The sequence below is a fragment of the Emydura macquarii genome, unplaced genomic scaffold (genome assembly GCF_026122565.2).
Source record: "Emydura macquarii macquarii isolate MOO-44397 ecotype Brisbane River unplaced genomic scaffold, CSIRO-AGI_Emac_v2 contig_968, whole genome shotgun sequence".
Classification (NCBI taxonomy): Eukaryota; Metazoa; Chordata; order Testudines; family Chelidae; genus Emydura; species Emydura macquarii.
Window position 1 is genome coordinate 2,035,996 of NW_027131105.1, and position 288,358 is coordinate 2,324,353.

General features: G+C 39.3%; 1 protein-coding gene and 1 long non-coding RNA gene across 12 annotated transcripts; both read right to left on the reverse strand.

The window, feature by feature from the left end:
* Positions 1-804: 804 nt before the first annotated feature.
* On the reverse strand, positions 805-219,105 carry IQSEC1 (IQ motif and Sec7 domain ArfGEF 1). 11 transcript variants are annotated; one of them, XM_067543784.1, is made up of 15 exons: positions 218,981-219,105; positions 215,385-215,498; positions 81,923-82,205; positions 77,782-79,046; positions 41,812-41,973; positions 35,993-36,115; positions 34,768-34,934; positions 29,604-29,743; positions 27,659-27,688; positions 24,877-25,002; positions 19,576-19,675; positions 15,406-15,579; positions 14,476-14,652; positions 6,920-6,969; positions 805-5,596 (listed from the first exon to the last, which is right to left on the reverse strand). In XM_067543784.1, exons 2-15 carry the CDS (start codon positions 215,459-215,461, stop codon positions 4,991-4,993), a joined length of 3,480 nt encoding a protein of 1,159 aa, XP_067399885.1. In that variant the 5' UTR covers positions 215,462-215,498; positions 218,981-219,105; the 3' UTR covers positions 805-4,990. The 11 variants fall into 11 exon arrangements, with proteins under 11 accessions (XP_067399885.1, XP_067399886.1, XP_067399893.1 ...); XM_067543785.1 differs by lacking the exons at positions 215,385-215,498; positions 218,981-219,105 and adding exons at positions 198,360-198,637; positions 199,636-199,691; XM_067543792.1 differs by lacking the exons at positions 215,385-215,498; positions 218,981-219,105 and adding exons at positions 82,520-82,616; positions 83,321-83,614.
* Positions 219,106-247,548: 28,443 nt separating this feature from the next.
* On the reverse strand, positions 247,549-265,025 carry LOC137150099 (uncharacterized). The gene is made up of 3 exons (XR_010918910.1): positions 264,890-265,025; positions 254,677-254,763; positions 247,549-247,901 (listed from the first exon to the last, which is right to left on the reverse strand). It is a non-coding gene; the product is annotated as an uncharacterized lncRNA (long non-coding RNA).
* Positions 265,026-288,358: the final 23,333 nt, after the last annotated feature.

Genomic DNA, 288,358 nt, shown 5'->3' on the forward strand with positions numbered 1-288,358 from the left:
GGTAACTATTGGAGTAACACACACAAAGACTGTGGTGGATTCTCTGTCACTGGAAATTTAAAAATTAAGACTAGATGTCTTTCTAAAAGTTATGCTCTAATTCAACCATAGCTATCTGGACTTGAAGCAGGAATTAATTCATTGACGTCCTGTATTATGGCCTGTATTATGCAGAAGGTCAAACTAGACCACCATAATGGGCCCTTCTGACTTTATAATCTATGTTTTTTTGAAGGTCACTGTTAAGACTCCCATTAACTGCAGTGGGTTTTGGATCTGGTCCTCAGTGAGGTCAAGTTCTAAAAGAGACAAACATCACCAACAATACACAATAAAACTAAACTTTCACTACAGATCTTGATATAGTCCCCACTCCCATTTGTCCATAGTACAAAGCCACCACCCAGTTTGTCATGAAAGGTAGCGTCTGTTTAAGACGAAGCATCAGGACTAGGGTCCTACATATCTGGGTTAAAATGACTTAACAGGGTCATGTGAAGAAGCTTGCTCAAGTGTCAACTCTTGCTTTGTCCAGGTCAAACCAGCTCCTTAACTTTCTTAAGCAGTACACTCACCCACGCTAACATCGATCAAACCAAAATCTTAAGAGATCGGACCAGAACTTTGATAATAGGGTTGCAATGTTTGAACTTAAACATTGAGGGTGAAACCCTGGCCCCTTTGAAGTCAGTTGCAAAACTCGCATTGACTTCAATGGGGTCAACATTTCACTTGAAATTATTTTCTTTTCTTCCAGTCTGCAGAATTGATGTTCTTCCACTGCACAAAAATGAGAAACAGAAAGAGTTTTAAATGATTTATTTGATTTCTCCACATGATCACAGTTATAGTTTTACATTGATAGGGCCTGTTACTACTTACAAACAGAATGCATATTAAACTGAAAGCACTCCTTTCTTCCCCGCAATTACAAAATGGGTCTTGAGCATCCCCAAGACAGAAGCTTCTTGTGAGCATGATGTTTCCTGAAGTCTTTAACAGTCTGCATTCAAGATCTAATTCTAACGGTTTAATACAACTCAAAGCTGGATTAAAGTTCCTAGCAGGAGATAGGTACTGTATGCAACCTCAAAGTGACTGCAGACTTATAGTAATACTAATTTACACACTATATACAATTTAGAGAATTATCTATTCCCCCTACTTGGTCCCATTTCCAACATCCTTTTCCCTCCCCCAGATTTAATCTTGTTATTGGTTTCACTTTTCTTTTAAATATATACACAATAACTCATTTTGCAGGCAACAAGTGCAATGATATTTTACAACGGAAACAGCAAAATGCATGCTTAACTGCAGAAAACACACAGCTTCATATGGAACAGCAAGTCAACATCTAGAGATTCATTGTTTAAATATCTGCTGACTGTCTTTCAGCTCATTTTATCAAGAAACAAGAGGCTTCTGCTGCATGCAGTACATGATGGGAAAATCATTCTACAATGTATGTTCGAAGACTTTTTTTTAGCAATACAAGACATGTGCATTATATTAGAATGAACTTTGTTTTTTTTACATCGTTGTACATTTCATTCTTAACTTAAAAAATTAAAAAACCCAAATACATATTTGACCGTTGTCCCAGAAAAGATTTCTAGTTTTTGTTTTTTGTGATCTGTATTCTTTAGGTTTCTCTTTCATTCTTTCAAACTGATATTATTACTTAGCCACATTATTTATGGGAACAGAGAAACTTGGTCCCCTGTAGTGATCTATGCTAAATTTTAATCAATAAGAAAATATGACTAAAACCTTTCAACATCTAATCCTGCCTGCAGGCTAGAAAAATTCATTTTCTCCAAGAGCACACAGTAACAGAATACTGTCCTCTTCCCATTCTAGGAGTGATCTTTGGTGTTCTACGAAACTGCTAATCTAGGATGTATTCTGACAAATTAGGCTGCTCTCCTAAAGAAGTAGTGAGGTTTTTAAGATTTATGCCAACACCAAGACGCTTGTTAAAGGTAATTACTCCCAAAAAGAAAGAAATAGTGAGCATACTGTCTCTCTTCTCAATTATTTTAAATTATGAGGAAGTTTCCAAATACTGTGCTCTTATAAGGACCCAATATTTTTTTTTAAGCAGCCACAAGATGGCCTCTGATTTTGCATGTAGAATTAATGTACCTACTACATAGGCACTCACCCTTTCCTTGTATGTGTATATATGCAAAATCATGCACAAATGGTTTCTTGCTTGTACAAAATTTGTGACAACTTTTGCATATGTAATCAATTGCACCTGGCAAAATTAAAACCTGGCCCACAGTGTAAATCTAAGGCTATTTTTTGTTACAGCATTCTTAAATGAACCAAAGGAATAATTTGAAACCAAACAAAACAAATTTGAAATACTTCAGTGCTAAAATACTTAAGGCATTGCAAGCTAACTAAGTAATATATCTGGAGCCAAATCTTCCTCTCAATGGCACCATGTAGATCTCCCAGTATATATTTTGTACTTGTTCAACACACAGCACTTTCATTGACATCCATAATTCTGCATACATAAGCACAGAATACACAGTATGCGATGGAGAGGAGCATTTTCACCTCAGTTATAATTAAAAGATGCAGTTTCAGAAAGACTTTTGTACCTGAATGGTATCTTTATCTTTTCTGGAACAACCTCTAAATTACAGTTAGACTCCACTATTGGTACAGAGGAATGAAGAAAAAGCCTACGTATTTAAATGGGTCATCACTTTACTTCAACTAACAACAACAGTAACACTGATGTATTTTGGAAATATACAACAGGTAGAGTGTAGCCTCACACTATTTATATTCGACTGCATGCAGACAATTCTACTTTCCCTTTTAAGAACAGTATTTTTTAAAACTGCAAGGAACAGAGGCCCAGAAGAGTCCTCTTAAGGTAAGCCACATAATTTAGGATAGCTTGAATGATACAAAAAATATATACTTGTGTTATTTTTCTTTCATGTAAGATTAATTTATAGGAGTAAAAGGGAAAAAAGATATTGCACACGTGGGAAACAAACATGGATAGATTTAAGCAAAAGGCTAAACTCTAGATTGCTGTATTTGCTCTCTATGGAGATTAACAAAGTGCTCAGTTTGCAGTTTTGCTGGTATTATGATATCAATGGTATGAAAAAGGGGGAGGGAGAAAAAACAAATTAAAGATACCAAAAGTAACCCTCTATGGAAAGTTCACCCTTTTCTCACACAATGCTACCAAATATTAGTATTGTTCAAATAAAACAGATAGATCTGTTTTTCCCTTATTTCTTTTTACCCATCTCACACTGGAACTTCTTTGTTTTCTTCTTTTGCATTTTAGCTGGTGCAGCCAGTTTTGCAGCTGTGGTTCCTTTGTTTCTACCATTTAGGTGTAAAGTCCTTGCAGTGGCTCAAAATGCTGAAACTACAAAGTATGATCCATGTATGACTTTGTATGGGATTCAGGGATACAAAATCTCATATGAATTTGCAAACAGCTTGATTACAACACATAAGCAACAACAGCACAGCCTGCTTTTATATGATGTCTTGCAACTAACTGGAGTATGACAGTGAGGATTTGAGCATAAACTCAGCCTGCTGAGTACTATGTACTTGTAAACTAACAAATGTAATCATTAAAATGGTGACCCCACTTTGCTGCTAGCATATGCCTATACAGAATTATGTTATCTTAAAAAAAAACAAAACAAAACAAAAACAAAAAACCACAAAAACCCAAACCAAAAAACACAACACACACCCCAAACCAAAACCTAATAACCCAACTATATTAGTTACTAAAATAAACCTTGAAGTTTTAGAGTAGTTCCATCTGGAAACACTCTGAGACTATTGTTTATTTTAACTGCAAAAAAAAAAAAAAAAAGAGCAAGCCATGGCAAACAGGAAAACAAAGTGGCTGAGAAGGATGGGTGTTTGTAATTTTCATGTTTGAGATGAATGTTTTTGCAGTGTATGCATGCATCTTTCATATAACTCTTTGTATGTGTTCATAAAATCATATGCATATAAAAGAAATGTGGATCATGTAAATTCACAGTTATCACAGCCTTTAAAGTGTCTAAGAATTTGTGTAATCAATGCTTTAAGATAACCAGTAGTAAATAGTCATCCCATGTTGCTACTGTATAGTTACTGCATCTTAACTAGTTTGCTTACCTGAAATAGCAGAGCAGTTATAATACTGATTACGTATGATATTATCATGTTAATAAAATAAGAATTTATACAAAGCAATATTTGACTACAACAGTTAAATGCTATGTTACTTGGCACATTTTAGTAATGATTGCTTCGAGATCTTAGTATGTCTACAGGTCTTTTAAATGAAAATACTGAAATGTCTGAAATTTGTTTCTAGCATTTAAAGTTTTTGGTCTACTCTTTCATACGCTATTCATCTATTGTTACTGTCCTTCTATCAAATAATTGTAATTCCTTGTAAAATCTATATTGCTAGTTTTGTGGACTGAAAAATTTGCTTTCCAAGCACAAATGTTAAACTATACAGTATATATATATTTATATATATTTATATTATATAAAGTTTACTTACGTACTTTCATCAACCATATCAGGTCTACTTATTTTTTTTGCCTATTGACAATAAAAGAGCAAGAATGCAACACTTGGTTCTGAATCACCTTTTTTTAATAGGTTAAGTTTTTATTATGCATGTAAAATTGTCATGGGATTTGGTGAAAAAAAGAAGCTTAACTTGTATTCAGCAAGCAGCATATTTTCAAGGCAATTGAAGATCAATGACTGGCCAGAAGGCAGGCCTCCACTGAGCAGGTAAGTAAAACCAATATTGATCACGCTAATTTGAATTGTTGTATTTAGTAACAGCAAGCCCTTCAGCTTGCAGAAGTCAAATAAATTGTTTGGCTGGGTTAAAATTCAAAGTTTTATTTGCTGCTTCCTTTAAGTGCCTTTATAACCGTGCTTAAAACTACAGTTATTAGAAGGACAAATAGTTCTAGACTATTGTGCTGATGCCACTGTGTTTGGGCTTAGTGCTGGTTGAAGTGGAAGGAGGAGCTGACTGTCCATGGTGATGCTGAGCATGTTGGGAATGAGAAGAGTGCCCAGGGTGAGGAGGGGGCAATGGAGGGTGGGGAGGGTGGGAATGTTGTGAATGAGGGTGCTGCATGTACGAAGAATGCGGGGAATGTGCCACATGCTGGGAATGGGGCACATGTGGGTGGTATTGGTGCGTGTGCTGGATGTGCTGTGGAGGATGATAGTGATGATGGTGATGATAGGGGGGTGGATTCTGCTGCATGTGACAGTACTGCGAATGGTGAGTGTGCACTTGTGCCTGCGTCTGCCCCTCAGCTGGCCCTGCATGATGCATGGCAGAAGGATGCTGAGAGTGTTGCTGATGCGGGATTACTGGTGGATGCTGAGGCTGCTGCGATGGGCCAGATGGTGGATGGCCTTGGGAAGGTGGCTTCCCCCTTTTACTACCAAATAAGGAACCTAAGAGTGAGGAAGAGTTAGGCATAGTCTGGTGAGGGCGAGATGGACACTCTCGGGTTGATGTAGCTCTTCGGCGCGTGTGAGGACTGCTAATGATGGACCCCTAAAAGAAATTAATAGAAATAAAAATTAAAAAAAAAATCTTAAAATATGTTTAAAAGAAAAAGTTCACACTGATCCATTAAGGCTTCCTTAAATGCTCACATGGGCTGACTATGTTAAGCGTTATAGGAGAATTACTCTTTGTGACAGCTTCTCTCTTCAAGTTACAGTTGAAGCATTCATGCCCTTCTTGGAATACTGATAAACATTAATAACCATTATATGTTTTCTCTTTCAATTCTTTTAGTGTAAAATTTTATATTTAAATTAAGAGAAATGTCAGTGAAAGATGACATTGTATCCAGGAATTTATTATAAATAAAAAATGCATTTTAAAATACCAGTCACATTTTTCTAAAAAACTAAAACTACATTAAATTAAACTGAAATGAACATACAGTAACAAATGTTACAGTTACCATTCCAATTTCATAATAGTTTGGGTTTTTTTATTTAAATTTAAAAATAGTTTGTTCCTATTGTAAACCGCAGTAGGGAAGGGTTGTGCTGCTTCATAAACCTAACTCTATATTATATATGTTAGATTGCAACAGTACTTCTACAACTCATTTCAATAAGATTTCTAGGTGGTGGTTTTCTTCTGACCTATAGCCCAACATTCCCTACTATTGAATCTTGAATGGTCTACTTAGTCTTTGGTGATTTTTGGGTTTTTTAAAAGACAATTAGGGGACAAAGCAGTACTTCAGCATAGAGTGCTAGATTTAAACTGCAATCTACCTAATGCAAACACAAAAAAAATCTGCAAGCTGAATTCAACAACATGAACGGTATATATAAATGGTTTGAAGATGAATGAAATCTCATGAAATCCACATTGAATTCATCTGTCTTATTCATTTTCTCCTCCCATGCCCTATCTGTGCAATTCCATGGTGTCATGACTGCATACATTTAGCAATTTAACTAGAAAATAAGCAATGGGAATGGCTGAGCATGAAAGTCAATAGTTTTAGCTAAATATCAAACAGCAGAGAACAGTGTACTGTGTAACAAAGAGCAAGTGGGTCTTTAGGCTGGGATCAGACTGAAATGGTGGCAAAAGGACACATGTTCATTTAACCATGCTTGCAGGAACAGAGGGAACAAGGTTAGCTGAAACCAAAAATGGTGCTTGGTCTAAAATAAGCCATAAGTGTTTTTTAAGCTGGAATAATACAAAGTGAGTAGCCTACGCATGCATTTTATCTGAGGCAAGCAGGTTATATGTTAGAAGAAAAAGAGCAAAAAAATATGTATATAAAAGAAAGGTTTGAAATGCACATCATCACATCCAGCTAGACATCAGTAACTTCCTACTTACTTCCATATTGCTGTCTAGCGATCCTGCACTGCTGCGACGCCCACGCTTGCCTGCCCAGGACATGCAATACCATAGATTAGAAACTGAGATAAGACCTGGGTGAGAAATATGTGCTTTCCCTGAATTACTACAAGGGCTTCTAAACGCAACTAGAGAGGCCTTAGGGGACTAATTTTATAGGGTACGTTAGACTAGTACAGTAGAAACTTAAAATTTAAGGCCATTAATTAAATTAAGTTTCTGTATCTAGATGTATCCTAAAAAGGAGATTTTTTGTTTTGGAGCAAAAAACATTAATAATGACAATTTTAAAAATAATCTTAAAATATGCATATATTTTAATCTCTACACTTAGCAGTGGGGTCATAATTTTCACTGCTGGCTAGCGTTTTAAATTGCTTAATTTCCTAGAAGCAAATTTTCAAAAATGTCCATAAATTTGTTTTCCTCAAACCAGTGTTGGATTGTGGGTGGGTTGTTTGTTTTTTTTAAATTTATGGGGACATGCTGGATTTCAGTGGGGAGGAGAAAGGGAAAGGAACATATCTCTCATCCTTTGAATGTTTTATTTTGAACCTCAGTGGATTTCATATAATCTTCTTTCATGATAATTAAAAAGAAAACTAAACTTAATTTTTAATCGATAAAACATAAATGTAGCATTGTATTATGGCTAGATTTTGTTTGTCTAGCTGTGCAGTGCTTTACATTTAGGTATTAAGGCTGACATAATGTAGTCTCAGTTTTGGTAGTTGGGCCCAATTTTCCTAAGGTGGATGCCAAAGTTAGTTGCCCAAATCTTTCGCATAGAACCCTTGGTTGGCTTCCAAATACTGGTTTTAGGAACCTCAGTGCCTAAATATGGGATGCCCAAATATCGGATTAAGCACCCAGATTTCATAACTGGGCTGCCCAGCTAATTCAGAGTTAATGTGCGTCTCTACATATACTAGTTACTGAATTTAGCTTGTTTGCTATCAAACTAACTAATGTAAGAATGTTCTGTTTGGGGGATGATCAAACAAAGCTATCATCATCCCCGTCTTTGTGAGGAGTGGCCATCTTCTCCAAGCATCTGCAAAGCCACATGCATTCCTTATTTCTCTCTCGATGCCCCATCACTTTTCTTAAAGGCCTAGTGTCACAGCAAACCTCCCTCTTATATAGGAAGGCCTGATACAGGTTCTCTTTGAAGCCTGCCATTCCTGCTCCAAAGTGTGTTGCTGGAGAGGGATACGAGATATTTTTTCCCCCTTGCTATGGCTGAGGGTCCTGCTTTTGCAACAGCTCATAGTTCTCAACATAAATCCTGTAAACTGAGATTATGTGTTTGCAAATGAGCAATTCTTTTGGAAGAACTCTTTGCCAAAATCTTTGTGGTATATTCCTTACTGCAGTTTTAGCTTGCTCGAAAACATGACTATCTTAGAATTCTTATTGCCTAGTCAGGGATGAATTTTGCTCGTGGTTTATTGGTAGTTATGGTGCTGATTGTGACAATCAAATCACTCCTGCTAGCCAATCCACAATCTTGAAGGAGGATACCCATCTCCCGATTCAATGGTGGCTATTATGTGGGGAGCAGGATAACTAGCATAGGTGAATAAAAGTGGCCAGGAATAAAGGAACATAGGAAAACCTCAGGTCTCCTGCTGAAGATAAAGCAGGAGTGAAAATGCTCAGATGCCACAATAATGAATGTAGTATACGTGGACAGATAGGTACATAGATAGATGCTCATCCAAGATGACTGTGGGCAAAGGCACACTAGCAGAAAAAAGTGATATCTTATTTGTGATACCTATAATAACCCTCATATAATCACTAAATAGTACTGTAAAGTAAAGAGTCCTCTGGTAAGTTCTTCCAAGAGCAAAGACTTAGTTTCTTAAAAACAAAATGAAACAAGTTCACTATAGGTTGTAGACAGATAATCAGAAATGGAAATGACCTATTAGAGTCTACAGAGTATTCCCCTTGCCAATATAGGATTGTTTTATTACAAACTATTCTTCAGTGCTACATCCATCCCAGCTTAACTTGTTTTAATTGAGCTGCAGTCTTCAAAAGGCATTGCAGGAAAATGGTACCTCCAGGATGGAAGGAGCTCATTCAGCTTATACATATAGCATAACCTTACATTAGAATGATTATTACTGCTGTGCTATAAAACCAGGTGGTGTTTATCAAATTTATCACTAATTGGGCTCAGAAAATTCTATTTTACTTTAAATATTTTTGAAGGTCATTATACAACATGGTTTCTCATTCCTCTCTTTGTAAAGTTAAATTCTGGTTCCATTGACCAATTCACTGCTGTTGTGGTTGATAATGGACTGTGATAGGTTGTATGCTGTTTCTGAGTAAGTATCACTAAGGTGCACTACTGCAACACACCTCCACCTGTACAAACAAGAACACTTTAAACTCTAGTGGAAACAGTTAGAAATTAGACTATCCTTACAGAAACTTGCAAATTCTCTGAGCTTTTGCAGGGTATCATGAATGAAAATCCATTGTGTCCTTGCAGAAACTGATCTTTCAGATATGTAGAATGTTACAGGAAATGTTAAATATTTCAGTTGCCACTACTGTGCTTTACTTCTTGGGTCTACATGCTCTATGCCAATACTGAGAGCAAGGAAACTTCTTGTGATTCAGTTTGGGGAAAAGATTCAAATTTTGTTCTTAGTAAAGCAAACTATTTTAACAGCCATCTAACAAATAATGAATCACTGCACTTGCTTCAGCAGGTTGTGAAAATGGTATTCATGGTAGTGGAAACTATTGCCATCTAGTTATTCAGAGGCCAGGCCTTACACTTGCAGAGGTAGTCCAAATTGCCCAATACTACCTCACTGATGTGCCTCAACTGTAATCTGGAAGGAGCACATCTAGGGGCTTTTTAATCCTGTCTTTTCAATGAGGTACGCAATTAGGGTCTTGACAACTTGTGATCATTAAAAAACTCCTGGCACTCCTCACATAAGGAGTGTTATCTTTGGCATACTGGTCAAATTCCAATGCAGGTAATTACATACTGCCTACCTAAATTTCCCTTGCTTTGGAGAAGTGAATAATTTCCCCTCTATAGCCCAGTGGAGTACTGTTGGTGGTGGCTGTATTTCAGGGGGGAATGAATGGGTGATCCCTGAATATATGTATTTTGCAGAATACTTTGGATATCTACATAAACACAAGGTACTGGATTTTTTTTCATAAGAATCCATTGGTTAAAAATGGGGTATGTGATGAGAATCAATAGAAGCAGGCAAGGGTACACACATCTAGAGACGAGTACCATGCCAGGCATCACTGACATCCAATGGGGTTGAAAGAAGATGACAATGATAGCCAAGAAAGAGGACAACTGTGGCCTTCTGGTCCTGCATCTCCCCTGCAGCAGCACTTTCTCTGTGGGAGCAGATTCAGCCCTTCTACTCCCCCGGAGGGCTCGTTTGCTAAGGCAGGAGAAGAGCTCTAATGTCTCCTACCCCAAATAGTGTTTTTGTTGCCTCCTTCCACTTCAAAGGGAGAAGAGTGAGTAGAGAGCATCATGCGGATGAGGGAGGAGCTTAGAGCCTGAACCATTCCCTTAAAGACTCCTTCAATTGGTGGGTAAGGGTTCTGCAGCTACATGAAACACACGGGGTAATGAAGATCCCCATAGTCTTGCCCCAGAGGGTAAAATGTGGGCAAGAGGAAAACTGGAAAATAATACAAAGGATTAATAAAAACCATCATATATTGGTTTCAAGGGCAGGAACAGTGGAAAAGAAAAAACAACCAATGAGGTTTGGGGCAATATACAATAAACAGAGGGACTATTTTTACACTGGGGCTATATTTTACTTTTGCTGTCCCTTAATGCCAGTCAGTACTTGTATATTATTATAGTATGAGTATTTGGGATATTTGCTGAGATTAACAGAAACAGTGTCGGCTTGTAGTTGTAGGAACAATAGCCTTGCATTTCTGTAGCACGTATCTCAAAGCATGTTACCAGTAGGAGTGCATCAAGCTTCCCCATACCTCTGAGAGGAAGGTAAATATTTGTAACCATTTTACAAAGGGATATGATGAGGCATAAAGAGGTTAAGGATCTGATTTCCAGAGGTGATGAGCGCTCCCAATTCTATAAAAAGTCACTGGGAGCTACAGGTGCTCAGCACTTCTGAAAATCAGGTTATAAGTGACTTGCTTGAAGTCACCCATGAAATCTGTGTCAGATATAGAATCAGAAACCCACATACCCTAACTCCCAGTCCTGTATTTTAACCACAAAGCCATCTTTCCCCAAGTACCAACTGTGATGGGGTAGTTTTCATCTTTCATATTTGTGTGTAGGCCCATTTCAATATCATAAATGGAAGAAAGCTTTGGAATTGTCCAATGTTCTCTGAGTTTGCACAATCCATAACTTTTCTAGTTGCATTTTGTATTTTGTTTCCTTCTAATATTTTATGTGGGAATTTGGAATTCTATATTTTAGGGTAAACATGTATGCTTTTTTCTTGACTATTTTTCAGTGGACTGCTAATCATTTGGCAGTTCAGTTATGAGCAACAAAAATGCTCACATTTTTCATATTTGAAAAAGGATGAAACATTAAATGCTTCTGACTCATTCACATTTTGTAACCCAGCTGGCTGCCGGTTTCCATATCCAATTTTTATTCCCTGGCAGCAGATATCAAATCAGAGAGAACAAGATAAGGATTATTAAATACTAACATTAAAACCAAAAAACCCTCATTCACTTAATTTTTGCAAATACAACTTATGGTTTCATGCAAATATAAATGGAAAAGCAGCCACCAGCAAAGAGTACCTGGTTAATATCAGATATTGTTTCCTTGTTGGGGAATTGAAGTATTGCTCTCCAAAAACCACTTTCTGCTTTTAGGAGGTGAAAGGATCCAAAAATCATTTCTCTCTTTAGATCTGAGAAACTAAATTTTTTTTTCCTTTTCAAGCATGGAAAACATTTTAAAAGTACTTTTCCCTACTTCTCCTCCTTTGTGATAGGTATAACAACTTCTGGTAAGGGGAAATTAGCTAATATTTTCCAAACTGCAGTTTCATCAGAAATCTGCATAGTCAAAACATTCTTTATAAAATAAGATTCCTCTTTCATAGAACCACATTTTCTGACACCTCTGCAATGTTGATTAGGAAATTATGCACCAAACTCTGTGCAAATGTAAATATTCAGTTTGTACGTGTAAAATTGGATTTTTACAAAAACAATTAGGGAAATTCTTTAAAAATCAAGGCCACAATCCCCATTTTCTAAACATACACACACGCACGCACAAGCACACGTACACACACAGGATACACCCACATTGTCTTTCTTTATAATCCTATATTTCATTCCATGACAGTACAAACATCAAGAATTAGGATGCACTAATTTCAGCCCACCTTTTTCAGTAGTTATTTGTATGTCTCGTGCTTTGGTACAGTCACTGGGCCACAGTGCCTCTACTAACTGGTACATTTTCCAGTGATTTTTCTAGAGTTCATCTGTTCCATACTAAAACAGAGTGACTCCCCCCCAAGTAAGCTAACCTTAGAAGAGATAACTTGTAATCTCACTACAGTGATTTTGATATATCACAGAAATAGTGGTATATAACCAGGGACTGAAAATGATGTTTTATTAACCTAAATCAAGTGACAGGTGTATAATTTTTCAAGTTAATTGCACTGCACAAGACCAAACAGAAGCTCTCCATAACTGTCAATGGGTAAATGTTAAAATTAAGTTTAGTTGGGTTTAATACATTCATTGATAAACCCTCCAGTCTGTAAATGATTTCTACTTTCTATCATGAAAAAATCACTACCGGTAATGAGCATGCCAACAGCAGGCATGTGGTTTCAAAATATGAAATGTTTTCATGGTCAAGAGGAATTCATCTTGTTTACTGCACATAACCCCCTAAAGGGATTTTAGTACATGACAATGTTTGAAAGACTGTGATGGAAAATTCCTATGGGATGAAAAGAGTTAATCAGGAACCACGCAAATTGGTTTGTATAGCTGTGAAACTCCCACATCCAGTAACATGGCTGTTCTCATTCTAAATTAATTTAAAATGACAAAAACAAAAGATGGTGAAGGTATCCTTATCGCTTAGATTTAATAATGAAGACTTGGGCTTGATCCAACACGCACTGAAGTCAATGGAAAGACTCTCATGGACTTGAAGCGGGCTTTGGATCAGGCCATATGTCTTTTACTGAGGTAGATGGATATAGATGGGTATAAACAGAGAGTGTAAACAAGTGATAAAATAGGGGCATGTGTGTATGTATATGTATACGTATACATACACATACACGCACAAGCACACATACACACAAGCACACCCACACTACATATTCAATTATCAAATGTTTTATTTACTGCAGCACAGCAAAAACCTCCACTTTGATATTACAAGGAAAGGCTAACCGGGGCTAACTATTCAAGATATACACAGTATTAAAAATTATGCCTACACTGTAAATGATACAGCACTTAAAGAACAAATCAAAATAAATAATACAGACAGATAAAACTCTATTTTAATCCAACTGCTGCTACTCTTATGGGTACTTTTAGTGTGGCGTGCATGGTGTTACAGGTACAACTTCTGTTAGCAATAACAGGAACGGTGTGCCTAACATTGTAAACAGGGGTGAACATTTACCCCTGGAAGTCTGGAGAACATGATGGTGCTAATTACTAATAATTAAATTGCTGGTAGTAAATAAACAAATAAAATGAAATAAAAACAGGGACATACCACTCTTTCCATTCCTTTTTTTTTTTTTTTTTTTTAAATGTATAAATACTTAGAAAACCCCCATTTAGATCAGTCAGTTCCAATTTTAGCCACAGCAGCAGCAGTGAGTCTTGGGGACATTACTTCAGTGCCCAGCAGGGCTTTTCCTAATACTCTGGCAATAGTATTTTGCAAACTACAGCTTCAACAAGAATTAGGACCTATGTTGTGCATAATACAATGGGATAGCATAAGTCACACAATATAACTGAATTATATCACGCTAGGTAGAATTTAGTAGGGCTTCACTCAATTTCATTCATCAATGTAGTACATGGGTACACTTAAGCACGAAATACACAGGAAGCAGTCATTGCACAGGGACCTCAGTGTTTTCTTTCTAAGTCTACATTAACAAGGAGGACAAAAATAAAAGAAAAAAGAAAGGAAATCTAAGTGGGTTATTCCTAGCACTAGTCAACCATTTTTCTATAATACACTTACAATTTTTTCTCTGTCTTCATTCTCCTTTAAAAGTATACATAGCAAGCTATAACAGTTTGATATTTTCAAATAGAGTTTGTTCAGTACAGCAAAGGTAAAATAAAAAAAAACCAAACCCAACAATAAAACCAACAAATGTTAAAAAAGCAAATAGTTAAACTTTCTGTATTACTTCTTTATATGGTCACCATTCACAAATGATCTTATTTTTCTATCTAGCCATCACGCTTCTTTGTATGCATTGGTCTATAGAGCAGGGAATAAATGTGGTGCTTACCAGCTTCCGAGAGGTCTCTAAGGGAGCTGCTGAGTGCACTCCTTTTCAGTCCCTCCCCAGTAGCATAGCTGTCATCCAAGCAGGCTCTGTTCAGCGTCCCATTGCCTGATTCTTTTTTCAGGCTGGAGCACTGGGACATGCTTGGACGTACCACCCCTTTCTGTTTTTCTAGTTCAGCTGAAACAAAGAGAATGATTGTACAGTTCATAGTTATTGACTATAATGAAGTGGAACTGATGACACGACAAACCAAACATCATTATTCATCCAGAGATGTCAGTTTGTTTTGGAGCTGAACTGTACATAGAAGATGACTTGATCTCTGTCCCAATGGCTTTATAACATAACATCTGCAGTGAAAGGATGTCACATACTGGAGAAATATAATATAAAATCCTATGTTTAGGCAGATATACATCTGCAACTTCCAGTATGTTAATTTGCACAATGGCTACTGAAAGCAACAGAAAACATGACGCTTTTCAAAAGAATAAAAATTTGATATTAAGAAAATACGTGAAACTTCCTCTAAATTCCATCTCCAAAAGACACTACTGTACCTCTTTTTATTAAGCCAATTAAAATAGACCTAACATTTACAGTACAAGTTATTTACCCTATTTGGTACAGACCCACCTCTATTTACTCATCAGTCAGTTTTTGCTTGTGCTTAAGATATGTTTCCATTGCAGTTACACTTGATCTTAGTATTACACTAGCTACCAGTCAAAGATCCTGGCAGGAGATTTAGGAATCACTGTTTATCACTAAAATAATATCAAAGCCACAGAAGAAGGAGAGCTACATTATTTTGAGCCTTAAATCCTGTCTATTATTTTAATATATATAGATAGATATCTATCTATCTATCTATATATCTTAAACAGGTGTACTAATGTTGATTAGTTGAAAATGCTCTATTATATGTACCTTTGTACTTACACTCTATTCTGTGCTTTTCCATTTCTTGAACTTCTGCAATAGACTCTCTCAAGTCATCCGTAAATTTCTTTCTATCCTGAGGATTCGGTGCATTGAAATTTATTAAGACTTTGATATCTGCTCCTGGAACAGCTGATGTGAGCCGTATGCCATTTGGATAATCTGGGGGAATGGGGAGGAAGAAAAGACGAGATCAAATTATTTGTATTTTCTTTAATTTTATTCTCTTTAATTTTTACTTATTTTTTCATGAATTCTCTTTGTTAACATTTCCAAACCTTGGACAGATGTCCGAGAAAAGGATTTTTTATTATCACATTAAGAAAGTCAGAAGGCCATTTTACCTGCTCAGGACCACAGATATATTTTCTAAAAGAAAATAAATCTCACTGAATATCCACATGGACAATTATAACACAAAAAAATGAAATCTGTTTGTAGTAGCAATGTCAGTGCAAAACAGGTTTGAGGTTTGGCTGATTTGCTCAAAGGGCCAACCTATTTAAGTTCTAAACTAACCTTGTCTAAAATAAAATAAATCCCAGTCAGTAATCTTGATTTAAAAAAAAAAAAAAAAAAAAAAAGCAGCTAGTCTAGTTTAAATGAAAATATTAAACATAACATTACCAAAGATCTAAACAATACTGTAGTAGGCAAACAAATGAAATCTATTGATATATATTGAACTATAAAGACAGAGATGCATACACACATTGTGTGTCACACTAATTTCATTCAGTAGATTGGAAACAATGATATATTTTATAAATTGATTAAGTTTAATCTTTTTACTTGTTATGGACCAAATTTTCAAAACTTTCTCGCAAATGATGCCTGTCATCTTTGCACATGCAATTGCTAGCATGCTAACAGCCTGGTTTTGCAGGTGCAAATCAGTCAGATGAACAACTATCCAGTCTGCACGTGCAAACAACTGTAAGTGCAAAATTTACAGATGTAGTTTGAGATAGTAGATCAAGGCCACCTTGAAAATATAACACTTAGGTATAGAATTATAGTGGACATAACAGAAAGAAAGCCTAAAAAGCTTAAGGGATGGAGTAAAAATGTGCTTTTTCTGTAGGGCATAAACAGTGACATCCTGACATTTATTTACAACCATGGGGATCAGTTTCAGGGCATCTAATTAAAGCCCACTGTAAATGATGGAGCAAACTGCCCTTGCTTATCATATTGTCAGCATATTAATTCTTGGACTAACTGCCTGTAGTCCAGCTGCAAGTCTAACATAGCAGGTCTTAACAGCTGGTCTTATGAACACCTGCCAATTGAGCAGAAAGATACACACAGAGACATATATGCATAATGAAGATTTTCTCCACTACAGAAAACTAGTTCAGGTTTTGCTTGAAGTGCTGACTCCTGGAAACGTGCAATTGAATAAAATTTCTTTCTTGAACCATCTGACCTTATTGATCAGGAAACGGTCCCCAAATTGAATACTGAAGTAAATACTCAAAGAAGGATCACAGCTCTTCTATGTATAAAAGTCCATAATCTGACATACATTACTCCAATACAGGGTGCTTCCAAGTGCACAACAAAATGGAATTCAAGCATTGTAGATTTCTTTTTAAGCAGAACAACAAATCCTCTCTCATGGTCATTCACTCAAGAAACACCATCCGGTGTGAGACAATATCTAACCCCAGCTGCCAAGATCACTGTGTTCCAAAAAAAATAAATAAATTACATAGTCTTAGAAAGTGCGAAGTCAAATCTACAGGTCTATACCTACAGGTTGCACAAAGACATATGCATCAGCCAAATTATAGTTTCAACAAAAAGGGAAATCAGACTATTCACCTTTCTTGGGTGGAAGATGTGCCAACTAACTAGTCAGTTATAAAGCAGAAAAAGTGCTTAAAACCTTCATAAGACCTTCATAACAGCCGGGCAAAGAAAAGTAAGGCAACTTGTTAACTATGCCACCTAGACAGAAATGTAAGTTAGTGAACTGCATATATCAGCTCTACTACACAGACCATCTAAACTCCAGAAACAACAAACTCCTAAGGCCAGAGTTGCTATTAATACAACTGAGATTCCTAAAGCAGCAAACACTGACATAAATGTGTGTTAGCTAGACTACACTGAAAATATGCTGCCAACCTTAACATTTTAAAAAAATGATTTGTGGCCTATTTATGCATTGGAGATAAATGCCATATTTCCTTTTCTGAAGCCAACAAATCCCATAATATATTTTACCCTTCTAAGATGTGCAATGCCAATAATTTTAGTCGACTCAGCAGTAGCCAAATTGAAAGCTTTCACTCCCTTTGCATTAGTGACACTGGCCTCAGAATGCTCATGAATTCCCTTCCCTGTGAACAAGTTGATTCTGACAGCTGCAACATGCAGATTTACTGGATAGTTTGGTATTGGTTACTTGCCTGCTCTACTGGCCCTGCAATACTTTGAGTAACACTCCTGTGGGTGAGAGCAGACAATGAGTTTCACAGATCACAGGGGAATAGACTTTCTCTTCCCCCATTGAGGTGTACAGTTTGCACATTCTGAGCTCTTTGTGCATAAACAGTAGCTTACACACAGGTTGGCTGCACACATTCGTTTTAAACGTCTTTGGAAAAATACTTTGATTTTGACAGTTTTTAAAAATTTGATCAAGCTTTATTTTCCAACAAGGAAACGGGTTCATACAATCCCACATCAGGGCTACGACTGTGACTGATTCTGTTAACTCATCTGCAAGATCTTTGAAGAATGGAGATGACATCCTCTTTTCTGGGTCTGCCCCTCTCCCTCTAAGAGGCCTTAGTCTCAAATCTGCAGGGTCCCATCCTGCCACCCCTCCATTCAGTGTGTCTGCACTTCTGCAAAGGTGATAGATAGTGAGATGGCTTGGGCTGCAGCAGCATCAGTTGGTGGGTGGCACTCACAGCTATGTCTCATTTCCACTGACTCCAAGATACCATGGGTCTCTATGTTTACCCAGAAGTGAGGATGTGGACAGGAGCCAAGAGGTTTATTGATTGCAAAAGACATGGGGAAGCATCAATAGAATTAGGCGTGTCTGATCTTTGCCTGTGTGGTTTGCAGTTGTATTAGATCCAAGGCTGCTTCTGGATGCCCAGGTGATAGCAAAGGCATCTGACACCTATTTTCATCTATGACCAGGCTATAAACGTTCCTGTCTGATGTGGACTGTATCTGAGTAATTCATGCCTTGGTAACTTCAAGGCTAAATTATAGTAATAAACCATAACTGTAACCCTTTAAAATCACCCAGATTCTTCAGCTCATGTAAAATACACCAACTTGTTTCTTTAGTTGGATAAGCCATTTGATAATGTGGCCTCATTTTCAGGGGTTATGGGAATGGCAGGCATGGAACACCTGGGAGAAATCAGAAACTATCGTACACAATAACCTTGAATTGCACTGGATTTGTCATGCAGTTCAAAGTTTTGGCTATTATCTATAAAGCCATACATGGGTCTGGGTACCAAATATCAGAGAGACCACCTATGTCCCATAGAGCCAGCTGTACTAGCTGCTAGATTGCTATTGGTTCCTGGACTCCAGGAGCAGTGGCAAGTTATTCATATGGAAGTCCTCTTTTGGCTGTCTCCTGGAGACCGAATTTGGTACATTTGACCAGCAAAGCATTTAAATTACCCCAGGAATATCTGGGGACACAAGATGCAGGTTTTTAACACATAATCTTCATCTAACTATATTTTTGTATTTGTCTTTTAAATTATGCGAATTCCCTAGGTTCTGAGATGAGTTATAAATCAGTAAAGATATTAATTAAACAAACAGTGACTTGAGAGACTGCTTTACACAAATCTCTCCCACAGTCATTTAGAACTATATGTAAACACAGTTCTGTTAATTGCAGCTGAAGGTCAGAAATGGATACACCAAATCCGTCCTCACTGCATTCAGAAACACCATTCTGAGTAAGATGTGACGCCTAGCCTTATGGCAGAAGTCTCTCAACAGTCCTGCTGCCTGCTACTTTCAAAGAGCATCTTTTATTTAATTCTAGGGTTAGTTCCAGTACACATGGACTTCACTCCTAGACCTAAGAAACTGATGAGCAGCTCTTCAACCTGATATCAGAAAACCATGCAGGGCAAACTAAAAATAGAGAAAAAAAAGACTTACATTGATTTTCAAAAAGAAGAACTTGCATTCCATAGAGGGAAAAGGACTGTCGAAAACTGTACGTCACTGAATTCTTCTTCTTTTGAAAGATCTTGGTGACCTGAAAATATTGATTAAAAAAACAGACCAAATAAGAATGTGTTCTTTAATCTGAATGTCAGTGGAAAACAATAACCTATAATAGTTAAACAATTCTATACACACTACTTTAAATTACTCTTGGTACTAGCATATCAGAATGTATTTATTTATTTATTTTTGCCAAAGGCAGCTTCGGGCCTGCAATACAATAACTATTTGCTACTTTCATTTTTTTTTTTTTTTTTGCACTGGAACTGGTATATTTGGATATGATTTTACAACCTTCACTTGTAGAAAGATAAACAAGGCTTGAAAAATTTACATGACCTCTACCACCCAGAAGACTTGGGGTGAAAATATCTGTGTGTTAACATGTCTCCTAAGGCCACTGTCCCTAAAACTTAAAAAAAATGAAACAGTTACATATTGATTATTGTATAATGTATTTAATTGAAACATACTTGCAATTAGCTTATGTATGTGTCATGCTGGCTGGATTGGGGGGGGGCATTTATTATATTATTTAACATCAGTATGTCAAAATCATAATAATTAATATGAGATATGCTGTGTCAGGTACCATTAGAAAGGCTATAATGTGCTAAGTAAGATGATGATGTTTATGTTCATGTGTTATGTGTATAATGGAAATTATGGACATGGTTGATATAGCAGTATTTCAAATAGTGCTGTTTCTGGGCGACACCCCCAGACAGGATGGCTGCAGAACAAGCGCCTGCTTAATGGCCCATTAAGGAAACTCACAGGTACAATGGGCCAGGGGGAGAAGCCAAGGATATACCCGATGAGTACCCGATGAGGACTTACTCATGTGACTCTAGACTTCATCTTGTTTCTGTAAAATTTCTACAAGCAGCATGGCAAAGTCCAAAGGACAGAAAAGGCAGCTGTCCCACATCCATTTTGTCTTTAGTTTTCACCTATCTCTGGATCAACTCATCTACAATTGAACTGAACTGAAGTTGTGAAACAAAGGACTGAGACCCATCCAGGTACTGGATGTATACCACGGGGATTATACACGCCTGCAAACTCCACAATTCTACTAGAAACCTGATGTATATGGACTTTCCAATCATTTGTATGTATCTGATTGCTTTAATCCTTTAACATTTCTCTTATAGTTGGTTTCTTTTATTTTATAATAAACCTTTAGTTTTAGTTACTAAAGGATTGGCTGGCAGCATGGTATTTTGGGTAAGATCCAAACTTATATTGATCTGGTATTGTGGCTGACCCTTTGGGGGCAGGAGAAACCTTTTTGGTAAAGAGCATAGAGTTTTAAATAATTAATCTCTTTACTGGACCTAGTGGCCGATTGGGAGCCAGAGACTGAAATGCAGTAAAGGGGGCTGTGTATATTTTTATTTTGGCTTCTTGATAACCAGTGTGGGAAATCAGAAGCATTGTTTGTGGCTGGTTGGGAAGTCTGACTTCAGTGTCATCCACCAGTGTTGGGAGAATCTGCTCTCCTTTTACAGCCTGCCCTGACCTTGGCATTTTCAGGTGGCTACGCTAGGCATGGACGGGTCACAGTATGTCATTCAACAGAAACTTGCTATGTCTCCCATGCTTGTCTTACACCTTTTCCTCTATCCTAGATCAGAGTTTATCTTTTAGTTATTTTCAGACTGTTTTCTCTGCTTTCTCTCTCCCTCTGACCTCTTACTTCCCTTTCTCCACCAAATAGCTGTCTGTCTCTCCTACTCCCCACCAAAATCTAAGTACTTGACTATTTCTCCTTTCTATTACCTTATCTCTCAGTCTCTTTCCTTCCTCTGCCACCCTTCACCCTCATTCCTATTTACTCCCTCTCACCTCCTCCTACATAGAGCCCTGCAAATCTGTGGATATCCACTTTATATTCGAGGACCACGTTTGCATACTGGATGTGAATACAAATTTTGTATCCACACCGGACTCTACATATACGTAGAGCTTGAGAGGTTTCCCAGGTATCTAGGATATGTCTACACAACTGCAGGAGCGAACCTCCCCGCTACTTCTGCCACCTCTTTTCTGAGACTTCAGAGTCTGAGCTCCAATTTGAGCCACAACTTCGAAGTGCTGTCTACACAACTATTTTTAGAGAGTCACCCCAAATCTGTCGATCTGGGCTGGGAGGCTTGCTTCCATGGGCCATGTAGATGTACCCAAAATAACCCAAGGACTAAACCACTCACTAGTCCAGAAGCAACTCTCAGATAAAAAACTGAGTCAACTGACAGGGGACAATAGGATAGGATTCCTATCAGTGTGTGGTCTGTGGACTTTGTTTGTAGGATTTGTTTGAGAAGAGGCTGAGGGAACTAGGCTTCTTTAGTCTGCAGAAGAAAAGAATGAGGGGGATTTGATAGCAGCCTTTAACTACCTGAAAAGGGGTTCCAGGGAGGATGGAGCTAGGCTATTCTCAGTGGTGGTAGATGACAGAACTAGGAGCAATGGTCTCAAGTTGCAGTGGGGGAGGTCTAGGTTGGATACTAGGAAAAACGTTTTCACTAGGAGGGTGGTGGAGTATTGGAATGGGTTACCTAGGGAGGTGATGGAATCTCCATCCTTAGAGGTTTTCAAGGTGTGGCTTGACAAAGCCCTGGCTGGGATGATTTAGATGGGGTTGGTCCTGCTTTGAGCAGGGGGTTGGACTACATGACTTCCTGAGGTCCCTTCCAACCCTAATCTTCTATGATTATCTTTTGTTGCCTCCTGTTCGGCTTATCTGCTAAATCTGAAGCATATATCCCTTCTGGCTGCTAGATGGCAGAAGGAGCTTTTCCTCTCTGTCCTCTGGGCTACAGTGAGATTGGAGCGTGGTGGAACAGGACACTGTACTGCAACTCAGGAGACTTGGGTTCTATTCCGAGATCTACTGCTGTGTGACTTTGGCCATGTCTCTTCACCTTCCTGTGCCTGTGATTCCACTCTTACCTTTGGTCTGTCTTGTCTGATTAGGTTGTGTTTGTACAGTGCATAATACACTGGAATCCTGATTTTGACTGAGCCCTCTAGGCATTAAACAAATACAAATAATATCTAATCACCTACTCCTCTTTAGCCTCTGTTTTTGGGACCTCCTCCACCAGTGACTAGATCCAATACCTGCCTTTGCGGCAGCTCACAGCTTGCTCAAGTTGCAGCAGAATAAAACTGACCTAGTTCACTGCTAGCTAAGGAGACTCTGGTCAGTTTTCTCTCTGATACAATTTGGCAAAGCTATTGGCATCAGACTAAGGAAGACAAAACAGAATGTTTGCAGATTGAGGATGACAATGTTGCATTGATTTACACTCATGATCACATTTGGATTTGAAGGTTATTTTCCCATTTTTAAAGGAAAGTCTGCTTTGTTCAAGCCCCGAGTAAGAGTACAAATTATATATAATGAGCAGACAGTGTACCTTTATGTTACCATTCACAACAAGATATTGCATACAATATCCAACCAACTAAATTCTCCAGGTAAAAACCAAAATAAATTCAGACTACAGAGTACTACAAGTGTTCCTGTTTTTGAAAGTAATTCAACCAAATACTTCCAAGCTGTCACTCTTTTTATTTGTATTTTTAAAAAACACTGGGTCAAACTAAATGTGTGCTGGGAAGGAAAATTAACTGTAAAAATGTATTTCAATATACTCAACTTATATTCAAGTGAACAGACACATCAGTAGATGTATTATGATTCAGAACAAAGATCAATAGCCAGGTATAATTACCCTTTTCTGTTTTATCTCAGTAGCTAGATGAACCTTTTTTTAGAACAGGTAAACTGGAACTATCACAAATATTTTCTGCAACAATAAACTATTGTACCAAACTATCTTCTGATAACTAACAGCAGTAATTAGAAAGAATCTTCAGGTTTCAAAGAAAATCATAGATTACATGTATTCAGGGGATTATCAGTGGTTCTGAGCAATTGGACATGAACTCTTCCTAGACTATTTGAGGCTCAAGGTCATATTCATGGATTACTAGAACACAATTTGGATTTTAAATAGGGTGTCTGATTTTATTCAGGACTCTTATTTTTTTAAATCATTTGAATTAATAAAAATCCAGGCTCCTGTCCCATCCTCTGGATGTCCAACCTACAAATAAATCAAACAGTGCACAATTCAAAACAAAGGAGTGCTCAGCCCTCCTTGACTCAAATAAATACTAACCAGCTAAAGCCAGATAATAAAAATAACCCAAACCCTGCCTGGTATCCTTTACCAAAGGCCTGGGGAAAATGACGGGCTTAGATGTTATGAGATATTAATGATATTCATGTAAGCAATACATAGACCTAACACCAGGCATTTTTTCTGTCGATTTGCTAGAACTGATTTAATTTATTATAAGAAACTCAATTAGTAGAGCTCAATTTCTAAAATTCAGCATATTTGCATTGACATACTCACTGCTCAGACATGAGCCTCCCCTTATAAACTAAATTCTTCTATTTTCTCCAAGGGGTGTGTATGTGCACGTATGGGATGAGAAGGAACCTATTTTCCAGATAACTAGAGAATACAAAATCCTTAGTTTACAGCTGTTCAAATCCAGATCCATAATGCTGTGTCTCTTAGCACATATGGCCTCTTCCTGAGAGGCTTTCAGTGCCCTGACTCCCATGGAAATCAATGGGAGTTCAAAGCACCAAGCTCCATTGAGATAGTGCTGACCTCCAGGAAGGAACAAGGGCCAGGTTTTTAAAGGTATTTAGGTGCCTAAAGATGCACTTAAGTGCATAAATCCCACTGAAATCAATAGAAGGTATGCACCTAGGCACTTCTGGAAGTCCTGTTAGGTGGTCATCTACACCTTAGGCACTTAACTACCTTTAAAAGTGTGGCCCCCAGCTCCTAGCACGATCTGCACAAAGTATTTTCATTTTAGAAAGCTGACCTTATAAAGCAAGAAAATCCTCCTCCTCATGTCATAGACAACCTGGTTGATAGTGCTAGTAAAGCTCTCTAGCAAAAAAAGCCTTCAGCCATGGTGCCAAAAATATGCTGATAAGAATATCAGGGCAAAGTTTAACCTGTCTCCCTCTAAAGCAAGATAAACACGTACATGGCAGCAGAAATCTAGCAATGAAAATACAGTTTTGTCCACACACTTTTTAGTATACTTAGGAAGTCTCTCTACTTATCAGAATCTCTGTACTAATATAGGCTTATCTTAAAAAAGTACATTGTATCTGAAAATACATACCACAAGGAGATCATTAAATAAAAATATTTCTCGCTGGTGCAGACCAAGCTTCTGAGGTTTATTTGGATCTGGAACTTCAAACAGCCTACAGTAACAAACAAGTCTCCGGTGGGGTAAAGAGAGAACCTACGGTATACAGAAAAAGTACAATGCTGAAATCAGGTAATAAAAAGTGCCTTTCTTGCCTTAAGTCTTTATGCCTATGCTAATATTTCTAATATCCTTAGCTTTTTATGACCAATAATAGACTGTTTTTCATCAAAGGATGAATAATATAAGTACACAGATATACCTGCTGAAGAGTTGCAAAAGATTCACAACATAAAAATCATTATGTCAGATATTCTGTAGGGACTTCTATCCTGTGCATTGAAGCCAATGGGAGTTTTGATACTGACTTCAATGGGAGCAGGAGAAATCCCTAGTTTGTATAGCTGTAAAACATTGAGTAAAATAAAGCAGAATGTGTGATCACAGAACAAAAGTGTTTCTGCTTGCCGGCACCCTTTTAAATATCTAATACTGAATAACAGGGGATGCAAAATTATTTCAGCGTTTGTGAGATGGTGAATACACCAGGGTTTGAGTTTTCTGTTTTGTTTTTAAATCGGTCATTGAGTTAGTAATTCAATTTGTGACACCAAGGTAAGATGGCATGTACATCAGGAAAAAGTAAATGCATTTTCAGTCTGACTTCTTTTCTAATACTGATAAGAAAACCAAGAACAACTTCCCATTTTCTTACTTGAAACATCCCTGCCTGCTACATCTACAGAAAATAGTTATTCTGAACCTACTGAGACTTCATGTCTTTCAAATGTAAATGAGATTATTCTGCCAATCATTTTAAAAAGGGATGTTTTAAATTTATTTTTTCATGTAAAGCATAGAATATTCCTTTGCACCTAGACTTGTTTTTCTTATTTTAAGTTAACTATTTTCTTACAACCTCTGATTTTGTACAGGAAGAGTATGGTTTATTAAGCCAAGGAAGCTGAAAAGCAGAGATTATTAGTAAGTACATACTATTCCTCTAAATCAGTGGTTCTCAAGATTTGTTCATAATATGGCCTATATTTTAATACAGAAACTGATACATGGACACCTTCAGGGCCTCTTTGTCATTTCACAGGATGAAATCTTGGCCTTATTGAAATCAATGAGAGCTTTGCCACTGACACCAATTGTGCCAGAATTTCACTCCCAGTACCTCTGTGACATTATATCAGTTACTTATTCTCTGGGTTTTTTTGCCAGGGAAGGACAGTTTTAAAACCTAGCTATTGTGCTACAGGAGTCCAGCTGGCAGAGAATGCTAGCGGCGTTGAATCAGTTTTCCCTCCAGGTCAGCCCTGCCAACTTTTGGTGCTGGACTAGCTGGCATGAGCTCCCACCAGAGAGAGGCTTGTAGGTGGGTTATACTGCTGCATACTGAGTTCCCCTTGGGGCTGGCAGCCTGGAACCTGCCACTGCAAGATGACAGACTCAAAGGAGCAAACTGAGCCCAATTAATTTACACTTAACTACAGAGAGACCTCCAAATGGAATTTAACTGAAAAGAAAATATTTCATTCCTAACAATCAACAGTCGTGTCCCCCAGAGCATTTTCATAGTCTGCAGGCATTGCTAAACATACACCTAGGAAGTACTAATAGAAGCTTTCATTAGACTATGAAACAAAAGATTTCCACCACTCTAACAAGGCTTCCATGTTGACTGCTTATGCAAGGACAGCAGAAGGCAAGCAGATTAAAAGCAATGCAAGTGAGAAGTCATGAGGAAGTACATTCTCTGGATCATCCTAAGCTAAAAAAATGCAAAGGAAAATGATCATAATAAAAAAAATTCATTGAGTCAAATTTGTAAAATGACATCTACTCTTTTGACAGAAGGTGCTACATTATAAACACAGTACAGAGCTAAAACAAGTAATGGGGAATTAGCATTTATATTTCACTGCCTTAAAATAAATTTTTAAATGGTTTTTACTACTGTTGGCAATGGTAGGCTGAGATTAAAATAAGGTGAACCATCAGTGCTAGAACTAAAAGTGCAGTGGGTGCAGCTGGCTTGAAGTAGTTTCCATTATATACAGGGTTTGCAGTTTGGTTCACTGGCTCTCAGTACCCCCACTATAAAAACTGTTCCAGAACTACTAAGTGGAACACTTCAAAAGGAGATTCAATTTTAGAAATATTATTGAATTTGTGTAGGACTTTAATTTGGATTTAATGTCTGCTCTATTCATCTACCTTTGAAAAGAGAGTTATAAATTAATTGGTAATAATCTTTTAGGAAACAAACAACAAATAATGAAACATACTAGGAATAGCTGATAAAGTAAGAGCTAGGTGGAAAGGCATGGCTTTTGGGGAAGAATCAGTGCAATTTTCATTTTTGTGTAGGGCACTTACATACTGTGGTGACAATTTGCATTAAAAATGCACAAATAAAAACACAGAGCATAAGAAAAACAAAATCTAAAAAGCTCTAGGCAATTAATTACAAACAAACAAACTATATGAATTTTTAATTCTTAGGAAATCTTTATACCTCAGAGCAAGAACCCATTTCAGCAGGAGGTGACAGAATATTTTTGCTAAGTCAACAATGCGAAAAGTTTGCTTAAAAGATAAATCAACTGAAAGAAGCCTACATTTTGAAAAAGTCAAAAATACAGAAGAAAAATAATAGTTTTTGTAAGGGATAATCCTGAATATTAAACCGCTTCTGATTAGTGTGGTTTGTAAAGCAAGAATCAATATGAAAAGGAATACCTACACAACCAAGTCCATGATGCAGAGATCCAATCTACAGTAGAAAGAAACATACAAGTTTGTTAAACTTAACAGAAGCACAGTACTCTATCATAGCAAGTAAGTACTTCATGGACTCACTATGACTAAACTCCTATAAAGTAAAAACATTTCTATGAATAAAGATTGATGGCTATTTCCTGCATTTTCCTTTACACGGTAAAATAATTCTCATCAAATGTTCCTGATCCTATGAAAAACCACTATGCCTCCAGAAAGGCTGTTAAGTGTCCCTAACTCCATTGACTGCATGGGATCAAGCCCTGTGTCTGGAATGTTACATGCCTGAACCAGACAGGAGCCAGAAATACACACAAATGCTGTCAAATGAAAAATTTATATGACAGTAAATATGACCCACCGCCCCCAAACACCTACTATAGAACAGTCAAGAAGTTCTTCATTTCTCCCTGAAGCATATGGAACTAGCTTTTGCTAGTGTAAGATGCTATTAGCTTTCTCATATTGGTAATGTTTTCCCCTAGTTCTTCCAGTGAGTCTTCAGTCCTCTCTCATGCCCTGATTCCCCTGCACCTGACAATGGGAAACAGGACCAAATCTATATTTTTCTGTGGTATGCTTTAAACCAACTGGGAACATCTCAAGTTAGATAAATAATACTTCACACTGATCTTCAAAGCTCTTTACAAATAATGGGGCAAATCTTGAGATCCCTCCTCAGTTTCTAATCTGTCCTTACTCATGTAAAATTTCCAATGGGGAGTAACAAGCCAAATCTCAAATGGGAGTCCAAGGACCCATTAAAAATGAGGAAGGACCTCAGGAATCAGCTGATTATGGTGTGGGAATGAGAAGGTCTGGGCTTTACTTCCAACTCTGTCACAGATATCCTGTATAACCTTGAGCAAGTCATTTTCAAAAAGGACCCAGCCTGAGATAGACCCATGGGTCTGACTGTCAGAAGTGTTGAGGACTTGGAGGCTCCCACCGACTACAGCTACAGGTTTGGGGGAATCCAAAAACCAAGGCACCCTAAATCTGTGGGCATTTTTGAAAATGTTGTCCTGAATCTTTCTGTACCTCAGTTGCCTCATTTATAAAAAGGGGATAAAAATACTTCCCTCCCACATAGGGATGTTGTGAGCAGAAATTAATTAATGACTGTAGAACACTTTAAGATCCCTGGATAGAAATCAATGGCTAAGTACACAATAGTCAGAATAATACTCAGCACCTTTGTGAACTTAGTAAATATCATCCCATGTCTACAAATGGAGAAACTGAGGAAGAAGAGTTAAGTGAGTTGCCAAAGCCTAATGAAGGAAGGAGGGAGTGTCGGAACCAGCATTAGAACTCAAGAGGACTTGGTTTCCAGATTCTCTCTTAGACCACAAGTTCACATCACTCTCCAATACAGATCTCCTCTCTTTTAAACACTGGCTCCTACAGCCTGTTTTAAGGAGGAGGAAATACTGACACCAGTAAAACCTTTAATTAAAAGGTATAAAGTTGAAATATGTTTTTCTAAGACATCACTTTGCAGCAACATGCTACAGTCCTTTTGAAATATAATAATTGAAGATGCTTAAAATGAAGACATTTCAGAGCCAAAATTCAGGACTGAAACTAATAGGGAGAATATGTGGGCAAAACAAGTAAAATTTTATCATCTTTATTTTAAAAAAATAATTTGAAATATTTGTAAGCTCACCATGCACAGATGTGCGCTACCATCCAGGCTACAGTGCAGAGAAATGTTCACTTGCTTAGTGAAAGTTAGGAAAACAAGGCCATCTTTGTAGTAAATTTATTACATAGCCATACTTCTGATCTTTCGTCACAGTCCAGCCCAATTTATATTTACAAGAAGCCTCGGGTAGCATCCCTTGCCCAGCAACTCTCAGTCATCTGGCATAATGACCTGAAGTTTCAGTGCAAAATTAACTTACTGGTTTCTTTCCTACAATGAGTTTTTCGACCTTTTGGACCTGGGATACATGATCCTCATTTGTCTTCAGTTCCCGTTTGCGGATTCGCTCATATATTCCAATTAGCATCTCTCGTGGGATATCTTCACCATCATCTACACCTGCAGAAACCAACAGCTCTCATTACCACTTTGGCTTACAATGACCTGACTAGCAAACCCTGACTCCTCTCCGGACTTACAGTTCAATAACGTGGGCTTCTTAGTAAGGACAAGATAAGGACACAGGTACTGTCTGTTTACCTTACTACCCATAAAGGCGGCGTTGCCTTGTTTATATGGATTACTGCTATGCCTATTAATCTAAGCAGTTCTGTTCCATGACCTAATATAGCCAAATTATCTTCCAGCCAACAAGTAGATGAGGGAGTCTAAGCCCTTTTCTGATTCACTGTCATTTGCCAATCAGCAGAAGAAAACACTGTTATAGATACTAAAAAAAAGTGTTACTTCTCACCCCCTTATTATCACCATACATTCATCAAAATTTGCCCATAACAAGAGTAATTCCCCATACAAACCTTCAGAGCTACTAAAACAGATAAAATAAAAAACACACTATCAAAGTTTAAGTTACTGTGACACTCTGTAGCTCAAAGTAGCACCCTGGAACCTCCATATTCACCACTGTGATATGATTACGATATGTTTTGTACACTACATGGCTTGTAAGTATCCTTTCAAAAGTCTTGATCTGTTAAACATTAATACCCTGTTGGATTGTACATGCTATCATTGTATGTGAAGTTATGAAGTATTGCTGAATGTGCTACTGAAATATGTTGTGCGGTTGGGAATGCCCACAGCCAGTCTTTCAGCTGCGACAAAGGAGAGCCCAAACTGCATCAATGGCCCATCAAGAAAGCAATCCACTATCCCAGAGGCTCTTTAGAGAAGGCACGTAAGCAATGTAGACTGCCTGACCAATGGGGACCGCCTGACCTCATCACAGCAAGGATCTTTCTCACAGCTGGAAGAAAGCATAAAGAGGGAGAATGACGTCATAAATTGGCCTCTCTCTACCCCCATCTCAACACCTGGAGGAACGTCAGGAGGAAGATGACTTTGAACTGGGGAAGGGTGGTCCCGGGCTGGAAAGGGAGTCCAGTCTGTGTATTGAAGAACTGTGTAACCTGCTTGTACCATCTGTCAGGGTGAGACACTGCTTGATTCAAATACTGCTTAGTTTGTAGAACTTTAACTGAGAATTTACTTTTATTTCTTAAGTTACCAACTTTGATCTCTATGCTTGCTAATTATAATCACCTAAAATCTATCTTTCTGTAATTAATAAGTCTGTTTTATATTTTACCTAAAACAGTGTTTTTGGTTGAAGTGCTCAGGGAGTCTCAGCTCAGGTTACAAGGGCTGTTGCATGTCCACTTTCCTAGGAAGATGTGGAGAACTAAGTAATGAGCTTACACTGGTCAGGCTTCTGAGCAGTGCAAGACAGTACAGTTCTGGGGTGCAAGGCTGGGGAGCTTGGTGGAATTGGTTGAAGCCTCTCTATAGATGGTTCATGAGTGCACCCTGGGATCCATCACAGTTACCAAATAATCCTTCTGAACTCTAAACTCTACCTTTGTCTCCAGAAGAGTATAGCATTGGACAGAACCAGCGCAGCCATTTCACAGCCCTGACCTGGAGGGACCAGCTCTACAGGCAAGATGGTAGTTCAGTCTGTGTGTTCGTTCAGTCTTTGGCCTCTTTGTGGAGACTACCAGCATGGGTGCCAATCAAACAATGTGAATGGTGGTGGCGGCTTTGATGACGTGGACACTTGTCTAGCAAGAAGTGAATGAGCATCCTGAGCACGCCATTCTGCAAGTTGACCTGCACAAATAGACCTTTGCACCAGCACAGTGTCCCAGAGAGCTTGACTCATTTCACAAAAGCCACCTAACAATTTTCACATTCTAGTGCCTTTCGGTCACTAATGACCTCAGCTGGATTTGACCTAGTTAACCAGAAGTTCTGAATCCTACATCCCAGTTCAAATAATTTTCTCTCCCATTTTAATGGAACTTTTCATTTAAGTCATAGCCATACATCTTATACAAACCAGTTTAATAATACACATTATTCTCTTTCACCGAACTCATTTGCTAGATTTTCTACCTTAATTAATAACTTACCCAGTCCGAGATGACGTTAGACACCTATCATACAAGTGTGCTTATTAAAAATAATTCTAGCTAATCATTGGTTTTAATATTAATTTTAAAAGAATGAAGTTCACTCTAGAAGAGTATTTTATACTATTTCACATCAGAGCCTTGTCATCATGCTGTTTTAATTTTTAGTACTGAATAATTATTGTAAGTATTCTAACGACTGCTATAGAATCCTGGAAGCTGCTCTTGAATTCCTAACTTTCACGGACAGAATCCAAATACATCTTTTGCACATCAAATCTGGTGAATGATTTAAAGCAGGGGTCTGCAAACTTTTTAACACAGGCTGAACCACGTCTTAATGGATATCTCCTCTCCCATTCGTGATCACCCTCTCTCCCATTTGCAAACATACAACATCCCTGTGGATACAGCTATTGATTACATAGAGAAGTAGTCTGATAGTATTTAATCATTTCTTAGCAGCTTAAAGCAAGGGGGAGCTGCACCATGTGAGCATTTGCAAATGCTCCACAGACCACAGCTGGAGACCCATTAATTAAAAGTTGGGGAAAATATAGCCTAGTAGACTGTTCTCTACGACAAAAAATATCTATAAACATAAATAGGGATTCAGTAAGAGGGAGCCTTTAGAACCCTCTAGGTCTGATATAACAATAAAAACATGACTGTCAAATGACTATAACATGTATGAGAATCAGGCCATTTCCTAACCTTATTCTTTTGTGGATTAAAATAAAATTACAATACTAATTTAACCTTGTTTAGCTTGCAGCCTACACTAAAATATCTGCCAGGGATGGTGCGTGATACTCATTTACTCAGAACAAAATGGACAAAGGACACCTTCATTTTCAAGATCTTAATTTCCAGGATGCCTCAGTATCCATCACTTAATCAGCATCAAGATACACCAACTGTATCTGTAGATATTAACAGAAGACTGACATCTGTCTGAATTATGTAGACATAAGTCTGGTCAGTGGCCACAAATGAACTCCACTTCCCTCTTCCTGCCTATGCAGCCCACTACTCTGTGCCATGAGCAAAAGGTGGATATATATATTTTTTTTAAACAACCAGTATCTTCACGCTTACTGCAGTGTTGCTCCTGTTTTTGTTCTGCTACTGAGCCCACCATCTGCCACAATCGAATGCTACCAATCAGAAGAAACACCATGGATTAGATGGTGCCTGACCCTTGCACAGGAGTTGAAGTGGGGAAGGGTAAGCATAAGCAGTCTTCCCTTTATTGTGCCCTTTGTGCACGGACCAGAGATGGTCACAATCCCCCTTAGTGCCCCCTGGGCATAAACATCCTGAAAGGGTGTGGGGTAGGGAGGAGGTCAAGCACCCCGACAGAACTGGCCATGATGGTGGGGTGGATGCTGAGCCCATGGGATACATTCCCCATATACATGCTGCAATGTGTCCACTCCTCCTGAGTCCAGCCTCAGGCCTGGGTAGGGGGTGCAACTCCCTTCACACCATCCCCCATCTGGGCCTGTGTCTATGAGGCACAGTCAGGTTCTCTGTCAGTGGCAGAGAGCTAGTTTAGGACAGCATTGAAAGGACTAGTCAATGAGGCAGAAACACAAACTGGAGCTAGGTTTGCAAACAAAGTTGGAGGGAATCAAAATGTATTTTAAAATAATGTTGCTCTTCTTTCCAACAGGCCACACTCTGGAGAACAGGGTAAGATTCTGCAGGTTGGAGGAGGAACCAGCATATAATATGGGAAGGCATGGGATATAGATTTGGTGAACCAGGAAAGCAGAAGAGCAGAAAGATGTGGGGATCTGACTGTGAGTTTTGAAGTGCCAAGAGCTGGAGGACAGATTAAGTCTCTTGATTGGCAATCACTCTTCAAGTCATCGAATGCGGATTCCATATCCACACAAGTACAGAACTGAAATGCAATTTAGTTAGTTGGATTTCAATTTCCTTCCCACTTGACTTTTACACGGCCCTTACAACTGACTTTTTCCATGGGGTTTAAAGCCTCTGTTTAATTGAGAAGGCCTTCAGCATGGCACACTGATTATTTTCCAGACCTTATACATATTTATGTGTTCACAGTGTAAGTTGTCTAAAGTAACATTTGATAGGGAGGGAGTCTTGCAAACAAAATTGTTAATTTGCATCTCTGAGAACATGGATAATTTTCCTGGATATGCAGCTTCCATATTAACACCCCTTTAATATGAGTAGGAGTGTCTTTGGTTCACAGAAGACTAACTTGTCTGATTGGCAACAGACTGAAAAGTTTATCTTGAAAAGAAACTAGCTAGTGAAAGAAACTTCCTTTTAAAAATTAAATTCAAGATTTTGGAGAATGCTGCAAAAGGTCCTACTTCTGCAATTCTGTCAGCATCAAGGACCAGTGTCCTTGGTGATGGACTCATCAATGAGGCAGAAACACAAACTACAGACTTCACAGAAGGTATGAGTATAGAAGTCATTAGTGGGCTTACAATGTAGTTACGAGCCTTGTCTACACACTGTATTCCCCCTTTCACAACCACTGACTACATCATCCAGTAACACTACTGATTTTTTGTACTGCCTTTCACTTGTTGGACAACTTTACTATATTTGATCTATATGAAGTTTTATTCATCCTCATTCATGTACGTAATTCATTGTCATTCATGTATGTAAAATTACAGACTTTATGAGCTGCTATCTGACCTACACAAAGGGTGTCAGCCTGCCAAGTGTCAATTATATCCAGGAAATCGGCACATTACAGAAATGTGAATACAATGTAAAGGATATTTATAACATATCTCAAGGGAGTTGGGAACTAGAGACTGAACAGAAGTGCTTTATAATGAGGATGGAATATGGATGATTCTGCTTTCACATTATCTTAGGGATAACATTGCTGAAGTCAATACATTCACACCAGTATAAAAGCAATGTAAGTAAATCAGAACTAGGCTCCATATATTTTCTAACCTTGCTGACTATCACTAAAAGTTTTCTCACCCCTTAGATTCTTAACAAAATCTTCAAGCTTCATCTTGCGTTCTGGTTTCACATTTGGGCTATACATGTCTGTGTTTAACAATATGATTGCAAAAGCTAGGATGAAGATGGTATCAGGATTTCGGAACTGTCTCACAACGCCTGGATTGCAGATACAGTATCGCTGGCTGTAAAAAAAAAAAAAAGGGGGGGGGAAGTTGGCCAGTCTTAAGAAATGCTCTGTGACTAAAACCAAAATCAATGAATTGTTACATTCAAGAGGCAGAGTTTGGTATCATTTATGTTTCATACACATTTAGTTTTCTATAGTATTTCTCTGGCTTAAGTTTTCCATTTTACAACCAATAAACTCATTAGCTGGGCTAGATCCTCAGTTGGGGTAGCTTCATTAACTTCAATACTCCACTGACTTTAATAGAGCTACACTGCTTACAACAGCTAAGGATCTGGCCAGGATTTTTACAATTTATATTTTAGACGTTTTACATTTTTTCCTTCCACAATAATTTATTAAAGCCAACATGAATATTCTTTAATGTTCTTTGCCCCACTGTGCTAAACTGCTTAACAGAAAGTTAGAAAAGTACACAGAGATACTGTAAAATGTAAATAAAGTTCAATGCCTCCATGTACAGAAAATAAAGCTCCTAAATGACGACAATAAATTTCTGGGAACAGATTTTTTTTTTTTTTTTTTTTTTTAAATCTTACCAGTCAAATTGATTTTGGAAGGAATTTTTCACTTTAGAAGCACAAGTATATTATATAAATGCATATTAAAATAATAAATATACTAATAATATGCATTAACAACAACAGCAAATAAATGAGAGTTCTGTGGCACCTTAAAGACTAACAAATTTATTTGGGTATAAGCTTTCGTGGCAGAAACCTTCGTCAGAAGTGGGTTTCTGCTCATGAAAGCTTATGCCCAAATAAATTTGTTAGTCTTTAAAGGTGTCACAGAACTCTCGCTGTTTTGCTAAAAACAGACTAACATGGCTACCCCTCTGGAATAGCAAATAAAACTTCCTAATTCTATATTTAACATATAAAGTAGAGTAAACATTTACAGTCATGTAAATGCATAAAAACCCCATTGTTCTCAAAGGCAGCTTAATAAACCAGGGAATAGCCTAACTCTACCCAATCTTTCTGTCTCACATTTAACAGCTGGATGGCATCGGGTGCTCTTACAGCTGAGTAACATATTTCAGTTCCATACCTAAAGGCTTCAATGAGTCGTTCTACTTTCTGAGCTTCTCCTTGAACACGGATATGAGCTTGAAATTTCCTGAGTGCTTCATCCAGTTCCATTGCTGAGAAGTCCATCTCATCCACAACACAGCTAGAATAAAAACACATTCTCATTTGCTCTTTTCCCCCTCCACAATACATTATTAAAAATAAGTTATATAGAGAAAAACCAAGCCAGTCTTCAGCATTCCCCCATTTATAGCAAAATACAAAAGCCACAAATATGTCTCAGAAAGTCCAGCCCTGTTGCAATAATTGTCCATGAAAGCATTAAGAGGAGAATTGTAAGGAATATATCAATTAGGAAAAAGGAGAAGGTGTAAGCAAACCATGTTTTTCTTTATTGCAGAGCTGCTGACATGATGAACACTGATCAATGTAAAAAACTGCACATTGCCATGAATCATTATCTGTTTTGTGCTCTCAAATCAGTGAATTATCACCATGCAGTCCTAATAATAATAATAATAAAAGATTTTTTGCTGATTAAAATATTGACTCATAAATAGCTGCAGCAAATAGGATATCCTGTGCCAAGTGGCTGTGGCTTCAAGAATTTTCTTAAGAGCAGTGCAAATGTTCTGGCTTTGCATGATATTTTTATGGGACATCTCAATTTTTTGCAATAAATCTCATCTCCCGATCATTCACCCCATCCTTCAGTTAGCACATGCTGAGTAAGACAAATACCTTCTTGCTTGGGATAGACCATACTGAGAACTATTAAAACAGGATGATCACTGATCAAACTGTCATTCTAACACCTTGTTTAAAAGCTACTTTCAAATCAAAGAGTCGTGGGTTCCTTTTCTTCTAACTTGGCTTTTAGGTTTTAATAACCAAACACGAATCACTGCAAGTTATAGCACAGTAAAGCAGTTGCTTCAATAAGAAAATATGATCCAGGTTAAAAGGCTTTTTTATTAAACATATTGGTGTACAGTGATAAACTAGCATACCCATTTCTCTTGCAGAACGAAGCACTGTGCTACCATAAATTAATTCCAAAGTGTTTTAATGACTCCAGCCCACATGCTTTCCTTCTGTGCAAAACTGCAAGGAGCAAAATAAAAGACCTGGGAACTCTTCCTAGTCCATCCCTGTAAGGACAAGATTGATTCCACAAACACAAAAGAATCACTATTGTAAATTCTAGAGGTTTGGAACATCACTGTCTCTTCAACACTGAAGAACTCTCTCTCTCTCTCTCAAGGAGTGGAACAGCAAGTATGTGGACCAGCTGGGGAAGAGTCAAAGTGAGAAGTGAAGATATTAGGTGTATCTGGATCTCCAAATATCCTTGGCCAGCAATATAATGGGAAGCTCTCTATTTTGTCCCTTCCAACATTCTCTCATCAGCTACAGGGACAGTAGCTATGCCGCCAGTGGCTAGAGTCCATATCTGCAAGCATTAACTTCAATCAGCATTAGCTTTCTGTGATCTTTACTCTACATCTTAAGTTTCTGTGGGATGTGTGTGGGGCAGGATGACACGCCATTGAGTATGGCTTCTTCGTGGTGCCTATTCTCTGCCTGGTGTTTCTTTGCAATATCTTATGCCAAGTGGAGAAAGGAGGGTACAAAGGAACATCCCACTCAGTTGCTGTTCCCATCAGTATAACACCATAACTGTCTGATGTTTAGCTCTCTACTGCACTGCTAGAGAAAGCACAATGGTCTTTGAGCTTTACAAAGAATTCTGTAAGGGAATTAACTGAAAGGAGAGGGTTGCGATACACAACATCATGTTTTCCACATCACTTGGATGCTGTTTTTTATGGAGGTTGCATCAAGTGTGATAAAGTCAGGCCAGAGGGCTACAGAAGGGTACTTGTGGGCCAGTATGTCAGCCCTAGAATGCTAAAGGCCCTTTTCCCTGCAGGTTACTGCAGGTTGATTAGAAACACCTGAGCCCAATCAAAGGCTACTCCAGGCCTATTAAAACCCTGCCTCTGCTAGACAGAGACAAGCTGCCAGAAGGCTGCGGCTGTAGGAGGAGACACTTCCCCAGAATTGGAGATAGCGCCCCTCCCCAGGAGGGGAGCGGCAAAAGAAAAAACCCAGGCACCAGCTTGGGGGGGAAAGGCTGATACCGCTCTGACCCCAGGGTGACACCACCATGTCTACAACTCCAACGGAGGAACCAGGGAAAGGTACTCTCTGGGGTCTGGGTGATATACACTTACCAACTCACCCTCCCCTCCCCCCTTGGGGCAGAGGGGCATTCCATGGCCCTAAACCAAGGTCCACCCCGAACATACTAGCAAAGAGATGCTGAGAGGAGAAACAAAGGACTCATGCAGGGTGCGTCAGATTTACCCCAGGTCTGTCTCACCACAGGAGACAACCGTCACCTGGCAAGGCTGAGGTGCTTTGCCACACAAGTTATTCACCTATACTGCTAGACATTTGGTTTTTTAATACAAACCTACAAATATTTCCCATTTGTTAAAAGAAAGTGGATAGGTAGATAGAAAGCCAGATCCACAGCTGTGTTGGTATGGCATGGCAACAGGCACATGCTGGAGAGGCAGGAGAGAAAGGTGGCTTTATGGCCACCACAAGTTTTTCTAGCAGCCAGGAATCATTGCAGTACAGCAGAGCTCTAGCCATGCCCCTGGACAAACCCTATACCCTGACAAAGGGTCTAGCATAAAGCCATTAGGCCACCCAGGGATACCCTTACAGTAGGGGAATCCCCAGACAGCCCATCATGGAGAACCACAAAGCATCTGGAGTGGCAATGATCTGGCCCAGAGTCTGAAATTTAGATGGTTTTCCTGGATGTTTTCAAAATTGCACTGTGAAGAAGTTTTTAAACAATTAAACATTCCCATGCGACATCTGCATATCTATGCTCCTGCCTGAGAACCAGAAAGTGTACCTGATGACAAATTAAATATAGTTCCAACCACACAAAATAAAAGCATCAATCATGAAAAATAATTACATGTTTAAAATTATTTCCATTTTTACTACCTGAAGCTATTATTAGTAACACGGGGAATGGAATCTGGTTTTAAGTATGATTTTTAAGACACAAAAATAGTCACCATATTGCTGTAGCGCAACAAAGAATTTGTGAATATCCCTATTATCAGGTCAGCTTGGTTAAAACTGTTGTGCTTTTTTGTAGCCAAGGCTCACAGTGCTATATAAGAGTCAATTAGGCTACCCTGGGTTTCCTCAGAACAATTTTATTTTTTTTTAACATGGCTGGGGCAGGTTATTTTTAGAACTGATTAACTGCAGCAAAAATACTGTCCAGAGGTCATAGGCAGGTTGATGTCCCTTTTTTCTCTTTGTTTGTTTTTGAGCAATTTACTCATCCAAGAAGTCTCATTACAGATCCGCCATCTGGCTATCAACAAAATTCTTACCCAATTTTCTGCTAGGTTGCCTGAGGCACAATGAGGTTAAATGATTTGCCCAAGATCACACAGTGAATCAATGACTCATTTTATGTTAGAATCCAGCTTCTTCCTTGCTCACCATAGTTTGCCTTGATCATTAGATAATACACCTGCCTTGGAAAATCTTCACCCCAGTCTAACCATGGGACAGATCCAGGGAATGATTGCAAATGGTTAGAATGGGCCAGCCAACCTTACTGCTGAATAGCCTGATTGGCTGAACTACTGAAGTGAATTCTGCCCCCTTCTTTGGTGCTTGATGCAGTAGGGCAAGTCACTAAACTTCACTGCATACCTTTGTGTAGAATCCAGAGTTCTTAGTCAATTACCTTCTCCTGCTGTTTATACAGTAAAGATGCAGCTCCTGAACCAGACAGTTTACAAACAAAAGACCCCTGGAAGCAAAGATCTATGATGTGTGTAATAAATGCAAATAAACTCTACTAATACACTGTTCAGCTTGCACAGTTGATACACAAAGGTTCTAACAGCAATAGCTTTGCACATCTTGTACACAATTCACAACACACAGAAACAGATCAAGCTACTAGTCTGAAAAAAATACCACATATTTAAAACAAGGCCTAGTGAAAAGTTGGTGTGGGAACCTTATTTTCATTTCCTTCATTTGGGTGCCTTAAATTGTGCCAGGGTGCATTTACTTTCTACTTTTTAATAAAAAACAAACTGCCTGTGATAGATGCTCACAATTAAATGATCCCATTTTCGCTTTGGAGTGCATGATTCGTAGAGGGAGGAATGGTAGGAAGGAGTTAGCAAGCGATTAACATTAGGCACAACTGGCCCATGCCTACAGTCCCAGGTTCTGGGGTTAGCTGATGACATGAATGACACCTTCATAGGCAGCTGGAAGAATTCATGCAGAGAAATCTGCCCATAGCACGTGGTATTCTACAACACAAGTGGATGTGTGGATCCTCATGGATCCACTTCAGTGTTTAGGCAAACAATATCACAAAGCAGCAGCACAGCCAACCCCATGCTTACCAAAATCATGAGTCAGATCTCAAAAAAATATGCAAATGGATTAGAAATCATAGGAGATTTAAAAAATACTACATTTGGGGTTCTTTTACTTTGCTTTCTGGTTTTTGTGATTTCAGGGGTCACATTTCAAGCTCCTGCAGGTTCTCATGTAATCACATGGCTCCTGGAGCTTGGTTTTAAGAGAAACACCAGCTATCATGACACTTTTGATAAAATCATATAAGGTTAGTGAGTTAGCAATGCTGAGTGGAGCTCCTGTAGCGTGATCCACCTTCAGTAAAGTCAAGAGCAGATTTTCCATGGGGGTTGAATTAGGCCTCTGCTGCCGAGGCTCAGAAAGTGATTTTCCAATAGTTTTCCAACTTAAAAATCCCTCACATGCCCTAATGCCAAGAAAGGCATTCAGTCCTTAATAAGGGCTACTTCTATACAAACCTCAGCAATTTTTGCTGTTGTCTTGGTCAAAACTGCATAGCTAGAATTTTTGTTTTGTCTTTTTACACTGGGAAAAGGGTATTTCCCCCCATGTACCCAACACAGTTACATAGCCTATTACACATCTAACTGGCTGTTTGTGCAGTAAGTGGTAATTCTTCATGTAGATCACATGTTCACCAGTCAATAAATCTGGGCCAAGATGTAATCAGCTTTATTAGTGAGTGTGTCTTCCATACAGGTCTTGAAAAGAAAGTCACTACTAAATGAAATATCAAATCACTTAAAATAAACAAAAGCAACCTCCATCCTTAACGGACAGTATTTGAATAACCGTAACCAAGCTGTTGATGAATGTAGCTTGCTGCTTCACTTTTGCTTTCCTTTTGAAACAGGTTTTTATCTAACCCTTAGCAAGAGACTGGTTCTCATACACCCTGATTAGACAAGTGTCAGTATAAGAAGTCCCTGTGTATCTATTAGATAAGCTACTTGTTATGAAATAGTAATGATTTTCATGTTCCTTTACTGAAGAAGTCTTACATAGCACATAATTTTTTTTTAATTTCACACAGTAAATTATTTCAGAGCTTGAAGAAGGAAAAAGGTCTCAGAATTAAGAGACATAGTCCTTTCCCAGTGAAATTACAATATAAATTTAGAATAAACGTGAATTACTATTGTGTATATAAATCCTTATAGGCATTCTACTTGATCAGTTTTGTTGAGAAATGTTAGCATTGCTGGAAAATAAGGAAGAGTATTTATTTTTGCATGTTCTTTGTTAATCCTCACAATCGGACAAGTTTTTCTTTGAAAACATTTTTATTCCATGCACAAAATATTCAGTGAGCATCTGCCCATTTAAGTGTCCCACAGGGCACATGTGAAAACTTAAGGGCTCCATCCCATCCCTTCATGAAATACTCACTCCAATACATCTCGGTTGAACTGCTTCTGTCGATTGCCCAAAAACTCTCCAATCATCTGTCTGCTGAGTCCTTTCCTTTGCAGAAGAAAATGGGCGACACCAACTGGAGTGTCTGGCACGAAACCTCTCTCAATTAGATACTGGACTCCTTTTTCAGGTTTTCTAGGGAGAAATATAAACGCAAAGCCACTTATTTCATTTCCTTCATTCCCATATGCATTTGAGTTTTTCCCAAAACCTCATATGTTCACAAGTCACATTAGACTGGCTGAGTTAGAAAGTGGATTGCTGTAGTTTTAAAATAAATGTAGTCATGTTGTAAAACCCATAGAGTTGTTTCATTTTTAATGGTGTACTGGCTTTGAAATAGATCTTCATAGTGAAGAGGCATTAAAAAAAAAATTTCTCAAACTGCATTTTTGCAATACTCATCCATACTAGGTTGACCCTTCTCTCTGATCTTTCCAGAAGCTAGACTTTCCAATCAAAGCATTTAAGAAGCTTCAGACACACCATGGAAGTTGACACATCATAAGCAAAAGTCTAGAATGACCATCAGCACCAGATGCTAAACTGAAGACAAATACCTTGTGCTATCGACGAGAGAGCTGTCTCTTCTGAAAACACTTTTAAAAAAAATCTTAACGTATCTAAATCCGAGATTTTTATTTCAGATGAACTATTGGAAAAAGTAAGAGGCATCTAAGATGGTTCAAATTAGAAGATGAAGGACAGTAAGAGGAGAGCAACAGTAAATGCAATTAATACAAAGCTGGGAGAAGATGTAAATCAAAGAAGGGGCAATCCCCTACTTTAATTTACAACTCCTTCCAACTTCTCTACATATACATTACACTAGCTTTGACTCTATTAGACTCTGAATCCTTCACAATAATTTAATTATATGTCATTAACACTCCTTTACACAACACCTCCGAATTTAGCTCTGCACATTTTCAGATCCCACAAAAATGGAAAGTATGAAGCTATTTTTCTGACAAACATATTCAATAGAAAGTATTTCCTGCTATAAATCTGTTGCTTAGGCAGTCATATATTATTGCTTGCATTTTAAATGACAAAGTCCTGCTCACAGCATAAACAATATGTTATGCTTTCCAGCGCTGTTACCCAGCAGATGTCCACAATTTGTAATGTAATACTTTCACAGCTCCAGTAGTTTCATCGCCTTCTCTATTTTCTAAGGAATTATGACACAATGGACACCTGTAAAAATGAATGGTTTGCAGCTTTCCGGATGAGCTAAAGGATATTGCTTTTCTTAATGCAAGTGAAATCAATTTAAAAGAACAAGGTGACCCTGCTATTTTTAGCCAACGATGATCATACAACCATAACCCTTTCCTCAAGTTATTTTTAACTGAAAATAACATTACCAAATAACCCAGCATTCAGTCCCAATGCTCTGCTACATTACACTATTACACATTTGATGTCCAACTACGTGTTAGACAAATTAGAGAAATATATATATTTCATCAAAATGGAGTATTCTCAAAAACTTCCATCTCACAATCTCTTAAATCAGGTTTGCTGGCTCTTTTCATTTGAAACTAAAGAAGTAGCTTATGCAGTTTCCCACGGAGGACAAACTTGTAAAACAATCCCTCCCCTACTCCAAAACACACTATTTCATCAGAAGAAAAATATTTAAGAGCTATATTCTTGAATCACACTTCAGAATTCCGGATCTCCCTGAACTTCTAATTTCATAACATCAAAGAAAAAAAAATCTATGACAGGAAATTTTCCCTACTAGCGAACTGGGTTTCCACGCTGCATTTCCATTCCAGCAGTTGCTAAGCCAGGAAAACAAAGAACCGATCAAAAAAGTAAGACTTCTCCCAATCACTAGACAAATGAGGTTACTTACCAGTAACTGATGTTCTTCGAGATGTGTTGCTCATGTCCATTCCACTATAGGTGAGTGCATGCCTCCATGCACGGTTCCTGGAACTTTTTTCCCCTTAGCAGATCCCGTAGGACTAGCTCCGGCACCCCTGGAGCTCCATGCACACACCGCGGTATATGGGGCACTGCTGGCCCTACACCCCGAGTCCCTTCTTTCTGCCAACTCCGGCAGCGGAGACGGGGGGTGGGTTGTGGAATGGACATGAGCAACACATCTCGAACAACATCAGTTACTGGTAAGTAACCTTGTTTGCTTTTTCGAGTGCTTGCTCATGTCCATTCCACTATAGGTGACTAACAAGCAATATGTTGGCGGTGGGTCAGAGTTACTGGTGATCTGCCCTCAGCACGGCACTGCCGAATCCCGCGTTCTCTCTCGCCTGCTGAATGATGGCGTAGTGGGATGTGAAGGTGTGCACCGACGACCAGGTAGCAGCTTTGCACATGTCCTGCAGTGGCACTCTCTCCAGGAAGGCCGTAGACAAGGCTTGAGCTCTGGTTGAGTGCACTGTGATGATTCCCGCAAGCAGCACCCTTGCCTGCTCGTAGCAGAACTTAATGCGAGATGTAATCCATGAGGAGATGCGCTGGATGGAGACAGGTGAGCCTTTCATCCAGTCAGCAACTGCGATGAAGAGCTGCGTCGATTTCCGGAACGACTTTGTACGCTCGGAGAAGGTGGCCAGGGCTCATCTCATGTCCAGCGAATGCCATCTCCTCTCCTCCTCCGAGCCGTGCAGTTTGGGAAAAAACATGGGGAGAAAAATATTTTGAATACAATGAAATTGGGAAACCACTTTGGGCAGGAAGGCTGGATGCGGCCTCAACTGCACCTTATCCTTATAGAATATTGTATAAGGGGGCTCCGAGGTCAAGGCCCTAATCTCAGAGACCCTCCTAGCTGAGGTAATGGCCACCAGGAAGGCTACCTTCCATGAAAGCATGAGCAGAGGGCATGAAGCCATGGGTTCAAAGAGGGGCCCTGTGAGTCTCGAGAGGACCAGGTTGAGATCCCAAGGAGGCACCAGGTCACGGACCTGCGGATAAAGTCTCTCCACCCCCTCGAGAACTTGACTGACATGGGATGGGAAAACAGATCTCCCCTCTAGCAGCTGATGGAAGGCCGAAATGGCCGCGAGGTGAACCTTCAGTGAGGCCAGCACCAGACCCTGGAGCTTTAGCTGGAGCAGATACTCCAGGATCACCTGTACAGGTGAGAGGCTAGGCGGAATGCCCTGGGACTCCGCCCAAGAGGTAAACTGTTTCCACTTAGCCCGATACACGACCTGTGTAGAAGGTTTCCTGCTGCCAAGCAGGACTTGTTTGACCGGCACTGAGCAGACTCTCTCTCCCTCCGTCAGACACAGAGCCTCCAGGCCGTGAGGTGCAGGGTGTCCAGAACCGGGTGCAACAGGCGACCATGATCCTCGGAGAGAAGGTCGTGTCGCCTCGGGAGGTCCAGGGATGGGGCGATCGAGAGGTCCAGCAGCATGCTGAACCAGTGCTGTCTCAGCCAGGCTGGAGCGATGAGTATAACGTCTGCCCTGTCTTTCTTTATTTTCAGCAGGACCTTGGGCAGGAGCGGAATGGGGGGGAACGCATACATGAGGATCCCCATCCAGTCGATGAGGAATGCGTCGGAAATCAACCCAGTCTCGCAACCCCAGAGCAAGCAGAACCTTGGGCACTTCGTGTTCCAGAAAGACGCAAATAGGTCCAGTTGGGAAACACCCCACTTCTGGAAGATCATAGCCACCATCTTTGGGTGCAATGACCAGTCGTGGCAGGGTAGAAATGACCTGCTGAGGTGATCCGCCTCATCGTTCCTCACTCCCGGGAGGGCCAAGGAATGCACTCCCCCCTGCCTGTTTATGTAGAACATGGCTGCGGTGTTGTCAGTCAGCGCCTGTACCACTCTCTTTGTCAGGAAATGGAGGAACACCTTGCATGCCACCGTGAAATGAAGGAAATGCCTGTGGCTGGGGAGGATAGACATGTGAAAGTATGCGTCCTTGAGGTCAAGGGCAGCATACCAGTATCCTAGATCCAGGGAAGGGATTATGGAGGCTAGGGAAGACATGCAAAACTTGAGTCGTTTGACATATTTGTTGAGAGGACGTAGGTCTAATATGGGTCTCAGACCCCCCCCTTCGCCTTAGGGATGAGTAAGTACCTCGAATAGAACCCCTCCCCCCTTCTGCCTTGAGGGACCATTTCCACCGCTCCTACATTGAGGAGGGTGTGCACCTCCTGCAAGAGGAGTTGCTCGTGAGAGGTGTCCCTGAAGAGGGATGGAGAGGGAAGATTGTTGGGGGGGGGGGGTAAGATGTAAGCTGTAGGGCATAGTCCCCTGAGACTATCCCAAGGACCCAACAGTCTGAAGTGATCTTTGCCCACTCGGGATAGAAGGGCATTAACCTGTTCAGGAAAGGGCAGGGCGGATCCAGTAGAGCAATCGGGGCGCCACCCTCGGGCGCACTATCAAAATTGTCTCCTTTGGTTGCCCAACCTCCTGGGGAGCGCCTGCGGGGGAGCTGAGGATGAGCGGGGGGCTGATTTCTCCTTCTAAGCCCCCTATTCCTATAGGGTTGAAAAGACCTGGGTGGAGGCACTGGCTGCTGCTGTGCCTGGGGTCGTGACTGACGCCTGGAAGCCTGGGGCGTGTACAGGCCCAGGGAGTGAAGCATGGCCCTGGAGTCCTTCAGACCGTGCAGCTTCGCATGTGTCTGGTCGGAGAATAAGGCTGACCCATCAAAAGGGAGGTCCTGAATCGACTGCTGCACATCCTGGAACAGGCCCACGTCACTGGACCGGCGGTGCCATGCACATCCTCGGTCTCGGGCGTCCTTCCTTGCCGGGGACTGCCCTCTCGATGCTTCCGACCTGGAGGATGACAAGGACTGCCTCCGTCGCCGCGAATAGTGCTGACGAACAGAGGTGCGCTCCAAAGAGCTAGAGGTACCAGAGCATCGTCTTGGTACTGATGACTTCCGGTGCCGCTTGCCGTGTGGCCCTACAGACCTTTTCGGTGACTGAGGTTGGCGCCGCTCCAAGCTCCTCGGTGCTGAGCAGGACTCTGGGAACCGGGTTCTGCGTCATGGACTGCACAGTGCCAGATCCTCTGATGGCGACCGGGTTCTGTGCCACCTCGGTGCAGGCGAACTCCTCGGTGCCGGGTCCTCCGACGGCGACCGGGTTCTGCGCCGTGTGGGCACAGGCGAATTCCTTGGTACCGGGGAACTTGGACAGGAGCTGTCCAAGCACCGCCTGGCAGACCTCGACTGGTGCCACCTCCTGGCCTGCGCTGCCTCTGATGCAGGGGATCGACGTCGGTGCTGAGAGGGAGACTCCGAGTCCTGAGTCGAAGCAGCCCGACTCGATGATGCCGATCTGGAGGAGTGTCTCTGCTCTACCCTCAGTGGCTGTCCGGCGAGAGATCCTCCTCCCCGTACCGGGGATCTCCATCGCCCTTCAGGGGGACCCAATGCGGGTTTTCGCTGTGACACCAGCCCCTTCTCCCTTGGCAGAGAGGGGGCGGAGGTGGCGTAGGCAAGGCCAACAAGGCTCTTGCCACCTGAAAAGCCTCCAGTGTCGATGGCTTCGGCAGGGGCACTCTCCCACTCCCAGGAGTCGGGGGAGGCTCCCTGATCAGAGATGCAGACACCGGAGAAGGCTCAATAGGCTGGGTCCGGTGCATCTCCATACTCAACCTTGCCCATACCGACGGCGCAGGGGAGTGTGCGGGCTCCACCCACTGCTTCTTCCTCTTCGGCACCGGTGATGTTGCACGGTGCCAAGTTGAGGCCAGTGCCGGCAGTGCGCTATGCACCGAGGTCACGCTCAGTGCCGAGGTTGAGTGGGCCGGCTCGGACGCTGGGCAGAGCACTGCCTCCATCAGCAGGGCTTTTAACCGGATCTCTCGGTCCTTCTGAGTCCTCAGTTTAAAAGACCTGCAGATCTTGCACATTTCTTTTCTGTGTGCCTCCCCCAAGCACTTAAGGCAGTGGTTGTGGGGGTCGCTGAGTGGGAAGGCCTTCCCGCAGGAGGCACACGGCTTGAATCCCGGTGACCGGGGCATAGCCTGGTTGCTCTAAGTCCCAACAGGGACTTGCCTTATCTCTAACTACTCTTTTTAACAACACTTAACAACTACTTAACTAACTAAACTACTTAGAATAACAAACAAGTTCAAAGAAGGGGAATAGTACTTGCTGAGAGCAAGGCTAGTTCCAGCAACCATCACGGGCGGAAAGAAGGAACTGAGGGGGCGTAGGGCCGGCAGTGCCTCATATACCGCGACATGTGCACGGGGTCCCAGGGGGGCGCCAGAGCCGGCCCTACAGGATCTGCATGGAGGTGTGCACACACCTATAGTGGAATGGACATGAGCAAACACTCAAAGAAGAACTGTATCTTCTGCAGACTCAGAAAATATTAGATAACTTTACCTGCTCTCCTTCCCCCCCACCCAAAGAAAAACCCAATACCAAAAAATAAAGTTAATACGATCATGAAAAGGATAGCATAGGAGGCTACCCACATTACTGAAACTACTGGAACCCCAATTTACATGTAGGAAAATTTTTCTTTCTGCTTATACAATATTCATAACACAAACTCATGATTTTAAGTAAAATTAACCATGATTAAAAAAAATGACTATGAGAAAGAAAAGAAGAGACAGTTATAAAGATTAGAGGCCTACTGCATAAAGGCATCAAGTCTAGGGGGCTGCCTTAGAGATTTGGGGATAGATCCTATGGAAGTACACCACTTTGCACCAGCTAAGGTCTGGCTCTTCAGAGAAGCAGCTTTTCTTTTGGTCCAGGAACATTAAATCACTTTAACAGACACTGGATAAAAGCTTCCAAAACCAACCTACAAATCCATTTAGCTATTCAAGGCCAGAGGCCTTTTGCCCTTTTTTAATGCCATAGTGAAATATCAGCAGTCAAATCTTTTTAAAAAGAAAATTCCATTTGGTATTATAAAAAGTATGAAATGAATATACTGCTTGTGAAGAGCTTTGACTGGGAGCCCATAACGAGAACCGCCATTTACCCACCTGATAATACAGAGCTGGTGGCAGTAAAGTAAGCTTTATCAAAATGATACACCAATTTGTTTCAACTCAAACTGGAGAAGCCCCCTCTAAGATAGACCTTATTAGTTATTTCCCACTAATTCCTTGCCTTATCTGCTGAAATGGCCAATTAGTGCAAAATATGCTGGCATTTTGTTCTATAGATACCTGGCCACTAAAAGCTGAACTGTGATAACTGCTCATTTCACACAGACAAGGGGTCAATACATCAAAGAGTAAAAACAAGTGATCCATGTACACTTTTAAAATTGGTCATAGCAAGATGGTGCCATGATGTTTTTTCTATCTAAATTTGGGGCAAAGAGATGCATGTGAAATTTCTAGGTTGACAGTGGACATTGATTTTTAAGGTGGATTCTAGGAACAGTTGAAACATCTACTTTATCATAATCAGCAATAAACAGATGTCTGCAAACGGAACGAATAGTTAATTTACTCTTCTAACAGAGGCAAACATGACTAATAAAGCAACGTTATGAGGGGAAAAACAGGAAAAGTTAGTAGCTATAGGCTCAATTGTAAGATGGATAGCAGCCTAATTACAATCAAACTAATAATCTAAGAAAGAAAGATTCTCCTAACTTTGGTATCCTAACTTTTGGTATCTTTTAACTTTGATATGTAACTTTAACACATTTTCTGACCAGCAGCCACAATCTTAATAAAAGTGATAAGAATATAAAAAACAGCCATATTGGGTCAGATCAATGGTCCACCTAGCCCAGTATCCTGTCTGCTGACAGCAGCCAATGCCAAGTGCTTCAGAGGGAATGAACAGAACAGGTAATCATCAAGAAATCCATCCCATTGCCCATTCCCAGTTTCTGGCAAACAGGGGTTAGGGACACTTCAGAGAATGGTTTTGCATCCCTGCCCATCCTGGCTAATAGCCATTGATGGACCTATCCTCCATGAACTTATCTAGTTATTTTCTGAACTCTTTTATAATCTTGGCCTTCACGACATCCTCTGGCAAAGAGTTCTGCAGGTTGGCTATGCGTTGTGTGAAGAAATACTTCCTTTTGTTCGTTTTAAACCTCCTGCCTATTAATTTCATTTGGTGATCCCTTGTTCTTATGTTATGAGAAGGAGTAAATAACACTTCCTTATTTACTTTTTCCACACGTCATGATTTTATAGACCACTATCATATCCCTCTGATACACTGCACCACATAGTAGCACACTAAACCCCATATTCATCACTTCTGTATGCTGTAATAATTTATATTAAGCATGTCATGTAAGATATATAATGGAAGGCCATAATCTGCTAAAACCCATTGGTCTGTTGAAATATGTTATCACAAGTATATAACAAGTTATGAGATTTTGCTGTTATTTGAAAAATTCAGTCTTGATAGTAACAGCAGAAGAGGCATCCCCATCCAGGAGGCACTCAGCAGCCATCAGCCACCAAAGCAGCTATAAACAAAGGATTTACAATACGACAGTTGTACAAGATTATACACTAGAGATTGCTCACCTTTATGATTCACTCACACGGGAGGTATTAAGTAACCTTGTGGCTCAGCAGAGCCCACCTGGACATGCCTGGACTAATGTCTGCTGGCCACATGGTCAAAAGATATAAAAGAAGGAATAGAGGCTACATGCTTTGTCCTCTCCTCTCCCTTCCACGCTGAAAGCAACAGGAACACTGGAATGCTAGGAGACTGGACCCAGGCTTGGATAAGCCTGTATACGGAGAACTGGAACATCCAAATGGAGGTGAAAAAACTACCTAATCTAGATACTGCCTAATGTTGGAGGTTTAAGATTTAGTCTGCATATTTATCTTTATTTTCTTTGGTACCTATCTCTGCTTTCTTATGCCTACCCCTTATACTCAGTTAAAATCCACCTTTCTATAGTTAATAAACCTGTTTTATATTCTTAACTAAAACAGTGTGATTCTGTGAAGTGCTGGAAAAATCTCAACTCAGCTCTCAAAAATTAGTGTACATCTTCTCCACACTGAGGGAGGGGCAAACCAGGAGACAAACTTACTGGTCAGACTTCTGACAAGGATAGGACAGGGCAACTTTGGGTGCAGGGCAGAGAGCTGGGGTGACCAGGTTGATGCACTTTCCTGTACCCTGAGATTCATAAGTGGATCTGGGAGCATTCATGGAATCTAGCTGGGTGTAGGGCTCTACCTGCTGTTGGGCTGAGGGATAACAGCACCTCTAGGGATTTGTTGCTTGTCACTAGCAAAGTAGTTGGGAGACAGTCCAGGGAGTTAAGGGGGCACAGTGGTACCCCAGTCCCAGTTTATACCCTGGGGGGGACCCATCACACATCCCTTAGTCATCTCTTTTCCAAGCTGAAAAGTCCCAGTCTTATTTATCTCTCCTCATATGGAAGCTGTTCCATATCTCTAATAATTTTTGTTGCCCTTTTCTGTATCTTTTCCAATTCCAATACATCTTTTTTGAGATGGGGCAACAGATCTGCTCACAGTATTCAAGATGTGGGAGGTACCATGGATTTATAAACAGGAAATATGAGATTTTCTGTCTTATTATCTATCCCTTTCCTAATGATTCCTAACAATGTTAGCTTTTTTGACTGGCTGCTGCACATTGAGTCTATGTTTTCAGAGAACTATCCACAATGACTCCAAGATCTCTTTCTTGAGTGCTAACAACTAATTTATACCCATCACTTTATATGTATGGTTGGGATTATATTTTCCAATATGCATTACTCTGCATTTATCCACATTGAATTTCAACTGCCATTTTATTGCCCAGTCATCCAGTTTTGTGAGATCCCTTTGTAACTTTTCGCAGTCTGCTTTGGATTTAATTATCTTGCGTAATTTTTTATCATCTGCAAATTTTGCCACTTTACTGTTTACCCCTTTACCAGCTCATTTATGAATATGTTGCACAGCACTGGTCTTAGTACAGAACCCTGGGGGACGACTTCACTATTTACCTCTCTCCAATCTGAAAACTGACCACTTATTCCTATACTTTGTTTCTTATCTTTTAACCAATTACTGATCCAGGAAAGGATCTTCCCTCTTATCCCATGACAGTTTACTTTTCTTAAGAGCCTTTGGTGAGGGAGCTTCTCAAAGGCTTTCTGAAAATCTAAATACAATATATCCACTGGATCACCCTTGTCTACATGTTGACCCCCTCAAAGAATTCTAATAGATTAGTGAGTCATGATTTCCCTTTACAAAAACAGTGTTGATTCTTCCCCAATAAATTGTGTTCATCTACGTGTCTGATCATTCTGTTCTTTACTATAGTTTCAACCAATTTGCCTGGTACTGAAGTTAGGCTTACTGGCCTGTAATTGCCAAGATCGCCTCCGGAGTCTTTTTTTAAAAATTGGTGTCACATTGGCTATCCTCTGGTCATCTGGTACAGAACTGATTTAAATGATAGGTTACATACCAGTGTTAGTAGTGCTGCAATTTCACATTTGAGTTCCTTCAGAACTCTTGCGTGAATACCATTTCGTCCTTATATTTACCTTCTGATGATAGATATTTAATATAATGAGTATTTCATGCGGAGCATATACACACACCCGTGCATTCCAAGTACAGAAATGGGCTTTGGATGTGACTGCTTCCTTGACTCCATTGAGGAAAAGGGTTTCCAGATTTGATTCTGACAAATAGGGAGGAACTGGCTGAGAATGTGAAAGTGGAATGCAGCTTGGGTGAAAGTGATCATGAAATGATAGAGTTTATAGACTCTAAGGAATGGTAGAGGATATCAAGCTGGAAGGGTTTGCAGGGTTTGGAAGGATAGGATTAGAACTCAAAATGATCTTAAAAACTGGAGAAATGGTCTGAAACAAATAGGGTAAAATTCAATAAGAAGAAATGCAAAGCACCAAACTTAGGAAGAGAAATGGCTGCCTAACAAGGAGTATTGCAGAAAAGAATCTGGTGGTTATAGTGGATCACAAACTAAATGTGATGCAAAAAAGCTTAACATCACTTTGCGATGTATTAGCAGGAAGGATGTAAGCAAGACATGAGAAGTAATTTTTCCACTCTACTCAGCACTGATAAGGGCTCAGTTGGAGTATTATATACAGTTCTGGGTAGCACACTTTTGAGAAAGATGTGGACAAAATGGAGCAAGTCCAGAGGAGAGCAACAAAAATGATTAAAGGTCTAGAAAACATGACCTATGGGAAAATATTGAAAAACTGGGATTGTTTAGTCTGGAGAAGAGAAGACTGAGGGGGGACATGATAAGTCTTCAAGTACATAAAAGGTTTTTATAAAGAGAAGAGTGATAAATTGTTCTCCTTAACCTCTGAGGACAGGACAAGAAGTAGTGGGTTTAAATTGCAGCAAGGGAGATTTAGGTTAGACAGTAGAAAAAACTGTAAGTGTAGTTAAATACGGGAACAAAGTACCTGGGGAGGTTGTGGAAGTTTGGAGGTTTTTAAGAACGGGTTAAACAAACACCTGTCAGATATGGACTAGATCAGTGTTTCTCAATTGGTGTTCCGCGAGAACACTGTTAGGGTTAGCTGTTCTCTGCACCACCGAAAAAGGGAAGATGTCCCGGATTTTTCGGCGGAGGGTATCAAGTATGAGTGTAATTTGCCCGCAGAGCCTAAAGGGTTCTGCGGGGAAATGTAATTGAGAAACGCTGGACTAGATGATACTGAGTCCTGCCTCAGTGCAGGAGACTGGATTAGATGGCTAACAAGGTCCCTTCCAGTTCTAGCTACATTTCTATGATTTCTAGTACACTGTCCTTTGAATCTTCTCTTCCCATTTATAAGATTTAAGTAAAAACTACCCCAAGATCCATCAGTTGACACTATGGAAATCAATCAAGGAGTTAGAGACAACTTAAAACTCACTGAAGTATACATTTAATGGAGAGAGTTTAGAATCATAGAATCATAGAATATTAGAGTTGGAAGGGACCTCAGGAGGTCATCTAGTCCAACCCCCTGCTCAAAGCAGGACTAACCTCTGCTATATCATCCCAACCAGGGCTTTGTCAAGCCGCAGCTTAAAAACCTCTGAGGATGGAGATTCCACCACCTCCCTAGGTAACCCATTCCAGTGCTTCACCACCCTCCTAGTAAAAAACTTTTTCCTAATGTCCAACCTAGACCTCCCTCCCTGCAACTTGAGACCGTTGCTCCTTGTTCTGTCATCTGCCACCACCGAGAACAGCCTAGCCCCATCCTCCCTAGAACCCCCTTTCAGGTAGTTAAAGGCCGCTATCAAATCCCCCCTCACTCTTCTCTTTAGGTGTTATACGTTCCTTCCCCATCAAGTAAAAATAACTAAAAACAAACAGGAACCCAAATCCTGCCCTCTAAAGGAATGTTCCAAGAAAGGGATCTCAAAGAATCAAAACCTAAAACCTTCTTTGCAGTTCCTAGGCCATGAGTGTATCCAAATGTCCCTTATGATCTACAATTAAAAAATACAGATCCCTAAACCTTGGTTTATGACAAACCACAGACTTTTTGAATCATTTGAAAAAAGTGGTGTCAAGAGATTAGTGAAGTGTTTTTCTTTCAACTTCAGGGGGCAGGAAGGAGAAGAGAAACCTCCAGTTTTAAAAGATCCTTTAAAGCTTTATGTTAGTCTATAAGTCCTCTTCAAGAAGGCAAGTTTTGAAAAAATAACCTTGATTGAAAAAAAAATCAATAACTTGTTACATAAAGTTATGAGAGCAAAACTATAGCTTTCTTAGAGCAATAATATTAGATGTGTAGTTTTTCTAAAAATTCTGATTCCATCCATATTAGTATTTGATTAAAAAAATGTCTGCAGAAAGTTCCATGCATTTCATAACATCCTTGTTTATCTCAGTAGTTTTTTAAATGTAATTATGTCTCTTGTACCAAGATATTTGGGGGTAAATTCTACTCTTGGTGACACCAGTGGTAACTCAGAAGAACTCCACTGAGTTTAAGTAATCAGTGCTGAACTCCAGGATTCCACAATTTAAGGGCACATTGAGAACTGCTCCTATCTCCTGGGAGAAGAATTCAAACTCTTTCTTTTATGCCACTTTTATCAGTCTTCAAATGGTCTGATAAGTAATAATTTAATAGGAATAAAGGCCTTCTTAAAGCAAGCAATACTGGCAGAATTGCTTTTAGGCTGGAACACAAGGCTGCATTTGGTCCTTTGGTAACTTGTCCAAAGTAACAGTGGACAGTTTGGTCTAATGGGCAGAACACAGGTCTAGTAGCCTGGAGCTCCTGAATTCTAATTCTTACTTCTCTGTCATTGACTTGCTGCATGGCTTTGGGCAAGTCATTTACCTCGCTGTTTCTCAGGCCTGGGTTAAACTACAGATTTTTGTTGATCAAAGTCAGCTTTTTGCACCAAAACAGTGCTGGTGTACACACTGCAATCTCTCCAACCCCCTGCCCACCGACCCAACTCACCTGATTCTGAGACAAAATAAAATCACCTAAACGAGAGGTGTAGAGCTTTTTGCACCAAACTTTTAGCAACAACGCGTCATTGTAGACACCGTGCTTGGTTCTGATACGGTAAATGGCCTCCAGGAAGAGTCCCACAATGCCCATCCTGACTGCTCTAGCCATCAGTTTGAATTCCACTGCCCTGCAGCCACCCACCCCTTCCCCATTAAAGTTCCAGGAATTTTTGAAATTCCATTTCCTGCTTGGTTGGCCTGGAGAGTTCATATCTCAACTTCCCAGCTGACCATGGTGGCTCCACGCACCAAACACTCTCCCGCTTGGAGCACACCGGAGCTTCTGGATCTGATTGGCATTGGGGAGGGGAGGCTGTATAATCCCAGCTCCACTCCAGCTGAAGAAACTTCAATACATACGGTCACATTTCTTGTTTAATGGTGGGGAAAGACTATGAACGGGACATGCTGCAGTGCCATGCGAAAATCAAGGAGCTGTGGCAGGGTACCAAAGCTAGGGAGTCAAACTGTCATTCTGGTGCAGAGCCAAAGACCTGCCTCTTCTATAAGGAGCTGGAAACAATCCTCAGCGACAACCCCACCTCCACCGCAAAGAAACCCATGGATACCTCTGCGGGCCCGGAGGCAGCAGACATCAGACTCAATCATGACGAAGAAGTCATGGATGAGGAGGTCGAGTTGGAAGATGATGTGTAGCAGGGGAGTGTGTTGTTTGGTGACATGGGGAGCCAAGACCTCTCCTCAACCCTGGAGGGTTCAAGCCAGTCTCAGCCCTCCAGTTCTGGCGTGCAGGATGCAAGAGAGGGGAGCTCAGGTAAGTGATTTTTTTTTTTGAGCTGATGCTGCTCAGTTACATGAGGTACAGCTATCCTTTGCTTGGTTGCATTATACAGGTGGATGAAGTGATAGAAATGCACAACAGTAGCTGTGTTTGCATATGCTTACCATTCCCCTGCTCAGCTAGGCAGTGCGGTAAGAACAGTGTGTTAATTTCCCCCCAAGATTTCACAGTAATCCTCCAAAGAAATCTCTAGAAACTTTCCTGGAGGTACTTGCCAATCCTCTGGCAGAGATTCCTCAGCAGAGCTGCTTTGTTTTTTCTCCCGTTGTAGGAAACTTTCCCGTGCCTACCGGCAATCACTTGTGCAGGAACCAAAGCAACACACAGGCGAGCAGCATAGGGACCTGGTTTGAAGCTGCTCACATGGAGAGGATGCACCTTAGCATCCCTGCTTACTCTCAGGAGTGACATAACCGCTTTTATGACCCCCGCCTGTGGAAAATGGTGGTACAATTTTAAATTTTGTCCCTATCTACCTGCATCAATACCCCCAAACAATCATATGTGCTTGCCAGGGGACAGTGAGAAAGAGATGTATTTTACAGCAATGAATCAATGCCGTATTGCACTCAATCATGTTTCTGTTCATTGTTTATTGTGCTTCTACAGATGTGCCCTTGAGAGGAAAACCCCTCCACATCTGCCGAGCACCTGCATCTGATAAGTAAATGACCATGAAGAAGCAAAGAGAACATGCTCCAAGAACTCCTCCAGTCTTCTGAGGCAGAAAAAGAAGAAATAAGGGCATGAAGACACACACTGTCCAAAAAAATCAAAAAATTGATAGGCAGGAGAGGAGGTAAAACCAGGAACAAGTGATAGCAGATCATGAGCACATGATAAAAGCCTTGGAGGAGCAAATGGACCTGCTAAAGTCACTAATAACACTGCAGACTGAACTCATGTGTGGCTGCCCCTCCTTGCAGCCAATACAGAACTGCTTTCCATGTCCTCCCCAAAATCCATCCACACATTCCTACCAAACTCCCGGCTCACTTACACTCCACCCCTTCAGACAGCAACACTAACTAACTGGACTAACTAACAAACACACTGGACTAGCACCAAACTCTCATAGCTCACACTGCCCCTCACTTCTTTCTCCCCTCCAGTCCAGCTTTTTGTATGTATGAATAATCATTATTTAATAAAGACATACTCTGAAGAATAAGCAATCTTTATTTGTCTCTTGCACAAGGTGGTTGCAGCTCATATTGATACACAATTCAATCTAGATGACAGTCACAGCATGGCACAGTGGTGTTTACAAAGACACCTTATTGGTACTCATTGTCAAAATGGCTCTTCCAGGCCTCCCTGATTCTAATGGCCCCGTTATGCCCATCTAATAGCCCTGACATCTGGTTGTTCATAGTCAGCCGCAAGGCGATATACCTCTGCACCCCACCTACGGGGAAACTTCACCCTTAGCTTCACAAATAACATGGAGCACACAGCAGGCAGCAATAACCATGGGAAATATTTTCCTCATTTAGTCTAACCTGCTATAAAGGCATCACCAGCGAGCTTTTAATATGCCAAACACACATTCAACAGTCATTCAGCACTTGCTCAACCTATTATTGAAGTGCTCCTTGCTGCTCTCCAGGTTGCCCACATAAGGCTTCATGAGCCATGGCAGTAAGGGGTAGGCTGGGTCTCCCAGGATCACAATGGCCATTTCAACATCACCCATTGGTACCTTTTGGTCTCTAAAGAAAGTCCCTGTTTGCAGCTTTCTGTACGGGCCAGTGTTCCTGAAGATGTGCGCATCATGCATCTTCCCTGACCAACTCACACTGATGTCAGTGAAATGCCCACGGTGATCCACAAGTGCCTGCAGTACCATAGAGAAGTATCCCTTTCTACTGATGTGTACCATTGCAAGATGGACTGGGGCCAAAATTGGGATATACGTGCCACCTATTGCCCCGCCACAGTTAGGGAATCCCATCTCTGCAAAGCCATCCACTATTTCATGCACATTTCCAAGACTCTCAGCCCTTCATAGCAGAATGCAATTAATGGCCCTACGCACTTGCAATAACACATCTCCAACAGTGTACTCCTGACTCCAAACTGATTAGCGACCGACAGCTAGCAGTCTGGAGTTGCCAGCTTCCACACAGCAATTGCCACGTGCTTCTTCACTGAGAGGGCAGCTCTCACTCTAGTGTTCTTGCCTCACAGGACCTTGCTCCGCAGAGTTCCATAAAAGTGGCTTTGTGCATTCAAAAGTTCTGCAGCCACTCCTCGTCATTCCAGACTTGCATAATGATGCAATCCCACTAGTCAGTGCTTGTTTACTGCACCCAAAAGCAGTGGGGCAGTGTGTGCAGATGCTCCATGAACACAAAACAATAACCTGGTGTTTGTTTGCATGGCACATAGCAGGTCAGGTCCCTCGGATTCCTGTTCTGGTTGGGAGCTCATGATACACTGCCCCAATGTGTGCAGAACACTGACAACAACAGTGGAGAGCAATGCAGGATCCATCCTTTCATAAAGAGATAGTGGGAGCACAGAAAACCAGGGCAGTTGAAAAATGCCATGAACCACAGTCAGAAACCCATGGAATGATGGGATGGAAATCACTGAATCATGGGACATTGAGCCCACAGCCATGATGCACTGTGATCTTCTCCATCTTCCCACAACTCCTAGTGGCACAAGGTGGGAAGTTGCACAGTGGTATAGCTGCCCATAGTGCACTGCTCTCACTGTTGATGCTAGAGTACCAACTGTGGATGTGCTTTGGTGACACAATGAGTGCTGTGTGGTCAGAAAGAAGCACTGTCATCATAGCACTTTTTGATCATCGTTACTTGAGTCGACAACACTTTCTCTAGTGTAGACAAGGCCTCAGTTTTCTTATTTGTAAAAGATATACTACTACTTAACTTCTTGGATTGCAAGGTGTTTTGAGAATTGGTGTTTATACAGTGCCTTGAACATGTAAAGTGCTATAATAATACTAATCATCCATTGTATTAAATTTCTGAGAAAAAGAATGTTTCTTATCCAGAATATACATCTTCAGCTTCTGACACTTTCTGTAATCTAGACAGTGGGAATAGTTCCAGCCCCTTTTTATTGTTGTCTGGAAATATTTCTTTTTCATAATTGTTTCCTTGGGAGGATCTGAAACCTCTAACTCATATAATAATATTTTAATCAGGTATTAGTTTAATTTGAATTAAGATTTCTCAGGAAAGCTTTCTTTGAGGGTGATTAAGGTTCATGTTCCTCCATCATATTTTGAGCTAGAGGGAAGAATCAGTTATTCAGATTTTTTCTTCTTTTTACAGGGCTTAACTATATAAAATGTTATGTTATTTGACAGAAAGAGTTAACTGGGCCTTCTATGACTTGAAGAGAGAATTCTTAAGTTCTAGAAGTGATTCCCTGACCTTCTTGTGAAAGTCAACAATGAGTTAAGTAAAAGGCACACATGAAGATGCCCTGTCCCTCTTCTAATACAAAATAGACGATTTCCCCTTTCTATCCCACCAGCATCATCTTAGTCTAATCTATTTCAATAGAATTTAAAGTCATCACCCGCCTCTTCTCCCCAAATGTTGCTATTTATAAAATTTCAAGTTTTGGTAAGTAGGAGAAAAGGGCCTGTTTGAGACATAGTACGGGCCCTACAGATGGTCTATATAGAACATCAGTGAAAAGTAGTGAGCCTCCTGCCCTTTCTGAATGAGTGTTAGCAACAACAAAAAAACTGCGGACAAGGAAGAAAGGATCCCATTGTTGACAGCAATAGCTGTTTTTGATACATGGAGGTACTACTCTTTTTATCCTAACCAAGTCCATTATTTTCTCCTTAAATATAGAGAAACTCAGAACAGAGGCCACCCTGAACTCTGCCAAAGCAGAACTGAAACAGGACTGATTTGTACTTCTAATTGAGACGGCCCTAGGTGGATATGAAAATTCTGGTGCTGGTTTGATAATTTAACCTACCAATAACTGTAGAGATGAAAAGCCTGTGAATCCATAATAGTGGAGCTGCATGAATGGAACAATATTATGCAGTTTGTATTGCATTACATTCAGTAATCTAAGAGATATCCTCTAATATTAAGTCTAATTATGTCACACATTTATCGAGCACCTGTCATCCTAAAGCATTCATAGATTACATAGGCATCACTAAAATGCAACCAGCCTCGAAGTGGAACAAGGCACTACTACTACACAGTAAAGATTTTTGGGAAGGAGAAGAGATAAATAATTTATCCAGATGAAAAAGAACTTTAGGTAAATAAATGGTAATTAATCAAGTAGCAAAGGGCTATGTTTAGTATCTTTTCCCCTCTCATATTGAACTCTAGCCAAAATCAGCAGAAACATTTCCTAAGAGTGGTATAAATTTAACAGCTCGATAGTCAGAATTTAAATGTGAATATCTAGTAAAGTAATTACACACCTATGATAATCTCCGGGGGTACCCAAGGCTGCGAGACACCATGCTAACACCTGCCCTTGAAGTGAGGGAGCCTTGTCTTTGGCTGCCGTGGAACAGCTCCCAAACTCCAATGGCCTGGGAAACACAAGGACTTCCCCCTAGGCCTTGTAGGCCCTGCTGTCACTCTACAGACTAGTGATTGGCACACCCTAACTCTGGACCCCTCTAAGTGACTCTCTGGAGCGTCCACCCCCTGGTCCATGGGACTTGCGCAATAGTCACAGATTCGCTGCTTCCAAAGAAACAGTACACCCCAGTTTACCAGTTCCACTTGAGTTCTTTGCTCTGCTTAATACATAGCACTAAGATATTCTTATAATGAAACCAAGTATAAGTAAATTTAACAAAGCACAGAAATGCAAGTAGTGGAGAATAGAAGTATTGGAGAAAATGGTTACATATAAAATAAAATTGTAACTCTTTCTAGAGCCCAGAGTTAGTTAATAAGATAACTTTTAGACTAGTCTCTTCTAAAAATGAACTCCTTTTCTTTGAAACAAATGTACTTTGCTCCCACGAAGATTCTACATTTTATGTTCTGCTTATTCTGGTGCGTTTCTGAGAAAAGTTACCACCTGACCAAACAATGCACATATAAAAGAAAAAAGGTGTTCAACTGTTTCTTCACAGGAGTGACCAGAACACACCTATGTAAATGTTCTGCTGCATCTTTATGCATCAGACATTACATTTCTACTCTTTTTATTGTCTCATTCAAGAATTCTTGAGAAGTGGCATAGCCCTGAATGTGCGCAATGCCGGAAGCATCCAGGTCTGTCTGATAAAAACATTTATATTTTTGTCACTGCTGAAGGACCAATGATAATTTTAAGGTACATGGAGCTACGCTGATTTACGCCAGATGAGAATTGAGCCCAGATCTCACAAACCAACAGGGATAGTAACCATTACTGCACATCAATGGCTAGCTACAAATCCCATCTTGCCAAAAATGAATAGCAGTTCTTTATAGCCCTAGGATTCCATGAAATACTGGATCCTAAAAAAATAAAATCACAGTTTCAAATGACATCACAAATATCAGCAAAATAATGTAGTATGGTGACATCATGCTATTAGGTCCAATGATCTATGAATTGCCAGGGTAGGGAAACATTTCTACAGCCCACCACAAATGCTTTATGACCAATGATTGGAAGGTACATTTGAGTCCCAGAGCCACAGCACCACTACCCATCAGACATGGCTCATATGCCCTATGTTTGAACCAGCACTTAAGGGCGTCTGCACCCTACAGTGGACGTACTAAATGTCCACCGTGACCCGCGGTTGTACAATAGCATCCTGACCCTATGATCAAACTGTGACTGATATTGCAACTCCATGCAGTATCTTTGGGGACAAATGTATTACATTTATGAATGGTTTACATATGAATGTGTTCTGCTTCATGGGAAAGAGTTATACCACAGCTCTTTACAGGAACTAAAAACAGTGGGGGTTATTAAGGAGAGTTACTGAAACTAAACAATTCTGGAGAGGTACTACCCCCTGGACAGATCTGCAAATACTGATTCAAAGTGGAATTTCTAGAGACTAGGAGACAAAGCAAGGTCATATGGTATAACAGGATGAGATTGACCTGACACAGGGCCTTCTTTTGATTCAGCAAAAGAACAGGAGCTTCTGTCCAAGGGGTGGCCCCAACCCTTGAGGACAGGTTTGAAGACCTTTGGCCTACTAAGGTCCCATAAGGCTGATGGGTGACTTCTGGTAAGCTGATAGCATGCTTATAGGAACTTTTATTGTTTCTATGTTCTCTCTGTAATGCTTTTACCCCAAGAATTGTTTTGCTTGCGTGGAAAGAGCAGGATGGTGACTTGTAACTGCCGGCAATACCCACTGTTCATAGTCCTCAGAGAGAAAACAGAGCACGGGGTGGCCATTAGGCAGACCAGCTTGCTGGGGATATCACAGGAATGGCTGAGGGCTGTGCAGCCTTAGAAGCCCCAAATCAGAAAAGTGTGTGTCAAGGGTCCCTAATGAGAGACAGGTGATGGCTGGAAACCTGACTAGGAAATCCCGGAGTGGATGACGGAGGGGGGGATACAAATGCAGTTTCCCTGAAATGCCAGGAGAGCTTTGTTTTGAGATATGAAAGATGATCTTAAAAACGTTTCCTCTAAACACTCACTTTGTATGTAATAAAGGTGTGCACCAGGAGTTCTGGCATGAGACTGCTCTTTTTTAGCCCTGGCCTCAGCCATCTGACACAGGACAGGTTACAAAAGATTTGTGTGTGTGTGTGGACTTTTCCCTCATTTTTCAACCAAAAAAAAAAACTGGAAAAAAAATTGGTTTTCATTCCCTCCCCTAATTTTGCTCCCTTCTTTTCACCATTAGAGAAATAAGGGAGAGAAAGAGGATGACCAAAAAAAACATTTTTATGTTTTTTGGATTTTCATCTAAAATTAAAAAAAAATTCCACCAAAAAGAAAATTTTCCGCAACATTTTTTATTTACAGTCCATTTTTCGCCCGAAAATGTTTACAAGAAAACATTTTGGCCAGCTTTAGTTAATACAAAAGGAGCTAGTGTCTACTGACTCCAATGCTTACGGTTACACAATTGATCTATTTGTTGGGCCCTCTTCCTAACTTCTCTTAATGTAATACAGACCAAAACACAAATCAAAGCATTGAACCTAAATGTAGGTAAACTGTTTTCATACTATTGACTACATGCAGAATCAATGCATCCAAAACCACATTCAATGCTTTACGTTCATTTCAGAGCTCAGAAAACAGCAAACACACAGACACAAACATGGATGGGAGCACTGAAGTATTAAAAGGTTTTGAACTAGAGTAGGGATGTATTCACAAGACATTTACAACCACAGATGTTTTACCGTCTTAACACTTGGTATTGCTCTCTGGTTTGATGGAAGTGAAGTTAGTATGATTCAAAATGAAAAAAACCCTTCACCATTCATGAAGTATCTATAAAGGAATTCAGTCCTTCCAAAAGAATATCCATACTTTTCAGTTTCTCTACTAAGTTCAGGCAAGTGCAATAATGTGAAGGAGCTTTGAGGTAGGAGGAGCGCTTAATAAACAAGCAAATGAGAGCAAGAAGCATGAACTCAGTGTAAAGTCATCTATATTACACTGGCCCACATTCTGAAGCTGAGGAACACTTTTCATAGGGGGACTCAATCCAGCCATAATGCCAGATAGTTTTCTTGGACTCTAGTGATCCCAGTTTGAGAATCTCTACCATACTCACATAACCAAGCATTAGTCTGTAGTTGAAACTTACACAAAGAAATCTACCACAATAGTAAAAACATGTTCCAGGAAAGATTAATCCTTTAATGCAAGGAATCTGAGACATCTCTCAGTCTGAGTTTAGAAATCAAAATACTTTTTAAATAGCGAAGATAGCAAATACTAGGCTGACTGGACGCTCTAATTCTGGAAGGCAGATACATTTTGCTTCGATAGCTTTACTTCTTTTCTTCCTTTGTATTCAGCTTCCTACTGTTGCAGCATTAGAGCTATTTAAAATAAATTGGTGAGCTTATTTTAAACCTTCTGGGAAAGAAGGAAAAAACACCTTAAAATGCTACAAAAATCAGAGCCAAAGGAACACTCTGTCAGAGTTCTTTCTACAACATGGCAAGGGAACAAAGGAACAAAAAATGAAGAGTAGACAGATCTGAGGAACTGATACTGAGGAACTGTTCAACGAACAAAAAGAACTAATGTAAAGCCAAGTCTGTTGGTAATAAAGGTAGACAGCATCCCCTGATCAGGAAAAAAACACTTATGGGCAAAGAAGCTCAGGAAGCTGAAACATACTATTTTCTTCATCTTATGCCATTGGCTTTGTGCGCTTAGTGGGGTGAGCGAGAGTGGAATTAACCCCTTGTGAAATGGGTGAGGGATGTGACTCTTCTAGTCCACAGGGATGCTGAGAACCACAAGAAAATCTTGCAAATCTTGAGACACTTGCAGAAGGCAGAACTTTTGGCGAGGGCCCAGAACCTCTGTATTATTATCAGCTTTCTCATGGGCTCCACTGCTTCCATGCTGACCATTTCCTAAATCCCTTCCCCAAAACGTGAAAGGGAAGACAATGTAAAATGATGTAGACAGAGTCAGCGTCTGAACAATACCTGCTGCTTTGGAGGAGAAGGGAATGATGTCATGAAGAGCAGTGATCCCACCACACATGCGCCTGACTTGCCAAGATACGAACTCCTAGTGTGAATGCCCAAACTGTGGAAGGGCTTTCACAGGATTATCACAGAAAACAGGGAAGCAGATCACTGATTGGCTGCACCACCCTTTGCATGCCAGGTCATTGGTGCCAGCCTTCGGTGCCCTTCACTAGTACTTTGAAGGAAAAATTGGTCACCAAGTCGTCAGCAATTGGATTGTTACATCACCAGCTATACAAGTGGGATGTAAAGCAAAATCACACAGACCAAGCTAAAGAAGTGTAAAAAGATGTTGAATTATGGATGATAAAACATTAGGTCTTGGCATTACTTACAGCCACAGAAGTTAGAAAATGGAAGACATCTATTCAGTCTTCTGGTCCTTCACACTCCCCCCGATAGACTATTCCACAGCATCTCTCACCATCAGGTAGTTTTTTGCTGCTATCCAGCTTCCATATTCCTGCTTTATTTCATTCCATTACTCTTCTTTATCTCCTCCCCTAATTCCCCGGTAACCCATTAATTCAAAGCTTGCTTTGATGAGTGAACCTTTCAAATACTTGTAGACAGGTATGTACCCTTTTAGATCTGGTTTAACAAAGGGATACATTTATTTCTATTAATCTTTTCTCATTAATCATTCTCTGCAGTGTCTTCAATAGTTTCTCTGTTTCTTCTGGTATCAAGGAGCCCTTCTGTTCAAAACTCTCAATTTAAAAAGGCAACTACCTTCTTTAACTATGAAGAAACATTGTGGGCTAGTGATTAGAGCACTGGACTGGGACTCAGGAGAGCTGGTTTCTATTTTCAGTTCTGACACCAATCTGCAAGTCACTTCCCTCCCCGTTACCTCCTCTGTAAAGCATTTTGATGAAAGGAGGTATAAAAGAGCTAGGTTGTTATTAGAAGAGACCTATGTATAAGAAGCATCTACATCCCCCTCCTCTGCAGCTGTGGACAAGAGGAGCAGGGCATGGGCAGAGATGCCAGTATTTTAAAGGGGCTGCCATCCTCTTTCTTGTGATGGGGGCTGTGTAAAGGGCTGTACAGGCTGAGATAGCTGCAAGAGAGTAGTTGCACAGCAACCCCAGAACTTTGGAGGCAAGAGTCTTCCACACTTGCCCCAGGCACATCTACTCAGTGCCCTGCCCACTTTCACAGGCCACATGCTGAATGGAAGATTGGGCCGAAGGGCCAAGTTCTGCTCTCAGTTACACCCTTCCTACCCAGAGTACTCCATTTCAGAGAACAGAGCTCCTTATGATTTACATGGGTGTAATAAAGAGCAGAGTTCTGCTCTAAAGAAGTGATCTTAATGTCCTATTTTATCTGATAAAGGGTAGGGAGATAATAAGAGGAATGAACTCTGCTGCCATCTCCTTTTCAGAAAACTGGATCGAGAATTTAACCAAACGGTTCTAGCATCATTTTCCATGAGATCAAAAAGCAGGTTTTTTATGTTACCCACTAGGTGTCCAAGTGCTGGGTAAATTACATACTGTACATTATGACTGGTACTGTGTAACGTTCTGGCTTGTCTGAAAAATTATCACCTGAAAAAGACATGATCATAAAAAACTAACCCTTTATCCCTTTCTCCCCCCCCCGTCATCCAGTTCCATGGAAACAGGAATGGCAGCCTGCAGCCGAGCTGCTAGAGTAGTGTTTCTCAACGACCAGTCCATGGACTGGCACCGGTCCCTGAGATCTCCCTGACACAGTTTAGGAAGCTGGTCCCTGGTATCAAAAGGTTGAGAAACACTGTGCTACAGCACTGGTGAATTTCTGATACAATTCCAGACTGAGCCCGTAAGTGCTATTTGGCAAACAGAAAGTAGTGACTTTAGGAGCCAAATCCTGCTCACCCATATTCAGATGAGTTGTCCTACTGACTTCAATGTAAGCGGAGGAGGAGTTGGCCTTAGGAGTCAGCCAGCTTCTAAAGTCTGTATTACGCTAACAAAGAAAAAAATGGTAAACTGAACAAAAAATGCTGAAGAAACCATGCTGTGGTTGTTTTGCAGCTCTTCAAGACTCCCTCTCTCTTGGCTGCTGGAAAGGTTTTCTCCTCTTCTCCCTCCACCTGACCCCTTTTCCTGCCTGCTTGTTGTGGCCTGCTTATTCAGAACTTGACACCACTGCCACCTCCCACCCTCACCTGTCCTTATCTCAATCTTTGCGTTTCTCAGGCAGCACAGGGAACAAGTGTTCCTGTGCAGTCAGAGCTTTGTTCACTCTGCCCCAGTGCTAGAGAAAGCAAAAGACGCTCCAGTGAGACTTTAGACTTTAAAGTACCCTTCCCTAATGTTTCTCCCAGAGCCATCGCCATCATTGTCAGATGTGATTTAAGTAAGGTGACCACGTCCCTGAAAATAAGTAATGGTTCCTGTTTTAGATTTGTCTCAGTGTCCCTGACGCATATGGTCTCTCTCTCTCTCTGTCTCACACCCTGCTTCTCCAAGAAAAGAACAGAAGTTTTTTGTCCCTGCTCTGCAGACTGACCACCTGAAGAAGCTGATGATCACATGACCTCGTGAAATTGGTGCCAGGCTGGCTAAGCAAATATGCTACTCAAGGACTTCTACCACCAGACTTGTTACATGTGACTACTCTGCCCTCTGTAGCCCCTTGCCCCCAATACCTGTATGAGTCTTCAAGCCAGGCCTCCCATATAGAGTCAGATCCACAGGATGGTGGGGAAGGAAAAGGAGGGATGCTACGTTGTGGAGGAGAAGGTGAAGGGAGTAAGGATAGGCACCCTTATATGCTTCTCCTGGCTCCAGTTTCCAAAACCTTCATGTGCATACCCCGACCCCCGTCCAAAATGGAGGCCTCGTTCTGCACAGGCAGCTCTTCCCTTTTTATTCCCCTTTGAAAATTTGGTCAGTGGGATTTGAGGGGAAAATAAACTATCTGACAAGTTTGGGCCTGCACAATTATCTCAGATACTCACTTGGTTGGAACTGTGTGCCACCAACCAAATGCCTCCTTCTATAATGGTCATTTTCTCATAAGAGAGAACATCACAAACACCCATCCAAGCTTTGTGGAAACAGAGTATTTGTCTATTCCTAGCATGGAGAAGTTAGAGGGAAACATGTGCTTGGAATATTTAAGAGCAAAAGGATCTGATTGGCTGACGGTGAGGTAATGATTCATTTAGAGTTCCAGGGGGACATTTACACAGGGTTTATGCTGGGGACACTGCAGCGTTTCAAAGGCTAGATTTCATTTTCAACATTTGGTAAGGTTTATAACTCCCTTTTAATGACAATAAAGGGAATCCCCACGCCCATATCTGAAATCAGCATTACGCAATTCAGATGTTCTTTGGACAGAACACTATGTACTCTGAAGCACCCATTTTGCTGAAAAAACGTCCTCAGGAGAAAAAATACCAGCCTTTGTAAAACAAAACGCCAGATCAAAAACACAGGGCTCTTCCTTGGGTGTTCTGACCTATGGCCAAGTGTTTTTAGAACTAATGAGAGTCATACTAGGAACATTTTCTTCTTCTTACATATATAGTCCTCTGCATGTTAGGGGACAAACTACATAAGAATGCTTTGATTTTAATTTGTCTTGGAACTGTCTGTTGTTGGGTAATCTGCAATCCAAATGTTGCAGTAACAATAGTAAAGTCTGTTATACTGCACATAATCAATGTAGGCTGGCAAAGTCCTCTATGGTATAAAGTCCTAGGCAAGCTCCCCTTTCCCCATTTTCTTTTTCTATAGAATAAATGTAACAAGATATTAAAGGGTCAAATGAAGTCCACAAAGGAAAAAAAGTGCATAATTCAAGGAACCCTGTCTGATCAGACTGCCTCCTCAGAAATAAGCTAATACAAAGCTTAAGACCAGCAAAAATTTCACCATGAGTTTTTATTTTAAAATTCCAATGGAGTCTGTTCTAAAAAAATTCCCCTTTTAGATTTTGCAGCCCAAATATTACAACATTGAACTGATGCATGAGAACTGAGTAGAACTAACTATAAACAAATATGAGTCCAGTAAATGGATATAGCATTTTAAAAAATAACTTTGTAAAACCTGACAGTAACCTTTAAAGATGTCCAATCCATCCTTTACTCAAAATATTGTGGGAAGAAATTGCAGGAGTCTAAAATTAGTGCTTTATAAACTTGATAAAGTGTCTGAGGGCCCAAATTACCTTCAATCTAGAAAAACATTATGCAAATTATGTGCCTCTGTTAAATAGACTTAAAAGACTGAATGAAAAAGGACAAACTAATAACACTGTGAATTGGGTGATAGGTCCCTTCCCCAAAATTACATTCTTATTTCAAAGACTTCTAAAAGAAATCCCTACTAAGGTATTAGAAGAGCTACAGTCTTCAATTTTATATTATATTTGGGGCAATAAGATCATTAGAATTCTTATATCCTTTTATAGACCCGTTGTGGTGGCCCCAAATTTGAGGAGAAATTATTGGGCAGCATAATCATGGGCATTTATGTGCAATGAAAATAGCAATCGATGCTGGAGAAAGCAGCTTTCACCACCACCTTTAAGATAATTTTCTTACCAAAACACCCAAGTCGTCTTCAAAAGACTCCCACTCTGCAGTGCCCCTTACTTCATACATAAGGTAAAAAAAGGGGTAAGAACCAGCTCTGAACCCTCCCATCTAACAAAAATTAGATAAAATCCTAGTTTCTCTCCAGGAGAGACTGAATCAGTTTTACAGAAAGAACGAAAAGTGGGCTTGCCAAGAGTATGACAGCCAATTAAAGGGAAGGAAATGAAGAACACGGAAATGATGCAAAAGACTACGTATAGATACGGTACCTATATAAACATGTTAAATTAAACCTCCAAAAATGACAGGCTTCAAGATCACTTAGAGACTGAAAAAGTGATAACTGTAGAAGCTCCAAGGATTTCATTTCAAAGATATATAGTGAATTTATTAACCTTCATATAGATTTCAAACAAAATTCCATATGAATAAAATGGGGAGATTCCCATCAAGCATTGGTCCCTTATTTGGCATAGGATAGCTCACTCTTCCATAAGCAGAAAGGTTTGTGGGTAGGGGGAAAGTAGTATGTGTGATATATCTTTATTTTAGTAAGGCTTTTAATACTGCTTCACATGACCTTCTCACAAACGAACTAGAGAAATATAGCCTAGACGAATTTGCCATAAGGTGGGTACACAACTGGCTGGAAAACCATACTCAGAGAGTAGTTATCAATGGCTCACAATTGAGCTGGAAGTACATATTGAGTGGGGTCCAGCAGGGATCTGTTGTGGGTCTGGTTCTATTTAATATCTTCATAAATAATTTAGATAATGGCATAGAGAGTACACTTATGAAGTTTGTTGATGATACCAAGCTGGGAGGGTTTCAAGCACTCTGGAGGACAGGATTAGAACTCAAAATGATCTTGAAAGACTGGAGAAATGGTCTGAATTAAATTAGATGAAATTCAATGAGGACAAATGCAAAGTACTACGCATAGGAAGGAATAATCAATTACGCAAATACAAAATGAAAAATGACTGACTATGAAGGAGTACTGCAGAATAGGATTTGGGGGTTATAGTGGATCACAAATTACATATGAGACAACACTGTAATACTGGTGCAAAAACAAAAAGTGAACGTCATTCTGGGATGTATTAGCAGAAATGTTGTAAGTAAGTAATTCTTCCACTCTACTCAGCACTGATAAGCACTACTCAATTGGAGTAATGTGTCCAGTTCTGGACTCTGTACTTTGGAAAAGATCTGGACTAATTGGAGAAAGTCCAGAGAAGAGCATCAAAAATTATTGAAGTTCTAGAAAACATGACCTACGAGGAAAGATTGAAGAAATTGGTTTGGTTTAGTCTGGAAAAGAGAAGACTGAGGGGGGGATGTGATAACGGTCTTCATGTACGTAAAAGGTTATTATAAAGAGAATGGTGATAAATAGTTCTCCTTATCCACTGAGGACAGGACAAGAAGTAATGGGCTTAAATTGCAGCAAGGAAGATTTAGAAGGAAGATATATATTATACTTTAGGAAAACTTCTTAACTGTCAGGGTAGTTAAGCACTGGAACAAATTACCTAGGGAGGTTGTAGAATCTCTTTCATGGAGATTTTTAAGACTAGGTTAGAGAAATACCTGTCAAAGATGGACTAGATAATACTGAGTCCTGTCTCAGTGCAGGAGACTGGACGAGATGACCTACAGAGGCCCCTTTCAGTTCTTCATTTCTATGATTCTATGTATAGTAACTTAAAAGAAAATCACTATAAAATTACTCTTCTAGTGGATATGGACACCTTCATGTTTTAAAAAAGAGGTGTCAAACAATTGCTGGAAAACACGTGTAATGTAAGTATCTTTTGCTATATTTGTTGAGAATGGCCAAGAGTACAGGGATACTGAGAAAGGATTTCATAATAAATCTACCCAAAATGAAATTACAATGGATCCACAGGAGGGCTTCTGAGGCCCCCAGATTTAAAAAATAAATTTAAAAAAAAAAATCTTACCACTGCATAATACAAACATTGTCCTCACATCTTCTGACAGCATCAAGAAATGTTCTGAGAGAATTTTGAAAGAGGGGGCACCCTGATGATAATTTGAAAAGAAGGAAGCTATGGAGTATTTTTTTTTAAATGAAAAAGCAGTAGTCTGCCAGATCCGACTATCATTTCTAGAAAATAAAAGATGATGACAATAAATGGGGGGAAAATGGGATCTGGGAAATTTAGGAATTTTTTCTTAAGGTAAAACACTTACAACCTTTAGCCTCTATTCTAAACGTATATGGCATTAATAGAAATGACGCCCCTCCAAGACATAAACTACAACACTGGCCTTTAAAATATGACAAAGTCCCAAAGGGAAGCCAGGATACAATGCAAAGTAGAGTAGAAAGCTTTATGTGATGTATAAACAATACTTTATAATCTCAATTCACTATGGCTGATGTCAGTGATTTACGGTAACAGTAAACAGCAACAAGATTGTGCAACATGCAGGGAGGTGTCCTGAGCCTCCCACTGGAAGAGGGGCGACAGGGCCTTCTCTGCCTCTGCATTCAGGTCCATGGCTTCCGCCTCCTGGCCCTGCAGAGGCTCCTTTATAGTGCAGCATGGAGCGTCTTGGCACATGCCTCCTTCTGCTGCCTCCGAGGGCTCCAATATGACCGGCAGCTTTTCTATTTCCACCCAAAGGGTCTCCCATGAGACCTCTCTGAGCTGCTGGTCTTTTACCAGGACCTCCTCAGAACCTGGAAGTTAGTCTCAGGGAGGACTTCCTTGCAGAGCCCCTGCTACACAACCTCAATCTAGGTGTGCAGATGGTGGAATCCCTTTGGGAGTGCTGGAGGCTGGTCCTCGCTGGTACTACCAGGATCAGAGACCTACTGCACCACAATTGGGGAATGGGGTGGACCCCATGGTGCTCAACTGGCGCACGGGACTTTCCACCCCTCGTGTCCCCCATCGCGTGCTCCAGGAGGTGAGGGCAGCCCTACTGCCCACCTCTCGCATTTTCCTTGAGCGGGCCCTGCAGGAGGGTGCTCCCTGCCCACCTCTCACCCTTACCATCAGGCCCCTTCCTCGCAAGCCTCCTTGACCCCCTCTATGTACCATCTGAGCCGGCTGCGAAAGATGCAGCCAGTCTGCCTCCGAACCATGCCCAGGAAAGAACCGTATGCGCTCATGCGCCACACCCTTAATTTCCTCACCCTCATGTCTTGCCCCAGCACCAAGCAGCAGAACCTCCTATCACCCAAGGAGGGTGAGAAACTCCGGTGGGCTAGTCTGTATTCCACCCTGGTCCCACGGCCACCGGGGACATTCGCTGGCAACTCCTTCATGAAGCCGTGAGCATAGGCATGTATCTGGAATGGCTCATGACCTTCCCAAACACCTGCTCCTTCTGACATGAGAGGGAAGGAGACCCTGGCACAGATTTATATCAAGTGCGCCAGGTTGCAGCCCCTCTTCCGGCTCCTCCAGAGCCTCCTCCTTTGGTTCTGGCTGCATTTTCCCCTCACCTCCTGATTTATGCACACCCCTAGCTCTGGTCCCACAAAGTCACAAGACTTCCTCGTCAACCTCCTCCTAGCACTGGCCATCCAGCGTACCAGAATGAAGAAGCTGGACTGGGGGAGTTCTCTGCAACTGGGCAGTTTATTTCCAATCTTCTCTCAAGTCACATCTCCAGGGAGAGTTCCTCTGGGCTGTGTCCATGCTTCCCTGGACACTTCTGAGGAGCAGTGGGCATTGTCCAGAGCTATTTGCTCAGTGTCCCTCTCTGGATCCCTGATTTTCTACCTGTGACCCCCCCACTCCTGTCAATTTTTTCACTTGTTCCCTGAAATTATTTGATGCCTAGGTCCGGTAGCTCCTCACCTTAAGCTGGGAGGGCTTTAAATGTGGGCAGGTGTACACTCGCCTATCCCCAATGCTTCAATATGTGCCCCTTCAACAACGCTGGAAAAAAGATTGTGTGGAATGAAAGTTTAAAATGAGTAATGTACCTGAAAACTAGGCACAGATGAAAAGACACCCGCAGCACTCTGAAACACCTTGTGTCCCAAGGAAGCTACCAGGAAATGACGAGAAATACTTCCTCAAGGACTAGGCATGATGCCAACCTAAGAAATGAGCCAAAGGAACCTTAATTCCTGTACTTTACACTACCACAGACATGGCCACTTATATGGTCATTTGGCACATTTTAAAATTATCCCTCCTATTATCTGTGGGTCCTTAGAAACATTTATTGCCAACTGTATCAATAAAGACTTTACACACTTAAAAATATATGGTACTGTCTAATCACTGTACCATACTGTAGTTTGTCACTTAGTACTAATGGGTACAGTATTTGTGGATATAGGACTTGAATATGCAAAGGTCTTCAAGTCCAGCTGACTGGTAAACAAGGCATTGCCACATTGCAGTCAAACCAAACAAGGACATAAACCCAGGGTCATAATTTTTTTTTTTTTTTTTTTAAAGAAGATACAATCCAAAGGTTTCCTACAGTCTGGTTTCTCAATCACAGAGAATGGCTTTGTGTAGACAAAGTTTGAGTTCATCAAAAGGAGGCCTTTCCGGGTAGTGTTTTCCTCCTACTTACAAAGAAGAAATGTCTTCTAATGTCATGAGATCTGAAGAGTCAATCCCTCTCAGAGAGTGCTGGAGGAATTGCCTAATTCAGCACAGCTGGCCCCATCATACTTCCCGACCAGCTCCTGAAGTTAGGGCATGTAGCTATGGTCTTGCCTCTATTGAAGGAGTGAATGGCATTACCCTCTTACTGCCAACCCATACACGGGGTCTACTCACTCTGTTACAATGAAAAATCTGTATGCACAGTAGCTGCTTTAGGTAGAATTTCTTTTTGAAAGAAATTCTGTCTACTGTAGGGACAACAGAAGTTCAGATCTAGCAGATGCCACAAAACATCTTTAAAAATGTATGTATTTTTAGCAACATTAAACAACTGCTCTTAGTCTGATGCCAAATTATAGCCTAAAACAAATTTTATGCCAAGTTGTAAACTCCTGGAAATAGATGTTTTGTTGTATTCATGGCTGAGCTCTCCATTGTCCCATCGTCCTGTTCCCTGATGATCTCTGACCTGCTAACATTTTGCAGAAGACAGCCAACAAGTCAGCAATTTGGAGCAGCAACCATTCTACACTTACGTATGCCACCCTAACTTACCATGCAAAAATTGGCAAAAGATTTTCAGAAAGAAAACTGCACTATGGCTTTTGAAAATAATCACTTAGATGTGTAAGCAAGTAAAATCATGCATATAAATTCCAACCAATCTAGATGGAATTCCATAGGATATAATTTTCATGATTATAAACCCTTGCTATTTCATACCTAAAAATCACATTCAATTAGGTAACAAGGCATCTCCTCCCCTAAAGGGAGGTTCAGCCCCCTTGTTATACTTTTGGAGAAAAAAAACTGCCATCCCCTTCTATTTAAAATACAGAAAGAACGGAATTGTTACTTTTTTCATATAGTTTTCTATTTCTGAGAACTATGGCAATGAGAAGATAAAATGAAAGTAGCTCTAAACACCATCCCTGCAGAGTCTTCGGTCAGATGAAGATTTTTTGAATCCTTGACTTCTTCAGTTAAGTGGCCTTGAAGCCATTTATGGGCAGTGGAATTTTTAAACCTCCCCTGATCTACTTGGATGTACAGTGTAGCTTATTGCTAGAGAAACAGACATACAGAGATGATGTGACTTATTTTTTAAATTACCTTTGGACAGATAAAATACCATGACAAACCTATGCACTAAAAGCAATATACTCACAACATTACTTGACGGTAACTCAAAAGTTAATTCAAACTGATACACTATACAGTGCATCAAAGCAATATAACTAGAAGTGGGCAGAAGGATTCTTTACAGTGAAGGGAATTTCACTTGTAAACCACTGTGAGTGCTACCTACAGGTGTCCTAAAGCAATTGCCCCAAAGCAATACCAGTCCCATAGGTTCCCTTGTCAGTAGTTTTCTATTAAAACTTTAAGGATACAGAACTTCATTCTTTAAAAGTGGTTTTCCCACCACCTGTTCACAAGTGTTAAAGTCTTATGCTCTATCAGATGCAGTGCTGTTCTTGAAAGTGAGACAGCAAGTAGGAGCAGCAAGGGCTTCACATGGAATGTCACAATCCCCTGGGCCTCAATGAAGAACTCTGGTGCAAAGCAAGATCCATATGAAACTGGGCATTGTCTGGGCCAGCGTTCTATCGGCTGACTCAGTGCAAGCTTGTAAGACTTAGCAGCCACGTGACAACACAGGATCTCAAATGGGAAGATCAAGTAAACACGCAACAACAACAACAAAAATCACACACAAAGATACAACCTGGATTGTTCTGAGGACTTGCCATTGACAGGATTAAAAAAAACCAAAAACTATCTCACCAACTCAACAGCAAATTCAATAGCATTCTTTATCCCTTTCAGTTGCCTAACCAACAATGCAACAAGATCATTTAAATGTCTGTTGAAGAACAGTCTCCTCCTTTCTGTTCTGTACATGTTGTTTTGGGGACTTTTTTTCCTTGTCAGCTTCATACTGACAGGGCAGCATGTGACTGGGGAGCAGCTGACAATTCCAGATGGTATCATTCATTTGTGCATGTTTCCTGGGTACTTTTTTCCTTCTCTTAACTCTGTTTTCCACAGCCCACCAAAAGGACTGTATGTCAGGCTTGCAGCTCAAGGACCACAGGAAACTCAGGGCCTAATGACTAGACAGAAATACAAAACAACATTAGGCCTTTTAAAGGTCCTCCAAACTGTTTTACTGTTCTCTCCTTTTTCAATCAACTAGAATCTTTGAAGATATTCTAGAAATAGAAAATGGAAATGCCTTTCTCCCCCAGTTCACTTTCTAGGCAGGAAACGCCTGCAAAAACTCTTACCCTCACAGGATACCAGTGAGTTAAAGGCTCCATTAATGCCTTTTGCCAAGATCCCAAAAAAACACAAACAAAAAAACATAGGGTTTTTACAGTCAGACCTGATTGATCCATATTTAGTGTTATAATATATAGCCACAAATGAAAGTATCAACAGATTTACATGATTTGCAATGTTACAGCATATAATAGATGAACTGATGATTTACTAATCCAAATAAAACAAATTACAATGCTGGCAGATGAAGAGTAGCAGTGAAGGGACTTGCATAAAATTGCAATGTGAGCTCTACAAAGCGCTTTGTGAAACACCTAGTAGCTCATTAGAAGCTGCACAATTCTCACAAAAAAGGTTCTGCAAGACTTCAAGAAGAATTCCTAACACTCCTACCAATAGCACCATGGCTGCCGATGCTTTTAAAAGGATAAGAAGAATGAATCTTGACACTTATCCAGCACCCTTCATCTAAACATACAGAGGAGGTTTATAGATGTTAATTAAGCCCAGAACAAGTTTGTGACTAATGTAATTATACCCATTGTACAGATGGGGAAATAGAGACAAATCGTTTTTCCATGCGGCAAAGTCAATAACACAGCCAAGAATAGAATCTAAAAATTCTATTGCTGTCACTGCTCTGACCTTACATTACTTGTAATTAGATCTGACTGTTTAAATCCAGCAATTTGAAGACAAAGAATTTTTAAAAAGTTGTATTTGTTACCCTGTACCATCTGCATGGTTGCTTTTAATGGTTACACAATGGTCTCAAGTGAATAAATGTATCATTTAATAAAATATCAAAAAGTTATGAGAGAGACAGGTGATTATTTTACAAAACTTATTTTTACAAATGCTTTGCTAGAATTGAAAATAAATGTTCATCTGACCGTAAATATGCATACTTTGACAGTTACACATCTACTCTATTTATTTTGCCCAAATGTTAATCAATAAATTATGTGCCCCTTTTGATAAAATTAACTGGGTGAAATCCTGGCTCTGTTGATGTCATAGAAAAATTCCCATTGACTTTTAATAGTGCCAGGATTTCACTCATTTTTTAAATGCATGGGTGACAAAGTTTATAACATCCACATACAAACACATGGAAAGAAAAGTTGATTCTATTATACCTACAGCCACCAAACCCAGACAGGGTGAAATAACCATGTTTTGCAGAAGCTAGAGGTTTATTTTGTCATGTGGTCTCTTCAATCATTAGCCATGGCATATGCAACTGCTAAGATGTCAGCTTTATTCATGATGACCAGTAACATGCCACATAGAACAATCATGCACTGACAAGGGGAACAGCTATATGATCTAACTGGCCCATTTCCATATCTAACTGCTATGATTTCTATGAACATATACTGCTTTCTTTTTGCTTCTTACTTAAAACTCCTCCAGTGGAAGGTCTGGGGGGGTTGTTTTTGGCTGAAAAAACCAATTATCATAAATCAATCTTATTCATCCTCTGATTCTAAATTATATATTCCTTCATTTGAGGGACTGAAATATTACCAAATAATGGGGGGAAACAGAACAGCATTGTACTTACTTATTAAAAAGGTTCAGACCAATCCTATAATGGCGTTTTCTGATAACATCATTACTGAAGGCAGGCGAATCCCAGCTGTTACGAGTTTCTTTATGGTATGTTTGTTTGCTTAAGGTTTGTTCCCTTAGACTGTCTCTAGAAGAGGACTCTGAGCTGCAATTTATTGTGTCGTTAGAATTGGAAGTGCTATTGATGCTGTCGTTGTCACCATCAGAATAATCAGACTCTGATTTACTTTGCCTGTTTGCTGTGCCATTAATAGCTAAGTGACTATCAATGGCCCTTGGTTTGTGTCTAGGCTCCTGTTCTTCTCGAGATATTATCTTGGTAGGAATACCATGTGGGATATGTTTTGGGCTTCCTTGCTGACTAGTGATTCCTCGGTCATATGCATTTTGTCTCTTTAATGAGCCTCTCTCTGAGCGATCACTTAAATCCACTGAACTGTCACTAGGTGGTTCTATAGTTAACAGTGGCAGATGATCCATTCTCATCCTTTGCTCCTGGCATTCCAGCGAAGGGGTGCTCCTGCAGCTTGTATCAGTGTCTATCTTATCATCCTTGTGGGTCATGGACCAGTATTCTTGAGAAGAGTTCATTGACCGAAGCCTCAAGTCAGATTCTGTGCTGGACGGTCTGTCCACTGATTGGGAAAGGGGAAGAGGTGGAGATAGTTCTTCCTCATCAATATATAATGTAACATCACTATACGATGCAGTCATCTCATCAAGTTTCCTGGGATCCACATTATGGATTGCTGGCTTAATTTGACTACAACTATCCCTCTCCATTTCACGACTTCTGACTTGATCAGGAACCTGGACTTCATCAGAATGTAGACTACGACAATTTAGTGCATCATCAATTGATTCTGCAAGAGATTTGACCTGTCTTGAAAAAGCATCCTCCAGTTCGGTTATAGCATCAGCAAAATCAGTGGATGCTGCTGGAGATTTCATTGTAGCTGATTCCCCAAGGTCACCACATTCAGACTGGACAAGGGCTCCTATTTTTGATCCATCATTTGTAACAGAAACTTGCTTCCCTTCAAAGTAGGAGCTATGGACTTTCTCAGGTCCTTCAAAGGAAAACTGCATTCTCATATTGGACAGCACAATGCGTCTTGACATACGATTTTCAGACATAGAACTTCTAAGCCGTTCAAAGTTTTTGTTCATCTGATACTGGCGAAAAGCTGTTTGAATAGTACGAGCAGCATGTCTAGTTATGAGACGGCCCCCATATTTCCGTTCTAGCATTTCCACCTAGAAAGGGAAGAAATAAGTATTGTATAATGCATTGACTCACTAAAAGTTACTAGCTGCCACTTATGCTTAGATAGCTCTTTATAAATACCACAAAAATTATATATTTTAGTTATACATATATAGAGCTTTCAAAAGACAACCTAATATTCAACATGTAAAAAAATAAAAACTCAGACAACAGATCAACTTTATAATTGCACATAAAATGATTTGAGTGGTCCTTTAAAGAATAGTCGCAAGAACAACACCATTTCCAAATTATTTATACATCTACTACACAAATATGCCATAAAGAATGTATATTTTCCTGACAAGCCATTCTGGGGCATCTGGTTGCAGCTGTAGTGTGCTAAAGATACTTTCTTGCTCACTTTTTATAGCCTGCAACTATTTTAAGCAACCTCAAAAAGCAATGAAACGGGTGTATTTTAGTTAACCTGGCTTTTAACTAGTCACATAAACTTTCTACCTCAATTTTCTCATCTGCAAAACAGAGATAACATTGACTTATCTACTCCACAAAGATCCTGTGAGGATGTTGGTAAAAATGTTCTGAAGAATGCTAATTATTATGACCTAGTGTTATCATAACCAATCCATTCCTATAAAATACATATATTACGATATCCAGCAACAGCTACGCATATGGGAGAATATTCAGTTGCACTAATCTCAAAACACTGTTTGAATAATTCATAATTTTAGTTTTCTTTAGAAACTACTGTCAATTCAAATGGAACAGTAAAATTAAAGCTGACATTTCATAAAATATATTTTCCCAAGATTTAGCAAGGATTGTTTTTCCTTAAAACATCCTAAGATTATCATCCTTGAGCCAAATCCAGAAGATGCCACCAACATGATCAACTTTCTTTTTGTTGGGCTTCTTGATTGAAAAGTATTGGGGAAAAAAATCAGATAATCACTCACTAGCCCTGTGGCTACCTTTTCTAATATCTTTCTAATATTTAATCTTGCTTTCTGATAAACCCTTGCCTATATTTGCCAATATCTTAAATAATTCTCATGATTGCAATTAAAGCTTTCCAGAGAAGTGATGTGCCACGTGTTTATATTGTTCTGAAGGGTTACTACCTTTTAGTATATGTCCACGAGGCCAAATGCACGCTTCATAAGGTGCTGCAGCTCCGATTCTCCATTAAGACGACATAAAATGGGCAGATGAAATTACATCCTGCGGAATATCTGCAGTGCAGGGGGCATCTTCAGCTAGTCTAGAGCTCTATACATATGCTCTGTGTGCAGCCCCGGTGTAGATTTGTGCCTGGGGTGGGAGGGGTATGGCACTCCAGCTATACTGGACTGGCAAAGAGGCCCATAAAGGGCCATTCAATGCTGGCATAAATTAGAGCAACCCCTGTGGCTGCTCTAACTTGCACCACAGACTGGATATGCCCCCAGCCAGACTCAGAATTTGGCTTGATGCCACTCTTATGCCACAAGCCTGGGCTGTACCTCCTAGGCACAGCTCAAGATCCAGCCCTCCATGTTTCAATATGATGATGTTCCATGGTACCTAAAAACTATTTCTGAATGTTTACATAAATTGCGAACTAGAGTCCTTATTTTTACCACTTACTATCAATATGTGACCAAATGCTGTGAGCAGTTCACTCTCTCTTCTGTTTTCAGCTTTAAATGCTTTGATGTTTCGCAGACCAACATACGCTCAATGAATCTCTGCTTCATTGACCAAACAATTTTATAGGTATAGTATGTGCCAGAATCTGCCTTTGAACTTCATTCCTACAAATACCTTATATGACTTTAAAATGAGCTAAAATATAGTATTTAATTAATCTTAACCATTATTAAATTTGAAAACATTGGTCTGTTTCAGTATTAATAATACAATGATCTGTCACGTAAAGTTGTAATCCAGAAATATACTATATAAATGCATCTCTCTTGCAGCATGCATATTGTAATAAAAATGGCAAAGAGCTTAATTCTAGTCCCATCTAGATAATGTTCATGTATTTTGTTTTTTCAGCTGATCATGGCTGTCACAGCAAACATTAAAGCAAACCAACATAGGACTTAAGTTTCCAGCTCACAGTAAACAAAATGGTGTATGGCAAACATGATCTCTGTAGCAGAACCCACATGTACATGTGTGTTCCTCATTACAAACCTTTCAGTAAAAAAAACACATGCTTACCCAATTTAAATTGTGAAACCATGGGTCCAAAAATGACACACACCGGATAGAATGTGTAAGTTAACATTCCAGGTAAGGCTACTGTCAAGATATGTTTTAAAACCACATTTGAGATTTCATAAATTTAGAAAAGAATAAAGGCCTTTTTAGGGATACATACTGAAGTCCATATACAATTTATACTCGGGTCTTAGTGAAATCAAAAGGGAGTGTTGCCTGAGTGAAAACTAAATGAGGAACGGAAGATTTGGAACTTTGAATTTAGTTCAACTATAGAGGAAATAGCCTCTTTCGTTTCTTCTTTCTTTCAATAGCACCAAAGACATTCCAAGTTTGAAATGACTAATATTATTGAAAAAAAATTGCATTGTTTCATGCTATGAACAATATAAGTCAAATGCATGAAATCATAACCCCTGGGAGAAGTAAGTTTTCACTTTAAAGAAAACACCATATTTGTTATTAACATAATTTTGGCTGTTGCTTCAGTGGGCCAAAGAAAAAGCAGAGTGGAGGGGATGGAATTTTAGCAATATTCATCTATGCCAGCTATGAACTAACTTGGATTCAGACAAATAAAAATGTGTCATTTTCATCAGCAGCACACAACTTCCCAAAAGATTTTTTTTTTTTTGGTTGGCAAGTGGACACTTTGGCCTTATTCATAAATAAAACAAGATAGCTCAAATACCTGCTTGTCTTGTAGGTCTGAGGAGAGTTCATAGCTCTCAGAAAGTGATTTTGACCTTTTAATAGCTTCTTCCTCTGCTTGTTTTCGCAGTATTGATGTTGAGTGCTGAAGCTTAGGCCTCCGAGATCTTTGCTGCCCAGGGGAGACAGAATACAGCCCGTAAGCAGAATGGTCGTAATGGTCTGGGCTTATAGCCGAACTATGGGTTATAGGTCCTTGATGGTAAGTAGATGGGCTATCCAAAGATGTGCCAGTTTCACTACTTGGAGCTTCGCCTTCAACACTAGATAAACAAAGAAGGGGGAGAGAGGGAAGTCTCTAGTAAGTATTGTACACCAATGATCTCAGCAGTTAACTATTAGTACAGCTATATTTAGCTTCAGATTATCCAGATTTAGTTCACTATTTGTTAAAATTCACCTGTAGTTATTTATATTGGAGGGTCATATAGGTGACAGGTTAAATACCATACATTTAGCATCTACTTAAGCAGATTTCTATTTTTGCTGCAAAGGTCTTTATGAGTCAGCAGAATGGAGATTTCCTGTATTATTAAACATTATGTAACCATTTTTAGTAATGTTCTGAATAACTCACTTGACCATTTCTAGGCAAAAAGAAATATTTCCAAAAGCAGGTTCTCATATTCATTTCCAGTTCAATCCATTGTGAAATCACAGATGTATATTCGTATCTTTTTGTCATGTAGGACAAAATACAAGAAAAGATTCCGTATCTTTAAGTTTCAGAGCAACATAAAAAGATTATTTTTCCGCTTACCCAAAGTAAATTTGGAATTTACTGTGTCCTGTGAGCTATAATGTATTCATAAAAATTAAAGATGGGGAAAAAAGATCTAATGGTAATCTAATCTCTGTGCCAGTGCAGAATTATTCTCCCACTATATTTTGTAGAACTTTGTCCAATCCAGTTTTAAGACAGCCCAAGACATGGAGTTTTCTAGCTAATAAAAAGGACCATAACTTCAGTTGTGGAATATACGATAGAATTTCTTGGGACCTCTCAGAAACAAATGTTCTGTTTTTCATACAAATAATACTAATATTAAAGAACAATGGGAAGAGAAATTCAGAAAATGCGATATACAACCAGAATTCTTTCTAAACTTAATCTTGTTCAAAGTTTACCTTGAAGAATCATTTATTCGTTAATGGCATATTGCATTAGTTCTTTTTTCATTTATGTTAGAAAACTCTTACAGTACAAGATGCCATATTTCTTTTTCATACAGCTCAAATCAAACAGACAGATTCCAAGTTTATGTATCCTGCTTACACAGAATGTTGGTAGGAAATGGATTTTCACGTACCCTGGTTTTCAAGAGACTCAGCAACACTCCCTTCCCCGGACGCACACAAAAACACACACTCTCCCTACCTTTTGTTTTAAGAATAGGTACATCAGAACTCTCAAGAAATAAAATTCCATGTGCCATCACCCTGGGTTATATTCTTATGTATTACTTTCATATAGCTCACATACACAGAAACATAAAAAAGCTCTTCTGTTGTCTCTTAAAAATGTAATGCTATGGCCCCTGTTAGACACACACCACAGCAGTCCCTTCAGCAGTTCAAAGTACAGAATGATTTCTGAAAGAACATTCTTCAGTGGATTGCAGTGCCAGAACAGATCAAGGTTAACACTGTCAAAACTTTTCTGGCTTGAACAGTGTGTACTTATGCAAGTGGGGAAAAAAAGGCTTAGATTTCTCAAAATATTTATACAAACATTTAAAACTGAAAGCAGTTCCTCTTTCCTTGCTCCATCAAAATGTGACTCTCCCAAAAAAGGTATTTTCAGACATACAAACTGGAAAGATTTGTCTATATACAAATCACTTTTTCTGAAAAGAAAGCTGACAGGAAACTAAATCCCTTTTTCTTAAAATACAGCTGAGTTTCAATTTTAAAAAGATTAATTATCCCAAATTTTGCAACTGACAATAAAAATATGAAGCCATCCCAAAAAAAAAAAAAAAAAAATCTTTCTTCAGAACACCTACAGTTTCCATCTTAATGAAATTCCATTGAGGATTTCCTTACCAAACTGCACCACACTGCTGCTTTCAGTGCTAAGCAGTATTTTTCCAGTTGGACTGCATTTCTTTGTACCTAGTAAGTTCCTAATTAAAATCTAAGTAGTTTCAGTACAAGCACATTAACTTTGTTTTATACTCCAGTTATGACAAGCAACACCAGAATGTCACAAGGTTTTAATATTTTTCCTTTCTTAGCTCGGACGATATTTTTTGCCCTCCTCCCCTCTTAAATTGTAAAATGTTTAATAATCCTTCTACTGTGATGATTACCACATTGACATTTTAATAATGATTCCTTCAGTACATGGCTTCTTAATGACCTTTAATGCCATTAATAAAAGTTGCAGCAATGATTTGAAAGACTGTTTTTTCCAGCCAAGCCACTGATTTTCTGAAACGTTTTCGGTTTCCCTCTTTATATTTTAGGGTTGCTTTTTCCCAGCAGTGAATGTGACCCCTGAATGATTGGTGTGGCTAATCTCATTTTGGTTGTAAACTCACTCCCTGCTACCACGTGCCTGACCTTTGAAGCAGCAGGGAAGTAATTATCTTTTACAACAAGCAGCCTCCTGCACAATGTAGGAGAGACTTTTCAAGTAAGCAAGCCAGATCTACACTGCATATTTGCTTTCTTTTTTTTTATCCCTCCTCCCTTGCCCACTAATTTAAAGGGGTATGTGTGTGAGAGCGTGAAAACAGAATAATAAAAATAAAACCCAACTGGCAAATAACACTTTCCCTCTCCTTATTAATACTTTAAAAACGTCATTCAACACAAGTATGAATATTTTAATAAATGTGATTTCTGTATTAAGGACAGCAAAAGTCATTTTCTCCAAACTATTATTGGGCTGCAGACCTGTATATGTCAGCTGCTGGCCATCAGGAAAGGAATGCAGGAGGCTTTTAAGGAGCCACCTGCCAATTAACCAGTGCCACAGAAGCACATCTGCAGTGAGGCATAGGACTGGCTGGGGTTCATTCAGCTTCTCCTGCCTGCTTTAGTTCCCACCTCCTATCAGTCTTCTCCTCCTGGACTAGTCTGGCATCTTCCATTTCCAACACTGCTTTATTCCCCGCTGCTGTGAGGTATGGCAATTCAACACACGATTAAATACAAAGGGAGAAAGGATGGTCATGTGATTAAGACAGTAAACTCGGGAAATCAGGAGACCTCAAGTTACTTAAGCCCAAATTTTCAAAAGTGATTGGTCACCGACCTCCAACTACTGAGCACCCGCAACTCCAATTCAAGGCAATGGGAGCTTAACTTGACACCTCCAAAAATCAAACTCTAGGCTCAAACTCCTTAAAAGTAGTTGGGCTCCTAACTCCCATTGGTTTTACCTTTGAGGATACAGGCCTAGGTATCTTAAACTGGGCATCCAAAACCGAGGTCCCCAAAAGGAGTGGCCACTTTTGAAAATGTAGACCTTATTTGCTCTGTGCTTCATTTTCCCTTCTAAAAGAGGGGGATAATAATAATTTCACAAGTTCTGACAGGAAGTAACTACATTCACATTTGTAAAGCACAGTGAGAGTTCCTTAAAAACTGGAAAAAAAAAATCACATCTTAACAGCACAAGTGAGCAGAGAAGAGGGCTTAATACTATAGGTCTATTCTAATTTGGTGCTTCCACCATCGCTTAGCTTTAGCCAACTGGGCTGTTCCTGTATTATTTATACTTGCTGATATTTCCCATTTATAGTAAAATACTCTTCTGGGTTCCTGTCTATTTGGGGAGACTCTGGATTTAATGGACTGGTTCCTGTCCCCCCAATACTCAGATGCAACATTAGGGGGTTAAGCATCAATAGCTTCACTACTGCCACCATAAAACAGTAAAGGAGAGTAGGGACAGACTAACCCTCTGACACCAGTGATACTGTATCATTCCAATATAAGGATACAATTGAGTTGTATGCCAAGCCAGGAAGAGGAAAAGGCTGCTGCCAGCGCTGTACAGAAGAGTGAATGAAGTGGACAGACTGGAAGAATGGAAAGTTAGTGTTTGGAATAACTCACGATATGGACATCACTGATTATGCACAAGGCTTTCCATTGGGCCTAGAAAATCCTTTGTAAGTATTGTAGTGGATTTTAATAGCAACCAGGCAAAGAAGGCAGTGGAAAAGGGGCAAAGGGATGGTGAAGAGAAAGGCATGGAGAGATGTGGAAACAAATTGGATATAACGTTTTAAAATTGTTTTTACAGATATATAAATTACAGGTAAAAAACCCCAACATTTCAAAATAACTTGCCTTTCTCCAAAGAATAAAAATGGACATGGAAAATTAAATATAGATGGGTTTGGAGGTTTTCTTCCCTCTACCATATGTACAGACCTGGATTTCTTGCAATACATACACACACTTCAAAAAAACAAAAAAACAACAAAAAAAAAAACTATTAAAATACATCAGTTGAAGTGACATGTGAATGCAAGTAGGATCTGTTTGTCTCATCAGCAGGGCAATAAGACAGGGGTCACGCCCGCAGTGCAGCTAACACTGTATTACCCATGATGCACACTGAATTCTAACAGCTACAGAATCAAAACTGACTGCTCTTTTTGGATCAAAGAATGATACCAATATGAGACAATGGCTGCCAAAAGCTGATTTTCTAACTAATTTATTTGGATGTCAAGGATGAATAGCTACTGTGTGACTGGATCCTTCAGCCTAAAGAAATATATTATATAATATGACGACAATGAATAAAATTGATGTTACAAATGACAAAAGTTTGTTGAATCTTTAAAATCCTTTACAACTATTTTGATGGCAGAAATCATCTGGGATTTCTTTTAGATAAACAAAAACAGAAAGAGCAAAAATGCAGTTGTATATTCAGTTTATCTAGGCCTTCTCTAAATCTGCAACTGGAGGGACTAGTCTAGTGGTTAGAGCACGGTTAGCAAGGTCAAGACTTTTGGGTTCCAATCCTAGCATTGCCACTCTTTTTGTGTGATCTTAGGCAAGTTTCTTGCCTTCTCTGTGTCTCAGTTTACACACGATTGCATCAAATAATACTTCTGATCGCAAAGGAGTTGTGAGACTTAATTAATGTTTAAAAAGAACTTCAAGATTCTTAAATAAAGGAATTTCATGTTTAATATTACTGTAGGGTCCTATTATGCTTTCATGTGCATCCTCACACTTTCCCCCTTCTTTTCAAATCCTACCTAACTTTATTTTAATACCATACAATACGAAAATATGAACAAAAGCAATTAAAAATACAAAAATTTCTTCCACATTGGGCCAAACATGGGGACTGGTGACTGCCCCAAAATTTTAGGAAAATAAAAAGTAAACCCTAAGCTTTCTCCTGAGTATTTATACACTATGACCTCAATTTTGCTCCAACTGAAATCAATGGCAAAACTCCCATTGACTTCAGAGGCTGCAAGACAGGGCCCGCAGATGGACATATTTAACGCTCATAAACATCAGATCATGCTATGAATGACAGGAACATCAAGAAACAAAAATCAGATGGTAAATATTACTATTTTATAGACACCTCACTGGTTCGTTAAAAAAATCTCTACTGTGTGATCTTAGCAGTTAAATCAGTGTGTAAAAAGAATAAAATAAAATAAAATAAAATAAAAAACCTCAGATGCAAGAGGAACATTCAGTATTCAAGACAATGTAAAATAAAAACCAGAACCTCAGGTCAAGAAGCATTTGAATGCACATATAGGACTATAATGTGTTAACAAATTAATGGAATAAGGACATATGCTACAGTAACCACACAAACGATGAAATCCAGCACATTGTAGATTTTAATTCTGAATTAAGCAAGTAGCACAGAAATCCATCATGTTTCTGAATAGTGTAATAGCAGAATCAGACTGTATGCAGTATTTGAACAGAAAACACACTGGAAAGCCACTCTATTTGATCAAATTGAGGGAGGAATAAAAGTTTGAGAGATTTTTGCCAATGAATATTTTACTTAGACTGCGTGAACTCACTGTTTATTTTTCATCAGAGGGATTTATTTAGAATGGGCTTATGACTAGGCAGTACAAAGAGGACCAAGAGGTGAGGATAAAAACAGGCACTAAAAAATCCTGCATTGCAATATGCATTAGAGACATCAGCACTATTTATTTATTACTCAAAGATTTGTTTGTAATGGGACTAAAATTATAGGCATGCAATAGCCTGTGCTAGTTCTTTTGCTCATGTCTGGCCTACTCACTCCTACTATATTATCCGTTGTGTTTATTACGGTAGTGCCTAAGGGCCAGCCGAGAGTGGGGCCCCATTGTGCTAGGCGCTGCACAAACACATGGTCCCTGCCTTGAAGGGCTAAGCAGACAAAATAGACACAGGGCAGGGAAGTAGAAGTCACAAGCAGAGTGAACAATGTGATTTAACATGGTTTTGCTATCTGAGGTTAGTTCCACATTTTTTGGGGGGTGGGAGGGAGTGGGTTAGGAGGGGATCAGCTAAATGGACAGAAAATGGAAGGGGGCTGGTGAGGAAGGGAAAGGTCGAAGAGGGGAAAAGGGGCAGGTGAGGAGTGCAGTTGAGGTGAAGAGACTGTGAGGAGGGAAAGGGCGGTTTGGTGCAAACAGCCGATCAGCCAATGCAGAAACAGTCAGAGAATATTCTGCAGTTTTGATTGGAATGCCCAGAGGTCCCTGCTTTGGCTGTTTCTGCTCCTGCTGGCTGTTGCTCTAGAAATTCCTTTTTAAAGTGTAATTTCAGCGCTCATGATACATGCATATCCACTGCTAGATTATCACTGAACAAGTACAACATGAGGAGTGGCAATGCAAGCTGCCTCCATAAGTCTCAACTCTAGTCTGTAGGAACCATTTAGAGACAAGAGAAGTTCATTATCCATGAGGACCAAACAGTTGCTGGATCCTAGTGCCCCCAGAATCTGGTGGACAGTTCTCCCTTACACAGTTCTGAGTCCAAGGGAGCGCAAGGGAGAAGGATGGCCCCTAGCTGGGCCCCATTTTACCCACCCCAGTGAAGCAATCCCTGCTTTCATTGCAGCTGGATCTCTGGTCTTAGACATTTTGCCATAGTTTTTTGTAATCATAAAAAACAAATGAACATGAATTTTAACTAAGGCATGCACAGTAAATTCCTTAGTTGCTAAGGTGTTAAAGGTGTGAATGAGTATTATGAATAGAAAGTGAAAACAAGCCAATTTATTGTCTTCTCAGTTAACATCAGAAAGAAAAACCATCGCTCATGACAGTACTCATATTCTGTTCTATAGGAAGCAGACAATTTTTAAAGCATGGCTGGGATTAAACAGCACTTGCCAGGAATGGCAGTCCAGACTCCAGGCAGTCTGCCCAATCTGAATTGAAACAAAACCTAATGAAATATTTATGCCTGAGTTTCTCACTTTTTTATATATATTAAGATTCTACATTTTTCCAGAAATGTATTTCACTGTGAGAGTTAAAGCATTTATATTAGTTTCCAGTGACCAGGCCATTTGCCACCTTATCGCCAGATCAAAAATATTTTGCAAGGAAATGCAAACAAACCATAGCCTCAGGAATTACAATCTTCCTGTTGAGTCTACCAACTGGTGGCTGGATAGAAAAGATTTAACCAACTAGTAGATCCTTCTTTTCTCTCTTCAGTTTTTGGATGCATGGTGTGTGCACCCTGTACCTTACCACAACTGAGAGTTGATCCTCATTGTTCAAGTCCATATGCCAGCTGAAGCAATAGGAAACATTTCTGTGAATAAACCAGTAAGAACTGTACTGAGATTGTATGAAGCAAAACTCACTGTAGGCAGATTTTATTTTTCCCAAGATTCAATGTGCAATTGGACCAAGCTTGAAAGATGCAGTCAGTAAAAACTCCCCTCTAGATATATATTACAGTAGTCATTAGCATGGAGATGTTGCTCTAGAAATTCCTTTTTAAAGTCTAATTTCAGCGCTCATGATACATGCATATCCACTGCTAGATTATCACTGAACAAGTACAACATGAGCAGTGGCAATGCAAGCTGCCTCCATAAGCCTCAACTCTAGTCTGTAGGAACCATTTAGAGACAAGAGAAGTTCATTACCCATGAGGACCAAACAGTTGTTGGCCTCTCTACCAAGATTGCCAATCTGAACCATTTTAGTACCCTTTTTAAATATATATTTTGGATAGTTGGTCACTGAAAACTGGGTGGAGATCACTGACCTCATTTAACACAGGTCCTGTTCAACCATCAGCTCATTGTAACTTTCAGTCACTACTTTCATAGGCTGCATTCAGACTAATAACCTAGAAATGCAGGCCTCTATATATAATTGCAACAACAATAATGCTTTGCTTCTATATAGTGCATTTCTTTCAAGGATCTCAAAGCTATAAATATCTCACAAGGAATGTTAAGTGACTTACTCAAGGTTATAAAGCAAGTCATTGGCAGAGTTGGAAACAGAACTCAGCTTTCCTGATGTTTATTTACCTGCTTTAGCCACTAGAAAACACAGCCTCTAATATCCTAAACTACCAAGTCCTGTGATTCCATAAATACCTAAAAAGGATAAGCCATCATCTTGTTCTGTCCCTATATACTTTGAAGTCGCATGCTATTTCCTCAGGGGCCAATTTTGGGAAATTCTTTAATCAAATCTTTTCTACTTCCTCCCCAAATCCATTCGAACCATCCCTCCCCAGGAGAAACATACTACATTAAAAGTCATACAGAACAGAAAATAATTTTACAATCTTACTCTTTGTTCCTGTCCCAGCTACACTTCTATCCATGAGCATTACCAAAACATCCAGAACTGGAATATCTAAGCACTTGAGGAATCTGTTATAAGACTTGTGAAGAGGGTTTAAATGCAAATCAAAACAATTAAACTTTTATATGAGAATGCCGCTTTATAAAATTATTCCACTGCAAGGTATCTGTCCTAGTTTTAAAAACAAATATTACCCAGTGTCTGAATATCAAGGAGGGGAGAAGAACTGCCTATCAGTTTTGAATCAAATACATATTGTCATGCTCTATGTGTTCCAAAAAAAATAAATAAATAATAATAATAAAAAAATAAAAGAAAAAAAATCAACACCTTCTACTAATTATAGATGCTGCCTTGAAACGGATTCAAGTTCTCACACCGGGTTCAGGGAAAGCACTATGCAGCCAGAAGCCATTAGTGGAACTGACTTGAAGTAGTGCAGAGAAACGTAATAGCAGCTGCAGAAGCATCTGCTTTGGTTAGATCCTCTCAAGAGGACGCCTAGGAAAAGCACTAGAGTGACAAAAAATGTTCAGGTCGAAGTCTAGGCATTCCACATAGGAACTTACATCTGACGAAGTGGGTTACAGCCCACAAAAGCTTATGCCTGCAGAAATTAAATGTTAGTCTTTAAAGTGCTACAGGACTCTTGTTGTTTTTGCCACATAGGAACTAAGAAATTAGTTCTCATGTATGATTTGGTGTTTTTATCATCACTACAAAACTTCTTATTTGAATCCCAAGTCAAACCACAATTATCCTAAATACACACAAATGAGGCTGAAAGTTAACCAAAGCTATGTCACACTGCATAACAATTGTAACAAGTATTTCTTTGAAAAAAGGGTGCACCCAACTGCTTCCAACTTGGCTTAGATTTATATACCTGTGGTGCTTCCCACTGAGAAAGAGGAGGTCTCTTTCATTAAAGCTCTGATATATGCATTGGGTTCTCAAATTACTTCATGTGAAAAATTTTAAACGTATCCTTTTAAAATACAGAACTCTTCGTATAGATATTTCATGTTGGTGACTTCTTTAATACCTATTTCTTTCCTCATTACAATATTTCCAATCCATTTTCAATTGGAGAGATAACAAATCTGAACTCAGAGACTTTATTAGCAACATTTACAACTGATGAGAATCTAATTCATTCCTATTTCTGTTTTGAAATATGCTAGTAAATGAAATGGACAGTTATATTAAGGGAAATGGTTTATTTTTTTTCTTCCCGGAAGCAGCAACAATGCTAACAAACTGCTCAGCTAATCTCCCTTCAAATTTGTGATGTCACAAAGTTCAAAGTCCTTGTGAATGACAAAATCATTCCTGGGTACTGACAAAGATATTGATCCAGAAAAGAAATATTGGCCATTTTCTTTTTCTTAGAAAGCTCTTTCACAAATTCAGCTGTTTCTACTAAAACCAAAATATGCAACCTTCAAAACCACATCAAAGCAATGTCATAAATCAGCTCATTTTATTAAATAAGAATTATTTCAAGAAAAACCCAGAAAGAGTTGCATGTTTCTCAGAAATTAACAGTAACAAAAACCTTCTGATACAGGATGTTTTAAGACAAGATTTGTCAATTGCTGGCATCTGTGGAAGATCTACATAGGTAGGGATATCAAAATACCAAAGCCAAGTACTACCATGTGGATTGCAGAGGACAATTTTGCCCGCAAGGCCAAATCCTGGACTCAAGCCAGTGGCAAAATGCCCACTGATCTCAATGGCACCCTCAATGAGTAACTGTATCTTCCCCACAAAAGGCAATAGAAAATAAGACAAAAGCCCTTCCCTTCACCCAACATTTTGAGCTATAATCTTATGTCCTTTTTAACGAGGCAACATAGCCTTTTGTTCCAGTCTAGGACAGAATAACAAAAAAAACCCATCATACTGTTTTTCAAAGGAGAGGTAAGCACAAACAAGGTGGGAAACAAAACAAAAGCTCATAACAGTTTTAGAAACACTAGCTGTAACAGATTTAAGAACTAAAAATATCCATCTTAAAAGAGCTTGCCAGAGCCTCCAAGGAAGATGGTGAAGGTTAAATAACTGATACTGCAGCTTTGGCCAGTTCAAACAGAGACAACACATGGACTAGTAGTGCCTGGAGGTACCACAAAAACTCCCCAAAAAGCCTAATTACTGCCCTGTAAAGCTCATCTTCTGTACTGATGCCAACGCTGTATTTTTTCATTTCATTTATCTATCTATCTATCTATCTATTTATTTTATTCGTTAGCTGTTGTGAATAGTCAACAGAAATTATGTGGCTTAAAAGCACACTACCACCTCTGGTAAAGTTAGACAGGCTGTGATTTAATTGTAACCTAGGTTTCTCAACTTTCTAAAAAGTTTAATTTAGCAATGAATTTACATCACACTTCAAATTTAAAAACCAAACAAAAACGTTTATTATTAAAAGGAAACTATAACCTATTTTTATGCTGAAAAAAGAGTTCATGATTTTATAAGCCCAATTTTTAACATTCTGGATATTTTCATAGAGAAAGATAGTTGGCGTTATGTAGGGTCTATTTCTCGCCTTAGTTTGTGAGCATTGGCAAAGCATGTTAATACTAATGGATGTTGCATGTGCATCAAAAGGATATTTAGAGGCCATACAGAAAGTACAACAAAAAATCAAGTCATTTTATAAAACAGACATTTTTCCTTTCAGACATGACTAATTGTTATCTATTTGACTTTTTTTTAAAACTTAAGCCCTTGATACCCTGTGAAATTTCATTTATTTATTATCAGACCTGATTCTGTTCCCCCATTCATGTTGCATGCTGTAGTACCTTATTTGCATAATTCCATGGAAGTCTGTGGGACTTCTCAATGTAACCATGGTAGAATTACACTCTGAAATACTTATATATTTACAAAAAAAGATAATCTGTTCAAATGCATCATCTGGCCTGAAGAAGCCTCTTTTTAATTTGAGTAGTTACAGCATATATATTAATATTTTGCTATCATGACAGGCGCTGCAGCCTACACAACACTAATTTAAAAAAAAAAAATGTTGGTTTCTGCAGCTGGGGAAGAACTGATCTGTATGCACAGCTGACACAGCATTTGCTATAGTACAATAATCCTTGTCTTCATACCAGTCATCCTTGCTTTCCGACTCTGTTGTGGCTTCAGCTGTTGTGTCAAGCCAATCAGAGGGAGAGGTAACACTGAGTGAGATTGCTGCCCAGAGAATTAAAATCCAGCTTGTTGGGATTCAGGATCTGTAGGAAGTCAAGCATTAGATTCCTGCTCTCTGCTTCTTTTCAGGCCTTGACAGACAGTATTCTCTCTCTCTCTCTGTTCCCCCCCGCCCCCCTAGCTGATATATTTACTGTATGTCAAACAGACAAAAGTTAATTTAAAAACAGTTACTGAAATGCCATTTATTGAACCAGGAAATGTTTCATGTGTTGAAATTTCATGAAGGCAACAAAGTTAGAGTGGATCTGGATCCTGGTGTATCTGATGAATTCTACCATTCACAACCTATTTCAGGGCTTTTCTCCTTTGCTATTTGAAATGACTGCTAACACAGTATACACAGCTGGGAACAATTTTTGAGTAGGCCAGCCTTCCCCTTCAAGTACCTCAGTGTTCACAGGCAGAAGGAAGTTAAGGAACTAATCAGGAACTGAAGAACATACCAAGGGCCTCAAGCAACAGCAACGACAACAAAAACAAATACTGTTTTATTTTACATAATGCCTCACAACTTCCTTTGTTTATTTATTTTTTAAAATCATATTTTCATCTAGGTAACAAGTGAATATTCTAAAGGAGGATCAATGATTCAGAAAGTATTTTAAACAACAAATGCATTCAGTTTCATGCTCCCTCAAACGCCTATGTTAACTACCAAAGCAGGTTCAACTCCGACACAAGGTATGGGTGAATAGGGAATGGATTTACAATTAGTCTGGAGCTTTGGATGCCCTTCTCTCTGCTTGGATTTTTTTTTAAAAAAGGTGTGAACAGTGTTTTCACCTTCTTACATTTTAAATCAAAAGGAACTATTTATATTCCCCCAGTGGCAGGATTTTCCCCAACGCTATCGATAAATGTGATGATGTTACAGAGCTGGATAATTATGAAAAGCCAAATTGAAAATGAAGATAAATGGGAGAATGCCAGAACAGAAAGACAAATTTAACTCTGCCTATTTTCTATCCCATCTAGAAACTTAGTGCTGCATTGTCAGCTGAATACAACTCCACTCAACTCTGACTGTCTCTTAAACCAGCTCCAAGTTTGGAGAGGATTTAGCAATGTTTTACATCAAAGGAAAACATGATTTCAATATGCATAAATGCACACATTCACTGGGCAGTAAAGAAATTGGATAAAAGACACAACAGTTACTGTACAGAGCCTGCTCTTGCTCTCAGAGAAGTTAATAGGAGTTATGCCATCAAAGAGATGAGGAACTGGACATGAGTGAGGTATACAATATAAAGAGCTCTTTCAGAGTGTAACTCACTGGAATGGAATCAAGGCTGAGCAGCCTTTAATCACAGACATCCTCATAAAAGTGAGCCTTTATCCTTTGCAACACACACTGAGTTTTATAAAAGTCACAGTATGCACAGTATTTAGGGAAACAGTCTGGAAGGGAGATGGGTTCTGTATTTAAAGTAGAAAGTATTGGGAGAGGAAAGAATGTGAGACGCTTCTTACATTCTGGGCAAAGAATTTAACAAACCAACATTCACAAAACACTTGAAGGCTCATACAAAAGAATATATAGAGAATCTTGCAGCCCCTCACTCCCAGGGTGAGAGACAAACCAGCAGATCACCTAGAGTCTCTAACAAGTACAAGAGTTATCAATAGCTTTTTATCTCAGACCTCCAGCTTTTCTCCTCTAAACTGAGCCTGCGATCAGTCCTACCTCTATTGGGGGTGGACGAAGTGCAGACTCTCATGGATGGGAGTTTTTCTAGCCCTGCCTCTTATCAATCACAGTAAAAAGACGGAGTGGGTCTAAGGAACCACCACCACCACCCTACTGCTGGGTCTTACCGTGATGTGTTGAAAACTGTTTTAAAATTGTGATTTATCACTTGAAATTCTCAAGGGTTTTCCTGGTCCTGCTATCAGGCAAAAGAGCTTTGTAGGGAAGCATGCAATCAAAGCCAGCCTGCAGACAGACAATCTAAAGTAAGGTAGATTGAGTTGTGCCTCTCTCTGTTAGACAAAGCAGGCTGCTTTGTCTCTCTGGCTTAGCGTTCCTCTGTGTTATCATTCTGAATTCTGAGAAACAAAGTAGTGTTACACTGCATTCTTTGAATATTAAGTTTTTATTTAATTTTTCTGTTTGTGTGATACAAAACATAAAACCCTTAAGATATAAAGCTTTGGGTGTCTGCTACAGCTTGCTCTCAGTCAAGAACTTTCTCCTCACGGAGCCTTACCACCTACCATGGAGAAATTCTAAGGCTTACTTTACTCTATATGCAAAACTATTGGCCACTTGCAAGCAGTTCTTAACACTAGAGAGTCTCTCTCTCTCCTGGCCACACAGGCTAGCCCTAGGGGATGTTATAGTAGCAAAGGGCCTATTCTAATTTCCACTAATGGAGCTTTCACCGGTGAGGAACTGTTTACTGAAGCTCAGCTCTACCTCACTCACTCCTGCCAAGTCTGTCCCTGCCCGCCTCCTTTTCACCTTATGTGAGGGTAGATAGGGACAGCGGGCATAGAAGTGTGCTGTGCCACTTGCACACCAGTGTAGATTCCCTCTACACAAGGGAAATTCTCCAGGGGCAATCTTTGGCTGGTTTAAGTTCACTTTGTGCTGCTTTGCAAAATCAATTTAGTAGAATAGAGAATCTAGCCTGGTGGATAGTGGTTGGTAACAGACAAATAACACCCTGCCGCCGCCACCCCCCATAAGATATTCCTAATACATAGGCTGTATCGGCCATTTACCATGGCTGAGTACAGTCTCTTCTTCCCACCCCAGAAAACTCTTTACTAGGGCTGCAAGAGATAAAGACCAAGATGGGCACTCAATTTTTAAAGCCAAACTTGAGACTAATTAGACACCAATAATCAGATGGTCAGTCTTATTATTTCTTTTTGAATATGAATATGCCCTTGTCCTACTCAAATCTCTCTCTCTCACCATGGTCTACCAGTAATAATAAAAACAAAACTTGCATTTGCAGTGAGCCTATATAACAGCTACAACCATTTCCCAGCATATTGAAGAGACATCTTCCTCTCCCAGTTTCTTCAAAAAAATAAGCACTCCTATTGTCCAGTGTTTTACAATCCCAAAGTCTTCTTACCAAAGTGCAGAGAAAATTGTTTGAGTCATACTATCTCAATGTAACAAGAGTATATAATTAACAATACTTTGTATTTCTATGCCACCTTTTTTTTTCCAGACCTCTGAGCATTTACAAATATTAAATAAGACTCAGGACATGCTTGTGAGATATTGATAGCAAAGACATATCCGCACAGAGATCAGTGCAGCCGCCTCTGAAATGGAACACAACAGTTGTTTAACAGCACACTACATCACAGCATAAAAAAGGAAAGTGAAGGCAAATTCTATATCCATTTGAAAGTGCAGAAGGAATTTAGGTCAAGAGAAAAGTAATTAGCTGAGCTGAAATATGACTGGAAGCCAAAGTTCGACAGCCCCACTCATACAGAAAGTGCTATTGGAGCTCTAAAACACAGATGATCAGGAATTCTGTTGTATGTCCCATTTGAATGATAGCACCCCCCACCACAGCAACACAGAACCTCCAACACAAAAGTAGGGTTACTGGTGCAACTCTAACTGAAAGGAGGGAGTGCTACTAACTGAATCATCCACATTGCTTCCTGCAGCTTTTCTCCTTAGAGTTCTCCCATGCAAGTACTGACCTGGCCTTACACTGCTCAGCTTGTGGGAACTGAAAGGATCACAGCGCTAGTTGTTATGGCTGCAGGCTACAATCTAAAGCATACTCTCACCTAAGTTTAATATACTTTAATGTACAGGTGAGCCTGAGCCACAATGCTCAGAAACTGATGTGCATTTCAACTTCCCCAAACTTCAGACATGTTCAGATGTGGTTTGGCTGGTTATAAAGATAGGGACCAGGTGCGAAATTCAGATCTGAATCCAAATTTGAATCTTTCCACAGTTGGGAGCTGTTCAGATCCAGAGGTCTGGTGTGAGCTCTTCACTACCCTACAAGGTCCCATGCAAGAGAAAAATATGGTGTCTTTCTTTCTGTACACTAGCTGAACGTTTGTGGGTGTGGAGGGTATTTTGCACTTAAAAACAAACAAACAAAAAAAAAACCGAACATTAGAAACTTAGGTCTTGTCTATGCTGTTTAGCCTGGAAGACTTGATGGACAGAAAAATATTTGAGTCAGAATGGCTAAAATCCTATCCTATCTTTTGCCTAGCACCACATACAGTCATTTACACCAATGCAAGGTGAGTATAAAATGATACCACATCAGAACAGTAGCAGTTCACACCCATATTGCACCATCCAAACACAAAGTGCAGAACAACAGAGAATCAGCCCCTTTGCTACTTCCAGCTGCTTGGAAGACATTTGCGTTAAACAGGTATTAACAAAAACAAATAAAGACAGTGTGTTAGATATACAACACCCCACTTCTTGAATTGAGGGCTATGAAAACTCTCATTCTAATTCTCCCCTTCCCCAGCAAAAACAAAGTAGACAAAATTTGATATACTTTAGCTCAGTAAAGATAAAAAACAATAAAAAAAATCTTAAAATATTAAACACATGCTTTTAGGCCTTCTTTGTCCATCGTAAGGAATCAAAAAAGGGAAACAACTATTGTCGTCATTTGCAGGTCAACTTTAACATTAAAATGAAAATAAAATAAAAATGGAATGTGATATAGTGGATCAAAGAACTAGTTTCTCTTCTCCGGAAACTGGCATCAAATCATTATGTCACAGTAAAATAAACCTGTAGTCTCCATCTAGACCCTAATTACAAATGTACACCTCACAAAACCATGATATAATCCGGCCTGACATAAGAAGTATTATGGGTGCGTGATGAGAATATTTTCTGTTAATAAACGTCACTAGAAGCGATCAGTAATTATCTTTGCAAACCCAAGCCATATAAATTAAACACGATGTAAATTTAAATAATTTTTGACATAAGGTAACAACATCCATGATGCTGAAAATTAACATTCAAATTCTGGGCCAGATTTCTCTTTCATACCTATGCAATCTCATTTGATGATAGAAATTCATGGGTGAAACTGAGAATCGAATTTGGCCTTTAGCCATAATCCATTGCAAATGTAAAAAGAAAAAACTCAAATACAGCATGTTGTGCTGCCCAGCTGGAATATTTAGTCAAATATTATTGAGTGTGCATAATTGTGGCTAAGTGCCACCTTTCCATCCCTGAAGTCTATCAATTTTTTAAAAGCAACACAAGTTTCCAAATTTCCATGTAAAAAAGCTTTGTGCGTGTTGTGCTATTAAAATTATAGAGCTGAAAAATTATACATTTTTTCCTCTCTGTACAATTTCCTTGTCCATGATAGCAACAATAAATATATTGTAAACTCTATGGGATAGGGAGATACGTCTTCATGTGTGTTTAATATATAACTTGTATAGTGAGGAAGCTCTTCCTGTTTAGGGTTTCTGGAATCTGCCACAGTTTAAATATTATAGTAACAGCAGCATCATCGTCGTCATCATCTAGAGTGGGATTTTCAAAAATGCTCTCTGCGGTGAATGAGGTCAGTGATAAAACTCCCACTGACTTCAATGTGATCAGTTAGGCCAAAATTAAGGGATTTTGAAAGTATCACCCCAATGTCTTTCTTTATGTACAAAGAATTTACCATGTGGGGTGAAATTTTCTCATAAATGGGGATGAATTCTTGCAACACACAGGCACAGCTGCCAAACTTTGCGCAGATCCATGTGTAATACTTCTCAGTGAGAACAAGTAAATTTTTTCCTTCATGCTGTGTCCCCTTGTTTGCATGCAGTGGACCAGGAATGAATCAGAGTTGGGGGTGGGTGAGAGGCTGGAGCCTATATTTCTGCACACCTCAGGTTAGAAGCTGATGGGTGGGGGAGTTGAGAGAAAAGGTCAGATAAAGGAAACTGGGAGTTGTAGAGGGATGGGATAAGGAAGCTGAAGGGAGCCTGAGCCCCCAGAGTCCAAAAGGAGAAACTACAGGGGACTCAGTGCGGCACTGCTGGATGCTGGACAGTACAGTCTTATGACCATTCCTATTTCACAGTTTCCCAAAAGCCAGTCTTGTGATAAGGGCAGAATTAGTTTTCATTACAGGCCTTGGGCTGGAGCTACAAAGTTGGGGCTCTCTGCTACCTTTGATCCACAGCAGAGCTCCCACTGATGTCAACTGGATTTTTGCACAAAAATAGAATATGATGCTTACATAGAAAATCAGGCCAATTTTTTCAAGAATGATCTCTGATTTTTAGTGCCTCCGTTTCTGGATGCTCAACTTGAAAAACCAAACCATAAAATGTAGAAATAGCTGTGATTCTAAAAGTGGACCTGCATCACCATAGCCACTCCCCCACTGACTGACTGCTGGAATAGTAACTAAAAGTTTAGACCAGCGGTTCCCAACCTGTGGTCCGCGAGACTATTACAGGGGATCCGTGGAAAAGAAAAACAACATCCTCACCAAGGAAATGTACAATTTCAAATAACACTAGTAGCATGTGGTGGTCCGTGAAATGTTTGGAGGTTGAAAAATGGTCCACACACTCGAAAAGGTTGGGAATCTCTGGTTTAGACCAACGTTTTCAGAGGTGACCTTAGATTTTGATTACTGCAAATTCAGGGTATCCAAGTTGGAGGTATCTTGGGCTTTAAAAGAGTGCTGTGGTTCCCATGGACTTAAGTTAAAACTGGTTGTTCAGCACCTCTGAAACTCAGGCCATCTGCAGTTAGCAAGCACATCTGCAGTAACTGTGTGTGCAAATTAGCCACACAACTGTCATATAAAAATCTACTCTTTGAAGTGTCAGCTTTAAACTTCAGAGCTGACACACCAGCAAGATAAATGGGGGCAACTGGATTTTTTAAAAAAATTGTTTCAGATTAAGATAATAATAAGTACCTTACTTCACATTCAGAAGAGTCTCTTCTGTACCCACAATGGATAGAAATTAAAAAAAAAATCAATATATCAGTAAAAAAAATCAGTGTTCACTCTGCAGAATGTGAATCTGTCATATTAGGCCAGAGCTACCTTGTAGCCCAGGTGCACGCAACTCATGCCTCAGAAGAACACACTGCTAGTGAAAATTAAACATGAATTTTTTTTCAGCAAAGGAGGACTGACTCAGTAATGGAAAGGCCTACCAGTGGGTATCAGTATAACTCATTAGCCAGCTGTTAGAAAATGTTTCAGTAGAGATTTGTAATAGGAAAAACAAATCAAGAGGCACAGCTTGGCTGGATAGCTGCACTTCTCAGATGAGAGAGGGTGCTTGGGCTTTTGGATTTTACCACCTGAGCAATGCAGATCATTCAATACAATTGTATGGCTCTTTTCTGGAGACGTGGAACTCCTTCTCAAATCAGAATTCTGAGACAGTCCCCCCAAAACAGAACGTCATCCTTGCACAGTGTCTAGTATCAATATTTTATCAGTTAGCATTATCTACTTTACTGAAATTGAAACTCTGGATCTCTCTAGTGAAAGTTTGAATGATTTAACAGTATAAATACTAGTACAAAGACGATTAAAGTGATTGGAAGCCCACTTCACACATAAAATGCCAGCATTGACTATTTAACAAAGAGAATAAAAACAGCTAGCTGCCGTATAACAGTATCATAATCAGCAGCAAAGAAAGAGAGATCACAGCAACAAAATAGCCCTGGTATAAAAAGGAAGTAAAATGACAAATACATAATTTTAATAAACAATATTAATATCCTCTCGGGGTAGTAGCTGTAGTAAATATAATAAATGTTGTTTATAAAGAGTATTACCCCATATACACAAACACAATTAAATAGGACTATAGTAAACTAAGTGCTCTGCAATTCTTCATAGAACACCTATCAGACAGAACAAATCCGGCTTTCCTGTAAGGAAGAGCATAAACAAGTGCATACAGGGAAGGAAGCATAGGACTGCAATGATGACCTAGTGGCAAAATGTAGCTCTGCAGGGACAGGCATTTTACCATTAATGCAACGTATTATGAATTATTCTGTAATGTGCCACCCAGCTGGAATGTCACTGAGTCAAATATTACTGAGTGTGCACAGTTGTGGCAAAGTGCCACCTTTCCATCCATGGAGTCTATCATTTTTTTAAAACCAACACATGAGTTTCCAAATTTCCATGTAAAAAAAGCTTTCCTGTACAACTTCAATTACTTTCTCAAGAGGTATAATGGGGCTTCAGGCTCGTTAAATTTCTGTTTAGGGACTATAGTAAATTGTATTTTAATTTTTTCCTCTCATGAATCCATGTTTCTCTCTTCTACTGAAAAGATATCTCCTTTGTATTCATATATAGCCACATGGATAGTCATTTTTTAGAATTGTTTGTACTTTTTTTTTTTTTTTTTTTTTTTTTTTAAAAGTTTACCAGTTTAAGAAGTTGCATACATCTGCAAAATTAAGCTTTACAAAAATTCAACAATCACTTCAAAACATTATCATATTGCTTGTTGGATTACATGTTTTAAATGGACAAGGGATTATTTTGAACAGAGCCTTTTACATGAGAGAAAGCAACTGTTTTTCTTAGCTGTTTTAACTGTGCATAACAATGCACATTTTAAAGATTGCCTAGATACTAGTTTGCAGTTCACAAACATATCCAGTGGTTAAACACCACAAGTTTCTGCATTCTTCTCAATTAGACAATCAATTAAATATTTAAATAAGTTAAATATGAAAATGTGGAAACTCCTATGTGCATATCAAAATAAGCAATACTGTCACTATTCTGTTTTTCCTAAAATTACTTATTAACACATACTATTAAACACCTTTGAATAAGAACTAATTATTATTATTATTATTATTATTTTGCTGGGAACAAGGGTTGTGGATCACAATTTATCCTAGGAAACATCATTAACCTCAGCACATTTACACTAAACGTATTGAGGACAACATTAACTCTGGTTTCCCTAGAGGATTTCTGACAAATAAATACATAAAATGACTTTGAAGTAGAGCATGCAGTTTATTTGATATTAGTCACGTGCTTTCTTGGAGTACATCATCAGCTGAATAAAAAGAAGTGAGTGGGAGTGTGTGTGTGTGTAATACCTGGGGCAAATCACATCCTGTAATCAGCCCTCTTTGTAAGAGGAAAGATAAAAACCAGCAGTGTCATCTGTCACTAAAACGCAGCAGTATGTTTAAAAGTAACAACTTTTGATCCCATAGTCAAATGGCTATGCTGTTAATTTGGGTTTATGTTTAGAAAAGGCAGATGGCGTTGCAATTACATTTCCTCCCTAGACTTAAGTACGTGTGAGACGAACTCTAAGTATAACAGCTCCTGAAGAACACAGGGTTGTCTGCTACGAAGCTACAGTTGGCTGCAATTAACATACATTTGAAATCATTCAGAACAGATAATATTACACAGTACAATATCTTTAGCTGTATGCACAGAAAACCCTTAAGTGCACGCATGGTTCAGAGAAGACACATCCCATTCTACACGGTGGGCTTTTAGAGAGTGCTTTTGAAAATCTGTGTCTCTTTGTGTGTGTGTGTGTGAAGTTTGTGATGTAAAGGTGTGCTGGTAAAACGCATTCCCTACACATCAGCAGTGTGCGCCCTGCTGAGAGCAATTCCCGGAGAAAGCGTGCTAGGTTTTTCCCATCAGTAAATCTCCAGGAAAAGACAATCAGCGCGCGCTGGCAGTTAGGAAGAGCAAATGCTTTGTGCCAGAGGATCCGGGCCGCATTTCCAGCCGCCCCTTCCAAGGAGCCGAGCGCGTAGCCACACGAGCAGCCCATGCGCAGCTAGACCGAGCGACGCTCTCCGCTCCTCGGAGCCTCGCCTCGCCTGGCCCTGACAGACACACCGCGAGGGACAGCCACGCCGCGCCCCCCGGCCTGCAGCGCGCGGCCATGGCTTACCAGCTGTCAAGCTCCAGCTCCAGCAGGGACTGAGTCCTCTCCGAGTTACAGTGCAAGCACCACATGGCGGGAGGGAAGCGGCGAGAGGGGGCGTCCAGGCTGCTAGCATAGCCGCCCGCAGGCTCGCCTCGGAGTCCGTAGTCCGGGCCGGCACAGTGACACGTGGACGCCCCCCGCTCCCCGCCCCCAGGCTGCGGGGCTACGAGCGGGGGGTCCGAGAAGGCACAAGCAGGCGGAGGTCCACCCTTCCCGGCTCCAGAGGCCCCAGCCCTATCCCGCTAGCCGCGCGCGGCAGGGAATACAAATGCCTGCACGGGGAGGGGTGCGCTGAGCTGATGAAGCGGACGGAGAGTGGCTGCCAGGAGAAGAGGCAGCAGCCACCGCCCCTGCCCCAGGAAAAGAGCAGGGGCTGGAGGAAAGCGAGCTCTGGGCATTGCAGGAATGTGATGGGGGAGGAAGAGGCAGCGATAGCCTCCTCCCCATCCCCTTCCTGGGGTGATGGGGCGAGCGCTGAGCAGCGGCGCTGTTAATCGCTGCATTCAGGCTGGGAGAGGCAGGCGTCATTGCTATTCAGCAGCTCGGTGACACTGGTGGCTGCTCCTTCCCCAGCCTCACACTCGGCTTCAGGGACAACAAATGTTGCTGGTGGATTTGAACCCAGCTGGCGAGGCTTTAAAGACAGCGTCTTTCAGTCCCCCTCAAACCCACGCATCTCCGCTGCCTGCTAATAGGCAGCTGTCTGTTAGCAGCTCTCTCCTCGTGCGAGACTGGAGGGTGTTTCCAAACTTAATTAAAACTGGAGCATTAAGATAAGTTCAGCTCTCAATTAATTACAGATCAGATACTCCATGTGCAGTCAGTTGGGTCAGGTTCAGATTGGCTTTTAGTAGTGATTAGTTCCCGAAAGAGAGGCAGGCATGGGAACTACTGCAAAACAAGGGATTCTAGCAAAATGCCAAACTCCTGTGGGGCCTTATTCTCCCCTCTCACTCATTTTACCTCAGTGTTACTCCATGGACTTCAAAAGAGTTACTCCCTATTTACAGGGGTTTGAGGGAGCTCAGAATCAAGCCCATTAACTGCAGTGGGAGTTTGGGCAGTGCGCACAAGGAATGCAAGATCAGACCCTTGAGGATTAACAGACTCACTCATTTATAGCAAGAATTCCTCATGTGGGGTGAATTTTAAAGCAGATTTTAAAATATACATCCTTAAAATAAAAGGATTTTGCAACCTGGGTTTTGATGAGCTATTTATAATTTCACTCAATTTGCTGATATCTGCCTCATTCACACAGTAACAGCTTGACACCCTTGATATGCTTTAGTTTTCCTAGTCTACCTTTTTAACTACTTGAAAATCTCTCTATCAATTATTTTTTAAAGTATTTTGAATCTTTTTAAAGCTATGGATGCAGGCAGTTTATACAAGAATAGATTCCCCATGATAAAGAGGAAGGGTGTGTTTGCATTTCTTTTTTGGAGCTTCTAACCAACTACATTTAAGCTTCTATGAAATGGACCATGTGCACAGTAACCTGAAATAGCACGGCTAAAAATATTTTTAAATACACTAGAATAAGAATGGAAAAAATTCAGCTGCTCAATACAACATAACTCAAAGTAGTGACAGCTACATTGCAAAATACTGGTGACAAAAATTCCACTTATTTTCTATACATTATTCAAGGCACATGACCATGGAATTATGAGCCATTTTGCCAGTATTCTGGATCCTGTCATTCAAAAGAGCAGTCTAATTTCCCTGTTCTGGATATTAGTGCAATATATATATTCATGACACTATTAATCCAAATGTTGATTACGTTCTATACAGCATGTGTATTCCACTAATATGTGATGACTGTTTGCAAAAAGACCTTAACTATTCTTTACTAGTGTACAGGGTGATGAAAGGAAGGAGGAAAATGCACTTCTAGACCAGTGAAGAAACCAGCGCACTGTAAATATACCAAAAGGAATAGGCATATTAAAGGCTGCTGATGCATGAATGAATAATGAAAATAGTGTGTTAGAGCCATATCCTCCTTTCTGCTCCACTGAATCCTGGTCTGGAAGGAGTGCAGATGGTTTAGCATCATATCCCCCTCCATGGAAGCCCATCCACAAGTTTCTGGTTGTGGTTGATAATGGAGGGAGACAGCCCTCCCTCCAAACCCATGGAATTTTTTATAGTATAGCTAATGCTGATGATAAGAGGCGAGAAACATTATCCCCATTTTACAGATGAATAAAACTGATTAGTCCAAGGTGACGCAGGGAGTCATTGACTGATTTGGGACTAGAATCCAGCAGTCCTAACTCCCAGCCCCCTTTGCCTGTCATCATTCCACCCCCTAACCCCCTGCATCACAGCCATTTTTCTATAAAAGAAGTCAGTGCCCTCGATCTTGAAAAAAACAAAAACAAAACTATGCCAATTTTTTCATTAAGAATTTTAAAGACATGCCTGTAGGCTGAGGATTTTGACATGTCTGACTCTTTACCAAATGTATATGAAGCCCCTAAAACGGTGTTTTAGCTATGAGGCTGAATGTTTTCATGACAGAACACAGTGAGTAATGCTAATAGCTGCTGCTTAAATACGGACCATGTACCTTCCCAATGCTATAGGAGCTCCTAGGAGCTAGCCTCATATGTTTAAGATCAGACCTGAATTTCACCATCAAAAGCTGATCAACAAAATGAAGCATTAGAGAACATACAACCATCTTTCTAGAACATACAGTATGTAAACCTAAGACCCATTTTTTCACCTAGCTGCACCAGATGCATTTGAAGTATGAGATCCTTACAGGTATCTGGAAACAAATTTAGAGTGCAATAATTAAAATGAATATTTAAAATGAGCAAATCTGAATTCAGGACATTATGCTGTGGCTCGTAAACAGAAGCAAATCACATGTCCCAGAGTTTTGCTGTAATTTCACTTTTTAATATTTTTATTTATTTTAAGAGCCCATCTTGTGTGTGTGTACGCGCACGCACAGCTACAAATATTAGGACATTAAAACTGAGTTACATAATTTCTTCTCCCACGAGTATATTTTTACCATCTATTATAATAATGATCATGAACTAAAACAACTCTATCATACTCCAGCTATGTTTTTCAAGCCTGGCTCCCCAGATTCCCAGGAAAGAGATGAGCCTTATGGCTTATGGTGTATCTGGAACATTAACAAATCTGAGTTCTAAGCGGACCAAAGGGGGACATCAGTTTCAGAGTCTATGACCTCTATTGGAGATCACTCATCAGCTGCCCTCTACCATTTAAAACTGGAATATGAGCAATTCTATTGTAACAGTTGTGGAGAGAGAGGCAGTCTCTCAGGTAGGCAGTCCCAAACAAACCATTTGTGGCTTTATAGGTTAAAATAACCCAGCATCTTAAACTCTACCTTGAAACTAACAGGCAACTGGTATAGCCTGTAAGTACAATGAAGTTATAGTGCACTGAAATGATGGCAATGATTGGATAGTTAAAGTTCTGTACAAGAAAGTTATGCAAAGGATAAGTGCTTTGGCCTACCAGTGAAAGTGTCCCACGGGAGTGTAAAAATCTTTTCCTCTCCAAATTATTTTCATTTTTTCTAAGCATCATGTCTGCATAAGATGGCAAACTATTAACAGTCTCTCTTTGTACACATTAAGTTGCCAGAGAACTGGAAGCTAATTTTAGAAATGTAGGAAACTTCTTACATTTTGTATGTTTTACTACAAAAGGCCTTATCCACAAATCATTTACATGATATTTATGCAACCTTTATACAGTGACAGAGCAATTTGCATGATGCCATTTGAAAATGAATGCATGAAAATAAATCAAAAGAAAACATTGGCCAATCTTTATGGCTTTGTTAACTAATAGACTGAAAACATTGCTCAAATAAAGCAGGTGTTAAAAAAAATAAAAAAATCCAAGGCTCACCTGTTCCCTGAATTTGCATGCATATCTTGTTTTCTCCCATATAGCGAGTTCCTTTTACATTTTTACCTATAGATAAGGCATGACTGGTTTGAACAGAGTTAGCATTCCTTATACTGGTAAGGGGGAATACCACTAGACCTGATAATATCTTTCCTCCTGGTAAAAGATCAAAGGAAACTTCAACTACACTCACTTTGGATATTGGCAGCTGATATATAATTTTGCATTGTATGTTGGTGGGGGAAAAATGAATGTTCAAGAAAGAGCCAGGCAACAAAAGTGGAGCTGGTTGAAAAGATTTTGAAGGAACAACTGTTTTCCACTGGAAAATACAGTTTCACCAAAATCAAAACTTTTTGCAGGTACATGTTGATTTCAATGAATTTTTTATGGGAAAAAGACAAAATGAATCAATTTAACTTTCTCATATAATTAAGACATTGAAGCTTTCATTTTGATAAGGTAAAACATTTATTTTTGCTTTATAATAAGTTAAATTTACAAAATTAAATTATATTAATTGTAATATGTACTTTTAATATTTTACTATATTGTAATGTAGAAATTTTCACTTTTTGTTCTGATCTGATTAGGAATGAAAACAAAATTATAAGGTATTTGAATTTCCCACGGGATGGAAATTCCATTTTTCAACCAGCTCTAAATAAGAATTTTGATTCCATCAATTTGCAAAATCCACCATGTCTGGTTCATTTTCTGACTACAGTACCGCATTACACATCAGCTTTTTTTTTTTTACATGGGTAACTATTTAGCACATGTAAAATACAGGGAGGCCCTGATTTATTTAATTACTTAAGCATTTGCTTAACTAGACTTCAGTAGGACTTAAGCATGTATTTTAAGTTCTTACTGAAGGAGGACGCTTTCTTGAATCAGGGCCTTGAGCCTCAAACTGAACCCTCCTTCTACATATAGGAATGTGCCAGCTCAGAAATCCATTTACATATGCAAAGAAACAGAAAGGATACAGATGTGCCTATCTGAAGTAGCCCAATAGCTCCTTTTTTCTCACAATTTAAAGAACCCCAAAATGTCCATTTCATTTTTGACCATTCTGCTATAAGTATGTGTAAATTCATTTTTGTAGTTTAAAATTTAATTTTCCCCCTGAAATACAAACTAGGTATTAAACATCAAAATCCTCTATGTACTTAAAACAGAATTCCTCTCATGTATTTCCATAGGGAGAAATTTAACATTAAAAAACAAAATCTTCCTGTGCCGTTCAGAGGGCTATCTGTGTGATGTGTGAGCCAGGAGAGCCTAATGCTGGGTTGTTTGTTTTTTTTTGACCATACCACACCAACTTTTGGCCAAACCAGGCCCCATATTGCTGCTATCAGCTCTCACTCAGGCAACACCTGTGGTTGTGATTTTTCACAGCACTGGAAACTTGACTGATTAAGAGCACATTGCTTTTTAGGAGCATAGTTATATACCCGCTGCTAATATGACTATATTTATTCCTTTTTACATGCATAAACCTGTGCAGATCTCTAGCCAGAAACTCTCCCTAAAAAGTGAATAAATTACACAGCTAATAGAAATCAAACTTAATTTTTATGTTCATTTTCCTTAAGGTTCTGATGCATTGTAAATTTTAAATAGGGCATATGTTTATTAAATGGTATTAAATAAAGAGGAAAAGAGAGAGAGAAGGGGGGGGGGGGGGGAATACCCCTTAAGTAATATCAGAATATGTTCCAAACTCCTTGCTATGCTTTACACATTGATGGTAATTGTGCTCCATGGTTCACTTAGAAACGTCTCTGGGTTCATTTCAAGCACAGTCCATAATAAGGAGCTAGGCACTGCAACCCACTCCTACGGAGCGCGCACAGGCATTTTGCTACACCAGTTTCTGCTGGCAGGTGCGTGAGCATTGCTGACCTCCTCTTTAAAATAAATAAATATCACTTTCCCCTTTACTTACCTTTCAAGTTCAAGCCACTGTGTTTTTCCTGTAAAAGCTAATAGCCTTACAGCTGCCTTAAACAGCAGGCCCAGTACTCTTTTATCTATTGTAATTTCATCAGCTCTTAGGGTACCACAAAGAAATCAGGAGGTTGTTACCCTTGAGTACCAAAAAAAAGCAGCAGCAAGAAAAACTCTTGTATGACCATGCTGTTAAAGGCTTGATTCTGTCCTAACATCTCTGCCTCAGTTTCTCACTGTCATCAGATCAATTCAGTGCTAAAGGAGTAAACAAGCTTGATGCAAACACAGTGATTGGTCTAGTGCGGCTAACATTGCTAACATTCAGTGCTCTATCACTCTACATTTTTCACTCAAGTGTGACCAATTAACATATAAACAATGCTCCATTTGTGTTACTGTTAGCATGTTTGATATTAACGATAGAGATTGTTATCATGAGCCAGAAAGACAGAACAGACTAATCTTAAAACAGACCCATTTTGTTCCTGCTGTAGAAGTATAATTAAATCCTCATGTAAAGCACAACACTGAAATTTTGGTTTATCCAACAATTTGCATAAATCACTGTAATTTAATGTGTTAATAGCTGAGATATCAGGATATATAAACCCCCAGAGTGCAATAAATGCAATTTGTAATTACAAGCACAAAGCAATTTGTACAACACATCATCTAAATCTACACTAATTATTACCCTGGTTAAGAGTAATTCCAAACTTAATCAATTTAATACAGTGTTATTCACATATAGCTGAAAGTTTGAAATGAGTATTTATCTTGGTTTTGCTTGGATAGACCTATGTGGTTACCCAAAACACAGTATAACCATACCAGAAGAGTTCTTTCCATATGAGTTAAAATATACCTGGTTACACCATAAGGAAAAAAATAACACAAGACAGTTAAAAAGCCCATTATTCCTTCCACAGAGCTGCTTGTGAGAATACATTACTTCATTTCCAATACATTTTGTGTCATAAATAAGATTTGTTAGTCCATAAGGAGAAAAAGTATAGCATATCCATTGTAACCACTTGCATATGGGTCAGATATTCTTAAAAAGGGGAAGAGAATAAGGAGGAGGAAGAATTCCCTGCCATTTATGCACTCCACTATTTTTAGTGCAAAGGGAAACAAAATATTTTATTTAAATCTGAGCTTTAAGCAATGTGAATGTATTGCATTGGAATATCATCTCCTGGTGTGATGCAGATTATCAATAAATGTTGGCTTGGTTCTTCAACTGTAAGAGAATGTGACATACAGTGATGGGTTTTCACATAGGCTGAAGTCCCATGTGGATTCTCCAATATACCAGGCCACTCTTTAAGCACTGATAGATACAATGCTTACTGTACTTTTTGTTTCCCCAAGAGAAATTTCTAACCAGATGTATTCAATAAGTTACTTCATTTCCTTTAGCTTTCTTTCTTGCCTATTTTTAAAAATCTGGACATAAAAATAAATTTGAAAAAAATTAAAAAATCAGAGTTAAACAACAGCTAGTTCCAACTTTGCTTCTGTTTTTAAATGAACTTGTGATGCTTTTTAACAAGTACAACTGGGAATTGCCTACTGGCAGCACCATATGTATTGCCGTGAAGTAGACATAACAGTGAATCCCAGTACAAAAAACAACAAAACTATGCTCTTCTAGGAGCTGATCCAAAGCCTATTGAAGTCAATGGGAATCTTTCCATTGACTTCAGGGTCATTCATATATCTCAAAGCATATCTCAAACTTTACAAAAGAAGAGATGTAGCATTATCCTCAGTTGAAAGATGGGGAAACTGAAGCCCGATATGACAGGAGTTAGCAGGGCCTTGTTCTTTTGGTTCTTGAGTCTCTGTAGAGAGGTAGATAGGGGAACCCAGGCCCACCAACTTCACTAGATTCCACCTCAGGGCCCTTAACTGAGGTAGGCAGAATCAACCCTCAGCAATTCTCCTGCTGTACCAGGAGTTCCTGCTTACTTCCCTTGGCTCTGTAGGCTTCTGCAGACTGTGGCTATAGTCATCCCTTCTCAGGGGTGTTATCGCTCTTGGGCAGCGTCTCACTAGCTTGCTAGCAGGACCTTCTTTCTCCAGCTTGCTTGATCCTCTAGCAGCCACCTTGCCCCTCTGCCTCTCAGCTGTGTTATTCTCCCAGCAGCTGTGAGGCTGCCAATCAATGTTGACTGATAGTTTCTGCATTAACTCATTGGCTGCCCTCCCAGCATGGGGTCTATACACACCATGACGCTACTGAACTACACTGCCTCCCATAACACAGGATATTTAATTTTTGAGGAGAGGAGAGATTATCATCAGCCTCTGACCCTCAACAGCGAGCCCTGCTGGCCTATTGAGAGCAGCAGTAATGGGGTTAGAAATAAAACCCTCCCTATATCTGAAAGACATTTGAGGAAAAGGGGTCCTAATTTTTGAGATAGGAGTGGTCTTACACAAGGAAAAAGTAAGGGTGTTTGAAGGTGCTCTGATGTGATTCAGACAACTCTACTGCTTAGGCTTGGATTCATTTTCTCCCATCTGCAAACTTGTAAGCTAGACAGGAGCCATATGAAGTGGGCAAGATGGTGCCAAAAGAGGGTTCCAACAGCACTATGAGATAGATAAGCAGCTTTACAGATAGGAAAAGCAAGGCACAGAGAGGATAAGGGACCTGCTCAAGGACAAACAGTGAGACAATATCCAGGCCAGAAATAAAACCCAGAAATCCTGATTTAATGTTCCCTGCTGTGTAACACTCTATCGTATTTTGTCCCTCCAAAAAAATGACCAATCCTAGAAGCCCGCACTTATGCCAGCAGTTCTAATTTATGGAAGTCATTCAATTGATAGATGCACTAGATGCAGTCCCATGACTGAGGATTTGTTGCGTCAATAGGGGTTTGCAGCAACAGGCTCTGAAGCACTAACTTGATGCATAGCTTCCACTCAGTGTATTCTGTTCCTGAAACTCTCCTCTAAGTTCTAGATAATTAACACTTTTCATGCTGTTTCTGATTTTAGGTTTGTCTCCTCTCCATGAGTCACCTTTTCATGTGCAGCTCACAGTGGGAATTTCAGCTAAGACACACTTTTGAAGTTCCACCCTAAAGAGAGTTCATTGTTTGCCATTAGAAAATGAACCTCTTCCTCTCTGAAATACTAACTAGACAGCATAAGGCAAGATATTTAATTTACAATTGTGACAGACTGGGGAATAGGTCTGTGTCAGTTTATGAATTCTATTTCGCTTTTGTGAGCACCAAGTATATTTCAGTATAACTTGCAGAGTGGCTTTGAGCATTCATTATTGTAGCAGGAAGTTGACGCCTAGTGGAGAAACTATGTCTGGGAAGCTGTGACAGAGCAATTGATTTTGAATGGTTCTCAGTGGAATAATGAGTTTGCTACCAACAGGGCCACTGACTTTGACTCTGTACAGAGGCCCACAAGGGGAAGGAAGTAGAAGGGAGAGGGTCTGACAACAGGAAATTATCCAGCACAAGCACATGTTTAGAAAAGATATCAGAGATTGTTCTAAAAGAGGTATGCTCTGTAAGCCAAATATGATTGGGATTCCTAGGTGCTACAATAATATGAACAATAAAACCATTTCATCACCAGAAACAGAAGACCAAGATGGAAAGAGTGCAAGAAGGGACTTTGTCTCTCTTAAAGACACTGATTAAATTGTAGGCGTAGAGAAGACATCAAGGGGGATTGCCTTTAGGAGTTTGTTGTTTTCCATAGAGTTGCAACTCTCTCTTTTTTTAAGAGTAAAGTGTGGGTGTATAAGAAATTCCTTTGCTAAGCTTGTGTTTCCTTACTTCAATACCATGTTATTCCTGAAGAAAGCACTAAGAAACCACAGCTCCTACAGCCAGGTGAACTCTAGGGAGAAAGTATCTAAGCAACTGGAAGGGGAAGGGAGGGACTCAGGAGAGCTGAGTTATAGGTTGTGGGGTGTAGGCAGGTGGACTATAGGGTTCCAGTGCCCAAGAAGGGTGGCAGGTCTGCACTGTGGAATGCAGTTGAGAGACCAGAGTTAAGAACAGGAACCAGTCACTACCCAGCAGGGGGCTTAGAAACACACGGGACTCGATGGTTGGATCCTGTCACAACAAACTGGTGTCCATTAGAGAGTGGGAGTGGATCAGGTCATGACAATAATACTACAAAGTGAGATATTTATCTGTAAGTGAAATATTTAATAGCAACCACTGTTGATGTGGCAACCAGTATATGTACTCATAGCATAACAGAAAGGCAAGGCAACATATATCAAACAGATTTTTCCCATTAAGGAAATGTCTCCAGTAAACAGCAAAAATTTAATGGGTACTAAAAACTGTATATAATTATTATTATTCATGACTTTTTCTGGAATTACTAGGTATAACTGCTGAACAGCTACAATGCTAACACTGAAAAGGGATGATATGGAATCATGTGCACTGTTGTCTGTTAAATAGTAAGCAGTACTTTCACTAAGTAAAATATCTCTATATTAGAATGAAAAAGTAGTGGGATGTTGAGATGATTCACACAATCTGACTGGCTAATGTACAGGGTATTAATTCTCTAGAAATGCCTTATATATACCAATTGAAACTGAATCACCCATAAAAAAAATCAATACATCTAGACTTTTTTAATTTTCATATGATGGCAGTAATAATGACCTCTCAATGCTAGGTATTTCCTTGGGAGCTCTTAAAATGCCTCTCAATCCCCAAGAGAATTCCTGTGCCTCAGTTGTCATTACTCTGTTTTACACTTCTTTTTAACTTTCTAAATTTAATATGGTCCACATTTTTGACAATAAAATGTGTGCATGTGTGCACATTTTGCATGAACAATCAATGCTTGTGCAAAAGCACATGAATGCTTTTAGCAACATGACTCTACAATCGTCTAATTTTTAAGAATCTGGAATAGCATTTTTTTTTTACATAAAATATTATTCTTTATCACAAAAAGATATTCAAACAGGACTACATCTGACAGCTTGTAAAATTAATTAATGATTGATTTATAACAAAATACTCTGAATGTGGATAATTTACATCCAATATGAAGTTATTTCTTTATGCTAGCATTTTGTGATCTAGTTCAATAATTATATATACACATTATACTGAGATACCATATGCATCTTATGCACCATCTGTAAGTAGATATGGCACACTCCCCTACAGTATACACTCCAGTATAAATTCTGAATACAGAAATTCTTGTGATTAAAGCCTTTATTGCAGTGGGAATTTTTTTGCACCCACTGTCAGTTTAATCATGTTACTACAATGCTGTGCACCACAGAAAGCCTATACATAAATAAAACCTCCATCCCAAGATAGAATATTAATTTAAACACATCACAAATCACTTTTTAGTCCTACTAAAACTAAGTCAATCATACATGGAGGGAATTATGATAAGGAAATTCTATTTAGAAACAGCTTATTAGACTAAAACGTTTGAATAGATTCAGCATTACCATACTGATATACCTAATGAATATAAGAGTGATTAATGCATGAAAAAAAACTTACCTACATTCATGTTTGCTTGCCTAATACATCAACATTAGGAATTAGTGTATTAGGCAGTTAGATAAAAGACTTACTAACTCAAGTGCATATATTTGCTTGGCTTTTGGCAGCCGCACGTTCTTACCACAATAAGATCCTGATCCCTCAAGCCGCTCTGTATGGGCTCAAGGATCCACCCATGCAGAACAATTGGAGGTTTGTGGCTTAAGATCCTACACATAATGCAACCAGTAGTGGCGAGGAAAAAAGTAATGTTTCCCAACAGAGTCTACACAGCAGAGTCAAAGTTATTTTCTATACCCTGTCTAGGAAACAGCTGTAATATCTTCAGTACCACTGTTGTGATAACTAAGCATAAGCTTATATTAATTGACTAAATCCTTTAGCTGGATGGTCTAAGACACTCATACAACTCTTATGTGGATCTGCCACAAGAAGGAGAAAATAAATATTGATTTTTGCCCATGGTGACAACTATATCCAGTCAGAAGTTTTCAAAGATATTTTGTTTTCAAACACATGTAAAATGATCGGCAGAAATACAAGATAAACCAAACCCCCAGGACAGCAACTTTCCATGCTATCACCGAGTAAGTTTAAATAGGAAGGAAAAGGAATATTTTTTGTTTGATTATTTCCAGCAACTGAAATACAGTGGGTTTACCTCCAAACAGTGCAGTCTGCTGAAGCAGCTTTCATTATTTTCTCTAAGGCCTTGTCTACATTACAAAGATAAGTTGACCTAACATAGGTCACCAACAACCGCATTAATTACTGTGGTGGCTGATGTCCAGCTATCCTCCTTGGATTGGTGATGTGTGTCCTCACCAGGAACGCTTCCACTGACCTAAGAGGGAGAGTGTGAGAAGCTGAGAGCCCAGTCCCACAGGTTCCCGGGGTTCCTTCCACAGGCTCTTTTGCAGGCTGCTCCCCCCCTTGCTTCTCTATTCCCCGCTGGGAGCAGGGTCTAGCTTCTCACCTCAGCTCCCAGCACAGCTCTCCAGAGAAGCAGTGGGCAGCTGGGCTCTAGCTGCCCAGCTTTCTTGTCAATTTTATGTCTCCAGCAAAGCCTTAAATTGACAAGAATCACAGTCAACAGTTGATATAAGGAACACAGTGTCTACACTGACAATGTGTTGCCCTAACTACACCGACATAAACCCTACATATTTCACTGAGGTGGTTTTATTATGTCAGCATAGCAGGGGAGTTACATAGTGGGAGGAGCATTTCAGTCCACTGTTTAGTTGACCAAAGTAGTAGTGTGTCCACTGTTTAGTTGACCAAAGTTGACTTTTGTTGACAAAACTTTGTAATGTAGACCAGGCCTAAGTAATTTGGTGCATTGGGAATGATTCAGAGAACAGCACTCTAGGACACTCACTATTGTATGAAAGGAGATAATGTGTGAAAGAGTGGGAAAACATCCAAGCATCTTTTTAGATTTTATTAAACCAATGGAAGAGCAAGCAAATTACCAGGAGATACAAAATGAAATTATGCTAATTTTATATACAATACGTTGGGAATTTGGAAATTAGGTTATATACAACTAGAGGGTAATAATTAATTAGAGCCTAAGGAGAATCTAATACCTGTTACGTCATATGGACTCACAGGTATCCTGATACTACTCTCATCTGTCCGTCATTCTGGGAATAATGGCACAGAACAGAGTGATGCATATGTGAGCAGGTAGCTATAAAGAAAATTGTGAAAGGATGGGGGAAAAAAATCCAACATTCCAATCTGTGTGTAAGGAAAAAAAACTGATTGGGCACCAACTGCATTATTCAAAAACAGACATCAGCCAGTAGTGTACACATACGATAAACAATGCCACCAGAAGAAAGTACCTTTAAATTACTTTATTTCAAGTTTTGAGCTGGATTGTGCCTTCAAGGAGGAGCACTGGCCAGCAGAATGCCTGTCAGATGCTCTTAAGTGCAAACTACTTCATCTCCTTAAGGGGGCAGAATATTTCTACCCCTACCTGTGCACAGCCAACCAACAATGCTTACCAATCAGCAGGTTTATGCCAGATTTGCCTGACATATCTGGAAGACATCCCTAGCAGGGTGCTGATAGCAGAAATAGCTTACAAATGATGATGAAATTATATATACACATGCTAAGACATGAAAGGCCTTGTCTTAATGACCACATATTGCACATGCAGCATGCAAAATTTCTGCCTCTTTATTACTTATGTGACAAACAAAAGATATTTAAAACTTTTACTTGCCAGTTGCCCTTTAGTTAAGCTGTGAGGCCAGGCATAACTAGTGAAGTTTAACCTAGGCAATACTTGGCACTGCTGTGCACTAACCAGAATATAGCAATAATGGCAAGCTTTTAAGATGTTAATAAGAAATCAAACTGTTGAAATTATTACCCAATGTTAGCTTCTATTTTGAAGGCAGCTTTAAAAGGGCATACAATAAGAATGCACCATCATATGTATTTTCTATTGCACAAAGTAAACCAATGGCCTTTGACCAGTGAGCATTATTGCTCCCTCTGTAATTTTCCAGATGGAAGAGTTTGCTTGTAATAAATCTTCTCTTTGATGACACTTCTGCTAATCCAAGTTCCAACAGCTCCATTTTATTCACAAGTATTTGGAGGAAGATGACAAAATTACACTACATGCAAATGTACATTTTAAATCACTGTGTTTAGGTTGTGGACAAGGCAATACAAATAATTCCATTTTGTCTGTATCAGCAATAAGGAGCCAAGAAATTTCTTTGACAATGTATCTACTGTTGGGAAGAAAACTTTTAATATTCGGTTAACTTCTTGTCCTATCCCTGAACTCATTCATTAAATCATATCCCCTGCAAATGTGAGATAAAACTAAATGGAAACCCATTATGCTAATTAACAGCATGGTACAGTTAATAATGAACACCCAGGAGGCCTTTCAAATACAATAAGTTACCTTCTGCTATAAAGAACCCTGAACTCTCTGAGGAACTGCTTGTGAACAACTTGTGGAATAAAACACGAAGTAGCCAGCAAAGTAAGTGAAATCGCTTAGGTTACTACAAGAAGGCAAATATGTTTTCTCCTTCTTGCAGCAGTTTGTCTTTTCTCTAATCCATTTGAAGTCTGAATACAAACTGTTGTGTCCTGGCAAGTAACAATGAATGAGCACTAATAAAATAGATGAGGGAGAATTTGTTGTAATTGGATGATCCTTAAATAGCAATAGATTATGTACTCACTGTAATCTTATCAGATGAACTTGCTGTATCAGCACTGTCTACTTCCATAAATATTGAAGATAGACATTATGGATTTAAAGGGCCTCTGCAATTGCTACTTTAAAAACAAGTTAAAGAGCCCTGGTAATTTTATCCATTTATATCCTTTAATGTTAACACAGTAAAGATGCTTCCCCATCCTCTAGGGTTGAATTTATTTAATCAGAACTGCCCAAAGCTCTGTTTGTCTACAGTCCAGAAAACTGAATTAACTTCTTTGCAAGGACCTTTTATTTAGTCAGTGGTATTACATAGTGGTGACCGAGGACAGAATATGGCCATTTATGTATAACCTGGTGCCACTTGCTGTTGACATGTAGCAGGTGGGTGTAATCCTGAGGTTACAAATAGTGATATCCTAAGCAATTTTGGGGAAAAGTACTAGTGAAAATTAAAGAGGCTGAATATGGCTTTCCTATCAAATAAGCATGATAGCTGCCTGGGTATTTGAAAACATATGATCTGAATTGGCTATTTCATAGGATGGAAGTCTAAAGGACTGAGAATATAGAAGTTTGGAAGGAAAAAGTTTCCCAAACTTGAAATGTAGATTTGAGCTTCGTCTACCTCCGAATAAAATGAAGAAGACAGCTTTTATTTGCACAACCACCATGTACATACATAGTAGAGAATCGAGTGGGCATTGCATAGACTATGGCAGATTGTCAGGGAAGTTTCTACCTGAAGGACAATTGTTCTTGCACAACAGTGTATTTGTGACTAACTTGTTTTCAGTGACCATCAGCACATTTTTTTCTTTTGAACATATTGGGCTAAATTCTGCTTTCAGTAATAGTAGTATAAGATGAAGTCTGCTGAAATCAATATATTTACCCCGGGTTTTACCCTGGTAGAAGAGTGGAGTGTGGCCAATGTCTGGAAGAATCTCACTCACTCTTATTCTCTGCTAGTGTTTGAACTTTCTTCCCTAGAGATGCACTGCAAAATCTTCTTTTACTCCTACACCTGTGTTTTTTAAAGAGGCATTTATAACAAATTATTCTATAAAACCAGCTTGTCCTTGTACATCATGAGCAGATAACAGCTCCAGAGCTGAATACCATGCAAAATATTTTACCTAACTGGTGTTATGATTTTTGTTGTACTCTTCAGTAGGCAAAAAGGAAATCTCTTTATTCATAATAAAATGTGTCATTAAATTTATATTTATCCAAGACCTGCCTGTTTGGATCCCAAGAGACTTATGGGTGGGAGGGGATTGTAGCAAACACTGGATATTGGATGAATAACACTCAAGATTTTCCTTGGGAGGAAGGGAAAGGGAAGATATGCATACCTAACTTCAAAAAGGACATTTAAAATCCTTGAATAGATCACCAGCTAGGGCATTCTGCCATCTGTTGTTGAGATTTTGAACTGCAAGTAATTAAAAAAAGAAAAGGATAACTTGTTTAAAATTAATATCACACATTTGGCTAGATTTCACTTCAGAAAAGATGTCCTTGTTAGAAAGAAAAAATAAACCTACCTGGGAGTGACAGAGAAAATTATTGATGACCTGATTCTAAGATTCCCAGTATTAAATTCACAGTGACTCCTTTCCTACTGCCAGCAAGATCTTTCAAATGTTCTTGTGATACATGCAAGTCATTCTTAGCAAAATATTTTATTCAATCTTTCTGGAATTTCTCGCTTGCATGGCTCCTTCAGTGATTCTTCTCCTATATCACATACAGAGCAATTCTGTTCTGCTATCCATCACACAACGTTTGTATAGTAATTCTTCTCCAACATATGACAGATCTTTCACTGAAAAATAGTAGCAACAATCACCTTATTTCTTTGCATGCACTGTTAATCTTCTTCTATGTATTATAAACAACAATGAATTGACCTGGGCTGAGTACCAAAGTAGTACTTCACCTTGCTTTGACCTGGATTATATAATCATCAGCAAAGCCCCTGAACTGCCTGGTGTTCAGTCAGAGAGATGTTTTCGTACAGTATGCTATAATTCCCAGAGCACTGTTAAAATATGTGTCTATTCTAGTCAGGATGGGGATATTTTTCTGAGTCCCAGCAGTGTGTTACTAGTATTACCTCTGCTAGAGGAGCCACGTGGCAAATCCTATTGCATTTCAGTGGGAGCTGAGAGCCAAGGGGTCCTTTTTGTGCCATTGAAAATCTTACCCATGGTATTTGGCCCAGACAGGTTAGCAGTCTAAAGATCTACTCAGTGTGGCAGAGTTGGGCACTAAACAGACAGATCTGTTGACTGAAGAATCTGATGAAAGGCAGTGAAACTATTTCGGTTGGATTGTCATTGGAAGGCTTCATAAGTGGGGAAAAAGGTGTGTTTTGAGGAGGAATTTGGAAGGAGAAGGAGATCATTTGAGGTATGAGGGAGGTTTATTCAAATGCAAGTCATGGCTGAGTAAGTATCTGTAAAAGCAGCAGCCAGGGTGTGAGCTTGGGTGAAGGGCAGAAGGAAATGAAAGTAGAATATAATCATGGGCCTTGAAGCTGAGGATGAGAGACTTGAACATGATGCAAAAGCACCTTTGTGGGTCTCTTGTACTTAGGCACTCACAGCTGGATCTTGTCCTTTGATGGAGGCATACAATACACCATCTATTCTTTCAACATGGAAATTGCACAGGTGCATACTTTGTAAAGTCTAATGAGTGCAATGAGGGAAAACTAGTCCTATTCACTTTTTACTGCTAAAAAACAAAACCAAGTGCATCAGTCTACACAAGCACTCAGATACAACAGTGATAGGCTCTGTCATGGATGGATAGATAGATAGAGGGATGGACAGAGGGATACAGACAGATGGGTGAATAGATATAATTCCCTTATCACTTCTGGCTGGATATTGAACAGAAAATGTGAGCAATTCCTTGTGACACTTTTCTCTAAACTTATGGGTCTTATCTTTCAATGAGAAGTTTTGTAAAAGCTTGGAAGGTACTGCAAACTGTCCAATGGAGTCAGACCAGAGTGAATATCCTAATTTGTATATATTATTAATGTTTTAAAAGGACTTAATGCTAACAAAAAAGAGCAGAACAGGCAGCAAAAGACAGTGAAGTCTTCTGTGTAACAACAGAATGCACTCTGGCAGCACAAGCTTGCCCACACTGCTCAGATGTACTAGGACTTGCCCAAAGTCCAATAGTAAATCTAAAAAACTGTCAATAAATATTGCTTGACTTCCAGCCTGTGCTTCAATGCTTCCTCTCTAGATGTGCACCCCTGGTATGAAGAGTAAGGTATGAAATGCATATAATAGGAATAAACCTTTAAAAGAACAATTCTGTCTTGATGTAATCTTCATGTTCCCTAGCTCAGATCTTCATGTCATTTAACAACATTGTGCCAAATATTGCCTTGACTGACATCCTACAACTCTATTGAAGCCAGGATTTAATAGAATTACCACTAGTCTCTGTTTGGGTCAGAAACATTATAATAGCCACCACTCAAATTGTAATTTGGCACAATGGCTTTCAGTCCTGGTCACAGCCCCAGAGAGCAGTGGCAGCACATACAAGTGAGGATCATTAAAGAGAAATCATTTACACTTTGTTTCAGATCTTCAACTTTGGTTTGATTTTGGGGTGGGGGGAACATTCAACAGACGGGGGTCATTTTATCTTAGCTAGTTTGCACATCTCTGGTGTGTATGGGTCTCACACATGCATACATTCACTCTACATAATTAGAGAATACACATTGAATACTTTGCCTCAGATTACAATCTGATTACATGTAGTGGAAATATATATTCATGCAAACATCTGGTGAAGATTACTCCATGCACTCTGCTTGGTTATACACAACGCTAGGGCAGCCCTGTGCAGGACCCTTCATCACAGTTATAACGGCACGCACAGCCTTTGGACATGGTTTTGAATACATATATTTCTAAAAAATAAATTAATTAATAATTTTCTTTAAAGTTATTAGTAAAAAATCCAGAGACACTGTAAAGTTTCCAAATAAAAATAACATCCTAGTTCTTTAAGGAATGTGTTATTCCCAGTCTATAAGTCACTGCATAAGAATCTTACTATTGCATTCCTTGCTCAGGCAAATTCAAACTCAAGTTAGAATTTTTTTAATCTGGACTAAGTTTTTTCCCCCTTAGAATAAACAACTGTGTATGAGAATATATATACATGGTTTTATATATTATATATATGAGAGAGAGAGACACACACACACACATGCACACACAGAGCATTCAAGGCAAAATAAACAATCCATCTAAAACCCAGCTATATTATTTATCATCATATTTCAACAAATATCTCAGTCAATTTTACCCTATAGAATATATTTCAGTATTTATATTTTTTAAAACATGGTGAATATTTTATATACACACACACACACACACAGACACACAAAAGTGCACACACATGCTCATGCATACATACAGCGTGCCATTGTCTACAGAAGATCACTTCTGGACTACACTGTTATGGAGTTGTATACAATTTATATAGAAGATTATAAGCAAAAAATGAAGGCTCCATGTACCATTGTTCCATTAAAGTTAGAAGTACAGGAAATCAAATATAGACTTCAGTTTATAAGTCTTTCTGGATGCCTGGAAAAGGTCTGTAGCCTTGCATATATATGTGGTAAAAAATATTGATTAGGGCTATGATGTAAGTGACAAATAGCAGGCCCAAAGCCTGTATGATAGGTTGCTTAGCATAACTAAGCCCTAGCGTGACATAAGCAGGGCCGGCCTCCCGGGTGGATGACAGACCAGGGTTCAGTGGTTGTGGGAGGACACACACTGTGAGTCAACCCCTCCCCCCACCCACTGACAGCCAAGCCCAAAGTCCTTATAACACTGTGCACTGGGGATGCTTTGGCTGGAGCTCCTCCTGTGCGCCAAGCTCCAGCTCCTAGTCCCGTCTGGGCTGTGGAGGGACAGGACTTCCTCTTCCCTTGTGTGGGCTGCTCCCGGGGCCAGGTCAGACTCACCTCCGGGAACTTCCCTTGGCTGCAGGAAGCTCTGCATGCCCCCTAATCCTCCCAGGGTGCTATTTTCTGTAAGGCTGGTCCTGGCTATAAGGAACTAACAGGTGATTGACAGCAAGTCACAAGGTTAAGCCCAGTCATAAGAAAGTTGACTGATAAGAAGCATGAAACCACAAATAAAAGTTACTGGTATTCTTGGATAAGTTTAAGAAATAAGTAAAACTGAAACTTACATGTATTAACTGTGGGAATACAATAGAAGCCCCGTGGCAATTAATTAACATAAATACTAATGAGATTGATGTAATGGTTAATTAACCTATAGGAACTGAAGACCACGATGTAAGTGGGGTGTGGCAATTCTGTGAAGGAAAAGGCACTGAAACTCTCATGAACATGCACGAGATGCAGCATATATTAGTGTTACCCAGTATAAAGAATGTTTCCCAGCATAATATAGTGGAATATACCACCATTATGACCAGCTATTGACTCCTTAGGCATCACCTGGCCTACTTCAGGCCTCCCCCCACAACAAATGATGTGAATAATGGAAATGCTAGACATTCAGTATTATCTCTCTCTCCTTTGCTATATTGGAGTGTGTGTGATCTTGTCTGGCTGGTTAATAAACTGCTAATGAGAATAAATATATTGCATTGTTTTCTGTGTGTCTTGGGGTTTTCATTTTAATGACAACCTCACTACTGCAGATGGTCTGAAGGCCAAACCCTCTTAGACCACTGCATGTTAAATTAGGGTTAATTTTAGAATTACAGATTAGGCTACAGGCTGCATGTCCTAAAGATAAGGCACCCATAGCTACTTCTTCAAATGGCACTGGTAGAATGAGGGAACTGTGCTAAATCCTAAGAGGGAGATTAGTACCTGAACCAGTTTAGCATCTGCTGCAGAAAGCATCAGGGAATATACTGAATGTTCAAAGACTGTGTCATCCAGAAAAAAGGGTTTAATACATTCACTGAAGCAGGAGAATGTTCCCCTCACCTGATGAGAACAGCAGAGGTACAATACCATCTAATTCTGGCTATTTTCTATAAGGAATGGACCATCTTCTGCCTTAATAAGGAACTCGGAAAGACTGAAGATGGTGCAGAAGTCATGCTTTCGTTGTTTCTTCCCCGGCATGAGCATATGAAGTGCTCCCAAAATCCTTCATAGGTGGGATTTTTACTTTAGGTAGATCCCACTTGCATCCTCATGTGCAGGATCTGACTGCTTCTGTGTTTCACTGCGATTACATTCAATGCGATTACATTAATTGACCCAGACTTAGCCCTTGTCTTGGTGAAAAGGGATCCAGTGATTTAACAAATATTGTTTGCATGTTAGAAAACCAGGCTAAATTCATCCAAAAAGGTATTAATTTGACCATTTGAATGTAGGGCAAAGAGGCTGGGAAGCAATCAGCAGAGCTCACTACTCCAGTTACAATGTTAGAATAAAGATGATATTCCAAGGCCAAATGCTTTGTCATGCCACTGTTACTGCTGAGAGTCTGGAAACTACTTATGTATAATTGTGGCAGGATCAGTCAATATAAATTCCTGGATTCCATAAATGTATCCAATTGACCTCTCACACATCATCAGTTTTACAGCTTTTAAAAAATAAGAGGCAACCATCTCTGAAACAAGGGATAAAGCCTGGTGGGGATGCTCTCTTGGGTTTATTTGCCTAGTTCCTTTTAAAAGATGTTAACGGTCCCTAAAGAGTCTCTCAAATTATACTCAGAGATTGAATCTTATTTCTACAGGCACTGCCTACATCTGCAATTTTTTTTGGTAACTTCAATAACTAGATGATACAAAGTATTCTAGGAAATACACCTGGCCCTTGCAGGTACCATCACTATTGTTTTCTGTAGCAATTTGGCCAGCCCTGCTATAAGGAAAGATAAAAAACAAAGAATCCAGTATTTGTCTCTCTAGATGTAGAATGCTTGTATCAAAATACTGATGAAATGACTAGAACAGCCTTTGAGAGCAGGAGATGGGTATTAAAATAAAAATCTCTTCTGAAAAAGCTCAATATTTAGATTCAGTTCCTATCAAAACATTGCACTAGTTATGCTGTTGTTAAACAAGCTTTGTTTGATGAAAGCAAAAGCAAATTTGGCTTTAGGAAACATTTGTGTCTTTGCTTCTTTCTCTTCATGTAAATCTGACATTTTATTTAAAGATCAAAATTCTTAAATCAAATAGACTGAACGTTATATTATCTGACACTGTTAAAGAGCATATAGGTCAGTTTTCATAAAGAGTCAGAGGAAGAATTCTCAGAGCTTTCCTGGTGTCAGCATATTGGCACTTCATATACTTTCTCCTGCTCTTCATTTGAGTAAGCTGTAATTTTTCACACCTGAGAGAATATAAGATCAAGTGAGATACTCTGCATTTCATTTAATGTTGCACAGTTGGAGGGGGGAAAGTCTTCAGTAGACAAAATGTGGTTCTGGAAAAGGTTTTTTTAAAACACTCTTTTAGGTATAAATAAGATGTCTTTAACTATACTATTTGGTCACAAGCTATGGAGCAATTTATGGTAGCTTAATGCCATTTCACAAATACTAGAATATCAAAGCAAGTTAAAGCCAAATCTATAAATGATAACAAATCTTTTTAGGGAGAATTTATATACAAATCTGCCTGCTGAAGTATGAGGAACTAGTCCATAGCTCTTTGGCTAGAAATATTCTTTGAACCGTAGGTTCTAATGTAAAATCCTCCCAGAAAGATTAACAGTGTGCATGGGCTACATACATATAGATATGGACATTCTGATATTAGAATGGGGAAATTTTAGAGTCTCTAAACATTATGGAGATCTCATTTATATGCATTTACACTGGTCAAACTCCATTTGCTTTGATAGAGTTGCTCCGAATTTACACTGTGTTATGGAACAGATTCAGGCTATGTGTGACTGAAGTGAACAGGAAATACAAAATGTTAGACTTATCAAAAGAAATAAAAGAAAGAAATACTGGTATATGGAAGATTACATTCAATATGTTGACTCAGGTCCAAAGCTGACATAAACTGGTGTAGTGCCACTGAAGTCAAAGGAGCCATGCTGATATACACCAGCTAAGGATCTGGCCCTTTATATTTTGAGAGATGGTTGAGTACATGGTAGTATAATGCAGTATAATGAAATAGCTGCATGATTTGTTTATTTCTACTGGACCTATCAAAATGAACCACAGAAAATGATAAATGTATTTAAGTAGGTTAGTAAACAAATCACGTTTGTACTTGAAATGATGTTAGTTCCTACTATATATGCAGTACAATGTAATGCACTATCGTTAAAGCATGTGGTTAATTTAGTTTTTATATTAGTTCTAAGAATTATATTTATTAAAGTGCATGATATAATCCTCAAATATAAAATCTACATCGTCCGATTTACAAATTCAGGTAAATTCTATAGAAAAGGCCTTAAATACCAGTAAGAGAGGAGACTTTACAACATAAAAGCAATCATTCCCAGTTGTAAGTTATTGATTCTGTGAGAGTGGGAGGTAATTTTGATGTCCATAAAAATCACTGAAACTAGCTTAGACACAGGAACAAAGAAAATATTAAGATGAAGAATGCACAAACAGTATTGTCCTAAAGTGGCAGAAATTCTTTGCTGCTTTCCATTCTAGTCTCAAATCCATTTTTAACAATGCTGGGTGTAGATCCCAAATAAAAGAAATTAGTTTGGTTTTCCTAGACTCGATTAGTGTGATTCAGGAAATACTTCCAAATGGTGGTGAGACTGTGGAAAGAGGGACCCAAACTCTTAATGCTGGAGTCTGGTTTGTGCCATTATTGTTCTGAAAATCCTCATGGCAGGCTTTCATAATAACCAGTCTGGATCAAAGATGAATTCCCTTGTGTGTGTGAAGAGTGGATCAAGGTTTTCAAAAACAGAAACTTAAAGTTAGGCTTAAAATTCCATATTTAGACTCCTGCATGATTTTCAAAACCCATAAGCACCCCTAATAGCTCTCACTGACCTCAGTGGGATGGACTGGTTCCTTGCTCAGCATTTTTGAAAGCCAAACAGATATTTAACTGTGTACTTTTGAGGAGATTTTCAAAAGGCGGAGAGAGCAGATAGGTGACAAGTCTCACTGGAAGGCACTGGGTATCAGGAGCCTAAATTGCATTTGTGCCTTTGAAAATCCCCTGCTTACACTTAAATTTAGGCTCCTATTTTTAAAAATAGTGGCCACAGTGAATACACTTCAGTACACTTTCTCGTACATTAAACAAATATCTAAAATAGAACTCTCCTTATTAAACAACAACTACCTACGCAGTTGTCACCTCCCTGCTCAGAAGACTTCCATGACTGGAGTAGCAGGTGATGTGGGAGAGTCTGGCAGTGAGGAGGATAGGGCACGTTGCAAAGCAGTATTGAAGTATATTAGCAGAACTGTATAGGGAAACTTGTCCTGTGCCTTGCCTGCTCTGCAGCCTGAATCTAGAAGGTGCTCTGTACTCCTATCGCTCTGTACAAAAAAATGTGAGCTGAGTATGCTCAGCAACTTGCAGGAGGTGCTCAGACAATATCAGAACTGGGCCACTCACATTAATTCTTCACTTCTGTGGACAGTAAATTCACCAAAACATTTAAAACAGAAAAAACAAAAACTTGAGGACCTGATTCTTTGAAATAGTTCACAAGCAAACACACGTAGAGCTCTTTTCTTCTGCACATGATTACTGTAATTATGCACTCAAATTAGATAACTGGACATGCAAAAGCCTTGAGTGGTTAGGCTCAAAAATGATTATTTTTGCACACAGATATTTGAATTGCAAGTGTGGTAACTGTATCCACAAATTATACAAGCAATTGTATGTATATTTTTGTATCCACAGTCAAGAGAATCAGGCTCTCAGTGTTTCAGAACCAACTATGACAGTTCTGCCTTTATGCCACTTACAAGTCCAAATAGCTAAGCCAGATTAGCACTGCTGCCAACTCTGAATAAACTGAGAAAATAAAACCAGAGTAAAATACATTTGCCTCTGTCTCAATTCTGAGACTCAGTCACAGAAATTAACTTGACTGAAAGAAAGAATTTGTACTGCTACGTATGGAAGTAGCTGCTCCCATATGTCATACTGAATACTACACATCCTAGCAGGGGTCTCTAAAGCAGAATCAGCCATGGGACATCACTGAACAGTCCAAGTGCATCAGCAGAATACTAAGGGGCACTTTGAAAAATGCCTTTGAGGAAGGAGGGATGGCTGGCTTGCTTATAATTTGCCCTATTAGCCTCCTAAAATATTGATTTTGAGACCCTGCTGGCCAGACTGTACAAATCCTATAAAGTTATGTCACTAAAAGTATTAAATGTATTTTAGCCCATTAATGTAGAAAAATGCTTCCTAATAGCACAGAGATAACTACAATCATATGCAGTCTCCTTAAATGGGTTTTTAGTTATTTATTTCATTTCTCCAGTTACTGTGATAATCTTTTTTTTGCATCCACTATTTATTAAATAAGCTGAGAGATAAGAACACTGAAATCAGTCCATAGCATGGGAGAAAGAGGTTAAACCTGCTGTGACACAAACCAGCAACCAGAAGAAAATTAAGCATTTAGTATGAAATGAGACACCCCTCTCCACCCCTCCTCCCCCAAAAAAAACCCAAACCCCTAAAAACAATCTACCTCTTAATGTAATAAAACTGTCAGTTTTTAATTGGATAGACTTCTTGGCACATCATCATCAAAGGGTTGCATAATCAACAGATATACTTACATTGTCATATTGTGTTCATGACTGTTATTAGTTCACAGGTTTACTAACCTGGCAACCTAAGAAATGAATAATGACTTAGAGAGCGGCTGATTTTCATGGATACACATTCATGCAAATGAAAAATGAAGTGCACATTTTGCTAATAAATTCTTAAGGATAATTCAGAGTTTATTACTTTCCAGATTGAGAAAAAGCAAAATGAAACAAAAACAAAACTTAATTGGCTATTTTTCTTTCCCCAAACTAGGCTTTGACAGCAACTGTAACCATAAGCACAAGTAGAGCAATGGCAGCTCACCTGAAATGTACCAAATTCACTATTTGTCTTTGCTTCAGGCCAAGAATTACAAGGAAGGAAAATCCTGTACCTTCTGTTTCTCATTAAGGCTTAATGTGCCACCAAAATTACAGAACAATGTGAATGAGGCCTTGCAATTCTCTTTCATTTTAGAAAGGGCATGTTTGTATATTTTTATTTTATAAATTGAAGAACCTTTCCTGAAATAGGCAATGCTTATATGGACATCACTTGGACAGGGATATTTACAGTATGCACTCCAGGGCTATTTACTTGATATATTATTCATGCTCCACTATCCCACTGTGTATTTTGCATTAGCCATTTGGTCATAACACAAAATGCCACAATGTTGATCCTGGTGTTTGCAGCCAATGAGAAATTGCTGATGCTTGAGTGTCATGCTGAGTCTTATTGACCCTGAATTTAGTCTGCAGAAGAGAAGAATGAGGGGGGTTTTGATAGCAGCCTTTAACTACCTGAAAGAGGGTTCCAGGGAGGATGAAGCTAGGCTGTTCTCAGCGGTGGCAGATGACAGAACAAGGAGCAACAGTCTCAAGTTGCAGTTGGGGAGGTCTAGGTTGGACATTAGGAAAAAGTTTTTCACTAGGAGGGTGGTGAAGCACTGGAATGGGTTACCTAGGAAGGTGGTGGAATCTCCATCTTTGGAGGTTTTTAAGCTGCGGCTTGACAAAGCCCTGGCTGGGATTATTTAGCGGAGGTTAGTCCTGGTTAGTCCTGCTTTGAGCAGGGGGTTGGACTAGATGACCTCCTGAGGTCCCTTCCAACTCTGTGATTCTATGATTCTATGAAGTGCCTGTGGCATTAGGCTTAAAGCTTTGGATAGTAGGAAACCCTTTATTAGTTGAATAGGTTTTTTATTTAATATTTTTGTTACCAGGTTAAGAATCATCTGGATATACACATAAATATATGTTTATATATATAATTTTACACACACACAGTGGGTGAAGTAGGGTGACCAGATGTCCCGATTTATAGGGACAGTCCCAATATTCGGGGCTTTGTCTTATATAGGCGCCTATTACTTCCCACCCATCCCGATTTTTCACACTTGCTATCTGGTCACTCTAGGGAGAAGTCATGGTCCCCCTGAAGCCAATGGGAGTTTTGCCAGAGCCAGGATTTCACACAAAATAATTAAAACACACACCACATAGGTTCAGGTGATATACACGTGATACATTTATCTATCACATGATCATGCCCATATCACCTGCTAATCTATCTCACCAGGATTTAACTCAACTTTCCACTACCCTAAGAATCTTCAAATAGCAGCTCTTATTTCCCCCTTCCCCCCAAGTGCACCTGCCAGCCAGAGAAATCTTTCCTTCTCCTCTTCTCTCAGTTACTTGCTGTTCAGGATAGTAGAGACTCAGTTTGGGTTCAGTAGCAGTTGTTGTTGATGTAACAATGGAGAGGTTCTAAACTCCAATATCTCATGGCCCCGCAGAGATAGAAAACGGTAGCTTTAACTTATAGAAAAGGAGAGATTCCTATCTTCTACTTCTAACACTGAAATAGAGCAGAATGTAAAGTCACAACAGTTTTAGATCTTGGAAAACTATTTTAGGTTATTTATGGTTTTAATTTTTCTGAGCCCTCTGGGAGTCATAGTAACTGAAGCACTTAGCTTTAAAGGTGCAGGAATTAAAAAATGTATTGGGACTATTTTTGTAACACTCTAAAACGAGATTATTTTTACTGTAACATGTGACAAATACACAATACATGATGACACATTACAAGGGATTTATCTTTTGTTTGGAATGATCTATATAACTCACTTGTAAAGCATACTAGCAACTTAGACTATTCTTGGGGTCAGAGGGCATCTGTGCATGAGTGTTCTCTCTCTCTCCATTAGCAGTAACAACTGATGTGAGCTGGTCCTGAAATACTTTTAGGACCTTAACAATCCAGTTTGCATGGGAACATGGATCTGATTTTCAGAACTGCTTTGCAGTCACTGCTCCCATTGATTTTAACTAGAGTTATGCGTGTTCAGCCCAAACACTGCAGAAGCACTAGGTAACAGGGTGGCAAATTCCAGCTCCCTGCACAGGAATGAAGAGCTCTTCCTTTGGACCTTCCTGATTCAGGTGCCTGAACGCTACATAAGGGGAAAACGTATGTATGTAGTCCTGAATTTTCATTTCAGCAGAAACTCAAAACCCCCAAAACTCAAGTGTAGATAAATGGCTTGTTTACAGCACGAGCTGTTATGTTCTATTGATACTATTAGGGGGATACAAATAATTTTTAAAATAACCAAGCTGTCATGCTTTCTGTTTTTTGTTTCGTATCTTCCGTTTCAAGCCACGCTCTGAAATTGTCTATTGGATGTTCTTAGAAGGCATTTATCCTAACATATCCGGCTCCCCATGTGTACATATATATGACATTAGTTTACTGCTCCTGTGAAATTAAACGCCCATAACCACAGAATGCTGCCATTAAACTGCATCAACACAAACTCCTCCTATAGGTTAGATGATTATAATTACTCAAGTCATTCTCATCATGAGATGAGTTTGTTATCATGAAATCAATGTCATAGGAATAACTACACTGCACTCCACAGCAGTCTGTATAATGCACATTTGAAGACTTCCAAGGTAGGACTGACTGTACAACTACTTTTAAAATCTTTCTGTCCCCAGGAGCTTACCTATGCACTATGGAAATGTACTTTGTAATGAAAAACAAGGTGGGAGCAGTTCCTTGCTTATTCATTGCTTTCTGGAAACAAGAACCCCAACAGAGTGGGTAAACCCCATCACACTGCTGCTTCGATTTTCCTTCCATGTTATTCTGTTTAGGAAGTACTGCTGCAGCTGCAGCTAGAGCCCTAACTCAGCAAAGGTCCCAGAAGAACTTGGATGCTGGCTCTGCAACATGCTGACCTATTCAGGAAAGACGCTGGCTTGATACATACTGTAAGCCTCCCCTCTCCCCGCCCTCGCCCCGCATCCCTTTCTCCCTCACACACAGAAGAAATTGTCTTGGTTCCAAGGGGTGTGGAACTAAGGGGATATCAGGAGGAAGGTTTAGACATTAGCCATTCCTGTATCCTCTCCTGGACCTTCACCTTTCCCTACACCAGTCTTGCACAACCCCACGGCTCAAAGGAAAGGGGAAGAAAGGGGTCCCAGCTGTGTCATGAACCGGAATATTTACTTGTGAATAGGGAACAGATATGGATGAATGCATGATTCCTGACTTGGTATTATATGGCTGCTACTAAGGAGGGAAACACTCTCTTATTATATGGAACAGGCTGCATAGCCTAAGAAGCTAATGGATCCTCTGTGGGGACAGCAGCTGGAGAAGCCTACGTTCTCCATAGAGCCTGCAGTGATTTTAGAAATCAAGAACAAAAATGTGGAACCCCTTTGCCTTGAAATAATAATGAAGGATCGAAATAATTAGGTTAATATGAATTGGAGGCAATTGAGTTTTAATGGGATGGTGTCTAAAACAAAACCAAGTGCAGGTTAAATCCACTGTGGCACATTCAGACTGAACACATGACTGTTTCTAAATCATTTTATTTAACCTGACTAAAGAGCTCAGCATCTCAGGCAGCCTGCTGGAAGAGCCGTTTCTGGGAAGTATTTTGAAAGGAATCCTTAAAGCAGGCCCGTCTTCTTGAACCTGTTATGCAACAAGCCTACAAACAGCTCATTCTGTTTGGTCCCGAAGATTAGTCTTGTTCAGTTGGACACTTGGTGCTTAATCTGTGCCAAACTGCAGCATGCAGTAAAGGCATCCCCCAAATTTGCTGACAGGAAAAATCTGCTGCCAAAAGTGAACCAAATATGTAAACTTTGAGAACTCAGCATTTCCTCCAATGCTGGAAATTGTCTGTTCCCCAGATTTGTAAACACGAACTGCGTCAGCAGAACATTTTGCATTCAATTGTCATGAAATACCAACTGCACACTGAGCTGGGACTTTGGCCTTGCTATAGATGGAGGCTTGGGGCCAAACCCTGACACTACAGTACACTGTGCACAGGAGAATTTTATGGAGTGGGTGATAAAGGATGCTCCACTGCATACATTTAGTGGCAATTTTCTTTAGAGTCAGATTCCAATTTTGTGCCCACAATTAATTGGGAGGGTAATAAGAATATTTAGGACCTAAGTACTTGACTATGCCTGCATAGTTGCACCTATAATTATCACAGGCCCCAAAGTGGAGAATGAGTTAATAGCCTCTTAAAAAGATGTGGCCTGTTTTTGTTTGTTTCTTTCTATGAAATGATACGCAGCAAAAAAATAAATGAAGTCATTTGTATTCAGCACCAGAACTATGACAATGCACTGGAAAAAGTTCAGAAGTCTATGGATGCAACTCGCCAAAAATACGTTAAAGACCTGACAGGAATAGGAATTTATGAACTGTAGATGCAATGCACAAGTTAACAAGGAAAATCTCATGGGTAGGGACTGCAAGGAAAAAATAAATCTTCAGAACTGTGTTCACAATTTGCCGATTCAAAAAATAGACATGAGATCATAAGTGTGAAGCAGTTGGAGAACAATGCATATAAAGAGGTCATCAGTTCTGAGGTGGATGACAACGATCGAAATGACAGCATTTAAAACTCACTACTCCACCCTGTTTTGGAAAGTATAGCTCTGAGCATTCATTTGATTGGATCCTTTTATAGGCAATCTAACTTCTTCTGCCTAAAGACTTGGATATTATTTCTTACTCTGTTGGCTGATTCCTCTCCCCAAGCCCCATCCCCTTTATACAAAATTAAAAACAGAAAATAGAGAATGAGAACAGCATGTGCACAAAATATTATATTCTGGGCTGGCTGTGGACCAGGTGGAGCAGCAAGGTTTATGGCCCTTACAGAGAAGATCTAAACCTGCCTTGCTGATGGCATGAAGAGTCTTTCATTAAAACATCCCTTCCTGGAGGGGACAATCTAGGCCAGGAAAAAAAAAATCAGTGCCCAGGCAGCCAGATAACATGGATACTTTTTATTTACATCAGCTATCCTTAAACACTGTACTACTATAACTACTTCCATTAATCAGGGTCTTTGCTGAAGTGAAGGACATAAGAGTCTCTAACAAAGCAAATGTCAGAAGCTGAAACATACATTACATTCTATTTAAGAAAAAACCCGACTGACCTACACTTTCACGGCTGGTAGTGCAACTGCCTCATTCTCTTTCAGGAAGCCTTTGTTTAAAATTAATTGCTTAGCATAGGAGTCTGCTCTAAAATGAAATCAGATTGGCAATTTGTGCATATGTAAAACATCATATCTTCTCTCTACTGTCTGACTATTAGCAATTCTGTCTCCCTTGTGGTCCCCTCTCTGGTTTATTTAACTCTCACTGCCCATTCTATTTCCTCAGACTGTCTGAATGTTTATATGGCTTAGTGCGATTACTACTGTACTTTGCACGATGCTACTCAAGTATTTAAATTTGAAATACAAACATATTCGCAAGATTAAAGCCCCTATTCAGCAGAAAGCAGCCTTTGGGGTTACTGGCCTATAGACAGTTTGCAGGCTTCTCTGGTTGTGCAGCCATGGAAATGGATCACTATTTAAAAGTATTGTTTTCTCCTCTGTAGCTGCTACACAATGTTGTCTCTCCAATCCCTTTCTAGTATTTGGAAATAGGAAGCCCCCTGTCCAGTATTCCTGCTCAGAGAGGCCCTCCTCTGAAGTTCTTCCTCTTCTCTGTTTATTAAGACTAGTTATTAAGACTATTGTGTGTACAGTATCACTATAAGCTTGCAAAATTAGCTGTTTTGTTGTTGTTGTGTTTTTGTTTTTTTTCCAGGAAAAACCCTGTAACACCACACTCTCCTAACCACATTGTCAAGACAATGATGTCACAACATATTTACCCAGTTAACCCACCATTAACTAAATGATGGTTTGGACAAAATGGTAGCAAGGTGATTCCACTTATATTAATCAACTTCAGATTCTGATTAGGTTAACCGAATGCTAGTATTATCAAGCACAGGTTTTTGTTCTTTAAGAGCACCAAAGAAAAGAAATGCACAAATCTATAGTAGTGATACAATGCAGATGCACAGTTAAAATAACTAGGACGGTAAATGCAAATAGTAAGCCAACAACAAATATTAACTCAGCAATATTGCTCACGTGTAGTATTTTCTTTTTTTTTCCTGATTAAATGTGAGATTTAATAAATTATTCTTTACAAGTATGTCATAAAATATATACCATACACCACACTGGATCATATACAGCCTGGCTGAATTTCCTTTGCTACTGAAACCTTAACTTTTTTATTTCCTGACACTTACAGCCAAAACTCTCCATTGTTCTCCAGTATGCAAAAGACAGCATGACACTGATGACTTTTAATGCATTAAGTTAGCTTACTGTTTGAAGACTGAGCTTCTGCAAATTTCTATACTTTCAATTACATCACTGTTTTACAGCTGAAAATACCTAGTTTATTCTTTTCTTTGCAGTAAACCTACTTCTGCTGCTCTGCTGTTGTGACATCGAAAATATGGTAGAAAGTTCCCAGAGGTAGATTCCATTCAAGCTGATAAGTGGAGAGACACTCCATTCGTTCACCCTATTTATCTTCCACATTCTAAACCTTCTGATGTACAGCACATGTCTGTGCAGTGAATTTCAGTGAGAATCAACATTGTTAGACTGGAGTTTGTACTGTACTGATCAGAGGTTTGCACAAATTGCAGAGTCAAGGTTTTAGATGGTCTGTTTACCAAAAATTAGAAAAGAAAATCCTGCTCTATGTACCTAAAACTGTCAATATCCCCCTGTTTTGCTAATCTTTCTTGTTTTACATAGTTCTTGTAGGTCTCATGTTAGTACACAGGGGTGAGGTGAATGCACCAGGGTCACTTTTGGAGCCTTTAGTTTCAAATCCAGCCTGGAATACAAATTAAATAAATCTACAGTTGACCTAAAGGTCTAATCCAAAGGCTCACTGAAATGAGTGGAAATACTTCTCTGACTTCAGTGGATGTTGGATCAGGCACCATATGCACAGAACTGGGTGATGCTTCTGATCAGCTGTAGAAATAGGAGGGTGCCTGGCACATACTCAACTATCTTTCTGCTCCTGCCCTTCCATTAGCTCAGCAGGAGAGATGCAAGTAAGCCTGGTCTTGCACGACTCACTTGGTGCAGCTGTATTTGCCATAAACAGGTGCTCCATTTCCAACACATTTATATTTCTAAAGGATTTTTTTAAGCAGAATGTTTCCAGTTTCTCTGAAGCGGTAACTGAAATCCCCATCTCCTTCTGCTGATGACCCCTTACTCTCATGCCTCTGCCCCCACTGCTTTCTTTTGCTGCATGAGCAGCTGTGATGGGGTAAACAGGAGAAGGGAATAACTTTCAGAGTAGACCTGACTGGAATGGGGATGAACCAGTTAGGATATATCCCCTCCTCTGTGAACAGAGGGATTTCTCCACCCTGACAGAGGATCTGGCTGACGTGTGGCCCTCTTAGGAACAAAAACATCTATGCTGCATATGTCCATTTTAGGGGCTCAGCAGCTGAGTGGTAACACTGTGAGGCTGGCGCTGAGTGCTGTATGATGGGGCTCTTTGATAAGAAACACTAGGTAAAGACCAAACTCATTAACCATGAGCATGGTGGCTTCTTTGGCAATTAGGGTTGCCACCTCTCATGGGCAAAAAAACTGGGACCTCTGGGATGATCCTGAGCCGATAAAACTGGACAACTGGCAGATTTCCAAAGACAGCTACCTCAAAAATGGGGCAATCCTAGGAAAACCCCTTGGTACCTAGGCAACCCTATTTAGAATTGCAGCTCTGAGAAGAGCAAATGGGGTCTTTTGAATGAAATATTATAAGCCTAGCTCCTGTGTGCTCAGTTTGAACAGCCAAGGTGGGGTTTTCAGAAATGTTCTCTTCTTGCATAACTGTTCTCACTGAAGCCAATGGTAAAACTCCCACTGACCTCAATGGGGTCAAAGCAAGGCCAATACTGATTGCTTTTGGAAATCCCACCCTCAAGTTCCCATGCTGCTTCTTGTAAGAAAAGAAGGAGTCTGCCCAGTGACCTTGGCCACATTTTTGCTCCCCACAGAATTGTGCATGTATTCAGTGCCAATTGGCTGCTATCACCTGTCCTGGAAGTGGCCACATTTCAGTGGTTTATACATATTTTTAAGTGTTTGTGGAAACTTTTGTGATGATAAACACTATGCAATTTTTTTTTTGCATGCCAAATATTTTTTCATCCAAATAATGAACGCTTTTTAATGAAAAACCCACCATTTACTGTTCTAATACATTAAGAAATGTACGGCACTATTACACCTACTGTAAAATTAGATGTGCATGTTTATTTAACTTCTTCCATAACAATTTAAGATAATGTTGTTGGTTAATTTTATTTCCTATGTTTGGCTTATTATTTTACTTTCTGCTATTTATTAGGTTCCAAGCATCTGAGTTCTATCATATAGCGGGGTGTTTATTACAAGTATGTCCATCAGGCAATTAATAAGCATATACTCTATGAATTTTTGAGGGACAGAGAACTTCTTGAACTTCAATTTAATTTCTATTGTGCACAAATATGTTTAGGGTCTGGAAATTGCTAAATGAAGATAGATTATCATCTTACATATTTTACAATAATTCAAATTCAGAGGCCTTGAAATATTTTTAAATATTGAAATGAAATCTATTGAAATGATAGGCTTTGTGAAACCCTTAGAGTTAGTAAAAGAAATGCTGTTTCATTCTATCTGGACAGGTTTTAGTAAAATAAAATTCAATACTCCGACTATGTATTTACAGCACACAGGCTAACCTTTGAAACCACTTCTATTGTGAGAGTAACACATTCACACAAGGATGAGACTTACAAAACTGAAATCTCTCTACATTCTTGATTTAAGATTTTATACACTCTTTATTTTAGATTTTTAGTTTCATTACCAGAGAGGTCTAGAGGTCAGTTCTTGTAAGATAGTTATTATATTCTATCTGCATTTTTCCTACCAAATTGTTTAAATCTCTAGCAAGTGTCTGCACATCAGCTTACATTAAAACAATGAGCTCAATAAAGCGGAAACAGCTTGACTGGTAGTTATGTGCCAAGATAAATAATAATGTCAAAGAAACATTTAAAAAGATTGTATAAACATTTTCTATGAGTGTGGCTCAGTGGTGATATCTAGGGCACTTTGTCTGAACTTTTCAAATATCCATGCTGGATTTTTCATGAAAGGTATGCAAAGGAGAGTCTATTTGATAACAGAGTTCTTCTGCCCAACTACATACAATTTCCTTCCATGGTCTGGTCTGCTTAAGCTACATTTGACCACATACTGGTCAGCAGATACCTCTGTTCCTTTCCATATAGGTTTGGTTCTCCTTTTCCAGTACTGACCTTACAAAGTGTCTAACTGATTATTGGTTGCTCAGTCAACCCCACCTGGGTCTCTACAAGGGCAGTCAACTGAAACTGCAACTCAGTCAGCTTCATCTGAGACTCCTGACCACTTAGTCATTCTCTTCCACCTCAGGAAGCACACCATTCTAATTAAGACTTCCCAGGCTCCCTTCAGAAGTGAGGTGTTCTGGAAAATGGCATTAGTAGATAAACTATTCAAATGCTTCTAAGAATTTAAGTTCCACCCAACAAAAGACCCTATCTACTATGATACTATTCATCCAACACACTATTCAGCCCACTTGTGAGTCAGTAAATGCAGTCTCTCACTTTGTTCACCCAATCCGCAAATACTACATAAATGTCTCCAATGGGTCAGCTGAGACCCCACAAAGATGTGGAAAGATTCTTTACTGAGCTGCAGAAGCACGAACGGGGATCCAGGGAGTACTACAGAACTTAAATGAATGGTAGCTCTGTTTTCCAGCACTAGTTCAGCATAATGTCCTTAACTTTGTTACTCATGATTTGGTCTATGCTTCAACAAATATTGAATTCAAATCTTGCATCTTGTGGTATTTTCGAGGGCCTTAAATATTCATATATTTAGACAATATTTTTTGTTAGTTCTAAAAATCCCTTGCCCTCCTTTATATCCTAACAACTTCTAATAAGTAGTAATCTCTTTCTTCCTACAATGTCTCTTTGCAAGAAGGAATGCAATCAGCTGTCAGGATTCCTTACATTGCCCCATCAATATATCTCAGCTGGATTCTTCAGTAGAGCTGGTTGAAACTTGAAATTTCCATTCCATGAAAATTAGTCCAGTAGCAACTGGGTTGAGATCACTACCTATTTACACATATGTAACTGAATATGAATACAGTATCTGCAGATGGTAGCTAAATTTGGTTGCTACCAATCTGGTTCAAGCTGATGATAAAGACTCACCCACTGAGTCATTCAGTCCCCAATTTTAAATGTTCTTAAATCTGCTTTTTGAGTTCAGGGATGGTTCTCTTCTGCTTAAAGTTAAGCATCTGAGTAAATCTTTGCAGGATCCTGGCTGAAACCCCAGGTAAGTTTTAGCATTTGACAGTACATATGCACTCCAGATATGCAGATATAAACATATATATTTCCTTGTCTGGATCCATCAGCATGGTGCAGTAACCCGACCTTGTTAAGTTCAGGTTGTATATAGGTTACACCAGTGGCTCTCAACCTTTCTAGACTACTGTATCACTTTTAGGAGTCTTATTTGTCTTGCGTACCCCCAAATTCACCTCACTTATAAACAACTTGCTTACAAAATCAGAAGTAAAAATATAAACATGTCACAGCACACTATTCCTGAAATATTGCTTACTTTCTCATTTTTACCCTATAATTATAAAATAAATTGATTGGAATATGAATGTTGTACTTACATTTCAGTGTGTAATATATAGAGCAGTATATACAAGTTACTGTCTGTATGTCTCATTTGTACAGATTTCGCTAGTGCTTTTTATGTAGCCTGTTGTAAAACTAGGCAAATAAGTTGATGTACCTCCTGGAAAACCTCTGTGTACCCCAAGAGGTATGCATACCCCTGGTTGAGAACCACTAGGTTACAACACAAATTAACAAATGAAGGTGGCTCAAAATGAGGAAAGCCTTTCTCAGTTGGGCAAAATTAACATAAAAATCTTACTGTATTCACACGTATCCAAACACTTGACGTTGCTACCAGAGCTCAAGCCTGTCCTGCTATGAATCATCTGTGAACTGGGAAACCATTCTGGTATTGACATGCAAACACACACAGCGGGCAGTTCATTTTGCTTCAGAATTCCTAGATCTGACACAGGCACGGCAAACAGCTTGTACTGGATGGAGGAACCTCAAAACAAAGTGAGCTGGCTGGTGCATGCTTCTTTGCATACTAATACGCAGAACCTTTTTCTAGCTGACAGCTATTTCGTAGCAGCTGCTGGTTTTGCAGCTCTGGGAATGAAACAGAAGGTAGAGTTGAGTGCATTCAGCTCTGTTCTCTGGAATTCATTATTATCCTTAAAGAAAAGGAAGAATAAGTAATCTCATAAGGAACAGAACTGAGCGCAAGCTGCAAAGTTGAGGGATGTTTGGTTCCTGGGCTTTAGGTTCAGCCCACTGCAGAGATAATGGCCAGATGTGAAGTAGGGATCTTGATCCAAACTCTCTCTATGCCTTGGGGTGGCAAGAAGCAGGATTTTGATTGGTCCCATTTCTAAAATGAACCACAGAAAACATCTGGAAAGCCTAACTCCACCATGCTGTTTAATGTATTTCTCCACTACAAGCTCCCAGTGTGGATAAATAAATTGAAATCCTAAACTCTTGATTAGTGGAGACACTCCACACAGAGATGAGGGTTTGATTCACCTACACCCAGTCCCTAGAGAGTTGGAGTCCTCTAGAGGCAGCACTCCGAGCTTCTAAGCGCAGAGAGTTACACTGCTCAACAGCAACTGCTCTATTCAGCTATGAGCAGTGCTTATAGGTACCAAAGGGAATCCCATGAAGTTCTCTTCTGCCACGAGGTAGTAGAGGTCACTGTCTGGGCATTAGAGGTAGGGTTAAAGCAGGAGGAACAGAGTGCAGAACAGGTATCTAGCAGCAGGTATACAGAATAGAAAAAAAATTAGAAAAAAATTAAGATCTTCCTTACTCTGTCAAAACCTGAAATTTAATTCCAGTCAGAGTCTTGGCAAGAGAGAGTGAGCCTACATGTTCTCTTTTTTCCCTTTGTTCTCTGCTACCTTAAAAATATCTTAAATGTGAATTTGGTGCTCAAAAGGTGACTGGATTGACCATCGGAGTGTAGCATAGGCAATGGAAGAGTAAAATTCCTCACACTACCACACAATTCTTCCTCCCCTCAGTCCGGGGTGTGTATGTGTGTGTTGGAGAGTAGCTCAGTCTCCATGATGCATTCAGTTCTTGGTCCGTCTGCCCAGATTGCCAAGAGGGCTGCCTATTGGTGGTAAGGTTTGTGTGATGCAGATTCTGAGGACTGGATTGAGACAAGCAATTTCATTATTTGCAGAGTGGGACTTGCATATCAAATTGTAGCTATATCTTTTGCTGAGGGGAAGGAATAGGAATTTCTGAAGTGTGGTGCAGTGTGGAGAGATTAACAGAGCAGCCAAGCAAGTGATATTGGAAAGCTATAAAGCTCAGCTGAGCAAGTGCTGGGTGAGATGAAGTGACAAAACAAATGGTATTATAGATGAGTCCCGTGACAACAGCGCTTAAAGCAACACACAAACAGGGAGGGAAGGGAGGAGGAAAGAGTAGATGAGTAAAAATTCATTCATATTTTCATTGGTCTATTTTCATCAGCCCAACCTCTTATGCTTTCAGAAATCTAGTGGTTGTGTCATTCCAAACCCCAAACAATGCCTTTGAAAAATCAGTGTGCTATTGATTTAACAGTGTAAAGGTACAGATAAGCTGTGACATGGAATGCAATTGTATTATGCTGAATACATACTTAAACAGGGTGGATTGTTTTTTCCATTTTCTATCACATCAGTTTTGTTACTGATAAACAGGGGAATTTTATTTTTCCATTAGCTCATTCATTATGCCAATCAGAAGTTACAGAACCACCTTGCAAAACATCCCAGTTACACTAATGCCTCCAATACGCATTACTGATAGTTACCGTCTTGCTAACAGGAAATGTTTTCCTACTCCCTTGCACTGGAAAGGAACATATCTGAAGCCAGCACACTTTGGCAGCAGTTATCAAAGTGGGAGAAACAGAGTAGTGTTGAAAAAGTAGTGTTATTTTTTCCTCTTGGTAACAGAGTCCTGTAATAGTCTCTAGATGAAACTGTACATGGAGGGGATATGCAGCTGAACCAACACCCTCTCTTACACACTCTGAACAACATAATACATGCTCAGTAGCATGATGGGCTGTTTCTCAAACTGCTCTCTTTGATCCCTGTGTTCTTCTCCTTTGATTGCTGCCCGGAGGACTTTCTCAATTGATTCTATGCAAGGTTTAAATCTTAGCAAAATACAATTGGAATGCATACAATCAATATTAAACTTTCAACTCAGAGCCTGAATAGGTCACCATCTACCCTGCTTTTGCCCAGAAAAATTAGGTTTTATTTTACAACCATAACTGTACAGCTTAGGCATTGTCTAACTAATGCCTTTTTATCTGCATAGTGGGTTTTAGCTATGCCACTGCAAAAAAAAAAAAATCAAATGGGAAGAGCATAAAATACAAAATACCTGTAAACATTTTTTAAAAAGGATTTAAACATAAAAACCTTTTGTCTGTTTTCTTGTAACTCTTAATGATTCATGCTGTCCTGATTGCTATGTTCACTCTTGAAAATCCAAAGGCTTTACCCAATAATATTCTATTTTTTAATAAAATATACTGATTAAAAACTGGAATGCAATAAATAAGTTGTACTGTAATATATAGCGTTAGAGACTGAATGCACAAATAAAAACCTGTCAATTCACCATAATCTGCAAGACTTATTATTTGAACATAAGCACCTGAAGACTTGGTTTCATTTTTTGCAGTAATAACTTGTGAAAAATGAATCTTTGCTGCCAATCTTATTCTGCTCTTTCCACATACACAGTGTGTTCTAAGTTTCATTGTCTATTATCATTATACAATAGCTTTCAATATTGTATTTCTTTCCCATTTTTTGAATATTTAAATATTTCCTCTATAATGTTCATAACTAGTAGTCTGAGCACAGGATTGGGAAAACAAGGTTACTTACCAGTAACTGTTGTTCTTCGAGATGTGTTGCTCATATCCATTCCAATGTAGGTGTGTGCGCGCCCTGTGCACAGATTCCCGGAACTTTTTCCCTAGCCAGCCCCGCATGGCCAGCTCAGGCGCCCCCTGGAGTGCCGCGCTCATGTCGCGGTATAAAGGGCGCTGCTGGCTGCGCGGGTCCCCAGTCCCTTCTTTCTGCCAACTCCGACAGTGGGGACGGGGGTGGGTTTGGAATGGATATGAGCAACACATCTCGAAGAACAACAGTTACTGGTAAGTAACCTTGTTTTCTCTCTTCGAGTGATTGCTCATATGCATTCCAATGTAGGTGATTGCGTAGCCGTACCTTGGAGGAGGGTAGGAGTTATCGGTGACCTGCTCTAGACAGCACGGCTCTGCCGAACCCTGCGTCTTCCCTCGCTTGTTCCACGATGGCGTAATGCGACGTGAACGTATGGACTGACGACCAGGTCGCTGCCCTGCAGATGTCCTGCAGGGGAACCCTCTCTAGAAAGGCTGCGGAAGAGGCCTGGGTCCTAGTGGAGTGCGCTCTCACCGGCCCTGGGAGGGGAACTCCTGCCTGCTCATAGCATGCTTTAATGCAGGCAGTAATCCACTTGGAGATGCGCTGGGTGGAGACAGGCAAGCCCTTCATCCTATCCGCCACAGCTACGAAGAGCTGTGTCGACTTCCGGAAAGGCTTGGTCCTCTCGAGATAGAAGGCCAAGGCTCGCCTGACGTCCAGCGAATGTCCCCTCCTTTCCTCCTCTGACCCATGGGGTTTTGGAAAGAACACAGGAAGGAAAATGTCCTGGTTACAGTGGAACTGAGACACCACCTTAGGCATAAAAGCCGGGTGGGGCCTCAGCCGGACCTTATCCTTATAAAAAACCGTGTAGGGGGGCTCCGAGGTTAACGCCCTCAGTTCGGAGACCCTTCTGGCCGAGGTGATAGCCACTAGGAAGGCCACCTTCCATGACAAGAGTAGAAGGGAGCATGTAGCCAAGGGCTCGAATGGGTGACCCATCAGCCCGTTAAGGACCAAGTTGAGGTCCCAGGGTGGCACCGGGTCCCGCACCTGAGGGAAAGTCCTCTCCACCCCCTTAAGGAACCTCACCGACATAGGGTGAGAAAACAGGGAGCGGCCCTCCATGGGTTGGTGGAAGGCCGAGATGGCTGCTAGGTGGACCTTGAGGGAGGCCAAAGCCAGGCCCTGCAGTTTAAGCTGCAGTAAGTACTCCAAGATGGCCTGAATAGGGGAGATGCTAGGGTGTAACCCTCTCGCTTCTGCCCACCCCGAAAACCTCCGCCACTTAGCTTTGTATGTTACTTGCGTGGACGGCTTCCTGCTGCCCAGGAGGACCTGTTGAACCTGCATGGAACAGGCTCTCTCTCCCTCCGTCAGCCACAAAGTCTCCAGGCGGTGAGGTGGAGGGAGGCCAGGTCGGGGTGCAACAATCTCCCATGGTCCTGGGAGATCAGGTCGCACCGTCTGGGTAGCGGAATCGGTTCGGTGATGGAGAGGTCGAGCAGCATGCTGTATCAATGCTGCCTCGGCCACGCTGGGGCAATCAGGATAACGTCCGCCCTGTCCCTCTTGATTTTTAGGAGGACTTGGGGCAGGAGCGGGACAGGGGGAAAAGCATACATTAACTCCCCTGTCCAGGGAACCAAAAAGGCATCGGACAGAGAGCCCGGCTCGCGACCCCTGAGCGAGCAAAACCTCGGGCATTTCCTGTTCTCCGCTGTAGCGAACAGGTCCAGACGGGGAGTACCCCACCGTTGGAAAAGGGAAGCCACTATGTCCTGGTGTAAGGACCATTCGTGGCGGGGAGAAAAATCCTGCTGAGGCGGTCCGCCTCGCTGTTTCGTACCCCCGGGAGGTGAGAGGCAGATAAATGAAACCCGTGTCTCACCGCGAAGTTCCAGAGGTGAATGGCTTCCTGGCAAAGTGCCGAGGAGCGTGCCCCCCGCCTGTTCATGTAGAACATGGCTGCCGTATTGTCCGTAAGGACTTGGACCACTCTGCCCCTGAGGAAGGGGAGGAAGGCCTTGCAGGCCAACCGGACCGCTCTGAGCTCGCGCACATTGATGTGCAGAGCTCTTTCCTCCAGAGACCAAAGCCCTTGGGTGCCCTGATCGTGAGAAATGTGGGCTCCCCAACCCCGATCGGATGCGTCTGTGATGAGCGTCACAGATGGGGCGGACTCTCTGAAGGGGACGCCCATCATCACTTCCCTGGGGTCCCTCCACCAATCGAGGGACGACAGCACCTGTGGGGGAACCAGGACCACTCTAGTTAGAGAATGCCTGTGTGGTACATACACCGAAGTCAACCACGCCTGGAGGGGTCTAAGCCTCAATCGGGCCAGTCTCCGATATTATGGCTGCCATCGCCTCAAATCTTGCTTGAGGCAGGAAGGCTCTGGCTTGTACTGCATCTAGCCTGGCTCCAATAAACTCAATACATTGTACCGGAGTGAGTGTGGACTTTTGCTCATTGATAATCAGCCCCAGTCTATCACACAAGTCGCGTGTGAGGAACAGACTATGTCTCACATGGGCACTCGACCTCCCCCTGATTAACCAGTCATCCAGGTAGGGGAAGACTTGAACACCTTTACGGCGCAGGTGGGCTACCACCACAGCCATGCACTTAGTAAAAACCCTAGGTGCTGAGGAGAGCCCAAAGGGTAGGGACCGAAACTGATAATGGCGTCCCGCTACCACAAACCTCAAAAACCGCCTATGGGCCGGTAATATTGAGATGTGGAAGTATGCATCCTTCAAGTCAAGGGCGGCATACCAATCCCCTGGGCAAGGACCGGAATGATTGTGGCGAGAGAGACCATATGAAACTTCACTCGCCTAATATACCTATTTAGGCCACGGAGGTCCAGAATGGGCCTAAGGCCTCCCTTCGCCTTGGGGATTAAGAAATACTTAGAATAAAAGCCCCTGCCCTCCTCGGCCAGTGGGACTTCCTCCACTGCCCCCAACGTGAGGAGCGACCCAATCTCCTGCACCAGGAGTTGAACCGAGGCCAGATCCCCAATGGGGGACAGCCTTGGGGGGGTGTTGGGAGGGGAGGTTGTAAGCTGGAGGGCGTACCCCTTAGCAATCACCTCCAGGACCCAACGGTCCGTAGTGATGGCTTCCCATTCTGAAAGGAAAGGGCGAAGCCTGTCCCCAAACGGCCAACCAGGATTCCAGAGAGAAGGAAGAGTACTACCCTCCTGCTCTGGGTCAAAAACGTTTATTAGTCTGATTACCCCCTTTTGCAGGCCCCTGCTGGCCCCTCGCAGAGGACCCCTGGCGGCCTCCCCTGCTGGGACCGCGGTAGCGCTCACGACCCCTCCTCTGCTGGGGTGGTCGAGGAGCCGGCCTGGGCGGGGGCGGTGGTTGCCCTTGGGCCTGCGGTCTGGACTGCTGCCTGGAGGCCTGAGGAGTATACAACCCCAAAGACTTCAGGGTGGCCCAAGAATCCTTGAGGGCGTGGAGCTTGTCGTCTGTCTTTTCCGAGAACAGATCCAGGCCATCAAACGGCAAGTCCTGGATAGCCTGCTGAACCTCTTGAGTGAGGCCAGAGGCTTGAAGCCACGAGCAGCGGCGCATCACCACCGCCGAGGCCATTGCCCTACTGGCTGTGTCCGCCGCGTCGCTAGCCGCCTGCAGCGCAGCGGTAGCCACCGCAGATCCCTCATGCAGAACCGTGGAAAAATCCGCCTCCTGGTCAGGGGGCAGCTGGGAAGCAAACCTCTGCATCGAGGCCCACAGGTTCTTATTGTACTTCCCAAACAGGGCCTGGTGGTTCGCTACTCTAAACTGCAGCGCCGCAGTAGAGTAGACCTTCCTCCCGAACAAGTCCAGCTTACGGCCCTCCTTGTCCTTAGGGGTGCTACCCTGACCCCCCTGACGGTCCCTCTGGTTGGCCGCATCGACCACCAGAGAACTGGGCGCAGGGTGGCTGTACAAAAATTCGAAAGGTTCCTTGGGGACATAATACTTTCGTTCCACCCCCTTGGAGGTGGAGGGCAGGGAGGAAGGGGTCTGCCAAAGCTTCCTCGCTATCTTCATGACATTGTCATGCACTGGCAAGGTCGCCCGGGAGGGTCCCAGGGAGCCCGAGGGCCCAAAGAGGGAGTCCTCCTCCTCAGACATGAGCTTAAACTCCATGCCCAAGTTCTCAGCAGCCCTCTTGAGGAGGTCTTGGTGGGCCCTGAAGTCAAACAGGGGCCCTTTACGGTCCCTTGCTGCTGCCTCATCCGGTGACGATGAGAAAGAGAAGGGTAGGGGTGCGGAAGAGGGTCCCTCCCCAGGGTCCAAGTCTTCCGAACCCTGCTCATGAACCTTAGGGGCCGGAGGGACTGGGGGGGCCACCACTGAGTGGAGTGACACCGAGCCCTGGGGCATAGAGGCATTCCAGGGTCCCCAATACGGCCACTGCCAAGGTCCCTGGGCCCACCCCGCGGCCTGCAGGGAAGGCTGATGCAGCCGCACCGCCTTCATGTCACCAGAGCCCCCCGTGCGTCGCTTATGCCGCCGACGCGTGGAGCGGTCCGATGAGGACGACGTGGACCGGTGCCGACGTCTGCGGTGCCGGCGATGAGAGGAGGACGGGGACGACGACGACGACGCACCCGATCTGCCCCTGCGGCGAGAGGACTTGCGATGCCGCTTGCCCCCTCGAGACCGAGAGCGGTGCCGACGATGGTGACGCTGAGGGGAGTCCCGCCGTCCCGAGTTCGGTGCCGGTGCCATCACCGGTGCCGGTTGCAACGGTGCCATCATCGGTGCCGGCTGCAACGGTGCCATCATCGGTGCCGGTTGCACCGGTGCCGGAGCCGGCAACAGTGCCGAAGCAGGCGTCGGTGCCGGGATCAGCGGTGCCGCCAGATGTGAGTCGCTGCCTCTCGAAACGACCGACAGTGACCTCGATCGGTGCCGGGACGGGCTCCGCACCGTAGATCGTGAGCCCGAATCCCGGTCCCCGCTCAAATCGGAGCTGGATCTGCGGCGACGGACTCGGGACCGCCCACGGTGCCGCGGTGCCGAGTCGCTCGACGACCTGGAGTCAGAGCTCGGAGGGGAGCCGACGCTCTCCACCCCCCGTGACCGTCTGGCAGGAGACTTAGATTGGGAACGTCTCCAACCACCGGGACCACCCAGCGCGGGTTTGCCCCGAGACGCGGGTCCCTTGTCCCTCGGCCGAGGGGGGACGGAGGCGTGGGCAAGGCCATGAGGGCTCGTGCCACAGTAAACGCCTCCGGCGTCGACGGCCCTTGCAGGTGCACTCCCCCACTACCAGGAGTCGGGGGAGGCAGCCCGCGCGGAGACCCCGGAGCCGGAGTAATCTCAATGGCGCTTGGCTGGGGCGTCTCCGTACTCCCTCCACCCTGCGCGGGCCGGAGGGAGATCTTGGGTGCGGTCGAAGGCCGTGCCGTCTTCTTGGCCACTTTAGAGGCCCGCGGCGGTGCCGAAAGCGGTGCCGGTGGGGGGGCGCTCCGCACCGACGACACACTCGGTGCCGACGGAGACCGGGACGGCTCGGAAGCCGGACGGAGCGCCGACTCCATTAGAATCGCCTTTAGCCTCGCGTCTCGTTCTTTCTGGGTCCGAGGCTTAAAGGACTTACAAATCTTACATTTGTCTCGACGGTGTTCTTCTCCAAGGCACCGGAGACAGCGGTCATGCGGGTCACTAATAGGAAAGGCTTTAGTACACAAGACACAGTTCTTAAAGCCTGTGGACCCCGGCATGACTCCGAGCAGAAGAGGACCCCGTCCGGGGTTCTAACTTATCACTACAACTATGAACTAACGAACTCTATAACTACTACTATAACAAGAAACTTTGAAAACAGTCAAACAACTAGGGAATGAGCTACTTGCACACAGCAAGAGGCGATAGTTCCAGTAACCGTCACAGGCGGAAAGAAGGAACTGGGGACCCGCGCAGCCAGCAGCGCCCTTTATACCGCGACATGAGCGCGGCACTCCAAGGGGCGCCTGAGCTGGCCATGCGGGGCTGGCTAGGGAAAAAAGTTCCGGGAATCTGTGCACGGGGCGCGCACACACCTACATTGGAATGCATATGAGCAATCACTCGAAGAGAGAACCAGGAACTCTTGCGTTCTAGTCCTGACTCTGACACCGACTTCATTATGCAGTTGCATAAACCACTTAATCTCTCAGCCTCTGCCTTTTCCTCAGTAAAACAGAAAAATTTGCTTCCTGACCTCAGAAGGGTGTTGTAAATATTAATCAGCAACATCTAAAGGATGTTTGGAGATGAAAAGCTTTATATATATGATTTGACATATTTATTTGTTTTAGATTTATGTAGCAATACATTTCTAAAGGGGCCTGATACAAAGCCCATTCAACTCAACCTCAGTGGGTTTTTGATCAGGCTCTAGCTGCCCATGCCATAGACATGAAGGAGTGTTCATCTCACTTTGACACATAAATAACTATCCACCAGCTAAACTGAGGATAATAAAATCTCTCCTCAGCCAGCCCCTCCACAAAAGCCTGAGTAAAATGCCTATATGAGACCTATTATATTAATGCTATAAACTCCCAGATTACAGCTACCTGTAACTGGCATACTACTACTACAGCTCAACTACTATAGACCAATGTTCAAATGATCACCTTAGAAAACAACTCCCATCACTGTAGTTTGTATATCTTGGTGTACAGTTGTTTTGATTTTTTTTTAAATCAATCTTATTTACATATTGGTACAACATTTTGCAAACCCGTGCCATTGATTCTTTCCATATAGGGCTGGGATTTTCAGAGCCTGGAAGAAGGCAGGACGCTGAATCCAACTGAATTTCAATGTAATTTAGGTGTTTGGTCTCTTTGATAATCCCAGCCTATATTGATCATCTTTTGGTTTCATCAAAAAGACTGTTTAAAAAAAGCAACAATTAATGGTGTTGCAAATGTTATGTACACATATTATACATTTATAACTTTGGCATGTTTGAATGCAGCTATTTAAACAAACAAACCTTTACTTTCCCTCTCATCTCTTCTTATGCTTCAGTAGATTCCTGCACCTTGTTTTCTAGCCTGTAGACTAGGCAATTCTAGCTGACATCACCATTGTTTCTCCTTGGTCAGCTTCCAAAGTGTCCCCATGGTCAGGGTGGTTGCCTCCACTCCAGATTATAAATATGTCACCTCTGCAACGAACCCAGCATTCTCTGATCTGGGTACATTGGCAACAGCTCTGCTGATGGGATCATCAACTTCTCTTTGAATTCTGCTCGTGTAGGTGTGCACATTAGGTGTATTTTCATTAGGTTTCACCTAAGAAAGAGGTCAGCTTTTGAAGACTGGAAATGCTTTAGAGAATGTTTGAGGGTTATACAGTGTTTACATAGAATATTACACACACACAGAATGAACTATATAAACTCTTATGTGGGTAATGTAAAGCTACTGAATACTACTGAGATTAATGTGGCTGATGACTGTTGAAAAACAAGGCTCTCCAGCTCTAATACAACAGATTTGAAGTGTTTGAGCTGTTGGGGATGTCAGATTGGGAGATAGAAGCACCAACCTTATTGTGGCAAAGTTTTTCCATTTCGGACTGTAGGTCCCATCCTGTTACCTGAATTGCCTAGCGTTGCTTTGCTTAAAATGAGTTGCATAAGCTTGTCCCTGCTCCTTGCAAATGTGAAAATTTTCAAAGCAAATAGACACTTTAACGGAAGTATTTTAATTTCATGGGCCTTATCCACATTGGCAAACTTCATATGTGTAATTCACCACTGGGTGATGACATGGTGGTAGAAACCACTGAGCTCTGGCCACACTATCGCTTCCCAGTTGCCATGACAAGGAATGATTTATAGCTATTGAGTTAGTTACTAAGGCTATCCCCGTTATATCCTTCTTTGTTCTTGAGTACTATAGAATCTATACCTGGAGAATTCAAAAGAGGTGAATTTAAGAGTCCCAAGCAGAATGGGGTTGGTTCTTCAGTTTACCAATCCGGGATGTGATCATTAACTGTAGGAGCCCCCAGACTGCTGTATCATAACATAAGCAATATCATCTACAACTACAAATTCTAATTGTGTTGTTGGACATACGAAAAACAGCTCAAATTTATTTCACTTCACATGCTGTAGTGGTGTGTTTGCCCTTCATGAATACAGTTCCAAATCCAGAACTGGGCATATGGAAACTAAGATTTTTGTTAGTTTGCTGGGGAGACATTAAGTTTTGCCTAGAGTTTCTTACTATAAAGAACATGACCCGATGGTATTAGTGCTTCAGTCCCCTCTATCCTATATAAAAATAATGATTTTATCAAGAAGAACTGAGATTTCCCAGGTCCCCATCAATCTGATGATTGGAGAAGAGTAACTTTTAGGTTCATTCTGAACTCTTTAGGAAAGAGGCATTAAAAGAGTAATGTAAACTTTTCTGTAGCATCTGAACAGACAATAAAAGAACATCCTTGCTATTAAAGGCTCCAGTTTTTCCTGAGTTTAAGCACATACATAACTTTAAGCATGAGCAGTCCTACTGAAGTCAGTGTGCATGTTTGCAGGATTGAGGCCTAAATTAGGATTTAAATTACACATTTTTTCCCTTATTTAACAACAAGAAATAGTGCTATAGAATTTTTTTTTAAAATCAAAATTAATCAAGTAAACAAGTTGAAGGCATAGATACCTCTATTACGTTTTTTACAATATTTAAGTTTAAATCTGATGGCTAATTTGGTGAATGAGAAAGTGCAATTCCCAGTAACATTTACTAGTATTTTGTATCTCAGAAAGCACATTTTGAACATAGTTGCTAATTTGCTGCCTGGATCTTTGCACATGGGACAGTGACTTGAGAGATTAGTGTTAAATTATTCACAAGCCCAACCTGTACATTAGCAGGCAGTTTCCAAAACACTGAATTAAGTGGTGAAAGCAGAAATGCCAGCAAACATTTGCCTTTGTGCTACACTGCACTGTAGGCCACAAAATGGTAAAGTATAGGGACCACAGAATTTGTACATACCCTGGAAAAAGACCTTAACTGTTTTATGCATGACCTTCCCAAAATGACATGTACTTTCACACCCCCAAATACCCTTTGATCACCTGATGCTAAACTGCTGGCATCTCTCTGTCTGCTTAAGGAAATGGCCTATTTAGAGATGGACCTCATTCAAAGCTCCATATCTGAATACCCCTAAAATTTAAGAGTGTTCAAAATCTGGACCCAATTTTTGTGGCTGGAACTCATCCCTGTTCATCGTGTAACGGATAAATATTTCTGACATTTATATTAGTGAGCATATGACAATTCAGGGCATTTTTCATTCTGTTTACACAAGTTCTCATAAAACATTCATCTGGCTATGAATTTTAACTAAAGCTGTGCCAGACTTGAAGAAAATTTTAATTTTTGCACTTCTAGCTGTATACATTAAAATAACTATAAAAAGGCTATCTAGACATCAAACCAATGTATAAAGATTAAGGACAGTGTCTTCATGACAAGTCACATTTATTCATTTTTACTTTTTAGTTTACACATGAGTTTAGCAGATGCCTGCTTCCAATTTGATATGTTTTCCAATGTTGGCTGACTGTGTGTCAAATGTCTAGTTCATTTGTTCCAACCGTATTTCTACTCTGACAACATGCAATCAAACCCAGTTCAAAAGAACTGAAAGTAACAGCTATATGTAAGTAAGTAAATAAATAAATCTTACATTATTGATTTCAAAGCTATCAAACCCAATGGTATAGGCACATTAAAAACCAAACATGAATTACAAAGATCATGACTTTTAAAAAATACATTAGTACGCTAAGATACCTAACTTTCAACCACTTTAACCAGATGGTCTTGTTATCCATTATATAACAATAAAGTACCTATTCATGTACATCGGTATCTGAAATGTGATTTATACACTATGTTAAGAATCTATTTACAGTTCTGTCTCCAGAGCCCACATGACTAATGTGTACAATTAAAGAGAATGCCTTCATTAACAAAATGTTCTCTGTTTAAATTTAAAAATACCTTTTAAAAATTGGGCAGATTTTGTGTGGTTTTATAAAATACAATTATTTTTCAAGTTACTGCTACTTCTGCTGACAGGCAACAGGGATGTTTTCTTGTGCTGAAGGTTTGTTTAAAAACAGATAAACTGAGAAAAATAAATAATCTTGATTAATGTAATAAATCAATAGAAACACACCAGAAGTGATTCAGGGTGGGCATGCGCTTAATTGACTAAATGCAAATAAGAAGCCTGAACCTTCAGTCTGGAATCAGTGCTAACAATCTACATAACACCATGCATCAGCTACAATGATAGGCATATTTATTTCCTGCTAGGAACTCATTACAGTTTATAGGAACAAACTAACATTTCATTAATTCTAATAAGTTAGATTATACTTTCCCTTGAAAATATGGTCCCTATGTATGATTTTAAGGAAAGCAACACCCATTTCCTACAACTCTACTTTAACCAAAACAGAAAGCTCTATAACAACAATTAAAAATGTACAGTACATACTGCAACTAGAAAGAAATCTCTCTTGCAAATACTACCCTATTCCTGCATAACAAACAGATTTTATTAACGTTCTCCTCTGCCGCTAGACTGGTTACATTAATTCATCGTCTCTCCAGCAAAAGCTAGTGCTGCAGTAACTTCCTGCACTGCATCATTCACCTACCTCTGACTTCATTGTTCCACAGGCCATGAATAAATAAAATCAAACATCCAGGTGGAGCTGTCACAGTTTCCCTTTGCAGTGGATGTGCAGTAATATTTTTTTTTTTTTAAAGCTAGCTGGTTCCACAGGAGGATAAAGCTGGGTCAATGCCTCGTTATGAAGCAGGGAATGCAGGCTGTTATCTGACAGATATACTGTACTGATCAGCAAATTTACCTAACGTCGTTTTGATGGGCCGGACTGATGGCTTCTCTGTTCAGCAGCTTTCATAGTCAGTGCAACCTGAATAATACCCAATATTTATGGTGATTCTGACTATTAAGCAATCTTATTGCAAGGTCATTGGCCTTTTAAGCCTTACTAGACATATCAGAGGGTTTAAGAAGCAGATGCTGATCTGTATATATAAAAAAGATGAGGCTACACATTCTTCTTCAGAATTAAACTAGTTCCTGGCTTAAAACATTTCTCAGGCTATATTTAATTGTTGTCTTCAGCTAAACATTTGACACTGACACAGACTTTAAATCTGGCGTAATATCCTAGATGTAATGTATGAAAATGGCATAATGTTAAAGCTGTGCCCAAGCACAGGGACAAATATTTGATATATAATTGTGATTTCATTTTTAAATGTGTTTTTCTGGACTTCCTTCTTTAGTCTCACCTCATCAGATGGGGCAGAAATATGCAACCTGTCAGTCAGACTTTTCTATGTAGCTGGAAGGTGCTGAGCACCGGCTGACTTCATTGGGAGTTGTGGGTGTTCAGCATCTCTCGCAATTAAGTTCTTATTCTCCCAGGCTTGCTCTGTTTATAAGGACAACAAAAGTTGTCCCATCCCTTTCTCCTAGAGAAGCACTCCCTTATAAGGCCAATATCTGTGTTTTGTTTGCTATTACTGCAGCATTCCTACATGTCTTGTAACAAAACCCTAAACTTGGGTTAGATTTACTGATGTTCTGTGACTAGGTTTTGTAGCCGCCTGGGGTAATTTAGGGTTTCAAGTGAAAACCATGCAAAACTCTGAAGTGTTTACACTGGTTCCAGCCAAAACCAGATGAAACTTGGTGTGGGCTCAGTTTTGGGGTTCAGTTGTATCTCAAAACAAATCTGGAAATATATCCAAAACAATCCCTCCCGCACCCAAATGCTGAATTTCATACAGCTGCAAATCACAGAGAGGCAATAGAAAGTGGTTTAAACATAGTCATTTTCCCTTAGTCCTAATCTCAAGGCTATGTCCACCACAGCTCCTCTGGGTGATACAGCCATTGGTGGCTTTTGAAAAGGGACACCTTCCTGAGCTAAAATTCTTAGCTAATTTTCTGAAGACTTGAACTCTTAATGCAATGTTAGAATACATACTTCATATTCATAATAATTAACAGAAACAAAGTAAGTAAGTTATGGAATACAATCTTCCTTCTATCTATCCAAGAGACTTATATGGCCTTATTTATTAAATATCTAAATGCATTACTGTCTTACTTGTATTTATCCTCACGATATCCCTGTGAGGTAGGGAAGTGCTATTATAAAATGGCTATAAAATGGAGAACTGAGGCAGAGAGAGACAAAAGGCCAGATTTTTAAAGGTATTGATTTCAATGGGAGCTCAGTGCCTAAATATCATTATGTATCTGGCCCTAAATGACTTGCTGAATGTAGCACAGGAAGTCTTCTACAGAGTAGGAAATAGAACTGTGGTTTCCTAAGTCCCAGGCTAGCCCCCAACCACCTTCTGTCCTTTGCTTCCCCTTTTAAGTACTCTCAGTGTTTTACTATCATCAAACTACACTGCTCCATTCAGCTTGCTTAGTTTACTGGTCAGTGCAGGGCCGTATTATCCATTAGGCACAATAGGCACAGTGCCTAGGACCTACGAAACTTTCAGGGCCTACGAAATTTTTTTTTTATTTAAAGAACTATTTATTAATAGCTTAAAATCAAATTAGTTATTTTGGTCGGGGGGCCTACGAAGGCAAGTGTGCCTAGGGCTTACGAAGGTCTTAAAACGGTCCTGGGTCAGTGGCATCTAATGAAACACTTTGGAACACATAGTAATTAGAAATAAATTAGCAACATTCTAACAGAGGTAAAGGATTATTCCGGTAAAGAATATGATCAGAGGCAGGGTAGTTATGAGGGACAGCTCCCATATGAAAAGTGATTTTAAAAGTGAGAACTATTTAGTTTGGAAAATATAACTAAAAAGAAATGGGTTACAAGTAAGACTAGTACAGAAAAAGACAGATGGGTTTTCCAATTTTCCTTTTCCTCTAATAAAAAAGAATCAGATGTCACTCATAGGCAACACATTTGAAAAGCAAATTCCAGGACATACTTTTTATACAATATGCAGTTAACCTGTGGAATTCACTGCTGCAGGATATCACTGAGGCAAAGTTTAGTCAGAATAAAAAAATTACAGTGATTAGTGCTTTGTAAGTGATTATTAATATTTGTATTACAGCAATGACCTGAGATTGGAACTCCGTGGTGATAGTCACCATACAAACACATAGAGCTGAAGAGCCCTGAATCTAAATAGACACGACAAAGCAGGGAGTGGTAGGATGAGAGGAAACAGAAGCATATAGAGAAGAAATTGCCCGCCAAAGATCACACAGTAAGTCAGTGGCAGAGCTGAATATAGAATCCAGCTCTCATGACTCCCAATATAGTGCTTTGTTCTCTAGACTGCATTGCCTCCTTATGTTTACTACATAGACAGAAGAAAGGATTAGACCCTAGTGCACTGCAGGATGAAGCATTGCCTAGCCATTAGGGCAGGAGTCAGAGTCAGCAGAACTGGATTAGTTTTCCAGCTCTATCACTGACTAGCTGGGACACCCTAGACATGCTGAACTCTGTGTCTCAGTTTTTCCAGCTGCAAATGGTGGTAAAATCCTCACCCCTTTATAAAGCACTTTTGAGATTATCAAATGAAAGATCTTGTGTAAGTGCAAAGCAATATTATGATATACATTTGCATGAATAATAACTACTGCAATTACACTAGCTACAATAAAATTACAAGGGCTGTAACTCCTCCTTCTTCAGGGTGTAAGCTGATCACCAGCATGAGCTGGGAAGAATTTTCTCCCAGTAGCATAATATTGTCCAGTTAGGGGACTGAGGGTTGATTGGTAGGAGAGTTTGCTTTCTTCTGAAACGTTCAACATCAACCACTTTCACAAGCAGGAGATCAGATAAGATAGACTATTGGTCTGTTTTAATGAGACAAGCCTGACATTCTGGAAATAGCTCTGTTTATGCATTCTCCTTTTCCTGGACTTTCCCCTCCTTTGTTTATCACTGGGGTTATTTGCATGAAAACAAGATCTTTATTCCTCAACTGAAGCCTCCTAATCCTCTCTCACTGTGATATTAGTCAATTCTACAGCAATCAGATGTGATGTCACAAAGAGCATTTTGACCTTCAGGTAAAAGAAACTGCCTATCGCTTGTCTCACTGTGGCATGCAGACACCAGGGAGGATTAGCACATTTACATGCATAAGAAAATCAGTGAGGGGAAAAGGGAAGCCAAAGGACTTAATGATCCTGGGAAAGGCGTTTTTAATGGAAATACTGATACAACCTTGATTACAGTAACATGAGCAATGATATGAGAATTTTTTTAAAAACTATTAACCTGTCTTGTATTATCTGTGTAATAGAGTATCTCAGGTAAACCTCCAGAGTGTGAACGAGAAAAACCCACAGATAACATGGCCCTGATTCTATTCTCATTTACATAGGTGTAAATCAGGAATAACTGCACTGGGGAGTTTTACCAGGTAAAATGGATGTAAGCCAGACCAGTCCCTGCAACTCTAGCAGTGTAATTCCTCGTGGTTCCATAGGTTTTGCCTTGTGACTCAGTGCCATTTGCGACAAAGAGGACTTTTATTTAAATGTGTTTTTAAGTTGATTCACTTCCCCTTTTAACTTGCATACTTAATTTTGTTTAGCTTCTGTTTTGTATGTGTCACCTCATGGCTTGTGAAAGGGGCCAGACAGACAGTTTTGGTAACTGAAATTCTCTGGTTAGCCATTGACTGTGGACAGCACACACACGTTCCCTACAGCGTCCCAGGTACGTACACAGGTGCACACTCACCTCACGCACAGGGCTTGCAGCACTGGGACTTTTAATTGTGTTTTAACACGTTAACTAATACAGTTGCAAATTCCAGGGTAGCCAGTTCACACATGATAAACATGGCTGGGAACGAACATTTGTGCTCTGTTTCAACAAAGCTGTACACTTGTGTTAGTTAAGACATGTTAAAACACAATTAATACTCCCAGCTAAGTGCAGCAGCTATGGAGGCTGTTGTAGCCTATGTGCTGTGAAGTGGCTCTGCTGGTGCCTCACAGCAGAGGAGGGGGGAAGGTTTCTGATCCCCAAAGTGCATCCTACTTTACTTGGGCTTTTCAGGAAGATTTGGCCCTCAGCATGTATCTGGAACCATGGTCAAATCTTTTGGTTTGTTTCCTAGGCTCAGACACCAGCACTGCCCACAAATAGCTGTGTACTAGAAGTGAATTCTGGTTACTGGAATGGAAAACAGAATATCAGCTGTTCTGTTTTGCGACAGAATGCCTATATCAAATGCTGCCAATACTAGCAGCTTTTTTTAAGCGTGGCTCTACTTATTTTAAGCACACACATTTAAGCTGGAGGAGTCCGGGTGTAGTAATGTAAGCCCCTATATGGTTTTTAAATGTGGAAGGATTTCCTCATTTTTAAATGTCATGAAAGCCTCCGCTGAGTGTGAAGTCATATACCCAGCTTCACTTACACCTGGAAAAGTCAGACAAACCATGGTGATGAGGCTCTTCAGGGACAGCATGTGTCAGATTGTACACCAGGCCAGTCAATCTAACCTACCAACACAGGCCTCAGTGTCTGACCTGGGTGTAACTTAAAAGCTACCGATTATGACAGAGATGGAGGCAAGAATTCTGAGGTTAAAGTGAGTGACTTGGTGTGATCCTTTATAGGCCAATTGCCAGCCTGCTGTTCCAGCTCAAAACTACTTTATAGCTGTGGTGAAGGGTTATCCTCTGTATCTAAAGGTCTGGACATGCTCCTGGGTGCGGGGTTCATTACTGAGTGCTTTGTAAGTAAGTAACACTAATAAAGCCAGACATAGTGTATGCAATTTTGAAATCTATTAGAGGTAACAATTATAGCTAATTATATCAATTAAAGGATAGAAACTTTAATTCATGTTCCATAAGTAATCTATGTTGATCATTAATTCAACATAATATTAATATCGTATCACGTGCTTTAATTATCTTTATGATAAACTCAAATGGGGTTTCCTCATTTGTAATTTGGACTGGCAACATAGGGCAGAGGATCACTTGTATACAATGGCATGAACAATAGATTTCCCATTAACTTCAGAATAATACCATGTCGCAAACATGGCATGAAATTAATATAAGTAGAATGTGTGAAATTAGCAGAGGACCAAACAAACCAAACACTGTTAGATATTTTGTAGGGACCAATGTGGCACTGGCAGAGGAGACGGACAAGCCTATCCAACAGATCATTTCCATCTCTGACTTTTGTGAAAGTGACACAGAATTTTGTAAACTCTTTGGCATTCTTAATGGGACAGAAAGAAAAGAGCCTTTTGAGAAAAATAAAAATAAATGTATACTACTGTATGATATATAAATTAAAATAAAATTATGGAAGAGTATACAATCTTCTTTAACACTAAGAGACTGAGGGAAAAGACTTAAATATAAGTTGTCTCCCCGTTCCTATCAGATTTTTTGGACTGGCTGGCAAGTAGCCACAGGGGAGATGTTAAATGACTAGGCAAGACCTAAAAATAAGCTGTAGCAGAATAATAGTCAGCTACGGGCAATTTAGAGAAGAGACTGCCAGAGCCTAATAAACCTTGCCACTCTACTGAAGACATCTTTGCACACTTCTTCATAATAGTTGGTCAAGAGGTTACTGCTTGAAAAAAAACCTGTACTCTATGTGCAGACTATTGTTGTGTTTTAACAATAATACTTTGAATTATATAGAATTTTACATCTTCAAAGGGCTATACAAACATTAACTGATTGTTACAACAGCCATGTGGGATGGGTGTATATCTCCATTTCACAGATTGGGAAACTGAAAGAGAGTGACTTTCTCAAAGTCATAAATGGCAGAATCAGAGTTAGAATTCAGGAATTCTGAGCCTGTAATCCTGTACCCAAACCAACAGACAACACTTCTTCAAAACACTGAAGGACTTTTTGCCAGCTTGACTATGGCACTATATTGGTGTTTGTCATAGCTTGCAGCCTGACCTCAACAGCTGCAGAAGTGTGTGAAGTGTTATCCTTTGGTTTATTTAGGCCTATCATACTGATCTTTATTGTGTCAGAGGTATGTTTCAGGGTATTTCTTATGTATACAAGTGATTGCTTCTACGCTCCCACTGTTGGTATAAGATTCAATTTTCAGGAGAAGAGGATGTGTCTTCTGTGAATAAAACTAATGCTCCTCTCAGCTGAAACAGGATTTGTAGTTGGTGACAGGATTGCCCTTGGTCTTTTTAATGGGATAGTTTTTGTCATTTTGCTGTAATTGATGTTAATTTTTATATTGCAATATCAATCACAGTTTCTTTTTTCCCATTTTGATGCTTAATTATTGTTGGGGTGCGGGTTGATGGAGAGGATCAGAGGATGTCAGAGTCTGCCAAGCGAAGAAGATCCTGACTCTTGCAGCCACTATTGAATACAGGAAGATGTAAAGACAATCATGCACAAGATATGAAGGCAAAATTGTTTAAGATATGTAAGAAGAAACTGTCAACTAGATTATGCACAAATATAGGCTTTGTATGTTTAATTTAAAATATATTTATATGGATAGACATATTCAAGAAATTTGAAAAAATAATCAATAAAATAGTTATTGGTTAAAATTTTTAAAAAGTGCCTAATTGACTCAATCCTATTTCCAAAGTGATTTGGGCAGTGAGGAGCATAAGTCTCCTGGGACATAAGTTCCCAAGTTGCTTTTGAAAATGGGACTTAGGAGCCTAAGGCACTGTGTGCTTGCCTCCACAGCATATTATTCAGGGTCAAGCTAGGGTTTGAATCTACAGCACACTAGCTTGCTGTGCAGTGATATCCCATGTAGACACTGCTACAGTGCAACTGAAATTCCCAGAGTGCTCTTTGGCTACTACTACCTGTAAAGCATAGTAAGTCAAAGTGCACACTGGGACATTCGATGCACTGTTATGGTGTCCACATGAATGTTGTTGCACAAGAGGCTGATGCGCTGTAGGCTGACACTCTGGCTCAGGGTCCAAGCAAAATTTTTTTGGGCCCAGTACAAACTTGTAACATGGGCCCCCTCCCACACACATATCCATGGGGGTTGCAGCCTGGGCCGGGCCCCCCATGACCTCCAGGTCCCAGTGAAGTCTACCCTTTTTCCCCCCCATGTGGGGGCCCTGCTCTGGCTTCTTGTGCAGTAACACCCCATGTAGACGAGCCCTTAGACACTTTTACCCATTGTCTAAATACAAGTACTCTCTTGAAGTGCTTGAAATTCACACATTGCATCAATATGATAGTGCACAAGAACCAAACAGTAAAAATGACTAGAAAATGACACCGATTATAAACCAACAATAAACTAACTAGTCTATTTTCATTGTCCAACCAGACTGAAGTGCAAAAAGACCCACCCTTTCCCCGCACAAGCATCTGTAATGGATCTGTTTGGATCTGTAATAAATCTGTTTATACCTTAGTATGATAGTATACTTTAGAAGAAACTGTTCAGTGGCCTAGCCTGTATAAATATAAATACATAAATATACAATATTTTCAATCAATTTGTACTTGCACTGAAGTAGAATTAACTGTTCATAATTAAATGTATTATGATTTTATACAAAATATTTAATCAAACCTACAACAATAATTCTTAGGCACCCGAGTCTTTACTGGGCAAAATACCTTCCTTGAAAAGATTCTGCAACAGAGTGACCACAAAATGATTAATTTGTATCCAGAAATTTTAAATGAAACAAACAAAAATGGACATGGGAAGAAACATTTGTGCACTTGTTAATTTATCACTTGGCATTAGATCTGAGGCTAACAACTTTGACATGTATAAATAGCTGTCAGTTCTCATTTATTAAAACCATGGACCAAGCAAGTATCAGCACTTCTGATATCATGGAATCAGAAATTAGAGTAGTCTAATCTAGCCCTTGCTAGGACAGTATTGTTTCCTACAATATACTCTTCAGCGCTTTGCCTGGTCTATTTTTAAATTACTCAAGTGATGATGTTTTCACCACGGCAGTGGGCGATTATATTACCGTCTACTGTAGTAGGCCTCACTGATACAAAATGTTCCTGATATTCAAGCAAGGTCCAATCCAGTCTTCAATGGGACTTTGCACAGGCACATATATGGGCTTGATTCTCCAAGTTGCTGAAACTTTTGGCCCTAATCCAACAAAACACATAAGCATGAGCTTATCTAACACTGTGCAAGCAGACCCACTGACTTCAAGAGAGCTGGTCGTATGCTCACATGCTTTGCTAGATTAGTGTTAGAGTGTTAAGCATCTTGGAGGATGCAGCCTTGCAAGAGCAACTGTTAGCAGGATCTTTGTTTAGCCTCCTTCTAATACACGACTTTCTAAAGTACCCTAGATTTTCTTTTTTTGCATCTTCCTTAGTGCAGTGCAGCTTCCTTCTCTCCATTTCAGGTTCAGCTAGTCTTCTAGTAAGCTCTTTCTGGTCATGATCATAATCATGGTCAGCACACCACAAGCAAGGTCTCTTCTATTTCTAATACTTATTCCATGATCTCCGCTGGAATCACTGCTCTCCTGCTTCCAGCACACCATCTTACCTATGCTCCTTGATTCTACCCTAAGCATTCGCTGAGGCTGTCCACCCATCTTTCACCTTTTGCCACTAAGCTCCTTTACACTACAATCCCAGTAAACTTTTCCCTGTCACTTTGCAGGCTTGCTTTTTCCATACTTGCTGTTCCTTCTGATTGCAGAATGTCTCCTTATCACATTTCATTTGCTTCTGGGTTGTTGATACCTTTCTCTAAAGCAGTTCTCACCCACAATTTCCAACAGCTCTGGCTTTTCCTTAAGCTTTTCGTGAAAATTAAGGTTTCCCTTCCTGCTTGAACCATTTTTCCTTGATTTCTCTTTTTATTTTGACGAGCTGTCTCTCTAGCTATTTTTGATCCAGATTGATCAAAGTTATTCTGTTACTTTATTTTTTTAGCTAAGTGAAGAACCAAGGGAGCCATTTGTCTTACACTCCCGACCTTTGCGATCTTTGGATCTTTCAGTGCAAAGATATTCCCGGGCCAAATCCTACTTGAAATCAATGGGTCTACTCATCTGAACAAAGCAAACAGCATTTGGTCTCTATTTGCACTTTCCTCTTATCTCACTCTTTGCTAATTTCTTTTGTGCCTCAACCAGTATAACAATTATAACTAGATTGATTTTCAGTACCTCAGCTTGTGTAACTGCTGCTTTCAAGGATTACTAGCCAGTACTGTTCAATTTTATCTCTCTAAGACCAGCATGAAAGCCTATGCAAAGAAAATCTGCAGAACCTGTATCCAGTGAATTAAACTATATGCAGTCATGCGGTTGATTTATGATGTGAAAAGCCAACTGTGACTGTACAAGATAAACACATTATAATGAATGAGGCCCACAACTGGACTTCTTGTACAGGACCCAAATGTCAAAAAAGGTAACTCATCCCTTTTACCGAGAACAAATCATAATAACTAAAAAACCCTCGTTTATATATCTATATCTGCTAGGGTCTTTTCTAGTATTGTTTAAATTAACTAGATTAGAAGGTAGAATACACAGATCAAGAAAGGCTAGAATTATCTAAGAAACAATATTCCTGGCTCTAAATAGTACATACATCAGTTTAACAGAAACACTAATAATTTTCCACACATGATAGCATCAAGTCTGTAAGAGACAGGTGGAATGTTTATACTTTGCATACATGGTTGTCTACGTCAACAAACTTTTCCTGGCTAATTAAAACTCTATAGATACAAAGTGTAAATCAGAGAGAAGACAGGCAGTATCCAAAGAAACTGCAACAAAATTAGCTATGGATAATTGTGAGTTAGGAAGAGAGCCTGAGTAACTACGTCCGAGGAATTTAACATTGTTACATGACAACGGCCTGCTGCATTGCAATGTCACTTAATAAAACATACATGTCAAAGACAAGCTAATTTTTTTTTTTTTTTAAAGCCGGAAACTTTTGTTCTCTTACAATGTTTTTTTAAATTAACTTCATTTCTATCCTACAAGTTAGTGATGGAGATGTATAATTTTTCTATCTGTTGGATGTTAGCACATGTAAGACAGTTGCTGTATTATTGAACAGCTCTATTTGGACTGAGAGTAGCATTAGCCTTATAGATTACACCTATACAGCAAAAAAAACCCAAATAACCCTGTTGCAGCATGTCTCAGAGTCCATGTCTATAGACTTGGGCTCATGCTACGGGGCTAAAAATAGCAGTGTAGACATTCCTGCTCAGGCTGGAGCCTGGGCTCAAACACCAGGAGGGAGTTGGGTCTCAGAGTCCAAAAATGTTCTCTGATTGTGAACATTTTTAGTCCTGTAGCATGATGAGCTCCATGAGCCTGAGTCTGTAGACCCCGGCTTTAAGACATGGCATTGCGCGTTTTTAGTTTGTTTGTTAGCAGTGTAGATGTACCCACATATAACATTTATTTTCTAAAATATTATACTTAAACATATACATATTATTCTCCCCATTTTTTCAAATGGGATACATAAGATGCCCAAATTCAAATAATGAATCACTAGTAGAACTAAGAACAGAAGTTGAACCCAGGTCTCCTGATTTTCACTGCTGTATCCCAACCACTGGGCCATGGTGTCTAGCTAATCTTTCTAACCCTCCAGTGAGGCAGGAGAGATGAACTATCATCCTCATTTTACAGATGGGGAAACCAAGGCAGAGTGAGAGAGAGCATTGTCAAGTCCCCAGGCTTGTCACAGCCAGAATTAGAACTCAATTCCTGTCTCCTACTCTTGTGTGCAGATCACTCTGTAGATTACACCCTCACTCATTTCACAAACATTTTTTCACATGCCTAAAAACAGGCACCATAAATTCAAGAAAAGTGTGTTCATTTGGGGAAACCCATATTCTACTAGTGTACTGTAATAATACAATGATCCTAATATCCACCAAGATCCTAATATCCTAAAAGGCAGGTAGTTAAAATCTTATTTAACATGCATGTGCATTATTATTTTGTGTGGCTCTTATGATGTTTAAATGTAATTAGAGAGTCAGCCACTGATGTAGGACACTCTCCATTTTCCTCTGACTATATAAAACGATCTAACAGATTCTCAGTTTGTATGTTACCATAATGGGCCAATTCCTTTAACCACTAGCTCACTGGATAGTGCTCAAGCCTTGAAATGATATGACTGGTGGTTGCTGTAGCTCCATGAATCCATATATTCAGTGACAATTTCTAGCATATAGATCCGAAGTTTTTGCAGCTTTGCCTTTAAAGACCCAGAAATGTTTACCCCTACATATATTACCGTTTATAAGAATATTTTTTTGGACAGAAGGATCAGGATTGGCTTTCATTACCGAGAGTTTCAGCACAGCATTTTTTAGCTTTCACAAAGCCTCAAACAACATGAGCTTCTCTCTTCTTGAAAAGAGGGAAAGTCTCCAGTCACGATGGTGATTTCATCTTCTTAAGAGTGTACATAACTCAGGTCCCACCATCCCCTAACTCACAATAGGGCAGACATTATGTTCCAAAAGGAGATGACAGCCAGGTGATTAATTCTGATCATATTTTAACAGTGGTTTAGTCAGCACACACAGTGGGTAATTAAAAGATCTTATCTCAGAGGTATCAGCAAGATATTGAAATTGCATTTCTGAGACGTAAATAGTAAAATTTGAAAATGTCTTTCAAAACATTCAAATGTTTTAAGGGGGAAATTCTCTACAGAGCATCAATTGCAAGTTCAAGATTGTGGTTGATAGAGTGAACAACGACAAGAACAAGAGGGAATACCTTTTCTAAACTTGATCTGCACACTGTTTAAAAAGCCCATCTTCACAGAGCAACAATTTTCATTTGTACTCTTCTGCCTTGATCCCCACAATTCCTAAAGCTATTTTTACTCTCTATTTGATACCACCAGCTGTCCCAGATTCCAAGTCTAACACATCGGCAAAGAAAATACAGGATCCCATCCTGCACTAATTACTGTCCTGTCCTGCACTAATCTGTTGCAGCCTGACTCATGTAGACTTGTCAGTGGATACACTAACAGCCACACTAGTAAAGCTAGCTTTCTTTATGCATTTTTGAGACTTTTTCCTAACAGATTCTGCAGTCACTCCTTGGAAGTCTTTCATTCTGAGTTGGGTTAACATAGTTTGATTTAAGATTAAGGTGATTTTGACCTGTGAATTGTAGCATATTTCAGAATCTCTAAAACAGAAATAATCTTTAGCTACTATGTGAGCAACAAAAAACATGTTGGGAAACAGATCTTCTCGCTTTGCATTTTATGGAGCTATCTAGTAATCAGAGCTTCTTGTGAACAAAGCGACATATTTTCTGTTTCCACACATTTCACATGAGCATCAGAGAAGCCATGTACACATAGGGAATGAATTCTAAAGTTCTTACAGTCTATTTACAAGAAAACTGACAGTTATCAGACAGATAATCATGCTTTCTGCAAATTACAAATATTTCCTATTTCTGCAATGAGATTGATACTTATTTAGCTTTTCATTAATTCTTGAAAATGCTGTTTATGTCTAAGTTTCCCATATTAACATACTCTTCTGTGTCATGTATTAGTTTACTTCATATTACTCAGGACCTACAATATTTACTCTTTGCTGATTCTGGATGATGGTGCTTTTTGTTTGTTTGTTTTTAAAAAACCCCAGAACACAACAGGGTGGCTTGATTTCATTTTATACATACAGTATATACACATAGACATATAAACATATATATTTATACTCATATTCACATATTATATATAGTTTATATATATAAAATCAACCAAGCCTGTTAAAATAGTGAATGTATAAAGTCAAGGATTGATTTGCAAATTCAACTGTCTGGCTCTTGCAACACAATTTAAGTTTGTAATTGCAAGAGGATGCAGAAAAATATATAACAGAAGCCATTGCTCCCTAAAATCAATCAAATTGTGCTTTTCAGAAGCAAGCAATCAAACTGTAGTTTATTTTACCACAAAACCTACTCTGTCTGGGTTGGCAAATTCAACTATTGCTTCCACTCTGGGAAATAGGATTTTTTAGCTTTCAGATTAATTCTGAACTGTTATAGCCTGAGAAAATGTGATCCGCACTTTATAAATCTATAAATAAATAAATATTCCAGTCCTGTTCCATTCTAATTCAGACTACAAATCTAAATCAATTTTGCCTTAATGAATAGTTTGTGATGCAGAGATTCACCTTCAGCTAAGCAGAGATTGCTCATTCATATACATGTGACCTAAACCATGTTTGAAACCAACATCTCCAGAGATAAAAAGCTAATGTGCTAACCCATTGAGCTTCCCAGAAGGCACAGCCTGCTTTAAGTTATTTACATATTCACCACTCATTGCTACAGCAAAGCATTCTCCTTCAAGACTTACTATTACATCCCTGCCTGAAGGACATCTGGCCATTATACATCCTGACTGTTTGCAATCAGCTAACTCCTCCCCACACACCTGATCCAAAATAGGAGATGCCATTAATTAAATGGCGATAGTAGAATGGTTTATCATCATACAGTGAAGCATTCAGCTTTTCGGTGGAATCCACATGCAGTTTATACCAATGGCCCTGGAATTACTCTGTCATCTGTTATCTATCCAGGTTACTGGAGACTGGGTGGACAGGCCTGGTTTTCCCTTGGCTTGCTTTCTTTCTGTGTGACAGCAAACTCCTCATCTATTTGCAGGTTCCCTTTCCCATTCATTTGGCTTTCAAAGAACATGTACCTCTCCTCCATACATTTGCACAGTCTTCTAGAGGACACTGCACCAATGTATGCAGACTATGTAACTTTTCAATGCAGATATTATACGGACCAGTAATTATTTTTCATTCATAGAGAAAATAATCAAGCCTATAAGATTCAGAACTTAAGTTTAATGTTTATGAACTTTCACAACTCTTTGGTACTTCACAAAAATGGAGAAATAAGGCAGAAGACAAAACTTCTAGGTCAGTACATTGTTATGTATATATTATCCATGTTTCTACCTTTTATTGTACTTCCCTGGCAGACAACTCACAGCTCTAAAACATTTGGGAGAAAGCAGGATGACACAATAATATTACTGGCAGGATTTGAATCTTATTACTAGACAAGTAGTCGTAAAAATTATGTGCCACAAGGCAGGCAGCGTCCCCTGAATTTCAGACCCAAACTAAGGTCATAGGGGAAAGTTTTGAAATAATCAAAAATTAAAGGAACTCAAAGATTCATTTTGGATTGCCAGTGGGCAACTTGGCAAGAAACAATCTCAGCCAATCCCCAGCAAGATACCAGCTCCAAGGAGGCAAAAATTGTGGGGGAATTTCCTGACTTTCCTGACATTTCTCACTGAGGGACGCTAGCTATTCTGGGTGATTATGTTATTTTTGGTATTGCTTCTTATATTTTTATACTCTGGATACTGTGGTTAAACAAAATTGGGGCCTTGCTTCTTTGGTTATGTAATTAAATAACTAGTGGTGCCTTGATTACTGTTACTTCTTAAAAATTAATTCTGGCCTTCTGTGTGGTTCCCTGCTCTATGAAATGCTGACATGGCCTTTTGTATCAATGGGGCACCACTTCTTTCAGTCTCATTCTACCATGGGAGTGGGTTCAACACTGCTTACATTTCTGGGGCCTTGATCTCATGCTATGGAACTTTCTCTCACGTGCCCCCACATATGTTGGGTCACCAGCTCCCTGATCCAAAAGCTTCATCATGAGTCATGTTGTCAATATACTCTCTAGAGCCTTCTTAGGAAATCATTATAGTACTTATCACTGCCATTGTGCTTTTCCTTCTGTAAACACCTTATGAGGTGGCAGGTACAGATCATTATTCCCATTTTACAAATAGGAAGATTAAAGCACAGAGGGTCTGATCATCAGCTGGTATAAATTGTCATAGCTCTCATTGATTTCAGAGGAGCTATGACAATTTACAGCAGCTGAGGTCAAATAACTTTCCTGAGGTCACAAAGAAAAGGCTATATTAGAGGGGAGATTGGAATTCTAACTGGTTTAGCCTCCTAGACAAGGCCTCTCTTGAATACATTTCAGCTAAGGCAGTGTTTCTTAACCTGGGGTTTTAGAGGGGTCGCAAGTGCAGAGCTGGTATTGGGGGTGGCAAGAAAGGCAATTGCCTGGAGCCACAGGGGCGCCACGAAACTAAGTTACATGCCTCAGCCCCGTGGGGGTGGGACTCAGGCTTCAGGGGTACAGTAGTTTGGAAAGGTTAAGAACCACTGAGCTAAGGTATCCAATGTTTGAGATGGGTTGCTCTATCTTTTCCTGGTTCAACTCTACAGATATTTAATTCTATAATGCACTATTTTGTACCACTTTCAAAATATTTCCCTCAAGTCACTGGTAATAAAAAAAATCACTGCTCATCTGTGGGTGTTCAATACGTAAAACTTCCTGGAGCTACAAACAGTAAATACTATTATTTACTTTCAGCTAACTTTAAATAGGAGTTGCTTAATCAACTGTCTTTTCTTGTTATAAATAATTACTATACTTACTGGTTGTCTTGATGACTAATTGGCAGCATCTCCAGGTATTTCTTGCAAATCCTCAGATGAATTGTAAAATAGCACTGAACATGCTGATTAAAAAGAGAAGATTATTTCAAACCCTCTATGCCTGGTTCAAACCCCACAGACAGTCTGATGTGCAAGGTGGGGGAAAGAAAGTTTGAAAGGAGCCACACAAGCCAATCTTTTCTAAAGCACTCAAAAGTTTGTTAGGATGTGGACTAACATACATGCTGGACCATGCACTAAGACTTTTAGATGGTGTGATCATACAACGATTGGTTTGTGTACATGTTGCTTCTCTGCAGAGGATCAATAATATGTTCCTACTCTTTGGTGCCCAGGTTGTCAGGATTCATATGGAAGAGGATTTGCACTATGCCAGCCAGGTAGTATTTTATCTAGTGTCTCGAAAATATACCAGCTCAAAGAGGAAATAATACAGAGTATTGTTACAATGCTACACCTGTATTTTTGCACCTATTTTATTTTCAGAAACACAGTTTTACCAAACACACACTTGACTATTCCAGCTCTAGCTGATGTTTCACAATGACTAACTACTGGAGACTGGATAGCTTTAGTTTATAAATGATGATGCTATATGTTAATCTTCCACAGAGAGACACCTACATATACTATACAATTATTATAATCCAAAGAGGAACTACTACAAGTGGCATCACATCTGGACTTTCAGACAATCACTGTTAGTGTCTCATTATGTTTTTAATTAACACAACAAATGCAGTATCACAATATTATGCTTTTCCCACCTCAGGAGATCTCATTAAATATATCTCCAAACTGGAAGAGATAGCATGGAGTTCTGGTGGGAGAGGGAGAGAGAGCTGCTACTTGACACATTTCAGACTTCTTAAAATAATTTTCCGATATCAATGGCTCTTAGACTCTTGCTTACTACTAACGAAAATAAATATCAGCAGCTACCACAAGCAGAATGGCTATAGGGCTGAATGGCTATAGTCTCCCATTTCCCTCTAGATGCTCCTTAGATGATGATGTTTTAGAACCTCTCCCACACAACATCCACACCCACACATAAAATTAACGTGATAGAGTCAGCCAGGATATTGTCTAATGCTCTATTGTTTTACTAGGCTCTGCTCCTGGAATGGTCTTTACCAGACTTTGTGCCCTGATTCAGTACGCAAGCTGAGCCTGTCCTCATCCAACAAAGCACTTAAGCACATGCTCAGTTTTAAGCATGTTAGGGTCTGAGATCCAGTGTCTACTAAAGTCACTGGAACTTTCCATTAACTTCCACGGATGAGTGAACTCTTTATGAACAATGTTAAACCAAATCTCCACTCCCAAGCCACTGTGGGAGAGCAGTGTCAGCTACAGAGCTACAGTTCCTACAGGCTTGTAAAATAAAATTAGCTTCCTTATTCCAATAAAAGAGAGCTAAGGATTGATCAGATGCCACCTCATCAAGTGATGTCATTTCACTCAGCCAAAGCTGTGTTTAATGAAATCTCACGGGGGCCAGAAATAGCCACCCTGGGGCCTGATATGGAAATAATTTTGATGCCTTTAAGGGACAGAGAAGAAGCTACCCAGTGGAGTCAGGAATATAATGAAAATGGTGCCAGAAAATGGACAGCATCTTTCCTACTTAAAAGAAAAAAAAGTTATCCTTATGCTTCATCATCTAGCAGATGGCAATAAGTCAGCGTCCTTGGTTAGCCCTCTTGCAGCCTGCACATGACCGGTACTCTATGCATTCGTGCAGCCCTGTTATAGAGGGTATCAGGTGGGTGGGTGCAGGGAAGCAGAACAAGGAGAGGTAATCAATATATTTACAGAAGAAAAGAAATACCAGCTCCCTGGAAAAAAAAATCTATAAAGTGTGCCATGACAAGTTGCAAAATTCTCCAGCCTTCCCTGCAACTTTGGAAGAAGTGCAGCATTAATTTTCTCTTCAAATTCTTCAGATACCTGAATTCAAGAGTGCATTTTCACTGGTTTGTGAATCCAAAAGCCAATAAATTTAGCCAACATCTTCATAGCTCAATAGTTTTCTATTTTATAAAAGAAATTTGACAGCGGTAACAATTTTTAGATTTTTCCTTCCTATCTTCTTTATAGCAGCAGAGGATAAAAGTAACATTACAGGATACAGCACAAAGGGGAGTAATTTTGACATCTGGCTGACAGAACTAATAGTAATCATGCTTCGAATTTATAATACTTTTCATGATTAATGGCTAACAAATCCTCTCAACAATCCTATGCGGGAGATATTATTGTTTCCTTATGATGACAGGCAATCTCAAAGTGTTTATATGAACAATGAGAGGAAGATGTAAAGTCTTCACATGGTATTTTATATATGAGAATATGTAACTGAGTTTTTAAGCAAGTGTTTTGATATTATAATATTCAATAATCTACGGTGGACAAAGCTTTTTGATTAACCTACAGTAATAATGCATAAATAAGAATTGGGTAGGCAGCGTGGTCTAATATACAGAACACTGGTCACTAAGACGATAAATGAGAGTGGTCTGCACCTGTGTAACGCGAGTGCCAAGCATAGCCTTTATACCAGCTTTGCACAGACAGAAATAACTGCACAGGGTAAAAAGTAAACAGCAAAGTAAAAACAATGAACTCCCAGTGGCCCGTATCTATAACATACATTGCGGTTTGCTTATCAGCTAATTGGCCAAGATCTCAGTGGGCCTGAAGGCTGAACTAACTTCTCACCTATTGCATTGTGGTGAGGCTCAGTAGAAAGGGAGCCTAAGAGAAACTTGCACTTTCTCTGCTCATGCTGAGCCTGTCCTGCACACTTTAAATACAGCACCTTTGTGGACCACAAAGCCAATGAAAATGAATAGCTGGACACCCTGAAGTCACAGGTTCAAATTCCAGCAGGATCAACTCAAAACATCATCTTTCCAATGGGGATCAATTGTGATCCCATGGGAAGATCGTTGGGCAGAGATGGAACCATGCTAGAAAATTCAGATATGTAAATTGCCACCGTGGACCAGCGAGCAATAGGGCTCTGGGACTCTGCTCTGCCCTCTAGTGAGGACAGTGCAGAAATGGCATGGTGTAAGCTAATCTTAAGAAGGAATAATGAAGAAGGAATAATGAAACAATATAATGAAATAATATACTTTGCTTTTGCCACAGAAGAGAGTAATTTAAAAAAATCTGTTCCAAACCCTCAGTTTCTATGCTTAGTTTCGAGTCTAAGGTTTCGATCTGGAGAGAGCAACCAGGCAATGATATCATTTGTGTTAAGAAGTAATTGATGATAGGGTGGTATAAAACCATATGTACTGTATGTTATGTCTGCAGTCTCCTCTGAAAGATTGCTCCATATGTGCAGGGAGTTATTAGTAAAACTGTCCAGAGACAAACAAAAAGGAAGGTCAAAGGCAGTTTCTCCTTATGTCTGCAAACACACACTGCCTAATGGAGTTCCAAGTTAGACATTACCAAAGTTATTCTAGTCATTCCAAAGCACTGAAAACATCCAGAGCAAATCAGTTCAGAATGTCTTGTCTTCACCAAATCACACTTAAAGGATCTGAACACAAAACCACTATAATTAAAACTGCATCTTCTCTTACTGAGCTTTGAAAGACAGAGACTTTGGGATGGAAGACATTAAAAATCATCTGCCCAGCGTTGTTCCAATTTAGCTGTATTTCTAAAGGTACATTAAATTACTAACAAATAAAAGATCAGGTAGCAAGAATGTGATCTAAACATACAAAACCAAGAAAATTCAATATTAATTAATAAAACACACAGGCTCTGTTTCACCCATTCTTCTCTCTGCTACAGACAGATCAGAACTAAGAGGGGGCGTGGCAGGAGTACATTACCCTCCACTAATCTAAAGCCATTCCAGATGTCATAAATTTAAGCCACTCTGTGGCTACTTTAACCCACACTAGGATAAGAATTGGCCCCTGAACACTTCCAGGATAAGAGGAGTAGAAAGATGGCCATAAAGTGTTCCTCAAGGTATGGCAAGAGTAACACAGAAGCACCTGAGGATCTGGTCTTTAGATTTTAACTCATGTTGATTCTCTTTCCTTTATGTACTTGTCACCTGGTGGGATAATGCAAAATAAGAATCTTATAATTAAATCTCAGTGGTTTTCGGAGTTTACTCCAGTCTTTTAAAACGTGTTGCCTGATTTTGTTCATGCCAGTTTGATGTTTTTGTAGCTTCACTGATTCAAAGGATTTACCCCAGTCTGGGAGCTGAATCAGGCTGAAAGTCTTTTGAAACTGAATTTTCTTCATTTCTAAGGTATTATAATAGAACTCCAAATGGAATGGGGTTGAGGTGGGTAATAAATATTTTTCAGATAAACAAGTTCACGCAAAAGGGTGAAATTTTCATTTAAATGGTCTATGCCAGAGGAAAAACACATTTAGATAGCAGTGCTTTTTGGAGAGAGAGTTCTAGTGCATAAACTCTTTTCCTTTACTACAAAATGCACTTAAAAGTTATTTGTTGCATATATCTGATAGCCAAATGAATATGACATTTTAAAAATGCATAACTGGTAGATAGATGTTAAAATGAAGATTCTTCACGCAGCCTTCTAAAAGGTTCCGCTAGAAAGTACTAAGCTTATGTTTAAGTTTATGGATCAGATGGGGGTCAAAATTTAGTTTCCAGAGAATTTTCAGTTTGCAGTTCCCTGTTCCGATACAGTTAATAGCTCCTTCAGAGCCATTATGAGATGTTGAGTCAAATGCAATAAAGTGCCTATCAAGAATTGTAAATCCATGTACCAAAAACTAGCATTAAAATTTCAGTGATAAAACCATTCTGCATGTGCTCTGTAACTTTGCTTGGGGTGGGGGGAAAAGCAGCCATACGGTAATTAATTACCTGTAAAACTGAGATACTAACTTACAGTAGTCAGTACACTCACATTTGTACTTTTCTTTGAACTTCTCCAATGTAAAATAACTAAATACAGCTCCCCCACTTTTCTTTTAAGGAACATTGTAGCAGAGGGAAGGAATGTTCAGACCAAACATACAGGTTTCAACCTACTAGAAACTGTCAATATTGGGTATCAAACCAGAAAAAATGAGGTTTATAATGGAAATGCATTGCACTCACTAACTAAAGCAAAGCAAGTATCTTCCCAAGAAGACTGCTCACAAGTATTAACAGTCTGATCCATAAAGCAAAAAAGGTACAGTATTTTACATAACAGGATAGATTTACCAATACTATATATGTACAATGTGAATGTCTAAACATCAGTGGAATAAAACCTATGAGCATGATAAATGCAATAGATCTTTACATATTTGTTCCCTGATTTAGTTTGGAAATGGACTGTATTCCACATTTAATGCCTCTTTCCAGTTTGTCTCTTGTGGTTACTGAAGCTTATGTTTCAATTCCGCACCAACCCTTGATGAAGAATTCCTCAGCATGGGGGACAAAACATCAGCATCAGTACATAAATATGGAGAAGCAAAAGGAGGAGTCCATGGGTTTCGTTTTACTTTATCAGTGGTGGGTTGGTAGACCTTCTATTGATAACTTTCACAAAGTAATGTGTGACTCCATACACATACTTACTGCTTACGAAATTATACAAAATGAGAATATATTACAAATAAGTATTTTAAGAACTTGCTAATAAAAATGTGTCTCTTTCACTAGAAGGGGGAAAAGATTTTATGTTGAAAATACTGGGGTCAAAATTTTCAAATGGGGATGCCTAAGATTAGGTGCCAAGGCTGACCTCCAGCATAACACAGGGCACAGGACTTCCTTGAATTAATCCGAGTTTGAACTAGGAAAACATCCTATCAGAAAAACATCCTATCTTGATTTTAAAATATCTATTGATAGAAAATACACCACAGCTCCTGGTAAGCTGGTCCAATTATTATTTACCCTCATTGGTTTAAAAAAAAAAAAATTTGCACTTATTTTGTGTCTGAATTGGTCTATCTTCAACTTCCAGCCACTGGACCTTGTTATACCTTTGTATGCTAGACTGAAGATCCCTCTATTATCAAATTTCTGTTCCCCATGCAGGTACTTATAGACTGTGGTCAAGTCGCTTCTTAACCTTTCCTTTGTTAAATTAAAGAGATTGAGCGCCTTGAGCCATGTTTTCCAGCTCTTTAAGCATTCTCATGGCTCTTCTCTGAACCCACTCCAGATTTTCAACATTCTTCTTCAATTGTGGACACCAAAACTGGACACAGTGTTCCAGTAGTGGTGGCATCAGTGCCAAATATGAAGTAACCTCTCTATTCCTACTAGATATTATCCTGTTTTTATATCCAAGGATCACATTAGCCTTTTGGCCTCAGAACTGCACTGGGAGCTCATGTTCAGCTGATTATCCACCATAACCCCCAAGTCTGTATCAGAGTCAGTACTTGTCAGGAAAGAGCCCTCACCTACATTCCGTTTCTAGATGTATGACCTTACTTTTGGTAACATTACATTAAAATATTATTAATTTATAGATTCCATAGTGCCTTTTGTTGCAGCTTAAGAATAATTATAGTGTAGCAGAGATGATCATTTTCAGGGTACAGTGTGTTCTTGAAATGGTGGTAATTTTGGGGGCTAAGGAATTTGTTTAATATCATACATAATCATAATAGTTAACATTTAAATACTGTCTCGAAGGACTTTATAAGCAATATTTTAAGCCTCAATACCCTTCTGAGGTAAGCATAATCCTTATTTTGCAGAGGGGGAAACTGAGGCAAACATAAGTTAAGTGACTTACCCAAGGTCACATTGCAAGTTTGTGGCATAGCCTGGAAAAAAATCCAGATTTCTCAATTCCATGCCTTAGCCATAAGACCCTTTCCTGAGGTGAGGAGAGATTTGCCTATGGAGATCTGCCTCTCTCTAAAAACACTTTGTTACTGTAAATGGAAGCTAAACTATTTGCTTCCCTTAAATAGAATCCATAACAAGCATGCCATCAAATTACCAAGAGAGAGGGGAGAAACCTAAAACCACATTTATCTAGCTTTAAATACCTAGATAGTATTTTGGAAACCTATATATTACACCGGATCTTTAGGTTTCTTTGTGGTTATTTTAGTTCCAGCACTAGCTGAAGAGGAAGAGGAAGATCCTCTCCTATGTAGATCAGGAAGTGTCTCCCACTCTGTTAAAGTTTCTCAAAGTTGTTTTAATGCAATTCATTCTCAAAGGGTAGGGCTAGATTAAGGAAACACACAAGCTGGCCTCCTGCCTGCATGGCTCTGTCTGTTAGTACAACCCTATGCCAGTGGCAGCAATTTTCTCCCAGGGAATGCCAGCAGGGTAGCAACCTTCCTTCTCCATTTGGGAGCAGCAGAGAGGCCCACAATACTTACTTCAGCAGCCAGAGTGTATCTGCTCAGCTGTGTGGGCTGGCCTGCTGCACTCTTCTCCTGACACACAGTCTTCTGCTAGGGTAGTGTTGGCAGGAACCTTTAGAGCAATGGGTCTGGGAGTTAATACCCCACTGAGATGTGTGGGGCAACTTTACCCCTCTCAGAGCTTTGTTTTAGGCTCTCTGCAGGCTCAGACATCCTTCTATTGATCGCACACAGAACAGATTTTCAAGTTTACTTGGCAACCAGGTGGGCAAAAAACTTACTGTGTTGATGGGGTTGGGGAAGGAAGCTTACATTATGGTTTAATCACATGACCCTAGAAGCTGGAGCCCCCAGTTCAGACCAATGGTGTTTATGCCTTAATCAGCCTTGTTCAATGGGCATAACTGAAAAAAGAAGTTTAAGTGTAGACTATTTAATATTTGCCAGGTAATTTCATGGCTTCATATTCCCAGTTCCCCACTCACACATGCATGGCTTGTTCCACCATTAAAGTACTCACAGGAAGTATAATACTAAACTGACCCCTAGGAATTGGAGGATATGCTTGCTAAGATTGTGTACATCCTAATAACATTTACAGCATACAGTTAGGACTTCCATGTATAGCACTGGGGAAAGTAGCCACATTGTGGAACATTTAAGCTATTTAATGTGTCATGGGAATAACAAAAATAAATTTTTTAGTTAACATTCAGCATCTTTTGTGGCTCAGAAATGATTAATCTCTATTTAAAATATTCTTCTATTGTATTTAGTGTCATTTTTAGAAAGTGATTGTTCCTTTCTGAATCATGGAACACAGAATGATAGGGTGCATATCTCTCTCTCTTCCTACACTCTTTGTTCCCCACACTCCTAGCAGGGTCTTATTATACAGCTAATCATATGCTAAAACTGCTTTTAATTTAGTCCTAGAAAACAGATTGCTGCATGGGGACCACTGACTGGGAGTAGGGTTTAGCTTATATTAAAAGAGTGGGTCTACCAGCTGCCCAGTCAGCTTGACAGTCCCCTCTGGTACTACAGCGAGCAATCAGAAAGTTAAACACATGCATGGCTGGCTTTTGTTTTTACAGCCAAGTTAAAAAACACAGGAGGCATCATCTGCAAAACAGCCAGCTGATCAAATTCAGAATGATAGCAATTTGGGAATGATATTAACTGAGCAAACAAACTGAGATCTTTTCACCTGCTAACAGGGTTGCCCACTGTAAAAATAACTAATTAAGTCACAGCAACATGCAAAGTGAATAGAGTTGCGAGAGCTTTATATATAAAAAAAACCAAAACATCCTTGCCAAATTCACCCAACTAGAGAGCGTTTATGAAAAATTAATAGTGAATTAGAAGTACCCTGGTGAGGACTCTATCCTCACTATGCTTCTTTTCAAGGCTTCTTCTCTTTGCAATGCACAGGTTTTTGTTTGTTTGTTTCTCATTCTTTCTTCTTAGCTCACGTGTGGGTAAATTTTTGACAGCTTTTGAGCTAAAGGCTGGATACTTGGCCAGATGCTTTAATGCCAGTTGGGAATCTCTTTGGAATGCCCACTCAGTTCTCACCTCGATTTTAAAATTAAACACATTAAATCTAAATGAAGCTGATGATCAACACTGGTGTTTACTGCTTTACCAGGGCATTGGATATGGTATTAGTTACATTAGACTAAACATGGTTGAGTTAATGTATTTATTGTTTCGGAACAAAATTTGTGTGTTAAAAAAAATCCCGTAGCTATCAAACTGGAATAGCAGTGTTTAAAAATACAATGGGCCTGATTTTATGCCACTGTTCTGTAGTGGAGAATCAGACACAGAATGTTCATACCTGTATAGCGACTATAGATGTAGTATATATAATACCACATACCACACTCAGATACCATGGTACAGAACAAATACCAACTAAGGCAGATGTACCTTTCATATTTTTGTTTGGGTTTAATAGGACTGACACTTTTGTTCAGTCTTGACTGGATAGTACATTTTTACTTGAACTTTGAACGCCTTTAAACTCACCTACTGGTATGCTAGTACCTTTGAAAAGATGCATTTTTTAAACCGTACACCTATACAGTAGTTTGAGGGGATAGCTGTATTAATAGCATGGTTTTAGTAGCTGAAGTTCTAAACTACCTTCAGTAACATTATCTGTTTTTAATTCCTGCAGTATTCAGAAGTTACTAAGCAAAAATACATGAAATGAGGTTTGTGTGTACACTTAACTGTTTAGCTTTGGGATCTCACTGAAGAGTTCAGCAAACCCTGAATGTGATGTGCTGATATTTATGTTGTGGCAAAACTGACTTTGTATGACAAACATGTTTGTTTCAGAATAAATTCTGTATTGCTATTTCTGAGCAACAGAGCCAGCAGTCAAGACATATTCAGTTCACAGGGGTTTTTCAGGAGAAGACCAGATGGGGAAGCAGTCATCCTTGTTCTTCTCTTGTAAATGTCAGATTCCTGAAGGGGGAACTCTTTTGGGTAATGTCACAGCATGATCAAGACACTGCTGAAACTGAGTTGAATCATTATCTCTGGGCAGCTATGTACGTCTTTTTCTAAGGAGACCAGTCTAAGCAGGGCAGAGTCAGATTGAACAATAAGAGAAAAAGAATTTAACGGATATGGTATGAAGAGTATACTTCAGAGGAGAAAGGATACTCTGGGTTACTCCAGCTTCCATATGTCTGCATTTTTAATAAGTCAAACCCTTTTTGGACTTCAGGTATCTATTCCTTTCTTATTGCTTTACTTGAGTTGTGTAGAGTCTGAACTAAAACTCACAGATTATTCATAACTCTGTACTGCTACTTCTTAAAATATTTAGAACCAGCGTGGATAAAAATCAATGATTACTAAATTTCTTTTTCATTTAAAAAATAACAGTTGCAATTAAATCTCATCACAAATATGCTAGATCTACACTTACAGTCTCATAAAAATGTATTAATGGCTCTAGTCTGTCCAGCCTAACTACCAGCTCTTGCTTCTTGAAAGTTCTGGGCTTTCAGTTTCTGTTTCTCAGCAGACTAAAGTCACATGTGCAAAGAAAGACACAAGCTGGATAGGACTGTTGTTGTTCTGTGCTTATGTGGTGGTGGAGCTGGGCCAAGCAAGGCAGAGGAGTTAGTTAAAACACTTTCTTAAAGACAGAGAGACAAAGGATGGAGGCAGAGTAGAAAGGAACAGTGGAGTGGACTGCAAAGAAAAAGGGAAGACGTTATTCACTACACACACAGCTTCCTATATTCCCCCACACTTTTGCCACAGAAAAACTGTCATGGCTTCTGGGCATAAGAGAGACCCTATCTGGGGATATTTGAAGAAATTCCTTCCCTGCCTAAAAAAGGAAAACGTGTCAAGTACATGTTTATTGATGATGTTTTGAACAAAGTCACTCCCCTGAATTGATAGAAATCATTAGCCAGGCTCCTTGAAACAGAGTTCCTTCAGTTGCTAAGCCAACTTTTCACAGCAGTAGCTTCCTCTGCAGGCACAGAGAGAATATTTTCATCATCTGATATTCACTCAAAGCTTGGAAAGCGACTGGGGGTTGAAAAAGCAGGAAAACTCATATTTCTGTTTCAGTCTATGAATAAAAATGACAGTGGGAGTGGGGAAGACGACAGCTAGTTGTAGAAGTTTTAAGGACAGCGTATGTTTAGTGTTGTGATGATGACTTGTTTTTTAGAGTTAATAAAATTTGAAAATTAAAAAAAAAAGTTTAAGGACAGCCATCAGCTGGCAACTCAGGACTGCTGCAATTGCAAATGTGAAACACTTATGTAACATTTAAGATTCAGTTTAATAACTTATAAGTGCTATTGTGTTTGTTTGTGTGATTTAGTTCTTACCATTCCTAATGTACTGCTGCTGCATTTGCAGCTTGACGCAAGTAATGAGTTATGTACTATTTCTTAAATTAATAAAAATCAAGTTATCTAAAAAATTACACAAAGTATACCCTCCTAGATGTTGTAAAATGCTGTACTGAGTTGTAAATTAACATGTTTTAGTGATCAGATTTGCACCATTGTTTAAGAAATATGTGAAGTATCTGTGGGAAGCTTGAATTAAATCAATGATTTTCTCTTGGTGATTTAAATTGCCTTGATTTAAATAAATAATGTAAATTGCCTTGATTTAAATCAATCCACCCTGTTTAGAACTGTAAAGTAAGTTTACAGTTAATATCATCAAATAAGGGAAAGGATTGGCTAGGGGCATGGTAAGGTTGCCTGAAGAGTGGTACCTAAGGTGAGGGAAATTGGTGACCATTATGGAAGGGATATAAATGGATGAAGTTAGGAAGTTTCTCATTAAGAAAATCTCCACATATTTTTCCATGTGTTAGTGTCAGATGCTGGAACTTGTAGGGGTACTAATTAAGTGCACTTTCAATTATTTTCATGGTATTGATAAGGTAAGGTTGAAATCCTAAGCATATTGAAGTCAAAAGGAGTTTTGCCATGGCTTCAATGGAGCCAGAATTTCTCCCTAGATATTTCAATACTCAATCACATTCACTTCCCTATCAAAGATAGATTTAGAATAGACTATTTTGCTAGGGTTAAAGAACAAAAAAGATGGTAATAGAGCCTGTCAGAAGTGAGTCCTCAGCTCCAAAATTGCAGCAGCACCTTAGAACAGATATGATGGGCCACATTTTCAAAGGACCTCCACAAATGTGCTGGTAAATGGTATGGATGAATCTGTTTTTGTGCTAACTTACCAATTAGGCACTCGCAAACGTATGTGCTCACATATTGATAGAAAGCCTCTGAAAAATTTGGGCCTGTGTGTTTAACTCACTAAAATTATACACACAGTTTGCTAAACAGGCACAACATACACATAGGACCCAAAATTATAGCAACTTTCTGTTTCTAATCTAGTATAGGTTTAAATTCTAACGTTTTGAGGCTTTGATGAACATTTACCATAGTTTGAGAATGTCACCAGTTTGATGGAAACCAATAACAATCTAATTTAAAACAACCAAACAAATTATAACTAAGCAAAGCAGCTTATTAAGTCCTCCTTGCCTTATTTATCTGACTTCAACAGGACTAAAGGTGGAAGTAAGACAGCAGGATTTGGCCCAGCCTTATTTAAACAGTTCAGCATTGCTTGAAGCAAACCACTGAACCCATCTGTTGTTTGGGCTGGTGCCGAAAGAAACCGTAACCAGATACTGTACAATATTACAAAAACAAACAAGATCTAGAAAAACAAGGACTTTGAAATGTAAGTTTTCATTTCCAAAAGAAAACTGTCTCTAAAATATTCAAAATTTAGTTAAGAAGCTCTCTTTAAGTCAACACACTGCCATCTGCACTACTGTCTGTTGTTTAATAACATCATTCCATACCAACATAAAAAGTCATAATAAAAAGTGCCCTTTATTTCTATAGCTGTCATTGGCAATAGGCTTTCACAGCCAACCTAGGCTTATTGGTGATGATTACTAAAAATGTCAAATATTTTAGTCAAGATGGACAATAATGTAACATACATAAGGGCTTTAGCTAACCATTCCCTTTTCCCATGGAGAGAGTAAAACTGAACTATATCAAACAGCGTATTCATCTTATAGTTTTTTTACTTCTTTCATTCTATTTCAGTAGTAAGATCATATATTTTGGTTTTTTGTCTCCATAAATTTCCTTTTCATTATTTTCTACCTATAAAATACTTCTCAATTACAACACACATATGCTGCAAAGAGGCCTGTTAACCAAGCACAAGCTGAATCCTTCCTAGCAAAAATTTTGAGGCCCATAAATATTTGATTAGGAATATAACAAATTGCCTTAACACTGGAGGGGGGAAAAATCAGTGGAACATGAGGGGGACGCATCTGGTAGATGGGTCATGTATAGATAGTGACCATCTGGGATTTGAACTTTCTTCCTGACCCGTAGCCGGACAGTGTTTGTTGTCATAGTTGTTTAATTAGAAAGACCTACGTTTGGAAGTGGAAATGTGCAAATGTATGCCAAAAAGCAAGATGCCCTAGCTTAAGACCTTTGTTATCAGTCGTGCTTTTCTTTTTCTGAGCGCTAAATAAGCAATGTACAGTATTTATATTAATTTGGATCTATGCCTTGATTTAATTTAGCTTTTTTAGCCTTTAACAGCAAATGTTGTGTGATATGTGGGTTCAGAAAATCCTTTTTACTAGCAAATCCCCTGACACTGAACTCAAATATTTGTGTATTTTAATGCCAAGAGGAAAATTCTAGGTAATTTGTAACTCTGTTAAGAAAATTGTCAGTACAAATGAGATACAGAAACCACTACTCAATGTCACATAAAATTGGCATGTCATTTCATCAGAGAACAGTGACTATCTCTCGCGAATATGCTTTACCTTTAAAATGTTACATTTTATTTTTATTAATATATTTAGACAGACTGTCCATGTGGACAATTTTCCCTAGATGAATATGTTTTAAAAGCCCAGAGGGAAGTGATAACACAGTAGACCAGTTTGTTGACACATGAGCTTAGAAGACCAATAATTACCATACGCAAAAGATAAATTCCAAGGTATTCAAAGATGTTTCATAACCCTGAATGCACCCTAGAATTATGGTTTTAGATAATGTACTTCTCCAAAGGAAAAACTAGCTACAATGAATGGATAGCTGACATTCAGGGCTACAAATGGTTTTTTTTTGTTTTTTTTTTTGTATAAGTTGTGATCTCTTTAGCTGAACTCTGATGACTTAACAGAACACTTCCTCCCCGACTCACCCTCAGAAAATTTTGACACACTGAAATCTATCTTTTGTGCTTTTGGGGATATGAAAAATTAGGAAGAGCTATGGAAATGGGTTAGACTGCTGCCATGGGTCTGTCTCTCTCTCTCTTTTTTTTTAATCACCCTCTCGTTGATCTTGGGCATGTACAGTACATTTGACCCTAAGGACAAAAAGGCATACATTTTTCAATGCCCAGATGGAGGATTAGATGTCCAATTCTTCTTATTAATAACATCATGAACAACAAAATAGTAGTGGTAAAGGCCCAGAGACTGACCCAACCAAATTTTAATGAAAGAAAAAATTGCCCAGCCTGATGATAATTTTGAAGAGGTACTGAGAGAAGGCAGGCTACCATCTAATAGAAAAATATCAATTCAAAGATGACCTGCAAAGGGAAAAAATGTGTTTTCAACCTTTTTCATCCTTTACTATTTATATAAAAGAGGCCTGAAAGAGTCTCTCTCTCCCTCTTTCCCTTCCTACTTTATTTCATTTTCACATGAGGAAATTCAAACTTCATTTACCTGTTTCTTTCTGTAATATTCTATGGACAACTGGAGAACTAGAAGGATTAGGACATCACAGATAGCAAGCAAGTAGAACCCTGTTGTATTCAGATTGTTTACACTCAGCAACAGTTGAATTAAACTTTTGGAGGAAACCGTTGGGAGTAAAGCTCTTTACTTAAAGAATCGTGAAGGTTTCTCTAAATAAGAGCTGAGGGAGCTCCTGATCTTTCCAAGTAGACCTCCAGCAAAACACAAGAACAAAAGCTTGACATCCCTTAATTTTTTTAAGATTAAAAAACAAGCAGACAGTAACTTTTCAATCATAGGTAGATTAGATAGACGGATAGATCCCTGAAAGGCACACAGAAAAAGTTAAGTAATTACTGTCATTTAAAGCAACCTGAAGAGGGGGGCAATACTGGGTTTGCATTAGTAATACATTTTTTTTTCTATGTGCAGTACAGGCACATCCCATCCATTTAAAAACCAAACTTCAGATTTTATACATAGATTCATATATTATTAGGAATGGTGGAGATAACCAGAACACTCATAATGGCCATACACCTGCTACTGATGTATGCTGGTGATGTCCTTCCTTAAACAGGGCCGGGGCTTTTAGCAACAATTTTTTGTGCAGGTTTGGCAGTACGTGTATGTTTTGCACATCACAGTGACAATCAGATGTGTGCATTGGTGATTTTTACTTGGAAGCAGTTGCAGAATTATGCAACATGCTATGTCTGGATTTTAAGGGAACTGTAGGATTTACTGAAAAAGTGCAGCCTAGCAAGTGTTGTTTAAAAGCTGTTTGTGTCACAGGATTGGAGTAGATGGTAGGCTGTGGCAGCATGCGTTAGACTCCCTTCAGCTGTGTTGGCTCTCCTTACCCACACAGAGGTTGAGGCTATGTCCTTCCCTATAAGTTAGGCATCAGCTCAACTGCAGTGCAGAGATGGGATGGATTCATAAGTAGGTCTGAGCTCTAGTGTGAGGCTCAGTGGGGCCACAGGCCTTTGAATGATGCAGATCCTTGTAAGTATTTGGGTTAAGCAGATGGGCTAAAATGTAGCATGGCTTCAGGGACTGAAAGGGGAAAAGAGGTATTGACAGGTTGGAATGGTTGCCTTAACTTTTTTTTTTTTTTTAAAGTTGCAAGGTTTTTATAAAAATATTGTGAGTACTTTGTGAAAAATCTAATTGTTCTTCTCTGTTCTCATTGCGTCCCTGACATTTAGATGTGTTCATTGCATTAACTCAAACATACATACACACTATGGATGAAATTCTATGTACACCAGTCTGGAAAGTTCAGTAGCTTAGTATGTCAATGGCCAAAATTCTCAAGTGTTGCTTTTTGGGAATTTTTCATTCATTGAAGCATGGTTAAATCCAGATCCACATACCTACAGCATGTCAGTTGAAGCTGCACCAAACTGTCCGATTGAAAAAGAAATCAGAAAGTGAGTACTTATCACAATATACAACCCAGTTTCAGTCATCAGAAAATCACTTAACCAGAGGCCATTTGAAAATCTCAAGCCATACCACCTCTTAGGGGGAATAACTCACTTCTCTGATGTGAACCTGAGAGTAAGTTTCAGACAAGTTCATATAAATATATTTGCCAACAACAGTCTCTGTCAGCCTGTGCAAAATGTGGGGTTAGCGGCACAATGGGCCTGCATGCGTTTTATGTGGGTCACTGTTCCAGTCTTACTTGAAAACTTTGATTCTTTCAGTTTAATCTGGATGCCTAACATTAGTTACTGTGTTTTATTATTACTATTTCTTAATCCATTGGCTTTCTTGTTAAGTGGTAGATTTTCCTACTGAGCCATTAAAATTTTAGCTATTACCCTGCCTAAAATATATGCCTGAATGAAGACATGCAGTTTAGGGGAGAACAAATCCCGAGAATGTGCAAAACATTGTCTTATTCAGAAAATGTTTCTGTCTAAAATTTTTGCACTGCCCGTTCTTTTCCGAACATCAACATCACCCAGCCCTTTCTTGTCCTTTCATGTCTTCTGGGAAGACAATATCATGGGTATTCAAAATATCCTCTCACGATTCATCTGAAGAATCCTGGTGCACCTGCTCTTCCCCTCAGCTCTACGGAGGTAGCACATGTGTAGCCACTGAATTCTTCTAACTCCACTTGAGGCTGCCTGTCCTCTCATCCTACAGCAGTGGGAGCAAGATCCACTTCTGTTGCTCACAGTGCCACCTGTATCAGGAGCCCTGCACAAAGTCTCCCTAGCAATCCCATGCAAGGACTCATGACAGAGGCAGTAACAGGACCGGATACATCTCCTGATCTTGCTGCTGCGGGATGGGAGGGGTTAACAATAGGTGGGAGACATTTCAGGGTCTGTGGGAATGAGGGAATAACCACAACCAACGCTCTTTCCTCTACTGGGTGCCCACCAAAGACAGCTGATGATAGAGAGATCACCTGAGAGAAGGAGGCCAACAGCCCCTGAGGAGAGGTGGGCAAGCTCCTCAGAAAACATCAAAGCCCAAAGCCAAGGCTAATATGAAACAGAGCCAGCAAGTGTACATAGGAGGCAAACAAAGTCATTTATATTTAGAAGAGCCCTCTATATTGGAATAATGTATTGTCTGGCCTATCCATATGCCTAACAACCTATCCTGAAGACTCCAAAAGTCAGAGCTAGGCCCAGGGTTCCAGCTGGTCAAAACACAGGGCATTTGGGGGAGAAGGGGAATTTTCTCCTATTGACATTAAAAACAAACCCCCACCCCCACATTTTGACAGACTTTTTCCACCCTGCTCTAGTGCAAATGCCCTGAGGCATGCCTACACACGACTGCCTCAGGAACTGGCAGCAGAAATACCCAGTTGATCTTAACTGCAGTGATGGAGCATAGGAGGAGAGAGAGTTTCTCAAATAACTGGTCCTCACACCATCTGTGCTTTAACAGATCATTACAAGCCCACTGACAGCCAATGCAGAGCACTGAGCACAGGCATTATATGCTCTTGGTGGCCCACGCCATTTCAATTAACAGGCATAAATCTTCAGACTCTCTTTTACACACACTGATTCCCTCTTTAAGAGTTCATCTAAATACATGATTAACAAACAAAGGGTTGTAGCATTTGGTGAAAATTAGGGAAGCAAATGAGTGACCAAGCTGTGGCTGTTTATATTCCATGAGAACGCAGGCTGCCCACAATGTGATGTGACAAACAGAACACGCTACCAAGAGACACATCAGAATTATAAAAACAATCTGCATGTAAATGATGGATTTCAGGATAGCTGAATGTCAGTGCTTCATGTTAGTGTAACAATTCCTCCTGTGTAATTTACAGACATGTTATTGCTCCCAATGCAAAATGGGGCCCATTAGATCATCAAAGTGGCCCCCTAATGCTTTGAAAGAATACTATTCATTACCACTATGTAAGAATATAACAGGAACTCATTAAAAGCAAAATACCATGCATGCTGCTAAGACTTTTGGAAAAGAAGGTGTGACTAACTTGAGGCTATATTTCAAATTTAAATGATCACTTTGTGGCATTCAAGTTTACAGACTTCAATACACCTTCATCAAGGAAACACTCTATAGGAGCATGCCTACTCAAGCAATCAGTTTCAAATTCAGCAGAGAATTTTTTAACTAAGCAAACCTGAAGCTCTAAAGCAGTGTTTCTCAACCTGGGGGTTTAGAGGGGTCGCAAGTGCAGAGCTGGTATTGGGGGTGGCAAGAAAGGCAATTGCCTGGAGCCACAGGGGCGCCATGAAACTAAGTTACATGCCTCAGCCCCGTGGGGGTGGGACTCAGGCTTCAGGGGTACAGTAGTTTGGAAAGGTTAAGAACCACTGCTCTAAAGTAACTAAGCAGATGTCTAGTTTTTGCTTCCACAAACTGTCTTTGTGAAATATAAACAACACCAGAACCTCCATTCATTTAATAAACTAGGTAAAATAAATCTCACCTTTAACTTTTCTCCTTTACCCATCTAATGGTAAAAAACTACACTTCAAACACTTCAATCAATTTTAAACTGTCACACAGTTAATTATAGAAAGAGAAAAAGAATTCATTCCTAACTGAAGACTGATAGCAAGACTCTTTGCTTGTTACACAAATTCTTCTTGTTTTTATAATAGTAGTCTAGGAAAATGATTGATATGCAGATATTGCATGATTAGCATAGCAAAAATGGCTCTTTACATGCAACTTCATTCCAGTATGCAAAAAACTCCGACCTCAGTAACAAGGGATTACATTGAGTAGCAAAAAAATAAATAAAATTTCTATTAAAAAACTTAGACGGTCATTCAACAAAACCTTTTCCAGATATTAGCTGATGTTCTGAATAATATGTAATTTAAACATTACTTAATTATAAAAAGAAAATTTTATTGCATTTAATAAATTGCATTTAATAAAGTAGAGTCAGACATTTTACAGCATCCATCTATCCGGATAAAACTGCCAATAAGTATTACATTGATGAGCACTCACCAGTTACTTAAATGCCATTTGATTCCTCCAAGAAGTGTGTATGATCCTGTTATGAAAGCCCCAAGTTTTATTTCCCCTCCACTCACCTAAATTTATTCTTTGGTCAGTCAGAAAATAATTCTGTTTGAACTAAAAAAAGACATAAAATTTCCTTCCTTACAGTCTCTAATGGCATTTAGTGCAGGAAAGGGGTCCTATACAATGCACTGAAATGCTGATTCAAGTTACAAAGATTAGTGCAAGAAAGATTTATCTTCAGGATTTCCTAAAACATGTTAAAAATAAAAAACCCAGGAACTAAACAATTGCATAATTTAATATTAATAGCAGAGGCAGAGATCTAGAGTGTCAAGCCAATATCAGTTCTCAAGGATAATTTCTAGATGACTTGAAGAGCTGTCAAGCAATGAATCAAGCAATGAAGTTAATGTGTTAAACATGAAACATCTCAGTATTGCCACACGCAGGGTGCCCCAGACCTGTTTCAGGAAACAGAGAAAATAGATCTTTTTGATATATGCATCAATTTAGGTGAGCACATTAAAACACAAAGTACCCTAAACATAATTTAATTCTCCCGTCCCAAAATAAATAGTTTTACCAGTCCAGTATGCTGTGGATCTGCATCAACAAACTCTTCTGAAAGGCTCTGTGTAAATAAATAATAAAACTGTTCCTGTTAACTTCTCAAGGCTGCCTGGATCAAGTTTCTGACTTCTAGGGTTTCATTACCTACCCTTAGCGTTCTGTTTCATGAAAATACAGCACTTCAGCACAATTTAGGACCTAGGGCTGGTCTACACACAAATTTGGATCAAAATAACAAAACACATCAATTAAAATCAGTGCAATTATTTTGGTGCAAGTGTGTGGAAATTCTTTATTGAGAATAAAAGTGATTAAAGTTGATTTAGCTAAAATCAGTTTGTAACTGACTAAGTAAATCTGCTTGAGCCATTTTTATTCCAAAATAAGAGAGAGTCCAAACACAGACCCGCACCTAAATAACTAAATTTGTTTTAGGAAAGAAATTTAGTTAAATTGCTTCACATTTGTGGGTAGACCAGTCCCTACATTGATCCTAACATATTATCATTTCCTTACAAGCCGATGATGAAAAAAAAATCAACACAAGCAAATCTGAAGAGATGTTTCTTAAATAAAATAGTATGCCTTTAACAGATGTTTATTGGTGAATTAAATGATTTTCTTTAAATGCTGTGAAAATTAACATCACTGACTAGAGTCAGTGTTAGCAAGCTCTGTGTTTATTTCTATATTCACCCCTCGCCTGCAAATCTTTAGCCTTGGACAGAAACTGTTAATTGTGTAGAAATATGCCAGTGCTGGTGGTTTTGCAATATGGATGAAAGCCCAGTAGGGATTAGATGGAGACCTCCCAATTTATTTGACTGCTCTTCCCTTCATATGCATGCGTAACTTTTGGATTCTAATGGGAAATAAGGTCTATCAAGGTAACAATGTGTAATAATGATATAGCAACACCACTTTAATGAAAAGATCTTGAAGTGCTTTACAAATATTAATTAATCCTCAGTACTTTTTTGGGGTATAACTGTATCACATAGGAGTAAAATAAGGCACAGAGAGGTTAAGTAACTTTCACAAGGTGTCAAATGATTTGCTCAAATTAGAGGCCAAAACACTAGCCAGGAGTTCTAGGTGCTGTCTCCTGTTCTAACCACGAAATGCTTTTACGGATCTATGGCCACCCAGGCCTTCTGTAAGGCTTACCATGGCCGCTCAAAACTTATCTGTCACAAGTGAGGCCAGAATTCAGGTCATCCTGCTCTCAAAACACATGAGTCCTTAGCAGAGTTGAAGAAGTTAAAAGAGTTAAAGAGTTGATAAAACAGAAGAGCAGTAAGGTTGACTGACATGTTGAGCTAATCTACAGTAGAGGGTGCTAGTCAGTACGTTAAAATTTCCTCTTTAGACCCCTATACACAGATTAGAGACATTATCAGAAACAGTATGTTTTACCCAATTAAATTATATTAATATTCTTGAATGTAATACCGGGGCTGTGTCCACTGTCATATCTAATATCTACTAGAATTCTAAAGACTTTATGCTTACCTCACAATATAATGTATTTGTTATATAGCCTCAATGACTTTTTAAAGATTCCCTAAGTACTGTATAGTTATTGGTGCTGTCAGTCTAAAGAGATCCTTCAGCCCCAAGGACAGTTTGTGTTAAGATAATTACAGCTGCACTACATTAAAACACAAGAAGAATGGCTATATAAAGAGGCATGTACTGAGCTTGAAGTTACAAAGATATACGTGTTCAGAGCAGTTAGAATGACTAACATCTGTGCATTACAGCTTTCAGAATTTGATACACTGCAGATGGGTGTTATAATTTAACAAATGGCATCAAAACTACAGGCAAGTTAGTGAAATAATGGAAACCGAGAACCGTACAGATCCTAAAAGTCTGTACAGAATACAGATCCTAAAAGTCTGGTAGCCAACATGAATAACTTTTTTGAACTAGTGATATACATCCCAATACATATAAATTTCTAGAAATACTTACTGGTGTTTAAACTATTAGCCAGAAGATAACTAGAGGCTAACCTTTAATATGTCGGACAATTTTAATTATAGGCATTGCTACTTGCGCTGCCTATAATAATAATAATAATACTTAGAACACATACAGCACTCTTCATCTTCAAAGTACTTTATGAACATGAACATTCCTCATAACCACCATGTAAGGTTGGTATTGTGGAAATTGAGATTCTGATCATGTAACTCTTACTCATGCAAGAGTTAAATCTGAGTTACGAGATTACGCTCTCTGTAAATTGTGCAGATCCACACAGAGAACTAGTGTCAGAGTCTGGATTATAACTCAAGAGTTCTTGGCTTTCAGTTCCATGCTTAGATTATGTCTCTACCTCTGATCTAATATTATACTTTGACGAAGCCTGTATATATTTCTTCACCATGAAACATTTTATTTTGCATTATTGTTATGGGGCCACCCCACACAAGGTGCAAAGCACCTTACACTTTATTGTGAGTTGTGGATGCTCAGCACCTCTGTGAACAGGCTCACACTTTGTACAAGATGCACAGTTATAAGGACAAAGATCTCACACTCCCTTTCCTTCTATTACAGCCCTACTCTTTTGGGTAGAGTTACTAAAATCCACATGCACCGGAAATACATCTAAGTCCAAGTGAAAAATGTTTAGCAACTATCCCTGAGAAGTGTTCTTTCTTGATGAAATGAAGAAAAGTCAAACTGTTTTAGTGTCACTATTTTGACAAAAATATACGGAATAACTAAAAATGAAGTAAGATGACTGAATCAAGATGGAAAATGTTAGGCTGGGTGGGTAAGGAAGCATGATGACAACTCACTTACTAAAGAACAAATTTTTACTTTTTCCAGACGTCTGGAGCATGGAAAACAAACTATTGACTATTTTGCTCCATTACTTGCAAATGGAACTTTAAGATGCAAGCTGAAAACTATGTGTTATTTTATTATAAACCCTTCAATTTATTCTCTGTGGGCTGTGGATTTGCTGACTCAAATGGCTCCAGTCTGTTCTTCTAACCACTAACCCCATCCTTGTGAGTAAGCAAGCATATGGCATATTATTCAGAGCACTAGCAATTTAATAGGCAAATGATTTTATCCCAGTCCTGACACCGAATATGTCAGTCTATGTTTTCATACTGGTATTTGTCTGTGAAAATACAGTGGTCATAACAACTGAAAGCATAATACAAATTTTAACGGAATACTAATTAAACATTTGCTTATATTGAGCAGCCAAACCAGGGAAAGGTACTTAAAAGGCAATACTAACCAAGTTAAATGAATAGTGCTGTGTTCTGCCTTAACCATAAAGGTCTCTTTTAGGTTTTGCAAGGTAAATGTATACAATGGAACCCTCTTGAGATGGGGGTGGGGGCGTTTTTCATCACTACAAGTGGAGATTCATAAGAGGAAAAGGCTTTATTTAGTAAAAGATTCCTTCCTATTCAATCCAGGAGTGGCAAGAGGTACTCCCTTCACCTGCTGCACATACACAGGGCACTTTGGAAGGCAACATTTATTGGGAAAAGGAAAGAAGCTGTAGCAGGACTGGCACTTTCTCACTCTTGGATGCAAGCTGCTGCAATAAGACAGGCAGAGATTCCTCTTTGCCCTTCACTCAAAAGCACAGTGCAGCAGCTCCCAAAGTATTGGTTCATGCACAGTCTTCTTAAAAAATTGTTCTGAAGTGAGTGGATGGAACATCAAGATAACATAAAAAATAACAACATCCATAAACCAGTCGGAGAACACTTCAATCTCCCAGGGCACTCTGTCGCTGACCTGAAAGTTGCTGTACTTCTTCAAAAAAACTTCAAAAACAGATTTGAAAGAGAAACTGCTGGGTTAGAAATTATCTGCAAACTTGACACATTCAAACTGGGTTTAAACAGGGATTTGGAATGGCTATCTCATTACAAGAAGTAATTTGCTCTGATCACCCATTCTCACCTCCTACTCAATGGTTGTCATTATGCCTCAAGTACCTGTCTTTTATCCACCTATCCCATTGTTATCTATGCCCTTGGATATGCATATGTTGCCTTCTATATATGTTTCCTATTTGCTGTATCATTTCTACCAACTGCATCTGAGGAAGTGAGCTGAAGCTCACGAAAGCTTATGCCTGCTGAAATTAAATTTGTTAGTCTTTAAAGTGCTACAGAACTCTCGTTGTTTTTGCTGTATGCAGACTAACACGGCTACCCCTCTGGAATTATACAGCAGTTTGGGAATCCCTGGATAGTGGCAAATATGATTGTTTCCCTTCTCAGGTAGAGCAGAGGAGAGGGAATTTATACTCCTTTTGGGCAAAGCATTTGAAACCTAGTTAACAGATAACGATCGCTATATTCGGAGGGAATCGGTGCAGTGGAAACAAATTTTAGTGGAATGAAACTTCACAATGAAAATTCACCCACGGACCCCTGTACCATGTACCCCATATGGTAGCCTTGTGCTGGGGAGCATAGATGCAGCAGTCTCACACGCAGGCCTCTGCATTCTTTGTGCATAAAGAGTTAGACTCTACACTGGCTTAGTCACAGCTGGCAGGATGGGAGCATTGGGGCTGGGCTAGGAAAGGGGATCATGGATCATCACGGTCACAGGACCCATAACCAGGAATCCCTACAGAAGGGATGTGGAGGAAAAGCAGCAGCAGCATCCACTCTCTGTTGCCTGGGGCATCAATGCAGATGCCTGGGCTGCAATTCCGTTGCTTGCCCATATATTGTGAGGATGGGATTTTGTCTGAATTCATCCCCTCCTTCTGCCTTTTGTGTGGGACAATCAAATCAAATGTAGTTCGCTGGGCTTTAGGTGGTTTCAAGAATTTCATCCTTTGAATGCATTGAAGCTTCATGTTAAGCAGAGCAAAAGTCTACTGAAAGACACTGAAGCAATTCAGGACTTTCCTTCTACTTCTTTATAGACGGAAGGAGTTTGACTGTATCAAATTTTGCTGTACAGAAAGGGTATGTCTACGCTGCAATTTGACACCTGCAGGTAGCCCATGACAGCTTCCTCAGGCTTGGGCTGCATAATTATGGTTTACATGTTCCGGCTCAGGCTGCAGCCCAAGCTATGAGACCCTCCCACCTCACAGGGTCTAGAGCCAAGGCTTCAGCTTGTGCCTGGATGTCTATACAGCTAAACAGCCCCACAGCTTGAATCCTGCAAGCTCAAGTCAGCTGGCATGGGCCAGCCATGGGAGTGTAATTGCTGTGTAGACCTATCCTAAGTGGGTTTTGCTGTAGTTAAAAAGAAAGTATGAATTAGGCAGTTCAGTATATTTCCAAGTACCACCATACTGTTGGTTTTGTTATTATTTTGTATTATAGTACTGTGCAAAGACTCCAAGCAAGACTGAGCCCCCATATGCCAAGTGCTGCATCACCACACTTAGGTTCTGATTCTGCAAATGCTTATGCAGGTGCTCAGCTTTGCTACCACTGATTTCAGTGGGATTTCTTATAGTAGTAAAGTTAACCACATATATTAGCATTTGCAGGTTAGGAGCTATAGGCAGACATGATCCCTGCCTTGATACATTCCCAATCTAATGAAGGACAGATGCAACAAAGACCAAATCTAGCTTTCACTCAAGTCAATAAGAGTCTTACCATTGACTTTAATGGTAGCTGGACAGGGCCTTAAATTAGTATGCCAAAAAGCAGCAACTATTTTCCTTCACAGAGACACATTTCTTTTTATGGTTTCTCATTTAGGACTTGTTTACACACAAAAGTTGTATTGTTTTAACTATCCCAGTATGGATAATATGACAACCTCCCTAGCATGAACACAGCTGTACTATTATAAAAGGTGCTTATGCCAATATCATTTATTCCTGTAGCAGAAGAGGAACAAGGTGTACTGGTGCTATACACATTTATACTGGTATAACACATCAGTACTAGGAGCTGTACCAGCTTAATTATTTCAGTTAAAAACAAAAACTTTACATCCCTAACTGAAACAGTGTTATTGGTACAAAAATTGTGTGTAGACACTGGACAGTGTGGCAAGAAGGCTAGGGCATTCTCTCAACTACAGATACTCAGGACAATACTAGACACATCCTTATACCACCATCATACACTGCTGCAAAGTGAATCCTGCTGGGCTGAGACATCATATGATTCAACCCCTGGGTTAAACTTCTGAGATGGTACCTCACATTTTCCAAATCTGAGTCTGCCACATTTCCTGCAGCAGCTGCCCCCAGGCAGAAGGAAAAAAAGTGAGAGAGAGAAAGAGAGGGACTGCTACTTGGTGGAGATAAATAAGAGGCAAACAGCATGGGTTAGTGGTACCTTTCAGCTTTCTAAAAATGGGGTGTGAGGGCTGCTTAAGAAAAATAATATGAGGTACCGAGAGAGAAATTTTGAATACAGTTGGGATTTTTCAAAGGGAATATTCTTTTTTCTTTGGACTCTCTGAAGGTCACAGGTAGTACTTCCAAAGAAAAGAGGTTTTAGTTAACTACTAAAACAACCAAAAACCTCTTAAATAATGCTCACAAAACTATGTAAAGAGGAATTTTATTTTGCACTGCACTAATTGTGGCAGCCAATATAAGCTACTGAATATATAAGCATTGCTGAAAGCAATTAACCTGATGTTCAACCTACCTATTCTAAACAAAAATAAATGTTCTGAAGCAAACAAATAAAAGTGGCTGTTTACTGATGAGCATGACTTGAATGCTAAATTTTAAATAACCAGTCACTACATCCAAAATGCCCACAGAGAGCTTTGAAACCCTTCTGGTTATATTTAATAGTTTTAGAATTATTAAGAGCATATGCTTGTATTTTTCTTGTAAATTTTGCACAGTACTTTCCTTGAGCACTTCTAATGTTATTGAGGTCAGGGCGAATGTTTGTGCTATGAAGACTACATTTCTTGTTCTTAAGCACAAACCAGGTTCATTTCAGACAGCCACTTCCCCAGTGCCTTCAATCCTGACCCAGGGGATCTTTAAGAATGACTTTGTCTCCTTTGAATTCTTTATTAAGGAGAGCTTTGCTAATCAAATCCAATTTCTATAACTGTCTGTTGTGGATCTGGGATTTGCTGCCTGGAGTCAGGTCCTCCGGTAAAGAGGCTTCTAAACCTCCTTTCAGTTGCTGTGAAAGTTCATGTAGGAATCCAGACTCTAGACTGTTTTTTTAGTACTGTGAATAATTACACAGTGTGAAATGTAGTAATTATTTAGATTATGCGATTCCTTGAGGGAGGCTTGCACCACAAAACACACCATTCAAAACATACAACCCCGTTGCATAAAGAAATTGTAGCATAGAAGAGTAAAGTGACTAGTTGTATTTAAACATATGTATTTTTTAATCACGGTGAGAACACATAATCACTGAGTGTCTCCCTTTAATGGTTCCATTCCCGGAATAAACTCTGCTGGAATCTACAACAACTAAGTTTGACAAGGACCATGCAGAATGCCAAATATGAACCACCCAAAGAATGTGAGCAGTGATGCACAGCACTCACAGCCTGTCACTGGATTTAAACAAGCTGCCTTTTCACATAATACACATAGGTAAGATTCAACTCGTCGTGCAATAGCTTTGCCCATTTACAACTTCAGCTTTTCATTCTGTAGTCTTAACTTTTTCCTTTTTTGAAGCAAATGACGTTTGTGGAATGCAAAGTGCACATACAGTAACTGTGATTCAAGAGAGCAAAACAAAAATACGAAACTGGCAAATATGTATGAAAATAAGATTTCTTTCATATTCCAACATTCGACAGCATGTAGACTGAGCTGCTAGATGGAGGTATTCCCCAGATACCAAAAGCAGAAAAATGCCACTTTCCCTTGCAGATTTGTTACTGTAACACTGTAATGTAAAATTCAAAGTTTTGGAAAAAAGACCAAAGGGAGAAATCAAACCTAATAATAATCTCCCATACCTCAGAGTTAACTATATAGGGTAAAATAATACAGCTGTTAGGATAGATCAATTTGTAACACATGCACCTTTAAGAGACTGATCATGGACTGAAATTTTAAAGGTCTTACTGTACCTGATTGTCCTGACAGAAATGCAGAACTTCCACATCAGATTCCACATTGCACTGCCATCGCCCTTCATGACCCACTTTGAAGTCTTTGTGAAATCAGAGAGATTCCAAGGAACTCAAGGAACAAATGATTTCAGCAGGCATACATCAAAGTTAGTCCAAGGTTCATGCAGCAGCCAGGCACTGATTCATGGTCTCTAGATGATTCCTCCGACCTCCACTCACTTAAACTAACTTGCAGAGGGAAGCCAGGTTTCTCATCTAAGGTCTCAAGTTACTTCCTTCATGATTTACAAGAATTGTTGTTTATATCCCTCACAAACCAGAGAATATTATTAAAGGCTGTTTGGAGAGTAACAGGCCATCTCCCAAATTGTCAAGTAAGGAAAACCTACGTAGCACCCTAAGAAAAATTAGTCTAGTTTATTCCACTCTAAAAAGCAGTCTGACTGCAGTGCCCCAGAATATCATTTACTAGAACTAGTCCTGCAAGTGCTTACCAAATACACCCTCAATCACATGGTTGAGACTGTATAAACTCCCAACTGTCTGCAAAATTTCTTACTTGTCTAATGTCATAAACTTTTTTAGTGCCAAAAGAAGTAATGAGTCATTTTCCAAAGCTGAACATGAACACATGCAGCAAACATGAACTTTCAATAGAGACTATATCAACTGTGACACTTAGCCTGTAAGTTACATTTTCAAAACTGAAATGGTAATGTCTGAATAAAAGTGATAAAAGCTATTCTCTGTGCACATAGGATTCTCTTGCTGTGCTGTGAACTCTTGAACTGGAAATGGCCAATTTAAATTTCTTTTGCATGGCTACAGACACTCCTCCAAAATTCTAAACTCAGCAGCCCCAACAGAAGGGCCAACCTACAATTCCTGATATAGCAAACAGAATTAAATATTTACACTGACATCTTTTTATTGTCAAGCTTAAAGTTTTTGCTCACAGTATTCTAATGATACAGTATGGCTTAGTAGATAGAATACTGAGACCTGCATTCTATTCCTGGTTCTGCTGCAGGCCTCCTGGATGTCCTTGTTTAAGTTACTTTACCTCCCTATGCCTCAGTTTCCCCATCTGTAAAATGGGGATAAGAACACCTCTCTCCTTTGTAAAGCACTTTGAGAGCTACTGATGAAAAGTGCTAGGTATTATTTTCAATGTTTCTATCACACTTTATACATTTCAAAAGCATTGTAAAGACCTTAATTAAACCTAGACACATCTCTGTAAGGATCATACTATGTATAAGTATTATCTTACTTTCACTGGTGGGGAAGTCCTAGAAGCTCTTTCTTTCTATTTCCCAAGGCCACCCAGCAAGTCAGTGTCTACACGGGGATTAGGGCTTGTTCCTGTCTCCTGGCCTCATGCTCAGCCCAGTCAAACCACACTATCCCTCTGTTTAGAGGTGAAGAACAAAATGCTTTGGATTCTTCTGGATGAAAGACGCTAAACAAATGTTTGTATTATTATAGAAAAGAGAAAAAAATAAGTTCAGGCTGTTTTTTCTTAGAACAAACATGCTTTTATGCTCCAGTCTTGTTTTTTGTTTCCTGTTGCATAAAGCACTATGGACATCCAGTCAAGATGCATAAAATTAGTCTGACTAATAACTTTCACATATTATGTCAAATATCTTGAATTCTATCCTGTTTCACTGTCCCTTGCCAATTATTCTGGGACCAAGTTAGTAATTTCTCACAAAAAGAAAGAATTAAAGTTAGTCCTAGGCATGTTACACATTTTAAATCAGCAGCTTTAAGAGAGAATGGATTTATTTACTACAGAAAACTCTTGGAGATTTGCTATTAATGTAACCACTTAAAATAATCTTTCTACATTGGAAGGCTGTCACACAACTTCATACAGACCAACTGGATCCATTCCATTTTCTTAACTTACAAACATGACAGATGTCATGCCTACAAGATGGAAGTGTTCTGGGTTTTTTGCATTTGGAATAGCTCACTTAACACACACATACAAGATTCATACCCATTTCTTTTTCTTGTATTCTGTTGGAGGTAATGTACAGCTTGGGGGAATCCTTAGTTCTTTACATCCCTTGGTATCTCTTTGTGCATCTACTTGTTCTGTTTTTGTATCTCTGTGATTTATATGTTCAGGAAGTCACAAATGTAGGCTACATTCTCCTACTGGATCTAAATTTCAATATTGTAATGTCCCTACATAAGCCGACCTAGTCCCATTAATGGGAGATCTATGAAAGTAGAGAGAGCAGAAGATTTAGATGCTGCAGTGATAAGTGCATTAGAAATAATATCTACAAAGCCAGATTTAGAAAGATACCAGACTGAGACCCATCGTGAGAACAGAGAAGAGGTCCCCCCCGCCACTGAGTTGTTTTAAATATTGCCAGCTTTTGATTGTGCAGATAATTCTGTTCCAACTGATGTCATAGAGGAACAATTGTAACGTATCACTGTATCATCTCATATTAACATAAATAAAACTCAGATGTGAACTCCTGTCCTTGCTGCACTTTGCTACTACTGTGTACACCACAACAGGGAAGGACGTTGTGGCCTGGCACTCAAGACATCCGAGTTCTACTTCTCGCTGTGTCACTAACTCACAATGAGATCACAGGCTCATGAAGTGAATTGTCTGCTCAGGCACATGCATTTGCAGGGAGTGGATTTATTCCTCTGGGGTTAACAACTCTTTCTACAGTCTCAGTTTCATGATTTATTTTTATTTCTGATGTAAATAATTTTCTATAATAAATTTGAGGGGCCATTAAATCTGTGGGGAATGTAGTTATCTATGGAAGTAAATGGGGGATTTTCTTCTAAATGAGGGAAATTTGAGAGGTATGCCTAAAAACCTACTGGCATCTGCTGGGCAATGCTTCACTGAAAGGCAGCAGCACACATGGCAGTGCATATTCAACAATTGCTCCGGCAGCATTTGCCGATCAGTGCAATTGATCCCACAACAGCTGGTGCAGATTACCAATGCGTAATAATCTCAGTACACAAGGCATTCTCTTATTGTGAATTGGTGATTAACACAACCTGTGGCTGATTTGACCCCCACACCATATGCCTGCCTTATTTTGTAGTCTGCTTCTTGGTAAATTGTACACTCGCTACAGGGTCAGAGATAGAAAGGACAGCAAAGAGACCATGTGCTCACTGCAACAGAGTGTGTCCCTTCCTTTTCTGGCTACAGGAAGAAAGAAGGTCAGGACTCTTTAAGGAGCTGCACTCACAGAAAATGTGATGAGGAAAAGGGGAACTGACCAGAACAAAACCGGGGAGGAAAGAAAAGTGGTAGGACCAGGTTTAGAAAAACTGGCTCAACACATGCCTGAGTGAAGGGAGGTATTTATACCTGGTGCAGCTGGGTAGGAACTCTCTCTATATACCTCCGGCCAGCAACACCCACCCACAGATCAGAGTAGCACTGGGTTCTCTGATCAGCTGTGAGTAATGTGCTAGTCATCTTGCTCCTTTTAGGTTGGAAGGAATTTTTCCTGCACTGTCAGATTGACCAGGTGGAATGAATTTCTCCACAGCTGGTCAAGGACCTAGTGGAGACAGGGACAGGGGTTAGGTCAATAATGTTGCAACTTAGTAGGTAACAGGTTTAGCAGGTGTTCTGTGCAACTATTTGTTACAGAAGGGATATGGTTCAAGATAAACAGGAGATGGAAGGAGGTTTGAGGGGAGGCATCTCCAAAGGAAATTGAGCAAAGGAACTCGGGGCTGTAATATCTGGTAAAGCATGGGGGACAACCTCCCCACTTTTCCCCAGTCCCTCTTAACTCTCATGCAAGGTGAGATCCCAGCAATGGGCTGCCAGAACCAGGCTGGGAACTGGGAGAGCAAATGATTAAGTAAATAATGATGACCTGCATAGTACACTTTACTGCTGGATATTCCCACATAAATTAAGTGAATAAAGTTGTGGGCTAATTAAGCCACATCCATTGTGTCTAATCTTTCTGCATGGCTGAGATAAAGAAATCGTTACCTAAACAGTGCATTTTCCTTTGGACTTGATTCTCACTATTTAAAAATTTTATTTGGAGTGAGAAGGGAAAGATTTTGGCAGCAGTCACACGAGTAAGTGTCTTTTGTCTTGGCTATTTACTTTCCTTTACTAGCTCCCCCTGATGTTAGTAAGCCTGAAACACAAAGGAGAAGAGCATATCAAATGATTTAAAATTTTTTTTGAAGACTTATTTTCTTTCCCCACATGACACCAGTCAGCATGTGCCAGAGCACAACAGGATCCCCACAGCACTACTTCTATCTTACGGACATTGGACATGGATTTTCCATTTCAAACAATCATAATCTACTGTAACAACTGCAATAAGTGACAATCTTCTCACACGCTGACACATTGAGCAAATCAATACAGCAAGTTGGGGGGTGGTGGTGGGCTGGGGGTGAAGGTTGTTTTTAGAAAATTCTTGTCTGGGAAGGTCTATTGCTCTTCCATGGGTCTGCCAGTAAGAGTGTTTTGGTTGCCACTCTGCCCGTAGAGATCCCAGGCTTGATCCTGCGATTTGCTAAGGACCAGCCACTCTAGACCTCACGTGTATCAGCCCCTTCATGCTGCTTTGGGAACAGAGTTGGCCAGGAATTTTTTTTATGAAACAGGGTTGTTTGTTTTTTGTCGATGTCGATTTGCCAACCCCTCCCCCTTTCCTGCAAAAAGGTGGTTTTGATAAAACCTTTGCTTGGAAGGTTTCTCAGGTACAGAATGGAATTTTTGATCGAGATCTCCTCACTCACCTTGTACATCTGGGTAGAGTGCTACTAAGCACCATGCTACTGGCTATTCTGGGGTGGGCCCTGTTGGAGCTGTTCCCCTTTGTATAAATAATTATTCATTGGAGCAGGGACTTGAACCCAGACCTCCTACATACCAGGTGAGTGACCTAACTATTGGGGAATAGAGTCAGTCTTTCTCTGGCCCAGCAAATACTTAATTATTCACACACAGAGGAACAATTCCAACAGAAGACACTGAGAAAGGAACACAGAGACTGACTCAATAACTCAGTGGCTACGTTACTCATCTGGGATGGGGGAGGCCTAGGTTCAAGTTCCTACTCGGAATCAGGCAGAGCAGGGACTTTAACCTGGTTCTCCTATGTCTCCTGCATCTTGGGTGAGCACCAAAGCAACTATGCTATTGGCTATAATGGATTAGGGGGTGTCTCATTTTTTGTGAAAAACTTCACAATGGGTACCAGAATGGGGAATGAAGTAGAACCCCATGCAAGGTAATGCATGATACTGTCACTGACTAGTCCTTTCCCCTCCCACTATCCTCCTTCAAAGCCTCTGTTAGAATGTTCCTCTGCTGTGATGTCCTTCCTGAGTAGCTCTCAGGAAAAACATCATCAACCTGATTAGATACTGTACAGCAGATGGTGATTATTCTCAGTAGTGATGCCCAATCCTATGATGATGCCATCCTGATGGCACATACACAGTACTTAATATATACTGCATCTTCCTTCCTTATCTTGTATTTCTTACATCGGACTGCAAGTCTGCTTTGGATAAAAACTTAAAGGGACATATCTTATTTATAAGCATTTTAAAATGCTAGAGCTACCATTGTAACAGACCTTGTAGGCGGTTTACTACTTATATGTGATATTAACAGGAAGATAACACACACTCAAAGACTTTAAGGTTAGAAGGGATCATTATGATCATCTAGTCTGACCTCCTGCACAACGCATATGTGCTCCGCTGGGGCGGAGGGTCCGTATTTTGGGATCTCAGTGGCAAAAAGAAACAACCGGACAAAGGAATACCCAAACAAGGATTTATTTAGCCACAATAGTTAGTGTTATCTGAGGAGCAACAACACTTAGCAATCAGTACCTGAGGGCCCATGAGTGCTAAGGCTACAGACTGAGGGGTATTACGAGTACTCCCCAATATACTCAAGTGGGAAAGAAGGCACTTACCAGCACGAGGGTGAGGAGGCCCATTTTTCACCCTATAAGTGAGTTGCAACCAGGGAACCGAGCTGCCCGGGGCATCCGCTAGCACCTCGACGGAACCATGGAAAGCCTTAACAGGGCAGGTCCTGGGAACTCCTAATATACTCCTTTTTTCTTAAGCCTTACAATAAGCTTTACCCAGCAACAGGTGACGTGTATCTCAATCCACATGGGGATTGGGCCTTAATACTTGTTTTTTATTAGTTTATTGGCCATTAGCTATGGCAGTGGTTCTCAAATGGTGTTCCACGGAACCCTAGGGTTCCGTGGGCTGAGCTGAAGGGTTCCGCGAAGAAAGTGTACTGCGCTGCCGAATGTCAGTAAAATCAGGTGCCGCCGATCAGCTGACGGGGCCGCCGAACAGCCGCTCGCGCGCCGCTGATCAGCTGATGGGGCCGCCAAACAGCCGCTCGCGCGCCGCCAATCAGCTGATGGGGCCGCCGAACAGCCGCTCGCGCGCCGCCGATCAGCTGACGGGGCCACCGAAAATGGCCCTAAAAGCGCGCCGCCGAAACAAGCACAGACTGCACCGCCGAAAAGAGGAAGATTTCCTTGACTTTTCGGCGGACGGTATGTCATGGTCGGGCAAGGGTTCCGAGGGCACGGCATGGGCGCACAAGGGTTCCGTGGGTGGAAAGAAATTGAGAAACACTGAGCTAAGGGCTTTTTGCAATAAGATGATGTTAGTTGTTTATCACTAAAGTTGCTGATTTTGCTGCTAAAGCTGCTAATTTTCTGCTGACCATAAGGTCAACTGGCTTCTATATTCATCTCAAGGGTATTTCCAGACCCAGAGACAGTTCCTCTTATCCCTTAGGGTCCTTCCAGAGGGCAGTTTCAAGTCTGGTCCTTGAGAGGCCTAACTCTTGCTAATAAGCCTGCTATTACTTCTAGGGCCTAGCTTTTGCCATACTAAGCTGACCTCGCATTACAATAATCTTGCACACCCTACAGCATGCTACAGAACCTGACCCACCCATTCCTGTAATAGGTCCATAACCTATGACTGAGTTACTGAAGTCCTCAAATCATGGTTTAAAGACTTCAAGTACAGAGAATCCACCAGCAAGTGAGCTGTGACCCATGCTGCAGAGGAAGACAAACCCCACCCCAGGACTTCTGCCAATCTGCCTTGGGGGAAAATTCCTTCCTGACCCCAAATATGGCAATCAGCTAAACCCTGGGTATTTCCTGCACTTGGAATACCTTCCCAGACCTGAATCACCATATTTCTTGCCCTCTCCTCCTTCAAGCCCCACATTAGACACCTCTTCCAGGAAGTCTTGTAGACTCATAGGCTCTAAGGTCATAAGGGACCAATATGATCATCTAGTCTGAACTCCTGCACAATGCAGGCCACAGAACCTCACCCTCCCACTCCTGTAATAAACCTCTAACCTATGACTGAGTTATTAAAGTCTTCAAATCATGGTTTAAAGACTTTAAGGTACAGAGAATCCACCAGCAAGTGAGCCATGCCCCATGCTATAGAGGAAGGCGAAACCCTCCCCCCCCGAGCCTTTGCCAATCTGCCCTGGGGGAAGATTCCTTCCTGACCCCAAATATGGCGATCAGTTAAACCCTGAGCATGTGGGCAAGACTCATCAGCCAGACACCCAAGAAAGAATTCTCTGTAATAACTTAGAACCCACCCCATCTAACATTCCTTCACAGGCCACTAGCATAGCTACCACCAGTAGTCAAATATCAGTCAGTTGCCAAACCAGGCTGTCCCATCATACCATCCCCTCCCTCCATAAACTTATCAAGCTCAGTCTTGAAGCCAGCTAAGTTTTTTGCCCCCACTGCTCCCCTTGGAAGGCTGTTCCAGAACTTCACTCCTCTGATGGTTAGAAACCTTCATCTAATTTCAAGTCTAAACTTCCTGATGGCCAGTTTATATCCATTAATTCTTGTATCCACATGGGTACTGAACTTAAATAATTCCTCTCCCTCCCTGGTATTTGTCCCTCTAATGTATTTATAGAGAGTAATCATCTCTCCTCAGCCTTCTTTTGGTTAGGCTAAACAAGCCAAGCTCTTTGAATCTCCTCTCATAAGACAGGTTTTCCATTCCTCGGGTCATCCTAGTAGCCCTTCTCTGCATCTGTTCCAGTTTGAATTCATCTTTCTTAAACATGGGAGACCAGAACTGTATACAGTATTCCAGATAAGGTCTCACCAGTGCCTTGTATAAGGGTACTAACACCTCCCTATCTCTACTGGATATACCTTGCTTGATGCATCCTAGGACTGCATTAGCTTTTTTCATGGCCACATCACATTGGCGATTTATAGTTATCCTGTGATCAACCAATATGCCCAGTCCTTCTCCTCCTCTGTCACTTGCAACTGATGCGTCTCCAGTTGATAGCAAACATTTTTATTAGTCCCTAAATGCATGACCTTGCACTTTCCACTGTTAAATTTTATCCTATTTCTATTATTCCAGTTTACAAGGTCATCCAGATCTTGTATGGTATCCCGGTCCTTCTCTCTATTAGCAATACCTCCCAACTTTGTGTCATCCGCAAACTTTATTAGCATACTCCCATTTTTTGCACCAAGGTCAGTAATAAAAAGGTTAAATAAGATTGGTCCCAAGACCAATCCCTGAGAAACTCCACTAGTAATCGCCCTCCAGCCTGACAGTTCGCTTTTTAGTATGACTCATTGTAGCCTTCCCTTTAACCAGCTCCTTATCCACCTTTCAATTTTCAATCCCCATCTTTTCCAATTTAACTAATAATTCCACATGTGGAAATGTACTAAATGCCGTACTGAAATCTAAGGGCTGGTTCACACTTACCACGCGATTCGGCGGCAATCAACGGGAGTTACGCAAACTACACAGAGTAGTTTGTGTAACTGACGTCGACTGCTCTGCTTCCCTTTTGCGCGCTGTTCACACAGCACTGAGCCGACGGGAACAGTGTTCTTGTTGACGCAGCGCTACGCTACTTGAGGGGGTGGACTTACTCAGTTGACTTCCTGATCGATTGAGCGGGTCTCACTGACCGCTCAATCGATCCAGAAAGATCAATCTGGCGGCGGTGATTTTGCCACCATCAGTATAAGCGTAGCCTAGGTAAATTAAATGCAATGCATTCCCTTTGTCTAAGAAATCTCTTATCTTCTCAAAGAAGGAGATCAGGTTGGTCTGGCATGATCTAACTTTTGTAAAACCACGTTGTGTTTTGTCCCAATTACCCTTGACCTTTCTGTCCTTAACTACTTTCTCTTTCAAAATATTTTCCAAGACTTTGCATAATACTGCGGTCAAACTAACAGGCCTGTAATTACCCAGATCACTTTTTTTCCCTTTCTTAAAAATAGGAACTATGTTAGCAATTCTCCAGTCATACGGTACAACCCCTGAGTTTACAGATTCATTAAAAATCCTTGCTAATGGGTCTGCAATTTCATATGCCAGTTCCTTTGCTATTCTTGGATGGGGATTATCTGGGGCCCCTGATTTAGTCCCATTAAGGCATTTGAGTTTGGCTTCTACCTCAGATGTGGTTATTTCTACCTCCATATCCTCATTCCCATTAGCCACCCTACCACTATCCCTACGTTCTTCATTAGCCTCATTAAAAACTGAGGCAAAGTAATTGTTTAGATATTGGGCCATGCCTAGATTATCCTTAACCTCCACCCCATTCTCAGTGGTCCCAATTCTTCTTTCTTTGTTTTCTTAATAAGTCATAGGATCAAGTTCTATTCTTTTCCATCTTCCTAAGAATCGTCCATATTTTACATAAAAGCTAACTCGATAAGCAGAGTGTTCTGCCTGTACAGTCAAGAAAACAGCTCACTAGTCTTAAGCCTCTGTCATGGAAGTCATTCTGAAGTGCTTCATTGGTGAAACTGAATCATCCAGGACATCTTATCTGATTCACTTTTTGATGAAGACATGTGCTCTGCACGTATGCCTCACTTACACAGTAAGTATTTTAAACTAAGTTAATCTTATTTGTTAAACTGTACTGCCTCTCTCTCTCTTTTTTTTATGAATTAGGAAAAGCAAAACATTCACATTCAAAAGGGGTACAGATATACTGTGCATAAATTTGTTTTAAAATATTTCCTTCTAGCAGGAAATGATCAAACAACAGGATTTTCAAAGCAATTTTACTATGAAGTGAAGTTTTCAAAAGATATTTATAGGGTCCTCAGTTGAGAGGGGGGTGAGTATGTGTGGAAGCTAGCAACTATCACATAGGATGTCAGAGCAGTTCTAGGCCTATTTTTAGCTAGGTAAGTGGCTGCATAAAGGGAATGTTATTACCAGTTAAGGATGGACTGAAGCCTTGTAAATAGAAGGGTTTTAATTTTTAAATAAAAAATCATTCTGGCTATTTAGGCAATTTACAATACCTTTAGACCTTTCATTTGTAAGGAGTCGTCATTTTTAGTACATTCTATTTAAACTTATTCTTCTGTCCTTTTTACCTTCTAATTTTTTTCCCCATTTAGTCTTTGCTCTATATTTTTCTATATTACTTTCCTTCTCTGATTTTACCCTTTTGGGCTCATTCCAGAAAATAGAAAATGAGAGTCTGCAGAACATTTAACATATTCTTATTTTTTAAAACATCTTTCTGATACATTTGACCTGGGTTTTCTTTGCTCTTTCGAACAGAGATGGCTGAACACAAAGAACTGGTCCCAATCTCAGTTCCATTATGGAATTAAACCAAAGTGTTTTTAAGGTTCAGAAAGGTTTGGGTCAGGAGAATCCCACCCCATCCTCCAACAATCTGGCTGATAAATCAGTCAACATGTGTTGTTTACAACTATTCCCTCCAGCACTCTTCCACTTGCAAATTCCGATAGTCTCTTTCTCTTCATGAGACCCCAGCTTATATGTTCCCCCTCCTTCTGTGCAAGTGCCTCTGCTTGGAATCAGAGGGAATCCAGAAGGCCTCCAAGTCTCTCTGTTGGGCCCACAGCCAAAATCACAGTTAAAATTTGACAGTCCTAGGGTCTGTCCATCAACTGTGTCAATGAGTGTGGTAGACACCAGATAATGAAAGAAGAACCTGGCAAGCAACAGACTCTGAGGGCATAACTGATGGGCAAGTGATATGAATTGCACAGCTGTACAGGGCCCAGCATAGACACTGGAGTTCTACCAGGTCCTGAGATGAACCCTTCAAAGCTGTCTGTGTTGAAGGAGGTTGTAGAGAAGCTGAAAGGTGATGCAATTGGGAGAAACATAGGACAGTCTTTTCCCATTCCCATTCTTCAGGTGGAGAAGAAATATGTGAATAAGAATTCAGAGTTCTGGTTGTTTACCTCAAATTAGATTTACCATCACTTTACTTTATTGCAATAGTGAGGATGAATTGCACAATAATGCATCACATTTATACAGCGTCTTTCATCCAAGAGTCCCAAAGCCCTTCAAAATATTAAACCCCATGACAGCCCTGTGAAGGATGTTTTATCCCTTTACTAAAGATGGGGAAGCTGAAGCATGGAGAGGTTAAAGGACTTCCCCAAGATGACACAGTAACACAATCAGGACTAGTATCAGAAAGTTCTCACTTGCCCCAGAAGTCTTTGTGCCATACAGGAAGCAGTAGAGTGCCATTGTGGATTTAGGGTGTTACAGCAACTCAGCTTTTATTCTGCAGTGTGGTTGCTCTCCCTGTGATAGGTTAACACGAGAGAAGTAACTCAAGGGTAGATCACTTGAGTTAACTCCTTGGTGAAGGTGAAGCCCCAGTCTCCTGCTCTCACCAGCTTACATATACCTACCACCTTCTCTCATGAGGTATACCCCAAAACACACGCAGAAGTGACCAAGAGAACAACAAGAACGGATAGCTGTTATATATGATTCCTTCTATACTTATAAAATATCCACGATTATGTAAAACAACTAGTTATTTCAGGGTTCTCGCTGTTACCTGCATATTACAGCCAATTTTATTACCATCCTAGATACATTTTATTATGCACAAAGGACAGTGGTGTTATCATCATTTTCATACTCAAAGAACCTTAAGCATAAAGCCACAGAATGCAAAGACAACACATGCAAACCGGTTAGCAGTGGGAGGATGCTAGTAACAGCTTAGATAATTTTAAAAGTATTTTTACATAGTATTTTACTACTTAAGGCACTTATTTTTGGTGGGTTTTACCCTATCATTTTCTTTATGTACTATATGCATTGTAATATCCCCATTATGGAATGGTAGATTTTATGGGGAGAAGAGAGATTTCATACTCTCAGCTGTTCTCTAGTTACAGCAAATTTGCCAAACATTATCCTCCCTAGAGAGATGCACTGCAGGCATTATGACTCACAGCCTTGTTCTGGATGAAGTCACTGTCAAGTAGAATCAAACTGTTTGTTACTAGTAATATATATGGTGCACACTAGATACAAGTTCAAGACAAAATTTCAATTACTTTTCCACTATCTTTGCCTTTGCTTTGCTCAGGAAAGATAGTGATCCTAAAGAGAGGAACTCATTATTTAAGAGAACAGAAAGATAATAATTCAGTTGACACCAATCTCTAAAACCAAGGGAAAGACATTCACTAGTCTTGTGGACTATGAAGAGTGTGTGTATGTGTGTGCGCAGGCCACACACAAACAAATGTATATAAATAGTGTATAAAATAGGTGGAGAGAGTATTCTTTTTCTTACCACAGCAATTGTGACTGTAATTTGTCGCCTTAGAGTAGTTTATGATGATTGTTGCCTGGTTTGACCTTTTGATATTGCAGATAACTTATCTAAATACCTTTTTTCCCTTTACCATACCACTCTTTTATAATAGAGCTAAATTTAAAAACATCATTCCTTTTGTAGTTGTGTTATAGCAGCTGATTACTTTCTGTAAAACAAAAATCTGTTAATACAAATCTCTTTATTGTTTATTTCTTTATTGTTTGTGTAATAGCCAAGTTATCTTGCATGTCTCTGGCTACTTAACATTGCCCTAGAAATATCAATAACAGTGCCTAGGCACAGCCAAAGTACCAGGGCTCCATAACAACCAATGAAGCATGTTTTTAAACAAAGAATAAAACTACAGGACAACAACAATTGAGATCATCTAGCACATCTGTGCCTTTCTTTCAAAGTGCCTCTAAACTAAGGCTAATGATTTCTCTAATGGCCTCAACTACTACAAGTACTAGATAACAGAGTTGGATAGGGGAAATAATACAGAACTGAAGGTTCAGTGAAAGATATTAGGAGTGGCTTTTTTTTTAGTGGATTCTCTGACTCAGAGTTATGTTGTTAAATATTTGTACAGTTTGTTACAATGCTGCTCCTGCTGCCTGTAATTCAGGCCTGATTCAGAAAAGCATTTGTATTTAGGACAACCCCTGAAACACCTTAATGGGATTTAAGCACATCTTACGTGTAAACACATTCTTCAGTGCTGACCTGACCACAGATGAATTTAAGCATGTGCTTAAGTCCATCCTGAATCATGGGCTAAAATAATAATGTTATAATTCCTGGTTGGAGACAGACAAACATAATTGTAGTTAATCCCTGCTTTCTGAAACAATGAGAGGACTAAAACATGTCCCTTTCCCCCACCATACTATCATATATTCATTCACTGAGATGTCTGGAAAGTGAAATTTGTTAAAAAGGCCAATGGCTGTTCTGTAATAGGGATTTATGCTTGTTTAAGAGGAACTAGGCTCAGATATTCTCCACGTAATGGTATTTAACAAGGAACTGAAAAATCATTTTACTGTTTGAAAAATAAACTACAGCATCAAGCAACTGGACTGAAGTACAGTACATTTAAAAGTGTGACTCGTTGATTTTTTATATCTAATTATCTGGTATTACGGAGAACTGAGAACAGCCTGAATAGAAGTTACAGACCCCACTCTTCTCACAGCCAGTGACTGATTTTCTCATCTGATGCTTTCTCTTTAATACAGTGCTAACGGTAAGATTTCTCACTTGGGCTATTATACACCACCTGGTAGATGCACATTATGATTCACCAGAAGAGTAGCTGAACTAAAGAAAATCTTCACTTGCACACTCTAAACCTGAAGGATAGCCACTTGGGTCTGCAATTCATCATCATGATTCTCTGATTAAACACGACACATTCATCCTCAAAAACCCATAAAAAACATGAGTTATTTGTTCATTTTGGGCTATAATACATCATGGAAGGATATCACCGTGCCTGTGCCCTTTAAATTCAAAGGATGTTGAATTCTCACCAATTAACTATACAACTAAGGGTGATGGCACTGCTCATAAATTAGCCAGTTCTTTATCATCAACAAACGAGAGGAAACTTGAGTTTCATGGAAACTATCATCAGTTAACATATTAAGCATTTATATATAAGGTTTTTTCGTAAACTTGCTGTGTACAGCAAGCCACTTTCTGCGACTCAGACAAAAGCAATTTATTAGTGTAGAAACACAAAATTATTTGAGGCATACTCAGAGTCATTTTGACTGGTTTTTTTTTAAATGGAAGATGAGAAGTTTTATCCAATGAAAGATACCATGCGTGAAATCCTGGCCTCACTAATGTCAATGGCAAAGCTCCTTTGATGTCAATGGAGCCAGGATTTCACCCAGTATCTTAGGCAGATGTAAACTAAAGGGCTTCTCTTCACTTGCAATGTGACTGATTTAACATACAATGCCCCTCTGTATATAGCATGCCAAATTAAAAAAGGATGCAAAGAAACTAAGGGCCAAAGTATGCTGTATGAGTGAAATACATCCATCAAAGGGCCAACATGAGTCCTACGCATTAACGAAGGCCTACATAAACCAACAAATAGGGCTTAAGTGGTTTACCAACTCCACACTGAGCCTCTCTCTGCACATGGAGCGATTTGACTGGGGGAATTGTACCAATAGTTCTATGAACACAAATTCCTACAGAAGTGAATCTCAAGCTTGCAGTTGAAATACTGGCCAGGGCATTTTCATGAGCACTCACACCAGAAACTTAATTATTCTATTCTATTCTCTGATCTGTTCACAGATACACACCCAAAACCATGGTAGCCCGCTGTCCCTGCTCCCTACCCCAGGGCATCAGCGCAACACAGGACAGGTGATAACTAATGCTATTGCCAAAAACTCATGTGCTGAGTGCTGCGTAATACAAGCGTTAATCAAGTTTCCATTTTGGGTTATGTAATTTAAATTATAGATATATTCCTTCTTTATAGCCAGCATTTGACTCTGTTCCAAGAACATTTTAAGCTAATTTAAAATCACTAATGAAAAATAATTAAAAGTCTCATGAAAGTGAGGTATGTATTTTTAATCAGTGCTTTGCATTTAGCTTCATTATTCATTTTGGGCCTTTTGTTTTTCACACTCAGTTTTTGTCACTCTGTTTTAGTGAGAAATTAAGGTTTTGTTTTTTGGTTTTATTTTTAACCTCTTATTTCTACAAAGTGTGAAAAAGTTATCAGTTTCCTTGATTTTTTGCCAACCCTCTCCGATTTGATGTCTGTGGCCACATTTGCCTGGGTGGACACCTGTGCCCACTTACCCAGATGCAGTTGTAGAATCAGGGCCTAAATTCACATAGGTTTTGGTGACAAATAAATAAATGGTCTTGATGGGAGTGAACCCTTGAATACTGTTCAGGCTATCCGCGTAGAGAAATAAGGCAGCTATATGGTAGTTAGTTTGTAACACACCTCAGTATTAGCCAGGCACCCAAGACATAAAGCTATAGTTGGTTTGTATTTGACTATCCACCTCAGAACAATCTGGCAGCATCTCTATCACATTATTTAGTTTCTTAGCATAAAAGGAAGACATCATAATAGGCTGGGGAAAAGTATCAGGTCAAGTTGTCAAATGCAGGAGAACATAACACATCCTATTTCATTTGTAGGGACATTAAATTTCCTGAAGCATATGGCTAACTTTGGAATCATTCTGCTTAAAATGAGCTCATGAAAAAATAACAAAAGAGGGAGTATAAACAGATCTCCTGAGACATTTTCAGTCAAACGGTCACAGTCAAGGCTCCTATCTGACAGAATGCTAAACCATGGGGTAGGGTGGCAGAGCCCTACTTCCTTGAAAATGATCAGAATAGTTCCCTTCACTGCATGATAAATTCAGCTCCAATTAGCATTTGGTACAAAGCACTTTCTGTGGGCTGACAATAGAAGCTTACAATACAACGTGTACAGAAGAAAGGCAGAATGCTATTTTAAAAGAATCACACCAATTTTGTTAACAATCAGATGAACACCATTTTGGTTTGACTGTCGATGTCCAAAAAGAAAGTTCAGTTGCATATAATTTTCCCCATTTAATAACTTATTCTAAAGAGTGAGAAACACGAAGTTTGGATAAAAAAAAAACCCCATCTGGATAAGTTGAGTGTACACATTAAATGGAATTACTTATTTTGCTTTTCCATGAATAGGCAAGCTCAATGCATCAGACACCAGTTCCCTATTATTTATAATCACTATTCACCATCAATCATTTAAGCATTCTGTCAGACCTATCTGGGAGAAGTGCCTTTGCTTTGAATGACTGTGATGTGCACTTGATTCTATCGGAAAAGAAACATGAATTGAAATATTATCAAATATTCCTACAAGAAAAAGTCTTATCTTCATTACATATATTTCCAAGACATCCCAGTCAATCATCTCAGGCTATTTATATTTTGTAAAATAAACAGCAGCTACTATACCTGAGAATAAAATAATCAGATATAACTAAAACTCACATATTACTTTTGAGTTAATTTGACTTACAGTAAAATTTAACAACAAACAATACCTTCTTCTGCATTTGTGACACAAAAGTGGTGATAGCTAATGCAATAATAAGCAGCTTTACAATATTTGCCACAAATTCCCATTAATTTCCATGCCACTCCCTTTTTCTCTTGCATGCACGCTTGCCTTTCAACAGTCAAACAGAAGAGCAAATAAATGCACTGGTGGCTTGATGTGCAGTCATTCAGTTCTGAAAAGCATTTTAAAGTTAATGTTTTCTTACCTTTTATAGAAACCATGAAGAGGCTGGAGACATAAAAACTGCCAGTAATCCAAGCAGAAGGCCTTCAACTTCAGCATTTTCAAATAGTTTTACTGCAGCAACTGTAGTCTGCAGCTAGTTTTTTTTAAAAACAATACAGCACTTTTAAAAACAATTTTGACGTGACTGACTCTCAAATCCAATCCAGTTTCCCTTCACCTTATTGCTGCAGCATAAGTGTTTCTAATTGCTACCAATGTATGCAGCAACCCATCCACATGGCACAACACCTTCACAGTTACAGTACACTACTTTAATACAAAGAGACAGTAGCACAAAGGCTACAAGTTCATTTACTGTGCTCTTTGATCCTGATTTCAGCCTATCTTTCCAAACGCCTCCAAACACAACCAATGTAGCTGTTATTACACAGAAATCCCACTTCTCCTTTTGTTATTTTAGGCCATTCTGAAATCTAATTGGACAAACAATTAGTATGTATATATATTCCAGTTAAGATTCCTGAAGGCCTCTTGGAAAGCATCCTTGAAGCTCATAGCCCTTAGGAAAATGCAAACTATTATCTCAATCAGGTCTGAAAACAACTGTCTACAATCACAGTAGTGTTAAGATCCCATCCTATGGAAACTCCTCAGTTTTCTAGCAGCATACAACTGTTTTAGTCAGCTCCTCTGGTGTGAATCACATCTGTTCCATTGTCTGCCAGCACCTATGAAAAATGTGGGTTCCCTTATGACAGCGGGAAAAAATGACAAGCAAAAGTGAGGACCCTCCCTGCTCACAAAATAAATTATGCTTATCTTATTCCCAACACACTTAGCCAGTTAGGCCTGTGTGAAGAAAAACTAATCATCTGAACCACATGGTGCACAGTGGGGCAAGCTCCCAGCTATAAAAGCCAGCAAGATAAAGCCTCACTGAGATAGGCTGATTCCAGTTGCTAGGGCAACAGAAACACATTGATAAAATCTAAAATGGAACCTTGATGACAGCTTTTCATTGGCTTGCAGGGAAATAATGTCTCTGTAACAAGCAATGCTCAGGCACTCATAGCAACCTCATCAGCTGAGAGTGAATTTGGGGCTGGACTAATGAGCAGCAATGCAAAATAACAGCTTGTCGTCATTTAGTTACAGTGGAAATCCAAACCCATTTTTATTCTGAAGGGAGCACAGAAGCAATTAGCAGTAAGCTGCTTTAAGAAAAGAAATTTCAAAATTAGTGGCATTTTCTATTAAAATCCTTCAGCTAGAACAGGCATAACAAAAGCAACTTTCATGTTCTGCCTTTTTAGACCGTCAAGCCATTTGGACTCTTATCTTTTGAGAGACACTACAGGGCCCAATTCTGTCACCTTTTTTCACTTTGAGTAATAAGCTTACTCTGCAAGCAGTTGCATTGATTTCAATGGAAAAAGACACTATTCAGCAGAACCGAGGATGGCACAATTGGGCCATATGTTTTTTGGGGGAAGGGAGAGCTAAGGTTGCAGAGTATCTGTAGGAATGACAGTCATTACCAAGGAAAACAAATATCTTGTTGGAAAGCCCCCAAGTGTAACCTTATTTTTTGCATTCAAACTGCTGTGAATTTTACTCTTCTGCTAACTGTGATTTTGGTAGTGGAAATAGGCATATGCAGACTTCTCATTTTGTAGAGTTGTTTGAAAATACATCAATAAAGAAGATCTGGGATACATTTTTCAAAAGTGCCTAAATGACTTAGGAGCCTATGTCACACAAAATCAACAAGACTTAGGATCCTAAGTGCCTAGGTCACTTTTGAAATTGGAGCTTTTGAAAATATTACCTGTAGCTCTTTAATTTGACGTTGTAAAATGGTTTGAAGTCCTAAAATGAAGGATCTTCTGCATTACGGCATATCAAATTCCCCAAGTGCCTGGATAATAAACTATATTTAGGGATTCAATGTTTTGGTTTCTGGTATTACTCAGTCACACTATTTCTGCTTGGCTACTTTAGTGCCTTGCAACTTCTACAAATTTGCTTCATGGAGGTTTATTTGAAATGTGACTGCATGTGTTTTGGTAAAAAGCAGTTGTTTCATTAACAATGAAAAACACAAACATTAAAAATATGTCTCGATGCAGGTCCCTTTAAAACAGTTTTATGCCATTGTGTGCATCCTATGGTTCCACACAAATAAATGCACCACCCGGAAATGAGCTTCAGAAAGCCTGTAGAAAATTGTTGCAATAACTGGAGCCTAGAAGACCTACTATAGTAGTGAGCCTAATAGTGAGAAAATGGATGGAAATTGATAAAATGGTTCAATCACCTGTAATAACAAATGGTGCTGGGAAAAGATAACGGAAGTCCAACTTAGACAGTTACGTAAGTTTATATACATTAATAGAAGTGAAAAACAGAAAGACTGAATTAGTCTAAATTCCAGGCCTGTGTTGAGACCAGGCCTGGTAAACAAGAAAAGTGTGGGACCAGAGGTTAATGGACTAAACTTTTGTCAGAAGTTAGGCCTGATTGATGAACAAATAATGGTATGATGGACTATTGCATCCATCACCCCTTTTTCAGAGCCCTTAAAAAGAAACTTCTGGAGGCAAGGACATGTGAACTAACTGGGAATTCTTGGAGGAGAGGAAGGCTTTTCGGCCTCCATCCTGTTGCACCCCAGGGACTTTGTCCTTTCCCCTGGGGCCCCAAAGTTTACCACATCAGTGATCAGGAAGTCCAGACTTTGGTTCACCACTGGGAACAGCTGGTCACCACCACTGCATCCGCAGAGACTCCAGCCAGGGACACATGAGATCCTGCTGGTCTCCCCTTCCCTTGAGGGCTCCTTTCTGTCCCACTAGTTTTCTTCCTATCTCCCCTCATTCAGCTTTTCATAAAACCTGATCCTTTGGTAAACTGTACCACATGACACCAGCACAGTGAGAGGAGACAGCCCACCCAGATCTACCCAGTTCTGCACTGAGTGAGAGACGCTAGTAAAGGAGAGGGACCAGATCAACCAGATAATGTCCCAGACCACTGACCAGGAAATGAGCCAGAGTCCAGAACACTGCTGTTGCAGCTGACCTGCTGACCCTCAGCCTCTGTCTGCGACTGACCTGACCCTGGAAGTCTGAGACCATCAACAAAAGCTGTATTTCCTCCACTTTTACTATCCTGTCTCTTTCTCCCCCTCATGTTGGTCTGTTAAAAGCAGGAAAAGTGAATATTCTTCACATCTCAGAACTGAGCAACAAAACAAACCCATTTCCTTCCAGTCAAGAAGGGTTGCCCAACTAAGTAGGGCAGTCTAATGGGTATCTTGTATAGGTTTTGATTAAGTTTGTTTTGCATAATCATTCAATTTCAATTTAGAACTGCATTATAACTTGTTTTAACTCCTTTTCTTTTTTTTTTCTTAGTTGATAAATTTCTAAGCTTTGGCATATTTTTAATATGTTTGCCATAAAACTAACAAACCGAGGTCTCTATATACCAAATCCCAAACCTTGTTTAAAACAGTTTAATGTTGGACAGTTACAGGGTCATGTTAACACCTTTGACTCTTTGAGTCCTTTATTCCATCTAAATTAATACAACAGAACATAAACCTGTGTGTACCTTGCAGGAGATGGTATGAACAGGATGAACATCTCTTTTAAAGGAACCTTATTTTCTCTCCCATAGTGTTTATTCCTTATTAGTTGTTTCCCACTGACAGTGTGCTTGGTACTGTGGAAATGATCTTTGAGAAAGTACAGATGGATTTGTTTTACTGGTTACCATTGAAAAGCAGACCTCTATAACAATCGTACATAACATGAAAGCCAAATCCTGTGGTCCTCACTCAAACCAAGCTCCCACTGATTTTATTAACCTGGCTATTTTCAAGCAAAGAAACTATGTAGACATGTTAGGGGAAAACTAAACTTGTATTAAACTTTTCCATTCCATCTTTTGAATTTGAATTAACAAGAACAGCTCCCATGTTACATGATAGTTTTACCTGAGTAAGGACTGAATTTCAACACCAAATGGTAATAATCAAATTCTCCCCTCAGTTTCACTGGTGCTGAATTAGATCACTGCAAGGAGTGGGGGTGTTAAGGAGTGGAGAATTTGGCCTTATATTGCTAACAGAACACAGAAACTAGAAGAAATAATTGTAAATCTAAAGATATAACAAATGAATCAGGTGAAACTATTAAAATTTACTTTTAAGTTTTCAGAAAATTCTAACATTTAATCTCTTGCTTGAAAAGCTACAAACCCTGCAAACTCATCCCACAGTTTAAATAAAATGTATTCACCAGGACCAAAAGAAAAAAGGATAATGCTAGTCAGAAACTATTGTGCCAGTAGCACACCATCAAAACATTTGCTCCTAAAATGACACAGCTTTCAGAAAACATTTCTTTTTCCTGCTCACACTGTATTGCAATTTCTTCCTCTACTATTGATAACCTTTCCAGAAGAAATTACTGTGTTTCTCCCCTTCATTATATATTTTTAAATCCTGAACTTTCAGTGAGTAAAAGCTACATGTCTATGAATTTTCTGACAGTGACTAATACTGATTATCCTGTACTGCATGCACAGAAAATGCTAATTAGGACTTTTGTAAAGGGAAACCGCTATGTTCTCCACATGCTCTTCATTTTTCTTGTTTTCCCCTGAAAAACAAGTAACTAAAAACATTAAGCTTCATCTCACGCTCAGCCTAGATATAAAACTGGTTCTTTGAAAGAGGCATTTTACTGCTACCTTCTTTGTCTTAGAATTCAGAGGCTTAATCGAGTAGTAATTTTTGGATGTGGTGCAGCTTCAGCATTGTAACCCTCAGAGAGCACTGTGCTGCATCTCCATATTCATTTATGGTTTCAGTGTGCGGAGGCCGGTCTGGCAGCAGTGTGCTGAGTGCTCCGACTGGCTCTTCAAAAGTGGCCATTATAAAGACTGGCAAAGTTGAAAACATACAATACCAAATCCTCCTTTAGGGATGGTTGTCTTGACAATCCATAAAGTAGTGAGGATGCACTCAGACATACTGTTAATGAGAGAGATTGCTCTATAAAAGAAATACAGCATAAACTTAGAGCTAGCTGCACTTGCTTGCATGACAATAGGACAGCCTTGAAAACTGTCATGAAAATTAACCAACCATTGAACCCCACTTTACATAAGGAAGTGTATTCTGTTTACTTAGGCATCTGAGAATCATAAAGCGTAATGATATTTTACTGGCCCAGCAGAAGTAATAACTCAGCCAGGCGAGTGGGCAAATTCAATTTTGCAATCCTGCAATAGGAGATCTCTAATTTCCTTAAACCTTGCACAATTCCAAGAAGCAATATCTACCCACAACACCTTCCAGAATGATCGCACTGCATCATATCCCTAGTCTTTAAACACCTATAAACCACTGTGGATTGCTTTATGATAAAAGGAAACCCTGAGGTCAGAGACAAATTCAAGACTTGAATGCTTTAATTTTGGAAAGTTTGACATGATTTCTGGGTAAAACTAAAGTTCAGGGTCTCAACTGACCAATGGGTTTAGGGTCTAATGCTGAGATTCAGATATTAGGAAACCATACTGCATCAGATACTGATTGAAAGATGGCAGGGCCCACTTCAAAATGTCTGGGTTCATAGTTTAGTTATTCTGATGCAATATATAGCTGAGGACAATTTATGCAAAATATAATACTTATTGCAAGACTGCATAAATATTTGCATGAAGGCTCCTTCATAAAGAACATGAGCAAAATTATAATGGTAGTAGTGATATTTTAATTATTATGGACCCAAACCTGATCTCAGGTTCTGTCATGTAAATCTAGAGTACCACTAACGTAGTCAAAGGAGTTAATCCGGTGTAGTCACAAAGTGCTCTTTGGTATAGAATGTGTATAAGACTAAAATCTAATCAAAATGAATAGTTTGGATCTTTAATGTCCTGGTAAAACTGAGATCAGCTCCTGCACCCTTATGTTCTATACCAGATACATACAAAATGCACATGGCACTAGATGTTCTCACAAATGCACAGTGCCTGGCATGCAGAGCTGGTCACATCGTCTTGGAAGGCAGATCTGTTTTGTTAGTGGTGAGACAAGAGACCAGGAAGATATAATGCATGGATATATCCCTGGAGGGATACTATCTGTCTATTGGGAAATTCAGTGGGTTACAAGAAATCATGTACATTATTTTACGGTCTACTAATGGTATTTGTTTGGACAAACTGATGAGATGATGCCTACACCATATTCAATAAAATAAATCCCTCTTCTGCTTCTTCCCATTTTGTGACATTAGAGCTTAAAGAATTAGCCTCACAGATTATTTTATTAGAACTCCCAAGTCAGGTCTACTGACCAAAATCACTAGATTTTGCAAGTTATTTCTCCATTACCATTTAGTCCTTATATAAAATAACTACCTTAGTTTTACATCTTATCTAGGAGTTTCTCTAACACATCTTTTCCTGATTACTCTGTTTCCTTAGAGCTCTGGAACTTCACAAAATGCATTTACTAGTAGGTCAAAGGCAGCAATTTAAAAACGAAACAAAACATTGTCATCTTGAAAAAAATTATATACACTTGCCTTAGCTTTAAAAAAACATACAAGAAAACAACACACTACCCCCATTTGTTTTCCCTCAAGTAAACCATGAAATGGAGGAGTACATTTATTGGAAAGATGTGGGTATATCCATCATTCACCATGCCCTATGTGCTGCCAAATTTTGTTTTGGAGGCAGAGTGGAGCATTGAAAATCTTAATGACCTTGGTTCGGTTTTGCAAGATCAAAATCTGCACTTGGTCTCAATTTGTAATGTTTTGTATGACTCTCCATCTACATACATGTTCTTTGCAAAGCATACATGGAACCATTGACAGTTGTGGGGCAACAAGACAATTATTCTCATGAAAATTAGTTTACAATAGTTCAGTGAGTGGCTTTATACATAGTTTGGGTAAAGGGAGATGGGCAGAAAAGGGAAAAGCCCTTGGATCTCCAATCATAACTATTACCTTTTTAAACTGCCTGGTGATAAAGATACTATCATGTGCCAGTTGTTATAAGACTATTGATTGGAAATACCAGGGCATACATCAAGGAATGCACATTAGACAACATCTCTCTGTAGGCAGATTCAACAAAATAAGACTGGGAACAGAATGTGTATGTCAAGAAAAACAATGCAATAAGAATAATATGTTAACATTGTATAGTATGTGGTTCATGTAGTATGAATTTAACATGTTTCATGCTCCCATTGGATAAAGATGATGGACATACTACTGAATATTAATCATTAGGTCTAATTTTAAAAAAGGATTTGGGGAAACTATTTTATTAAACAATTATATGAAAATGTCAATGTATCTATCTCCCCTGCATTTCTAAGTGGACCCAAAACTACACTATCTAGAAGACAGATATTTTATTAAGAGTGTTATTGACAATGTTCATAAAGGATTCCCCATTCCTTTTTTCAGGTATTAGATTTTTTTCTCCCTTTCTTCCTCCATTTACTACTCCCTAAATCTTCCTCATTGTCATTTGCCCATGGGAAGTAATCCCAAAAGACACCAAGTGTTGCATTCAACCTGCCTCTCACACAAAAGTTTATTTAATCTGGAACAATGTCTGCAGCAATGATTATTTCTGGTAACTCCCTCCCAGTGAATGCCACATCACACACCAGCCACATGATGCCCTGTGCTAAAATGAAGTTGCAGAGCAGAAGTGAAAAGGCAAAAACAGAAATGTTATCTGTGAGTGATGATATACTCTGGGAAATTGTTTACAAACCAATCCATGATTATTTGAATGGAATGGAATTGGAGTTAGGACTGAGTATCAGCCAGTGTTGTTATGCCAGTGATCAGGAGTGTGAGGGGTCAGAACATTTTAGAAGGATTTTACTATATATTTTAGGAAACCTTACTCATTCAATCACTTTACTTACAGTAATTCACAACAATAATTAAATTAAAAACGATAGGAGATTGAACAGCCATGCGGCCCTTTAATTTGAGTTATTTCAAACAAAATGAACAGCTTTCAATTAGTTTTTGGTTCAGATAAGGTTAGGCACAGCAACAGCTGCAAAACAAATGTCCTCTCAGCACAGACCAACCCGAAGGCAGACTTTCTTGAAAACAACAATTGTCAGCTTTTTCTTTTATGAGAAAGTAATTCTGCCCCAGATTAACCAAAAAAAGTGTGCATCTTTGATGCATTCTTTAATGTGTAACTGTATGACAAGGGAGCAGAAGTGCCCCTTTAATATCTAATGTTAATGGTGCCAGAATTTTTCCAGATTAAATACAGTGATCAAAGTAAAATATAAGGTGCTGCAAAGATTTACATGAAAACACTTTCTGATGTTTACGAATGTGTTCTTTGTAGAATGCTGAGCAAGGGGAAAACCACAGGAATCCAGATGCAACCATCCGCACCGCTCATTAAAAAGTGGTACATAACCCAGCACAAAAAGACAAATATCCATTCAGCATAGGCTGGGGTTTTATAGGAAATAATGTTTTTTTCATATGTGCACACATACGAGAATGCAAGGTGTTTAACATTAGAATCTTTCAAGTAACTCGTGTTTGTGGGGAGAGGAAAACTATCATTTATTTTCTCCAATACTGTGTGTGAGGTTTGGTGAATAATCAAATCATTAGATAAAGCCTTTCCCAGCTCTGTGATTGGTGTTTTGTAACAGAACAGATGTCAGAGTTGTTTGTGTTCTATATTTAATGTATATATTAATTTACAGTACCTGAGTGGATCAGTTGAGATGCTGCTTCTTGTTTCCAAGGAGGTCCTGAGATAGTAGCAAAAGAATAAAGTTACAAAATATCAAAACTATGATTTGACAAAGTATTAAAAACATAAAAGTCATCAATGTTTAAAAGTGTTAAATTTTTCTTGGCAGGATTATTACTAGTTTTTCATTCACATTTTTATAATGTCAATAACCAGATTTTAAAAAAATTATGGATTTATTTAGAAAAAAATAATTGACAGTGATTCTCAAGTTTACAAAGGTATATGCTGAAGAAACATTTTAAACATAGAGAAATAAAGTGGGTGAGGTAATAACTTTTATTGGAAGAGCTCTGTGTAAACTCGAAAGCTTGTCTCTCTCACCAACAGAAGTTGGTCCAATAAAAGATATTACCCCGTCCATCTTGTCTTTCTAATATCCTAGGACCATCATGGCTACAACAACACTGCATGAAACAGTTAGGCATTTTTGTTTTACTAGGCACATTTGTGGTCATAGAGTCATAGAATCATAGAATATTAGAGTTGGAAGGGACCTCAGGAGGTCATCTAGTCCAACCCCCTGCTCAAAGCAGGACTAACCTCAGCTATATCATCCCAACCAGGGCTTTGTCAAGCCTCAGCTTAAAAACCTCTAAGGATGGAGATTCCACCACCTCCCTAGATAACCCATTCCAGTGCTTCACCACCTCCTAGTAAAAAACTTTTTCCTAATGTCCAACCTAGACCTCCCGCCCTGCAACTTGAGACCGTTGCTCCTTGTTCTGTCATCTGCCACCACCGAGAACAGCCTAGCCCCATCCTCCCTGGAACCCCCTTTCAGGTAGTTAAAGGCCGCTATCAAATCCCCCTCACTCTTCTCTTTTGCAGACTAAACAAGCCCAGTTCCCTCAGCCTCTCCTCATAAGTCCTGTGCTCCAGCCCCCTAATCATTTTGGTTGCCCTCTGCTGCACTCTCTCCAACTTGTCCACATCCTTTTTGTAGTGGGGGGCCCAAAACTGGACACAATATTCTAAATGCGGCCTCACCAATGCCGAATAGAGGGGAATAATCACTTCCCGTGACCTGCTGGCAATGCCCCTCCTAATGCAGCCCAATATGCCATTAGCCTTCTTGACAACCAGGGCACACTGCTGACTCATATCCAGCTTTTTATCCACTGTTACCCCCAGGTCCTTTTCTGCAGAGCTGCTGCCCAGCTCGTCGGTCCCCAGTCTATAGCTGTGCATGGGATTCTTCCTTCCTAAGTGGAGGACTCTGCACTTGTCCTTGTTGAACCTCATTAGATTTATTTTGGCCCAATCCTCCAGTTTGTTTAGGTCACTCTGTATCCTATCCCTACCCTCCAGGGTATCTACCACTCCCCCCAGCTTAATGTCGTCCGCAAACTTGGTCAGGTTTCAGTGTTTTAAAACCATTGCTAGAAGACGTGAAACATACAGTAAAAACACTTGAAATACAATCAAATGTATATTTACACAAATTTAAATCTTCTGGCTAAAGTTTGATGAAAAAATACCTTTTGTGGACTTTTTTTGTTTTTGTCAAAATTTCTCATGAAAATATCAATTTTTGGCTAAAAACTGAAGTGGAAATCAAAATAAAAAATTTATTTTTTGAAAACCACTTTGGTTTCAAAACCTGATTTTTTTTAAATACCACATTTTTAAAAAACCAGAAATAACATTTTTTAGCCAAAAACATTTTGGTCTCCAGGTTTTCCTAAGTAAATAAATAAATACATGGGATATGTTATCAAAATATATTTTTGTGAAATTGTTCACTTGCAATGAAAAGCCAGTTTTCCTTGAAAGTACTTTTTGATGAAAACATTACAATCAGTTTTATTTTGGCCTTTTTTCCACCTGCGTTAGAGGTGAAAGAGGAGGAAGCTTTGGTATACAGTTGTTGATACAGCTCCTACTATTGTTTTATGTACTATAGCTGTCAACATATTTGACTTCACTGAGCATTTCAGAACACTGTCCTCTATTATGTAATCTAGCATTGGAACTGCCAGCAATGGAAATCAGAGCTCATCCATGGCTCTTTGCTATCAGCCTAGGAACCCTGGAATAGAAGACACTGATATTTGCAGATGTATATGCAGGAAGTGGGCAAAACCCTTGTCAACTTTAAAAATTACATAAACAAACTACAGACAACCAAAATATATGTCCCTCTCAGAACTGCTGATTTCTTCCCTATAAAATAATCTGAATTATGAAATCATATACTTGGTTGTGGAACATGTTCCTGACCTTACCATCCTTCCACCAACCTGAAAACTTAATGCTAACATTAAGTATCTCCACATGAGAAAGTCCCATTATCATTAATTGTCACAGTTTTATAGCTGCTGCATGTGCGGAAGTCCCATTGACTTCAAAAAGAGCTCTGCGCAGAGAGGAGCTACAGAATGGAGCACAATGTGAGTTAACTGATCATATTAATGATCAGAGTAGAGCTGGGCCTGTGTAGTTTACATGTGCATACTGATGGGGAAGTAGTTCCTTTCATCCCCAATATACCCAACTGTGCAAAAATAGAACAGCTGCATACAATAAGGAGACAGGCTAAATTCTTCTACGAGAGCCTCATTAAACTTGACTCTTATACTCTGTTCTCATGAGTGGGTTTGCCTGGGAAGATGAGAGAGGAGACTTTTGCCCAGAAGGCATCCCTGATTATGTATTTGCTGGCTTTTCTCACGTTTGGTCACACTTTTGCTATTATTTATTGTTGGAATAGTCACTCTTTAAAACCCTTGTCAATTGCCGAGATAGCTAAATAGCATTACCTCAGCCTCTGCAATATTCTAGGTCTTCCCTACAAGAAGATACAAGATGAAAGCTTAAGGTTAGTCTACTGCAAGTACAGAGGTAACCATAGTCATTTATCTAAGATAAATTAGCATGTTTTTAAAAGTGATACTGTGTATTAACTGTTTACCTGGGCTATAAACATGTATGGCACTTACATTTAATCTGTTCCAATACACAATTTGATGTTGGGGGGAAAAAGAACAAAAGTCTGTAAAAATGTGAGTTCCTATTTATCCCAAATATCATAATGGCTGCTCCTTCATGAGCAAATATATATTTGAAAATATTTATCTTATTCTTACTTGCTTATATGCAAATAACTGACACACAGCCAAACTGCTCCAAATAAACTTTTGATGGTCAAGCAATGAGCCTGTGGTATATATGGAGGCTTATCAAAGCAAAACTGAAATTAACTACATAGTATTGCTGTAAATTGACTGTACTTTCTCAATCACAGTGCTCAGATGAATATTTTTGTAGAAATAACTTAGGCTTTTTTAGGGAGTGGTCTCAGGAAGGGTAAAAGCACAATATACACAAAATTCAGCTCTTCAAGAATAGAGGCAAACCATATTGTCCAAATAGCCGTTAACTACATAACATACATGGCTTTAAAATGCCTTTTAAGTGCTTTTTCTGCCCCATAATTCGTTTGCTTTCAGCACAGTTCAAGATTTGTGAATAGTAATGAATTTTGAGCGGGTGGTTTACATATGTCTGCATTGTGGCTCTTTGTTAGTTTGACAATTGAAAAGGGTGAACTTAATTTACTAGTAATTTAGTTTATTGCTTAACACAGTCTTCATGGGGAAGTGTCAGCCTGCTCTGTGACCAGGTCTTTGTCTTACTTTCAGCCGAATATTTTAAAATCTGTATTAACAGTTTTGGCCCTTGTTACTATAAATAAATATTTAACAGACTCTCAGTGTCTTTGTGCAGTGACAATATGTTGTGCATAGCGAAGAGATGGTAATGAGACACTAAGCCACACTGATTAGCCTGCGGTCCCAGTCGAACCTTGATTGTGCAGAATAACATTGAGCATGTTGTGACCTTAGGGACTCAGAACCCAGTCACAAGTAGTGGGAGTACAGATTCATTAAAAATAGCACATTTTCTTTCTAAAGTCAGACACATAAAAAGATAGACTTTCCAAATAATTAGAAACATAGACTCAGGAGAAGGATTTTAATGTGGGATTAATTGTTTCCATTCCCTTACTCCACTTTTCTATTAATAATTTCTATGATACAGTATTTTCAAAGATCCAAAACCTGTTTCTGGGGCTGTGAATCAATTTGACTGAAAGAATCTGTCTATACTGGTGACATTTTCTAGAAATTTCCCACTGCTGCTAACACCCATTAATTTCCACCAGTGGTAACAATGTTGGAAGTGTTTGTGGAGACCCTTAACTGGAGTTTTAACTACCATATCATCTAACTGCTCAAAGCAGATTTAATCAACGTGGTGGTTATCACAATAACAGTAGCTGGCAACCTGGCTATGCTACAGCTGCCCAATGTTGCTATCACAAATAGTGCTGAACTTTCTTAGTAGTGGTGGGAAATATTTAGAAAATTCCTCTAGTTTAGATAGGGTTTAGTGGGGCTGAATAAGCAAGCAATTAGAGGCCTGTGGGTACTGTTGATAATAGAGAGTCAGAGCTGACACAGGTAAACCAGGCTGTAACACCACAAATTCTGTCAGCAAAAAATGAGAACTTCTGGATAGGGCTCTGGGTGGAGCATCTGATTGTTGGTAAGTCCCAAACGGGAAGTAATTTCTTGGAAGAAATAACATTACTGGGATATAGAATAGATACAGAATCAAAGTAAGCCCATGTGGAAGCTGTGCTACATTCCTTTTCCTAGATGAAGACTTGTTAGACCAAATCTGTATTTAAGTGGAGGACAAGATGGACTTGAACAACAGTTACAGGCACTTGAATAAACAGAGGAAACCAAAATGAAGACAGCACGAAGAGAAGGAAACATCAGACAGAGTCCGCAGTTGGGATACTGAAGAGCAAAGAGAAAACTAAACATTGGTAACTAGGAAAAACAATAAGAAGAGACAGCAAGTCTCAGTGGAGTCTTTCAACCACACCTGTGGTTATTCTGCCCTTGAGGAACAGATGAAGAACAGGGCAAAAGACATTAGCCAGTCCAGTGGCCCAGAAGTAAGCACTGAAGAGGAACCAGAAAAAATAATTGGCTCAATACATATGTAACTCAGATAAAAAAACCCACAATCATGTACTACTCCCAAGGTACCAGGATAAAAGATATTACAGTAGTATATGAGATAGTAAAACTGCACTGGACAGTAAAACATGGACTGCAGGATAACCTGGTACTGGCAGGGAAATGGATTAGATACCCAAAAGGGCCTTTTTCCATCTCCAGTTTCTATAGCGTTTACAAGGACCTTTTGGGTAGGGAGTAGAGGAAGTCTGCACTGGTTTTAGCAGTTAGTCATTATCAACTACTCTGGAGGATGTGCCTGTTTGTGCAGATCTTTGACATTTAGAGACAAGGCAAAGTGGCTCATGTATGCACCATAACGTCAAGGCTGGCACAAAGACCTGTGTCCAATTAGATTTTTTCTGATCTAATGTGTTCACATGGAGCTTGAAGAACAGGTGCAGCAAGTGGTCACAGTCTGTTCTGAGCCCAAAAGAATCTTATAAAAATATGAATTCAGCTAAGCTTTAACTATAACTTTGCTATGAGCTCATGGTCTTTCTCCATTCACCAGCACAAAAAAAAAAAAAAAAAAGATAATAGGCCTGCACATCAAAGAAATACATAGGAGGAAATAATATTTCCTCTAGCTATGAAATTAGATGTAACACCATCAGTCAATTTGTCTTTTAACATTTAAACAAGACAATCAGTCATCATCTTCATCCACTATGCTATGGAGTTCCGAAGATTCAGTGGGAAAATAAAAGGCTACTTAAAGCATTGCGCATTGTGACAGGCACCAACACCTGTACTGACCCCCACAGCCTCCAGTTACATATTTAAATGCAACAGTTGTATGATACACATATCTGGGCATGTATCTATTCAAATTTCTAATCCCCAGTAAATATGGCTTTCAATATCCATTACCAAAATAGTTCCAGAGGGGTCACCAAAATGTTATATCAAAATCTAAATAATATACTTAGATGACTGTTTGTGGGTTTTCAGACTATAAATGCAGTCTCATCCACAAGCATTGTATTCTAGCAACAATACAAAGAAATGTATTTTTTTAAATCAAACAATGGCTTCTTTTTTATTACTATTCATTTATATTAAGCTAGGACCCAAAAGACCAGATCAAAATGGATCCCTCTTGTGCTCTGTCCTATATAAATACAGAAGAGACAGTGCCTTCCCTAGAGAGTTTACAGTCTAAATCTTGCTTTCTTCATCTGAAGTAGTTTGAAAGGAATTTGCCAAATACTATTGACCTGGAGATGAACACAATAAGACATAGACACAGTGATATGGGTTAAATGCAGAGGCTGAAACCTTACAAAAATGTTCATTAACAACTCAATTTGGGGTAATGGCACCCCAAATCACAACTTGGCAGGAGAGCTTAACTGTGGATTTCAGCATGATTACAGTAGCCACTGATGTAACAGAACCAAGAGGGGGGCCAGGTCATTTCCCCTTAGCCACCAGCTAAGGAGATGGGGTCAGGACATGCATCTCAGACTCATATGAGAGATGGTGTTAAGATGGGGGAGCCCAAACTGCATAATGTCACTCCCTTTATGCCAAACCAGTGGCCAAGACCAATACTTGAATAACAGCCCAACCTCAGGTTAAGGGCCCACAACTGATGCATATGAACCTGCAATCTGCTCTGGAAACCCACCACAAGTTGTAACAACAGCCTGTATTCCCCAGCCAGGTCAGACACCCTAGATGCCAAGTAAAAAACCGCATAATGCTGTTTGCCAGCTTTGGTGTATGAGAAAAGCCCTTCCAGATCTCAAGAAAGGAAATTGATCACACAGATGATCCAGAAGATCCAGCACATCTGTCTATGGGATGGAAGAGTGGGGCAGGAATTCTGAGTGCCAACTTAGGCTTCCCACTCCTGAGAGAGTTATATATGCCCCATACCTCAGAATGACAGGGAATCAATCAGCTCCCTGCATCTTCTGAAATGACCAGTAGGACCATAGGAGGAAAGAACAAAGCCTGATCCCATCATTGTCCCCATCTCACTCCAGTATGCAGGAACAAGCCTGTTCTGCCTGAGCCAGGGATGGCAGACAAGGTATGTAGGGGTGGGTAGATGAACAGAAAGTGAGATAGAGCATCAGCTGCCACAGTCCCCACAATACAGATTTCTGATGTGTCTTGCCCTATCAAAACCGTACTCCAGCAAGTGAGACAGGCAGTTTAGTACATTATCCACAGCTTCTATATATATGGCTGGAACCAAAACCCATCATAAATCCCCTCTGCAATATTCTAGAAGTGCAAAAGGGACCTAAAGATGCCTTAAGGCAGTAACTTAGAATTCCCCTAACAGAGGGGAATCTTCCAGCCCTGTGCTAGCTGCCCCTGGCCCCCCCTTCCCTCATAAAGTAGGAGATGTTCTGGTATGGGCTGGATGTTGAACCAGAACTTCACAGCCACTCTACCTGTACCCATGCAGACCACTGTAGAGCTGATGTAGTGTTTATGGTCTGGTGCAGGACTTTAGCACCTAGATGAACTTCACCCTTAAATAAACTTGTCTCTCTCTCTCTCAGTTGGGACTACCTTCTTAAAGATTCCTTTTCAACGTGACCCTGTTTTACAACATCAACTCCATTGAGTGACATTAAGTTCCTATAGGAAAACACTCCCCTTCTTTCAGAACAGATGGCTGCAGGACTTTGGCTGCTTTAAGTAAACGTCTACAGCACTTATACACCTTGACGTTGGTACAGGCTACATAATCGTTGATTAAGCTATATGTCATGGTCAGACACTCTATAGAAAGATAGAAAGATGTTCAATGCCAAAAGAAAATCAATGTTCAAGTAGCAGCTAAAAGTGCATAGTAGGGATCAAGATTAATTCATTTTAGCTGCAACAAAGTGACATCTTAATCCTGCTTAAAAATAAATATTTTTAAAGCTATTGCGTCTTGTTTAGAAAGTGACACACATTTGAAACAAATAAAATACAGCATTACGTGGTCTCAAAAACGGTAATAGCCTGCGGAAAATAGCTGACAGCCTCTATAAAATTTTGATATGCAATACTCCTTAAATCTGGGAGCAGTATAGTGTACAATCAGTTTAATGCAGAGGAAAAGAACAGTGTCCTAAAATATTAAATGTCTAGAACATCATATAGGATATTGCTCAATGAATAAGTGTTGCCACACAATCTCTTCAGTGCAGATAGGAATTTCTATTAAATAGTCAGCATATAATACACTGTAGAAGAAATGGAACTCACTTATAGTGAGCTTTGATATTGTGACATTCCACCAAGTGAATTGTTAAACAGATTGAAAATCCCAGATTATTTCACTGCACTGCAATGTGCAATTTACAATTAATGATAACAGTTTTCATTTCAAGAGCACCTTGCTGAAGAGGATCTCTAAGAATTTGCCCACATTAAAGAATTCAGCCTCAAAATGTCCCAGGTATTACTATCCCCATTGAAGTCAATGGGAATACTTTTATGAGTAATGTTTTCCAGTATTATTGAGAGTTACAGAGTTGGAGCCATAATAAAAACGTTTCGTAAGGAAAATAATTACTATAATACAAGGATCCAATTTACAAAAATAATAGTTGCTTTCTTCCCTGTTATAACCCCCCAGACTTCAATGGAGACATAGCAGGGATCATTTTGGCTCATTATGTTTCAGTACAGGCAAAAACATATGAACTTTCTGTGAGTAACTTCTATTAACATTAATGGCATTCCAGAATGTCTGGTTTCTCGCCCACAGAATGAGAAGTACCCATATGTCTTCCAACAAATATCCTAACCTCGGAGAAAAACGCAACACATAAAATGCTCTAGTTCTTAACAGTGTCATGTCTGTTTTTATAACTTTGCTTTTCCACAAAATATAATGGGCTATGTTCTGTCTACAGTACATTCATATTTATTTCCTCAATTGTTTAAAGGAGCCTTTATCCTAAAGGCACTTGTATAATTACTTAATATACAAAAACAAGGATAAAAATCAACACAAGTATATCTTTGCAGTATAGCTAATCCCCAGCTCCCAAAATATAACCCCCACATTCCACCACCCAAGTCCATTTAACCCATCCCCTCAGCTAACGAAGTTGGTCTTGGCTTTCCCTGCATATCTGCTGAACCACCTGGCAGGTAAGATTCAGAGTCAAGGTCCTCTCTCAAAAAATGCCCTGACACCAGCCAATTCCAATTTTAAACCAGTGAGCTGTAAACTGGGGTGTCTCCACTGACCGCAACTGCAGTAGTATCCTATGAGGATAGAGGCAGTCTGTGAGTGAGCCAGGTACCAAAACCTTTAATGTATGCCGAGTTAAAACCAATGAAGTTAAACTCCACCCAAAAACTAATGACCAGTCAATTCAGATTAGAGAGACCTGGGTGTTACTCTACTGAGGGGACCAGACCTTGTAACTCCTCACTAACACTTTCAAGGACTAAGACATTTTGAACAGGAGGGTTGAAGGTGGTGCCCATATGTGAGAGCCTTTGTCGTGGAGAAGAAATTACATGCTACCCTCTAGCCTCTCTCAGAAACAAAGAAGCAGAACTCTTCTATCCTCTCTACCTGTGCTGGAGATCACAGGCATGTCATCACAATCTCATTAACAGCGGTATCAAAGGCAGATGACAGATCTGAAAAAATAAGCAGCAATGTGTAATCTTCATCCATCACCAGGAAAAGATCATTATAACCAAAGCAATTAGAAAACTTGATTGCATTGATTTCACTGGGGTTACATAGGTGTAAATGGGAAAAAACTGGGAAAGATTTTAAAAAATAGGGGCCAGATCTGCAGCTGGTGTAAACTGACATCAGTTGCATTGAAATCAACAGAACTGCATCAGTTTACAGTTGAACATGTAGCCCATATACTTCTAAATTGCTTTTCTGTCTCTCCATTTTTCTAATTTCTAATCCCCACATGCTTCCGTACTACATATTTCCTGGCAGAAGTCCAGGAAAGTGCATAACCATGTGTTTAATTGCCTTTGACAATGGGAAAACTTTCCTCAACTTGACCTAATAGAGAGTTGAAGATTCCATGCAGTTCTGCCGGGCATGTGCAGGCAAGAGGGGGAGACTCCCTCTACAGACTGTTGAGTTCCCAGTGGTAAATCACAGCATGCTTTGCACCCCTGAGAACCAGGTAGGCTTTTGAGACTCACTAATTGTTCAAAGACCGGATTCTATGAGCCTACCCCTACTAACTCATTGTTGGGGGACATGCTGATTTATTAGAATATTTTGCTGGCTCTCTATCTACCATGTAACAAATGGCTAAGTGCCCTGAAGAGGATTCGCCTCAGAGGAAAGAACAAACCAAAGAAAGACAAAGGTCTAGGAAGTCTCTGAATGTATTTTCCATCCGACATGCCGGAAATATGTGTAATTTATGTTGGTCTGCATGCAAACAAAATGTTTCCTTTCCTTTCTGTTCCTCCGCTTTAGGGATGAACGCTATGTCACAAGGTTCTAGGATTTCATCTGTGTAGGAATTCAGGAAAGGCTGCAGTGTGATTATAGGAGTACACCCAAGCATTCATCCTTCCATCACGCCTTCCAGCCGGTAAGTTACAGTCAGATTTATAGTGTAAGCAATAAGGTGAGAAGCCAAGTTATTTTAGCAAGACCACAAAGTAATCACACAATATTTAGATTGGGAACTACTGTTGTATTCAGACACCCAATAAAAGCATAGGGGTAGCTTTACCACTTTTGAGAGGTCTGCCCATTGGTGAGCCTGTAAATTGACTACACAGAATGGGCAAAATTACATAAGGGTAATGGAATTTGATTAATTATAAATAAAGCTGTGACCTTCATCCCCAACTCAGTAGCGATTAACACTGGGGCAATAAGGAAAATAAGCTCAATAAAAAAAGCTCTAGTTTAAACTTTGTGGTTGAATCTCATGCAAGAAAGGATTTTACTAGAAGCATTAAAACCGTGGTTCTCAACCAGGGGTACATGTACCATGAGGATACGCAGAGGTCTTTCAGGAGATACGTGAACTCATTTAGACATTTGCCTAGTTTTAAAACAGGCTACATAAAAAGCACCAGTGAAGTCTGTACAAACTAAAATTTCACACACACAATGATTTGTTTATACTGCTCTCTATATATTATATGGTAAGTATCACACTGAAATGTAAGTACAATATTTATATTCCAATTGATTATTTTATAATAATATGGTAAAAAAGAGAGAGTAAGTGATTTTTCAGTAACAGCGTGCTGAGACATTTCTGTATTTTGTCTGATTTTGTAACCAAGTCTTTTTAAGTGAAGTGGAACTTGGAGCACGCAAGACAAATCAGCCTCCTGAAAGGGGTACAGTAGTCTGGAAAGGTTGAGAACCATTGCATTAGAGGAAATAAGATGACCTGCTTTTCAGTAGGTTATTTTTCCCCCACATTCCCAAATGTTGTTAACTCTGCCAGCCAAGACTTTTCACCTGCATAAGTGCCAGCAGCTACTTTTTCAAAAGAATTCACTAATTTTGTGCCTCAGTGATGGACACCCAACTTGAGACCCCAGCATCGGATTTGCTAAGGTTATGTCTACACTGCAGTTAGGAACTTACTTCTCAGCATGGGTCAACGGACAAGTGCTATCTCTGCTATCTCTGAGCTAATGCACTAAAAACTGCCATGTAACCAGAGTGGCAGCTCAGGCTAGCCACCTAAGCAGAAACGTATCAGAACCCTCTTGGTATTTACTCAGGCAGCTACCCTGAGATGCAACCCATGCTACCCCCGGCTACACTCATATTTTTAGCTCCATAGCTTGAGCGTTGCTAGCATGTGTCGGTTAGCCAGCTGCAATGCAGAGGTGCAATCCAAAGGTGCTGCATGGCCTCTGTGGCTTTGAAAACCAGGCACAAAGGATATGTCTACACTGCAAAAGGTGTGCAGGGGCTAGCTTACTTGAGCTAGCTTGAATCCAGTTATTGCACAGTACAGGCTTCAAAGCAGGCTACTTAGCTAAGGATGTTCCCAGGACTGTGCTGGGCTTTTACTGCCCACCCTGTGATGTCTTCATTGCTTGAGTCGGCTAACCCAGCCACAGCTTTTGCTATGTAGACATACCCAATGTGTCTTAAAATGGACACCCAACAACTGATGCAAAATCTTCTGAAAATCTGATCCTTATTGACTGTCCAGATCAGTGCCACTCAAGATGACAGTTCACCATAAGAACTAGCCGGTTCGTATTAAAATACAATTTCTAGCAAACCTCATTACTTGAACAGCATTTTCATTACCCAAGAAGGAATACGTACAGATCTGCTGCTTGTTGCCTATTCTTATTGCCAGTCCAAACTCTCCTGATTTCTCTGCTGATTTCTTAATTTAGGAACCATAAAACAAAACTTATCCACATAACACACCATGGAAATTTATTTACGTTTCCAAAAAAGGAAGAGAGAATGTATTGCTGATGTTTGGCATTCAATTGTATATAATCTACAGACATTAAAAGTTTCCAGAACTACTGTGTTTAATCTTTCATGAGGCAAGTGTCCAGGATGCTAATGTAATCTGAGAATTGAAATGTTTGAAAATGCCTTGTTTAACAATATGGCTGGATATTTCTCAATGAGTGGTGGGTTAGATAATTACTAGAATTGGGCAAGGGGGCAGATTTTCAGCTTGGATTTAATTTCACTAAATTTTACAATTATCTAAACGTATGTCTGCAATGGATATACTAATATAATTGTACAGCTGCATGAGTAAAAAAAGGAATTCACAGAGGTTTATCAGAATGCAAAAAAAGTCTGATTTAGTCAAAGCCCATATTTCTAACGATAGTTTGGCTAGCCTTTAATAATTACATATAAAATATTACTGTTGTACCTATGGAAATGTGCTAAGACTAAGATACAATATTTTAGATGAGTAAAGAAATATGTGACTGAGATTTCATAAGAACAACTGGAAATAAATCAAATTTTCTTTAAGCAGAAGGTTAGGAATTCATGGCTGACTCTCCCCCTATGTACCAAGTTTAAGATGGTCTCTTTTCCGTAATGAATATATAAGGATGTTTACTACAATCAGAACAGGCTAAATTATTTACAGAAATATCGGGTTTGAGCATTTTAGTCCTTTTTCTATTTATTAATCATCTGTGAACAGACTGATGTTTATTAATTTGGTCATTATTTGAAAGTGCTTGAACACTGTATGCCTATGGGTTTTTTGTGTGAATTATATATTCTGAGAAGGATGATGTCTTTGACTAGGCACTATTCTTGGTATGTGACTGATAACCTAAGTCACATGCTACTGCTTTCCCTAAACAGTAGAGGAAAACTAATGCAACCATTTTGAAATTGCTCAACTATTTTCAGTACAAACCCTCATTCATAAGTATTCATAAGACTTTTACTTTTTACAAATATTCTTACACATGCGCATATGCACACACAAAGTCACTTAAATGAATAATCACAGAAAATGAATATAAAAGGAAATGAGTAAACCTCAAGTGGATTTGTGGCTTTATTCAAATAAATGTTTGTGAATACTTTCTAGCAGGATATTCCCATCTCCAGTTGCACTGCCATTATTCTTACATGCAGTGCCAGAAACAGACAATATCGCACAAATGTGACTGACAATGAAATGAAGATAAAAGGAGGAAGTGAAGTCTGTGAGACAGCAGCTCAGGCTGTCTCCCAAAGCTCCATTACATTATCTCCTGCGAGCATGGCACAATTTCCTTCTGACTGTATCCTTTAAAAATGTCATTGGAGTGTGGAGATTTCTGCAGGAGATCCTGCAGATCTACATTCTCAAACACTATAGCCACCGACAACAGAAGGAACCAAAGTCAGTTCAAATATCAAATACATTTATGACTAGAATTAACCTGCTATTGGGTGGTGCACATATGCACTACCATAGGGGTACCGCAAAGAAGGACTCCTTCCCTGCTCCCACCTTGTTCCAGCAGGTAGTAATCTGCTACTGACCCACACCTGTAGCAAATAAATTTCCACCTCCCAGCTCAACTCCACTGGTCAGCACTTTGGGTGCATGAAATCAAGGCTCTGCCTATTTCCCACCCTTCTACATCCATTCCCGGCCCTCTTCCTTGAGGCGATGTGTAGAGAGTTAGCATACTGCACCTCCTCACTCCCACATGCTTGGACCTAAGCTCCTGAGAGATTGTGCAGGGATATAGAGGGGATTTTACTCCCCTTTAGACACCTGTCCAGATGTGAAAACAGACAGCATGAGCCGTAGTCTGGGCCTTGGAATCTAATTTTTCCACAGGCCTTCACAACACTGCTTTGGTTCTATAGGGGCAGCAGTAACCCAGATCACCAATTCGTATAGTTTTCAATGAGTTCCTATAGATTCAGTGGTTACAGTCAAACATTGTCCACTGCTTATTTGCATGCCAACAAACAACAACAAAATCAATCTAATTCAATTAATGTTTGAGATGACGGTGCAGGCTACCAAGAATGTTTATCATGGACCAGTGCAAACAAGCCCTTTATTTCCCAGGAAGACACTTACTGCATATAAACTGCTAAGGGGTTTAAAGAACTACGTACACAATACTTAAGTATTATGATTGATGGTGCTGTTTCCAATTACAGCACATTAATAAGATTCAAATAAGATTGAACCTATTATATTTGTACAGGAATGTCAATTTAAAAAATGTTTCATTCAACAGACTTTTTGAATGAAATTCCTGTGTGCTGCTTTAGTCAGTCAATCATAAGATGAAACGTCCCTTAAATACCAGATCCAAATACCAGTATGAAGAGTACTGTGAACATTTTAATAGTTCCCCTCTTATAGTTGGCTACAAACCCTGGGGATTGATAATGGGGATAGAATTCTGAAAGCATCTTTTTTTCTGGAAGAAGAGGATTAGCAAATGGTAAATCAAACAACATGCAACCAGCAATTTTTTTATAGAACCTGAAAACAAACACAATCAGTGCTACATCAGCATGTCCACTGCGAAATAGATTAATAGATTCTCAGGCCAGAATGGACCATTGTGATCATCTAGTCTGACTTTCTGTATAACACAGGCCACAAAACTTCCCCAAAATAATTCCCAGAGCAGATCTTTTAGAAAAATAACCAATCTTGATTTAAAAATTATCAGTGATGGAGAATCCACCACAACCCTTGGTAAATTGTTCCAATAGTTAATTACCCTCACTGTCAAAAATGTCCGAATTTGTCTAGCTTCAAATTCCAGTCATTGGATTGTGTTATATCTTTCTCTGCTAGCTTGAAAAGCCCATTATTAAATATTTGTTCCCCATGTAGAAACTTAGACTGTAATCAAGTCACCTTTAACCATCTCTTTGTCAAGCTAAATAGATTAAGCTCTTTGAGTCTATCATTATAAGGCATGTTTTCAAATCCTTTAATCATTCATATGGATCTTCTCTGAACCCTCTCCAATTTATCAATAAGGGAGTTTAGTACAGTGCATGCTGGAAACAGAAAAGATAAAATGTGATATTTTGACCGTTAGCTCATCTTTCAGCTGGGAAATATACAGAGCAAATTTAGGAGAGACAGTCTATAGAATAGTAACTGGTTGAAAGGCCACCTTTGCTGTCTCAGAAAAACAGTGGTTGAGAGTGACTTTATACATGGTGATTGAGATTTTCAAAGCTACATAAGATGTTTGATATTCCTGTTAATGATAATTGGGCATTCTGATCATCTAGGCAAGTCTGAAAATATCATCTGGCGTGTATGAATACTGTACGATGTATATTTTGCTCAAGTCCATTGCTGTAGCAATAATTACACCACCTAAGTTTTCACAATGAAATTTGATTGCATGATATAGGCTTTAAAAAATGATTGCTCAGTTGACTTTGAAATTCCAAAAGGCATTTTCTGCGTAGCTGTAGAACGTGTCTGTTGTATCCACAGACACTAAAAATATGACAATGTGTTTGCAGACAAAGATGATGTGGGATGCCTCTAACACTGCATTGTCCACCAGAGATGACCAATGGCTCCCTGCCTGCTACCTGCAGGAGACCAAGCATAGAATTTGGAACATGTTTTCTTCCTGCTATTTTTAGCTCAAAACAGGGAAAACAGATAATTACAGTGAAGCTGTAAAATGGTCTAGAAAAATGTGTTCCTTATTTTTTAAGCCTCCCGTCCCAGACAGGTTTTAACATAGCTGCAATTCTCCTTAATTTCACATTTGTTAATCAGGCTCTAATTCTTTGGCATTTGAAAGTTAAGTGTTATAGCAATGATGAGACAAATAATCAGTCAAATGCAGCACAATGCAGCATTTGGCTGGAGCAGCCACCACTTTCATCTTTGCCTCTAGCCACAACAAATCTAAATTGTTTGTATAGAACAAGATATTTTCCAACCCATGAGCTTGTGATAGGAGGCACCTTGTTTAATTGGAGACTGTGTTTATAATAAAAGCATTTATTTTGCTACCATAACAGCCCAGCTAAGGATCTCCATGGCAAAATTAATGTACCACTTTTAGAAGATGGAATATATTTAGTAGTTGTGACAGCATTAAATTGATACAAATTTAATTTACCAGTTTACAGAGAAGAAAAAGGCCACTACAGCAATTTATTTGCAACAGTAGATTAAATACCCTTTCATTGATAGCCAGTGAATTATTAAAGGGTTTTAAAAATATTTTTGTGAAAGATATGATTAAAAATAGAAGATGTGTATATGTGGATTTTAAAAAATGCCAAACACGTTTGAGGAGAAGCTTTGTTTAATGATGAGTTCTGGAGGCTACAGTAGCAATTTTGTCAATTTCATGGCCAGATGATATCGACAGGCCTCAGCTGACAGCTCACAGATTAACAAAGAACAAAGCAGAGGGAAGTTGCTTTAATCAGACACTTCGTGGCCAGCAAGCAAGCAAACTTATTTGTTAGAAACATCTGCTGCATCCAAGAGAATACACAATGGGCTAATCACCCATTCTCTCCAATGTTATAAATATGTCACCTGATTAACACAGGGACTGTGGGAATTATTTTAAAGTGACTTTTCTGACACAAGCAGCACCTACTATGATCTTATGATGAAGGGTCAGTTACTGTGTCTGTCACACTTTTTCATCCAAGGTGACATCGAATAAGATCGGTTTAAGTGTACAGCTGCTCAAGAGAAGGGCTCTGAGTGACTCCTTGGGAAATGTTCCCAGGAGAGGAGGACGGAAGGGGGGAGGAAGAGAACAAATTTCTTTGAAAATATTGGGCTGTACACTCAGGGATCATAGACTGGATTGATTTTATCTGTCTTATTGTATGGGTACATCAGCTGAAAAATGTGGAAGACCACAAAATACATATGGACAATACAATGAATGAAATGTAAATGAATAACCATAATGGAATTGGAAACCACCCAAAATACAGTAAACAAACATTAGAAATTAGGAAAAAAATAGAATTAAAATACAGCCATGTTTTCCCTAAAAGGCCTCAATAAAACCCTTCATTTTGTGCATAAATTGTTTTCACCTGCAATAACAAAAAGAACATCTGTCTGGGCAAATGGCAGTTACACATGCATGTTGGGCATTTGGACTTCTAACTACCCAGCCTATCCTTGTAAATACCATTTGTTCATCCAGTTTCTGTCTTTGTGAACACAAATGATTGTGTTCACAGACACTCCAAGGGCCAATTTGCATGGTGCTTTTGACAATTTGACCTTGAAACTTCAGGTTGAGCTCATAAAACCAAATAAATGCTCCATTATTTTATGTCTTGTTCTCTCCTACTCCACTCAGCTGTCAGTTTTTATAACTTTGTCTTTCTTTTTTAATTCTCTGTATCTACCATGGCATCTATTGATATTGCATATGCACTTGGGATTTTCAAAGAAAATATACATTACATATCTATAAAAGCATCAGCAATGTGGCTGACATACAAGAAGACAGTGTCACTTTTTAAAATGTGCCACATCTTCATTTAGGAGCCTAATCCAACACTCATTTAAATCTATGGAAGGATTTCCATTAGAATTCCTGAAGAGGAAGGATGGACCAGTGGTTAGGGTGCTAGCCTGGACTTTGGAGCTCTAGATTCAATTCCCTCCTCTGCCACAAACTTCCTGTGTGACCATTTAAGCCCATATTTTTAAAGGTATTTAGGTGTTGCTGCACTCAGTGTCACAACAACCAACTAATTTAGGAGCTTAAATCTTATGTTCAAATAAATGAATAGATGCCCTCTGTTTTCCTTCAGTCATTATCCTTACCCACTGTCCCAGACAGTCACACAAAGAGTAACCTAAAGAGATTTTCATTTAAGAATCTCAAAGCTATTTCAAGGATTGGTAAATATTATCATTCCCTTTGTTACAGATGAGGAAACTGAAGAGTGGAGCAATTAAATCACTCATCCAAAGTTACCTAGTGGTGGAGCGAGGAGGATAAATTTAGCCCAGATATCAACAGCCACAACTGTCATTGACTTCATTAGCAGTTGTGCCTACTTATGTCCCTACTAAATTTGATCATAGGTCTCTTACTTCTCAGTCCACTGCTGTACTCATCACAGCATGCTGCTTGCCTCCTTCTAATATCTGCTAAGGATATTTACCCCCCCAGAACAGCTGGTTAAAATCAGTTTGGACCTTTAAGATCATCTTGTGCATCAACAGACCTAGGAATTTCATTTCATAGAGGAGGTCAAGTCTATCTTTTTCAGCCATCAGAAAAAGCAAACTTCTAATATGACTCAGCTCAACGGGGTTGTTATTGTGTTAGATGATTCAGACTTTCTTTGCAGCTGTGTCTGCTTACAGATTTTCCCCAACCAAACAACAGTACTTACTTAACTGGTTGCAATGCCCATTTTGTAAATTTAGGAGTATCCACAAATTGACTGAATCTACCAGATGTTCTTAAAACTGCTTGTAAGGGAGACAAACCTAACATGTACATATCACTTATAAATGGAGGGCCTGACTCTTCTTTGATTATGGCCATGTGCATGAGAAATAACTCTACTGGAGTAAATGAAATTATGCAGGTGGATCCAAAATATTTGTTTTATATCTTGCTGCTGTTTTTGTCCCAGAAAAACGTGCCCAGCATAGTTTTCAAAGAAGATTCCACGTAAGTATTTTGTACTGTTATCAACTTCATGAGTCAGAGGCACTTTCCTAAGGATAAATTCTATATTAACTTAATAGGGGAGAGAGCCATATACACCTGGCTAACAATGAAAACTATCAAGACCACAAAATGCATATGGTCAGTAACTTTAATAAACTAATACAGAGTGTTAGTGTTCAGCAAAGAAAAATGTATGGAGCATGGTGGAAAACATGCACATTTTGTCAGTCTATATGGCACTCTTTCTGTCTCCAGCATAAGCAACAAATAATATTTAGAGTGCATAAAGATGCAGGTTAACACAGATTAATTCCTTTTTATCTGTGATTCATGCTTTCAAAAAAGACAGTAAAGCACATGAGTAAATACTGTGAAAGCTCTGAAATACACTGCACCAGAGCTCCCTCTAGCAACCATTTGCAGGAATATTAGTGTCATACAAAATCTGTCTCTTTTGCTCATAAAAATATTCTTGATTAGAATACTCATAATGTCTACAAACCTAATAGCAAATAAAAAGGTGCATTTTGTATTTCTATTATAGTGATTCATAGCATTTTTCATACTGTAGTGTTTCTATACTTTGCAAACTTGTATTTAGCATTTGTAATGAAAAGATTAAAAGCAATGGTTATGCATGACTCACCAAACTGAGCATTTAAATGTAATATGAGCATGAAGCATTGAATAGCAATTTTCAAAACAACGAACAACTGAACCAAATGTACATCTGTTTAAACTGTGTCTACATTGGAATGACAATGTCATATGTCATTAGCACACTCCACAGTTTTAATCAACTGGCTTTACACAGATTGAAAGCATTTAGGACAGGGTCTTTCTGTTTGCAACTGTGCCTAGAACAATCAGGCCCCAATCCCTGACTGGGCTTCTAAGAACTTCTTCAATACAAATAATAATGATAATAATTTACATTTTAATTGGCACATGTTGGAATTACAGGTCATTTCCATGTGTCTGTTTCAAGTAAGGAGCTTTCTAACCACAATGAAATTGAACCACTTATCTTCTGGGAACCCTGAGTTAGTTAAGATCTTGGGAAAATTTTAAAATGTTGATCTGAATCTTTAATAAGACCTATAAGGAACTGTTTCTGCAAACAACTTTTCCATTTTAATAACTTTTCCAATTCTTTTACTCATAGTTATACAAAATTTAGATTTTCCAAGTAATGAAAGTTATTTTTAGATAGTCTACTTTTGGATCATAGGTTCTTCAATTTATCAAGTTTGAACTCCTCTGCTCCACCTAGTGGTATATAAAGTCTATATTGTTCAAATACACAATACAAATATGGAAACCGTTTTGAGCTGCTACATAGTAAAGTATGTCCTACAGTCAGAGAAGTTGAAAGTTAACTTCATATCTGCAGAAGGCAAATGAAAGTAAGCAGCAGTTGGAATGCATGCAAAGAACTGAAGGCTTTATTATGTATGTTCATTGAAGTCAAAACTATCCAAAAAAGAAACATGTCTAAAAGTTTAATATAATCACAAAAGAAGCCTCTGTATTCAAAAATAAAAAATAAAAATGATCCAGATCTTAATCGATACCAGTTTGCAAATGCCTAATAAAACATTTTCTATGTGAAACTATCAAAGCGGCAGCTCTTCTTCAACCCTTAATGCAGGGGCACCCTGGAATGCATTCATACAAAATAAGCCAATAAAGCTTGAGAACAGCAGTTAAATGTCCTCCCCCTCCTCCCCCCCAGACTTCCATATCAAAGATGTATATGTTATGGTCAATTTGCTGAACAATTAATTCATGCACAACTAGAGGCAGCATCTACATTCCCAACTATGAAGCTTTTCAAAAAGTATATAGAAGTCAGAAGAAAATGGAAATACAGTTTTCAATGCAGCCCTTCCCTTCCATTTTATGACAATGTGCAGGGATTAGGTCATCTGCTTAAAATTTAGACAAATTAAGTAGAAAAGAATTCTATGTTCCCATGCTAAAGCCTGAGATATACAGCATGTTTTATTTAGCTAGCCATGATTTATTTAAAAAGGAAAATGTTCACTTCTGCATATCTGACTTTCACTGCATCAGCGGAGGTCAGCTTTTCCAGTGCAAAACAATGCATGGTTCGAAAATACCGACCCGAGAGTTTTTTTTGTATGCCAACAATTTCTAAGAACACAAATTTTGCCTCTAACTGGAAAGGGCAAAATGCAGATTACACCAAGTGATCGTATTCTCTTTGCCACAGACAATAGCACAGATCTGCTTTGGATTGCATTTTCTCATGAGAGGCAGTATTAAGTGTAACTACATTCAGGATGATGCTTTCTCTACAATGCAAAAGGACTGGCACGCAGAATGAATGCTTTTGGACTTTCATGTCTATAACAAGTGTGTCCTCTATTTTTCTTTACAGAAATAAATAAATAAAATACAGATGAAAAGATCCCATAAATCGCAGCCTATGGAAGAAAATAATTATTGTGCTTCAGATCAGTACACTGAGTGGAGAGAGGTAATTACTGTTTATGTTGGTGACAGAGATAAGCAAGTCAAAATACCACAAATCCCTACTGTTTCTAGCCATGTGTAACAAGTCTGTGAGAAATCCCTGCCTAATTAATAGATGAGATAAAAGGCTAAGAAAACGTCAGTGACATCCAGACATTTGAATGTTCTCCTCTGCCTAACAAGGTAAACATGAGAACACTGATACTTCTGTATGAAAAGAAGAAATCCTTTAAAAAACAATTTCTGCATGCATGATCTGCAAAGTCCTTATAGAGAATGAATGCCCATTAAATCCAGGGTAATGCTATAGGACTGGGCTCAAACCAAATACTGCTCTCAATCTGCACACACAGATCGAGGGTAGTGTATGATCTCTTACAAATGGACAAACAATACCAGGGTTTGCATTCCTTATAGCCAAATCCTTGCCCAGGTACGTGACACATTTATATGTGACATGACACACATGGTCATGAAGTTAAGTAAACGAATAATCTAAGGAGAGGCACTACACGGGGTAACTAGGAGAAAAAATTGAGGAGGCAGTCAAAAACTGCCCCAAAGAACAAATTCCTTATTTTCTGTCCTCCAAATGCACAGATTCAGATGCCACACAGGCACATTTCAGGCCATTACTGGACCCTGAATTGTGCATAGTGTGAAACGAGAAGAATATGACGACCCTTACCCTGCCTTGTCTTAGTCTGCTTCCTTGCCTGTTCCTACTGATTCCAATCCTTTCCATCCCGTCCTTAAAGCCACATATAATTACAATTAAAAACATCAACTTTTTTGCAAGCCTTTCATCCTGCCCCCATTCCCTCCTCTAACTCCATTTAAACCCCAGATACTTCATATCTTTTAGAATTATATCTTGGGGTGTGATAGACCCAGCACCAAAGTAACCATTTCCCCAGGAACACTTTCTTCAGTGATTTCTCTGCTCCCTGCTAATCCTGATTGGGAACTACATGAAACTGAGATGCATTCAATCCCAAAAGCAGGGCTGCTCTTTTATAGGACCTTTATTTCCCAGCATGCCTTTCTGTGGCTGGCCCTTTAAGTTTAGTAGGCCCAAACAGCTGCAGCCCTCAAACAAACAGTCATTTTACAGCTGGTATGTGTTGGCTGCACCCCTTTTCCACCTACCAAGTACCTGTCCAAGGACAACCATCCTGGGCCTTTGCATGATACTATATATAGCTTAGAGAAAGATACTGTATTCAGTTAGATGTGTTGATCGGTGCCTAATACAGAATATGACTGTTTCACAAACATATTTAAATACACAACTGGTAGATTTACAGACATTTAAAAATAATTGATAAATCAGCTGTTCAAAGCCGAGGCAAATATGGTTCCACAGCCACAATATATATCTGCCTGAATCACTGGAATGGTCAGAAGACACCGACAGTAGTAGAACAGTTGAATCTAAGCCCCAGACTCCAACATCCCTAAACACTGGTCACATTCAGATTTGGATCTGAACTATGCAGCTAGAGACCAATTTTGAAATATGCATTCATGATTGTTCCAAAAGGCATAATGCAATACACATTATGAGAGAACAAAAATCTGTTTGAAAGAAAATAAATCACATTAGTTAGCATATCTATTGCCTATAAGAAATCATTATGACTGCATGTGATAACAAAATGTACAGGACACTGGGAGATTTATGGCACTGTTTATTTTGGTTCAAAATATATTGTGCATTTTACATTTTTGTTTACACTGCTTATGCATTCTAATCATTTGACACAAAAAAGTGAGCAATGAAAGCGTGGAGAAGAAAATGCAGAGTGGAAGTTACCAGGCATTCTGAGTAATTTAAAATTTGATGTAAACCGGAATGTTTAGTGTCTCCATGCAAGTTAGTGTCAGTCCCATACACACCAGCAAGAGAAAGAAGAGGAGGGAGATGGAATATACAGATGTGGCACTCTGACTGCCGACTTAGCGACCCAGAGCTTCTTTGTTATCTTGAGGATGGACTACTAGACCCAGAAGGTGGACAACAGAACTGGTGGAGAACATTATCTTCCCTGCCAAGGAGGGTAAAAAAGGAGAGAGAGAGAGAGAGAGAGAGAGAGAGAGAGAGGGGAACAGAATCACAAGGGAACAATGTTAGGAGAATTCAGCTACAGTATTTAAAAACAGTACAGCCCATCTGTAAGCAATGGAAGGTATCCCAGTTGCACTGCTCATAAGAATCTTTGAGAGAATGTACATGGTGCTAAGTGCTAGGCCACATTTTCTATAGTTTTCATGCAATAATCAAAAGACAGCACAAGCCCAGGTTAATGTTTATGGCAGCAAAGTCTGTTTGAGTTGGAAAGCTTTGTATCAAAGTGCCTACCTACTTTTTAGAAGGGTAATTTATATTTTTACCACTAGAAAAATGTTCTCAAATATCTATAGTGTACAATTCACTAAATTTCTCCCTCCGCCCCAAGTCTATTGTAGAAATAGAGATCCTTGGTTTTAACTGAACAAAGAGAAACACTTCATGAGGATTTCCATTAAACATATTTCATTGAAAATGTAGGAGTGGAGACATAATTTTTTGACATGCTGATTTACAGGTAGAAGTATTTCTTACAGATAGAACTGTACTCCTTTTTCTTTTAAGCTAGGTAGAACTTTGTCTTCAGAGTTGCCAGCATCATGAATAGTGCTACAAATCAGAAGTTATATTTGCTATTAAATTACAAAAGCAGTCTGGAATACCTACATCTGTAATGCTATATTGTACTCTATGGTGTGAGGAAGTAGAGGAATGATGCCAGCTTATCAGGAAGCTTTCACAATGTCACTTCTTTACCAGTAACACCACCACCAGTGGTCATTTTCTTTAACTAAATAGCAGGATAAAGAAGCAGGATGGAAAGGAATACAATGAAGGAAAGAAAACCAGAAAATCTAAAGACAAAGAGTACCTCTCATGATAGTCTACCAATTGCTTTTAACAGTTTAATGGCTGTAAACATGTAGATTGCAGTTTTTCCATATCTAGATCCTGTAGGTCAGCAATTGGAGAAATTGCAGGTATTATTCTGTTTTTACACTAGTTTTCCTGTGCAATTTGACAATTTAAACAGAATAAAAATCATATTTGTTGGCACTGAAAACTCTTATTACAGAATATGTAGTTTGAGTGATTCTTTGGTTCTCTGTTTGGAATTGCTATATTTCTCTTGGGAACCATCAAAATGATGAACTTCTGCTCCAATTTGTATGAGTCATGTCATTTTTATCATTCTGATCAGTTTGGAATAAGATCGTTTGGCATTTACATGGAATTTTAAACAAGAAAATTACAACACTGAAAAATGTGTTAAGAAGTCATAATTAGCAAATTGCTTTTTAGTTGAAATGAAGATACCTTCCCAACAACTGCTTATGTTTTGTGAGGCCTGAACTGTGAACTGTTACCTTAACTACTTAATGTATTCTGCAAAAGGTAGCTCATTGGAGCACATCTGTGTCTGTGATGGACCTTTGGCTGGAAAACCACAAAAGAACACCTTTACTATTAGATTGTGAAGTTAGGGGGTTTCCAGAAAGATAAGGCATTCTAGGACCAAAAGGCATCTATGTGATATTTTACAGAGGAATTTGGGGTATTTTCTCTCAGACTGGGATACACTGTAGTTCAGCTGAATGAGGGAAATGAATCTAAGGATGGAAAAAGTCATTTTAACCTACAAAAGATGAGCGAATTTTCACTTGCAGGAAACTAACAAAAATGGATTTTTCCCTGATTGTGCCGACTATGCAACTATTTCACAGAACTCTTGAGAAAACTGATTGTGAAAGAGAAACCTATTACTTATACATCAACAGTTAGCAACTAGGCATTTGGTTTATTACTGGAGGGTGGATTTCCATGTTAACCATTGCTGTCATATCTGGCTACACTGATTACCACTAGCACAGGCAAAACGGATAAACATAAGTATGATCAATTCTTCTGCTATTTTTGATACAGTGGTTTGTTACATATTAGCCAGCATTTCTGGTTAAAACTGAAAAATTCTGCATGGAATTTCAAAATAAGTACAGTATTCTCAGAAGAATAATTTTTTACCTCACAGAGGTGCTGATTAAACATTATGCAGGCAGAGGGTGCAAGAAAATGATGGGGTTTCTTTGGTTCTATAATATCCTTTGCAATATCTTTTTGTTTTCACAGGCACCACTGGGGAAAAAAGAAAAGAAAAAGAAAAAGAAAAAAAACCCTCCAGTTTCAAGATTTTAGAAATCATCTTTGGATATGACAAGGCACCTAGTCCGAAAATGTCAGGGATGAAAACTGAAGAGGGTGGATGGAGGACTGTGGTTGGGAGCTGTCATTTCATGCACAGCAAAACAAAGAAATCATATTCATATGAAGAAAGGAATCAGATCAAATGGAATTCAGCCTTTCAAACAATTATTTTAATATGTCTTTCAACCATTAATGATAAGCAAATCTGTCCAGTTGCGGTAATACGTACATGCTTATATACACACATATAATACAGGTATGTATATACACATGTACATTTTCCACACACACACTCTTCCCTGTCTGTTATCCTCCTATTTGCAGCCAACCCTCACCACTTCAGTATTGATCATATGTACAGAAGCATGAGCACCATGAGCATTAACATATGCATCAAGTAATTACATCCAGCAGACCTGGAAGTCCCTCCCTTTACAAGAGTAGATTGGTAGGTGGAATCCACAGCTTGTGAAGGCACTCATTTAAGGATCAAATTCAGTGACCAAGCACACAGTCAAGTAAGTTGAATGGCAAAATAATATGCAGCAATTTGGCAGCCAGCAGGTGTACAAAATGAATGTACATTACAACTTGTGACCAAATTTAGCTCTGGTGTAGCAGGCTCACCTCCCAATTGAAGCCTGCTTACAGCAGGGCTGAATTTGAAATCTGACTTGTATGTTGGGAAAAGCACATTCTGCTTCAAACAAGGGGCAGGCTGCATCACTTTAGATCCTCTATTTATTTTTCCTGCCATTCTCACTGTTCGCCCTCTCAGGGCTTGTCTACACATATAGCCCTACAGCTGCGCCGCAGTAGCGCTTAATGAAGATGCTACCTATACCGACGGTAGAGCTTCTCCCATCAGCATAGATACCTCACCTCCCCAAGACTTGGTAGCTGTGTCGACAGGAGATGCCTTCCATCGACATAGCGCTATCTACACCAAGAGTTAGGTCAGTATAACTGCGTCGCTCAGAGGCATAGATTTTCCACATCCGAGTCACACAGTTATACCAACATAAGTTTGTAGCGCAGACCAGGGCTCAGTGGGTAAATAACAACATTTCTTAGCTAAATATGAGTAAATAAAAACATAGTACTTAGCTATGCCATAAATTACATTACTTTGCCATTTACACTCAAATTTACATAATTACTGAGGGATATGGACCAGGCTTATATAGAAACTATGCCTCTTAAATCTAGAGTGCCTCTGGTTTTAAAGCTCTATCCTGTTCTCTGTGAAATCAAACTATTGTTGCTGCCCCTGAACAGTCTAACTATTCAAACTGTATTCCATTTAAAATCTGTTTCTCAGAATGAATAAAAAAAGGACAAAGATGCAAAGTGTAAGGGCTAATTTGAACATAAAAGAAACAAGCAACGAGATGGAGTTGGCATCATGTATTAGCTTACTGTGATTTCTCTTTTTTATATTACAAAAATTTAAGAAACCTCTTGTATTATTACAGTGTACATTGAACAATGTAAAAATGAACAAGCAAGGAATTACTGAAATAGTTACAGTTATTAAAAATGCATTATTTTCTTATTAACAATTCAAAACAGATGTCAAGGATCATGTTGGCTAGAAATAAAACTGCTGGAGTGAATAAAACATCCAGCAATTAGCTAACAGCAAATAAGAGATGCTCTAGATTTCACTGTGGTGCACTCATTAATTGTTTCTTTTTAAGACCAAATTTCACTTTTAATTCTGGGCTACAAAATTAATTCCTTTGTGTATTTTCTAAATAAAGCTGAAACCTAAAATTAGAGTTAAGCATACTTTTAGTTTTTGTTCTCTTTCCAGTGGTTTGTATTATTAACAAAAATTGAAAGATTTAAGACCACATTAAATGTTATTAAAATATATGCAAATTTAGGGCCCAATCTTGTAAATGATCTACAGTCTGAGTTTCCATTATCATCAGTGGAAGTTCCACATAAAGAGCACTTACAAGATCAGGGCTCTAGTTTGCATACTATTTATTGAATAAACTATTGCTATATGGATGTTACATTATAATTTCATATATCCAGAAACAACATTGACAACAATTAATTACTGAGGGCCAGACTCTGATATCCTTATTCACAATGAAAGGGTATCGGAATCTGGCCCTTAATTCAAGTCTGGGATAACTTTGGATTTAGAGGTGAGCTACTAGCTGATTTTTCAGTTCAGAGTTCGAACTGAAAAATCTGAAAATAATTTTTTTCCGGTTGACCCAAAACAGACATTTTTCATTTTTTCTTGCTGAACTGGGTGCATGAGAAGAATTCAGGTCAAACAAAACATTTAGTTTGACCCAAAACAATTCTTTTTTCATTTTGTTTTTGGGTGTTTTTTAAACCTTAAAAAAAATCTAGCTAAATTTCAAAACGATACGTCTTTTTGAAATGAAAAAAGTCAAAACAGTTTGTTTGAAGAATGTTGAACTGAAATGTTGCAACTTTTTCTATTTTTTTTGTTTTAAACTATTAACTGAATTCAACTCGAATTTGCATTTTGGTCAAACTGAAACTGCATTTTTCAGCAAAAATCTATTCATTCAAACATTTTACCAGTTCTACCTGGAATCAATTGAGACTCTGCCACTAGCCCTGAATGTGGGGTGGTTCGGAGTGCCATCTGCCAAGGAAGAACCCTGGGAAGGCATTGTGACTTATAGACCCTTTGGCTCCCTCCTGGGGAAGCATTGCTTTCTATAACTTTATTGGATACAGCACCCTCCCCACTTGACAACCAACCAGCCAGCCCTGTTGGCTAGTGTTGAGAGGGACAGGCACAGCTCCATTCACTCTCTCCACCCCATCCTGCCTACTTGCTCAAGACAGAGGTGGGAGAAAAGATAGAGTTGCAGCCCTACAGAGCATCCATTCTTCCTATGCCTGGCTCCATAATCTACCATGCAGACCATGCAGGGGGTGGACTTACATGAAGTAATTCCTCTGCACAGTTAGAGCCAACCTTGCCCTTAATGTTCTAGGGTGGGGTATTCTAAAGTCCTCAGAATTGGCCTAACTTTGCTTCCAATAAGACAATGGTAAAACTCCTTAGGCCAGATCATTAGCTGGTGTAAACTGTTATAACTCTTTGACTTCAGCTGAGCTATGACAATTTACACAAATTGAGTGTCTGATCTCTTGACTTTGATGGGAACAGAATTAGATCAACAGTGAGTGGTTCTGAATATCCCATCCCCCACAGTTCTAAAATGTATGTGCCATAAGAATGCTTTAGACTCAAGCACTATCAAATAATCCACATTTTACGTACCTTCAGATACAATATTAATACACTGAAAATTCGTTTTATATGGTTTTCCAGTATTTTAAAAAAATAACTGAAATAACAAAAATATTCTAATCATATCAATTATTTTTAATACAAGTTAAACAGTCATTGTTTACAACTGGATTATAGATTTGTCACTTCCAGATATGGAATGAGGGTACTGCTGATGAAAAGAAGCCAACATGAGGAAAGCTGGATAGAGACTGAAAATGTGAAAGATGGAAAGCATCCAACACCTGCATGATCAGGGATAACTAACATGTGAAATATAGAAAGTAACAGAATGTGTTTGTGCATTTACAGATTTAGGATTCATTGCTGTTTTTCTTTTTTCCTTATTACCAATACAAGGTGAGTTGAGGGTTTTTGAGGACCATACTTCCAATATTTTGGTACAAATATTATTCATGAGCTGGCAATTATCACTAGCTAAGTTGATAGAAGAAGTTAAATAAAAGACAAGCTGCCCATAGCATGCACAATTTCTTAATATTTCCCATATATTTAAATACCTTAGATGACTTGCCCTATCGTGTTTCTATAAAGGTCATTGGATTAACTCACTGATTCTACAGATTTTCTGTTGGGCGTGTATAAGATTTGCTCTCTACACTTAAACAGAATTTCAAAATCAAGGTGGACTACATCTAACTATCTGGAACAGTTAGCAGCACTGTAAGTGTATTGTTCACTCTGTGCAGGGCATGATCCTGCCAAGTGCTGCCTATGATGTTCTGAATGCCCTCTAATTCCACTGAGTTAAAAGGAATGGAGAGCGCTCAGCATCTTGCAAGATCAGGCCCTTATTCCCTGGAGAGCCAGACGTTTCACTTACTTTGCACAGTAACAAAGTATTCCGGGGCAAAGAGGTTCATATTTTTCTGAACAGTGCTTCTTACTGTAAATTAGAGGTGAAGGGGAGAATTAAATGACTTAATACATTTGTCTTGTAAGAACAAACTCTAGAAATGTTTGATTTTCTTTCTCAAAGGGAGTCTAGGGAGACTTGCTCCCTAAGATTTACAGAGATAACTTTACTCTCTCTCATTCACCAGTGCTTGAGAGAAATAAGCAGATGCAGGACTGTCCTACTGGATTTAAAATTTCTTCAATATTAAATCTATTTTGATTTTATCTAATGCTGCGTCATGTTTTACATCAAATTGATAATCATTTTATCATATAAGATTATAAAACCAAATCTCTCTTTAAAAATAGTAGGTGGGTGGACCATATCTACTCTTACCTGTACTCTGAGTGTGTGGCAGGGACAGTTAGCTGGGTATGGTACAATGGAGCTGGACAGCAAAACTGGTGCAGAGTATTTATAGACCTACGACACAAGGAAAAACACAAAGTCAAAACACCAAGTGTCTAGAAAGGGGCTTTTTTGGGAAAGATAGGTACTAATAGGTACGTTTGAAATTTTCCATAGATTTGAATGAAATTTGAAGATGTATAACTGTAAACTCGGATTCCCAGAAAATAAAGGGGAATAGTCCCATACTTATATAATCATTCTTAATGTCTATGATGAACTATTGCAACAAAGAGTCAAAATTCTGTTGCAAAGAACAAAACAAGAAAAAGGTGCTAATTTATGGACTTTATGTCTTTGCCTTGTCACGTGGAACAACAGAAACAAAGCTAATGGAGGTTAAGGGTTAAAATTCCTGCAGAAATATAAAACTTCAAATTTGTGAATTACTCTGCACCAGTCAAGCTGTTTTATTGCTATTTGTATTACAACATTATTTATAAATGTGAGGAGGAGAATAGGATGCAAATGTAAATAAATGAACATAATACCTTTAAACTCCCTGAAGGCCCAGCTGCTATAAATAAGTTGCACCATACTGCTTTGTAAATCTGATAATTTAACTTACTGCATGTGAGTTGACACTTGAGTTAAAAGAAAAAGTCCTTGAAATCAGTAATATAAATTAATTATGGCCACATCTTCAAAACTAAGTCCTTATTTTACAATAGAACACAGACATTTTGCATTTATTATATTATTAATTATTACTGCTATTCAGGCTGGGTTGACGTAGTAAAATCATAGCTAAATAAGAGGTACAGGGCAACACAAAATGCCACAGCCAAAGAAAAATGTGAACACCCTATAAATGATGCACAGCAGTGCTCCTCAATATTTAGCATTTGGCTAGGGAAACATTAAACAAGGCTTAGTGCAGTAAGTATTGCATTACGAAACAAGCATATCAAATGTCTTGAAAATAGCATTCTGGAAACTCAATAAAAATAATGAAAAGTCAAACCAATATTTCATATCTCCTGAGGCGTCTACATGGAGAAGATGTGCCCGATAAAGAGAGATTTTTCCTCCACTTTATTTTAAAAAATAAAACACAGATTATTTATCATTTGTTTCATCAGTCATGTCATTTCTGGTCTTCATTTCTTTTGCTCACAGCATTCTCCTGAGTGCCACAAAAGGATTACTTTTTTTTTTTTTACGCTCCCTGTGTTTAAAGAGAGTCCTATGAGGTCATCTTCTTATAAGATCAAAAGGAGTAGTTAAGCAGAAAAATGTCACACAGTCTTTCTTCAGAAAGAAAGGAGTCAGGCACTAATCCTTTAAAGAAGAAGGTCAAGTTGCTTTGATCCCTGCTGCCAACAGTTGTGTCAGCAACCGCAAAGCGAAGGTGAGTGAGTTTTTCCTGATTAAGAATGGCAATTGATGGTCACTCATAAAAGAACTTGATCCCTGGGAAAGAAATAAAAACATCCATCAAACCACCACCATATGTGTATTTGAGGAATAATCAAGTGCTGTTGGAGGATGTTTTTCAGTCACGGTATAGATGTTAACTGGTGGCAACTACACAAACAACTTACAATGGAGAAGGGGATGGAAAGATTGAAAGAAGAGGGGTAACATGACTACAGAAAAATAGTTATTGAAAGGGACATATCAACAAGCAGGAAAAGCATTTCAGAAAGTATTATTTTTACAAGTAAAACATGGCTTTATTAGAGGCAGTGGGCTCCATGCTCCAGAGAGCAAGCATAGAGTGTCGCACATATCATTTGTGAGCCCAATCCTTATAGTCTGACTGCAGGGCAGCAATGCAGATGGTCAAACATGTGGTGGAGGAGTGCACTATTGGAAGATGGACATCAACACCTTGCAGCCCTCGATGACGCAGCAGTTAAATAGCTGAACAATCTAGATATTGACTTGTGATGGATAAAAGAGAAAGAGAATTGCCAGGTGAAAAGTAATGGCCAGTATAGGCAGCCTGACCCTGTACTGATGAGAGCACTGCTGCTTGGCCACCAAATTCCTCCCATTTAGAAACAAAGGCAAGGCCAAAGAGGGACACCAAAGAAGGACATGTGTGCTAAGTGCCCCCTTACCAGGAGGAGGTTTGTGCTCATTAACTCCATGTCTTCTCAGACACATCCATTCTCCACCCAGCCACTATCTTACTCTTGAGAGTAAGAGAGTAGGCACCCATGAGGCTTTGGACTTTGTTCTGCTCAGTGCAGAGGATTTTGCACACTGCTTACCCATAAACCGCTTCTGCTGGAAAAGAAAAACAAAAAAATAATTGTCCCTGCCCCTTCCTTCCCCTCCTCCCCCTAAAGAACTTGCCCCACTTTGGCTTCCCTCTGCTCCAATAGTTTCAATCGTATGGACAGAATTTTTTTTACTTACACTTTCTGTGCTTCAGCTTCCCGCTCTGGGAAGGTGGTTAATGTTAATCATTTACCTCTCAAGGGTTTTTGGAGGCAGAATACTTTAATGTTTGTTAAGTGCTTTGAGATTCTCATATGAAAGGCGCATTGTAAAGACAAAATACAGTTATTGTATACAATGTATAGGTGCTTCCTGTCGATCAGGTAATAAATGTCTCTTGACTCTGATTTTATGTGGTCTCAACATAGTTAACAGCTCAATAGGAAGTAAGGTACTGTTGTAGTCCCCATCAGCTCTATTGAGATGAAACAGTAACAAATGGCAGAGTTGTAATTAAGACACCATACAGCATCCGGGATTCTAATTGCAGATGAAACCAAGCTGCAGTATTCAGATCCACATTTAGATCTCCACTTTGCAAAGCCTCAGTATGTTTATATCCAGGCTTTTGGTTTAGCTCATTCACAGCCACGGAGGCCATCATGAAGTTCAAAGTCAGATCCAAAGTTCTGGGTTGTTTGGATCCAGGGATTTGGTTCAGACCCATCTCTCATTCTGAAGGGTGGAGACCATTCCATTTCATTCTGAGATCAGATACCATGAACCTGAGTCAGCCGCCTGATCCCAGTTTTACTCAATGGGATAAGTGAGATCAGAATCAGACCCTATATGTCTTTGACCAATTGCTGTAGCACCTATTTTTTTTCCTCCATACAATACTGGTTATGGAAGTCCTAGGAAAAGTCATTTGAATACTTAAATTATGAAGTCAGAAAATGTAAGTTTTACAGAAATTCAACCCTTTCCATAGCTTTTTTAAATAAACGTGTATCTGAAATAAATTCTATGATACCGTTTCTAAAATGCAATGCCTAAAATGACATCAACGAGGAATACATTTGAATAATTTGAGTTTTTAATAACTTTCCCCCTCATCTGTCTGCAGAATCTAAAATGTTTAGCCCTATTAAATTTGCCTTATTAAACTCCAATCTATGATCTTCAAAGCTCTATTAGAGAGTTGATTGAAGATCTAAATACAGCATGGTGCCTCAGCATTGATTCAAGATAATGCCTAAAGATTGGCAGATGCTTATCCTACCAATTTCATTTTCTAACAAGTTTTTGTAACATTCCAAAGGGTCGAAGCCATGCAATTCTTTTTCATTCTAGTCAGTTTATTTCAGATCTCTGCAAATTCCCAAGGTCGCTTTGAACAGACAGCTTAGCTTTTCACCTAAAATATTTTTATTCTTTTACAGATCTCTCCTTTAAACAGACCTCCCAAGTAGTAAAAATATTTCCTCTCAGAATACTATCAGTAAGAGGAGTTGAGCCCATGTTGCAAAGGTTGGATACAGATTCAAACTTAGCCAAAGCTTCCAGAAGGTTTAAATCTTGGGTTTTGGCTCAAGTCCATCTCTATAAATTTTCAGTATGTTGACTGTAAAGGAATTCTCATATAGAATACCTTCATATTTCACAGTGACGTTAATCAGGGATACCCACCATTACTTTTTATATTGGCACTAGAATCTTGTCTTAGACAGATAACAAAAAGAAATAGATTCATAGTACATCATATTAAGTTTTAACTATATGGAAATGATTCTTCGCCTTCTCTTTCAGATCCCCAGATATTTGGGGTAAAACCTCATTCGTTTAGTAGGCAGCCTCTTAAATGTTAGGGTACAAAATAAACTAGGAGAAATCCAAGGTATTAACTCTAAATTGCTTATGCTTTGATGAGCTATTCTTTTCCCTTGCTTTCTGCAATATCTTCTTACTCCTCTTAACACAGTGACAAGCTACATTCAATGAACCGCCCTGTTAGCAAGTGTTGGTACCCTGCAAGGAGATGGTCACTGATTCCTGCTGACAGACAGGGCCTGTTTACTCCAGCTGGGATATGAGGAAAGTGATAGTAGTTCTTTGGTTAGTAAGAATTAAGGTCTGAGACAGAGAGAGTTCTCTGCAGGGAAACTCTAGGAGTAGCTCAGCTTTGAGAGAAAATTTAGGATATGTTTTCCAGAGATTTTTTGGTGGTTATTTGAATTACCAATAAAGACAAATCCCAGGAAGGATGTAAACTGTCAGCTATACAAAGTGCATGCAAACTATATTCAGAGCAGGGTGGGAAATCCAACTACTTACATACCTTTTCTAGTACTTATAAAGTGTGTTTTGTTTTTGTTTTAATTATTGCTACTTCTCCTGTAAATACTGTAAAAAACAATACAATTATACTATTGTAATCATTATAATGGCTTTGCAAATTCTTTCCAGCAAAATTATCAGCTATCACATATGGGTAGAAGAGACCAATGGTTTAATGTCTCATTCCATAGTAAACAGTGGGAGTTACTCAGGTATTTGGAACTGTACTACAGTATTAGCACTCAGCATGTCCAACTCCATTCGGGAAAGGTATTCTTAGAAAGATAGCCTCACTGGAAGAGTGCCCTATTTTCTGAATTTGGGTTCGTCAGGTGGCTTGGGTCATCTTTTACATGATGATATTACAGTATGCAATGTATTAATTGTTTTGGACTGCTCTATTCCCTAGCTTAATTAACAATCATTTACTAGCCTGTCTGTCTATCCTATCTGCCAGAACTCTACCCTTGCAATGTGGTATTCTATTTCAATCACAGTATTCATATTATAATATGAGTATGCCCATTAACTAAAACTGATGTTAACATTTCCTGTGTGAGATGTCATGCAATCTCCAAGTGTTTGGCATCAGCCAAGAAGATAGTTAACCTACATGATGACAAGAAAACTAATCCATTTGTATATTAACTTGTTACTAACAGTGATGGTGGACCAACTTCGTTCCATTCACTTCAGTGTCATCCATGGAAGCTTAAACAATAGATGTATCCTACCACATATACACTAACAAAATAAACATTTCTATTTCTCTCTTATTCATGATGCAGAATGATTTTCATTTCCAAATTGAAAATTCTGCTTTTCACTTGCATCTGTGCACCTGAATGAAGTTGCACAGGTGTAAGCGAGGTCAGAGTTTGACTGTTCTTTAATTTAAGAAACACATTATGGATTAATTCAATGTCTAAGGTTTGGAAGGGCTGACTTGCTCATGCTTAGATAATTGTAAATCTCTTTTAAGTGGAAAAGCCAGTTATTTGAAGTTGAATAAAACTCTATTGTTTGACTTCCAATTAAGGTTAAAGGTGGTTAGCATATTTGTCCCATTTTGTAGGATTTATATTGGCTCCCACTGAAATTCTATGTTAATTAACATGTGATAACTAATACTTACAGTTCTTCAGAATCAACATTCTTGCTGTTCTTAGGGGACATCTTGGTATTCAGAAACTCCATCTTCCCCACCCCCACTCAATGCAGAGGAAGAGCAAAAGGCTTATGCACCACTTAAATCGCAATTTTGTGCTGCACAGAGGTGAATTTCACTTAGTCAAAGTTCTGTTCAAGCTTACATGGACAAAATGCAATGGTTTTGGCAGCAAGGATCTCCCTTTCACTGTATGAACTCTATTTCCACAATATATTTTGCAGTTGGACTCAGCTTTGGATGTTACACCTACACTGAAAACCTTTAAAATTATATTAGCTTTCTGTTACTTACTTTGTTTTAATTGTTTGTATCAATTCATATCTCAATAGCCCTTTAGTCCTCTCATTTCTTTAGTTTAACTAACAAAATGCTTTTCAGTACACATCTGCCCAAACATATACTTGCAAGAAGAGAAGGAGACATCTGGTGGCAAATAGGTGCCAACACAAGTAACTATCCCTAGTTTGCTTTCTGTTTATCCTGAGCGATGAATCAGAAACCACCCTCTGTGATCCTCACATTAGTGATGCAGGGCTAGAATCTGCAAATATTGTAATTGGACATTTTGACTTAAAAGACAAAAAAGCAGCACTGCTATATATTGTGGCTCAGTTCTTTGATACAAACAAGTCTGGTGGTCATAACAAAGAAAAATTAAAAACATTTGAGGACAGCACTTATTTAAATAAAAATGAAGAGTAAAAAATAAGTCCATTGAATCTCATCCATATGGGCTAAATCCAGTTGTCTTTACTATGTCCTTCGCATTCAAAACCCCTATTGAATTCAATGATAATTTTGCCTAAGAAAGGACTAAGTACTACAAGATTTTTGCCCTGTTATCAGTATGATCAAACACTCACATTGTGTGTGTGTTACATGATATATACAGCATAATTATTTGGTTTTCTTTAACATCAGCTCTCCTTCCTCCTCTTTTTCCCACTCAAGTTTCGATAGCTGGAAATTATCACCTTTTTAAAAAGACTGGTAAGTAGGCTTTTAGTGCTCCTACACTCTAACAAAATGGCCCTAAAATAAATCACCAGCTACTCTTCTGGGAGACTAAAACCATTGCCTTTATAAAACATTTAAAACTTCCACCAGCATAGTAACCATAGAGTATGAATTCTGTTTGTAGCATCCTAGCACTTACATTATGGCTACAAAAAGCAGTTTTTCCAAACAATATTTATTTCACGTAAACACACAACAAATTCCTTGTAAAATATATACATCAAGAAGTGCTACTTTTATATATTAATCCACAGTACAGCTTGTAGGAAATTAATTAGGTTGAATTTAATTAAGAATAATAGTGTGTCACTACTTTGGAGCATTTAATTCCCTTCACAAGTTTGATTAAGAAGATCTATTCTTAAAACTCTGGCTATATTAATCAATTTACAGCACAAATGAAATTAATTTCTATTGATTTTTTTCATATAAAACTATATCCAGAGTTAAATAATGCAGTTTCAAAGCTAAAATTAAACATAAGAGTTGAGAAAGAGAGGAAAATGAACCAGCATAGGGAAGGAAGAATAATTGCTTTTAGAAGAGATCAGAAGATTGATGCAGAAAGGAAGAAATAATATTTTCTACATTTCTGACTTCATTAACATACTATCAGAATTTTCTAAAATACTAGGGGCTCTTGTTTCATAGAAATATTTTATATAGTACAATTTATCAATTTACATTGTTTCCATCTATACTAAAAACATAGAAACAAAATTTGCCAGCAGTAAAACTGATGAGTTTCTAGTCTAATATTCAAAAGGGAGGAAAAAATAGTAATGTGGAAAAAGAGAGAGTGACTGAGCAAATGACGGGGAGAGAGCTTTACAGCAAGGCAAAGCTTATTACAGAATACCACTGTGGAATGACATATGTTCCATTCGGTGTAGTATCTATAAATATAGTAACTACTAAATCAGACAACGGAGATTGATTTTGATGTGAAAAGACTGACAGAGAGAATTTAGCTTTTTAAATTAGATATTTACATATGTAATTTTTCTGAAAGGAGAATACAATGTTTATGAATGGCTGTGGTATTTAGAAACTGAACATGTTTATTTACAACATTTTTTGAAGCCTCAATAGCTAATGCATGTAGATTAACATTTATGTGTATCAACTAGTTTTAATTTACTCCAGTGTTGGATATTTGATATATTATTACAAGAAATATCTCATCAGTTAAAAACATAAGTGCACAGATCATGAACATAAAACACTACAGAAAGATATTTCTGAAATACCTAGGTTTACAATATTTCTTTATACAGATCTCTTGGCATCTAATTTTTTTTAACTAAGTTAAAAGTGCAGTTGCAGAATAAGTGACAGGTCAGGCCTTGCTTCCTCCAGTACATGATGTCACATGTATGAGGAAATGTTAGAAATACAAGGAGTAAGAGAGAGAGATATTGCCATTTGGTTCTAAAAATGAAAAAGCAATGCCACCGTCAAAGGAAGTCAATCTTTTGAGTTAAATTGTCTTCATTAATACTGAATGACCTCTAAACTTACTCTTTTTATGGGGGAGAAAATTAACTCCAACTCATTGCATCTGACGAAGTGGGTTGCAGCCCATGAAAGCTTATGCCTGCAGAAATTAGATTTGTTAATCTTTAAAGTGCTACAGGACTCTTGTTGTTTTAACTCCAACTCAGTTGCAACAATAATCACGATGAGATCAGTAATAAAGCCATCATCAAAAACTTGTGCAATTTACATTCTTAATATATAATCATATAAAATTGCCTAGCCAGTGAAGCAGTTGACTACTCTAATAATTGGCAAAGAAGTCTCCTTACAGCACAATAACTTAACTACAGAAATTGACTACATTGCATACTGAGGGACAAATCATCAACACACATTGGCTTTCTAGTCGACATAAGCTATGCACTAAAAACAAATGCCGTCCCGTTACAGACAGTAATGAAAACCAGAAACCCTAAAACTAATACACAAATGGAATGTAGTGCACAGTGTTTCTTCCTTTTTACTGGATATAAATACCAACATTTAGAAGCTAATCCATGTTGATGGCTACAACCTATTATCCGAGTTCACTTTTCTTACCCAAACCTCCCTGTGTGTAACTGAACTCAACATATCAAAGCTCAGCCTAATTTTAGAATATTTAAATAGATTCTCTCACCCACCGTACCTCACTGCCACTCACACACAAAGAAGGGAAATTTAGGGCCAGATTCTTTATTAATGTTGAGTAGCAATTTACTCTTGAGTAGTTGATTTAACAGCATTACTCATGAAATAGGTACAGTATTACTGAACGTGAGTAAAGATATCAGAATGTGGATGGTTTGAGGTTGATGTTATTGAAATTGTTGAAACTGAGGCTAGGAATGACTGTTCTGGAATTCACATTAGGGTGATGTAGGACACGTTGATTAAATTAAATTTAGTCCCAGGAGGAGAGGATCTTTAAATGGAAATGATGAATGCGAGTAGTGGGCACAGTCCTTGTGAATTATTGTGGGTTAGAAGTGAAACACTGGTGTTCACAGCAAATAAAAATGGAGAACTGAATTATGCATTTGCATCAGTTTTGTTTTGATTTTGGGCTAAAGCAGGATGACATATTGGTATTATGGTGTGTTTGACAGCAAGCTCGAGAGTCAAAGCCCATTTGATCCTTCTGAATACACGTGAATAAAATCGCCTGATGCAGTTTCCATGCATACTTAGATTGTGCAATGTCACAAGCCCTATGCAAACTTTATCATCCTTCACCTTTGGCTACAAGTGTACAAGCACTTAGCTCTTCAACCAAATGTGACAACTCATGCGAAGAGCTGCTGCACTGCATTAAATGAATGAAATATTAAATGCCTGCTGTGCTGCCTGCAATGCTATTGCTAATACTATGTATATCATATGAATTGATTCTCAAGCATTTAATGCATCACTGGGTATGAGAAAACACCATATATATGTGTGTGTGTGTGTGAGATAATCATGAAGCATAAACAAGATAATTTTATACATCATCAAGGACACATTGTCTAAGATTGTACACCATTTCCTAGAATAAGTAATGTATTTAAATGACAGTGTACATTTTAACAGAACAAAGCATTAAAACAAGATGGAAGATATATTTCAATTCCTGTGATAGACCTATTCTGAGAATTCTGTGCTCCTTCCTTTATATTCAAAATATCTAATTTTTTCTAACACTGCTAATTGCAGAATAAGTATTTTATAAAAATATGCTGGATTACTTTTATTTCCGCTGCTCTAAAAGCGTCCCTTGTCTGTGCCATTCTAAAATGCACATCAGTAGTCTGCCAAAGAGGTAACACCCAAAAAATGGTTCATAGCAAGAGACTGATCACTACTCTTATTTCTGTCTCAAAAAGTCTGGAATTGTTATCACTGATGCCAGAGACCTGAGGACAGATGAAAAAGGAAAAAGGTACTCACAAATAACACCTTCTGCAAGCCATCCTCAAATGTCTTATGCCTTTGTTTTTTTCCTCTCGTTTCGAGCAATCAAAGTAGAACAGGTCACTCTTGTAACAAGCAAAAAAAATTTCATTCACTGCCTTTGCATGCTCATTCAAGCTTGGCCATGGAAGAACAACACAGTAAAGTGAGCCTGTGATGTAACCAGCATCAAAGGCTGCATCAGATGAACTCACAGGCTCTAAGGGGTTATATTTTGCAAAGCCAAAAGGTTTTTCCCAAGGAAGAGGATTAGCAAATCTATAAACCAGCAGTGTTGTTTTCACAATCTTACAAGCTTTGCTTTCTGCTTCCAGTGAAAACCTCCATATTTTATTCATCTATACCATTAAAAAATAAATGCTTCCTTAGCTGATATTCACCTTGATATTTTAGAAGCAAATGATGTAGTTTTAGAATATACCATCTCTCTATAAAAACTGTAGTACAGTCCAAACCAGAAAAAGGCCATTGGTCCTTTTATCTCCATGGTAACAGCAGCATCTGTAGAGGCAAACTGTATTCCCTCTTCACTGCAAAGTCAAATGATAGTCATATACTATGATATGAACTGATAAGGCAACAAAGCTAATCAACAACCAGGGAAAACAGGAACAGAAATACAGGATTAGTTTTACGCTCTTGGTTCAACAGCAGACTGTTCTTCCAGCCTAAGTATTTATTATACAAAAATGAAGAAATAAATGCATGAACTGGTCCTTTAACCCAGCATGGTTTGTTAATATAGGAACTCCACAGTTCAGCTGGCAGCATATGTTAATACAGGTATATATATTTTTTGTAAATAGGCATTTTGATTGCTCTTCAGTCAGACATTGAATGCTGTTAAAATGTTCTTATGGCAAATGACAAAGTTCTTTTATGCAGAAAATTACAGCTGAGCCATTAATTAAACATGACCTTTTCCTCTCTGAAATTCCCGCCCCCCCCCCCCCCCCCCCCCAGTGACTTTCCATCATTTGTACTAATAGAGGTGGCACTGAGTAAGAAATACTGCTGTTACATTTTTTCCATAGCATCAGTGCAGATTGTGCACAAACTTGATGTTGTACTTTCTCTCTACAAACAGGACCAACACTGCCTCCTCCCCAGAGCAATGACGTGAATTTAGAGACCTGATGAGTCACGCAACCATCTTAAATTTGTTCTGTGTCCACTATATCTCCAAATGACAACTTCCACCCCAATTTTAGAGCTAGACACTGAGTTCTCTCATAATGAAAATAGCCAAGCTAGCTCCCTTGGTTAGCGAATCACTATAACAGTCTTCTATTCCCATTATTAAATTAAATATATACAAGGACAGTTTGATGGGGGCAGCTCATCAGCTGTTGTCAAGTGATCAGTTCAAGACTGTTCCACTACCTGGAGATATTACAGCTAGTTAAGACAGTGAGAGTAAGAAAGCCAAATTCTCCTTATCATAGCAATACCTGTTAAGTTCCCCAGGCAACGAAGATGTATGGGGCCAGGTAGCAGCTGCTAAATTTCAGTTTTTGGACATGAAAAACTGATGAACTGTGTCCCAAAATAGGATGTTCTTGATCAATTTCTGATTAGCACAGAATATAGTGTTATGGTTGCAGGATAGTCCACGTGGGAATATTATCTGCTACTTACCATGAGTCAGGTACGTTTAAAGCTGAGGGTTTAGTTATCTTAATTAGTTTTTATCAGTTCTTTCCTGTAACTTCATGCTAGGCTGAGTATTAAGGTTAGGATCTTATTTTACTGATACAGTGTATGTTTCATAATTTTATTTTCTGTTAGTGTTAATAAAATAAAAAGATAATTTATGATTATTTATAAAAACTTTGTTTTTATTCTTGGATGCAACAGTGATAAGTGCTTTATAGAATCAACTTTAGGAGAGATACACGTGTGTAAAGATACACCTTTGAAGTGATGCTACCTCACACATCAAATGTAGGGTTAACCACAGACTCTGAACCTGCATTGCAATCCATGATGACAGATTGCTTTGGCCAGGGACAAAGAGTCCTAGCCTGCAATTCTTATACATTCTGACAGACTTCAGTTCTGCAAGTCATGCAAGTTGCATGACTTTCACATCAAGTAAGACTGCCTAAAATGGACAGAGAATGATTGTAAATGTTTTGCTTATTCCATTGAACATGACCTGTAAGTACATATATATATTATATTAATAAAATAATCAGAATTCCAGTAAAGCCTTTTCATTCAAATACTACATTATAATGAACCAGCACAGAGGACTAAGTAAAATGAAATATTTTCTTTCTTTAATGTTTTGTAAAGCATGTTAAATATCTTACTATTGTAACCCACAGTTAAAGTATCTATTAACAAGTGGAAGATGCCATAATTCAAATGACCATGAAAAAAAATCAAACTATAAAGACTATAACTATTTCAAAACTATAAAGACAATGTACACAGGTGATTGTTCCTCCTACTCTAGGTAGCTCAGCCATCTCTTATGTGCTCTTTGCCTCAGACCCAATATCAGCCTAACTTTGATGCCTGCTTACTCCATTTTTATACCCCCCTCCATCTGGAAAGCCCTTCCTTCAGTCTTGATATTGCTAGCAGAGGCTGTGGAGCAGGGCTGCTGAATCCTAAGTTCTCCAAAGTGACTAGTGATTTTGGGTGCCTGTTTTTGGATGCTCAATTTAAGACATTTTAAATGAGTCTCATTTTCAGATAGTGGGTATTAAGCATTTTCTGAAAGCCAGGCTACTTTATGGTGTCTTAGGGAGGACACACAAAAACTGAGGCACTAGTACCTATGGAAAACTTGGAGTCCTATATTTGAATCAAATTGTTAACTCATTCCTGACTTGCATTAGCAGCAAAATTAAATGTTCTCCCCTTAGATAATTTGTCATTCTGTTCCTCATCAGAATATGGGGGGCTATCAAAAAAAGTAATAGACCCTATTCTTAAAAACACATTCAGTTTAAATTTTTGAATCACACAGACATAAAAGCAACTAGGAGATTCTTTTAATCATTATTTAATATCACAAATTAATTTAGTATCTGGCATTTTTGTTGCTACACCAACATTTTGCCATCATTTGCCATTAATTGATACCCATTTACTATGAAGGAGCAGAATAAAATGGCAGTTTTATAGCAGGAAAATGAAGGAGTAGAAGCATAATTTCTATTTCAGATTAATTACAGGTTGATGCTGAAACAAACCAACAGCAAAACAATAAATGCAATGTGTGTATTGCAATTTATGAAAAAACATCTCAAGTGGTTTCCAAAAAGGTGCGTGGTAATCTAGGGCAAAGACAGAATGAGCATGAAGAATCAATGGTACACTCATACCTGAGAGAAAACACCTGATATGGTAGTCACTTCAAGCCAAGAGTGAACTGAATTGGCTGGGCAACTCCTTGCTGTTCTAATCCTGCGGATTAACCAATCATGCTAGTTATTTGCCACTTTTTCACAAGCACTAAAACAATTTTAAAAACAGTCCAACAAGTAATGCAGGCTGCAATGCCAAGTTAGCAAGTAAAACCAACAGGCTCAAGCAGTGAGATGCTTGATCTGGATTTCACTAAATCTAATGCAGCCAGACGACTCTCAACTGCTGTATGCGTACTGGACTCAACAACAGCATTAGTTAATTCCCTTACCCATTGCTTGTTAAATTAGAATTTTCTACAGATGTCCTGAGGAGTTCTGATCCAAGTGTGCCACCTAGCTCAAGGAGAACTAACTTTGCCTTCAGGGTGGTCTCTCAATATGTGATGGAAATATTGTTAGTTTATTTATCAGTGATCCCTTGTTGTGCTATCATGAATACCACCTGTATATGGAATACAGGTTTTACATGGTTCTAGTTACCAATATTTGAAGCTACTAGTTGTACAGTATTTGTTTGCAATATGATGGCCAGAGAGACCACTCACGCACATGTCAAAACAGAATTTAGGCATGCCATCAGCCCCCAATTCAGAAAAGCAAATTATTTAAATTATTTGTCTGTCTTTTTTAAAACACATTACTTCTGTACCACTTAGTTGCTTACATGGCCTTTGTACCTAAGCATCCAAAACTACCCCTTTCTGATTCACTGAAGTCAATAAGACTACTCACCTGTTTCATCTTAATCATGTGCTTAAATACATACTGAATCAGGGCCAATGCAAGTTTATATCTGCAATCCATTGCCCATGTTCCATCCCAATTTTCTCCCTTGACATGAATGTGGATTTGGTGTAGTGAATGAAGTTAGGCTAGTCTGTGCATAGTTGCATCTCACAAAAGTAACTACAATGCTATTTCAATTAAAATATTTTAAAGTACATTATAATAATAGTTAAAAAAGGATGTCACTATCAAGCCATCTAGACTCACAACTTCTCTTCTCCCTTTTATATACAAAATATAGGCAGTCTAAAATAATTTGGAGAAGTTTCCTGGTATTTTTTCTTAACATTTCAACTGGCCTGACCTCATGCATAACACAGGCCATAGTATTACTATTTATGTGGTATCATTGTCTAAAATGTGTTGGGAGAGGTACAGGTGTAATGCTGACAGATCATCAGCTGGGATCAAATCCGAGACCTCCAGAGCTTAATGCATGAGCCTTTACCACATGAGATAAAACACACCTCACACTTAGTCAAGGCTAGAGCAGAGTCATCAGCTGACATTAGAGGGGGACAATGAGTCACACTAAGCAGGCATGGGTTACATACTTCCCCTAGCTGAGGAAGCACGTTCCAGACTTCAGAGACTTTCCAGTTGATATATTAGATGAGCCCCAACTTGTATTGCCGAGAGACCGTGGTCATCATCGGCTGGAATCTAACCTGGAACTACTGAAGCTTAACACATGAGTCTCTACTGCATGACCTAAAAGACACATCTCACTTAATCAAGGCTGTAGTAGACACATCAATCTCTATCGGGTCTCACTGCCACTAGAGGGGGATACAGTGCCACAGCAAGCAGGCAGGGCTGGACCTAGACCAAATGGTGCCCTACATGAGAAGTGTCTTTGGTGCCCCCTCCATTTGTTAAACTTTTGGATCCCTTATTTTTTATTGCATTTGTAGCCCATTTCATGACTTTGATGCATGATTTGCATGAATGATTTATCCTTGTCATATAAGATGATAAATTTGCATGCTAGGATCTGTAAATCTGTATTTATTCATACCATATAAAAGTATGGAAGATTTCACGAGATTCTACAAAAGATCCAGAACATTCTAGGAGGTTAGTGAAAAATGAATCCACATCCGGAATAACTGAAACATTTTACTTCAAACATTCTAGTTTCCCTTTTGTCGCTAACAACAAAAACAGCATCCCGAGCTCAGCGCCCCCCAAGCCTGATACCCCAGGCAATTGTCTGGGTCACCTGCCCCTAAATCCGGCCCTGCAAGCAGGTCTACATTACACAGACATAAGAGATGACAAAGACACTTGTCCTAATCAATTTACAAACTAAAAGTAACAATATGAATGAAATCCTGATTCCACTAAAGTCTATGGAAAATCTTCCATTGACTTCAACGGGGCCAACATTTCACAATATGGGTCTAATTCTGCAGACTCCTTACAATGTAAATTATTGTTTTGTGTTGTATCATTGTATTTATTATTTCCATTGTATTTATTGGTTTTCATGTGATTAAGATGTTTGGGTACATACTCATTCTGGAAGTTTCTTCCATTAGCAAAAAATGAATAGAAATTGCAAACAGTGGACTTGCTGATAAGAAACAAAATATATAATATGAAATGAAAGGTACATCCCCAGGAAACTCATCAACATCTACATCTAAATACAGTACCTATCAGCTACTGATCCAAAGAGAATAATTGTCCCAATTGGGGACGAGATTCTGATTTCATTTATGCTGCTGTAAATCAGGAGAAATTCTATTGACTTCAATAAAGTTACATAGATACTGTAGTGATGGGTGTCTGTACAAACCTCTCAGAAAGATTTATGATGGTGACGCTGAGATCAAAATTTACCCCTTAGTTGCCATGATTTCTCAATTTTGAGTTTTCTTTTGAAAATTTTACCTTTTAAAAGTTAAAAACATTATCTGGGAAATAATTTACTACTTGATGTCATTTTCATTGCCCAAAAGATTGGTTTACAACTTCAAGTGCTAATTAATAATTCTGCACATCAAGCATGTTCTCTAAACACTGTGCTCTGGAGATAAATATTTCCACTACATCAGAGAAATAATTATGGACTACAAGCACAATTTGTTCAAGATAATGTCCTGCATTCTTGTTCTGTCTAAACATATTTTGTAAACGTCAACATCCTTATAAATAATAAAACAGAAGGTTGCAGTAGAATACCCCAGTGGATGGGTGGGTCAAAACCACAACTTGTCAGTTTGACAAATTACTCTATTCCCTATGATTCACAGAATGTCGTTATTATATATAATGCAAATAGCTGACCATTTTACTCACGTGCTATCAGCCCACTGGAGTGAATACTGCAACCTATTACATACTGAAAATTATTAACAGCATTGTATTCTGAATGTTTACATTGGCAGATGAAATCCCGTACATTATTATTTTTATTAAACACCTTCCTTGCTCTAGTCCTTCTGTTTTACTCTAGAAATGACAAAGTTTTATTCACCTGTTGCTAAAACATCACAGGAGAAATAACAGCAGTTAACCCTTTCATGTCCAGGGCTATGAACTTAAAAGAGGAAGCAATTAATTTCCATGTCCTAAGTACTATACTTGATAGGATTACTAAAATGGCTTTGTGTAGAACATGTAAAGCACATCCTAAAACACAGAGGACAGAGCACTGATTTCCCAATTATACTGTATATAAAAACCATACATTAGGGCTTACATTTTCAAAAATAGCTACTGATTTTAGGTGTCCAACTTGAGATACCATAAAAAAAAAATGTCAGAGGTACTCAGCACTACCTGAAAATCAAGTACTGGAAGGGGTCTCAAACTGGTCACCCACAAACTGAGGCACGCAATATCACTAATCATGTTTTTGAAAATTTTGGCCTAAAATTTCATGACACAAAATGAACTATTTCATGGACCATTACTAAATGTATTACAATATTTATAGCTACACTACATCTACTCTCTTTTCACAGCAGCCATAATATAAGTCATGGTTGTAATGGAGAGTATTATGGTTCTTTGGCTGTTCTGTAAAGAATAAAATACCACATAATATTATTTTAATGTCTTCCTCAGAATGAATGCAACTCCTCTGCAAAATATTAATGTGTTACTATTACAGTGATAGAGGACCATGACTCCTCTGAGTTGTGGTACAGTACGTTATACATATCACTCCTGTTGCTGTGATATGAAATCTGGGTATTATTGTTCACAGTGAATTATCTTTCCACCCACATACTATTAAAAATGTATATTGCTATTTGTTAAACAACCCAGGCCTTAATTCAGCGAATCAATTAGGCACATACTTAAACTGAAGCATGTACTTGAGTACTTTCCTGAACTGTGGACTCAAACAACTATCTGTGCTTAACTACCAGCGCAGCCAAAACACAAGTCCATGCACTGAGTCTTTCTTGGATGGATACATCCTGCCAGGAGCTATCCTTTCCAAGTCACCATCACTTAAAAATCTTTCAGCTCATCTGGATCTTTTGCAATTCTGTTTCTCACAAATATCACATGTAAGCGCCTTCACTGAATAGTTTTTATTTTAATAAATCAATTAAAAGCCTTCTGTCTGGCAATCAAAACCCTTCATTATGTTGTTTTATTGATCTGAAAAAATAAACACACATACTTTTCCTCCTCCCGTACCCCACTCTGGAATCTCCGCTCTGTCACTGTTTTGTTCTGTACTCCTCCATGTACAATCTACTGTATAAGCTTTCTCCCATTATGATGACTCTTGGCAGAATTACTGTTTTCTTCTTGAAAGCCTCGAAGTCGTTTCATTGCCATATTTCAAGGTAAGGTTTTAAAATGTTTTATTTTTCTGTTATCTTACCTATTTTTGTACTGTTTTATATTTATTCCTCTATAGCACTTGACCATGCCAAGAATAGCAGCCAACCGACATGCCAGCCTGCACACCACACTGCCAGCATGACATGGTTTCCAGGCTCAGGGGGCCTAGCACCTTGATGCTAGCAAGTAGTGCAGGCTGCAGTCACTGGTATAGGCAGCAAGGCGGGAGGTGCACTTTTTTTTTCGTTCTGGGACCTGATGTCTTTGCTCAAAACACCCGCTTTATCTAAATGTGTGTTTCAGGATTTAGTGCCAGAGGAGACTGCTGTGAGGAATCCTGCCCTGACCATCATGATTTCTGCACCACAGGTAGCAAGCATCTCCATTCCCCACCCCTTCACTGACCTGGGCAAGTCAGGAGTTTTACAAGTCATGCATGATTAAGTTTATTGACTGGGCCACTTAATGTGATATGTATTTCTAGTTCTGTGTTTGTGATCTAGAATGATACCTGTTGAAGAGCAAGAGGAGGCATGAAGTTTGCAAAGGATCACGAAACCTCTCACTGCATTTTAGGGGACCTGCTGTTAATAGCATCTGCCCTATTTCTGCCTCCTTGTCCCACAACGTGATGATACTGTAACTGTAAAGCAATGTATGTTTTAAAAGGAGGTGTTCTTTGCAGGTGACACCCATAGTCCAAAAGGGATTGAATAGGAATATTTAAAAAATGAAATTCCTGGAGATCCTAATATTGTATTATTGTAACCCACCAGCCACCAGACAGTTAGAAAGTTGGCTTCTATGTTCCAATTTAATGCAGTTTTATAGGCAGCAATTTGTGTTGATGAAGTGTGTGCTGTTATACATGTTACGTTCAAATGCATTGCCTGCTGTTATTTATGCAGCCATATGCAAGCAAATTATATCCTATGTATGATTCTATTCAAAACAAACTCCACCAGATTTCTTATGAGCTGTTTAAAGTCACCTATGGTCAATTTACTAGGGCTATGTTGATATTTAAATTAACTGTAGAAAGTTCTCCACTGATAGTTGAAAAAGGTTCCATCTTAAATGTTCAGAAATACAATGAAGGAAAGAATGCTTTACTGGAAAGAAAACTTTAGCAATCATCTAGTCTTAACTATTCATCATAGTCCTATAAATAATTATGTATTTAGAAAACAATAAATAGTACTGTCATGCTCTATGTCCCCTAGCCCAGACCACTGCACTTGAAAATAAATTCATATTTAATTGCCAGAACATCCATGTTCTGTAGCAGAGAAATTGATGCTTTCACTAATGAGTATTTTTAAAGGAAAGTGCAGTAATAGTAGGCAGCATTTGCACAGGTTAGTTCAGTAGGCTCTTCAATCCATCAGCCACAGTCTGACAATTAGAAAGTTGGCTTCTATGGTTATATTTTATATATTTCTAAAGGAAGGTTATTCTTCAAAATTAATTCACTAAATTCTATGGCATTGTATACTGTATCCCATGTACTTACTGTGGTCCTGCTCCTGAGAACACCCGCATCTCCCAGTGAGGTCAGAGGGAATTGAAGGTGCTCAGCCCCTCTCAGGATCAAGCCCTACATGACCAGTGTTTTTATTAAAACATATTCCAGTTACTAAGAACTTTGCTAAGACAAAACAGTTAAATTTCCAACTTACTGGAATTTTCTCAGCAAAATTATTTGAATGCCATAGAAAAGGAGTCCTCAGCTGCTATGTGCTATAGGCCAGAGTGTCAAAATAGCTTTTAGGTATCACAGTTGGTGCCCTCATTTTCAAGACAGCAGTGTAAGGTGTAAGAGCCACCCCTCCCTGTCCATCTGGGATGGGGGCCATGCCCCCTCGTTGTGTCACCTGAAGAGACAGGCTCGAAAATAGAAGAATTAGCTGCCTCAGTGTCCTAGCCCACAGGTCGGGCAGGGCATGCAAACAAGCTGTCTATAGACCACAGCAGGCAGTCTATAGCCCAGGCCCTCAGGCTGGGGGAGGCAGGCAAACAGTCTATAGTCCAGGCCCAGCGGGGCAGGCAAACAGTCTATAGTCCCAGACCCTCAGGCTGGGCGGGGCAGGCAAACAGTTTATGGCTCAGGTAAGGGGTTAGTACCACCCCAGGGGGGATGGCATAGGGGGTTAGCGGGATGTAGGCCCGCCCAACTCCACCGCCAGGGATAGGAAGATTCCGGAAGGTTCTAGCACTGGGTCAGCTGGGTCCCATGCTGAAACATGCTGACCGAGCACCAGGCCACAGCACAGTCAGACTATTGTCTGCTTTCCCTGGGCTACTTCCTACCGCCTCATCATAGGGTGCCTGGCTTTCGGGTCATCATTGGTCACCTCAGGGTAGATGGCTAGTGGCAGCCCCAGCAGTTCCTCGGGCTCCCTGGCGGCAAGCAGCTCCGGCACTGGCGGGAGATGTCTTTCTTCCCCAGCACTCTAGCCCCACTGAGCTGTGGACTCTCCCTTTATACTTCCTGTCCCATCATTCGGCTTCCAGTGAGGTGGGGGTGGCTGTTCTGGTTCTACCTCCCAGGGATGGGTAGGGTGTCCTCCCTGTCTGTCTCAGAGAGAAGCCACGCCCCCTCGCTACACTTACGTTGGGTGCTGAGCTCTGTTAAAAATCAGACCATAAGTATCAAAATGGGAACTGCTGGATGCTGAGCACTTCTGCAAATCTGCCCTAATTGCAGGTTCTGGGCCCCTGAAAACCTGGCCATGGAAAATTTGTACTAGAACCCCACATACAAACACCTATATCTACTCACTCTCAGATTCATCCCAGCATATGTTGCCCCAATTCTTAAAATACTTCACAGGAGGAACCACATCAACTCATGTTTTTCCAGATTTTCTTATTGCTGAGGAAGTTCAGCAAATCAGCTTCCGAAGACCAGAGACTAAAAACAAGAGCCAGCAGCTGAATTCTCCATAAATTGCCAGTGAGAATCTATTTGAGGGGCATAATCCCAAGACTGAGAACAACTGCTTTAAAATATGCAAAACCTGGGTTGTCCTTTCGGTCTGATGACCCAATATTATGGATCTTTTTAAGACAAGTCTCATGCCATTCTTGACAGAATTGTGGGCCTCAAGATTTTATTTTCACAATATGGATCATGATGCATGTTTCCTATTTTAATCATCCTATTTTTATTTCCTAGAGTGAAAAGTGTTCTAATTGTTCAAGAGTCTGCGCTGTGACTGAATGACCCCTTTCTGAAGTGCAGCTCTTTACTCCAGCTTGCAAATGACACAAAGAACACCACTCAAGCCACATACCACTCTGGAAGACCCCAGAAAATGTTTTAACGAGAGAACCAATATAGGTGGAAGCCTTTAAAAAAAAGTATGCTTTGGAGCTGAGATAGCCTTTGAACAGAACAGAACTGAAGCAGAGCTCAAAACAGGCAGGAAGATTCGGAGACTGAAACATTTCAGATAAGCAAACTATAAGCTGCAGCAGAAGGAATATTTGGAATACAGCCTGGAAACAGTCATTGAAAAGGACTCAGGACAGTATTTTGGCCAAAGCTGTTGGTTTGTGCCTCATGACATCAGGGCACAGCTGCTGTCCTCACTAACGAAATAATATATTTCTAATGAATTACACTGTAACAGGCATTTGAAAAGTAATGACATTTCTTCAGAATTAGGATTTGGTTTTTATTGCTGGTAGTTTTGAATTTAAATACATTTATTATCTTGTTAATTATGCAGAATAAACACAAATTATTTACTTCCTCAAACGGATATGCTCCCTCATCCTCTGGATAATGGAGCAGGAAGGGAGAAATTAAATATCTGCATACTCCACTGCGCAGCATTTCTGCTGCATGCCCCTCTGAAATGAGCAGCCTGCAGTGGAGCAAAATAGCCAAGAAGCAGAGACTGAGGAATAAGTGTATGCTGAGAATTTGTGGCTAAAGCATAGTCAAAGGCTACAGATCTCCTGGACTCTGCAAGCAGCATCCCTGTTACCATAGGGTGTTTTACTATGCAACCTCAAACTAATGGACAATGTGACATACTATTTGACAGATACAAAAAAGTAACAAATGTATTTTCATAACCACAGATGTTGTTATACTGCACTGTGTTATAGTGTGCTGTATTTACATTACTATTGGGAAACAGTCTATATAACCAGTTTATATTTTCATAGACTTTAAAGGTCAAAGGAAACTCTATGATCATCTAATCTGACCTCTGGCATAACACAGGCCATAGGTCATGCACCCAGTGATTACTGTATCCAGAGCATGTCTTTTAGAAGAACATTCAATCCTGGTTTAAAGATGTCCAGTGATGGCGCATTTACTGCACCCTTTGTTTATTATCCTCACTGTTAAAACTATGCATCTTATTTTCAGCTAAAACGTGGCCCCACTGCACTAAAGACCTGCACTGGGGGAAGAGTACGCCAGGTGAGCTGTAGACTTAGAGGTACCTGCAAACCCTCCTCCCCTCACCTTACCATCATCTGCCACAGAACTGGTTTTTGTGACAGTCTGTCCAGGGCCATCCCAGAGGGTCATTTTGAAGGTGAATCTGGTGTGGTCCTCAGGGTGTGGCCCAGGAATCTGCATTTATGTGGACCCATGCAACTGGCACTGAGTGGCTGTGATCCCAGTCCATAAATTGTAATAACAGCTGAAGGGCTAAAGTTTGGCCTAGGATTGGGAAGGTGAATTTCATCTCTCCAATCCCATGCTCAATCAACACACAGGGCAAATACTCAGACTGTAGCAGCAAGGCAAAGGAACTCTCAAACTTAGTGGTTAAAAATCTTTTATCATGTGTTGCATTTATTGTTTTAAAGCATTTCAGCTCATCTTTAAGGAAAGCCAGCAAGAAACCACTGGATGACCATGATGCATTGGAGATCACACACATGTGTTTGGGGATTTTAGAATCATTAAATTTTGAAAAAATTGTGTATTTATGGTCCATTTATGCTCCAATTTAAGTCAATAGGAGTTTTGCCAGTGACTTCAGTGGGAGCAGGCCCTATATAAAATTCTGGCGTAAAATGATTAAACAAAAGGAATAGGAAATAGTTATATATATATATATATATATATATATATATATATATATATATATAGGCCTGATGTAAACTAGACAAGATAACTATCGACTGCAAGAAATTGCCAGGCACTGAGTAATAGATCAACTTACTATCCAAAACAGTACTGCATGAAAAATCAATAAACAGAATAAAACGTATATAAAATAAATAGCATGCAATAAAGTTATCACCTACTTATCACAAATGACGAGGCATCCATAATATCCTCTGAGAAGACAAGTCATCACTGATCTACTGAATAATCATAGTAAAAAATGAAGAAGTCCATATCCTGCAAACACTGCACATATTAGAGACTTCATGCATTGTGCTTGCGGGGCCATGGCAAATGTAGAACATCCACCAGTCTGAGGTGTTTAGAATAAGACTTTGAAAATTATTTTGGGAAGCATATTTTAAGAAGTCCACTGCTTACAGCAATATTTAAGTTCACTATTCTTCATTAAGCCCTTTTGAAGCTTAGTAACATTTGCGAACTGAGTCTGGAATCATGATTTAACACAGGAATGCAATGAACATATTTCAGATCATGCACCATCATGGACTCAATTTTGTGACCAAGCATGTCCTATTTAGAATTCCTGATGTCTTGTACAACTTTAGACTTAAAACAATATGTTTGTCAAATAAAACAATAGAAAGACACGGACAAAGGATTATTTGTTTTGCAAAGAGCCCTTGCTATATAAGGTTTAACTCACAAGCTGCTGCCCCTTTTTTGTTTAATTTGTCCAAACGATTTTTCTGCAGCTACCCAATTCCCCGAAAGATATATTTTCTGTTTCTATTATATCCTCAGTTTGACTGGGTACAACAGAATGTATTCTGTTCTGCCTTTATCCTTCCAAAGGGACATCTTTTTGCTCAAGTAGTTGGCCCCACATCATGGAACTACATAACATATGATCCTTTTTCCAAAGTGCTTTTCTTTTCTGTGCAGCTTTGAATACACACAATCTTTGTGCCTTAGCTTTGAATGGTAGAGAATTATTGTCTCTACTGTTTTGTGGCTTTAGGCACATTTCTTAAAGGCATTTAATATGTCCTCTCAAATCAAAAGGGATCACTTCTGGAAATCCATTCTACCAAGTACTAAAATTGGTTTCTCTTCACACTTAGGTAGGCCACAAATATGCAGAACTGTGGGTTCAAGATTAGTATTTCAGTACTGTAGTAATCTGATTGTCTCCATTCTGAGGTCTCCTAATACCTCTGCAGTGTGCTTCCTAATGCTCTCAATCTCTTAAGGTCTCTCCTAAACCAACCTCTTTTCTGAAGCTTCAGCTTTAGAATGAATGTTATTTGTGCTGACACTCACTTTCTCTAATATACTTTCAAGCTGATCTAAAGAAGCCTCAAGATGTCACCATTGATTTTCACTGGCAAATCTTGGCTCTTAGCTAGATCTTAGAAAGTTTATGAATCCCAGTTTGACACGTGAATAATACAGCAATTCCAAACTCATGTAGTCAAAGGAATTACTCCATTTTTTGTTTTAATACTACTGACACCCCTGGAAACAGTCGTTATTTGTTTTTATATTTTTGGGAATATATACATGTATTTTCAAATCTCCACTGCATAAAGCCTCTTTTCCAAAAATCTAAATGAGCTGAAGTCTGTTTGCAAATAGAGACTTCCAAGAATAAAGATTTCAGTGAAGAAAACTGGATGCAGTCACGTCGTTTTGTCAAGAGGACTTCACTGCATAAAAAAGACTCCTGAAGAGGGCCACTTGCCAGTTCCATTTTTTGGAAAGAGAGGTTTCAGAATTGGCCAACACTGCTGTTGTTCAGACAGCTGCGCTCCCGAGTGGCAGTAGCTGGCCAGCTCCTCTTGTGCGAGACTTTAGGAATTCAGACACCATCTAAATTGGCCTGTGTGAGGGTATGCACATCAGAGGTTTGCAAGTGCAGGGAAGCAATCACAGAAGTCTAAAGGGATAATAAAATAAAATAAAATAAGGAAGTTCCTCAATATTTAATCCATTGCTCCCTTTTCCCCTCCCTGATGACATTCTTTACAGCTCTACACATTAAAAGCAAATATTTATTGTCTGTTTGACACCATTCACACTAGTGGATTATAGTCTGAACTCCTAGCAACATCTATGGCCTTGTCTACATTAGCAAAACTATGCTGGCAAAACTTTTGGCGCTCAAGCGTGTGAAAAAAACACTCCCCTGAGCAACACAATTTTGCCGGCGTAAGCGCTTGTGTGGACAGCGTTATGTTAGTGGGAGAGTGTCACCCGCTGACATAGCTACTACTGCTCGTTTAGGTTTTATTATGTCAGCGGGGAGCTCTCCTGTCAACATAACACAGCTACACAAGTGCATATGATGGCAGAACTTATATTACTCAGGGGGTGTTTTTTCAAACCCTTGAGCAACAAAAGTTTTGCCAGCATAAGTGCTAGTGTAGACAAGGCCTATATTTACAGCTGCACAAATAGATCATTTTCATGAGATAACAACTTTGCCAGACTTACATTTGAAGTTGAAATTTGGTATATTTCTGAAAGTCTGAGGGAAAGTCTTGAGCCATTAGGAGAATATATAAAAAAAGAAGTTAGCCCAGGGGTTTCAGAGTGTGCAGTGTATGAGACATGAAATAAGCACAGAATGAGGATGAAAATGAATATTGAAGAACTGCCCCATAATTTTACTCCTTCTTTTATTATACTTTGTCATTGCAGGTTAAATCTTGGCCCCACTGAAGTCAATAACAAAACTCCCATTGACTTCAATAAGGCCAGAATTTCCCTCATTTATCTTTAAGATATACAATACTGATAAAAGACTTATTAAATTTATGTTATATTTCTAGGAGATTTCAAACTTACTGGTCAAGGAGTTAGTTTCATACCAGATATGAAATCTACATGATTATATTTTTGTGATGAATTGGAAGAGATAAGGAACTAATCTCATCCTTGTGTCTTGCAGAGAGGGTTATGTTAACAGAAAGGTTCTCATTCTGAAGAGTAAACTTTAAGGTGACAAATGGATTTATATCCCTGAGACACTCATTGATAATAATGGGAGAATCCTCTTGCATCACTTTGAAAATTTACCCCCTAAAAGTTAGTTTGGATCAAGCAGTTTGTATAGATAATGAAGCTTTACCTAGTCATTGACCTTCTGTAACTTGGACATAAATACAGCATTACCATAAAACAGATTTATCTCTAATATTATTTTAGTTACTGTGTTAAGGAAAAATCAAGTCTTCATTCTAGAATGTATTCTGTTCTGTGACTGACTGTGCAAATTCACTGGCAAATGGTAGTTTCACAGGAAGAAAGAGTGTGTGAAAAAAGTACATGAAATAATTTGCTTTCTGAAGAAAAGGTCTCAAAATATACTGTATTAGTAAATAGGGAAAATTCATGGTGTCACTCAAAACAATTCATCAGCTTCCAAAAATGATTTTGGGTATTTAACTGAGAGAGAAGCTAAGTTTGTCAGTATTCATCTGGAAAAGCAGCAGGGTTCCCTAGCTGTGTCAGTCTTGACAGATCACAGTAAGATACTTTGTAATTGCTTTGCAATTTCTGTTCTTTAATAAAATATTCTCCAGAGAATTAGGCCTGACATAGGTCTGATTTGAGAGAAGCAGGCTGCTGTGCTGCAGTTACTGTGTCTCTCTCTCTTTATCTCCTTGTCAGTCTGTCAAGCTCTCCCTGACATTACCTGGGCTGCTGCTGGCTGCTCATTTAACCTCATACCTTTTCTAGGCCCTTGGCCTTGTAACAGTTTAGCATCCTCCTTTGATCCTAGGCTTAGCCTTGGGGAGAATAAACCATTCTAGTCCGGATGGAGCCAGGGAGGTAACCTCTTCCCAACTGATGGCCCAGCCACTGTTATCTTAACTCCTTTGAAGATGTTTGCCTCAGGTGTCTTATCTTTGCCATGTTTTCAATGCCTATGGGGTTTCCCCTTTGATTTATCTCTATCACCGCAGGGAGGATATCATCATAACCGATTATACAGCTGCACATATGATATTTGTGGAAAAAATACCCAACTCCCTCTTTCTCCTCAATATGGTTTAACTTTCTGTCTTGTATGCAAATTCTATAGTATAGTTATACAAAATTTAGGGTACCGTTTTCAAAAGCACCTTAAGTCCCATTTTCAAAAGGGTCTTTGATTTTTAAAGTTATTTAGGTGCCTAAAGATGCAGATAGGAACCTAATAGGATTTTCAAAAGCACCTAACTGCCTAACTCCCATTGATTTGATATCTACTGAGGAAAAGCACTAGATAATTAATATATGCCTCGCTTTTATCAACTAACAAATTCAAATTTGATGGCCTAATACTCAGCAAACTATTTTGTCATCGTCACATTTTGTATAAATCTATATTAATGCGAAGTTGTTTATTCAACTGTTTATGAAAATGCTGAATATGAATCCTCCTCATAACAAATTCTCATTTATAATATGTACTTTAATGGAAATATATGATATTCTAGACAAATTAATAATTGTAGGAATGTAAATTCTATAAATATTTTCTCTCATTCTAATGTCCTTGAACATAATGCTTGTTCTCCCAACTTCATTAAAGTCTCTTTCTTATGAAAATTCTCGAAAGAGAGCATTTTATCTTCAACCTATTAATATCACAACGTTTTGTTGTTAATCTAAATTCTTATTCTTGTAAGCATGCTCATTTGCAGTCTGATTGGATTAAAACCCAAAACAAAAACAAATGGCTAGGTTTTGCTTTTCAAAATCTTATACATAACATACCACCGAAATGTTGGGTTTGGGGTGTTTTTGTTTGTTCATTTTTGTGTGTTTCATATTGTGAAAAAAGAGCTGTTTAAAAATTGGATTCTGCCCCAATATGAACTTCTTCAGGATTTACAGTAAAAATGAACATAGGTAGTTAGGGAACACTAAAGTTCTGATGCAGGTACAGTTATAAATATGCAGTACTGAAAGGGTCATATTAGTTAGTTATTTTGTAAGAAAATGATAATTTTAAAGTCACTTTTTACATGTAAGACTGACTTTGTCAGACCTGCAATTTAACTAAAGAAGTTATGTTTCTCACTCCTACATCACTGAAGAAAACAAAATGACATATTGGATTAAAGTAATTTAAAGCAATCTACCTAGTTAAAAGAGTCACATTTGTATAGGAGGCAAACGACTTGTTTTTAAAATAAGATATGAAAGTGAGAAAATAATAAGGAACAAAATCAATATTGTTTGAAATATGTAAGTTACTGAAGCACCAGTAGTCGATTTTAACTTTCAAGTATAAATTCTTAAATTAAAACTCTTCACTGTAGATAGGATATTAGGTTACAGCCTAGTGCACTCTGTTAACATTGGGCTGAACACTAAGTCAGTTCTGCATCTACTTTAACTCTGACCATCTTCAATGTTTTCTACTATCAAGACAATGTAGTCTACTAAAACTTCTTTCAGGAAACTGTGCAATGATGGTATCTGATCAAATAGCCTTACACAATTAGCGGCTACATCTGGTATAACTGTTTTATGCTTATGAACGTTGATTGAAAGAAAAGTGAAGGACAATACTTGTCAAATCATTACATTCTGTCCCTTATACTTAAATATGACATCTTGAAATGTTGTCTGAATGTCCATTTAGGCTTAAGAGCATTATTTTGACATAGTTATTAGTGGCTTTTTAAAATTTAAAGTGCTACTATCAAGGTCCATCTTCAGCCAACTAAGATTCCAGCCAAGTCAAGAGAATCAACAGGCCAGAACACAAGTACCTTGAGAGTAGCTACCACGGGATTTTTAGCTAACACAGCATACACAAGGTAGAGACACAATATATGGGTTAGATCCCATAAAATGCCAAGCTCCTTGTCCTGATCCAGCAAAACATTTAAGCATTACTAGTTTGATTGATTTATTTATTGATTTCAATGGGATTAGAGTTAGGTATGTGCTTAAGTGCTTTGTTGTATCAAAATGCTCAACACTTTGCAGGATCAAACCATTAAAAAATAAGACCTTGCTATTTTTTCCTCTGGTACAGAAATTAGTTTTCATACAATTTATTTGGCAACATGTCAGATATTCTTTACTCTCTGAAAGAAGTCTAAAAGATGTCACTGGGTCATGTCAATTCAAACATTTAAAAAATGCAGGCAATCACAACAATATATTATAGATTATAGATACAATTAGCAAAACCAACATAAATATTCATTATTCCTATTCCCTTAACATTAGATTTTCTATTAGACACAAATGTCATAGTATATTTCTCTTCTGTAAGTGGATAAGCATAATTGTTAGTATTAGATTTATGGCATGAATACCCACATTTACAAATTCAAAATTAGCCTTGCTTGAATAGTGGCTTAAAGTTTGTTGCAATGAAATTCCTTGCACTAATCTCATTTGCAGGAATACTCATGGAGATTGAATATAAAAGGCCAAGTGAACACATTTCAAAATTGTTTAAACATTTAAAATAATATTCATCATCATATTTATTTTTCATTTCTCTCTTTTGCAGAATTCATCCTGCTCTAAGAGCCAGGAGTCTTGGGTTCTTTTCAAAGTTCTGTCATAAACTTCCTATGTGACTTTCTAAGTCACATAGGTTCCTGTTCCTCCTCCAACTAAAATCAAAGGTAAAATTTCCATTGACTTAAGTGATGCATTCTGGCACCCTAGATCTCATTTTCCTCTCTAGCTGAATTGATTAATGTTTGTAAAGCACATCAGGGTCCTCAAGTGAAAAGTTCCATCATTGTGCAAATTATGTTAAAGCATTATATTAATATTCAAACACAGAGATGCAAAAGCTAGTTATTTTCACCAATTTTTTTTTCTCTCTCATGAACTTTTATCAATTCAATCTGGTCCATCAGGAAAAGTTCAACACATACAGGAATTCTATGTTTTAAATGTCTGGATTAGACAATTATTATAAATGTATTATTTGTTAAATAGTTGATAGTATACTTGGTGCTGTACAAAACATTCTTACTAGTCATCTAGATTGGTCTAAGGGTCTGAACTGATAACGTTTATTACTCATCTTTTCCTTGTCCTGAACCTCTTCCTTCCTCACAAGGGAAACTCTAAGAAATGGTTATGCTGACCAGGGGCAACATCTTGTCTAACTCATCAAAAAAAGAGTGATGGAGGAAGGGGTTAAAGTTGTGGTAAGGAGAGGCAGTGCTGTTCTCATACGTATGGTGGCTATTAGTATTTCAAAGCAATAGTAAATTAACTTCAAAAAGTTTCTATGTGCAATTCAGACTGGATAAATACCAGTAGCAAAGTATGCTTGGATGCTTTTTTGAACTATTCAGACCTCTTGGGTATAAGTAGGCTACAGTTTTTCTCTTGTTTAAAACTGAATTGATTCCCAATTAACTCGAGTTAACTAACACCTTAACAAATTCTAATCTAGCCACGAAACATTTGTTCTAGGACAAAATTTGCAAAGGCATTAGTTAACACGAGTTAAATGACAATAAATTAACAAGTTAAAATAGGAGTAAAAACTCAAGAGCAGACATATCCTGGAGGCCTGCAAATTGGACTGGATATTGCACAAGAACAGTCTCTTTCTCTCTCTTTTTCTAGTACCTCCCAATTATGAGAAAGGAAGAGTCAGAATGGGATGTCAGGAATTCTCACACAGGACTAGACAAGTGGTCAGTTTTCAAACAACATCTGGAGCAGATGTCTTTATGTCTTATAACCCTTACAGCACTATAGTCATGGCCAGAGGCAGAGTTTTCTACCAACTTTAATATCAATATGCACATATATGAAGCCAATTTTTCTTCTCATAAATAAGGGAAACATTTTGGCATGTTTCACCTACAGCCCAATATATCACTTCACAGTTCCTATGTTACAACTAAAAAAAAATATTCCATATATGTTTACATACAGTATATATGAAGAGGCACTAGTCTCTCCATAGTTAAGACTAAAATTAACTTTCCAATAGAAACCCAGTCATGACAGCCCTCCCCCAAATCTATCTGAAATTTCCCCATGTAAGATCTAGGGCCAGAGTTTGTTTGTTTATTTGAAAATTTGAGGCAAATCTAACAATTTTAGAGCTAATGGGACAGACCTGCAGCAGCAGCCAAGGAGCACTTGGCAGAGATGGAAGAGAGAGGTCCAAAGGTGTCCCTTGCACCCTCCCAATCTTGGACCAGATATTTACAGGATCAACTGCCTTGTGCAGATTAGAGTAGCCCCTAAGAATAGGTTATTGCAGCTGAGGATGGCGAGTCGCAGTTATGCCTTGTTTTATTAGGCCACCCATTCCTCTCCTCCCCCCACAGAGCAGATGTAAGGGAGTTAGGTATGAGTTGCTATAGAAGCTCTGTGATGCAGAGGATCCTCATACATACAGAAAATCCTTTAGAGGTCAGATTTGCTAAGTTTAGATCCCTTTTGTGCTACCAAAGTGGTGTTCAGCAGCTGGAGAACAGTCCAGGCAAAATGTGGTGCTGTTCACTCTTGAAAAGATTCCTAAGTTCTTTGGACTCATATCGCAGAACCAGGTTGGCCTACAAACTCCACTTTTATTTTATTCTATATGTCACAATGACAAGTGATTCCTTATGCTAATTGAGGAGAGTTTGGTGAGCTAGTAAATAGGGACCACTCTATATAGCTAGGAACAGTCTAATTTCTGTTGGAGAGGGCCCTTACTGATGAGTCAAGGAAAGCAATAATGTCAATGAGATTTAGACTCCAAGATCTTAAATCCCTTTTGAAAATGAGATTTAGGCTCCTAAACCTGTTAGGCATTGTGTTGCTGAGAGCAGCAATGCCTAAATGCCTTTAAAAATCTGGGTCTTCGATCCTGATTCAGGAAAGCACTTAAGCATATACCTAATTGGACGTCAGCCCATGTTTAAATGCTTTCCTGAACTGGGCCATACACCAGCCATGAAAGTAGATATTCATGATTAGAAATGTGATGGATAATTTATCACACTTTTATGTGTATGTGAAAAAGGACAACATTTTATGGATAACGTTATCCACAGACTAATAAAACAGCCATTTATTTTTCTGTTAAAATGTATGAACTAAATTTGGTGTAACATTATAAATAGCTGTAACAAGTTTCCCTGGATGAATTCCAAAAAGTACTCAGAATGTCAGTATCCGCAGTTTGACAGGAAATGTCTTCAGAAAAAAAGACCCCAAATAATGTCAACAGAAGAGCTAACGTAGTTCCACATTTGCTGAATATGTTTAACGTATGGTGCCAAAATGAGCTGAGCAAAACAACATCTTTTGTTTTGTACACATCCCCCTCCTCCCGTATTTCATTGAAATACAACAGGCAAAATTTTCTACTCCTTAGATTCACTTTAGTGAATAATTAGATGCTGGTTGGGTTGGGGTTTTTTTTGGTATTGTCTTAATAGTGATTTTTTTTCTGGCTCAGGAATAGAAAGTATTTGCATTTCTTGATAGCTGACAGCTATGGTGAAAGAAAATAGAATTAGTGAACAGAAAATATTTTATCTTTTTGTAGGCACCTGGGAAATCGTTGGATCAATTTTAGAACAAATTGAACCTTTTTTTGCAATGAAAACAAACTTCTTGTTAAACTCCCAGACAATTAAGTTGCTCACAGAATAAATTATTGAGTGTGTTCATTGCTTTCTTTTTAATCCTCAAAAGAGACCACAATTTTCCAACCTTTTACAAAGGGATAGAACTATAGGAATTATCATGCTGGATGAGACTAGTGGTCAATACAATCATTTATTCTATAATCAACAGCAATATGGTTCTGAGGAAAGAGCAAAAAACCTTGAAGTGGACAAGCTAAAATTCCAGAAATGTCACTCTGTGTATCACTCTGAAGTCTATTATGTCTGTACAGTCAGTGTGACACAATGGAAAAAGCTACAACCATGGGTCAGAACTTTTTTTGTTCAGAATACCAACAAGTTTCAAATCATCACTGGGTTTCACAGTCTGTTACTATTCAATTTTTAAGTTTTCGGACATTTTGACTTTACAAATTCCACCCGTGTTGTACAGCTACAGGAAGGTAGGTATATGTAATACCAAAAGTCACAGACTATTGTGATATCAAAGGTATCAATGAATCACCATCCTTACTCTACAGCTAATTTGCATGCAACAATTGTATTGGATACACAAAGGAGACTGCATAGATAATAAATTACTCGCCCCAGCTGCCACACCGCCTACACACAATAACTTCAAACACACAAAGCTCCTCACTCCTCTTATTTGCCACCTGCACAAATACACACAAATCTCCCAGCACAAACCCATACACAATAACAACCAACCAACACACACAATAACCCCCAACACACGTAATCCCCT

Coding starts and splice junctions, on each gene's coding strand:
- IQSEC1 (XM_067543784.1), bottom strand. CDS start 215,461: ATGCTGAAGTTGAAGGCCTTCTGCTTGGATTACTGGCAGTTTTTATGT. Junction 82,206..215,384: donor CTTCATGGTTTCTATAAAAG/GTAAGAAAACAT, acceptor TTGTTTATCTAG/TGTTGAAGGCGAAGCTCCAA. Junction 41,974..77,781: donor GGTCTGAACCTTTTTAATAA/GTAAGTACAATG, acceptor ATTTCTCCCTAG/AAAACCTGAAAAAGGAGTCC.